We start from the raw sequence: 288,358 nt of genomic DNA, 5'->3' as shown, positions 1-288,358 counted from the left end.
CATCAAACTGTACAGTGCATTGTAAGATTTACTTTAATAAACTTATTGAGAAGGAATGTGCATTTATGTGGAAGCATTTTCATAGTATGTTCCTGAAGGTAAAACAGAGACAATAAAAAAAATAGATGCTTCATGATGCTGGAAGGAGAGAGGGAGGGAAGGAAGGAGGGAGGGAGGGAAGTAAGGGAGGGAGGAAGACTAAAGGACATAAAAGTGTGATAAGCATGGCAACTTTGGGGTGGAAGAAATTTGAGTCACTCTTTCCCTTTCTATTTTCTGTGTTTTTGAAGTTTTCCACATTACGCATTGATGATATTTTTGAAGAGAACAAAACAAATTTTTAAAAGTATGAAATGACCCCCCAAAAAGTGTGAGTTTAGGAAGATAGTCAGATTTTTCTTATAATTCAACTATGTATTCAATATATATTAAATACTGGCTTTTTTCAAGATTGTTTGTTGGAACAAAATTCAAAACATGAGTTAGCCTACATTTCTGCAAACTTTGGTGTCATAGGCAGAGGGTAAGGTTATTCAAGATATGTTAATAAGCTTTAAAAAAATTAACTGGGTGTCACCCTACTACAATTTTCCAACATGATGCATGATTTGGGAAGTGCAACTTTCTGTTAGAACAAAGAGGAGAGATGCAGATGATCTTTGAGAGAAGGGTTGGTTTTTGTGTTTTGAGGAGACTTGTTTTCAAGGCTAGATTTGGGTTCTGCTTTAGGAAAAAATCCAATGAAACAACAATAAATTTTTTAAAACTATCATGGTTATCTTCAAAATGGATTTACAATATGACATATATGGGAAAGGAAAAAAAGCTCATGAAATTGAATATTGGTTCCCTGAAATCTATATATCTGATAATGTGGTGGTTAGCCATGTCAGAAATCAATTTTCCCCTTCATCTTGAGAAAATTCAATTTAAATGTCTTTTTTGGTTTCCCATGTTTAGAATTTTGAAAAGTAGATTAAACAGAACAAATATCTCTATCGACTTTTTTTCTAGAACTTGAAGTAATTTGATGTGAGTGTCCAGGTTATATATAATATGCCACTGTTTGCGTCATCTCCTAAAGCAGAGATGGAAAGAAGCATTTAGATTTTTCCATATTAAGCATGATGAATTTTAATATTCCAAAGGTTGTTTGCGATAATTTAGTCTAGGGTAAAGGAAGAGGTTTTCATCTCAGATGTTACCTCTACTGTATTGATGGTGTTTCCTGGATTGCTAGACCAAAAGAGATTCAGAAGCTACATCCAAGCTGAACAGGACATAGCTGAATGGGCTATAACTGATTATCAAACTCTGACCTGGTCATGGAAAAGGAGAGTGGTAGTAAGCATGCCAAAAATGTGCTGTCCCAGCTTTAGTCTAACTCACTGATTTTACAAAGGAAGAAAACAAGGCCCAAAGAGTTGAATTTATTGATTCATAAAATGGATGAAATGCCCAATAGAGTCCATTCTTTTCAGCATCTTCCTCCACTGTTAATGCCTATTCTTCATTAGGTTTACGAGCTCGTAAAATTTATCTCCCTTTCCCATTATCCCCATATTATTTCCTTCTTTTTACCTCTACCACCACTTGAAGGTTATCACTCCTATCTCTTCTCTGGAAGGCACTGAAATATATCTATTGGCATCTCATCTCTTCAGAACTCAAGGTGTCAATTATTTAAAAATGAAAAAAATTCATCATTATCACACAATTGTTAGATTGAGTCCCCACAGTTATAGACATTCTTTAATTACAGCCTATTTGAACCAAACCTTGTTCATTTTTTTGGCTTGAGTATTTATCAATATTTGGGGGAGTATGGCCCATGGCAGATTGAGGGGAAGATATTTTTTAGACAGAGAAGTTTGATTAAATTGTCTAGACTTGACTATCCTTCATCATAAGGTTTCCAACTTGCCTTTCATCATTTCTGCTGTCCATCCAAAAAATATTTCAATCCTTTAGATTACAACTTTGAGACTTGGTCCCACTCCCCCTTATCCTCTTCTGCCTCTTTCTCCATATCCTAACCATTAATGTTAGCTGTATTTTTTTTTTTTAATGAAGGTAAAGTTCTTCAAAGATGAAGAAGCCAAATCATGTAAGGAAAGCATGTCTGTAAAATTTCTACATGGACTCTGAAATTCTCAAGGATAATGATAGAATTTATATATAAAAAGGAAAAGATGATCCAAGTACCCCACAACCTAGTAGCTAAAAACCACAATTATTTATTATCTAGCTCATGTTCTGTGAGTTGGCTGAGATGACAGGACAGCCAAAAAGGCTGGGGCAGCTCTTCTAGTCTAGGTGGAATCAGCTGACTTTTGTCATTGGTTGGCAGCTCTGCTGGGGCTGGATGGTCTAGAACGGCCTCACTCACTTGTCTTTGGGTGAGGCAGTTGACAGAGGCTTTATTACCTATGGAGAATGAACAGGAGATGAGAAGTTGCCAGCAGAGAAGGGAAGAGTGTGGTAAAGACAGGGAATGGGCTCTCATGGGATTTGGAAGTTACAGTGAGAATGTCCCCTCTGTGTCCTCGCTCCATAGTTCTTGGAGTAACTCACAGAGAGTGGTCTCCACTTAAGACAGCTACAAAGGAAGTAAGATCCTCAGGGAAGAACAGCGTTTCCATTAAGAGAGGAGGAAACTCAAACATGTAGATAAACAATAATGAACTGTGGACTCCTGGACACACTGTGGGAAGAGTTGAGAGAAGGAGAGGAAGAGAGTGGCTAATAGGAGGGCAGTAGAAGGACAGAGGCGTTTAGGTATTAAAACATGAAAGAGAAAATATTTGCGGTGGTATCTAAAGATGACAGGGGTAAGAGGCAAGAAATAAACAAACCTCAAGGCTCTTAGCAGAAATTTGACCACGGGGCAATTTTCAGACTGACACTGACCTTGGCCCCCATGTTTACAGAACCTCTGCATCTTCCTGCACGAAGCTCCAGATATCACTGTGGGACAGGGCGGTAGAGTTGCCAGACCCAGCAAAGAAAATACAAGATGTCCAATAAAATCAGAATCTCACATAAATATGGGATACATTTTTTAGTATAAGTATGTCTCATGCAACACTTGGGCCATATTTTTACTAAAACATTATTCTTATTTGTCTGACATTCAGAGTTAACTGTGCACCCTGTATTTTACTTGGCAACCCTGGGATGAGGGAAGGAAATGGAGCAGGTGCTGAGCAGGACTGATTACAGCTATCACCCCTGGCAGCTAATTAGGACAGAACCCGATCTAGAACCACCAAGTCCTGTGACTTCTAGTTGGGTGCCCTTCCCTGCTTCCATTTACCAGAGAGGTTTTCTTTTTCTTCTCTCCACCTCCACCCCGACCTCACCTCTCTCCCATTCGTCCCATCAACACTCCCACATTTTCTTCCTTCCCTTTTCTTAGCCTTCAGGTCTCCTGGTGCCAAACCGCGGCTCTCCCCTCCTCTCCACCATTCTCTGACCTTGCCAGTCAATTTCATGCTCCTTCTAAAATGAGCATTTCTACTCCACCATCCACATGTGCAGATTTTTGTCTCCAGAAGAAGGGGAGGGGTAAAACTGCCATCTACTATAAATAGGAAGAAGGGGTACTCCTTCAATCACACCCTCAATCCCCAACCCTGAAGCCAAGGCTGAAAGAAGATGTCCCTAATTTTGCAAATCAGGAATGAAGGTGACACCCACTAAGAAACATCAAATAAAACATTTAAATGTATTTAGATTTCATATCCTCAGGTTGAGGAAAGTTATAATATAACTGATTATGGAAACCCTCAGGGTTTGTAGGAAAGGCTGCTTCTTTTAGGAAGCAGTGAATAAATAGCAAAATGAAGTACTTAAAATTGGTTTACAATACACCTCAGCACAGAGCCAATAAATTAATAAAATCTGATAAGTTTCCAGATCCCTTGAGGGGTGAAATGCAGCTTGCAACACAGCGAATTTGCAGCAATATCACCGAACAGGGAAAGTTAATTTTTTCATTCCCTACGTGGCAAGGTCTAGCTAATTTTTCACTGCCAACCCCCCTTTTAAAAAATATATAGTTCTTAGTACACAATGCTTAATCGTGATTTTCACATCATTCCTTTTTTTTTCCAATTGTTTTCGAGGAATTCCAACTTACAAACGAGGTGAACAGCAGATGACTTTTATCTTTTTTACTCAAGTATTTTCAGTGCACTCAGTAATCAGTGGGGTACACTTATGCTGGTGTTAGGCAGGGAATTGCATACGCAGCTCCTATTACTGTTCATAAATTATTGTTCCCATATGCACCATCCTGAAAATGTACCTCAGTGGGCTTTGTTTGGGCTGTGTATACTCCTGTCATCAGTGGTGGTAGGAATCTCACCAGAAATCTGGAAAAGACCAATTAAAAGGCAAATCCACTCTTCCCAAGCCAATAACACTGACCAAAGCAACTGAACATAAGGAGATAAATGTGAATTATTTTCCATGTTTTGCATAATCGTTGTAAATTTTAAAATACATTTCAGCATTGAACACAACATAATGTCCCCTGGAGAGTTCTGCTTACAAACCTTTTTAAAGGTACAATGATCTCAGATATTTTGCATTAAGGCAGTTCTGATGGTTGGTGCTTCAATGGCCACAAAATTAAGTAATAACAAAGAACTCCTATCTTTATTTAGAGCACAAATCAAACACTTTGACACAGCTAAGAGCCATCACATAATGCCACAGTAGGACATTTTAGTTAACTCCCTTGGCTGATTAAATAATGTTACTATATGGTTATTGATGATTTCCAGGATCTCAACTTGGGAGTGGTCCCATCTCACAGAGGCCCATAGGGGCATCCTATAAAGGTCTGTAGAATAAGACAGTCTTCAATTTATTGGCTTTTGAGTACACCGGATGGAGTAGGACACCATCCCTATCCTTAAGCAGCTCCCAGTCAAGTGAGGGAGCTTGAAAGATGCATCTAGAGCAAAAAGGATAAAGATACCTGGAGTACAGAGGACTCCAGTAAAAGAGGCACATGTGACCCAGGTTTTCTTTTTTTCTTTTTTCCCCTCTTTTAGGAGCACTGATCTTAATTACTATTTATAATTTATTTATAATTTGAAAATATTTCAAATGTTTTTCCTTTCGTTTTATTTACAAAAATTTTCTTTTCTTCACAGATAAAGATTTCTTTCAGAAGGGGTGTCTTCAGTAAAATAGCTACCACTTTAGTACAAAACAAAACAAAATAATCTCATGACACAATAATATACAATGGTTGGTCAAATAAAAATAAACACCCTAGATGAAAAATGAAACAGAGTTGTCACTCACATGGAGGAAAAGTGAGATAGTTCTGTACTAGTAGCAAACCTGATGATCTAAAATATGCTGCCAGATTCTTGAGCAGTTTGCTTCTATCTCCGTATCTATTTTATCTCTATTAGGGAAGTTGATGAAGCCTTTGATGTTCCAAAAATGCAATATGGGATGAATTAAACATCATTTTCACAGTCATGTGTGCAGATTTGGACTTGAGATTTTTTTTTTTTAACTCAGCCGACCGGTGTCCAAAGCACTTCTCCTTATTATTAACATCTCCCACCAATTTCTTTCCCAGCCTGATACCTCATCCGGATTAAGGGACTCGTAGCAGGGACAACTTTTTTTAAATGATGTTTTGCTTAAAGCATCTGTTTATGTTTCACCAAAACAAATAAAGTCAGGAATATGGTGTTTTAGAAACAAAGAAAACAACCAAGATTAGAGGAAAGTTAACTGTTCCCTCGGGAGAAACCCTTGTGGTTAAACTGATTCATCAGCAACAATACAGAAATTGTTTTAATGGTGTTTTGAACATCTTCTTCTGGAAAAAGTAATACCCAGCCTCACAAACACAAAGGTTGAAATCAAGGCTATCCATTTGGAAGACTGACAATAATTGAGAGCGATATTTCATAAAGTCTGTTAAAGCCAGTAGGGTGAGCATATAGACACTTAATGAAGTACCTTCCTCCTATCAAATATTTTTCATGCTAAACTGGTTAATACCACTGAGAACAATTAATAATGATTCAGGAAGGGGAGAGAGGTTTACTTTTTAGGGCTGGGTTCTTTGGACAAAAACCATACTTCAAAGCTTATTTAATAACAATTGAAGAGAAATCACACAGGAAACAAAACCAAAGTCTTCTGTCTATAGATGAGCAGAAGGGCACCTATGGAGTTTATCTCAGCTTTCTCTTCCCAATTAAAAATACAACATTCCTGGGACTTCTCCGGCAGTCCGGTGGTTAAGACTCCGTGCTCCCAGTGCAGGGGACAAGGGTTTCATCCCGGGTCGGGGAACTAAGATCCCACATGCCGTGCGGAGCAGCCAAAATAAATAAATAAATAAAATAGAGTAAAATGTTTTTAAAAATACAACATTCCATTCTTTCTGTTTTTATTTCCCAGGCTCAATTTAAAATTTTAACTCTCCTAAATATTCTTTTGAAGGGTAGGGAGAAGTCCGTTCTTCACAGAGTGAAGTCTGTGGCAGCTTTTCTCTGTCCTTTAAAAACTGTAGTCATTAAATGCACACTGCCATCACTAGACGACGTCAGAGAAACTTCAAGATTTGTCACAGCAGCAAACTCCATCATGAGCACGGGAAGGTATAAACAGGGCAGGATCCACCTCAGGCAGAACATCCATATTAGAGGCTTTAAATTTTTTTTTCTCCCTTCGCCCAAACTACAGATTAGTGTCATTCTATTAAAGGCTTTGGTTTGCCTTGATAAAGGCTGTTTGTTACAGCCCGTGTTGGGGGCAGAAGTTCTTTAGTAAAACTTGTCATTATTTATGTACCAGAAAGGAAAACCTTGTCTATTAAATTAATTAGAATGTGACCTGAAAAGGAATATTTTTGATCAGTGAAAACAGAAGTCTTCGGGGAAAGGGGAAAAAAGGCAGAAAGGTTCATAACACAGAGCTGCATTGTTTGCAGAAAGCCTGCTGCTTCCTTTATGCCTAGCTGAACCATGCCAGGAGCCCTCTTGAATTTCTACGAGAATACAGTTTCAGATCATCTGCATTCAGGGCCAGAGTCATGGCCCTGGAACCGATAATTGCCTCTGACAGGATTTAATTACCTTCTCTAGGACCTTTTCTCTGTTTGATTGGAGACCACCCCCTGCCTCCGATCAAATCAGACAGTAATAACACGCTGAAGCGCAGCAGCCAATCACGAGTCAAGTCTGAACAGTGACCTTGCTGAGTCGAAGCTGATTGGTGGTGTCAGCCTTGTCAACGGTGTCAGGGAACCGTCAGACAAGAAAGAGCGAGGGGGGAGCTGAGGAGAGCGAGGGGAGATAAGAGAACAGCATTAATGCTAATGGAGGTTGTCAGCATTCAAGACTCCAGGCCGCCTTACAAGCGGCCTTGCACAAAAACAAAAATATGAGAGAACTCATACAAGTCTAAAATATTCAGAAGGGGAACATTTGCGCTTCTCCAATTTGGGGAATCTATTCAAGGTATAATTCACATGCAATTCAGATCCAGAGACATACACACGCTCTTGATGTGACAGAATAATTTTCATGAGAAGAAAAAGCCCCACAAAACTTAGCCAGATGAATTGGGGGCGGGTTGGGGGGAGGAATAAACTACTGCTCCGTGACTTTCTGTTGTCTTTATTTTTTTAACTAGACCCCTGAGAATGCTGGTATTTAAGATGCACCACAAAATTCTGGTTTTAATAGTAACCTGCTTTTAATATTAGCAGTTGCTGTATTATTTATGACCACTTTAGTGCGGGATATAAGTCCACCTATAATGTTAACAAAGAATAATACAGGGCTTCCCTGGTGGCGCAGTGGTTGAGAATCTGCCTGCCAATGCAGGCGACACGGGTTCAAGCCCTGGTCTGGGAAGATCCCACATGCCGCGGAGCAGCTGGGCCCGTGAGCCACAACTACTGAGCCTGCGCGTCTGGAGCCTGTGCTCCGCAACAAGAGAGGCCGCGATAGCGAGAGGCCCGCGCACCGTGATGAAGAGTGGCCCCCGCTTGCCACAACTAGAGAAAGCCCTCGCACAGAAACGAAGACCCAACACAGCCATAAATAAATAAATAAAAATTTAAAAAAAAAAAAAAAAAAAAAAAAAGAATAATACATTCATTAAATGGCCAATCTTTATGTACATACAGTTTTAAGATAATTTATAGCAATGGCATAATTCTGGTCATCTTCAAAAATTAGTTTAAGCTATAAAATTTGGTTAACCTTTATCCCATCAAAAAAGAAAAGAAAAAAAGAGTTCTTTGCTGCAGAAAACAACACCAAGGCATCAGTGAGTTAAAATATGCAGAAAGTCTGTTACAAAATAGTAATCAATCGAGATTTGGAAGAGAAGTAGAACGCGTTATTAGGGTTGTACTAATTTGGAGTTTAGCTTATTCATTACTTTTGTCTATAAATAACCTTCCCCATAGCATTTATTTTGTTTCTGACTCACTTACCTCTTTACAAATGTAGCAACTACTATGAAAAAATACATTTACAGAGGTGTATAGAAAGACAATGTTTATAGGAATTAACAGTATTTTTCATAAGTCTTTCAATCATTTAAGAAAACTGGTCTAATTTAACTTCTCTCACAATGAAAGGGACACTTTGTTACCTGATTCCTGGACTTTACCAAAAGGAATATTGTTTTTAAAAATAATACCAGATGATTCAAGTTTAATACAAACTCCTCCACATGTATACAAATACACATTTCTTCAAGTGGTTTCCAGCTTCACCAAGGAATTTTACCTGAACAGCCGTTGCACAAGTGGATTCAGTGTTTTTTGACTCCTATTCTATACTTTACATACCTCTCCCCAACAAAATATGTTTTAAAATTAAGAATGGAATCTTTTCCTATATATCTACAATTCTTTTCCTTTATAGCCATGGAATTTAAAACATAGTTAACATATAAATATAGCATATTTTTCTATACCAGATCAAAATTTATAATGGACTTGTTAAGATGATCATAGTTATTTCAATTTTTAAAAGAGCTATCTGCAACAACCTATAGGGATGCAGAGTTACTTTGAAAAGATTGAGTATTTTCAGAGACCCATGGTTAAAATAACTCATTTAGGGGGAAAATGTATCTTACACAGAAAATCAGAGGCTTAGAGTCCGGTTCCAGCTTTGCTATTGACAAGCTGTCCAGTTTGAGCCAACTCACTTTGTCTTCATGTGTTTTGGTTTTCTCAGCTATAAAAGGCAGTTAACAGGAAGTTACCTAAAGAATCAAAAGCATGTAGAGTACGCATGTAATTAGAACGTAGACAGGATAACAGAGTCTTTTCGCTTCTTGGAAACACTATTCAGGGTTGGTTTCTCTCTGCCTCTATTCCCTCCAGCTCCATCCTGTCACATGTGCTCACCACAACCCGACACACACACACTGATAAATATTTTGACAAATATTGAGAGGTATGTAACATGTAGTCACTAGCAGCGTCAGGAGTAGAACCCAAATTTGCTAAATCTTATCCCTAGGTTCTTTCTGACTCCACTTTTTGCCACTTGGAACTAACACATTTTTTGGTACTCAGATAAGTGCTGATCTTTTACTGCACTGGTTTTAAGTATAGTTCATTGGTAGACTCCATATGCATCATGCATCCTACTTGGGCAAGGGAGCAGATGCTTAACAAATGCTTTTAAAAGAGACTGTGCAGAAGTAAACAGGTCTAGTCATTGTGTGACTATCATCAACTTGAATTTTTGGCCACTTTGGCTATTATCTCTAATTCTAGCATATATGTAACTCTGAAAATTAGGACAAACTTTAGCTATTTTTCAAGTGTTAAAAAGAGTATAACAAATGAGCGTGTGTATATTCCAGACATAAGAAAGAAATATAAGAAGGTTTATTATGTCTCAAAGTGGATAGTCAATAACAATTTATTTCAATGGAAGATACTATGCTTTTCAAAGACAATCTACCCCCAGTTGTGAAGGGAAGGAGAAATTTTCATTCTGTCCCCCTGCTATCACATCTTCAGCCAGTTCAGATCAGAGCAGCAGCAACAGAAAGGAAAGGAAAGAAGCCAGTAGCATGCCTTATTCATTTCTTTAGCAACGCTATTCTCGCCCTGGAAAGGTGAATAATTAATACCCATCTGACTCCACCTAATTAAATCCACATTTGCTTGTTCTGTTCATTTGAAAATGCTTTCCTTTAGAGAAAATAGCCTTTGCTTATCTTCACAGTTTATATTTCTTAAATGGACACTTTTGGAATTAAAGAGATTCTATCTTGGGCTTCCCTGGTGGCGCAGTGGTTGAGAATCTGCCTGCCAATGCAGGGCACACGGGTTCGAGCCCTGGTCTGGGAAGATCCCACATGCCGCGGAGCAACTAGTCCCGTGAGCCACAATTACTGAGCCTGCGCGTCTGGAGCCCGTGCTCCGCAAAAAGAGAGGCCGCGATAATGAGAGGCCTGCGCACCGCGATGAAGAGTGGCCCCCACTTGCCGCAACTAGAGAAAGCCCTCGCACAGAAACGAAGACCCAACACAGCCATAAATAAAATAAATAAATAAACCCAAAGTTAAAAAAAAAAAAATAGATGTAACACTCAAGATTTAAAAAAAAAAAAAAAAAAAGAGATTCTATCTTGGTTTTGAAAAGCCTTTCCCTTTTTGTGCTAATCATTAGGAATAAATTACAAAGCTTACTATTTTTTGAAATGGGAGACAGGATATTAACCAATTGCTAGGTTTAGATTCTTATCAAACAGATAGTCAAGCCTAGATTACATCCTTTTTTTTTCTAGAGAGATGAAAAAAAGTCTTTTGCTCTTTTAAAAACTGAATACACAACAACAAATAAAGAGAAATTAAAGAGAAACCATGCACTACATCCTGTGTTAAATCTCAGGTGCTGTTTCAGAATGATCTTTGCATAATCTGAGTTACACAACAGAGTGACTCTAATTGCAAATTCAATCACTCCTTGACTGAGCCTCAGCAATCAATTCCCAGTAAAATATGACGCTCAGTCATTCAAAACAATAGAATAGTCAATATTTCACCATCAACAGTCTAGTTAGGACCTATTTCAATACAATACAAATTCAATTTTTTTCTGTGCCTAGCAAACCTCTTCTATTCCATGTAAACTTGCCTAACATTTTCAGTAATTCAAACGATGATGGAAAGTTAAATAGAATCATGGGATTTCCAAGACTTGTAGAGAGAATTTCACTCAAAGACTTCTGATCCAGACTTCTGATCTTTTCCTTAATTAGTACTGATTGTCAACTTTACTTCCGTCCTTGTGGCCAGTCAATTTAAACTTAGACAGGGATCATCCAAGTGAGGCAGAGAGTACTGCAGACTGGGGGCAAGGGACATGGAGGGTAGTGAAGATCCAGGTTCAAGTAGATGGTCCAGAATCAGATCTGAGACTGCAGAGTCCTGGAGTTTACTGCATTTACAGCAAACAAATGGAAATTGCGATACAATTTTCCAATAGACCTCACTTTGGAATCATTTTCTCTAGCTCTGAAAGACTAGGATAGAGGAAAGATAGAACTCAGATATAGAATTAGAAACCAAATCTAGATAGAAAACAGGTAAACAGACAGTTTTCAGCCAGTAAGTGTTTCCAAGACTAAAATTCCCCCGTTTTGACTTTTAGCACTGATTTTACTTCTCACTTGGTGATCTTATCAATTCATCTAACTGCCAAAAACTCTATTTCTCTTTTTCAACCCTGGACTCCCAGATATTAAGGCATGATTCTCATTTTTCAGCTTGAATTTTTACTATCCCTAAATAAAATACCCAAGGTTTAGATTGTTTTGTTTAATAGTTTGTGTGACAAACTATTAAAACAATATTGGGGTTTGTCTGTATTTGGGAAGGGGATGTTTCTAAAAAAGAATACCTCTGATTAAGTGCACTGTTTATTTACATTAGAATCCACATTTTAAATGACCAGCACACAAAAGGCTTGGAAATGCATCCAAAATGAGAAACTCCAGTCAACGGATTATTCAGCTGGCAAAATGGAAATTTCAAGTTGCATAGACAGCTAATTGTGGCCTGCCTCTGGAATGACAGGTCTATAATTTTTAGTTTTGTGTTCATTGAAAGCCAGTCACCTTGACACTCAGTGCTCCATTATCCACCGGCCACCAACCATATGATGATATTCAAGGAGTGACGGGCACTTTCCATTATGGGTGGTGAAACACACTGAGTTTTATTTGGATAAAGCTGTACTGAGAAAAAAAGAAATCCAGGTGTCTACTCCTCCTCATGAGCAACAATGACACTGAAACACCTTTAATTCCAGAGAATCAACTTCTTTGTTCTTGTATCATAACAACCATCAGTTATTCTTGGTATTCATTGCTAACCTCCTGAAAGTGCTTTAATGTGTCACCATCCTAGCCTTTTAAATACAAATTTTGCCTTTTAATGTCAAGAGCTCTCCCCATTAAATTATATTATCTTAGAAGAACTTGAAACCTAGTTAAAGCCTGCATCCCAGAGAAAGTGTAAGATGTTTGTTCTTTGCCTTTTTTTCCCCTCCAAGTTATCATTTCAATTGTTCCAAGGCTTCATGGGTAGGGGAAATATTGTTGAACCAGGAGCCAGGAGATGAAATTGTAATCCTAGTTATGAATGAATTTTGGCTGTTGACTTTGCAGAAATCTATCAACTCTCTGAGCTTCAAATTAGTAATCTTTAAAATAAAGAGGCTGAACCAGATGTTCTCTTCATTCTCTTCTGTCTGTGCAAATTTCTGGTTCTATATTAATATTAAGGTCTATATTATTAAAGTCTGATCCACATAATATTGAAATAATATAACGTTTTCCTGGCTACAAACAGCACTGAACTTCATTTGTCAAACGGAACCATGAGGATGTATTCAGCTGCAAGTAACAATACCTACTAACTGTGGCATCAATAGAAAAGTCAGTTAATTGTCTTCACTAAAGGAAATTTGGAGGCATATTGTTCAAGGTTCTGTGCAGTAGTTCAACATTGCTATCAAGAGCCCAGCCTCTCTCTGTTCTTAGTGTGGGGTTTTCATCCTTTGATGTCATTTACCAGTTATAAAATGGCTGCAGCAGCTCCAAGCATCCGAGCCTCCACAAAAATGAACCTGGGGAGGACATTATGCTAAGTGATTGAAGCCCGGAAGAGAAAGAAAAGTGCTGTATGATCTCACTTATGTGTGGAATCTAAAAAAGTCACACCCAAAGAACCAGAGAGTAGAACGATGGTTGCCAGTGGCTCAAGGGTAAGGGAAATGGAGAGCCTGTTGGTCAAAGGGTACAAATTTTCAGTTATATGCTGATTAAGTTGTGGTGATTACAGTGAATAATACTGTATTGCATACTTGAAATATGCTAAGAGAGTGGATCTTAAGTGTTCTCAACACACACACACACACACTCACCAAAAAAGTAACTGTGTGAGATGATAGATGTATTAACTTAATTGTGATAATCATTTCACAATGTATATGTATATTAAATCATCACATCTTACACCTTAAAAAAAAACATCACATTGTACAGTCTAAATACATACAATTTTTATTTGTTAGTCATACCTCAATAAGGCTGGAAAAAATTTATTTTAAAAAATTTTAATTAAAAACCATGGCTACAAAAAAAATCTCTCCCATGAATTCTTAGCAAGGAAGGGGGAGACTGAAAAGAGGGCTCTCCAATTATCAGAAAGCAAATACTTACCCAAAGACCTGGTAGGTGGAATAATAGCCACCATATCCTCATCTTAGCCCCAAGAACCAGTGAGTGTTACTTTATATGGCAAAAGGACTTTGCGGGTATGATTAAGGATCTTGAGATGGGAGATGATTCTGGATTAACTAGGTGAGCCCTATATGTAATCACAAGGGTCCTTATGAGAGGGAGGTGGAGAGAGTTTGACACAGAAGAAAAATAGGTCATATAATGACTGGCAGGAAGTTGGAGTGATGTGAGGAAAGAATCACAAGGCAAAGATGCAGTTGGCCTCTGGAAGCTAGAAAAGGCAAGGAAACTGATTCTCTCCTAGAGTTGCCTGAAGGAACAGCCCTGCTGACATCTCAAATTTAGCCCAATGAGATTGATTTTGGACTTCTGGCATCCAGAACTTTAAGAGGATACATCTGTGTGCTAAGGCACTGAGTTTGTGGTAGTTTGTAATAGCAGCAGCAGGAAACTAATGCAAGCCCTGAGCATACTTTCCTTTACAACTGATTGGCCAGATATAGGCCATTCCTTGACATGAGGGAGGCTAGGAGAATAAGTAGCTGGCAAACAGGAAGAAAACAGACATGATTGTATTAGACCTATTTTGATTCATGCCCTGGGGTTGGGTATATTGCTAACCTCAAACAAACTGGAGTTCTGTTAGCATGTAAGTAGGGTCTGCTATATCAAGGTTCAAGGAAATTTATGAACTTTGAGATTATTTCTCAACTTTGAGATTATTGTGATATTCAATCACAAAATTTATTTATGAACTTTGAGATTATTTCTCAACTTTGAGATTATTGTGATATTCAATCACAATATTTATTAAGTGCTTAGTCACTCAGTTTAAAACTTCAGTGACTTGTAAAGTTCTCCTTGGTCTAAACCCTGCTTATCTTCCCAGCCTATCTCCCATCATTCTCTAGGGATCCAGCCTTACTGGTTTTTCAGCTTTTGTTACAAATTAGGCTTTCTTCCTCAAAGTCACCCCAGTATGCATTCAGTTTGCTTTCCATGAAAATCTCCACCACTCAACCCAACTCCTGTATTCTTTACTTTGCTAAATTCCCCTGACTTTTCAATTCTCAACTTAAACAGCAATTCTTCAGTGTAGTTCCCCCAACCACCCCTAAGTTAGCAGCCCTTATTACCTGTTCACTTAGCATCTTTCATGTAATCATAAGACTGACAACTACTCCTTTGATGTTGTATTCTCCACTAGTCCAGGGTACTCCCCCAGTTCTAACAATAGGAGAACATCCTTGGGTCTAGGCCAAGAAATGAGGTCAGCCCTATTGGCTTGCAAGGGAGCAAAACAGAAAGAAAGCAACACAGTTCTTCCTATCTGTCTCACTGCTATGGTCTGAATGTTTGTATCCCCCCAGAATTCGTAAGTTGAAACCCTAATGTCTGATGTGATGGTATTAGGAGGTGGGGCTTAGAGAGGTGATTAGGTCATGAGGATGGGGCCCTCGTGAATGGGATCAGTGCTTTTGTAAAAGGCCCCAGAAAGCCAGCTAGCCCCTATGAAGTAATAGAAAATACATCAGTTGGTCTCTGCCCCTGGTTCAGGGCACAGAGCTCTTAAAACCCTCGTAATTTCCTAAGTGATAAGAGTACTAGGAGCATCTAGAATAGCATCTTCTGTTCTAATATTTGGTCTTTCCAAGGAGGGGGAGTCATGGGAACCTCTGATTTGTAGCCAAGTCAGACAGAAGTTGTGGGTGACCTGGGGACCTGCTACTTGCCATTGGCATCTGAAGGGAGGGGGTGGGCTGTCTCATGGGACTGAGCCCTTAACCTATGGAGTCTGTGCTGACTCCAGCTAGTGTCAGAGTTGAATTGAATTGCAGGACACTCAGCTGGTATCACAAAGAACTGCTTGGTGTAGGGAAAGAACCCATACATCTGGCATCAGAAGTGCTGTCAGTATGGCTGTAGCATGAGAGTTAAGGAGAAAGACAGGATAAGTCAGTTTTTCCTTTCTACCCCCCTTCCACCATGTGAGAACACATTGAAAAGTCACCCATTATGAACCAGGAAGAGGGCCCTGACCAGAACAAAACCATGCTGGTGCCTTGATCTTAGGCTTCCAGACTGCAGAACTGTGAGATATAAATTTCTGTTGTTTATAAGCCGCCTGGTCTATCGTATTCTGTTATAGCATCCCAAACAGACTGACACTTACCCTGAAAACACTGATGTTTCCATTGTGGATTGAACAGTCTAACTCTTGGTTTCAACTATTTTCTTTGACATATTTCTATCATAGTCCCCACCAGAATGTCAGCTGTCAAAAAAGAGCCACTTTGAGAGAATGTCCTAAGAGATGGGGTGTTGAAAAGGGCTCCTTCCACCCACACAGTCAAAGCTCTGTCTGCCTTGCTGTCCACTCTGTGCACAGACCTAGGCTCAAGTGCTCTTTGGAGAAACGATGTTTACTGAGTGAAGGCACCAAGCTAAGTTTAGAGCTATACACATGAACAAGACAGGGACCTGGCTCACGTGGTGGTCAAACACATCAAACTGCACAGGCCTGTGCTTCTTAAAATTTGGTCCACTAATCACTTGCATCAGAAACATCTGCAGTGCTTATTTTAAAAGAATATTGTTGGGCTTCACCCTAGACCTATTGAATCAGATTTTCTTTGGGGATAAATGATTTGAGACCAACCAAAATTCAAGAATCATTGCCATAAATTGAAAACCAAAATAAACAGTTCTATTTTTTTTAACCCAAGAATTTTTTTGTACTCATTTGGTTGCTTCACATAGACACTCATCCTTTCTTCCGTATATATTTAGCACAATGCTTTATACACACCTACTCCATTAGCTATCACATCAGCTGAGCAATTCCATAATCCTCATCTATACAACTATAGAACTAACACACCATTTTTGCCACAGAATAGCTTGCACTTGGGGAATTGTGTTTCATCTAATTTCTTAAAATTAATGAACAAGTCCTATCAGTTTTAATGGCTTTATCTCAGGCCTCTATTTTGACATAAGTTATTTATCCTACAAATTTAATGGCAAACAGTCACCAAGGTAAGCTTTAGTCAGTGATTTCACACGTATATTGGTTATAGTTTAATTATTTAGGTGCCACAACTAGCTTTGTGATAATGAACTGTCCTGGGCAGACCCCATAAAATACATTCCTCAGCTTTAAAAAAAAAAAAAAAAGAGGTTTAATGTTTTAAAGTTTTTCATGCTGAGGCTTATGTAACTTCTGAGTTATAATGAAATTTTAGGGAAGAGCCAGGAAATGTTTGTGCTAAGCAAAAGACAGAGAAGAGCCCAGGATCAAGGAAGAAAGAGCAGGCATATTTGCAAAATCTTTACATGAAAGTTCTGAAAATTAGTGGCTGCTTAGGTCAGAGTTATGGGACTTAAAAAATTAAATGCCCACATTTTAGAGCATGCCATATTTTTTTAAAGTCCTTTAAATTCTTCCATTTGTACTATATAGACTTAATATTTATAGTATCTTATGCTCAATTCAAATGATTCATTTATTTAACTGTAATAGTAAAAAAAAAAAAAAAAAAAAGCCCAACCATTTTGATAAATCAGTGGTTCTCAGCCACTATGAGGTGACATTGGTATACTCTGAATCTTCCAGAGGCATGATGTGCCAAAGTTTGAGCACTTAAATTTTTATTTATTACAAAGTAGGATATATACAATGAGATGAAAGAGGGGTTGAACAGTTTATGCACTGTGGCATATTGCAGGAAAAAAACCACGAGGAGTAAGAGATGCGATATTAAGCCATAGCTGTTGAGAAATTGTGCACTTTACTGAAAAGTTTGAGAAGTTTTCCTCCTGAGTGTATAAATCAGCAGGTTAAACGTCCCTCTCAAATAGCAACACAAGACTGAAGTGCTACCCAATGAACACAGTGACGTTGATAGATACGTGTTAATGTCTTTAAATATTCTGGCAAAATTCTATGCTCAAAAACCAAAAAGTTGAAACCTACTGCCATACACAGTGATAAGGGCTATGACACAGATATGCACAAGTATTTAGGGACACAGAAGAGAAATTCGTATTCTGTTTGAGTTTGCGGACAGAGGGTTTGCCTTGAGGAGTTGAAATTATGAAGAACATAATGCAATCTATGTGGGTAATTAACTTCTTTTCCAAATAACCAGGAAAATAGTGAGCAGAAAGTCAGGCAGTTCCCTGGAGAAGAGAACAGACACTCAATGTCCTGTGGAGGAAGATGAATGGCCAAAGATCCATCACCCCATCACTTGGATGTCCACATCATCTCCACCTGTTTTCCCTGCATAATAATTAGACATATATTCCCTTGTCTTCTGAAGTTAAGAGACATATTAGATTAGCAGGCTGACATTTCACCTCTGCAAATCTGGGTCCATTTAGACAATGTGTGATATGTAAACTTTTCAACAGCTGATGTCACTATAAATCCAAAAACACCCATATCTGTGTCATTCTCTTGACCCATAATCTTCAGGAAATCCTTTTAGTTCTTCTTCCCTGGTGAGATCATTGTTTTCTTCATTGTGCCTTTGCTCCACTCAACACTTAGAATGAATCTCAAACCTATGAACCCTCTCCTTTAAAAGTCCAGCTGCCTTTCATGCCTCTATACCACTCACTCATACTTACAGAAGTTTCTGTGAAGGTCTGATATAGTCTCAGTTTTCTGATGAGCAACAGATGAGCTCTGCAGTTTATATGGTATCTTTGGAGCATTCTATATTCATGCCTTGTTTTAGTTTTTTGTTTGTTTGCTTTGTTTTTTGCTCATGGGAAAATTCATGTTTTTCAGAAACTGTTTAAAGTGTTCTTAAAAAATGAACTATCATTTCAGTTCTCTGTGTTTTCTAAGACTCTCTCATTGTGACTTACTATTGAATTAACTATCTATGTAATTTTTTCATCCCATTAAATAACACCTGCTGTACGTTAAATATCTTATAATGGGTAGTAGGATCACATAAGATTTCAGCATTTATGTAACTTTAGACCTAAAATGAACATAGTTCTTTGATGAGCAGCTATTGGTCTCAGAGAATGAATCCTGCCCAGCTTCTCTGTAGGATTTAAGATCTAATTTCGGCATGAATAATTGAAAAATTGCCTCCATATTTGCTTCTCTTTGGTGTATTCAGTTTAAATTATAAATGTATACATTTTCCATGAGATGAGATAAAATAGTTTTCATTTTGAATGAAAAACAAATGTGTCTTTAACATAATTTTTTGAATGTCCTATTTACTTTAAAAAAGTTAATTACTATAGAGGGTGCAGATGCATTCATTACTGTACAATGAAACTGAGCCTCTGAAAACTAAATGTAAGGAGATTGAAAATCTTCATTCTAACAACAAGTAGAAAAACTGAACAAACTGAAAAATCAACAACTCTTCTTAGATCCGTCAGAGAAGTAGAGTGACAGGGCAAACTACTGCCCCAAAACTGGAGAGACAAACAGGCAGATACAGAGAGTCATAACTTACCAGAGCAGACACTTATAAGCAGGAACCAATATTAGGGTAGGAAAACCTGAAGTATAATTGACAAATTGCTGGACGCATTAGAAATTACCAAAACTGAAAAATAAAGGGAAAGAAGACTGAAAAAGAAAGAACACAATATCCAAGAACTGTGGGACAACTACAAAAGGTGTAACAATACATGTAACAGAAGGAGAAGAAAGATGGAAAGAAACAGAAGCAATATTTAAAGCAATAATGACTGAGAATGTCTCCAAATTAATGTCAGACACCAAGTTAAAAAAAAAACAAAAACAAACAAACAAAAGCAACTCCACCTAGGCATATTGCATTTGCATATTGCATATTGACTTCAGAAAATCAAAGATAAAGAAAGATTTTCGAAAAAAGCCAGAGGAAAAAAACACCTTGCCTAAAGAGAAGCAAACAAAACAGTTATGTCTGACTTCACCTCAGTAACCGTACAAGCAAGAAGAGAGGGAGTGGAATCTTTAAAGTGTTGAGAAAAAAACTAGCAACATAGAATTCCGTACCCTGGAAAATTATCCTTCAAAAGTGAAGGAAATATAAAGACTTTTTCAAAAAAACAAAAACTGAGAGAATGTGTTGCTAGTAGATCCACCTTGAAAGAAATGTTAAAAGAAGTTGTTTAGAGAAAATGAAAATTATATAGGTCAGAAACTCGGATTTACATAAAAGAAGAACACTGGAGAATGAATAAGGAAAAGTAAAATAAAACTTCTCTTTTTCTTATTCTTAATTGATTTATAGGATAACTGTATGTTCAAAATAATGATAGCAACAATGTATTTGATTATGTATGTTCATGTATGTATATATGCTTATATATAAGTGAAATGAATGACAGCAATTATATAAGGGGTAGGAAGGAGGAACTAGGAACATTTTGTTTTTATAAAGTACTTACACTATATGTGAAGCAATATAGTGTCATTTGAAAGTGCACTTGGATTAGTTGTAAATGTATATAGCAAACTCTAGTGCAACCACTAAAAAAAGTAAAAAAAGAACAACTGATATGCCAAGAAAGGAGAGAATATGGAATCATATAAAATGTTCAATTACCGTTTCTCTCTTTTCAGAGTATCTGATATTTCTTCTCAGGTGCACGCTGCCTTCAGAAGCTTCAAGTAGATCATTCCCATGCCAAGAGTTGTTCGATGCCATAAATTTTAATTTCTTGATTATCTGTTTAAGCATAATCTGTATTTCATTAGTATTACTTATTTCTCCCTAGAGAAAACTCCAGACATCTTACATCTGTTTCTCATAGTCTGATATAAATAATGATGATAAACTGTACATATGAAAAGACAGTATACTGTTTCACAATATTTTCTACTATAAGTCTTGTCAATTCAAGCTCTCTTTTATTGAAGTTAACGTTCTATCTTTTATAATCTTAGCTGCAGCAGGAATAGTAGACAAATATTGTGAATGGGCATTATTTCCTATCTTTCATATTCAGCATCTGCAGACTGTTTATCCTCCAACAGGAAGTTAGCTAATGTAAATGTCTGGTGATTTGGATAGAGTTCTCCAGAATTCTTTCAACTGAGATTTGAATAATTAAACTAACCTCTACCTTAAGGCAGGGACATTATTATGCTGAAACTTGAGATAATGGGCTAAATAGAAATAATGTTACTTAACATCCTCCTGAACCTAAACACGAAAGAAAGAAATGTGGAGTCCAAGTAATGTTTTTTTTAAAAATGAAGTAAACCACATTTGATATAATTCCCTTTGAGAAATACTATCTGTGTGATTTCACTGCATGCTTAAAATTGCAGTTTGTAGGAATATGGAGAAAAGGTAAAGGAAATACAAAAGAAAACAAAGAAGAACCTTGGTTTGTTTTTAATCCTCTCAGAAGTCATTAGTTTGGTCATAAAGCATAATAGGATCATGAAACAATCTGAGGGATAGTATTAGGGAAAAAAAAGATGAGCAGAAAAAATCCTGAGGACTGGACAGTGTTGTTTTCCAGAACTTTGTTTCCTGGGACTCAGCAAACCAGGAGAAAATCATAATTTGCCTTGGTAGAGAAGATAAGAGTAGTTGATAGGTTTAGGTTTTGTTTTGTTTTGACTTGTCTTGTTTTGTTAAGAGGGTATAGAATGAGGTGTTTCATCTGAGATGGTGTCCAACCTAGAATTAAAATAGCTTCATCCATTCATTCATTCATTCAGCAAAATGTCTATTTAGGAAATGGTAATTAAGCTGAGATCTACAGGATGAAAAGCAAGAATAAAATCATTCCAGGTAAAGGAAACATCACATGTAAAGGCCCTATAGGTATAAAGAGTTTTGAGAAGGAAAATGATCAATGTAGCTACAAAATAAAGTCTAAACAGAAAATTGGCATGAGATGCAGTTAGGAATGTAAGCAGTAACCCTTGCATATAAGGCCTTGAAAGGCTTTACAAGAAGTTTGAATAATTGCCTTAGAGCCACTAAAGGGCGTTCAATGATGAGGGGCTAATGACTTATATACTTTTTAGGTTGAACTTTGTATAATAAATAGATTAGAACAGTGGTTCTCGATGGAGGGTGATTTTTTCCCAGGTGACATTTGGCAATGTGTGCAGATATTTTTGATTGTCATAACTAGGGAGGAAAGGGGGAGAGTGCTACTAGCATCTAGTGGGTAGAGGCCAAGAATGCTGCCAAATATTCTATACTACACAGGACAGCTCCTCTGCACCCAGCTCCCACAGTCCACAACAAAAAAATTATCTGGCCTGAAGTGTCCATAGTGCTGAGGTTGAAAAACCTTAGATTCAAGGAGTCAACCTAGGATACAGGAAAATTAAGTTAAATGACTATTTCAGTGGTCTAGGTAAGAGACAATGGTATTTACTCAAGGATGTTGGTAGTGAAATGGAGAGAATTGGATGGATTCCAGATACAGTTTAGAGAAAACCTGATGGAAGTAGACTTCTGGTTTTGGTTATGGCAGACTTGATCATTCAAATCATTACTGAAGACTACTAATAAAGGTGGAATATAGGGTTTCTAAAAAAATCTTTTAAGGATAATCAAAGAGCTAACAAATAAGTGAGAAGTCAGTAGACTAAGACCAAAAGAGGATGGAAATCCAGAGAGGTAAGCCCAATATTTGAGGCTATTTTTGCCCTATATTTGTCCAGCCAGAAGAGGAGGTCTGGAGGTTGAGTTGTTCTTTTAACATCTTCAAGAGGATTAGAGAATAAAAGTCAGAGTCCAAAATTTGGCAAGACTTGGAACTCTGCTGAGCCATTTCTACCTTAGCCTGGAACCCCAAAGGGCTGTATTATAAGAGTTAGGTAAACTGGAAACAAACCAGCACTTGCACAGATGGAACCAGCTTCCAGTCATCTGGGAGACCCAGAAAAATTTCAGGCATGGAAATTGAATTAAAGATGATCTTCAATTGCTAATGCATAAGTGCCTGTGTTAGACAAATGACAATGCTCTCTAGAGAAAAATAGTGTCCTCCACAAATTTTTCTACAAATACTGCTTCAAGCCCAGTATTAAATGAGATCTGATTAGACACATGAGAATACAAGACCAGCAGATGTAAAGTGTCTAGAAATTGACCAACCGATACTCTAAATCCTGGAATTTTCAACCGCAGACTGTAAATCAACTATATTCAAGGGGATAAAACTTAGGCTTAATAATTTCAAGTAGGAAATCAGAAGCTCTTAAAATGTGACAAGACAAACTTGAGAAGAAACCAAATAGAAATTCAGCAACTGAAAATTCCATCAAAATTAAGAATTCAGTGGACAGTTGACATAGCTGAAGGGATAATTACTGAACTAGAAGAATATATCCATAATGAAGCAGGGAAAGACAAAACAATAGAAAATGCAGAAGACAGCATATGTGTCATAGAATAGAGTAGGAGAGGTTTCACATACATTTAACTGTCATCAGGAGAATAGGAAAGAGATAATAAACAAAAGCAATATTTGAAGAGAGAATGGCTAAGAAATTTTCAAATCTGATGAAAGATATCAATCTATAGGTTCAAAAAGCCCAACTAATCCCATGAAGATACATGAAAATGCTTCATAGCTAGACACATCACCAAAGACAAAATGAAAGCCTAAATGCCATTCACTGGGATGAAGAAAATTGGGGAAGGACTGATGAGAACTAAGAATCTATTCCTACCAGTATTATACAGCTGGAATATACTGAAATTCTTTAGCTAAGTCTGCATCATGACCAAACAACACAAGATTTTTCTCTAAAAGAATGCCCCACGTGAGTTTGAGTATCCCTCCACAGTGCTCTCCTAACACACTAAGCACTCATTACACATTATTGTAGTCATCTATTTGCTTGCAATAGACTAAGTACTTTGAAAGCAAGAGTGATGTCTTTCATTTATTATCTTCACAACAGTGCCTGGCAAAGAGAAGTTTCTCAATAAATTTTCATTATGTTCCTTGTATTACTTACAAATAGTATTTAGTTACTAGGAACAAAGACCCCAAATATGAACAACTTGAACAAGATTCGTGTTTACTTTACCTCATGGAAGTGAAGTTTAAAGGCAGGCAGATTCAGGCTGGTAAAACAGCTCCCATTTTCACAAATTTTCCAGGCTCACTCTTTCTTATTCTGCATCTTTAGTACATGGATTCTATGCTTAAAATCAGCTCATGACTATGAGATCATCACTGCAGCTCCAGCCATCATATCTGCACTTTGGGCAGGAAAAACAAAGAAAAAGAGCAAGTAGAATGTTCCTTTTCCCTTTTCTGGAATAGCTTTCCTGGAAACACTACTCAGTTAATTCTATTCACATCCATGGTTGCAACTTCTGCTGCCCCTACCAGAGTCCTACCCTTGCAATTTCCTCTGTCTCTACTTCCTTCTGCTCCTCTAGTTTGAGACCTGTTCGGCATTTCTAACCCTAGAAGACTACTAAAGCCACCTCCTGGATTAAGGAAAATGTATTTCTAGATTTCCAAGGAAGAGAATAGAATGCATTTTCTTGGAAACAATATTATCAATAGTGATTAAATTGTATAGTATGAGTATGTTATCAAGTTGTTAACTATTAAGTGGGTTTCTTTGGTGTAAACTTAGAACACAAACACCATTTATAACATGCTTAAATTAGCAAAGTTATTTCTGATTACACATATCTGCCCTAGAAATGAATTTATGAAACACAAACCTTTGTTAGGAAGTGTTGACATTGTTAGGTGTATTAGAACTCTGGTAGTGCACAGAGTGGGGGCCAATGCACTTTTGAATATTTGGTCATCTTTTCTTTTCCCCTTGTGCTTTATTATCTTTCTTGCTATACTCTTATTGCAATGTGTTTGTTTTGTTTTATTTTGTTTGCTTTTTTTTTTTTACCCAAGGACATAACTGGGTCCCTCTTATGATCTGAGCCATTATTATTTTTTTCTCTTGAGACACAACAAAAAATGATTTGCTGGTGTCTTGAGTGTGGCATACGATCCAAACTTTGGTTTCATGTCACAGAACTCAGCTAGTAGTCGAAATGACACCTGTAACATTTTGCATACCTTAGTAAATCCAGTAGTGAGAGTTTAGCCTTTCAAAGCAATCTGAATACTCTGCATAGTTCTATCTTGAAGTAGTGATGAATAAGTACTAGTTTGATTGCGATAATTTCCCAGAATCTGAGATGAGTACTCAGGAATTATTTGAAATAAAGCTAATCCTATATTTTATCAAGTCATCTGACATAGAACTTTATCTTCATCTTTTTATTTTTACCTCATCATTAAGGCACATTGTCAACTAGTAAAATCTCAGTATAAATGCTGAAAGCACAAAGTTAAAGGTGTAATAACAAGTGGATAAATTACTTGTTATTAAAATAACAAGTGGATTATACACTCAGTATATTTTATCATTTTACAAACATGATACTATGTGAATATTAGATAAATGCTTATACAAATTGCTGTGCTTTGGAATGTTAATTCTCCATTTCAGATGCTCTTCCATGGTTGGGAGCTTTGTTTTTTATCATAAGTTCATAGAATTTTTGACTTTTTAAATTATGTAGTGTGATATATTAATTTTTATTTTCTAAAAATGGTATAAAAATAAACTGTTAGAATTTTTCTTAATATCTTCTTACAAAATTAATGGAAATAGTATGGATTTTGGAGCAGGTGGATTGGGTTTGGTCTTGATTTTTCTTATCTATATGACTTTAAATGTGTTATTTATTTTTCTGACATTCAGGTTTTTTGCCTGCAAATTGGAAAAAATATTTCCAAGAGTCCTGGTGAGGATTAATGACATTATTATCATTAACGTCATTAAACAAAAAAGGTCTAGTAGAATGTAGACCCTCAGAGGATGTCCATTTTCTCTGCTTTTTCCTTGGGTATGTTGTGAGCTGCTTCATAAGAATTTATTTAATTCCTTAACGTTTGGAACAATGTGAGTTACACAGTAAGTGTTTACTAAATTCTCATTGAGATGGAATACCCTATAGAAATTTTGGAAGTGAATTGAGATTTTTTTTTCTTATTCATTCTCTGGTTTCTTAAATACCTCTGTGTTTTTGCTTAAAGGATACCTTTTATAATAAACTTCTCACTTTAATACTGCCAGGCTGGGTTCGATAGCTGTGCCATGCGCTCCCACAAAGCCTCTAATGCAGGGGTCCCCAACCCCCGGGCCGTGGGATGGTACCGGTCCATGGCCTGTTAGGAACCGGGCCACACAGCAGGTGGTGAGCGGCTGTCGAGCAAGGGAAGCTTCGTTGGCCGCTCGCCGTCGCTCCCCATCACTGGCATTACGGCCTGAACCATACCCCCTGCCCCCCCTTGTCCGTGGAAATACTGTCTTCCATGAAACCGGTCCTGGTGCCAAAAATGTTGGGGACCGCTGCTCTAATGTGTCTCTATTATACTGTTTATCATGTTACTTTATATTTATCTATGAATTGGTTGTCCTTTTTACTAGACTGTGGGGTCTTTGCAAATCTTACTCATTTTTCTTACATTCCTAGAACTTTGCAGAGTACCTGGCATATAGTAGGTTCAATAAACATTTACTAAGTAAAAATATGAATGAATTTATGCTTCAGCATTTGAATCCAGCATTGCATATGTCATGGTCTCGCAGTTCATCAAATGAAACATCAAAGGAGTGAAATTTAATACAGAGAGTTTTTAAGCACTTGTTCTTATCTTCCTCTATTTAAAAAAACATTGACAACAATGGGAGGGGGTACATAATAAATTTTATGATGTAAAGAATATAGTGGCAAACGTATAAAGATTTTATATTAAAAATCAGAGTTTATAATAAGAATAGTAAAATCATAGAATTAAGCATAAGTACAATGTATTAATAAAGCTAGACAGAAATGTCCCGACATCAATCAGATTCCAGTAGAAAAAGAGAATCCACTCTGAGTATTTCAAACAAGAGGATTTGAGGCAGGGAATTTTTTACACAGGTGACAGAGGAGCTGAGAAGCCAAAGGGGGAAAAATGAGGTAACCCAGAAATTGACAGCAACCAGGAACATCTACCACCTCTGCTAGAGAGACAAGTGAGGGTGCTCAGAAACTGAGCCCAGGAGCTGAAGTCTCCTTGGAAGTTGGATCCGTGAAGGGTTATCCTGTGGGAGCTGGAACCACCAGGGAGATGCAGCTGCTTCTGGAGGTGCCACCCGGACAGAGAGGGAGGGGGAGAAACTCCCAAGCTTTGCCCCTCCTCCCACCACCCATCTCCACCCAGTGGCTCCCATGAGCCAAAGCCAGCTGACAAGGGAACCTGGGAAACTCAGGCTGCAGGGGATCTAAGAATCCTAAGATCTAAGAATGGGATTACCCCCAGAATGAAGTAGAGATAATAAAGGGAAAAAAATAAAACTATGCTTTGGCGCAAAGCCCGTGCTTCAGCCTCTATCAACTTACTGAACTGGTCTTCAGTTTCATGCTTGATATTGTAGTAAGCACAGATGTTTAATGTCTAAATGATTGCTTATAGAGCTTCCCATCTTCCTCACTCCAATCAGAGGAGGATTTACAATGGAGCTAATGATTCTTAAACCTCAGGGCCCTACCCTTGCTCCAACCTCTTCTAGAGTTCTGAGAAAGATCTTAACTATTTTTTAAAATTTATGATTGTATATGCTTTCTGAAAACAGAGGATCCAAAAGGTTAAAGCATCTTGTCCCTTGTATAAAATCTGCCTCTTTCCTACCTCCTCTCTCCCCCTCCCCTTAATATCTAAGTTAGCTTCCTTTCTCAAATTTTCATCTTTAACTCTTAGTTCAACAAATGAAACCAGGACCTTGGATCAGGTGAGCTGGAGAAATTCTAATTCCACTCAACAAGGTAAAAAAAAATTATTCTGCTTATGGAAACTTTCTTTACAATACGAATCACAAACTCAAATTCTTCCAGGGATCCAAGCAAATGACAAATGAATGAAAAAGGATCAGTGAGGGCTAGAATGGCTCACGCCCAGGTTGAAATGAGCAACTGTTACCCAGCTCCATCCAACGGTTGCATGAAATTGAGCTCACTGGATCCAGACTGTCTTCTCTTTTCTTTTAAAGAGAAACCGAAAATATAATTTCTTTTTTCCAAGTCAAACTGTGAACTCTTTTGAGTTTTAAATGTACACTGAAAAAACTTTAATACAGTGCCGAGCAAAACAAATCACATTCAAGTGCTATATTGAACCCCTGGGCTGCCAGTTTACAACATTTGTTTTTTAGGAGATATGCATAACTTGAGAAACTTAGAACCAATCTTTGCAAGAAATCTGATTCTTTCTTTTCCCAAAGTCAAAATCAAGAGAAAGAAAAGGATAAAGCTACCCCAAGAAGTCTGTCTGAGCTCTAGAACAGGTTGATTATTATTTATTGTAGTAAAAAAATAGATTCAACAAAATCATTTTAGTGTCAAGCATATTGCTGATGCTGGTATATATAAGTGAGAGAGATGGGGCCAAAAAATCGGGAGGCCAACAGATGTACAACTAAATAGAATACTTATGATAAAATAGCTACAGATATTGAGGACTTACTATGTGCCAGCCACTGTGCTCAGTGTTTTGTCAATCAGACTGTCAGTCAACAAACATATGTTCAACCAGGCACTGTTCTATGTGCTGGGATAAAGCAATGACGAGACAGAGGAGCCTGCCTTCCAGAACCTTAGAGTCCAGAAGAGGAAGAGAGTAAATAAATGTGTAAACAAAGAGATATGTGCAAGATGATTGCAAGTGTTCTGTGATATAATAAAGAAAATGGGGTAATGGTATAGAGATTGACTGCAGTAGGGGAGATAAGAGATTTCAAAACTGGTCCAGGAAAGCCTTTCCGAGGGGCTGACTTTGGATAAAGACATGACTTAGGAGAAGAAGGCAGTCATAAAGCAAAATTTATGAAGTTTGTTCCAAGTAGAAAGAAGAGCAAATGCTAAAGATCCTGCAGTGGCTGCAAGTTTGACATAATTGAGGGATGGAAATCAAGCCAGTGTGAGTAGAGCAGATGAGCTCAGAGGGTGGGCAGGACCATGTCCCACTGTAGACCATGATCAGGAGGTTGGATATTCATCTATGATGTGCAAGGAAGCCACTGAGACTTTTCAGCAGTGCCCTAGTATGGTTTGTTTGTTTATTTATTTATTTATTGGCGGCGCGGCATGTGGCATCTTAGTTCCCAAACCAGGGACCACGCCCCCTGCATTGCTAGCGCGGAGTCTTAACCACTAGACTGCCAGGGAAGTCCGCCCTAGTACGTTTTCATTTAAGCATTAAGGTCACTCTGACTGGTCCATGGAGGTGATGTATTGATGTGAAAGCTGAGGTGATGGAGGGCTAGAATGGATTGTAGCAGCGCCGAGAGTGAAATAGTGGTAGATTTTAAAATCTATTTACTTATTTTTAATGGACTGGATGTGTGGTCTGAAGGCAAGACCTAAAACAAGAATGATGTCTTGGTTTGGAGCTGACAGGAGCTGCACAGGCCACCACCGCTGGCATCACCTCCACCACCTTCACCCCCTAGAAGTCACCATCGACCACCTACCTTCCTGCCAGCATTGCTCCTAAGCCCCATTACTCTCTGTCACAGCTGACCCTGAGCTAGATCGTTAGGCCTTTATAGAATCAGTAGATTATTCCTCTTTACAGGCGGTATGGAAGTATTTTAATATTCTAAAAACGGATACAGCCATGCCAGGTGATACCAGCTGAATATCAATCTGAGACTAAAAAGTCTGAAGTTTATCCTGTTGGATGTAGAACATCAGTGGCAGTTTTGGCCAGGGGAATGACATGATCAAAGTAGAGTTTCCAGAAGGTTGAACTGGCAGCTGTGTGCAGTGGAGGGGGAAGCCGGAGGCAAAGATCAGTTAGCAGGTTATTGCAGAAGACGCACAAGATCAGGAGAGGAGAATACATCAACTCCCCGAAGGATTGTGCTGTGAAAGTTAGACCTTGCCTTGATAGGAGGAAGGTAATATACTCCCTTCTCCCCTTTAAATTGATTTGTTGGAGCTTTGTTTTGTTGCTGAAGGTACCAAGTGAATATATCTTTGTCATCTACATGCCTTGTGGGTAAATGATAGAATTACCATCCCAGCTTCCTCTTTTCCTGAAGGAATGAACTTTAGAACTCTATGGTATGAAGTGGGCTGGATTAGGAGCGAATTCCTGAAGTAACTTGGTACTTTCCAGAGACAGAATCTCTCTATGAATCTTTAACACATTGGTTAAACTGGGGAAAGGGAGAGATTCACATCCCACATGAAGAACATTCAAAAATCCTTGAAAATAACCCTAAAATATATCTTTGCTTATTTATGACTGTCAGAATAGATAGAAAAATTGAGGGAGAGAGAAAAAAAGAGAGAGGGAGAGAGAACAAAATCATAACATTTGAGCAATTGGTGAACCTAGGTGAGTATATGGCGAATCACTGTATTGTTTTGCAAATTTTCTGTAGGTTTAACATATTTCAAAATAAACAATGGGGGAAAATATTTCACTAGTTTGCTACTTGTTCTTTCTGGGAATTAGCTGACCTTTGATTTTTAGTAATGATGATTTTAATGACTCACTTTATTTTCACTCTTGGAGAGGTGTCTCTATATGTCTAAGCCAAGGGATTAAGGTCTTAAGTATTTCCTAATGTACAGTGGTCTTTTTCTTCTTGTTTTAATTTCCCTAATCATTACTATGATATAAGCAAGGGACCCTTAACAGATTTTCCTAGGAGGAAAAGCTGTCTGTGTTTCTCTTTGCCATTTAATTGCTATTCAGGTTGACACAGAAAGCACTCAACCCAATAACTAGATGTTGTGCCTTATCTATTTATAATGTTTGTTTGAGTCTCTGATAATTTTGAAAGTGTCTGCTGTGTTGAACAAATCTGATATAGTATTTAAGAATGTGAGAGGACACTAAATTTTACAGTTAGACCTCTGTATCTGCAGGTTCCAAATCTGCAGATATGTAGAGCCAATTGTACTCTGCCATCTAATGTAAAGGACTTGAATATCCATGGATTTTGGTGTCCACAGGGGTCCTGGAACCAATCCACCATGGATACCAAGGGACGACTGTATTTATTTTTCAGTCCATCACATCAAAAATACAATCATGAAGTAAAAATGTTCAAATCTCCATAGCTTCTGTAAAGTGGAACAAATTCCAGTGTAACTCCAGCTATTGTTGGAATCCAAAAAATAATATCTTCGCCTGTGGTTTGTTCACATCTTAAAATATTAGGTTGTACCATATAAAATTGACATTTCATAGATCAAAAACAGTCAAATACTGGCAATTTCATATGGTTAATCCTATTAAAATCAACACATTTTCTGTAATGGTGACATCAGGTAAAAATATGATTCATATTGCCTATTATATATTATTTCCTCCCTGATGAAAGCTCACAGCTTGACAGAAACATGGAGACTTACAGTTCATAGAAGCTCAGAACATGTGCCCAAAGTAAGTGCTAGAATAAATATAAATTCACACATAAACTTACAAATGGTAGAGTTCCGTCTCATCCAACTTATTGTGTTCCAGCATCTCTAGGCTGGCAGCAATGGAAGAAAGAAATTTTTGATTAAGGTTAGCTGGGTTTTTTGCATATTTTGCACATATTCCGTACAAATTCTAAAAGTTATTTGAATGCCTTTGGATTCCCAAGATTGTCATCATCAAAATGTGTCACTTTTTTGGCTATCGAACCCCACTACGGAGGTTGAAATTTCACTAAGTAGTATTAATCTATTGCACAACCTACATCTTTTCCTTTCATTTTTTTCCCCCTGAATTGCAGCTTCCGGTAACCTCTGACAGGTGAAAAACCACTCATAAAATTCTCTTACTCTTTCTTTTTAACAAGTGGATATTTTCAATTAAGCATGTATCATACTTAAATACCAAATCCTGAACGTACCACAATGATGTAATAGAGCATAGATTATCCTAACTGCTCTGGTAAGTGCTATACAAAAATAGTCTGTGAATAATTCTCATAATTTGGCTCACAACACAGGAATATCTTTTCTTTGACATAGAAAATGTATTTTTCCCCTCAAATGATGAGGGTTTCCCTTGGATATTCCTCATTAATATCCTTTAATACTGTAGTCCTGAGAACTGCAGTTTTTCTACAAGCAGAGAGTTACATAGACTTTTTTAACCAAACTCTCTTAACAGAAAATTAAATATTAGAGCTTCTGTACAACATAGCTTCTCTTTCAATTACCACTTGAAAATTATACTAGCAAAATGAAGAAAGAACTGAGATTTGGGCTTCTTTACTTAATGAATTCACGTAACAGTTTTCTATTCCAGTTGCTTCGAAAGTTCACTATTCCAGTCAATAGAGGTTTTTTTTTTTTCTTTTTTGGCAGAAAACCCACATACTTCCTAATGCTACATAAAGTATCCCGATAATAAAAATAAGCAGAGGAAAAAAGGAATTGGAGTCTAGAAGGACAAAAAGTCAACTGGAGAAAGAGAGGCATGAAGAAGAAAAGTATTATGGAAGGAGGTAGCAAAAAGACTCATGTTATGATAAGAAAGCTGCTAGAGAAATCCTTGTGTCCAGAACTGACCGATGCTCAGGCCTCACAGCAGTACTACCAGCCTGAATGCAGGTGTCACATTATCTGGGTCTAACTCCTAGTTGAATTTGGGTGATCTTAGATAAATTGTTTGCCCTCTGTGCCCCAGTTTACTTGTCAACGAAATGGATGTAAGAATGGCTTATATAGGATTGGATTAAAAGGATTGAGTGTGATATTCCAAGTAAAGCACTTAGATCCTTAGATTTTGATTCTGATTAATTGCCAACAAACATTAAGTATGAAAGCTGTAGCTATATCTTAGTAATTTCTTTTCTAGCTTTCACAGCAGAACCCTTCAAAGCATAAAACAAAATCATAATCCTTGGCAACAGTTTTGGGAAAGGAGTCTGAATAATTATATAGATTCAGCTGAAACCAAACTGTAAGGTAATGGGATCATATAATGATTGGGCAGCTATTAAAACTTCATTAGATGTGCCTTCAGAAATGCATTGTGCTATAGTGGAAAGACAGCAAGCTTTAGAACCAGGTAGGGGTGGATTCTACTTTTAGGTGTGTGACCTTGGACAACTCATTTGACTTTCCCAAGGCTCAGTTTCCTGACCTTTACAACAGGAATAACAGCATCTCCGCTGTAAGGTTGTTGTGAAATAAGCAATAATAACTAGGCAGGTGCTAGGCATGCCATATGCTCTTCATAAATGGCAACTCTTGTTATTCTCAAGGGAGGGAGGCTATTTGATACAATCAGACCAGAATATCAGAAACTTAAACATATGACAGACTCCATTCAGCAAACCTTCACACTTGCTTTGAGATCCAACTTAGAATGCTTTTGTCATGAAGTAATATTTTTAATTTACTCACAGTTTCTTTTGGTCACCCTGCAATTTTTTATTGTCTTAAACATTTCAACTTTCACAGATCCAAGAAATTTGAAACTGAGGTCAAGAAAGATTAAAGAAATCCACCCCCAGCAACAAAAAAACTCTCCTGTTCTCCTAGTTATTGAGCCCTTACTATACATCCTATACTTGGGTCCGGTGGCAGACCAGAACTGGATACATTTGTACTCAGAGGAACTTAGACACCATTAAATTAAAATTCAAAAGCAACTACTGAGTTTCAGAGACTTGAAACAAATTACTAAAGCTAGTTAAATATATTTCTAATATTATTAAGCTCTTTTTCTGTACCAGTACTAAACTAAGTACTTTATGTGCGTTATCTCATTTAATTCTCAAACTACGCTCTGAGGCAAATAGTATCATGATCCTTAATTTACAGATGAGAAAACTGAGCCTTGGAGCTGCACAGCCTAAGTCACCACTAGCTACATGTTGCTATTCAAATTAAATGAATTTAAACAAAATTTAAAATTCTGTTCCCCAGATGTTCCTCGGGCCAAATTTCAAATGCTCAATAGTGGCTACTGTACTCTTCACCTCAGATTATACAGACATAGAAAATCATCACAGAAATTTCTATTAGACAGGGTTGCCTTAAAGTCTAAGTAATCATCTAAGTTAATACAGCTAACACATGGTAGAACCAGGACTCAAATCTAGGTGACCTGACTTCTGAACTTGTCCTTTTAAGCCCTTATTGCCAAAGTCAGAACCAAGATTTCCCAATATCCACATGAACTTTCTTCCTATTGTCCACTATTTCTTCTTAAGAATATCATTACCTCAGTGAATTATATGGTGACATAGCACTGATGATGACATAGCACTTCATGGTGACATAGCACTGATATTCATAAAACCAGAGTTTTCCAAACCTCAGGCATCCATGTATCACTTCATGATTTTTGGTACATGTACACACAGACTGTACTAGTATTACTTACTTTTTAAAATTTACTCACATTTTTATTTAAAGCTATTTATTTAAAAAATTTATATTACTATAGTAAATGATTTACTTCTATTACTTGCCTATATTTATGTTTATAAAAATAAATACAAAGAAAGCAAAATATTTTGTTATGTTCTATCCAGATACTAAGAGATTTTCATTTCTATGTAATAAGGTGTGTGTGTTATATAGGTATTAAATATAGACTAGTACAAAACAGATACTGTTACTTGTCCTAATCCCAATTATTGAAAAAGAGTCAAAGAAGGAATACATTTCTCACAATGTGATATGACGCTATTCATGGCTACATCTGTAAAACCACCTAAAACCTCCTGTATGCCCACCAGGAGTTTGTGTCGCACATTTTAGGAACTCTGCACCAAACATTTAGGGAAACAGCAAAGTGGCATATAATAAAGAACAACTACAACCATGTGCAAAAACTATCACACGGACAATGGGTAATTCAGAAAGGAAGTGACTTTCAAGGAATAGCTTCATGGAAGGATGTGGAAATGGGCTTTAAAAGTGGAATAAAATGAGTAAGACTATTTTGGCCAGATGTGCACTAAAGTGGGGAGGCAAGAGAAGTTTTGGGGACAGTAAGACTATCAGCATGACTAGCACTACAGGAACACTTTGAAGAACTTTAGGAAATAATAGTTAAGTAAGTTTGAAGAGGCTCAGTTTGGAGAGCTCTGATGCTAGATTAATACAAACTGAGAGGAAATCAGTTCAGAGTGGTGGCTTCAACTTGTGCACAGAAGGCTCAGGATGGGAGTGGCTGTGTTAATATCATCATGGAAATGAAGAGCAACGATGAGCTGGATAACTTCATAGAACCAGAATATTCTAGCCTTTATCAGCTGTGAGTCGAAATTCAGTCCCCTTTGCATGGATATCCCAGCATCCCTCCATAAGCCAAATCCCCTTCACTTGACTTAACAAAGTCCAGGCTTCTAAAGAAACTCATTCTCCCATATAGTTCTAATCCTCAGAGGTCTTATATGTCAACTTCTACCCCACTAGCCCCAAGTCTGGATGCCTGGCTCTGGGTTAGTTGTGAGAGCGATTCACAGCCACTGCTAACTGAGGGCTGGATGTGTGGATCCAGCCACAGCTTTTCCATTTTCATAATCGGTGCCCAGTGCAGTGGAGAAGAGAATGCGCCTCCCACTGTGGTACACCCTGCCACAGGCGTGGTTTTCAGAACCAAGTTAGCTGAGAGGGCTCTGGAGCCACGCTGCTTGAGTTCAAATCCCAGTGTAACCATTCAATTGTATTCCTTTCTCTTGTTTAAAATAGATGAATAATAATACATATCTCATAATTGCTGTTAATATTAACCAAAAGTATTCATAAAGCTCCTGATTGAATTCATACCAGATGTCTCCCTATTATTAACCCCAGATTATTATAGCTCTAAGTCACTCATACAGGCAAGTAAGCAAGCGCGTACACACACACACCCATAGACCTCAGAAGGCTCACATCCCAGAGGGGTGACTGTTTTGGCATGTTTCCCAGTATTAGCCATATTGGTTACCCAAATATATCTTCAACCATCACCACCCTCTGATACCTGAGCCTTGGTGCCATCTTGCTGAGGCAGGTTGCTTCACCTAATTGCCTTCTCACTCCCAGACACACACCCTACATAGACTATCCTTTGCCACCAGTGTGCCAAGCTCTTTCTTATCTCAGGATCTTTGTACCTGCGAAAACTTCTTTCTTCAGTGGTACTCTCCCTTCTCTGCCTAATTTTTACTCAACCTTCAGGTCGCTGAGAAGCCTTCCCCAAACTTCCATCTAAATGGGCCACTTATTTATCCATTTATATGTATGTATGTATATCCTTCCTTTGTGAAGTACAACTTAAGAAATTCATAGACATCTGTATACACAAAGTTTTGCCCTGGAACAAAGCCAAGTTAATTCTGTTTACCAACGACTTAAGACAGACGTGGTCATGTACAGTCATTTTAATCTTAGTCATCTTGTTTTCATTTTTTCTTGGTTCTCTAGAGCTTGCTATGTTTGTGTGTCATTTTGAGGTATTTTATGAGCATTATTAATCTCATTATGCCCAATGAATGTACAAGCAGTGAGAATGATGAAAACTACTAATTAGTGGCATAAGATTATGATGAAAAGAAAATGAAACCTAACATTAATTGATATGCATATTTTCATCACTTTTATGGCATCATTTTGGACTTAGGAACAAATAGACTTATGAATAGTCTTTGGAAATTTAACTCATTTGTACCCAGAGGAGGTTCTATGTTTGGTTTTCTGGTTATATTTTTATCTCTCTCTGCCTCTCTCTACTCTAAACTCCATGAGGCTAGGAATCAACGTTTTGCTCACCATGGTATTGCAGAGTGCCTCAGGGTGACTGTAATGACGCCAACTGCCTAGAGTTAAGCCAAACTTCACAGATTAAGGGCAGAGTCCTCCACAAGACTGCCCTCACTTCAGACACCAGTCACAAGTTCAGGAGTCCCCGGGCCATACTCACTTCTGACCAGCTGGCTGAAAATTCAAAATTTCCCACTACCCTCTCAGATTTGATAATTCATTAGAATAACTCCAGGAACTCAGGAAGGCACTATACTTAATCATTATAGTTTAATTATAGCAAAAGGATACAAATCAGAACCAGCCAAAAGGAGAGGCACATAAGATGATGTCTAAGAAGGTCCCAAATGTGAAGCTTCCTTGTCCTCAGGGTGCACGTTACCTCTGGGTACACCAATGTGTGCCAGTACACAGAGTGTTTGCCAACCAAGGAGGCTCACCTGAACTTCAGTTTCCAGAGTTTTTATCAGGGTTTCATTATACAGGCAGGGTTGTTTGAATCATTGCCCATGTGACTCAATCTCCAGCCCCATCCCTCTCCTCAGAAGTCAGGCTTACATTACTTTTGGAGCTCAAAGCCCCAAAGTCTAATTGTGTGGTTGGTCTTTCTAGCATGGCCAGCCCCTCTCCTGACTCATCTCATTAATATAAACTATCTAGGAGTCCACCATGAGTCTCCTCATTAGCATAAACTTTCAAATGTGGCCTGAGGGGTGCATAATGAATAACAAAGATACACCTGTCACTTGGGAAATTCCAACTGTTTAGAGGTTACTTCCAGGAACCCGAGAGAAAGGCCAGTAAAATTGTTTATTACACAGTAATACATAGTAGATGTAATAAATACTTGGTAAATAAATGACACACCTGAGAGTTAGGTCAGATGAAACTGGATAATGTGATGACTATATCAAGAAGAAAGATAAGAGAAAACTGATAGAATCTAGCAGTGAGGTGATTGTATTCAAAGCAGTTTCAGATGTTAATTGATTAAAGAATAAATGGAAGTTGAAGTTTTATAGATTACTCTATTAAGAGTGACTAGAAGGTGGAAGATATAGGATATACAGACATGAACATGTAGAAGATGATGTGAAGGAGCCAGTGGACTAAAAGAGATTAAGGAGAGAAGAACTGATAGGGCAAGTTTGAGGTGGCCTTATGGGTAACTGACTTACCAAACATTGCTGGTGGCCAAATACAGGTCTTAGGGATGAAGTAGAGATCATTTACTCAAGCAGATGGCTTCCAATGTCCCTTCTCAACCTAAAAGCCCATGATTCAGCTCTGTGGAAATACCATTGTTCAAAGATGTTTATTCCTTTAGACAAGTGGTTCTTAATCGGGGGTGATTTTGCCCCTCAGGGGACATTCAGCAATGTCTGGAGATATTTGATCCAGCAATTCTACTTCTGTCTATGTATTCAAAAGAACTGAAAGTAGAAACTAGAGCAAATATTTGTATACCCATGTTCACAGCAATATTATTCATAATAGCCAGAAGGTGAAACCAACCCAAGTTCCATTCAGAGCTGAACGAATAAACAAAATGTGGTATATCCATACAGTAGAATATTATTCAACCTGAAAAAGGAAGGAAATGCTGACATGCTACAACATGGATAAACCTTGAAGACATTACAATAGTGAAATAAGCTAGTCACAAAAGACAAATATTGTGTGACTCCACTTATATGAGGTACCTTGAGAAGTCAAATCCACAGAGAAAGAAAGTAGAATGGAGGTTAGCAGGGGTTGTGGGGAGGTGGGAAAGGCAAGCTGTTGTTCAATAGGTATGAAGTTTCAGTCTGGGAAGATGAAAAAGTTCTGGAGATGGATGCTGGCAATAGTTGCACAGCAAGGGGAATGTACGTAATGCCGCTGAACTGCACACTTAAAAATGATTGGTAAATTTTATGCACATATATTTTACCACAGCTTAAAAAAAGACTGAAGTGCTACTAGCATCAGGTGGGTAGAAGCCAGGCATGCTGCTAAACATCCTACAATGTACAGGTCAGCTACTTCAACAAAGAACTTTCCAACCTGAATGTTGATAGTGCTGAGGTTGAGATATCTCACTTCCACAAATAAGTGAAAGAACAGCAGTAAGAGACTGTACAGTGATACTGGTCTTTTCACTTTTACACTGCTTTTCCACACTCAAGCCACTTTCCTTATTTCGCTAGATTTCACTGCCCAAATCAAGCTAAAAAAAAAAAGCAGAAGTAGTTAAAAAAAAAAAAGGAGAAAAACAATCACTTAAACCTCAAAACAGAATTTTGGAATTCTCAATTTCTGAGATACATATTTCTCTCTCTCTCTCTCTCAAATAATTTCACCAATAAAGTTTGAAACTATGTAAAAGACTCCCAAGCTTGGCTTGAACTCTTCATATTTTGTTGTATTCCCAAGTCTATTCTATGCATGGTCAAGAAAAAGACAATAAACTATTTTAGCAATGATGTATACTTTCAGTATATATTGTGTGTAAATATATGTAATCTGATTTCAATTCTTATGAAAAATCATGAGTCTTCTACAGATGTCTTTTCTACAGCAAAGAAGGCATCCTGGTTTAAAGGATGTCTTTATTTCTCATGTTTAAAGGCTTAGAGAAATCTCAGTGACAAAGGATCATTTTTTCTCACTGCGTGTATTATCATTTAAAAGGGAACAATGTCTCCTGTTGAATAACTAGAACAAATTAAAACTTGAATGAACCATGACAGTAAGGGAAAATTATCCTTTACATTTTCTATCATGGGGCCACTGGATCAATGGCCTTTCAATTCAGTCAAATAAACCACTGATCCAGTCGAACAATCAGTGAGTCTTACTATTTTCAAGAAATTGAGCAGCTTATTTGATTGAAAATGATTGAGGCAATTGTGTGTGTGTGTGTGAGTGCATGTGTCATGCATGCATATGTTGAGCCCCACATTTGACACAGATGAAATACAAGTGGAAAAGGACCATAGTTTGAGAAACAATGGTGTTCAAAATTTTTTTAGTATTTTATTAATTTAGTATTTGTTTATTTCTCCATCTTGTTCCAAAAAAGGTTTAGGGTAGCTCTGAGTGTTTTTATACATAATCTGCAGGCTCTTGTCTTATGTTTGTGACTATTTTGTAGACTGAGTGCTAAATACTAAATTATTAAAGATTATGAAAGAAAGAAAGAGAGAGAGAAAGGGAGCAAGGGAGGGAGGGAGGGTGGGAGGAAGGAGGAAAGAAAGAAAGGAAGAATGGAAGGAGGGAGGGAAGGAAGGAAGCTAATATATAACACCCAATGAACTACTTTATCTTGAAGACTATTTCAATGACTTCAGTCAATAAAACCACTAGCAGACAAGACATCCTTGCTATTAATTTGTATTCAAGGATACTATAACTATAGAAAGTTGTTTATTTAAGTAGAATGAAATGTGACCTGAGTGTACTCGTTGTCTTTTTACTTTCTGTCTCCAATTACCCTTCTGAAAGACATCCAAATTCTTTTTGGAGAATTTCTTTCCCCTCGAGCCATAGTCTTGGTGGGGATGATGAATCCAGGTGCCTGCCTTCCTACTATGGAGTCACACCAGCTGCTGGGGACTCTTTGTGTCAAATCTTTCCTGAATCACTCAGATATAGGCAGGAGGTGGACTTAACAGTTTCAGCTTGGTCCATGGATGTACTCCCTAGGACTTTGACTCTTGAACAAGTGATGCAGGATTGAAGAGACATTTGGAGTTGAGTCATTCTGGTGGCAGTACCGCAACCACACTATTCATGCTACAGTATATTTCTCTAGTTCCTCATTCCCAGCCCTTTCCATATTCTCTTCTTGATTCCTGCTTCCTGATCAAGTGTTACAATCCATCCCTAATTTAGTGGTTTAAAACAACAAAAACAATAACGTCATTTTGCTCAAGACTCTGCATTCTGGGCAGGACTCAGCAGGGACAGCTTATTTCTCCTCTACTCATTTTTATCTGGTAGGATTTTAAAGGTAGGACTTGAAGGCATGCTCACATGTCCGGTACCTGCTCAGAGAAGGCTGAAACAGATGGGGACCAGAATAATTGGGTCTCCTTGGGCATGTTTTGAAACCTTTATATGGTCTTTCCATATATGATGACTTTAGGGTGGCCAGACTTCTTACGTAGCAGCTCAAGGAACAAAGATGCACGGAGAAGCCCTATCTCTTGTGCTGACCTAGCCTCCAAAGTCACGCCGTGGCACTTCTGCTGCACTCTTGATTGAAGCAATGCGAAAGTCCACCCGCATTCAAGGGGAAAGAACTTAAACCCTCTCACCTCTCAACAGAGTACCGTCAACATCACATTGGAAGAAGAACACGTGGGATAGAATATATACTAGTGAAATCATTTTCAGAAAATTTAATCCACCACCCTGAGCCTTCGGATTGATGTAATCCTGTTAACGTTTCAATAAACTCCCTGTTGCTGATCTTAGCCAGGGTCAGATTCTATTACTTATAACTAAAGAATCCCAATCTAATAGAGTAAGGATCTGTTTTATTAATCCCTTGGCAATTAAATGCCACCTTAAGGTTGGATATTTAATTAATATCACCATCCAAAGGTTGGTACTTATTCATTAATTAATTAATAGACACACCTGCGTGACTCAGAAGCCAGCTTTGCTTCACTGATGAACGATTCCAACTATTTTATCAAGCTTCACTCCATCGCTGCAAAACAGACAAGGTTATAAGAAAATAGCTGAGGCAGAGAAAGGTTATTTGGTTTATCACAGATGGCAATGGGGAGTGCAGTGCTTCCAGAAACAGACCCAGAAGTTTTCATTCCCTTGGCCAGGCTGGAACTATTAAATCACATAGAAATACCAGGAAAAGATAAGCTGCATGAACCAGTGATGATTGTTGGCACTAAACACTCCAGTGAGTTCAAAGAGCCCTTAGGGCCTGCTGTTTATTTGGAAAACCAGAAAAAAAAAAAAAAAGTGGCAAGAGAATGGCAGGATAGAAGCCTAGCTACATATTAGCTTATGATTTTATCTTAAACAGGCTTGTTTGAAGAATTTACATATTAGGGGTGCATGAGTTTATATATATATGGGTTTAGAGCACTTTAATCCTTTTTTTAAAAAAGCTTCGGGGCATGCATACACATATTAAATAAAAATGTATGTTCCATTAAATATTATCAGTCGGTCATCAAAATATCACCCTGAAAAGAATTTTAACATAAGAGCACATAAATGTCAAAAAACAAGTTAGAAAAATAGCTAGTGATATAATTAATATATAGACTATGGTGCTGCTTTACTAAAGGTGAAGATGCTAAAATAAAAAATGAAGTAAGAGAATAAGTATGTTGTTTCTAGGAATATTCCATCCCTCCTTCTGGAACTTATTAGTCAATTTCCCTAAGATGCCAGAAGGTTCTAGAAGATTTTTTAAATGTAATTGTGTAATTAACCACCTATACTTACTCTTTTATTAATGAAGTCCTTGGAGACAGAAGAGAAAAATATATGCCTGTGGTTTCAGCCACTGATGTTTTTCAGGGTTCAAATATTATATTTTAGTGTTCAAATATTATAGTGTTCAAATATTATATTTTCATCTTCTCTTTCTCTCTCTCTCTCTCTCTCACACACACACACACACACACACTCCATTTCCACCTCTTTTCCTCTTTGGTTCTCTTCCAGAGGCTGCTCTTTCAGTGACAGACATCTCCATGGGCTGTTCTTTGTGACCACCGGCTGCGCTGTGAGAACTGTTTTGGTCTGGCTTTTCTTCATGCCTGTCAAAGGCCACAGAGTGTTGGAGTCTGAAAACACAGCCCGAATCAGCATGGTCCCCAGAGACTCCCAATACATCTCAATAAAACTTTCAATGATCTCCATTTTACACATAGCATTTCTGTTGTGGATGACACACCTCATCTGAACAAATTATATTGAATAGTACCTTAAGTGAAAAGGTTCGTTCGAATAGGGATGATACAGAGAATTACCTCTAATACCTTGTTTTTTTAATTTCCCATTATGAATAAAACCACTACTAAAACCCAAGAAAAATCATATACATTCTTTTCAAAAGCACAAAGGTCCTAAAACCTTTGATTTGAAAACCCCTTGTGGCCCCAGCATTTTAAGCCATCTTGCAGAATGTTTTATGTGTAAATACACTTGTTAGGACTATTTTTCCAAAGAAATGATTATTAAGGTCCATTACTGAAACACCTTTCTATTGATGAATTTTGGAGGTATTGCTTTACTTTTTATTTGTTGTGTCTGTTTATCTAGTTTTATTAGCAACTTGTTGCTGGATTCTTATGTATTAATTCAGTGCAACAGTAAGGATTTTTTTGTGTTACGTTAGTATGAGGCTACTTTTAAAATTTTATATTTTTACCTCTGTGTAAGTACAGTACTGAGGAACTAAAGGACATACATAACTCTCAATCTATCATCTGCATTCCCTTTGCATTAAGTGTAGCACTGGCATGAAAATCAGAGCCCCAGCTGCAATTTTTCCAGCTGTCTCTGTCACCCTGTGATTTTTCGGTACAAATTTTCTAGCCTGTTTGAAAAGGCAGGCTTCTACCCCCTTCTTTGATTGTGCTTAGGCATTTGTCCAGCCTGAGACATGGATTAATATGAACAGAATCACAGACTCTTCTGAACATAAGTCATTTACGTGTGTTTAGTGGCAAATACCGAGCAAGAAAAAGGCAGACCGCAGTTGCCTTTGTACAGAGTCTGGGTAGGTTTTGATTTCACTCAGAGTCAAGAACAAAGCAACCTCTGACTTTTCCTCAAACTCAGCCCGTATGGAATGACTTCTAATGACTTCACGAACTGCTAGCCTTCAGATGACTGGAGCGTTTTCCGCTTTTTAAGTTTTCCTCCTTCTATGACGTTTTATGATTATACCTTATGGTGCAGCTCTATTTTTGTTCTTCGTGATTTTCTGAGTGCTTAAAGTTTAGAGGGAATTTTTAAAAATCATTTGGCCACCATCAAACGTGCTCTTCAGTTTGGGGATGACGTGGAGTGAGACTTTACGTACCGTGCCAACACCAAATATGGCATTCCCTATTGAATGAGCCAAATCCATCCCCTGAGTCTGAATAATTTAGAGGAGACGTGATGTCATTGTCTACTTAGAGATAAATGGAAAGGAGTCTGGGTGTAGACTTTTGGAGTGGCCTTTGTAATAACAGTAATTAAAAAGAGCATTACCTCATATATTTAAACTTTTTGTACATACCATGTGCTTTTCTCATTTTTACCCAATATTACTCAAAAAGGGCTAGTAGTCCTGTTTCATTATTTTTGAAGCACTGTTCAATGACACTGGTTTTAACAGTTTCTCACAGTTCACTGCTTCAGTTTTCATCAAATTATATTTCTAGTTACACTAGACACTTTCATCGTCAATTTCCACATGCCTCAAAGATATGCGAGGACCAGTTAGCTAACTGTGAATTCGGATACCAGATAATAGCTGCTGTAGAACATGTTTTTCTCTTAGTACAACCTTTTCTAAAATGAAAATCTTAGACTCCACTAGGCAAACTCCTTGACACCCAAGCACATCCATATTTCTTTAACTAAATTAGCTTGTGCGTATGGGGAAGGTTGAAGATCACCACAGACTATTTAATTTTGATGTGCAAATCTTGTAATAAGATAAACACTAGCCATATACACTTCCATATACTTCATATCCCAGCTGGTGGAAACGCAGCACTCATACAATTTGCCAAAGAACTGCCAAGTTCCAAAGAATTCTTAAATCCTCCCTCCCTTAAGTTCTACAACTTTCCCATGTTATTGCCATCACGTTTTGAACCTCCTGTTGTCATATGAACACTACAGATTAGGGCCCATTATATATTCCAGACAAGTCTGAAGTATGTAAATAAGTGTTATATCAACAATTGGTAGTAAAGTTTAAATATCAATGAGTCATCATTCTCAGCAAACTATCAGCTTATTTGTTTTGCTTATGAATTTAAACAACATAACCAAAAACTGACTGCAGCTAGCAAAACATAAAATCCCTAATTTGCTGTTTAGAATATTGCTTTTGCCTCAAAAGTTGTTTTTTATTAATAATATGACAATAAGACCATATCTCTCGGTCTTTCAAAGATCAATTCAATCATTCCCATAAAGGTGAATATCAGAGAGATCTTCTTAATATGTCTTAGGACTATCGAATCCTTAAGGGAGCATCTTTTAAAGTAATCTCTATGGTTATAATATGTGTGCAGTGTCCTGAAATGGAATATGGACTGTTGGGTATTCTAAACTTATAACATGCATAGCACTTCTTTTAATGAAAGTTCTATAGAGCCATAGAAGGATGTTTAATGACATGGAAAGATGTTCACAGTATCTATTCAGTTAAAAGAACAGGTTATATAGGTAATGGATATGAGGAAGAAAGAGGGAAACTTTTACTTCCTAATGTACTTCAGTATTTAATTTATTTACAATGGCAGTATATTAATTTTGTATTAAAAAGATTTAGAAATGGATTACAAAACTGTATAATAATTACTTGATATGTATCATGTATTATTCTAAGGTCTTAAAAAATACTAACTCATTTAATCCTTGTAACAACTCTACAAAGTAGGTACTTTTAATATCTCCTTTTTACAAACGAGGAAACCAAGGCACAGAGGGTTTAAGTAATTTACCCAAGGTCACGCAGGTAGTAAGAGGCAGAGGTGGGATTCCAATCCTGCTTTGCTCTCAACTACTACAATATACACTTAACTGTGTTCCTAATTTTCTTCCATTTTTGTAAAATACATTTGACTGAAAAACTATATAACCAAGTGTTAACAGTAGATATTTCTGAATGATGAAATTACAGCTATTTTAAATTTTTTTCTTTTTGCTTATTTGTATTTTCCAATTTACACAAAACAATGAATAGAAAAAGAAATAATATTGAAAAGGAAAAAAAAAAACTTTTTACAGTTCCTTCTGTGCTGAGCATGAAATAGGGATTTTGATATATCACTGTAATTTTTTTAAAACTACCCTCCTGTAAACCTTCCTTTTATTTTAGAATCTAGTAAAACCATGTCCCGTAGACCTTGGTTATTCATCTCTTTTCTTGTGTGCAGATTTTGCTTTGTTTATAGATGGTCACTATGGGGAATCATGAGGACAGAAGAAGAAACTGATGGAACTTTCAAAACATAGAAATTCCAAGAAAGGGGTGAATTTCGAAAACATGGTTGCCATTATAAATGTCCTTAAAAGTTTATATATATTTCCATTGCATCTTTTCTTGGCAGCCTGACTTGCTAAGAGGGGCCATAGTGACTTAGTTTCCACCAATCAGGAACCCAATAATCAGAACGCCTTCACAGTGGGTTTGTGGGTTTGTGATTGGGTCCACATGGAATAATCCTGCACCAAAAGAACAATATTCTTACTTGTAATCAGTGTCTATGTATTTCCTCTGAGAGCATATCTGTTTCTTTGAATGCTTCACTTAAAAAACAACCATTTTTTAAGAATCACTTAGAATATTGTTTGGAATATTAAATAGAAGTGAACTAGCTCCAATAAAGACAGAATGTGGAATTGACGTAGCATCTAAAAACTTTAAAGGAAAACAGAAATACACTTACTTCTTGCATTTATATTGCATACAAAATAAGACAAGTCCATATGTGGACCAAAAATAGGTGTGGGACATTGAACGAGGGATAACTTTCTAGAATCTGTATGTTTGAAAAAAGTTAATGACATTTTATGCCATTACTGTATTTCATACTGCAGTTCTTCATGACAAGATGGGATTCCAAAAGGTGTGTATAGAATAGAATGAAGTTGGCTTGGAGACATGGGAAGGGTGTCCTCTGAGTAGAATGAGGGGTTTATAAAAGGAAGTCGTTGGGTAAGTATAGCTCTCAGCCTCTCTGGCTGGGTACTACCACACCTTCAGACAGTATTTCAAGACTCTGGTAATCTTAGTTTTTATTATGTAAAATGTATTCAAATGTCTTAAATCCATTCACATCTCTCCATGTCTCATCTCCTCCAAACTGTTCTGATGGAGGCTACCATCACCTCCAACCCAAAGACTGCAATAGCTTCCGAATGGCCTCCCAAAGTTCACTCTAGCCCCCTAAAATCCATTCTCCACGCTGGGGCAAGAGTGACTTTTGCAAAACATAAATCTAATCATGTCAGCCTTTCTACTTAAGATCCTTAAACAGCTTCCGGTTGCCCTCAGAATAAAGTCAACATCTTCAACAAGACCTCAGTTGTGACCTTCAAATGTTTTTAACTTGGCCCTTCAGTTCTGGCCTCTGCCTACAGATCCGGATCCAGACCCCTTTGGTACTCAGCAACCCGCCACACTGCTTTTCTTTTTCCTATAATATCCTTGTTTCCCTTTCCTCCATCAGGGAGTCTTCACTCAGAGGAGGAAAAGTAACCCTGTTTTACCTTTTCTTTGTACCAGTTGCCTCTCCTTTTCTTAGATACAATTTTTATTTATTTATGTGATTATTTAAAGTCAGTCTCTCCCCAGGCTCATTAGATTGCCTACTTCATATGTGGGAGAAAACTCTTGCTTTTTGCTTCATTAGACCATCAGCATGGTTTGAGTACTCTGCCTGTCACAGAGCAGAGCTTAAAAAATATTTTTTGAATAACTGAACATTATTAATACTGAGAGAAATGGGGTTTAGATTCTGTTGGTCTCTCAAAGTCAATTTTTAAAAAAATGTATTCATTCATTTATTTATTTTTGCTGAGAGGGAAAATTACATTATACATTGCTTAATCAAAATATTGATATATCTTATACTAGCTTGTCAAACTGAATTATTAAACTTGAAAAACCCCACATATGTTTTCTTTAATCTGGTTATTATGGGTTTTCCACACTGCCCATCTTTCAAAAGAGATTACTTTGGCTTTTACTTCAATGGGATTGCTCATCTTCCACCACGACAAGCCTATCCCAAGTACCACTAAATTCTATCCCACTTTTCCAGAATTGGGACCATGATATGATATAGGGAAGGACTCAGCAAACACTAATTGATAACAGAGATCATGCAAGTCTGTTAGGCTAGAAAGCACACTAGCACATGCTCAGTATCTTGTTAAGATTTTTTTTTTGAAACTGATTATTAAAATTACTACATAAATAATACTCGTCTCTTTTGTTGATACATGCTAAACATTAGCTAGTAAGTATGGTAAGAATTAGTGAGTGTTTCGTAAAATTTTAAGATTTCCACTCTCTCCATGTTTATTATTTAAGCTGCTGGCAAAGCTGGATCAAATTTAGTCTTTCTAAGATAATGCCTATAAAATTTATTTTATGAAATAAAATTTCATGTGTTCTAGTGTTTCTTGAATCTTTCTTAGTCATACACATTTTTATTGGTTAACCAAAAGGAAATTTTAAATAAGAAGGACAAAAACCATAATTTATATATTTATTTTGAGCACTTCAAAAAGGATCTATCAAAGAATCACGTTAATCACATAATTTTCTTTTGAGACTATATTTTGATATATCTGTAAATTTTAAGATACAAATTCTTTTTTTTTCTTCTGCATCCTGCTGTGTTTAAAAAGAAGGCTGCCTTTAAATGGATGGGATACATAAAAATCTTCAGCTTCTCTATGAGAAAATCAACTTATGAAGCAGTCTTATGTACTATTTCATGCTTTTGAAGACAATAACAAACCCCTTTAATTGTACTATTTGAACTCCGTAGGAAATCCTTAGCTCTTATCCTCCACGCTGGTCTCATGATATCACTTCCGTTCCTGCATATCTGGTATGGATTTTCCTTCATTGTGTAGTAGCCTCAATCACTCATGCATTCTCTTACTCTTTTTCTCATTTATTGACTCATAAGATTGTTGAACAAGTATTTCCAAGTTTCTATCAAGTGCATACATAGCACATAAGAATGAAAACCACAAAGGAATAGAGGGCATAGTTCTTCAGCTTGAGGGGGTTACAATGAAAACATTTAAAACAAACTAAAAAAAAAAGTGAAAACTGTAGGAATTTAGAATAAAGTAAAGGTATTGGTTGGCTCAGATATTTTCCTAATTGTGTCATAATAGTTCTATTAACAGGCTCTGATTTCTGATAATATATATCTTAAGTTTTGCTGGAAGATGATTAAAATGCAACCAATTTAAAGAAAAAAAGAGGTAAAATAGTTGAATTTTTTTCTGAAGAAGAGCTGCAGGGTCGAACCAAGCTTTTAGTTATACACAAGTATCCCTGAAGTATTGGGAAACTATTCTCATAGGGAGAATGAAAGCCAACTCCAAATAAAGTACTGAGCTTTCAAGGGAAGTAGCATTCACTTCCCAAGCTTCCACCTAAGGTTCTCCCACGCTCCTATCTCTCATTTTCTTCCCTAAATGCATTCTGAAATGATATTTTAAAAGACATTGCAGCAGGATATCAGGAAGTATATTTGCCAGTTCCTTCGATGAAATCACTGGAGAAAGGGTCCAGGTTTACATTCCATTAAAGGAAAAAATTTGTAATATTTGCATAGAGGCAAGCATAAACTTGGCATTGGATTTTTATCCTTCTTTTGTTTTCCATTAGAAGCAATAAAAATTGAATTTAACAACAAGAAAAAAAATGGAGCTTACAGGCTCACTTATCTTAAAAAAAAAAAAAACCACCAAAACTCCCAGAATATAACATTTAAAATTTGGTATAATGAGGCTTGATGTTTCAAAGCTAATGTCAGGGGACAGACATGGCTCACATCCAATCATTTTAAAACAAGCTTTTAGTGTAGGTAGCTATGCTGGTAGAGAATATGATTTGACAAAATGCAATATGTTCAAAACCATGGGATGAGAATTATTTGAAAAGTGAGTTCCTTTTTTTCCTAATTTAATATTTAAATTCACTTATACTTCTCCAGCTTCTTTATTTTGGTAGTCAGATGGAAATAAAAATTCATAACCCTCATACAGGTTGGTCACTAACTCTCAGTGGATAACTGATTAGCAGGGACACAGTAGAGGCTGACTTCTTCCTACACTACAAGTTACGATTTTAACCTTTTTTTGCCTCAATTTTTCCCCACTCAATAAAATGATAAACAATTTTTCATCAACTTTGTAAAGGATCACTCACTTGATTTTTTTTATAGCATTAAGTATCCTATAAAATGTGCCACTAAACTAGAACAGGTTATTATTTGTTTTTTGTGTGCACATTATTTAGATCCAGGATCATGTACAAACTAGTTTTGCTTTTTTGATTGACTATCAGGTTGTTTTTTTTTCTAAAGGAAGAAAACCACAGAAATAATTTGGCTGGTGCAGATATATTTTTGACTGATTAAATCAGTCAAAATCAGTCGAAAATTTTTAACCATTTAGATAAGAGGTGTACTGCTAACTCATAGAAGAAAGAAAACAAAACCAAACATTTCTTCAAAAACATGATTCCAGTCAGTGTTTGCTGCTGGTCTGGAAATCAAAAACAAAATATAAAGGAGCCCCTCCCCATCTTTGGCATTCTTAAACACCAGTGCTACTTGCTGAGGTTTATGCTGGGCAAGGAAAGTGACTGTCCTCTTGCTCCCAGCACATTTGACAAGTACGGACACTCTGGACATACTGTACAACAAAATAAATACATTAGCAAGCCCTTCATTTCTACTCAGGCATAAGACATACCTTACTTCAAATTCAAGTGCCAGCAAAAATAAACTCAAAATGGATTAAAGACCTAAATGTAAGGCCAGACACTATAAAACTCTTAGAGGAAAACATAGGCAGAACACTCTGTGACATAAATCACAGCAAGATCCTTTTTGACCCACCTCCTAAAGGAATGGAAATAAAAACAAAAATAAACAAATGGGAGCTGATGAAATTTAAAAGCTTTTGCACAGCAAAGGAAACCCACGAAAAGACAACCCTGAGAATGGGAGAAAATGTTTGCAAACGAAGCAACTGACAAAGGATTAATCTGCAAAATTTACAATCAGCTCATGCAGCTCACTATCAAAAAAACAAACAACCCAATCCAAAACTGGGCAGAAGACCTAAATAGACATTTCTCCAAAGTAGATATACAGATTGCCAACAAACACATGAAAGGATGCTCAACATCACTAATCATTAGAGAAATGCAAATCAAAACTACAACGAGGTATCACCTCACACCGTTCAGAATGGCCATCATCAAAAAATCTACACACAATAAATGCTGGAGAGGGTGTGGAGAAAAGGGAACCCTCTGGCACTGTTGGTGGGAATGTAAATTGATACAGCCACTATGGAGAACAGTATGGAGGTTCCTTAAAAAACTAAAAATAGAACTACCATACGACCCAGCAATCCCACTACTGGGCATCTACCCTGAGAAAACTGTAATTCAAAAGGAGTCATGTACCACAATGTTCATTGCAGCTCTATTTTCAATAGCCAGGACATGGAAGCAACCTAAGTGTCCATCGACAGATAAATGGATAAAGAAGTTGTGGCACATATATACAATGGAATATTACTCAGCCATAAAAAGAAACGAAATTGAGTTATTTGTGATGAGGTGGATGGACCTAGGGTCTGTCACACAGAGTGAAGTAAGTCAGAAAGAGAAAAACAAATACTGTATGCTAACACATATATATATATAGAATCTTAAAAAAAATGGTTCTGAAGAACCTAGGGGCAGGACAGGAATAAAGACGCAGACATAGAGAATGGACTTGAGGACACGGGGAGAGGGAAGGGTAAGCTGGGACGAAGTGAGAGAGTGGCATGGACATATATACACTACCAAATGTAAAATAGGTAGCTAGTGGGAAGCAGCCGCATAGCACAGGGAGATCAGCTCGGTGCTTTGTGACCACCTAGAGGGATGGGATAGGGAGGGTGGGAGGGAGACGCAAGAGGGAGGAGATATGGGGTTATATGTATATGTATAGCTGAGGGTGGGAGGGATACGCAAGAGGGAGGGAATATGGGGATATATGTATATGTATAGCTGATTCACTTTGTTATACAGTAGAAACTAACACACCATTGTAAAGCAATTATACGCCAATAAAGATGTTAAAAAAAAAATTCAAGTGCCAGGAAAGCCCATTGTAAAAGGGACATATTTTCAAGTGAATTCTGTTTGATCTTTTTTTATAGGGGCTCCAACCAGCCTCTCTCCCTTCCTCCCCAGACCCTGGAAACCAATTAGTCTCAGCACAGAGGCCACAGACCAGGCTGAAACGGTTCCTTTTTATTTTTAGGGGATATAATTTCAGCTAGTATGTCTAGTCAGTTGTCACATAGTATACCTAGCACACTTCTCCCTCTCACACACATCCATTGGATTTCCCTTTGGAGAATGCCTAGATTTTTGAGTCTGCCTCCTGGAAAGGAATTAGAGCTGGTTGGCGTCCAAATCCTTCAGCTCTGACAATGGCATAACATCACAGGGCCACCTCATCTTTCACAGTCAACACCACCAACCAAGTTTTCTAAAAGCCTTCTCTTCCTTGTCCTCTGTCTTCTAGCATTTCAGCGGCTTTTCTTTTCCTTACGTGTTTGCCTACAATTCCGAAAACCTTTTCTTCCATAATCCAAAGTAGCAGAGAAAAAAGGACAAACTTTGATTTTTACGTTTTTGAATTGCTTATCCTTTGGGAGAAATGTGCCCCAAACACAAAAATGGAAACAATTAGTCTTTGCCTCTCCTTGCCTCCATATGTTGAACCTGCCTTAATTCATGGAGGTGAAAGAAATTATCAGCTGGAATGGCCTAGGAACAACATCGCAGAAAGAAAGGTGTGTGTGTATGTGTGTGTGTGTGTGTGTGTGTGTGTGTGCCTGGCGAGTTGAAAGGCTTGAGAAAAGGGAGCATAGCTCTCCCCCAGGAAAGTCTAAGCTCAGCAGACGGGGAGGGGGAGCCAGGGTCGCCTTCCCTGGTTTCAGCGCAGGGCCCGAGCCGCTCCTCTTGCCCCCGAGGCAAGCTCTGCGCCCTGGAGCTGTGCCAGGACTGCAGACAGCGCCCGGCAGGTCGGTGGGTGGGGGGCCTGGGGCCTGGGTGTTCCCTTTGCAGAAGACGCCCATTTGGAGGGAAAACTCCCTTTATTTTCCTGGGGCTCCGTAGCCCCCCTCTCCGGTCCCCCTATCATTTTTACGCTGATCGCACTCCTGACGATGAACTTGCAGCTCAGCTTCCTGCCGCCTGCTTGACCCGGGAGCACCAGCAGGCTGCCGGCCTCGCCCTCAGCTCCCTCCTCCTCTTGCAACCCCGGGGCCTCAGGGCGCCAGTGGGGGTTCAAGCGGGCCGGGGCTGCAGGAGGGGCGCGCGGGGGCGCGGGGTCCCGCCGGGGAGCGCGCACGGAGCGGCGCCTCGGCCGCCCTGCTTCCTGGAGCTGTGCTCCTTTGACCCCAGTGGCAGTCCCTGTCACTGCACCGCTCTCGCTCCCTCCGGCTCGCCGCGCCCTCGCTCCCTCTCCTCGCCCCCTCGCTCGCTCTCTCCCCAGATCGAGGCTGCTCCCGTCCTTTCTCCCCCGCGCCTCCCTCTCGCGCCGCGCCCCCCGGCCCCCAGCCCCAGCCCGCGGCGGGACCTCTGGGGTCGAAGGTTCTGGCCCGCCCGCACCCCTCGCCGCCCCCGCGCGCCTCCCGCCGGCTCCTGCTGCTCCGCGATGGATCGCCTGCTCGCCGGGCGCTGAAGGCATCCCCGGGACCCGGAGCGCAGCCCGGGAAAGGTAATCCGCCCCGGGAAGGGAGGCGGAGGGCGGGGGAGGGGGAGGAGGCGGCCGGGCGCCCGGTGCCGCGCGCGAGAGGAAGGGAAAAAAATGCACACACAAAGCGGAGCCCGGGTGCGAGGTGCCTTGTCAGAGGCGCGTGCGAGGGGCTCGGAGGCTGCGGACCGCGGCTGCCGCGGTGCCCCTGACATTCTCACAAGCCGGCGCTTCCCGGGCAATTCGGAACCCGAGGAGGGCTTATTTTCAACCCCCGAGCGAAAGCGAATTCTTTTTTAGGAGCTGTCTCCCTCCCACTCCCCATCTTGCCCCTCTGCCCTTCTCCCCTCCCCCCACCCCAGTCCTCGGCCCCCGACCTCCCGGGGTCCTCACCTCGCGGCTCCCTCCTCCGCCGGGATTTCTTAGGAGGGAAGGAGGGGGTGTCGGCGAGAGGCGGCGGCGAAAGCCCGGCAGCGGGGATGGGGGTGGGGACGAGGGCACGGCGAGCTGTTTACTAGAAAGTCCCGAGGTTATGTGTTCGAGCCGCCCCGGCCTAGGCCCGGGTGCATTGTGTTGGCCCGAGCCCCGGGCGCCCGCGGCGGCCCCAGCGAGGTGCGGTGGCCGGGAAGGCGCCGCGCAGCTTTGTGCTCGGGCTGCGCTCCGCGGCCGCCCCCGGGCCGCCCGCGTGCGCGCCGCTCTCGCGCGGGGCTGTTTCTCACTCTCTCCCGGCGCCCCAACCTCGCTCTCCCCCGCCGCCTCCGGTCTCCACGATTGCAGCCTGCCGAGCGAGCAGGCGACCCGGGCTGGGCGGCGGGGGACGAGCGGCGAGAAAAAGTAACCGTTGCCGCCCGATTTCTTCCCTCGAGAGGCAGGAGTTTCTTTGCTATTTACATGTAACAGGGTTATCTTTGTAAAGCCTTTGAATTCCGAGGTTTGCGGCCTAGGAGGTAGAGGGGGCATTTTCCTGGAGATTGGGGAGGGGATTAGAATCCACCAGCAAGGAAAGAAATTAAGGATGCGCCAGTGGGGTAGATTTATTACCACATTCCCCCCCAACACACCCCAAATTAAGTGCAAATGCGGGTCATGAAAAATGTGTAATTGATTTGAGATGCTGCAAACAAACACAAACAGGTCATGGTGGAAAAAACAAACAAAACTTTAAGTGCAAGAAAAGATTTCCAAAGAGGGGGGGAAATGTGGACCCCCTTCCAACGCTCGCTGGCTCCCTCCCTTTCTTTCTCCGCCGCTCCAGGGAAGCAGCCCGCAGCTCCGGGGCAGAGAGCAGGGAGGCGGTGGCGGCTCCGGGCGCGGGCTCCGCTCTGAGGGTTCGGGGATGCCAACGCGCCCTGGAGGCTGACGTCGGGGGCGTGGGGCTGTGATGCTCGAGCGAGGATGGCGCGGTGTCAGAGCCATTGGCCGCCGGTGGTCATCAATCAATTCGGGGCTGGGGGAAAGGTAGAGAAAGAAAGACAGGCGCCCAGCAGAGCCTGGGGCCGCGAGCGCCAGCGCCAACAGTGCCAGCAGCGGCGGCCTCAGCGGAGGCGACGGCGGTGGCAACGGGGGACTGAGCGGGTAAGGCGAGCTGGTGCTCCAGGAAGGAAGGGGGAGCTGTAGTCCGGACGAGCCGGCCGTGAGCCGGGAGGGCAGGGCGCGCGCGAGTGTGTGTGTGTGTGTGTGTGTGTAGTTGCTGACCACCCCCAACTGCCCACCCTAGATTTAAAACAAACACACCAATCCAAAGTAGAGAATTCCGCGCCCCCCGCCCCACCATATATAGACTCTACGCGTTGCCAGAGGCGCGGGAGAAAAGTCCTGCCCTTTCTTTCCGAAAGAATGTGCCAGCCGGGTGTCCGCAGTGCTGGAGACAAGTTCAGGTGTAAGTGCGTCGGGAGGGAGGGCGCTCTGTGGACAGAGGCACGTGGAACTTTGTGCATCCGTCTAAAAACCTTGCTGGAGAAGCCGCCCGGAAGGCTTCTGGGCATCGCTCCGGAATACAGGGATGAGTAACTGGAGATGGGCATGAAAGAGTAAGGGCGTGAGTTGAGAAAGCACTCGATCAGTGCTACAGAGGGAGGAGAAACCGAAATTTGGCGGAGTCGGAGCAGGCGAGTCCCAAAGTCCGGCCAGGCAGTCGGGCGGTCTTCTTAGGGCTAGTGAATAAAATGAGCATCCTTGTTTAAACGAGGAAATCACGGGCTCCTTTCTCATAGGCTGTGCCGTGCGGTGCTCGGGCAGAGAGGTCATGAGTTGTTGCTTTGAAAACTTTTGGTAAATTGGACTTCTGGTGTCTAGGAGGTGGAGACAGTTATTTAATTCCTCAGCTTTTAATCCTTTCATTGCCAGCAGACTTTAAAAGCGTTTCCCACTAGATTCCTGAAAAAGAACATTCCAAGTTGCACAGCTTAAGGCACAGGATAAGTGATTGCTGTCTAGGAAATGCAAAATGTGCTCACATGATTTTTTTTTTTTAAGAGAAAATCAAAGTAGCACCAGCATGAATGTTTGGCAGTGTCAATCCCTTTTACATTTTTCTTTAGGATTCCTGGCATTTAGTACTGGGTTCCTTTGTTTTGTAGAGCAAATGTATTGAAGTATAAAAATGGAAATTTTAAAAAAGAATACTGGTCTCTTTAAATATTATACATAAAGTAATGTAAATGTGATGAGGATGAGATGCTCCAAAATCTGATTATTTGGAAGGTTTTACTGACTAAATATGGGAAGTAAGGTGACTCAGGTTCTTGGTAGTTTTAGGTGGTGTATCATTCTGTCTTGTTTCAAGCTTTTTCTAGGTTTCTCAGGTTAGAGGAGGGAGTTTACCAAAAAAACAAAAAAAAAGCCTTTCCCATGTATTGGTGTTTCCTATTCGTGGGATATGATCATCTTGTGATGTGAGTGGGGGTGACCATAGCATTTTTAAAAAATAAGCTTTTTCTTGATTTGTCTGTAAAGGTTCCTGTGAAAGTTTTGAAGCTCTCTGCCTCAGTCTGACATTTTCTTCAAAGGACTCCAGATTAAAGAAGATAGACACTGCAGGTGCACTGTTTCGATAAAACATTTGAAAGAGAACATGGTAAAGATGAATTCAAATGAGGTGCCAGCCACCCATTTAGCCTTTCCGAGTTACAGGGGCCTGTGCTTGCTGAAGAGGCACAGATCTCACTTGATAGAAAAGGCAAAATCCCATGTTGACTTTAGGGTACAGTGGACCATATAGGAGTGCAAACTGATGACCTTCTAAGTTCCATCTTTTCTGGGCTTCAAACGGGAGGGTCTGATGCTAGCTACTGTAAGTCATTGCCTAGATATTTACATAATAGGAATGTATCTTTCATTTGTAGGCCATTTTGCTTGGTTTAATTAGCGAGTTTACTCCAGAAACATTTAAACTGTTTCTGGCACCGGGTGCAGAGATTGTTACTGAGAGGTCACAATGGTCTAGACATGAATTTTGCTTCCCTTGCTTCTTGATGTTCTGTATTTCACACAATAGACATTGATGGCAGGAACATAAGAATTGCCATGTAATTTTTACACCGCTCTCTAATTTATGCAAACACTAAGTTCTTGCAGTTGAAAATGTGTATTTTTTCCCCTCTGTGCTTTGATGGCTAACATTCTTTTTAATGACAGTCATTTCTATAACAGGAAGATGTTTTCATTTGTTTTTACTTTTCAGCGTGGTGCAATTATGCAGTTTTGCGCTTCGGTCGTGTCTCTCGGTACTTTGTGTCTCAAAAGAGAATTACAGTACTTAGAACAGGACTGCAATTTGAAGCAGGTGTTGTGTTTTACTGTTATGCAAAATAACAGTGAAATATAATTGTGGGGGAAATTAAGGAAACAGCTGCAAACTTGGTATGAGAACTGCTACATTATGATTTGTAAGCAGTTCTTATAGATATCTTACATCAGAGGAGTGGGGGAAGATTTTAATTTGTTAATCCTACTGGCCTAGTTGTCTGTCAACTGATGCTTAGAGGACTCATACCTCCCATGAAGTCAGGAAGAAGAAAGAGAACCCAAAGTGACACTTTGTTTAAAATGCCAGAGCACGAGGGATTCATTTCTTGGCGGTGCTGTTGTGCATTAGGAATGCAGGCAAGGTGGGTGTTATTTAGCTTGCTTTGCTAATATGAAGAAGACAATGATTTGAGTAGAACGCTGCGGAATTTCTTAGCCCAGCTAGCATATGGAGGACTACACAAGCCCTGGGTTGTAAAATAATAAAATAAATGGCCTATGGCAGGCCATCTGCCTTTTGCTTGGTATTTAAGGTGTTTCATGCCAAATTTAAATCTAATCCTATTATTCTAAATATTTTTATTTGGGATAGCAGCTAAGATTCCCAGAGCTTAATGGTGCACATGGTGAAAGTATTCTAATGGGGAGCACTTAAAGTAAGAATGTGGGTTACCTAAGGGTTATCCAGGGAGTGTGCTGCCCGCTTCTTGAAAACCTCACTGATCAATTGCAACAGCAGCGAAGCAGGGATGTGCTCTGCTCGGTCTTTGCCCACTTGGTATAAAAATAAGCATCCTCATTTCCGAACCCAGGGCAGCAACTAATATATTGACATTTATACAAAGAATCAAAAAGAACAGAAACATTTTTTAAAGTATGAAACCAGCTACTGAGAATTATGCAGCACCAAGCAGGAGTGAAGTGGTAGATCCAATGGCCACCCTCCTTTACCTCTTCTTCTGGGCTCCAAGAGGGGCGGTCATGAGTGCATCCAAAATGGTGGTCCAAGCCTGGATGTATTTGACTTTCCCCTGAGTAACTGGAGGGTTTAAAGAAATTATATTACATTTAGCAAGAAGGATTTGCCTTCCATAAAGTTCTTGGCCAGAGTGGAATCCATATACACACCAAGCTTTGAGTACCTATGTGTGCTGGGAGCCACTGTGAAAGAAAAAATTATATGTGATGTGTGCATATATTATGCGTGTATTATAGTTACACACAGGTATCTGTTATGAGCACAGCATTTAAAATTTACATTTGGCATTGTGTTTTATGGCTGTGCTAAGCACCGAGATTTCAAATTATTCTGTGATACCAACTTTGTACAGACCAGACATTCCAATTAGCAGGGAAGGTTTGGAAGATTCTCCACTTCGAGCACAAACCATATTTATAGTAGACACCATGGCAACTGTGGATGTGCCCCTTCCGTAATTCACGTTAAGTGCCATAATTATAATTAAAGAGGAAATCTTAGTTTGAACACCATTGAAATGATTTGCTAGCAGCCAGCCGTATCATTTGGAGTGTCATGTGCATTCTGAAGTACATGCTGGGTGGAGAGTTGGGAAAGGTTTTATCCATGAGGCAACCACACAGATTAAGATTTTTCCTGGACCAATTTCATGTCTAGGTGTCCCATCTGACATCGCTTAGAACATCCTCTTTTTCTTTGTTCTCATTTTTTTCATTTGTTTTTTTCAGAAACACACAGCAGTATTGATGAGTAGACCCTTGGGTTCAGAGATTGGGCTGAAACGCACCATGCCTGCTTCCATCCTTTGCTCCGGAAAGTTGTGAATTGCTCATGCCTATAGGGAGGAAGGATGGCACATGGGATTCCTTCTCAAGGCAAGGTTACCATAACGGTGGATGAGTACAGCTCCAACCCCACCCAGGCATTCACGCACTACAACATCAACCAGAGCAGATTCCAGCCGCCACATGTACATATGTAAGTATCACTCATGAACTTAAAAAAATTAGCCATCAGGAAACTAGAAATAAAATACGAAATTCACTAATGACTTCTGCCCAGGAGAATAAAAGGTGTATGATTCCCCAAACAGATGGGTATCTATGGTTCCAAGTACAACTCAGAGGAATCCTCCACGTCGGTGTAACGCTGAACAATTCCAGAGTATGTCCTTTCAACTACAATTTGGCATTAGATCTTCAGAGCCTCTGAGGGTTGCCCGCATTTTGTGTATAACAACAGAGAGGTTAAGGTATTTGCCTAATGTCGCACAGTGAGTTTTGGCAGAGTCGCCTGACCCCTATTTCAGTTTGCTTTATGTTATACTGCTTGCCTCCATAATGAAATATCTTTAAAATTTCTGTAGTTTCCCCCCCAAACACACCTCACCCTGCCACCCCTTTACATTCAGCTGGGAAACAGGCCTAATTGGGACTAATTGTCCAGCCACTGCTAAATCCATCGTCTTGCCTGTTGCTCGTAGAACGTGTGCTGCATGCTGCAGGACTCAAACAATATGGGGAACAAAGGATTAAGGGACAGTGGAACAGTTGGTTCCAGGAATTGTACTTTCCCCTCACTCCCTAATACTATTTAAGTCATGCCTCAGTTTAAACTGTTTCAGGAGCAAAGTGTGGGAGAAATCCAGAGGCAAAGATTTTGCAGCACCTGGATGCACACCAGCTTTTTTTCTGTTCCTTTGCTGCAGGATGTGCTGGGCTTTCAGCAGAAGGGGCAAAAGGTCACCATCTCCCTTGTTTATTCAAGGCCTGGTGCTCATTCTCTATTAGACTCTTCCAATGTCTAACATGAGTCTTTCATAGTAGGACTAAACCCCTTTGCAAACCATTATATAGTCAAGAGAGAAAAGAGGTTAGGGCTCTGTTGACTGTTTTTGCCATTGCTGGCAAAACTGAACTCGGGGCATGTCCAAGTCACAAGCTCTTTTTTAAGTAATTGTTTTATTTGGGCATTTTAAAAAAAACAGTAGGTCTCCCCCCCCACCCAACACGCACACACATACACACACACGCACACATACACACACACACACACACTCTCAACCTCCCCCACCAAATTTAGAAACACTAACCAAACAAAAAGATCCTTCTCTTGACTGCCTGGGTAGTATAGTAAATACTGGGATGTTACTTCGCAAGTATGCATATTCTGTAGAGCTACTCAATTATCTATGATGGGAATTCTGCAAAAAAAGAAGAAGAAAAAGAGAAAGAAATCCTTGCAAATGGTTAATGCTAAACTATTTCTAAGATTTTTCTACTTTCTTTAAATCACAATATATTCATGATAATGAAGGATTCCTAACATGGTTTTAAGGAGAGGTTTTTAAGGGGAATAAGATTTTTCTTTGTTAAAATGGCTTTTCTGAACAATAATTGTGTTCATTTCAAATATTCCTTTTATTCTACTGCTTCTGATAATTTCTTTTTCTTCAAATATGTTATAGAATGTGTGCAAGCTGGATTTAGGATTCCTTTAGCTCTGCTTTGCTGGCGTGACGTTTTGTATTAAGGAATCACAAAGCACTTTATGGATTCTGTTTCCTCCCAGGCAAAAGAAATATGTTTTGCCCCAGATTCCTTGGAAAATGACTGATAGGGAATCTCAGCTTATTCTTCGCTTGTTTGTAGCCCTAAGATTCCACTGGTGAACTGTGAATGCCCAGAGATATTTGAAAAATCATGTAACTTTAGGACTGATGTGCTTAAATCTAGCCATGAAAAATTCGAAGGATCAAATTATACCTTTTATGAAAACAAGGCTTGAAAAATGGAGTTTGCAGAGGCAGCCTAGACAGCTGTGTAGCCCTTTTACCAGACTTCCTTCCTAGAAGTAGAGGATTCTTCCACGGTCAACTCCAGCTGGCCTTTTCACCTTCATCACCCACTAAGGGCTTCCCACCTGAACGCTTTGTTCCAGCCACGCATGTTGGCTCTGCCACCTGAGCACCCCGTGAGCCTTTCCATCTCGATGCTTTTACTGTTTCTCACAGCTGAGACACTCACATTTACGCTCTGCTGAGAGCCAGTTCAGGCCCCTCTGTGTCTAGGAAACCTCTTCTATCTCACCCAATCCAAAATGACTGTGCCTATCTACCCCCCCTACCAACACGATGTCCCTCGTTATTTGGTGTTTACTTCAAACCAGACCACCTCCATTATAATTTCCCTCTCTATCTCTCCCCTCTCCCACCTGCCCTCTCTCTCAACGATATCATTCATTTCTTAAAGGCAGGGATTGAGCAGGTAACAGGTGCTTAGAAATACTAATTGATTGATTGCTTGATTGATCCATTGATTTGATTGTGCATTGAGATGAGAAATTGTGATTGAGATTTGGAAATTTTCATTGGGATCCTTCTGTCCTGTCTTAATATTTTGAGTGTTTGTATGAACATGTGTGCATATGGCCGACCTTTTCCTTGGCCTTTCTTTTCCGTGCTTGGTGCCCTGGCACAGTGACTGGCCCATGCTGGGCATTCAGCTATCTTGGTTAAATGGGATCATGTTATATTTTAAAAGATTGCCCTGAGTCTAAATAGGAACTTAAATTGGCTGGAAAATACCTATAAAATGTTTAGTCTAAAATGTCTTAAGTTTTTCTAAAATTTTTAACATGTTATGGTAGAGCTTTACTCCTCTCCACAAAGATATTGTCTTTTCCACTTAAATAGTTGCTCATTTATTTTGCATGGGTTTCTTAAAATATTTGCTTTCCTTTGGCACTTAACAACTGAGGTCTATGAAGACCCATGACAGATTGATCACCTGGATTGGAGTTACAATGCTGGGCCCTTAAATGATCTGTTATTTTCTTTCATGAAACCTAGTTGAGGTTTTCTTACCTTAGTTAAGGAATAGCTCACTTCCCATTTAATTTAGTTTGTCTCACCTCAGCTTTGTGACCCATCTTGGGCAATTTACTTCTTTTTCTCCCGGCCTCAGTAAATGTAAACATTTGTACCAAATGATAGTTATGGATCTTTTTAGCTCTGACATATTAAGATTAAGATTGCAATTAAGACATTTATTTGCAAGGTGTTGCTGTGGAGGGAACACAGATGCATAAGACCCGGTTCCCAACTTTAGAAGCTCATCCCTGATTTCAGAGTTGTTGTTTCCACCGGCTTTAAGGGTTTACTCCATGGTCTTGGTTTGGTTTCACCTGTGAGTTCTGACCAGGTTGCCACCAAGCTTTCTAAGAGTTACTAGCCTATATACATCTCTGCCTGTGACGTAGGGAGGATTTTTTTTTTAAAAGAAAGCAATCCGACATGACCTTGGAAAAGAAAATTAAAGCGCAGTTGGAGTTGACAGGGCAGACTTGAACCCAGAATTCATGAGCCCCTCTTATCCAAACTCTTGAACATACTGATAGATGTGATAGTTGAAAACCAACAATTAACAGGGCTTCATTTTTCTACAACCCTGTCATCTTCCCCAGCAGAATGTTATTTAGTATTTTTAATGATGAAAATTATTTAGTATTTTTAATGATAGTGGGAGGAGGTGCTCAAGGAGCCAGTGTAGGTCTGAAAACACCATCAAGATTTGGTATGTTTTAGATTATCTGAGGCCTAATAAAATGCTGTAAAACATCTTTAGTAGGGTACCCAACCATCTCCGTTTTTGCATGGAAAGTCCCACATTCCGGGAGACCCCTCAGTCCCCTGCAAACCAGGATGGTTGGCTACCCTACTGAGGTTAATTCCTCACCTTTTTCTTTAAGGTTTGGTTGCTAGGAAGCTCAAATCAAATTTTATTTTCAGTTTTAGCTACGTCCTTGTCTACGGCTTTAGTTGTCAACACCCCTGGAAACTTACTTAGCTCTTGTTCTTTTATACTTATTTTGAGGAGGCAGTGTACTGTCGTGGTCGGAGTCTCCAGTGGAATCAGATTGTTGGATTTAAAACCTGGTTGCACCACTTACTAGCTGTGTAACCAACTGTGGACAAAGGTATTAACTTCTCTGGGTTTTTTTTCCCCCGTCTCTAAAGTGTGGATGATAAAAGTAGTGCCTATCTCCAAAGGTTGCTGTGAAGGTTTAAAACATTATGACTTGTAAAGTTTTTAGAGGAGTGCTTAGTACATACTCTGTACTCAGTAAATGTTAGCTCTTCGCATTAATGATTGTTTTATTGATTCTGAACCTTTTTATTCTAAGCTGTCTCAGTCCATTTTGAAAATCACTGGAGTATAAATAAATGAATAAATAAGAAAATCACTAGTAAGTTTGTCCTGTCTTCCTCCAGGACTCATTACTAGCAAACTTGGCTGGGTGGGAGTTTTGGCTGTCAGGGTTGGAAGGTGCCCTGACTTCTTTTTTTAAAATTTTTTGTTTTTAAATTTTTTATTGAAGTATAGTTGACTTACAAAATGGTACTAGTTTCAGGTGTACAAAATAGTAATTCTGTATTTTTATAGGTTATACTCCATATAAAGTGATTATAAAATATTGGCTATATTCCCAGTGTTGTACATGACATTCTTGTAGCTTATCTATTTTATACCTAGTAGTTCGTACCTCTTAATCACCCTCACTTATTTTGCCCCCGCTCCACCTCTTACCAATCTAGCAACCACCGGTCTGTTCTCTGTGTCTGTGAGTCTGTTTCTGTTTTGTTATATTTGTTCGTTTGTTTTATTTTTTAGATGCCACATATAAGTGAAAACATACAGTATTTGTCTTTCTCTGTCTGTGCGTTGACTTCTAATTGCCTGTCAAGGAGTGTCTCACCTGCCTTCAGTTACTCCATGGGACTGACAGTCCCAAGGGGGCAAGGAATCCCCAGAGCTGAGTGTCACCTGCTTGTTCTCTGCAGAATCACAGTGGCCTTCATTCACTTGTGCTCGTCTCAGGCCCTTGTACCCCCATCAGTGTCTTAGGCTCTCTACCTATGGCTGTGGTTACAACAGAAGCATCAAGAGTTAACCATAATTAACTAGGACTGAGTACAAAGGGCACAGCTTGAGCTGGGGAATGAGGACGGTATTCACATGGCAGCTGAGAATGTGGTCTGAAATCAGAGATCTGTATACACATGCTGATCCCACCAGTTACTAGCTTGGCTAGGTGATGATGGACAGGATTACTGAACTTCAGTCTTCTCATCTGTAAAATGGGTTTGATGAGTCTCTAAGACGGTTGTAAACAATATATGAGATGATGTATATGACATAGTGCCCAGAAGATAGAACTTGATAAATAGATGCTGTGATAATATTTATGGTCTTGTGCATTAGCTGGTGAGCATGAAATAAGTGTTAACATCTTTTTGTTTGAACTGCTTGCATAAAACTTGACAGTCCAACTTGTTCTTGTTGCTTTGTTGTGTTTTACAGCATCTGTCAATGTTTGCTTGGACATTGCTAATCCGAAATGATCTGAAGCTTTTAGGGTATCTGGGTGATCATGCCATGCCAAATTCTTACAGGATTTTGTTTGTCTGATCTGAAGTTTCATTCTTACATGGTAGGAAGTAAATGTTTATTTCAGGTCTGAATTAGGTATCCTTAGATGCAGGAAGAAAGTTACAGAAGAGTGTTACAGAATGATGCCATTTGGTTATAAAAAAAAATCTCAAAATGTGTAGAAAGATAAATACCAACATTACTGGTGATCATGTAGGGAATAAATTTGCAAACAAATCTGGGGGAGGGAGTGATGGGTAAAGATCTTACACTTTTTATTTTATATACTTTTGTATAATTTAAATTATTTTTATAAGAACTATGTAATACTTTTATGATAATAAAAACATTTTTTTAAAGAATGATAAAAATGTGATTTGTCTACAATCCCTTCTGCTTTGTTAGCAAGATTTGCATTAAAGGCTCGCTCTAATGTGAATCTTCTACTTTCTTTGAGCACCGCTTCCTTGGGAGGTACCTTCTTCTGTTTTATGTTATAATCAAGGTATAGACCAAAGGCTGTTCATTGGTTCAGTATAATTCAGCTTGGTCATGTATGGGAAGATGTGAGGCCAACGATGCTGGCTACTTCTTAGTCCTGTAACTGGAGGGAAATTTCTTTAAGAAGTACCTTCCAATTCATTTTTGAAAGCCAGCAGAGTATATAGTATCAGTAAACAGCTTGCTATAGTGGATGACTTGACAGTGTTTCAGGGAACCTGGATTCTGGTCCTGTCTTGGTCACTAATTAGGTTTGTGATCCCGAGCAAGTTGAGCCTCTTTGAATTTCAAGTTCCTCACCAGCCACTGGACTCGATGCCCTTTAGCATCGTTCCTTCCTACTCTGGCAGTCTAGGGTTTCTCCTTTTCTTCTCTTTTCTTTAGTCTGTTTGAAATTAAGAACACAAATCCCTCATCATTAGTGATATTCTGTAGGGAAAGACTATAATAGTGAGATATCATGGGGACGCTTTGGAGGGGGGAAGACCAATGACCTCTTCCTCACACAGAGGAAGAGTATCAATGAATGAGCGAACGTCTGGGGCTCTGTAAAATTGCACATCACTAACAAGGTAGAAATTCATCCTTTGTTGCAGAGCTGGGCTGCATTCGCTGTGCAAAAAAAAAAAAAAAATTTCTAAACATTTTTCTCTTGGTAAGCTGCTTTCTCCTCATTACAAATTTATCACCGGCCTGAACATTAGCATGGCCATAATTTCTGTTAATGTTTTCAATCTGAAATTTGTCTTGGAGATGGCTGAATGGCCCTTTTGGTTTGTGCTCATATATAAACACGGGGTATTTTTCTTTTCCTCTCTCATTTCTTTTTAAAAATAAGTTCTTTTTCCTATATGCTCCCTGAGGGCACTGGTCTTGTGGTCCGTGGCAGTTAGACTTCATTTTAGAACTGACTTATTTCCTATTCCGTCGATTTCTTTGTTTGAATTCTGGCTTTAAAAAGGCAACCTAAAATTAAATAATTTTTTTTGTCCATATGGATTTGTTCTTAGAAACTTAGCTGTATGTTGCTTAACTGGGTAGTTTTGTTTGTTTGTTTGTTTTTGGTTACTTGACTCTCTGGGAGGGTAAAGAACTTTGACAAATAAAGTGGATTCTTTCTACTGTGGTATGCCTGGATTTCAAATCCTGAAGCAGTTATCTACATTTACAGAGAGAAAGATTCATACGGAAAGTGTGGCCAGTTCCTATCCTGAAACTAGGAACTCGCTGCTCACCTCTCCTTATGGATTAAATTTATCTCCTGCTCTAAGTACAGTTTTTTAAAAAATTTCTTTTAGGGAGACATTTTGATAAAAATAGACAAAATGACAAGACTAGCTAAACAGGAAGTATTATAATAGGGAGTCTGTATTTGAAACATGCTTAATTTTAATTCTGAGATTTAGAGCCAATGAAGATGTAGATTTTAAGACATAAAAACAAAGCTAATGCCACTAAATCTGCCACATTTTGTATAACAAACTCTAGGTAGTTCTGAACTATTTCCAAAAAGGAGAAAAAGCTCACCGAGTCTGGGAAGATCTATCCACCATCAGCTTGTTTTTCTTCTTTTTCAGTATTTCCTTAGCTCTCTCCTTCCCATGTCTCTTCCCCTTTTAGACTTTCCTAGCATCCTGGAAACAGGATGTTTCAGTAGCTATCCTGGCATGATTAGGCTATTATTTCAATATTAGTACAGACAAAACTACCACACTTTTCCAGACCGCTGTGTTAGTCTGCCTCTTTTTTTTAATGTAAAGAGTACACTTAGAGGCTTTGTCTATGTAGAAACACTAACTCTGCAAAGAGGAAACTCTGTTGAATTTATTGGCCTTTGCAGTATTTGGGTCTGCATATTTTTCTTCTATTTTGCTTTGAAGATTTTTTTTCTTCAGTTTCTGTCCCTTCAGAAGGATAAAATATATGCAAATAAGAAAATGCGTTGTTGCAGGCTTTTCATTTTTTTTCCTTTACCACAAATCAAGAATATAAGCCCCTCTAGTTGGTTTAAATTTTTGTATGGTTTTATATTAAATAGCAAAGCTCTTGACACTAGTTGAGGAAAAAAACAGGAAAAGAAACACTAGTACCATTTAATAAAGCAAACAAGTAAATTTTCAGTACTTGATACTATTGCGTCTTAAAATTCCAGATGAGAATTAAACCCTTCTTGAAGTTCATTTGTTGGTAGTGGCTTCGTTAAAAGCTTACAGGGCACTACACCATAACATGAACTCTACTCAAATCCATTTATTTCTTTGGATAGACAGTCTCTGAAACCTTCCAGCTCAAAGATTTGACAATGCTTGGATTGGAAAAATATCTTTTCCCATCTTTTGGTGGGCTATTTTGGCATTGCTGCTGATTGGCTAAGAAAAGTGGCTTACTTGTAGTATTTAGTTTTAGGTATTTGGGCCACAGACCAAGTTTCAAACCGTTTACGTATTGTACACTTAGTTTAAAATGTGTTTTGCACAAAGACTTAAAACTGAAATCAAGAAAAAAAAGTGAAATCTCCCATCAGCTAAGCAACCTCAGCATGTTTCTCTAATTTCCTGAGTTAGCCTTTTGCTATGACATAGACATTCTACCAGCTCTATTTTGGTCCTGAGTTTTGGAAAATTTTTCCCCCTTTTGTTTCATTTTGCTTTGCCTTAAGACTTCAGAGAGAACCACAGAAGCCTGTCAGACTGCATTAGGCATTTTTAAAAAAAATCACAAGTATCATACCCATTGCTCTTGGTTTTGCCTTATATTTAATATATTCCATTTTTCTTAAAAGTACCAACTTTTGCATGTTGGTCCTGCTTGGGTGGGCAGCAAATATAATGTGGAGATACATGTTTTATGGAGAAGAGGGAAGATAGTGGTATATGTGAAGGAGAGAGAAAAGAGGAGAGGGAGGGCCTAGCAGATATATCCTGTTAGTTCATAACTCTTTCTTGCAAATATGATGTCCCTGGCCTTGGGCTTGACTTTAACACCAGGAGTGTGTCAGCATCCCTAAACATCCGTCAGCAGGAAGATAAGACAGATTTCACCTTGGCTTTGTGGGGTATGCATGCCAACTCTACATACCAATGAATCCAGCATTTGAAAGGATCAGAATAACAATTTTTGATCCCTGAGAAGGAGCAATTTGGTAGGCCTTTTTAGGTAACTCAGAAGTTGAGGTTTGCATTTCAATATATAAAAAAAAAAAAATCCATTTGAGAAATAGTGAACTATGAACTGGCTTTTGAGAAGTGTAAAAGTATCTGAAACTTCAACTGCCCAAGGTCTGCCATCTGTTAGTATCTAGGAGACTTACCATGTGTTGTGCTCAAATTCTGACTTTTACAGGTTAACTTGTTTTCACTTTGTTCCTGACCTTCACATTTTGGGCACAGCTGGATGCACTGAAACCTATTTTGACTCCACCAACTTAGAGAAAAGAGGAATGAGGAGGGGGGAGTCTTTGGGAAGAATAGACAGACTAGGAAGGAGGTATTAACGCCTAAAGGATATTAATTCTGAATTCTGCCATAATGCAGTTCAAAGAAGGATCTGTTTTCCCCCATGTGAAATATAAAGGCATTGGTAGGTGTTCTTTTCCTTACAGAAGAGTGAGTCCACTACCACCCCCTTGCCCACTGACACTCTTGAGAATTCAGAAGGGAAATAATAACCCCGCGGGAGGTGGTTGGCCCCATGTCGTGCCCCTTGGTGGCGGATGGCTGGCCTGTTTTGCATCTCTCCATCTCGACCCCTCCACCACGTTAACGGCAGCCGGCACGCTCCACTGTTTATCTTGGAATTGGATACCATCATCTTGGCAACCAAACTGGGACCTTTCCTGCTCAGATTGTTTGTCATTTGTTGTTAATTATCTGTTACCATAAATTCTGCACTTTGAGAAAAAAGGGAATGTTTTGAAATATTTCCTCCAACATGTAAGTGGAGCTTCATTTTCTGTGGACAGAAGAGGGGAAAAAAAGATCAGCCCTTTTGGGAATGGGTTTCAGGGAAATCAAATGCTCTGGTTTTTCAGACCGGATGGGTTAGATCCTGCTAATGCAGCCAGGATTTGCAGCAGAAGAACCTTTGCAATTCAGGAATGGTCTATATTTGTGAGAGGTACCCCCTTTTGAGGGGAAAAAAAAAATTTACCTTTACATAAGGAGTTGTGCTTTTATCGCAGTCTCTTTGTGCCATAATTGTGTGTTGTGTGTGTATGCTCGAGAGCCTGTTCCCTGCAGTTTCTCACTTTCAAAGGTTATTAAGACAGAGCAGTCCAAAGTGAAAAGTAGCTTCTGCTTACCTGCCTTTATGAGGCGTTCATTTTGTCAAGTGTAGAATTAAAATGAGCTTTCTGGCCATTAGTGGATTTTAGTCATGCCCCCGCACTCTGCAGGGAAGGTTGCGTCACCTTATAAACAAACAGCACTGTTTTGTGAGGTGCTGTATCCTGAGCCGAGGGAGCCACCGCTGGACTTACTGTCTTAACAAAGCGGTCAACAGAAGAACAGGAGACAGGAAGAATGCATGCATGCATTTTGGAGGGGCGAGTTTGGGAGTGAAGTGGTTATTGCTAAGCAGAAATCTAGGCACATTTAAAGACATAAAAACCGAAATCGTTTGAAAAGTTCCAAAAGAAAGTATATCCAGAATCCAGGCTGTCTCTCCACCCCGGGACCCCTTACATGTGTTCGCTTATAGTCTCTGTGGCTAGTATCTCATCTTTACCATGGGGATCATAACAGTATATGCGTCCATAGGTAATGGTGAAGGTTATATTAGATGATGCTTAGCACTGAGTAAAGCACTTAGCACAGTATCCCAACGCTCAATGCATGGTGGCTACTGTTACTAATATTGTTTACCCACAACATCAGTGCTTGAACTTCAGCAGAGTTTTAATGGCGGCACACAGACCATCATCACCATAACTTCTTTTGGTTGCCATTCAGTTTGGTGTGTCTGTTTTCTTCTCGTTGAGGAGCTTTTGTTTTTGTTTTCCTCTCACTGTTAAAGTTTTTAGGGTTGTGCTGTCTCCCAAGGGATTCCCCACACTGGGACGGAGGGATTGAGTCTCTGTTAACCTGCTGATAGTCAGGGCACAGACTTAATAAACACCGATCGCAGCCCCTGCCTGCTGCTTGGGACAGTGTAGCTCTCAGAGATGTGCCTTTTCCTGGAGTTGAGGAATTTGCTTGGGTCTGCTGCCTTTGGTTTCTGCAGAGCCAGAAAATGTTCTTCCCAGGCTCAGAAGGAAGGAATCCTGACAATGGTGTTGCCCCTGAAATAAAACATCCTTTCTACGTATTCCACTTCCGTTATCCTTTTATTTCCTCTCTCAGTGTTTTTTAAAGGGAGTACGGTAGGTGTGTGTGCATTATTTTAGAGCACAGATGACAATCAGATTTTAGGATTAAGAAACGAGTATTAACCTAGCGTCTCAGATTTAGGAACAGTTTGCGTATGAGAACGAGAGACTGGATGGAGGAGAATGGAGGTTGAAAAACGCACCCTCAGACTGCTCTGGGGGAGGCTGGGAGAAGGATTTAACACTTTGGATTCTTTAGAGGCCATTAAAACTCTGATGGGATCGGATTACCTGACTGCACATCTGAAACATGAAACTCTTGCCCAAACCGTGCAATCGAGTTAAGCTCAAACTTCAAGGCCTTCCCCTAAGACTGGCCTCTGGGTAAGCCTCACTGCGGATGGCAAAATGATTTCCTTTGAGAGAAGCAAGACTGCAGTGCGGTTTTTATGGCCAATTGAGCCTGTATTTTGGTGCCAGCCAGACAGTTGGCAGCAACTTAGTGCCAAGTTCGGTGATCTGTCCACCAGTTTTTCCCAAGGTCTTCAATTCCGTCTGGATTCAGGGCTGACATTGAAGAGAAGTACATTGTAAATCCAACTTCCTAGGCATGCCTCCTGAATTTTTTATTTTTCCAAGTGGAGAGGTACTGAGAGGTGCCGGGAAAGCAAGAGGCTGCTCCCCTGCTGTCAACTTTGAGGCTTGGAATGATGTCCTCCTCCCTAAATACACTTCCTTTCCTCTCTCCACCTGCGTCACTGCTTCAGGGGAGCCCCTACCCCTTTCTCTGGATTACGTGAACCCTTTGTGTGTATGGACTCAGAGCACCTACAAGGAATGCTTTCCCTTGGTCGCACTTTTTATAAATGTGTTTTCTGAGTGTTTGTGAAATGTCTGTCTTCCACTAGGCTTTAAGCTCTCTGAAGGCAGCAACTCTTTTTATTTTGTGTTGCCCATCTGTATCCACAGCACGTATCACAGTGCTATCACATTCTAGATACTCTCCAAATACTTGTTGAATGAATGAATGACAGTTGAGTTTTCAGGGATTCCATGTTCTCTTACTACGTGCTTCCCCACGAAGTGTGTGCTCCCTTGGAATCATTCATTCAATTTGAGAGCATGTATTTAGACTTGATGGTATACTTGGCTTTAAAAAGGGTAACTTATGAGTCTCCCGTGTTTTTTTCAGGATGGAGCTGGACGAAGCTCAGAGTGAGTATTTCTGATACTCCTACACTAATGCTATAACCTATCCTGCCTTCTTCGGTTGACTCTTACTTTGACAGTAGTAGACTCTCATTTCTAACACAGGAAAAGTATCAAAGTTTCACTTTCACCTTGACCCTAAAGATTTGGGTTTCCTATCTTGTTCTCTACCTTAAAAACTGAGGTATTAGAAAGTATGTTGTCTTAACTCCTTGTTAAGTGCTTATTTATTTATCCTATTTGGCATCAACTATTATTGGCTAGAAGCTTGAAATTAATTAGGATATATTTCAGCCCGAGTACCAGGAGCCTGTCAGCTGTCCCTAATATGTGGACTTTACCTGAAATGAAGACCATGAAAACGGGTCATCTCTTATCATGGGAATCACACATTTTGCATAAAGTGAACCAATTTTATTCTGTATCCTTATGTTTTTAACAACTTTACTTTTTTTTTGTAGTAAACTCTTCTAGTTCTTATCATACGACTATTTTCACAGAAACCTGTGATTTGGGTTTATTACAGATAACACCATTTTAACAGCATTGGTGTTATATAGTGATTGAAAGCCTTCTGAAATTTTTGTTTTAAAGGTGAAACAAATGAAATTTAAAGGAAGTATGTAACGGATTTCTAATTACTAGTGACTAAGCTATAAACGTCTTGAAAAGTAAATGACAAAAAAGTGCTGCTGAAGAGTGCCAAGCTTAAGGAAGAATTTTACAAGGGGCAGAGCATAAAAGAGGGGAGAGAATAAGAGAGATTTGCATGGCAAGCACTTTGGGGCAGGAAGTTGTTAATTTAGGTGATGGGCTTTAGGTTTTCTCCCTGACTGTCCCCTTACTGTGTCTACTAAGAAAGGTGTTGTATAATTAGGCTTTCTGGAGATCCCCTTTGGCTGAGGACCTAATTGAGTTTCAGGACTAGAGAGCTGAGCTGGATGGAGTTGGGGGAGCTTTTGGCCCTGCTGGTCGAAACCCTTTGATGGACCTGCCTCTTTGATAAGTACCTGTAGTGACTGGCAGTGACATTGTTTGGGGAAAGTATGGTTTAGTAATTGAGTAGTCAGTGCTCCTTAGTATATGAAAATCTCTCTTTAACATAGGGAAGACACCAAAATCCACATGTGCAATTTAAATGAGCTTGTATTCTGCATTATAAATATGCACCGGATGCCAAGTAGAAAACCGGAACACTCTCTCAGGATGCTGTTAGGGCCAAGCGGAATCTCATTAGGGACGGCTTCAAAGATCAGTTCCTCGTGTCCATAAAAACAAGTGTAAATTATCTGGTGCGCGCCTGCTGTTAGCAGTTGCGGTGTTGCATTATGCATGATGCCAGACTGCACAGAGGAGCCGCAAACCGCTCGGAGCTCCGAAATAGATGTGGGGATTCCTCCACCCATACATAGATATTTTTTTGGTGCTGAGTCCTACATTTTGGAAATTTATTGGTGTGTTTCAGTTAATGGAGGGTGCCACATACAACCTGCTCGTACATTTTTGATGAATTGGAGTCAGTTCGGAGAGGCGTGATAAGGCTCTGAATTGTTTATGTGAACGACCAGTCTACTCAGATTTATGTATTTTGTCCACATCTGGAGTCAGATTAGGGGCATAGCACAGTGCCTGGTACAATAAATAGTTACTGATGAAGAAGTGAATAAATGGATGTCTTCTTGGGTCTAGCAGTCAGAATAATGTAGAAATGCAAACCACCCAGCCCTTGTCTAGTAGGGATGTTTTGCTTATTTAGGGAGACAATCAAATGTGTCTGAATTAAATAACACTTGATAAAATAACCGTGTGTGCATTGTTAGCAATAGAAGGATCAAGGTGTATTTTTGCATACCTGTGTGCTGTGCTCGCTGTGAGGGAAACATGTAAAGACTTTTACATATGGACAATTGGCAACCCAGAGAGTTTAAATGACCAGAGCAAGGTCACACAGGACGCCTGACTTACAGTACATTGTGTGTCTCTTTATGACCCTTAGTGGGCAGAAGGGGCTTAAGCAACTTACAGTTTGGGACAGACAATAAATCCTAACCGATGTCCGCTGAAAAAAAATGCATAACGTGAACGTTGTGAGTTAAGTTTTATTTGGGGCAAATGAGGACCATAGCCTGGCAGACAGCTTCTCAGATAGCTCTGAGGAAATGCTCCAAAGAGGTAGCGGGGAAGGTCAGTGTATTATATATATATGATTTTAGTGAAGCACCAGTTCTGGCAGAGGCTGGCTGCTAGTCACGAGGAGCAAATGTCTCCGTTAATGATTTTAGTACTTTTCTAGATATGAGGAGATGCAAGAATTTGCGCTCATAAAAAATCTTCTCCTGAAAATACCTTAACTATCTGAAGTCCCGTTCTGTCAGTTTTCCCCAGATCACAGAGGTGCCTCATTCCTGGTCTCCATCCTGAACTCCTTTCAGGGAGTGTTGAAGGTCAGTGGCTGTGGTGGATAGTGACTTAATCCTTGTAGAGGCAGATGGCAAGTGCCCGTTTTTAGTTGGCAGTGAGTAGGAGAAGCGGGGGAGAATTTCTTTAAGAACACATCTGAAATAAGCCTTTTACGAGTAATCTGACTTCATTCTATTAAATTGCTTTCCAATTTTATTTCCTAATTTTCCACTGTAGACATAACCCAGGTTAGTCAAAGGGTCTTCATGTCTAATTCTTTTCCCAAACATGAAAGAAGGAAAGCTCCCTGTAGGAGGCACCCCGTTATGGAAAACTGTTTAAATAAAACAGGAGCAGCTATTTTCTGCCATGGAGGATCACACTTTGCTTTCATTTCATAATATCTCCTCCTTTTCTTACCACCCATGTGTCCCTTGGTTCCTCTAAAATCTGGCAGCGTTTTTCTGTACCTCAGAGTCCAGAAACCACGGACATTTCCTACTCGGAGACGACGCATATAGGACGGCACTTGCATCTTTGCTGGGATGTGGGAACTGAGAAGTGTGGAGCCATATGCCGTGGACTTGGACGGTGGCTCACATTCCAGACAAGTGAAATGGTTTCTGGCCCACTGCTTGTGCTGTGTGGGAATGAGCAAACCTATACGCTTCTGGGTCTTTTGGAGACATGAAGATGGAAGGTTAGATGCTTCAACACAGTACCTTTTACGAAGTTCAATTTGAGTACAGTTTTGAGACCTGACCGTGGTTGTATATCGAGGGTTACTTCAAAGTCACCTGCATTTTTGAGAATTTCTCAAAGGTTGCTATTTGGAAATAATCTCTCTGACCAAAAAAAAAATGGTGTTACTGCATAGAAAATTGCTTCCGCGAGCCGTAATCGGTGTTGGCATCACTTGGGAGACCATCGAAGTGTGTCTTCTTCACTAAGACTGAGAAACCCCATAGCCACGAGTCACTCTGCAAGGAGCATTTCCAGCCACGTGCAGTTTTCCTCTTGGAAAAAAGCTCTGTGGTAGGCGTGAGGTATCCTATTAAACTTCTTTATGTTAAAACTGCAGCTGGGCCCAAGTTGGCTTTGGCGATGGTCCTCTCTGCCTAGGGTGCTGCAGATCTAGCTATCAGCCAGACTCTCACCAAATGCCTCGGATGCTGGTGCAGTGGCCTGCAGCTGGGCCTTGGCTCAGTTGCTGGTGGTGAGCCAGAAGTACCTGTTAGATCTTTAAAAACGGAGCAGCACAGACAAGTAGAAGAATTCTTCCAGCTCTGTTGCTTTTCTGGGAAGTTCAGAGAGGGCATTTGGCAGCAACTTTTGCATTCAGTTCTAACTATTGAACTTCGTAATAGGAAAATTATCTAATAAAAGCTCTAGTTTTGGGTGGTGATTAAAATGAGTAGTTCTGGAATGCTCAAGACCCCCACTTAACTGCACAGAGAAGCTCATAAAATATGCATGGTGAGGAGTGCAGCTAGTGAATATATTAGTTGTAGCAGTCTATACCTCCCTGTAGAAATTATACATCTCCATTGTTTATGTACAAATGTGTGTGTATGTATCTGCACACATACCCACAGATAAATGAAGGTTTAAAATTAAACATAGATGAAAGTGTTTTCTGAACACTGCTTATGGCTATCTAAAAAACAAATAAAACATTGGACATTGTTTGCATGTGGGCTGAACACCTCAGCTAACGATTACGAACACGGTTGACCTTGTTTTCTATTGAGGGCACCGAGAAGCTACATTATTAAGCATATTGGGTCAACCCGGAGTTCACAGTTAACATCATTTTTCTTTCTGTGGAGATGAAAAGGTCTTCAGCCAGATTGTTTTCTTTTGGTTCCACACCAGGTGGGGGGTAGCATGAGTTTTGCATGACTATGGCTCTGCTCTATAAATAAGCAGATTCAGTCTTTTGTTTTAAATGTAATCAGCAAGATTGCATTTGCATTGCTTGTAAGTGAATCGCATAAGTGAAATTACATTGCCTGCATCTCATTTGGTATCATAAAATGTTACGGGATGCAGGCTGTTTTTCTCCAACTAAAGTGTCTTCAGTTGGTATTAGGGTGCTTGCTTTCATTTTCCTTTGTGACCAAATTTGTTGCATTCTACAGAGCTAGGGCTCATATTTTCACTTAGGTTAGTTGCTGGAGAAATACTCACTCATGTTCCCTAGAATGAGCTAAGATAGTGGTTCAGTAGCGGGTAAATGGGAGTTTGAAGACTATCTCATGTCGTGTAGCAAGCGATTGGTAATCACTTTCTGTAGTTTGAGACAAACTTCTGCTTACTAAGAGTAAATAAACGCCAGTCACTGTTGGTTGGAAGTATAATGCAACCTAAAGCTTTTCAGGCAGTTATGTAAACCACAAAATGGTTTACATAAAACAAAACCCAAAAACTTCAGTTAGTCACTTTTTTTTAATGACCAGTATAAAACACATATCTTAATTGGCTCTTAGGATATTCTTAAGGCAGAAGACTTAAAAGTCATTTTGAGATTCCCCCGCTTATTTCCTTGAAAATAAATAATTTAACACAACAGTAATAATCACTGACTTCAAAAGTCAGTAATTTCAGTGACAAATGAGAATGCCCTATTTCATAGATCCCTCCCCCGTCCATTGAGGTTTTCTTAATTCATGAATTTTTCAGGTGGAAGTTGAGGGAAGGGTATGAGTTCTTAGATAACCTAGAACATGGTGTGGTTATCCACAGAACCGCTGTTTGTTAACTACATTACTGATAAAACCCCACATGGCAGCGGGCAGCTGTAGTGCTGATTAGGCCCTTTGGTAAATGTGAAAACTGCTTTCAAAAAGAAAAAGTATGCCAGTTATACTGATATACCAACAAAATCAAAGTGCTGAATAACGAATGGTGATCTTTAGTTATTTGGATAGTTATTAGTAGAAAAAAAATGGGAAGAATTAAATGTGATGAATAGGAAATGTAAATATCAGAGGGTGCGTTTTTTGCCTATCAAAAGAGAAGACTTGAGAATACTAAATCCAAAAGCAAAACTAACATTCTAAAATAGCTTACAGGGTTTTTTCAGTAAGACCTTGAAGGAGAAGTGCAGTTTTGTATTCTCATTATCTTAAAAAAAAAAATGTGTCTAGCAAAACGTTTCATATGGAAGGAGAGGATTGAGTATAACTTCTTTTTAATTAGTAAATTTTTAATTGAAGCATGAGACATAGAAGTGTGCAAATTAACTGTATTAGACTAAATGAATTCTCACAAAGGGAACATGCTTATGTGATCAGTATCGGATGTAGTTTTAAGGATCATTTGTTTTAGTCTGCAAAACAATATTCTAAAGTCATAAGATTGTAAATATCATAGTCTCTGATAAACTTGTATTAATAAAAATTGTAGAGACCTTTGTTACTAGCACTGTGTGATTTACAAAGGAGATAATTGTACATGTTGGGATCCCAGGGGTCTCCCTAGGATTCCTCTGTAGTTGGAAGTTGCAGGGCTGAGCATATATGTGACTACTGTGACTTTTATTTAAACTGGTCTCTAAGGCATACTTTCCATTTGTAGTCACTTAAGATTTCCTGAAGGCTCCTCTCTGTGATTTGATAATTCTCTGGATAATATTTCCAAACTGATGACCTTCTTGAGTTAAAATAATTTTTTTTTAGTCTAGCTTTAAAGACATCTTTATTTTCTATTCCATTCATCACCATTTTCTCATTGAAAAAATTAACCATGCCTATCCCACTTCAAATGAGCAGCTGCACTTTGAAACTAGATCCTTCTTTTGGCTGTAATTGTCCAAATGAGGAGGACTAGTTTGGCTAACTGTTTTGAAAGGAATTGGTTGTGACTGTAAAGCATTTTTATGCTTTCAGTTTTTTTCTGTTCAAATTTTGGTGTGTTCCCAGCTAGGAAAAAAAAAAAAAAAAAAAAGGAAGAAGAAAGTTAACAAGGATGGAGGGAGGGAAGAAAGAAGGACAGAAACAAAAGAAAGAGGAAAAAGAGGGGAAGCAGTTCACAAAATACTTATAAGCAAGACAGCTCTTACATGAGAATAGCTTAACTCCAGCTTTGGAAGAAAGGGAAAGAATGACTCCAAAATCTAGTCTGAGAAAGACTTCGGGGCTTGAAGTATGACTGTAAACTACTGACACAGAGTTTTCTTTTCTTTTTCATAAATTCCCCCGAATAAATAAAATAGTAATAAAATACATACATACATACATATGTGTGTGTGTGTGTGTGTGTGTGTGTGTGTGTGTTTATTCTGTTTGGTGTCATTTTCATCTATTCCTGCTATAACTACCTTGCTCAGTATGATTCTGAAGCTATTTCGTTAGCGGTTGTCTTTGGAGCCAATTCATGGATATATAAGGAAAGAGTTCTGTTTTCCAGTTACAGATATCATCTTCATACATATTCATTCATACCTTCCTGGTGAAGTCCTTAAGGTGCCCAAGGAATAAAATTCATCAGTGAGTTTTTAATTTTGACTTTCTCACTCTGGCCACAGGGCACTTTAGAGTTACCAGGCTAAATGTCTTCTTTGGTTGCCCCGAAGAGTTTTTATATAAATAGTACTACGGCAACCTTATACTTGTCTACAAAGGTACTAGACTGTCTACTGGAAAGCTGATCCAAATGATCCTATGTAAATGGGAAATATGGTCTATCAGTTTACAGACTGAAATAATTGCACATTCTGTTTAGGTGACCAAGATGGCTGATTAGAGATGTTTACTGATTGGTTACTTAACAAGTAGCCATTTTTTTCAAAGGAAACTAACAATCGTAATAGATTAGCTGGCTATATATGTATGTTAAATCTCATAATAACTAGGGAAGAACACTTCCAAATGAACATGAATTATAGCTCTGTTTATTATACAATTGTGAAAGCTAATAATTTGTCTTGACATAATAGCTGCCTTGAGCTATCAAGAGTCAGGAATAAGTGAAAATACATATAAATTTCCAAAAATATATTTGAATTCTTATATTTTGATTATACAAAATTATACATTGTCTCCAACAAAAAGTTCATACTGATACCTCTAGTTAAGACAGAAATATTCTAAAACTCACTTAACCTTATAAAGAGAATGGCGAATACAACGGTCTCAGAGTTTTAATATGTACTTGCTTATTTGGCATGGTCATTCTTTTATTCATTCACTAATTCAAGTATTTATTGAATTCATGCTATGTCCCAGGCAAGCAAACTGCTTGAGTCTGGGACTGTTTAACAAATTGAAATGATAATCTCATAAATTTATTATGGGGGAAAATAATTCAATGTAATGCACACTAATGATCTGTATTGGCCTTGAATCAAAATTTGTCATAGCCTAGAGTATAAAACTAACCCTCATTATTTTGATTATCTTCCATTTGATGGCTTTTTCTTCATTTTGTTGTCTTATTTTGCTTGGTTAAACACTCTTTTTAGGGAACCCTTTTCCCCTCTCCTTCAGGGCATCTTAGATCTTCTGGGCTTCAGGGCAGACAGTCTACGTTAGACCAAGGAAACCAGTTAAAATGAGCAAACCAGACAGAACAAGACAAAATCCACAGAGATTATAATAATAATAATAAAAAATAATGACTACCTTCTTTTGAGTGCGTATTGTCTACCCAGTAAGTGCTAACTGCCTTAATACATTATTTTATTTAATTCTTACCATAACCCTTGGAAGTAGGTGGTGTTATTCTCATTTTGCAGATAAGAAAACCAAGGCTAAAAGAAGCCGCCCAGAGTGACCAGGGTTTCACAGTTGGTCAGTGAAACATGTTTACCTGAGTCTATGCATCATGCTAGTCTGTCAAGGAGGCAGCGATAGACCCACAGATTAAAGACTTGGATTTTGACTGTTTTCTTCTTCATGAAGAAGCATGAAATAAATACAATCAGGATCCACAAACATATTTTTGGAATAGTTCCACTGATTGAGGCTCTGTAGAGAAGCATGACCTAGGATGACTTTTTCTCTCAGATAGAAACACAAGTATGGAGGAATTCATTATTAGGAGGCTGGGGGAATCCATGGAGAAAATCATATTGGATTGAGACTCAAGTGGTGTAGGCTTCAGTGCCCTTATCTGTAAAATGGAACTAATACTGGTTAGAGCAGATGGTCTTCAAGGATCCTTGCATCTCAAGCATTCTAAGATTTTAGTCTGAAGTTACTCAGAATTCCTTGTATTCCTGGACTTTCCACTCAAATGCTATGTGGACTGGAAGATAATGCAAAGAGAGGTACAAACGGAAACATTACACTCACAAGTCATGTAATTCCAGAAGGAATGCTCAAGACTATTAACCCATTCAGCTAAACACCCAAAACTGAGTATAAGCATTTAAGAAGAAAAAGATTTTCTCTACCTCTAAGTACATTTGGGGGCCTTTTGAAGACAGAGATTTCCTCAAAGAACACATTGATATGGAAGTATGAAATAAAGATGTGGAGACTGGGCCTTTTACTGACTGAAATGAAGAATTTGAGATTCCAGAGAAGTGTGTCAAGGATTTATTTCTTTCACTGGTTCTTAGACACACTCATCTAAGAATATATCAGTGGCCTGAGCAAGCCACTAGTTTCAGAATGGCTGCTGACTCACACTTTGATATTGGACAAGTCTCTCCAGCCTTGTTTTCTTATCTGTAAGATGTAGTATAGGTCCCCCAAACTGCCAAAACATCTGTAAATCAAGTATATCTTTAGATGTCACACAAGCCAGAGAGTGACAATATTGAGATGGTGTTTGGAGTGATGGGGCTCCCAAGTGACTTGAGTTATGGCCGAATGACCAAGTCAGAGGACCTGGACTCAATGTCATTCCTACGGAGAGGAATAAGAAAATTCCAAAGTGAAAAAAAGAAATATGCAGTTCAGTGAGAATGGTCTGTCCTCTGGAATGAGTTAAATAGGTGATGATAATTCTGCTGTCGTACACAATGGTATCAAGGAGGATGGTGGAGGAGGCCAGATCGTTCAGTCCAGCATTGCTGTGGAGTCCTGGAGACTCTGTGTTGGGGTTGGTGTGAGCTGCAGGTCTAGAAGGGACGAGAGGGCCTGTGGCTGTGAGGAGCGTATACTAGTGCACTAATGTAAGGGAGACCAGGCTTAAGGGAAGGCAGAAGTGGGGGATCTTCCCGCCCAAAGGTGTGGCAGCAGGTGGCAAATCTCTAGTGGATATTCTTGAGTTTGGGAGAAGAAATTTTAAAATAGGAACCCAGCCTTAAAGGACCAGAGTGAGGGCAAATGGATTGCATTCCCTGGAATTGTAGGTTATAAGGGCTTATGGCAGGAAGGAGGAGAAGCCCATTTCCGAGAACTGAAGTGGAAAGCAAAGCAGAGGGAGATGCCAAAGTGGCTTGTCCCTGAGTTGCTTGAGGAATGGATTAGGATTTTCTGGATGCCATCTATGGTCAGGGTTGGTCAGGGTCAGCCCAGAAGCCTGGACTGGGACTGAGCTGAGTGGTGGGCATGCAGCTGCCATAGCTCTGGGGAGAGAACTGGCCTGGGGACAGGGAACCTTGCTGTGCATTTGTTGGGAAATTCACAAAATGCCTGGAGGACCCTATGTTAGTTAAGGTGCCCCAAGACAAGCCAAGAAGTTTGAGAAGGGTGTGCTTTTTCTCTCTAGTTCTTAGTTTGCCTCATAAGGTTAAAAAAAAGGAGCAGTAGTCCTCAATTTCTTAATCTCTAGGTCTTTGACTTATGTTTCTGATTATTTATGGTCATAAAATGGTCAGTGTAATCTACCTGACAGCTTCCTCCTTGCTGTATAGGCTTTTCTTGTCAGTAATACTGAAATCCTTACAATGTAAGACAGACCTGTGCCAGAGATGGTCCTTGGAGTTGTAGATACCATATTTAACACTCAAAGAACCCTTTAAAGTGGCTACGGATCCTTCCTTCATGAGGCTTGAATCAGGATTGAAACCCAGCTCTTCTTATTACAAAGCCCATTCTTTTTCACGAGACCACCCTGACTCTCAACTTGAAGTACTTTCTTTCCTGTGTCTCGATCTTGTTTTTAACAGGAACAATGAAGATTTTCAAAATTCCAGCTGCCGTGCCTAGCAATCTACAGAAAGAAATGCTGTCTTCTCTTTGCTTAACCTTTAAATGCTTCAGACAAAAATATGTGTTGGTTTGTTTTTTAACTGTAGGAAATGCAAATGTAACTCACAAGTTGTTTCTTGAGACCACACCATCCTTCCCAAATTTGAAAGGCACGGCACTGAATTTTGGATCTTAAGATGATGGTCGTGGGCGAGCATGGAGGTAGTGAGTGAGCCCTGATGTTTGTGTTTTCTGACTTCAGTGTTACATTATGTGACTCTAAGCAAGATCTACATTGTTTTTTTACTACATAAGCCTTGGCTTTCTGCGTCTCTCTTTTTTTTTTTTTCTGAAAGACAATATAAGGAACGTGGTAGTTTACTTTAGAAAGTAGGTTTGATGGTGCAGTTGGCGGCAAATGGTGTTGAGTGGTGATGGAACAGTGATTTTTGGAAATAAACTGTGTAGGGGAAGAAGAGGAAAGGAGATACATATGTGCCCTGTGTTTGCATTGGAGCAGGCAACGCACAGGTGGGCGGTGTTTGTGCTCGTCCCTGGGCTCGCCGTGGGTGGCCAGGACTGTCCAGAACATGATTTTATGTATCTTAGAGGAGTTGCTGTCATTTTTTTCCCAGAACTATTGGCATTTGGGGTTCACACATCACTGAACTCCTGGTCCGTTGGCATTTGAAGAGTAAGACTCACGGTGTTTCTGACTTATGGCGAGAAGTTATATAGCTAGTGCCCCAAATGGCCCAGTTCATGAGCACAGGCAGCCCCAGTGTTAGGGCTGTGTGTCTAGAAATCTTGTCTGGGCTTGACAGCTTAAAAGCCTTTAGGGGGAGTTCAGCAACGGGAAACGGCTAAGAAAATTATGACAAAACTAACCCATGAAATATCCTGCAGCCAGTGAAAACGTTTATAAAGAGTCTGCAGTAACACTGAAAATGCTGATGTTATAATGATTTAAGTAGAGCCCAGAAATCCCCGAATATAACATTTTGAATGCAGAATGATCCCAATTATGTTTTAAAAATGCATAGTAAAAAGATGAAATGGAAAGAGGCCAAAATGTTACTAGTAGCAATTCTTAGGTAGATGAAGCTGGGTTCATCTTTCTTTGCTTTGTATACACATATTCTTAATTTTGTTGATGTTAGTTATTTGTGACTTTAGTAAGCATATATTTTCCAGTTAGGAGGATAAAGGCTTTTTTAACAGCAGAATAATAATTTCTCATATTTGGGGGAAACTTGCCTTTCTGGATCAGGGAAATTTGCTTGTCCTTTGTGATTCTGGTTTCTCAGGTGACTCTTATTTGACTGAATTAACACATCACTTTGTGTAAAATAACACCTATTTGACACAAGTATTGAGATGACCTAGAAGACTTGGCAATTTTAATAGTATTAGGTGAATAATAATTTTAAGAGATAGGGTTGAATTATGAGTCACAAAATGGTGTGTTCTTTCGCAGTTAGGGTGCAGGCTGCTTTATTATCCATATAGAAGAGAAAGTTGGAATAATTCATTAAGCAGACTATTGGGTTTTGTCATCCTAGTGAAATTAGGGCTATCCTGAGAAATTTCTGTAGAGACAGAAATAATGACAAAACAATACTAATTATGATCATTATTGGTCCTTCACACCGTACTCAGTGCGTTCTCATTATTTCCTCACAACAGCTCTATGAGGTATTTTTACCCCTAATGTAAACGTGGGAAAACTAAAGTATGAGAGTCAATAACTTGCCCACGTTCCAGAGATTGTCCGTTTGTATATTTGGGATTTGGATCCATGCTGTTTGTCTCGAGAACTTATTATACTCATAAAGTATTATGAGGGATTCTAGTAAATTTCATGCAGGAATTTATATTCAACTACCTGTTTTTCTTTTTAAATGAACTAAGAGATGGATGTGAATGATATTACAGAACAGAACACCTGATGACAGACAGCACTTTATGGTTTTCAGGGTATTTTCTGTTGGACAATACCAAGTGGACAAAACTCGAATTTCAGAAGCTTATTAGGTGTTTAAAAGTTATACCTAATATTTGAAATCTTCAGATCTAGAGAAAACTTGTATTTCTTCAATTTAACGTTGGATTTGTATAGAAAAAAAGTACTGGACTGGGAGGCAGTGTAATAGTGAATAAGCCAGGAGTTGGACAGACACCTCTTGTAATTGAGGCTTCACCATTTATGGCATCTCTGACCTTGGGGAGATCATTTAACCTCATTAACCCAGTATTTCTTATTTGTAAAATGGGATTAATAATACCCACCTTATAGGGTTCTTGCAAGGAATAGAGGAAGTAATATTCATAAAATTCAGGCACAGTGCCCAGTGCCTGGCACTCACTGATGGGAGCCATTTTTTTTGTTACTGGGAGTTGGGAAGCATGGAACCTGGAGCCAGTTCTGCTGCTAACGTTGGTCGTGAGCAAGTCACTCAACCCGTCTGGATCTTAGGCCCCAGTGGCAATAATAACACTGTTTTACCTACAAGGTGAGGATGAAATCAGATTATACATGAAGCAGCTTTTTGAAAAAGTGTGAAGGGTTGTACCAACATACAAGTTAAAGATGAAGGGAACAGTAAGCAGATCAGAAGGGGCAAAGTAGTTGACTTGAGTTTAGGTTGCAACTGGAACTTCCCACAGGAGTTCAGTTTGCAGAGAACAAGTTGAGTGAGTTATACTCAGTCTCCTGTGAAAAAAAGCTTTAATCCAGAAACCCAGCAGCGTTATTCACAGATTCGCCTGCCTTGTGACCTCTTATCAAGAAAAAGCCAGCCCCGAACTGGACATTGTGGGAAGCCTTATTGCATATTTTCCCCAGTGAGGGTTGTGCCTTTGGTTATTAGGGAACTCCCTGACAGACCTGGCCAAGGTTTACTCTTTCACTTGAGAGTGAGAAAAAGAACAAAACAGCCCATTTCTTCAGCCTGGCAAGCTGTGGAAGCATCCAGTGTAGATATGTGCAAGCTGGTCCATACCCCCTCAGACCAATTTATAAAAATTATCTGTGTGCTAAATTGCCAGCCACACTCAGAGAAGTTTTGCTTTGGCAAACTCACATCAAAATTCCTGGCTATTCTCAAATCTCTGCCCGGCCGCAGGTCCTGTAGCAAACATTTTAATTACTCTTTGTTTGTCCTGACTCTTAAATGTTGGCTACAGGACAGAGAAATTATATTTCCTGTCCCGCTGCCCTTATTGAGATGGGTTCATGATTCTTACCGTGTTTCCCAGTATGGTGACATGCTACAACATGGGTGGGAAAGACACAGTAATTTCTTTGGAATCAGAAACTGCTTTGTAGTTGGGGGTTATAAATGCTCTCAGTGACTTTCTCAGGCTACCACTCACCCTAGATTCCAACAGGAATCACGTCTGTACAGAACAGTGCCAGCTCCAACCTTAATCAAGTTTAATCTGTCAGCCAAGACTGCTTTCCTACAACGGGCATTTGGAGGCATTGCCTATTAAAATATCGAGTCTTTAGCACTGCCTGGAAAGCAAATCTGAAGGCTTGATTGCGACTACCATCTTTTAATTATTATTATTGTTATTGTTGTTATTTTCAAGAGCAATTGATATGGGAGTGAGAAGGGGACTGGTTGGAACTTAACATGCCCCCTTGGCCACCCCTCCCTAAAAGATGATTTAAAAACAGGCAGTGAGCCAGAGAATTTGCAAGGCTAACTTTCTCACGTGGAAGAGAAAAATTATTGCAATGCCCTTTAGCTAAGTACACTCACTTCAGCCTTTATGGATGGCAGTGATCACATGGTCACCTCTTCATGAGGAAGAGAGCTTGAAACAATCACACAGCAGAACCTCCAGAGATTGGGGGTGGGATGGTATCTCATAGGGCACAGGCAGTACCTGTAAGGTTTTTTGTTCCTTCTTTTTTTTAAAAGCCGAAGGCTTTTTGAGGAAGTTATCTTCTTTCCAGAAAACTAAAGTGGCCTAACTTCCTTTTCATCTTATCCATCATTGCTGTAGCAGAAAGAGATAGCTGACATGCCTGAGTCTTAGCAGACCGGTAGGGCACTACAATAGGCAGATTTGCGGAATGCACACCTCAGATAACCGCCCTCTACAGCTTAGCATTTGAATGGGTATATGCAGGCGTGAAAAGGAGCAGACAGTATTACACAAACAAGGTGAAGGAAGACTTTCTCGTAAACTTTTGCAAATGTTGACACAGACCTGAGAATTAGCTGAAGTTTATTCCCTATCCAAAGTATCCAGGAAAGTCAGTGATTTGAAATAGAACAGGGTAATTTTATATGTGAACTATCATGAGACCAATAAAAGAATGTAGAAATGACGTATAACCAGGCACTGGAAGAAATTGGATCTGGCCAGGATAAGGACTAGGGTGTAATTGGATTTGTGTGTTATCTCCTTGGGTGTTTAGGAAACTTTGTGTGTGTGTGTGTGTGTGTGTGTGTGTGTTTGCACTGAATGTAAGCTAACTGTTAAAAGTACATTGTATAAAGTTTGGCCTCTATAAAATGTGGCCTGTACTTTGGGCTCAGTCAGTCTTGGCTAGTACCTTTTGTTGTTTTTATAAAGTTTGGAATAAAATAACCACTTGTTCCTGATGGGTCCTGGACTGGGGGAGTAGTCATAACTGTAGTCATGATGATTCGTTGTCCAGATTTTGTGAAAATTGGAAACTGGATAATGCATTCCGACTTGACTTAGCAATCCTTACACCACTGTGAAGTAGAGAGGTACAAGCTTTAACAATTTTAGGAAAGTTTAGGTCACCTTAGAAATGCAGTGTCTACCAGGGAATTACCTTCCTGTAAATTCGGCCCTCTGACTCACTTCCTCCCCTTCTTACCTCTCTCTCTCTCTTTTTTAATATAGTGTTCCTTTTATGTTGAATGACATTACCGTAGCTCTCTGCTTGGTGAACTCCTACTGCCCCTTCAAGACGCAGATAAAATATACCCACTTCGTGAAGCCCTCCCCATCCCCAAATAGAACTAATTCCTTCCATCAATCCTTTTCTTGGAACACTCTCAATAATGATGGCTAACGCTTAATGAGCACTTAATATGCACCAGTCCCTTGATAAGCAACTCTCATTTAATCTTCGTGTCAGCTTTATGAGGCAACTACTGTTATTATCCCCAGTTTACAGATGAGACACCTGAGGCTTTGAGAAATTTAGTAACTTGTCCAGGGTCTCAAAGCTAGGCAGAGACAGAGCCATGGCCTAAACCCATGCCTTGTTGATTCTCTAAGTGACATAAATGACTCCCGGACCTACATAGATATATGTGATTTACGGTCACATCAATTACAGTTTGGTATGTATGCCGTCCCAAGCAAAAATGTGAGGTTCAAGATGGTAAAAATGACAACCCTTGTAAAAGAATAATTCTTAAAAATTCTGACTCTCACACAGATATAAAATGAATACTTGTTAAAAAATTTATATACCTCATTAATAAACAAGGGAACCAAGAAATTTGTTATAACAGATTTATAGGAGGACCACAAATTTATATGGAATAAAAGAATGTTGAAACGAATTCACAAATGGATGCAAAACTGGAGGGGGAGTCAATTGAACCTCCACTGGACAGAATTTATTTGCATCTGTAGATAAGAATTATTTGCATTGCCTTCACTTATCTACAAGTTACAAAGTTGTATAATAGCCCACAGACTAAGGCCTATATCCCTGTGGGATCATATAATGCCTAGAGGCTTTATCATTCCATGAAAAGGATGCTCACTCCAGTCTTAAATTTTTCCCTATACCTTTGAGAAACAGTATTACATAGCAAAGGGCAGAAGCTCGTGGTTTAGATAAGCTCTGAATCCAAAGTACCAAGCTTACTTGTGTGACCTTGAATAAAATTTGGAAGGAATACAAAAAAGTTCACATGCTTGGCAGGTGTGTGCATGCACACACACATGCATCCTGCAGAGAAAGATCTTGAGGGGATTAAATGTAATAATACAGGAAAAGCCCCTGGCACATAGTAGATACTACTAAATTTCAGGTATTATTATTAGTAATAAAGTGTCATGTAGTTGTTGCTTAATAAATGTTGAGTGACAAAATCAGGAGTGGACAGACTTTCCTGTTAAGTTCCAGATAGTAAATATTTTAGGCTTTGCAGGCCATATGGCATCTGTCACAACTGTGAAACTCTGCTGTTGTAGCTCAAAAGCAGCCATAATAATATTTAAACAAATAATATAATTGTGTTCCAGTAAAACTTTCTTTCTAAAAACATGCACTGGGCTGGATTTTGCCTTTGGGCTACAGCTTGCTGACCCTGGACTAAATGATTAAAATGGCTAATTCAGAAGCTTGGGGTGAAGGACTAATTGCTAGTCATACCTATTGGTAGACCTTGCCAATGTCACTCAACAGGGAAACCTGGGCAGAGGTTGGCCAGTGCTAATCTGAAGTTGTAACATGGGAGAGGGCATTTCCCTTTGTTATTATTCAAAGTAAATCGACTACTGGATATGCAGTCAGACCTAGACTTTAATGTTTTCTCTACCACGTACTAGCTGGGTGATCATGGGCAAGTTACCCACCGGGTCTGTACCTTGGATACACCAACCCTGAGATAACCATGGGGAAATGTTAACTGTGAAATACTCTACCAAGGTAGTAAGTACTCACTGCCAGAGAGGGAAGTAGTCCTCTATTGATTCTACCATTGTGTGGGAACTATGTAATTTCTATGGTTGAATAGTAGACTAGCTATTTCAGCAGAAGATAAAGATGTAAGGTAAAAACATTCTCTCATTGTCACGAATCAGTCTCCAGAGTAACATATATTGAGTCTGAAAATGATTGTATTGGATTAGTTTTGAAAGGTCTTTAGATGTTGGCATCATGTTAAGTTGCCTTACAAATAAGCAGTTGTCTTGAAATAGACTTACATGATGTCCCATATGTAGCTAAAAATGGTCTTTCTGCCTTAGGGACAACTGATATTTTGAAAGTAAGTCAATAAACTCAACCCAAAGTTGGAAAAAACATTAAGGACCATTAAAACCCAACATCTGGCTACACACTTTAAAGAAGGCCCATTAGCCATGCAAATATGAAGTTACCTGCACTTCTGATAAGTGCAATTAACTTCTTGTGAGACGTTAAGACTTGGAAAACTTGGCTTTGTTGAGGTGGAAAGTAGAAGAAGACAATAGAATTTGGTTTCCTTTGGCAGAGTTTTAATACAAGAGTTTAATACAAGAAAAACCCCCTTTTTATCAGTTAGATCCAACATCTTCTCATGAATATCCCCCCAACATTTAAAAAGTAAATGGTTGTGTTTTTTTTATGTCTCTTAACATTCTTTCTACTGGACTGAGCCAGTTGAAGACATGTTTTCAGGTGGATCCAGTGTTCAAAAATGACCCATATTTTGTTCTTGAGGTTGTAATTGTAATGATTAATTATTAATTTAAAAAACTGTGTGCCCCATTTTAGGACAGAACCTGCTCTTTTATCTCTGTGTGTTGTGTTGTGTCAGAGGAGGTTGTAAAGCTGGCGGATGACAGAGCAGAAACTGAGCCGTCAGCTTGGGGCAGAGTCACCTGCTGGCCTTGTGCCTTTGCTTAATCTGAGTCTCAGGTTCCTCGTTTGTAAAATGGGAGAAAGACAGGGCCTACCTGCTGTAGGGATTAAACGAACACTGTCCAGATGAAGGGCATCACATAGTACCTGGCTTCGAAGTGAAAGCTGTAGCTGTTGCTCCTCATCATTACCATCGTTATTTTCAGCCAAAAAATTCTGTGTCAGTATCCAGATGTCTTAGTCAGCTGGTATCACAAATACTATAGACTGGGTGGCTTAAACAACAAACATTTATTTCTTATGATTCCAGAGGCTGGGAAGCCCACGATCAAGGTGCCAGCCAATTTAGTTCCTGGTGAGAGCCCCCTTCCTGGCTTGTAGATGGCTGCCTTCTTGCTCTGTCAAGGTCATCTTTCTTGTGTCTCTTTTTATAAGGCCACTAATTCCATTCATGAGGGTTCCACCCTCTTGACCTAGTTACCTCCCAAAGGCTCCACCTCCAAATACTATCGTATTAGAGCTTCAACATATGAACTTTAGGGCAGGACACAGACACTCAGTCTTTAGCATCAGATTAGTGATAAAAAATGGAGACAGGATGAAGCTACAGGAGCTGTAATCATGTAGGATGTTGTAGTTCATTTTTGACTACTTCTCCAGTCCTCGTTTACAGTATACTCATGATAGTTTCTGTTTGTAATATCATCAGGTTTCTATTGCCTTTCCTTCATATCCTTTCCTTTCTGTTTTCACTGGGCTTGGCTTTATCATCATATGCCTAGATTTTTACAGTTAATTTCAATTCAGCCTCCTTTCCTTTAATGCCCCCCTCCACCCCCATCCCCATCACCCTCACATCCTGCAGGGGCCACATCAGTTTTCCTAAAGCCAGCTTTCTTTGTGGCCCCTTGCACCTTTCAATCAGTGAAGGAAGAGGAAGTTTTCCACAGCCTCCAGGACTGGTTCAGGTCCCACAGTCTGGCTCTCTGTGGTGTGATCCCCAATGCCACCAGCCTTTCAAACCTCCCACTGCTCATTGACACAGCGACTCTGCTCTGGCCATGCCTCTTTACTCACAGGTCCCTGAGTAAGCTCAGTGTTTCCACGCAGTGCCCACTGTTCCTTGGACAGGACAGCCCTTCTTTTCTGTCTGACTTTCCAAGTCCTGTGCTTGTTTAAATCCCAATTCAAATTCCAGTTTTAGGCCACTCTCATGCCTCTTCTTTCTGAGCCTAAGGTCCTTTGTCCCAGGCATTTGAAATTGACACTCTACCTTGTATTCCATGCCCACTGTAATGTCCCCTGTCCTTCCTAGCCCTCAAGCAATGCCAGGCATTTTCTCCTTTACCCCACAGTACCATGCACATCCTTGATTATAGTACTTTGCAAATTGTTTCATACATCACCTGTTTACATATCACAGAGACCATCTGGGACTTGGCTTTAGCTGTCTCCCCAGCACTTAGCACAATCTGTGGTTCAGAGAAGGCGCTTAACAAATGCCTGTGAAATAACTAAATGACTGAGCAGGAATCAGGCAGGCCAATAAACATTTGTTGAAGACAGGCATACCTACCTAGTTTTATTGTGCTTCACTTTATTGCGCTTCGCAGATACTGTGTTTTTTACAAATTGGTGGTTTGTGGCAACTCTGCGTTGAGCAAGTCTATCGGCACCAATTTTCCAGCAGCATTTGGTGACTTTGTGTCTCTGTGTCAGATTTTGGTAATTCTTACAATGTTTCAAACTTTTTCATTATTATTATACTTGTCATGGTGATCTGTGATCAGTGATCTTTGATGTAACTATTGTAATTGTTATGGCGCGCCACAAACCATGCCCCGTATAAGACGAGGAACTTAATCGATAAATGTTTTGTGTATTCTGACTGCTCCACCAACCAGCCATTACCCTTTTCTCTCCTCCTCTGGTCTGCCTATTTCCTGAGACACAACAGTATTGAAATTACAACAGTTAGTAACCCTGCAATGGCCTCTGAGTGTTCAAGTGAAAGGAAGAGTCGCACGTCTCTCACTTCAAATAAAAAGCTAGGAGTGATTAAGCTTATTGAGGAAGGCATGTCGAAAATCAAGACAGGCTGAAAGCTAGGCCTCTTGCACCAAACACTTAGCCAAGTTGTGAATGCAAAGGAAAAGTTCTTGAAAGAATTTAAAAGTGCTATTCCACTAAATACATGAATGATAAGAAAGTGTAACAGCCTTATTGCTGAGTGGTCTGGATAGAAGATCCAACCAGCCACAACATTCCTTTAAGCGAAAGCCTAATCCAGAACAAGGCCCTAACCCTCTTTAATTCTGTGATGGCTGAGAGAGGTAAGGAAGTCACAGAAGAAAAGTTTGGAGCTAGCAGAGGTTGGTTCGTGAAGCTTAAGGAAAGATGTCTCTATAACACAAAGGTGCAAGGTGAAGCAGCAAGTGCTGATGCGAAACTGCCACAAGTTATCCAGAAGATCTAGCTGAGATAATTAATGAAGGTGGCTGCATTAAACAACAGAGTTTCAATGTAGGTGAAACAGCCTTATATTGGAAGAAACGCCATCTAGGGTTTCCATAGCTAGAGAGGAGAAGTCAATGCCTGACTTCAACCTTCAGAGGACAGGCTGACTCTCTTGGTGGGGGCTAATGCAAGTGGTGACTTTGAGTTGAAGCCAGTGCTCCTTTAGCATTCCAAAAATCCTAGGGCCCTTAAGAATTATACTAAATCTACTCTCCCTGTGCTCTATAAATAGAACAACAAAGCTTGGATGACAGCACCTATGTTTATAACATGGTTTACTGAATATTTTAAGACCAGTGTTGAGACCTACTGCTCAGAAACAAAACAAAACAAAACATTCTTTTCAGAATATGACTGCTCATTGACAATGCACCTGGTCAGCCAAGAGCTCTGATGGAAATGCCCAATGAGATTCATGTTGTTTTCATGCCTGCTAACACAGCATCCATTCAAGTTTGTGGATCAAGGAGTCATTGTAAGAAATACATTTTGTATGGCTGTAGCTGCCACAGATAGTGATTCCTGTCATGGATTTGGGGAAAGTAAATTGAAAACCTTCTGGAAAGGATTCACTGTTCTAGATGCCATTAAGAACACGTGTTTCACGAGAAGAGGTAAAAATATTAACAGTAACAAGAGTTTAGAAGAGGTTGATTCCAGCCTTCATGGATGACTTTGAGAGGTTCAAGACTTCAGTGGAGGAAGTAACTGCATATGAGGAAATACCAAGAGAACTAGAATTAGAAGTGGAGCCTGAAGATGTGACTGAATTGCTGCAATTTCATGATAAAACTTTAATGGATGAAGAGTTGCTTCTTATGGATGAGCAAAGAAAATGGTTTATTGAGATGAAATTTACTCGTGGTGAACATGCTGTAAAGACGGTTGAAATGACAACAGAGGATTTAGAATATTATATAAACTTAGCTAATTAAAACAGTGGCAGGGTTTGAGAGGACTGACTCCAGTTTTGAAAGAAGTTTTACTGTGGATAAAATGCTATCAAACAGCATTGCATACTACAGAGAAATTATTTGTGAAAGGAAGAATCAATCGATGCGACAGACTTCATTGTTGTCTTATTTTAAGAAATTGCCACAGCCACCCCAGCCTTCAGCAACCACTCTCCTGATCAGTCAACAGCCATCAGCATCAAGGCAAGACCCTCCACCAAGCAAAAAGATTACAACTCATTGAAGCTCAGATGATAGCATTTTTTAGCAATACAAATTTTTTTAAATTAAAGCATGTACATTGTTTTTTTTTTTAATATAGATATAATGCTATTGCACACTTTATAGACTAAAGTATAGTGTAAACATAACTTGTATATGCATGGGGAAACCAAAAAAATTCTTGTGATATTCGCTTTATTGTGGTGGTCTGGAATCGAACCCACAATCTCTCTGAGGTGTGCCTGTCATGAACTGACAGATCAACTGCAGAATCCTTAAAGGAAACACCCTTGTTGCTTCTTTGTCTTCCTAGAACTTGCCATGGCACCTGGCATGTAGGTAGATGCTTAAGAAATCGTTCCTGACTGACTACCTTACTGACTGACTGTGTAGAGTGACAGACCTTCAGTACAGTGTCACGTGCCTTTTTTTTTTCAAATGCAAAGCCAGTATCCAGAAGTGTAAGCTGATTAACCTGGTTGTTAGATTAAAAGAATAGGAAACATTTAACCCCAGACAACACATTTCCAGTGGGATACTTATGACCCAACCATATGCCATCTGAGAGACTTCAGTGGCTCCTACAGTAGCTGGCCTGACGGGCACCAAAAGCCCTCCAGTGGGACCAACAGAAGGACCAGGAATTCCTATCGCGTGCAGTGCGCGAAGAATTAAATTGTTACCACTTAATATTCATTGAATGTCAGCGCTGTACTTTTGTACTAGGAAAAAATAGATGAGACACGAGACACACTCCGTGCAGTGGGCTTTGTTAGCTCTAATTAGTTGGTAGTAGAACAGTGCTGATACAGCAGTTCAGCAGTTAAAGGAAAGCAGTGCCCTCGGTACAAATGTGAGTATATTTATGCATCTGGTTCTGTTATGCTTCCTTACTGTGTTTCAGCACCGTTACTGTTCTGGGGCATGATGGCTAAACTGGGAGAGTTTTACCAGCTCAGAGTTGTAGAAAAACAAGAACAGCCCCATTTCTGAAGGAACTATTTAAATCCCACATCCTTTAATTTTTGTTTTATTGTGGTAACTTGGATTCTGGCTTCTTTGTTCTCTTTTACACTGGAAATACCTGGGAGCTCCATCTATGGTCCTAAATTGCAGTTTCACTTCTCTTTATATGTAAAGTCTGGCTAATACTGATTATATTTGGATGGGTCCGGACTGTGTTCACCTTTGCATTGTCTGGAGACCAGAAAGTAAAATTGCAAAGAGAAAGAACATGTTTTAAGCTGCTTGCAAGACTGACTTGTTTCTGAGGTCTTGCACAGATTCCTAGTGGTGTAGGAACGAAGCAGCTAGTCATCTGGGCATCATTTGATCCTGCCCCTCTTTTCATACTTGAAGAACAGAGGCTATAGGAGGGAAAGTGACTTGCCCAGGGTCACATAGCTAATTGATGACCAATGTAGTTGGGGTGCAGGAAGGCCCTGGACACCACAACCAGAGCTCTTTTTAATGAGGCTTGTCTCTCGACTAAAGTAGCCCCTCTAACGACACCTGTATTTGGAAACATTCACAGTCAGTCTGACTTGACATCTCTGAGCATGAGGGACACTCTTTATCTTTACCAATATTCTAAAAATCAAATTTTATATTGCTTATTTTCCCTATGAACCATAACGTGCAGTTTTTGAAGTTTTAAGAGACTCCATTCAACTGGATAATGTACATAAGAATTGAGGGTGTCAGTGTACGGAGCCCTAAAACTTGGATAGTTTTGACAATGAATTCAAATAATTTTGAGCAGTCTCTCTAGATATTAATGGCTACAAGAGTTTAGGTGGTTGATTTGCTCTCATTTTATAATTTTTATCATCTTTTTCTCCAAGTGCAGATACATTTTTCGGTTCCAAAATTAAGTTGGTAGAAAGAGAAGTGAATTGGAAGTTAGAAAACTTGAGTTCTAGTTCTTTAGAGTGGACAAACCTGAAAAAATGTTAATACTTACGTATTTCTTTTAATGTGTCATTGAAAAATACAGCGTGTATCCACGTCATGACTTCATAGATGATACTGTTTAGGGCAAAACTAAAAAAAAATTGTGTAAAAGCTGTAAGACGCTTAACAAAAATTAAGTAATAGTGTACACAGAAAGGCAAAAACTGTGAAGAGGATATTCAAAGAAGAGAAACACAGGATTAGATCATCTCTGAAGCCCTTCCAACCTAAAAATTCTGTCACTGTACTAACTTAAGCCTGGTATTTATTTATTCATTGTTTTGCTGGCAGGTTTTGCATATCTTTATCAAACATTCAAGTGGAGAAGGAACTGAATTCTTATGTCTAGGGCGGATGGTGTAACATCACAAACCTAATTTTAACTCTCACACCATCTGAACTTTCAGGGTAAAAATGAAAGCTTTAATGTCACATTCGAAAACTTTTTAAAGTCAGTGGAATGCATAAGCACAACATTGGGGTTTTCAAGTGGAATGGGGGATGATAAATGCATAGAAATCCTGTTAAAATGTTTTGTAAGGGTTATAGTCTATCCTGACGCTGAAATTATAAGCTAATTGTGTACATAAGGCTTTTACTGCACTCTCGGCCTAAAGAAGAAATCCATGTCATAACCAACCACATGATTACAGCTTTTCTGAAGATCTGTCAATAGGACTTGCAACACTGTGTACATTTGTTATTGGAAAAAATATCAAATATGGCCAGAAGAGGATTCCATAGTGGAAGCAATAATATTATCATATTAGTTTTTTGTGGGTAAAAAACTCTAAGGGGTCAAGATGGAATAAATGAGAATGTTTTATTTGTTTGAATAGGCCATGGGATATATAAACATTTGACAATCAAGCTTTAAGAACAAGATTTGAGGCTTGGCACAAAACCTGGAGACTTAATTGGAAAACCATTTAAGATGTTAACTCAGGCCTCCCCTAGGAAAGTCCTCCAGGGCGTCCAGCTCTGTTGGTTCTCCATCGCCTGTACTAGCATTTGTCTCGGATAAACAGCTCACTGGCCCAGGAATCCACGTGGCCCATGAATTCTGACACTATAGATGGAGGGGTTCTGACCAATCGGCTTGTATTCAGGAGATCACTAGGATTCTGGGGGCGCTTGACGTCCTATCACGCAAGGAAAACTTGAAGGAAATGTGGCCGCTCAACTAGGTTAGGGAAGATTTCAGGGGATTGTAAAACATGTCCTCAAATATTTGAAGAACTATCAAACGGAAAAGAGACTGAATTCTTCTTTGCTATTTCAGAGTGCAGAACTAGGATTCAGAAGGAAGTGACAGGAAGGAAATGAATGTTTTTATTGACTGTGGATTATGTGCCCAGTGCTGTGCTGGCTGTTGTTTGTGTGGTCTCCTTTAATTTCACCAAGTTGTGTGGTAGCTGTTATTATCTCCTTATAACAGAAGGAGAGATGGAGGTCAGAGAAACTAACTACTACTACTAATAGTAGTAAAAATATTACCACTGAATTAAAAAAAACAAAACAAAAACCCTAGCATTTATTGTCTGCTGTGTGTCAGGCACTGTTCTAAGTACATTATTCTTGAGTACACTATTTGCACATTATTCTTTTTCATCCTCATGGCAGTCCTATGAGTACCTCATGGCAGGTACTATTTGTATACTCATTTTATTGGTAAGGAAACCAAGGCTCAGGAATTAAGCACATTGCTTGGTGTCACACTGTTAATGAATGTGGAGTGGGATTCTGAGCCAGATTGTCTGGCTTTATAGCCAAACATGCCCCACCCTTACGTCATTCTGCATCTTTACTTTCAGAGCATGTGCTGTGTGCCAATCTAGTGCCTGACAATTTATATCCTTATAGTAATATAATAGACTAGGCGTTATTATTCCCATTTTACAGATGAGGAGAAAATTGAGGCTAAAAGAATGAAATAACTTGCCTGAAACAAATAACTCGGCCAAATTGTTACTCAGTCTTCAGGCTCCAGGCCAAGTCACTTTGGACCATGCTCAGCTTTCTCAGAGTCTCTGGATCGGAAACTTTCTAGCAAGTAGAGCTATCAGTAACCAGAATGGGCTGCCCTGGGGGAGGAGAGGGGACTCAGGAGCTCCCCTTCTCTGGAAACGCTGGAGAGAAAATTTATGTCAGCTAGGCAGGGAAGGGATAGAGGAGATTCAAGCTTCATATGAAGAATTGAACCCGATGCTCCCTAAGGTTTTGTCCAGCTCTGGGATTTTATGATGCTGTGTTTTCTTCTCATCTTCCCATGTCATCTTGTTTTCCCCTGGGTGTACTCAGATGTACGTGCAAATCTCAGTCTGCTATTTGAATCTAGCTCTGGGGGTTAGATTGCCTTGGTAAGAGACTCACTTGCTAGGATATTTGACATGATTCCCTAGGGGAAATGTTAGGTCATGTGAGAAGTCAGCAGCATAAGCAGTACGCGGTGAGGTTGTTAACTAAGAAGGAAAATGCAGCGGAGGGTCTTACCACAATGTGAACAGGTAGATCTTCCCATAGCAGTCAGGGTCTCCCTTAAACTTGCTTTCACAGGAAAATGTTAGGCTGTCTTGCCTTTTTCAAGGCGTTTACCTAATGCCCAATTTGGAAATAGTCGTTTCCCTAGGGTTGTCTCAACTTTCATTATATCCATGGCAACTTGCCTACTCTACTAGATATCTTATTTTCAGCTCCGAATGTCTTTGGGTGGAAATGCCTTCCTTCCTATGACCCCCCAGGTGATATTTGTCATGTTATTCAGTGTGGTCTGACAGGCTGCACCATCTTGTCTTCCTGTACTTAGTCCTGTGCGTAACAAAGAACATCAGTGTCTCTGGGTCAGGGGATGTCTGTAAATTCTGCATCTGCATCTTTATATCCCCCAGTTCCCCAATCTTCTACCTTGAGTCAACCGTCCATATCTCTCCCCGACATCTACTAATTGTTTCCCTTTGATGACATCAGGTTGGTGGTGTTGATGCGTGGGCCCTCTCAGCCCTCCTGTGTCCCTCTGGCTCATTGTTTTATTTCAGCTGAAAGCTGACAAGACACATTTTTCTTCCTTCTTCCTCTCCCCTCTTTTTTTTTTTTTTTTTATCCCTTGGCCTTTATTTCACTGTTAATGATGTTGGACATTTGAGTGTTTCTCTGGAGGAGGCAGGAAGGTGGGGAAGGATGTTGAAGCCACTCAAAAATTGACTGGTGTTTCAATAGTCATAGAAAGTGATCGCCCAGCAGAGGGCTAAAAAACATATCATGTACCACATGATGATTCACTTCTCTAAACTGAAGAGGTTCATAGCATATATCTGTGCTCCTTTCTGCTTTATAAATTCAAAATGATGACCCTGATGTCCCTCTGATAAATTCAGATGGACTCCTAAAGGATTTTTATGCAGTCGTTGTGCACATAGCTTAGCTGAGTTGTGGAAAGAAAGAAACGGGGTTGTCTATACTTTACCATCAGGATGAGAACTGAACTGGAAAATAAAGATATATAAATATTGAATTTATTCATATAAAGTCCAGTGGTTGATGAATTTTCATTCAGATGTTGGTAGTTTCAGTATAAATGTGCACAGTCCCATTCTAGTGAGTATCTTAACTTTAGGTATAAGAATAGAATATTACGTATCACTTTCAGAGGGTGACACAGTCTGCTGCGGCAGGGAACAGTCCTTCATTCTCTGGGAAAACTACTTTTAGAAGATAGGCAATATCAATTGATACAATTAGAATCACTGAGACCGAGTATAATAGAGTCTCAGTAATGGAAAGGCAGACAAACATTTTTATATATATTTTATTTTTAATATTTATTTAGTTTTATTTATTTATTTGGCTGTGCCAGGTCTTAGTTGCGGTACGCGGGATCTTCATTGCCACATGTGGGATCTTTAGTTGCGGCATGCGGGTCTTTTAGTTGTGGCATGTGAACTCTTAGTTGCAGCATGTGGGATCTAGTTCCCTGACCAGGGATCGAACCTGGGCCCCCTGCATTGGGAGTGCGGACTCTTAGCCACTGGACCACCAGGGAAGTCCTTATATATATTTTAAAAAATCAACATTGGATATAATCAGGAGGGTTTCCAGGTTACTCATGAGATCTCAGTGGATTAGTGAATTTTCTCCATGATAACAGCATTGTTAATTTCTAACCTTTACAGGAAAAATCCTTTTTTTTTTTTTTTTTTTGCAGAAGTTAAACTTTCTTTTTGGGTTCCCAGTGAGACTCACTGCATTCACCAGTTCACAGTCCCTCCGTCCTTTCTGTCTTCTTCCAGCTCTCCTTTCTTCTTCCTTACTTTCCTTCTTCTCTGACAAAGATAAAATAAAATTAAAAGGTTAACCATTAAAGAAATGCAGGACTATCCAGGTTGCATACTGATGTCTTTATTTCCTTCACAAAAATTGCCATTGTTAAAACAGATTGTTTCTTTTTTAAAAAGTGGAAAAAGGAACAAAAAATTAAACAAAGCCTTTAGAGGCAACATGTACAGGGAGTCTTGTGTTGAGCTTTCCCTGTGTTCTCTGCTGCATTTTAATGACCCAGGGTGGGGCGGTGATATGAAATATTGTTCCTTATTTAACGTTTTACACTCTCATCTCCACATTGTGTATTTGCTTCTCTTGTGACCTTTTCGTTGCATTGGTAACTACTTCTTTTCACCCATAATCCAAAGTAAGTGTACCTTCCTGCAGAGAAATTACAGGAAGCTGTCAGTGTAGAGTTAATATAGTTAAAGCACCCTTAACTCTGCTATAAACCCCTTAAATAATTAAAACTGTATGCTTGAAGAGTCAGATTTGCATTTCTTTACCAAGTTTATTTAGCACACTTTGTTACACTCAATTAAATGAGAATGTTCTGTTTCACTTTCTTTGCTTCGGGTGGATCATTTTGCCTTTTGATTCTTGTGCCCTAGTGGTAATTTCACAGTGCTTAGGTCTCTAAAACTGTACATGTATTAATGCATATGTAGATCTATACACACCCATTAAAAGGTTTGCTATTTGTACTGAATAGAATCTTTGCCCAAGGCATTTGAGCATTCCAAGTAACCTAAGGTGTAACTGGGACCGCAGATAATTCATGGTGGTAAAGAAGGAGCTGGACAGAGTTGTTGGAACATCCAGTGTTTTATTTAAAAAGCCCTGTTACTTCGGCATCACCTTCCGACCCCACAATTTGATTTGTGAATCTCCCTGCGAAAAAAAGAAGATAAAAGGGGTTGAATGGTTCTAGAAAGGAAATTAAATATAAGTACTATGTCTCTTCACATCTCAGTTGGCAAAGCATGTGCAGAATGTTCTTCATAAATTAGTTCATTGCTTAAGTTATGCATGTTTAAGGAAGAATAAATTAGTTATCCATTTCCTAATGAGTAGTGGGATCAATTGGAGCATGATGAGAGAGAAAGGAGCGTCATTTTACTTCCCCAGTTGGGTTCAATATCCCTAAACTTCACCATTAATCACTCTCTCAGTTTCCTGAGTTATTTCTGACTCTACGTGTAAGATAGTCTGGCCTTTTAATTTTCCTGCCAGGTAAGTAAGACTTTTTGAATTTGCCCAGTGGGTTTGTAGACGGGAGATGCTGTCTCCTTTGCACCCAGAAGTGTTCCTTGTTACAATGGGCCCTTCTGTCTTTGCATCGGTTTGTCTGGGTGTGTTCACGGATAACAGTCAATATGTATGTGCGATGACAATTACGAGGGTTCTAATATGTTTAACTGTTATGGGATCTGTTATGTCTACTTTAGGGTCGACCCCATCCCATATGACACTCCAAAACCAGCGGGCCACACGCGGTTTGTCTGCATCTCAGACACACACTCCAGAACAGATGGTATCCAGATGCCTTATGGGGACATCCTTCTCCACACAGGCGATTTCACCGAGCTGGGACTGCCCTCAGAGGTTAAGAAGTTTAATGACTGGTTAGGTAAGGAATGATTGCGTTCTGGCGCCCCCAATTAACCTTTCCCGTCCGAGTGTCACTCACTGCGTCCTAATTGAATTAGAGCACTTGGAAGCCAGCTCAGCCATTTCTCGTATGAAATGCGGTGGTGTCTAGCTTTAATCCAATTCTGTTAATTAAAGATGAATTTTTAGATATTTAATTTTACTGTGCATCCTTTCAGTGCCTGGCCTCGGTGGCTCTGGGGCAAAAGGATGGAAAGCTTTGAAACCAATCTCATCTCACTCATTCTGCTTTAATGAGGGCGTTCATTGGCACACATGAGACGTAGAATCATATTTTTAACTCATTGGCTCTGCAATCTTTCCCAGATATTATGAGTGAAGACCTACTAGTAAGAGACCATTTCTAAGGAATGAAGGAGGATGTAAAAGCCCTTATATAAAGGGAGGGTCCTAGCACAGGGCTGCTTGGGGGCAGCTTTCCCAAGTGAACCAGAAGGGTGTCCTAAGACCCCTGAAAAGATAAGATGTCCTGCTGTAAAGCTCCAAAAATTTGGAATACGAAACCACCCTCCACTCTGTGGAAAGGGTAATAGCAACTTTGTGGTTTCTGTAGAGGCACCCACGGGTCGGGGTTATGGGAAAAATGTTGACTCCTGGGTCAGGCAGTTGCCAAATATTAGCATTACAAGGCAGTCATGGGGTTATTCATAGCGAGATTAGATGACAGATCTTTTTAGGAATCCTCTTAGACGAGGGAAAGGAGTGTAAGGGTTCTGAGATTTTAGAATCTCCAAAGACACTGAAGAATTACAGAGTAAAGAGTAAAAATCACTCCTCAAGAATAATGTCATGAATAATGTGTCAGCCAACAAAAATTACTCGGGAGATTTAAGCAGAAACTTGAAAATTCATTTTTCCATAAAACTAAAGCAGGGTTTGAGACATTTTTAAATAATTAAGTGATAAAATATGTGTGTTAATGGAAAACAATATTCATTAAAAACAGTTAAAATATTTTAAAAACAGTGAGCCTAACTATAACATAACTATTTTGAGTTTTCCTGTGACCTTGCACATCTGTCCACCTTTTATAAAGTTGACATCAGAGTACATATCTGCTCTTTTACTTTTGTCTGTTTTCATTTGATAGTATTGGTAAGATTTTAATTGATTTTGCATAACTTCCGTATTTATCCTTTTTGATAGCAGTATGACATTTGTATTGTTCTGTATTTTTATTTAATAAGACACCCCTCTAAAAAGTGAACATTTAACTTGATAACAATTTTTCCTCTGAAGCTAGCACTGAAATGTGCGTTTTCATTTGTATACGTCTTTTTTGCTTCTATTGACTTATTTCTTAGGGTAAAATACTGTATGAGTTAAATTACTAAGTCAAAGGATATGAAATTGTTTATGATTCTTGCTGTACATTGGCATCTTGCTTTCCAAGGGGATTGTAGCTGTGTACTGAATATACCAATTTTACCACGATCTTGGCAACATTGGATATTGGAGATTTATATTTTGTGCTGTTTCAGTAGGTATTCAGTCATCTCACTTAAAACAGCAAGATATCTTAAATATCATTCGGCATAATCTCATTTTTACAAATGACTCAGATACAGAGAAATTAAGTGACTTTCTCAGAGTCTCCTTGTGGTAGAGCTGGGCCTATAATCCAGATCTTCTCACTCCTCTTTTGCATCTGTCAAATTTGCTTTCAAGTACTATTATCTCTTCATTTTAGCAACTTGTATTTATGAACTATTAGCAGACAAAATTATTTGGGGTTGAATTTTGACAGTTTTAAACTGTTCTGTGACAACTGAGTCTCAACACAGAAATGATCTCGCTGCATTGACAATGTTGATTTGTAAAGGAGTAACCCTGTGGGAAGCGTTTACAGAAATAAAAGACAGGATAGATCCTGGTTATAATCTTGTTTAGCCACTGACCTTGGGCAACTGAGTTAACCTCGCTTTTCCCCTTGGTTTCCCTCTGTAGAACGAAGGATTAATACCACCTGTCTTTCTGGTTTGTTGTGCAGATTAATCAGTAAATGATTGCAGCTAGGAAGTTTTTGTGGGCCATTAATAACTGAATGGGGAATGTGGAGAACGAACCATCAACAGATATTTAAAGGGTAAAAACAAGAGGAGGTCAGAGGAACTATGTAGTAGAATGGAAGTAAACACAGGGAGATTTTATAAGGGAATGTACTCCACAGATGGAAAAGTGCCATAACTAAGGAAATAAAAAGGTAAAGAAATAAAATGCTGAGGTCCAATTGCAAGGTCAGTTCCTTCTCGTCCCATTTCCCCTCTGATCTCCTGAGGCAGGAGGAAGAGCTCTCTGCAAGGGACGCAGAATGTGAGGCTGAAGGGAGCCCACAGCGGGGTAAGGATAGAGAAGTTTGGAATCCCATAGGGAAAGCCCAGAGTAGCTCAGTTACCCCAGCAACCTCAGCGTGCTCCAAGGGTGAGAGATGGTGTGTGATGACACTCTACCACTTGGCTCAGTTGGGAACCTCTCACCTGAAAAGAGTGCTTCCAGCAACAGCTGCCAGGTGGCCTAGGAGAGTGGAGTCAGGGGTCAGATCAGTCTCGGGCTTTTGCCATAACAGGGCATTCAACTCTCACCAGAATGGTTCCTCACAGATTTGGCAGGCACTGAGATCCAGTGAACCTCTAACTGATTTCCATCTCTCCCGTCTAGGCCACCCTGATTCTTGGTAACAGCTTGACCATCCCCCAGGCTCCCTTACTTTCCCAAAAGGCTAATCTATTTCGGCTATAGGCTAGGCACTCCTTCTATCCCTAGAATATCCTTTGAAGATTGCTAATGTTATCCGCATTTTACAGATGAGGAACCTGGAGCTCAGCTGGGCTATCTTACCCGAGATCATTTAGCAGAAAAGAAACTCAGAGAGGCTAAGAAATCCATCCAGATTCACTCAGTGAGTAAACTTGGGGTTGTCTGACCCCCAAGTTACTAGCCCTTTCCCATTCCGTGGTGTTATGAGTGGGTTTATGGCAGCTGGGAAGCTTGCAGACTTTAGGCTTGAATTAAATTTGGTAGCTTCCAGCAGCTTCATGTGGAAGTTGAGTAGCTATTTGACCACGTGCTGTTATTTTAAAGATGTAGTTAAGCTCTGCCCATCTTGAATCTCACGCTGACCTACCAGCTGCAGGGGCTGAGAATCCCATCACGAGTTCTGTGTTGGTTCAGACATGATGGGTCCCTGGTTAATTTGTACATACACCACCTGGCAGGAGGAACACACGAAGTTATTAATACAAAGTAGTTTATGAGATAAGCAGGCGGCACAGGGTCATAAGATGATAGGACCCAAACTAGGTACAGCCAAAGGTTGGAAAGGTAATGCAGCCTGTAATGATTACGAGCATCTGGGAAGAGCCTGTGTTGAATTCCCTGCCTTTGATAAGTTGCTTAAACTCCTGAGCCTTGATTTTCTCATTTGTAAAATGGGCGTAATAATAATAATATACCCCATGGTTGCTGTGGGAATATACTCTGTGATAAAGCTTGTACCATTCTTAACACACCCCTTGGCCTCTGGACTTTCAATAGATAGTGTAGAAGGAGACAACAGAGCCAGCGGCATAGAATGCAAAAGGCAGAGACTAGAAAGGACTGGCGCCATAGATTTAAGAGGAATTTAGAGTGTAAGAGGGAGCCCAAAGAGGCATAAGAGTAGAGGCTGAAGACAGGTCTCCCTCTTAACAATTAACACTAGTGGGACAGAACATTGGGACTGTAAGAAGACTTGGAGGTCCCACCTCCTCATTTGATGGAAGGGGAAACTGAGGCCAGAGAGATTATATGAATTACTCAAGGTCACTCAGGTAATTAATGGTCTTGTTGGGACTGAGACTTGTATTATCTGTGGGTGGCAGGGGCTAGACGCTGTACCTCTTCCCCCACCCCTCCGTTACATGTATCATTTAATGCAGTCCTCAAAATAACTTGTGAAGTAGCTTCTATGACTTATGAGTAAGCTATTAGCTTCTTTATTACTTAGGAGGAAAACTGAGCCTTGGTGAAGTGAACTTACCTAAGATCACATGACTAGGAGGTGACCTGAGGATTTGATCTTAGGTCTATCAGACTCTACTTCCCACGTGTGTTCTCCTATCTTTCTCTATTCCCAGTCTGGGGCTTGGGATCCCTGCTGGAGGGACTATATCCTGAGTAAAATGGTGGTTTTTTAATAACTACCTTTCTAAACATGCACACTAACACATATATAGGCTCAGAGCCTAAGGTGGGTCTATGTCATTTCTCATATGTCAGAGTTGTGGGAAAGAGATACAGATAGGTCTTTGCTAAAGAAATACTTTTTTTAAAATAATTAATTTATTTATTTATTTATTTTTCACTGTGTTAGGTCTTCGTTTCTGTGTGAGGGCTTTCTCTAGTTGTGGCAAGCGGGGGCCACTCTTCATCACGGTGCGCGGGCCTCTCACTATCGCGGCCTCTCTTGTTGGGAGCACAGGCTCCAGACGCGCAGGCTCAGTAGTTGTGGCTCACGGGCCTAGTTGCTCCGCAGCATGTGGGATCTTCCCAGACCAGGGCTCGAACCTGTGTCCCCTGCATTGGCAGGCGGATTCTCAACCACTGCGCCACCAGGGAAGCCCAAGAAATACTTTTTAAGGTGATAGCGAAATCCTATAGTCCCATTCATGTGTTAGTTCAGATATGCTCCAGGGGTGTCATGAATAAATAGGCTTTGGTGAGATGAACTGGGATCCTAGCCACTCAACCATTATGGCATTTTCTTTTTTATCTTGGCAAAAAAGTATCTCAGTCACAGACTAGGCTTAAAAATAAACTTGCCAACTATAGATTAATTGCCAGTTAAAATGTAATTGTTTTTATTGCTAGTAAATTCTAAACCACTGAAATGCCTGAAGGCACCTTTTGTGAGGCAGTGGGTCGTGTGTGGTCTTCCTTCACTTTGCCCCTATGGTCTTCCTGTGTCTCTTTGATGTTCTTTACTGATCACTTGATTTCATGGCTCCTGTCCTCTCATCTTTAGAATATTTGTGGTAACCTTCTTCTTGAATATGCATATATGCCCATGGATGCTGCACAAATGGAGATTTTATCATCTGATTGCACACCCACCTTCATATTTCCAACTTTCAGTTACACTCACACCAACTTTCTTCCCATCCCCCGAATGCACATGCCCTTCCACACCGCTTTCCTGTTGCAAACCCTGTTCCCACTTCCTGGAATGACCTTCTCCTCCAGGAGAACTCCTTCATCCTTTATGACTGGTTCTTTTTCCCTTAACACATTGGTCAGGCATCTGTGCAGCCCTTCCCGTGGTTGTTATGCCATTGTTTCCTTGTCTGTCCCCTGCCTAACGAGTGCTCCTCGTACACCCAAGTTCTGAGTAGGGCCTGGAACATAGTCAGTGCACACAAAGGATTGTTCAGTCACTGAGTGAATGAATGAACATAAAAGATAGGACTTTTCTTCTGCCTGCACTTTTGGCCATAACTTTAAAATTATGTTGTACTGCATATAAAATGTCTTGCCCTGCCCTTCCTTTTCCTTTTGGTCCTCAAAGTATGTATCCAGTTGGCTATTGTTAGTGATTCCTATATACTGTGCAGAAATGCTTGAAAAGGGTTTGTGGTGGTTGTTTTGTTTCCTGTATTATAATTAGAAAGACAGCTTTCTTGGGTGGCCTGTTCTTTTAGCCGAAAGTTGATGTTCAACAATCTCGTCACTCAAAATCCCTTTTAACACAGCACCAATGCCATGAAATTAAAATTATGGCTTTTCTCGGGTCTCAGTTGTCATTTAATAGCTCTGAGTTTCAGTTTCTCCAGGCCTAAAAGAAAGAATGAAAACGCTTCCTTGGAAAATCTCAAGAAAAGGGTTCTTTGTATTTGTAGGAGCACTGTATTAGGCACAGTTATAACAGAGTGTGACTGTAGCAAACATCCCAGATCATAGACACACCAACTGATTTTGCCCCTTTCAGAATAATCATACCGGGAGAATGTGTTCCTCTTCCTTGCTATTGGCCCAAAGCTTTGGAGCTGGTCTTTGGGAAAAGCTTTCACAGCCTGGGCTATTTATTTTATTCTTATAATACAGGTAATGTTCATTCCTGATAACTTAGAAAATAGAGATAAGTGAAAGAAGATAACAAAAGTACCCATGGTCAGAGATACCACTGTTAACATTTTTAAAGAATGCTTTCTGTTGAATAGAATAGGGTGATTCTATACAGAATGTTTTCTATTGATACACACGTACACATGCATATACGTGAGTGCTTTTTACCAAAATAGAGATCTTACAGTGATACTGTTTTGTAGTCTGTTTTTCATCTTAACAATATATCAAGAACAACTTTCCACATCAATAAATATGGCTAAAATACTTTTTCCCAAAAAAGCACACTTTCGATATAAATAGGATACACATGTTATAGAAATTCAAGTTTTTGACATGTGCAAAGTAGAAAATATACACTCCTCTGTATAATCCTGTCTCCAGAGTAATTACTATTCGATGTGTAGCATTTGAGAAATAGTTCTACTTTCTATTTTGAATATCCTCAATAACAGCAAGTCTTTACCCTTTAAGTGTCTTTGTTTAAGGAATTTTTTTTTTTCCTTTTCACAATTTGTTGATTTTATTTTAACCATCCTCATCCATGTTCTCTGCTGCTATAATTGTCAGTCTCTACACAGATGACCATTTCTCAGCAGCCCATTTCTCAAGGTACACAGCAGATGGTTCTGAGGACTCTGGCCCTTGCTCTGTAGTTACTGGCTACACTGGTAATTACTTGAAGTGGTGAAGTTTTCTAGGGTTCTTGGTCCTGGGAGGACTGTTTTCACTCAGTTTCTTATTCATCCTGTGAGAATGGCTGAGCACTATTGTCCTTCTTGTTCCTTTAGGGTTTCATGAAAGGATGGTAGTTATTGGAGAGGCTTTTTTTCCCCCTGAACTCCCTTGAAGGGCCCTGTTTCATTTCATGTTGTCTTAGCCTAGAAGGGCAACAGAGTGAAACCAGAAGGACATTGTTTTAGGGGAAGAGGTTAGGGACAGGACGGAAACGCAGGCTTCGCAAGAAGGAGTACAAGATGAGAATGGTGTTTGTACCACCAAGGGCAAGCAGGAACCTTGGAGGGAAGGGAACCCACGGGGAAGAAGAAGAGAAGCATGGGTAGGGTCATTTGGCCTTGCCACCATCTCTGTTTAAGGAGTATTTTTAAAAGTTAATAGAGCTATGCATATTGTCCTGTAACTTTAAAAAAAAAAAAATTACAGCACAGCATTCAGCTGAATGGGTGCACTCTGGCTTATTTAGCCAGATCTTTACTACTGGACGCCTATGGTGTTTTCATTTTTCTTTATTATTATCTGCACTGGTGTGATGAGCATCCTTCTTGCTCTCTCTCTGCAAACATCCTTAATTTATAGGATATCTTCCTATAGGTAGAATTGTTGCTTCAAATGATATGTACTTTTAAAAAAGGGTTTAATACGTATTGTCAAATTTCCCTATATAAAGATTGTAATTTCTTTCTAATACTCTCAGTAGTATTTGGGAGTTGGTGTCACATATTTTTGAATATCCTCAGTGGCAGAAAAATCTTCACCCTTTAAGGGCTTTTTATTTTTTATTTATTTATTTTTTTACCCCCATAGAGAAGGTTACCTTCCTCCATTAAGGGCTTTTTAAAAATGACTACAGACTCTTTTTTTAATTGTGAAAGCTTACGTACTCATTGTGAAAAAATGCAAATAACTGTACAGAAAAAAACCAAGATAACTACTCTTCACAGCGGGAGTGTATCCTGTCGTGTTGTGTATGAATGCATGTGTGTGTGTATTGATGTATGAAAAGACAGTATGGTGTCAGGTTAAGAGCGTGAGTACCAGATTTAATCTGCCTGTGTTTAAATCCTGGCTTCAACATTGTTAATTTTGTGATCTTCAATTTATTCATCTGTAAAAGGAGAGTTATTAATGCTTAGTGTATCTAACCTACAAGGATTGTGGGGAGGTTAAATATGATAATGGGTACCCAATGTGTACAAGTAGTGAATGGTCATTAAATGTTACCTACTACCCAAGCTGCCATGACTCCCCCTTTCTGTCCTTCTGGTGAAGTTCTCTTATTCCCTGGGATGCCAGAACTTCAGGGAAGGTAGCCCTACATTCTCTTGTGCCACAGTGACCTCTGGCTGGTGGCCCACTCTGACTGTGGAGCATAGAAAAGGATGAGCACCGTGGCCTGCCTGGCCCCCAGAAACCTGGCCCTGTCTCCTTTCCCACACACAACACACAAAGACGTCTCCTTGGATTCTAATTAACCTGTGAACCACACCCCTGAGGAGGCCAGGCTTCAGTCTCCCGTCCGTCATCTCCCTTGTCTCCCTCCTTGAATCTGGCCCACTGACTCGCCACCCCTACACGTGCACTCAGTGTCACCGTCTCTCCTGAAAACCATTCCTGCCCAGTAGTTCCTGTCTTACAAACTCCAGCACACCAGGCTTTAGCCAGGTTATCGATGGCAGATTTCAATTTATTTTTTAAACTCTTACGCATAATGCTTTCTAGGTGTGGTTTGCACATTTAAGGTTGGAGCTTGCGAAGTGGGCAAGTTGAGATACACCATTTTGAATAAAAAACAATGATGTGACATAATGGCAACAAAATAAATAAGTCATGGGTCTGTAAAGTACAGCACGGTGACTAGAGTTAATAATACTATATGCTATAATATAGTATAGTAGTATATACTATAGTATAGTTATACACATAAGTATTGCATATTTGAAAGTTGCTAAAAGAGCAGATCTTAAAAGTTCTCATCACCTGAAAAAAATTTGTTAACTATGTGTAGTTACAGATATTAACAAGATTTACTGAGGTGGTCATTTTGCAATATATGCAAATATTGAATCATTATGTTGTACACCTGAAACTGATATATTATGTCAATTATGCCTCGATAAAAATAAGTAAAAACAGAACAAAACAATAATGTGACATAATGACAGCTGCTTTCTAGTAAAGTGCCTAGCAGTTCCCAAAGAAAAGTTTCAGAAATGATTTGAGGAGGGGAGCCTCATTGGAATGTTTACAGTGATATAACTTTATGACCACTTAATAGTCATATCTAATAACGAGGTAAAGGTAAGAGGCTTTAAGAAGGGCAAACAAGATGGTTTCTCCCATGATTTATAGAGGAGAATGTGCGAGACAGTTTCTTAGAGCCTAGAATTCCCTGGTTCTTATTGTTTACAGTTTTAATATCGAAGAAGTTTCTTAATCTTCAGTTTGCTCACAAAAACAGTATCTGACATGCTGTACTCTTCAGCTTTTGACTCATAATGTGTTTTTCTCAGTTATCACCCTAGAGTTATAGTTTATTTAATGGCTTCTCTTTCTGTTTAAACTTATTTATAGCTTCTCTTTCTAAGCAATTTCCCTAGGTTTATTTTTTCCTTAGTATGACATTCTAGAATAAAATTGTCTATGAGCTGCCTATATGTTCTATCCGGTGGATGCAGAGATCCTGTTTTCCTGTCTGTAACAGTATAGGATGAGTATCTGTGTAACCCAAATAACAGTTGATTCATGCTTACTATTTACTTGTCCTTCTTTATTTTGAAGAATCTTTTATCCTAAAGTGAATTACTTCATGAGTCAGTTCATATATAAATACATTTTCCCAATAAGGATAATATTAACTTTAAAGTATAGGTCATTTTATTAAGTACAGTACTTTAAAAAAAAAAAAACCCAAACACAGAATAGTTGAATATGCTCAAATAGGTAAGATTGGGTTTTGTTCCAATGGAAAGGATCATCAGTGACCTGAGGACACAAAGGCTAGGTTGTTTCGTGACCCATGTGAACCTAATCCTCTCTGTTATGGCCAGCCATTTTCTTAAATTACATTAATTATACTGTTTCTAATTTATATGACATCTTTCCTCCAAAGGACTCAAAGTACCTTTGAGTATATTAGATCATTAATGCTTATAATGGTCCAGGGAAGTTGATATGGGCAGACAGTATTACACCTGTCTTGCTGATCAATGGATGGAGATCCAGAAAGGTAGAAGGACAGACTGGGGTCATACCGTGAGCCAATCCAGGAGCTGAGATGAGAGCTTTGAACCACTCTTTGAACCTTCACTTCTAAAGCTTCCTGCTTCCTCCTTTGCTGAAATATCCCCATCTCCTAAAGAGAAATAGACATGGCCAAGACACATATAACCATTACTTCATCAGCTTCACAGAAAAAAACCACATAAACACTGTCCTGAAATGGGTGAATCTTTCCTCACTTTACTGTTTGAAAATTGTATCACTATTAAAAATAAATAAATAAAATTTAAAGAGGAGCTCTTTGGAAATTAAAAAAGTCCCCAACTTTTCCAAACCGTCTGGCTAAGAGGCAATATTGAAGCCCCAAACTGTATAATCCTAAATCTGGACCAGGATCCTTGTATCCCAGAAAGTGAAGGGACTTCATCCTCAAAGGATTATTTGCATGTGACCTCCTCTAGACCAGGTCCTGCTTTGTGGGAGGCGCTGAGAATGGAGAAGGCAACAAGAAAGCAGTGTCACTGCCTTTAGCGTCCAGCCCCTGATGGTCAGTATTATTTCCCTGATTTTATAAATTAGGCAGCTAGAACTCAGGGAGTTTAAACATCTTTTACCCAATTTTGCACAGGACTAGGGGCTTTATCTTCTGCCTGGGTGTGATGCCATCCTGCACTATTTCTACATATCAAAACCTGGGAGATTATTCTCATTCTTTGAGGTTGTATTTGTGGCATGGAGTCCTGATTTTATCTTAATCTGTTTCTCTCTCCAGATACTTGCATTTAACTGGAGACTAGGTATTTTGCCACAGATGGTAGAAGGTACACAGATACCTCAAAGATGATGTATCTCAAACCGAATTAGTATCTCCTCCAAATACTGCTCATTCTCCTGAATTCCCATTTCTGATTCACATGACCATTAACCCAGGCTCCTAAACCTCCTGTATCTAAATATGACTATGTTTTGTCAATTTTCCTTCTTGAGTGTCTGTTGTACCTAAAGAAACTGCCAAGGCTCAGCCTACCATTCATTTTCCTGGAACTGTTTGATAACTAATGCTTACTGAGTACTCACCATTGCCTGACCCTTTACAAGAATTAACTCATTTAATCTTCGCAACATTCAGGTGGGTTGATACTGTTATCACCATTTTTACAGATGCAGTAGAGGCACAGGACCCTTTTCCCATAGATTATGCCGTCAGACTCATGTTTTCTGGAATGCATTTTAGGAACCATTTACTGATGGAATAAAGTCTGTTATGCCATTCAAGGCTCTTCATGAGCTGGTCCAATCTATCTGCCCAGCTTCCCTCCCCAACATACTTCTCTCCACCCTCTCTTTAGCTCTTTGGGCTTATGTCATATCTTTTCTCTCTTGCTAGTCCTCCGGCCACAGACACATGCTGGTCCAAAGTCGTTCCCACCTTATCCATTTCCTGGGTCTGTTGGTCTCTGCTCAAACCTCCTTGGTGAGATCTTATTTTTCCTACTTCTGTGTCTTCTTATTTATTATCAGTCTTCCTCCACTGGATGCAAGCTCCGTGAGGGTCTGGACTTGTCCCATTTACCACTGCCATATCCTCTATACCTACAAGAGTATACCTCTGTGCAGGAGCTGCTCAACACATGTGCGCTGATTGGTTGGGTAGAGGAAGGAAAGCAAGCTCCGTGAGAGCAGGGGTGTGTCTCTCTGCTCCTTGTCATTGATGAGGTCGCCAGCATGGTGCCATGTGCATGGTAAGCGCTCAACAGATTTTTGCTGAATAACTGAATATTTACTCCTGTGGGTCCCACTGCCTGCCCGCCAACCTTGTTCCCTTTCTTCTGTGAATTTTGTTCATTCTTTAAGACCCAATTCAAAGCTTACCTCTGTTACGAAACTGGCCCTGCCTTCCCAATTGGTCGTCATCTTTTCCTCCCCTCCGTATGGTGTTTAGACCGTTAGCACACATTACTCAAGGGCTTCTCATCTCCTCTTTTGATTATGAGTCTCCTAAGAGCGTATTTCCAGCGGAGTCTTTAGCAGATAAAGACTCTTTGATAAATGTTTGGTTTCTTCGCTTCCTAGTTGTATTTCCATGAACAAAATGCATTGCTTCCCTGATAGTCAGCCACCTCTTTTCTCCAACAAGGAGAAATAGAGTTGTGAGGGTAACATTTGAGGGACATCCTCAGAAGATGTCAAGTGCCATGTAAATGTTAGAGATGATCATTTTATTTTAACATCACATCACGTTCTTACATCAGAAACCTTCGAATGGATTTCCAGACCCCACCACAGGTTTCTGGATAAAGACAGTCATCCTTGTACCCAGGTGACCCCGGGTTTGGCTTTGAACTTGCTGATACTGCGTAGGTCATTTCCATTTCAGCTCTCCCACCTCCTCCCAGCCCGCCTGCATATTGTCTCCTGTAATCTTTTTTTTCCAGCTGTCCCCTGGGTTTTTAACCGTCATTTTCCTGGCCCTGAAGCTGCATGGAGAGTCAGTTCTGCTTTTAGTCTATCACTCGACTCGCTAATTCTTGACGTCCTCCCTCTCCCCCTTTGACTGATAAATTTTTATTATTGGTTTTGCGTGCGAGTCTTCAGGGTTTCACTCTGCCTGACCCCTGTGGTCACTTAGTGATTACATGCACCAGCTGAGGTAATTTATTCACTTTGTTTTGGTGTGAACACGTCCCATGGGTCCTGTAACTGCTGTAATCACTTGACCCTACTGACTGTTAAATGCCTTAAACACAGTTATTTTAAATTTATAATTGTTTTCATTAAAAATCCCTTATAGTAACTTAGCTGACCTTGCTGTCAACTTGGCATAAAGTGCAAGGGGGGGGAGAAATGAAAATATTATGATGCAAATAATATAGTACTCATCAGAGATAACACGGCAAATCATTAGCTCACCCCACGCATGCTCACTTGGAGCCATGCAAGGAAGATGAATGAGAAGAGGACATAACTGTAGCACGGTCCACGTAATTCAGTTCAGCCATTCCTGCACACGGGGCAGGCCACTGGCCTAGGGAGTGGAAAGTGGAGTGGAGTCCAAGGTAAAGTACCAGAAGGGCCATTAAGGTGTAGACAGCACTTCTCACACCAGTGGGTGGCCCCAGTTGATTAATCAATTTTCAATGAACATTTTTATACTTCTTATTTTGAATCTAATTTCAACTTTCAGAACAGTTGCAAGAATAATACAATGAATTCCAATATACCCTACACCCAGATTCCCCAACTGTTAGTTTTGCCTCATTTGCTTTATCATTCTTTCTTTCTCCATCTCTCTTCCTCCCTCCCTCCCTCCCTTCCTCCCTTCGTTCCTTCCTTCCTTCCTTTCTTTCTTTTCTTCTGAAGCATTTGAGTGTGTGCTACAGATATCGGGCCCTTTACTCTAAATTTTTCAATGACTCTTTCTTGAGAACGTGGCTATTCATTTACATTAACCCACTACAGTTTTCAAAATCAAACATAAATTGATACAATTCTATTATTTAATCTCAGACTTTTTTTTTTTTCAGATTTTGCCAATTGTCCTAGTAATGTCCTTTATAGCATTTTTTTTTTCTATTCTAGGATCCAATCCAGAATCATGCCTTGCAATTAGTTTTAAAAACCAAACCAGATCAGACTAAATCAAAATACTGTTCCTCACTTTCTTACCCTTAAAGAGTGAGGAGGTTATAAAGGAAACTTGACCCTATAAAATTAGCCTATCTATACCTACATTTCTAAGTAATATTATAAGAAGAGTTGTATATTAACTGACAAGATGCCACGCTATGTGGGTGTTTTGTAAACACGTTTGTTATCTCATTCAGTCCTCCGAGCAAACATACAAAGAAGTTATTCTTGATCTGAAGCTACAGATGCTACATCTACCGTAACATAGATCCCCAAATTCTAAAAGGCAGCGTCTGTGTTGAGTCCTGCCTTCTTCCACGCATTCGGGGAGGGTGGGCCTCCAGGATCCTAGAAATTCATGGCAGTGGGGACTCTAGTGATGTTATCTTTCTTTCATTTCTAGTTTTTACACTATACTGTCAAAGACCAGAAAATATGTTTACCGTAGAGAGTTATCTAACATGTTTTTTTGCTCCGAGATATACTGCCTGGTATCTCAATTAATTTTAAAAATTGGTGAAATTCTTAATGAATGTCAAATAAATTAGGTTTGTTTGATGGAAGGCTCTTAGACTGCTGGCCAGAATGTGCCAGAGTGAGATCATAAGAGCTTGGATAGCCTGGCTGATGGTACTGGAAACTTGCATACTCAGATTTTCTGTGTGTTTCTGACGTGACTCAGTTAGTCCTGGTGGAAACTTGAAGGCACAATCCAGAGCTATCGATGGAAGGGTTCCTACAAAGACAGCTGGTTAGTAGCATTCATAATTTAGCCTAAAAGGGGGGGAATTCATTTTGAAACTCAGATCCTTACACTTGGTTTTGTTTTTGTTTATTCTTGTTGTTTTTCTATTTTATTACTTGGGGAAGGAAATGGGAGTAGTTTTGCATTTTCACTTAAATTTTTTTCCGGTCTTTCCTATATGTTGTTCCTGATCAGGACTGCTGCTTGTCCATAAAGTGCTTTCGTACGAAGTGTGAAGTGGTATCTTCTGAACCTGGTGGGTACATGCTTGTTGAAAAGCACACAGCTCCCACTCACCCTCTTGGCTGTTGCTCTTTTGCAGTCAACAGCCTTTGCAACCGTATACAGCAACCTTCAATTAGTCTTCTATTTTGATTTGCCCCCCCCCCCCAAATGAACGTTCTCTTTGTTTGCTTTTTTTCACTTTTTATTACCTATCTTTGGATAATGTTTTTAGACTCACATTTACTTGTTTGTCACCTTGTAACCTTTTGATAATGTAATATATGCCATTTTTATGTACTGTATTTTGAAATGGAGGATTTAAGGCATTTGATTTTAGCATTTGTAATAGTCCATAAAACATACATAATTGTAAAAAATATATATAAACTTCTTAATCAAAATATCTCTTTCTAATTTTGAAAACTAGAGGAGACTTTTATGATTTTCCAGATAAGAATTACACTGGGGAAAAACTTTTCTTTTTGATTACACTACCTGTACTTCCTAGTTCTTTTCACATTTGGAGTTTGTTTTAAAACCTATTTGGTTACATCCAAAATGAATAATTAAGCAGCTAACTATAGCATGCATTATTGATCTATCAGATTTAGATGTTATCACAGAAGGTTTTGTGTGCATTATGAAACTGAAATAAACCTTTTTCCTGGTATTTCTTAAATTCTCCTGGTGCTTTCTGAAATTTCAGGAGCAGGAAAGAAAGAGCACATTTTTTTCTTCTAATTTCAGGGTAAAGTTGTACATTAAACTGTGTTGTCTCCCTTCTTTCTGCCAGTGATATGAATCTCACTTATTCTCTACTTTGTATTTTTCTCCTTTGTGTGAAAATAAGGTTGGGAGGTAAACTTTCCTATTTTGAGGAGACTAGACATGCCTGTGAGGACAGACATCTGATATAAAACATACAACTTCCAAGCTTTGATTTCTCTGTAAAATACTGAGAATGAGATTGTTCATTCTTTACCTATAGACTCTGAATTATCTCACATTACACAGTCTTTTGTGATTCAGTGCCTGCCGTATATCAAACACCTATGCATTTATTTCCCTTTATCACCTGCATTTGGAATTGATAGTCAAACAAAAGCCTGTAGTAGTAGTCTTAGTGGTGGCAGTCCTAGTGATCGGACTAGTGTTACTAGTAGGAACGCTGGGTGGGTTAGCTGTACTTTGTGAGGTCCTTGTGGGTTTAAGAAACAAAACTGATAGTTGCATAGTTTCATATTCTTCATTTTATGAATCCTTCCTTCACAGAAAGCCTGGATTTAGAAAGCAATGTAACACAAAGCCTAAAAATGACTTATATCGAGTTGACAAATGAATCTCTAAACTTGAATATGTAGCATTGTGGAAGTGAGGAAACTTACCATTCTTCTATAAAAATAGGTAGAAACCAAAAATACACGTATGTCTTTTGTAGTGCAGATATAGGTTTTGAGTCTGGATGTTTTGTTCTTTGAAAAGGCTGCGTGAGGGTTAGGGGTGGGGAAGGGTGTGATTTCCACCTTCACAGCTGTTTGCGTGTGCAATTCCTACTCCAGCTAAAGCCCTCTTGTCCAGCGTGACGGGGACTGGAAAGTGTGCAATTAATCAAAAAGTCAGCTAAAGCGGGAAACTATAACTGTGATAAGCATGTAGCTAAATATTTTTATTTTAACTTGAAACATACAGATGTTCATGTTTTGGCCAGTCTTCTGATCTATAGCTGCCGTGTCTGAAGGCTTTTCTTTGAATATAGGCATTGTGATTCAGAATCTGCACTATCATTCTTAGGTAAATCACACATATAGTTTATCACCTTTATCTAAAATGTATCATATTTATCACATTTCCACTTTATTTATTGGCGAGTAAGAACGAAAACTTGCTTGCAAAACAATCTGAGTGCAGAATAGTTCTAGATTATTATGATTCTTTTCCCCTCACTTTTTAAAGTGGTGTCATAGACCCTCATGCAACAGTGAATTTATACAGTCTTTTAATGTTCATATCTAGTCATTTTAAGTCTCCTGGAAGTATTTTATACATGGTTTTAATAAGGTCAGTTTGGAAACTCATTTCTCATGACAGGAAGAAGAAGGAAAGAAACTTGCTAAGGTGGTTCCTGCCATCCTCTCTTAGATGATTAGATGATTATGGTAAAAAAGTACAGCCGGCATAAACTAGTTTGGGGATAAAGGCACGTAACTCTGGGATGCCGTATGTTGGAGCAGAAGTGCACAGGGGTCACCAGGGATAATTGTGACTGTTCTTAGTGCACTGTGGGCAGCAGCCAGTGTGTGTCTCGGAGGCACTAGAGAGTGTCAGTTAAAAGAGTCTAGGATTTCTGGAAAGATCTAAAACAGAAACTATGTGCGGTTTCTGTTAGTTGTTTTGTAGCTCATGACTTGCCATATGCTCTTTCAGTAGTCCTCAGATGTAAGTTTTTATTCTTATGGATGGTCTCTTTGCCTGCCTTGCAAATGTTAAAAAAAAAAAAAAAAAAAAGGTCGTTGGGAATTCCCTGGTTGTCCAGTGGTTAGGACTCCACGCTCTCACTGCCGAGGGCTTGGGTTCAATCCCTGGTCGGGGAACTAAGATCCCGCAAGGCACGCGGCACGGCCAAACAAAAAAGGTCATAGATACAGCTTAGTGATACGGAGCATGCATGTGTTCACAAGTCAGTGTATCTGCGTGTGTCTTTCATTTTTATTTTACATAAGGCAAAATGCATTACAGAGTAAGATTCCATAGTCTGAGGTGTCTGGAAAGAACTCGAGTTTTAAGAAGGGTCCAGTCTCCTGGAAGTATTTTATACATGGTTTTTATTTTTATTTATTTATTTATTTTTATTAATTTATTTCTGGCTGCGTTGGGTCTTCGTTGCTGTGCGTGGGCTTTCTTTTTAGTTGCGGTGAGCAGGGGCTACTCTTTGTTGCCGCGCGCGGGCCTCTCATTGTGGTGGCCTCTCTCGTCTTGGAGCACTGGCTCTCGGCGCGCGGGCTCTAGAGCGCAGGCTCAGTAGTTGTGGCGCACGGGCCTAGCTGCTCTGCAGCATGTGGGATCTTCCCGAACCAGGGCTCGAACCCGTGCCCCCTGTATTAGCAGGCGGATTCCTAACCACTGCGCCACCAGGCAAGCCCCTATACATGGTTTTAATAAAGTCAGTTTGGAAACTCGTCTCTCATGACAGGAAGAAGAAAGATCAAGAAACTTGTTAAAGTGATTCCTGCCATCCTCTCTTAGTTTTCTCGGTCGGGATTAGAGCAGGTGAAGTCTGAAGTTGGCCATGCTTATAGAACACGCACTGTCCCCTTGCATTGGCACCCTGCTCAGTCACCTCAAGAGTGAGAGAAACACAGCGAATGAGCAAGAACGCAGCCCACACAGGCGGGCTCATCCTTCAGAAGAGTTTGTACTACTTCTGGGCTTGGACAGTTCAGAGTTTTTGAAGTGTGCTTGCTTCATCAGATATGCAGTATGCAGGATTCTGCACATCCTTTTTAAAAAGTTAACAAAGCTCCAATAGTGTCGGTTTTAAAAATCTCTCCTACCGTATGTGTATGTTTGAATCCATCCTTTTTAAAAATGTGTGCTTGTGGTATTAAGAAAATAGGCCCAGTGTTCATCATACTGTGTGTGTATATTCTGGTGTCAAATATAGATGCCCACCAACTAGCGATAGCTGTAAAAATGAAATCTTGCACAAGCTGTGCCCTGCCTTCGCAGTCAGCAGGAGCAATGCTTTTGGGGTTGAAGAGAGGCTTTATCACCCAGGAGGTGTGTGTAGGAGTCTGTTAGCTCAAGAAGTGGGGAGGGGGAGGTGCTACAAATTTTAGTATAATGCATAACGGAGAAAGAAATTTTATCCCATCATAAAGATTAGCAGGCTGTGTAATTCAATTTAAAATTGGTCGGCGTGTCCTGACCATTATAATAGCCTTTCTTTTTTTTTGTTTTATCGCCATTCCATTATTTTAGGTCGTACACCAATGTAGAATGGAGCATACAGCTGAACCATAGAAAGTCTCCTTCTGTGGTTCCACCCATTGGACAAATTGTTGGTGAATGCAAGAGATTATCTTAAAATGAGTTAAGAAAATGCTTGCTCAATTGAATGCCTCCTTGTTTTCTTTCTTACTTTTTTTTTTTTTAACATAAAATGAATTTCTTCTGGGCAAGCAACCATTGAGAGTGAAATTCTTTTAAAAGCATTTGCTGGACACAGGGCTTGGTTCTCAAAACTCCAGCGTTAGCACTTATCTGCAGTATCATAGGCATTACTGTGCCATTGAAAACCAAGATGCAGTAGCTTATGTTAATGCAAGGCTGACAGACCCACATCTGATGGCAATTACCCATACTGGGGGGTTAATAAATGTTCTTAGAACTACTGTCTTTATTTTCTTTATTACAAGAAAAATGGGCAGCTTCCTAAGCCGTACCTCCTGCTTCTTGCTCCAGTCTTGGTGACTTGCTAATTAACTGTTTTGGTTCTAGTGCTTCATGGGCTCTGCTGAGTTTAATATTCATGTTAGGGAAATGCTAAATCCTTTGGCCAAAGTAGTAGGAAAAAACTAAACTACATTCAGCAAACATTTATCCGAGTGCTCTTTATGAACAAGAAACGAGGAGCCATAATAATAATGAGACTTGGATGCACCAGAAGAGTGTAAGGGAGATGAATGCATAATATTTTCACATCTTTTTTTTCTTCTAGTTGTAAAAGATCTTAATTTTTATCCATGTTCTTAGGGAATTTCAGCCCTGAAGCACTTTGTTAAGAAGGATCTTCATGCCACATCCAGACTCAATGGGAAAGACATTGGGATTAGTTAGCAATGCTTGCCATGTTGTAGGATGGGGAGATGGTTACACACATACCATGTGTTTACAGGTCCTGGTTTAGTGTCATTCATCTCTTATCAAACTCATGCTCTCTGACCGTGATAGACAGAAAATTGCCATAGTGAAAATGTATACCTGCTTTATTTTAACTCTCTGGCCAATCCAGACTTTCAAGTATCTCTACTAGAAAGTTCCTGAAATGACTGTGACCTTGGCTTGGTGGGATTTTTAACTTTCTTTCACATTGTAGGCAGTTTCATGTCTGTTGCTAGAGGTTCTTGGTGTATCGTGGGGCAAGTTGGGGCCATTATGTGAATCAGGCAGTCAAGAAGACAAGAAAACACAAAACTGTTTGTGTTCTATGGGATTTAGGAAGCAGATTAATTTTGGTTTATGATCCTAATCTATAAAGAATCAAGGTTATCTAATCACTCTGATAGGAGTTAACTTTTGAGCTTTTTGCATACTTACTTAAAAGGGAGTTAATAGACCAACTCAGTTTATTATGTCCCCCAAATCTTGGGCAGCTCACTTTTCTCCAGTTCCCTATCTCCTAAAACTGACTGCTTATCCCAGGTAGGTGGTTAAAAATTCAGATTCTTGGAATCTAGCTCAGACATACTGAATCAGATTCTCTACTGGTGAGTCTAAATAATTGGAGTTTTAATGAACTCCTCTGTGGCTTTCCTGCCAGTCCAGTGCCACCATTCTCACTTATGACAGTGTCCCTTGGTCAAGTTCAGGGATATGTTCTGCAAACTCTCATCACCCTTAACAATAGGCCATTCTTTTCCATTGTGATCTCTGTTTAATTCAGTTACCTCATCTGTAAAAGGGGATAATAGTTCTCACTCCATAAGGTTGTTCTAAGGATTAAGTAGGTTAATGTATAAAGTTTTTTAGGGCAGAGCCCAACAGAGGGTAAGTGTTTTGTGTGTTAGTTCTAAGCCTCATAATGGTCATCATCATTTGATTTTGTTTACAGCTATCAGGATCCCTTACTAGGCTGTTGTAAGGAGGAATAGAAGGTATACAAACAGTATTGTTTGGGAGGAAGATTATTAATTAAACATGTGGACATACAAACATAGTTGCATCGGGTAGGAGGCTTTTGGCTGCAAGAAACAAAATAGCTTAAACAACAAGGGGCTTGTTATCTCATACAACAAGAAGGTTGGGAGTAAAGCATTTTTCGAGATCTGGTAGTTCAGGGATTCTTTCAGTCTTCCTTTCTCCGCTTCTCATATGCTATTAGTCTTGCTACTAAGGTTGGAAAGTAACTGTTGAAGTTCCAGGCATAGAATGAAGGCATGACAATGTTCAGAGGAAGAAGAGGGCCATTTCCTCTTTGTATTGTCTCTTTGTACAGGTGGTGACCCTTTCTCAGAAGCCCGTCAGCCGATTGGCCTTCATGTCTCATTGGCTAGGACTGGGTGACATGCACCTTTTTAAACCAATCACTGGCAAGGGAAATAGAACTGCTGATTAATCAAGATCCACTTGCCTGGGTCTTCTAAGAATAGGCCCTTCTTTCTTGAGCACATGGCTTTGGGGGGTGGGGGGGGGGAGGCAAGAGGGATGAAATATGAACAAAATTGGAGGCTCTGCTATCTTGGAAAGCTGGGGTGAGAATTTGAATAGACCATCAACATTGTCTGCTTCATGAGTCAAATAATGAAGGATCTTTGGATGGCACCTTGGAGAGAGTCACCTACTATTTTCCTAGAATAGAGTTCATTTAGTATGACTTACTGTAATTCAGGAGACAGCTGTTGTGGCATGGCAAGCTGGTGACTGAGACAGCCTTGTGTAACACTTAAAATGTCATGCTTATCACCAGTTTCCTATTTTCATCTTGAAATTTTTTACTTTTCTCTTTTCCTTTTCCTTTGATTATTTTTCTCTTTTCTTTCTTCTGTTTCATCTCTTGCCCTTCGCATGGAACAACTACCAGGCCCCATATATTAAACAGGATGATTGGCTTCTAGTCACCTATGTCTCTTTCCAGTAGAAATGATGTCCAGAGAGAAAATTCCTGTTATGCAGTCAGATTCCAAAACTTTGAGAGGCTCAACCCATAATCGTGTATTATGTTTGATGGCTGGCTGTTCAGAGTAGTTTAATCTTCTAGTTTAATCTTTAATCTCTCTTACCCATCTAAACTTGACATGTCAAGATTCTTAACGATAGCACAGGGAGTATCCTTTTAATAATCCAGATGAATTAGTTGTCACCATCAGTTGGTCATCAAGAGATGGAAAGTCCCTTGGTTGGAATCTGAACCCATTGATATAGGGTAGCAAGGATGCCTGTTAAACCCTCAGTAGAAGAGACATGCACAGCAGTTGAAGCCTGGCAAAAGCAAAAGTAAAAGCAAGAACAAACAGAAATGAATGATATCATTGTTCAGTTCTAGTGGTTTTGAGCTCATTTTCCTTTATAGGTGAATTAGCCTGAACCATGGATAGACTGAGGACTCCCTCTGCCTCTGGACAAGAACGAAAGTAGGACAAGAGACCTCCAATACCCCTCTTGCTAGGGTCATGTTGGCCACTGAGATCTTACCTAATTGCTAGAAGATGCAAAGAAAAAGTGGAAGTGAGAAAAGAGAATATTTTTCCTTAAGATTATGACCCACTCAGACCTAGAGAATCAGAGTCTCCCAGGAGGGAGCCTGGAATCTGATTTTTTTTTTTTTTTAACTCCCTCCCTCATTCAGGACATCAGACAGGTTTGGAAGCCACTGGCCTAGAGTAACTATCTCAGACCTTATACTGATTAAAGGGTTTGCACAATCTGACTTCTAGGGCAGTGATTTTTCAGCCGTGCTGCAAGGGGCTAGCAATGGGGGCCAAGGGGACAGAACTCTACCTCTCGCCCCTCACCTTCAGGCTCTCTTCAACCACAGCAGATGCATTTTGAGTCTTGTTCTTTAATTCAAGCTTCTTTATAAACTTTCCTTTGAACAAAGTTTTCCCTTCACTCCACTTGCTCCACCACACAACAAACAAAAACGATCTGCTTCTGGACCAAGACACAGGCTGGTACGACTTCCTGTAAAGCCTTGTCCACGGCATATTTGGAGAGCTGAGAGAAATCCTATTAAGGCCTTGAAGGTCTGAGGTTGCATGAATAGAACATGGAAAGTCAGTGGTGGCCAAGTAGCATGACCATGGCAGGGGGCGGAGCAGAGCCCCTGTCAGGAGTCAGCCCTAGTCATCCCCTCCCCCAGGTCTCCTGCGGCTCAACGCCACTCAGCACAGTCTTCGCGAGACAGTCTTACCTCCTGTTTGACATCCCTTCAGTTAAGCCATCATGCTATAGTAAACCTCAACTACCCAGAGCCCAGTTCCCTATAATAATGAGGATTTTTAAGATGACAAAGGTAAAGCCTAAGAAAATAAGCAAATACATCAGCTTTGTTGAACTGCTCCCAACCACCCCCAGACCGCAGCAATAACTAACTTGCAGGACATGTGCACATCTAGCCCAATCTTGTACCTTTTTACCTCCTGCATGGCTGCTTCACCATCAGGCCCTGAGTATGCTTGTCTTCCTGGGGCAGGAAGTTGAATAAACACGTTTTAGAAATATTTTCGATCACAAGAGTAAGTTTAAAAAAATATTCTCAAGTTAATTTTCCGCTAATTGACAATAGAAGATGGGTGTTCTCATGAAAATTGAGATCTTAAAGGAACCATGTGGTTGATATACTCTTCTAAACATCGCGTGCACGTGCGCGCGTGCGTGTGTGCGTGTAAGCATGCATGAATGTGCTTCCTGCCTCCTTACATTATGTTACACATGACCAGGGAAGTCTATTTCTTATGTATCTTAACTTATTATTGATAAAGGGCTGGGCAGACTGAAAATGTCCACTGATCTCCCTCAAAGACACCATCCTTGATTGCCATATCTCAGTAGATTTCCTTGTTTTTCTCTGTCATAGCACCTGCTAATTCCCTTCCTAGCACTTACCATAATCTGAGTTACGTTAGTGGATATTTACTGCTTTATTGTCTCTTACTCCCAGCTGAGTTTAAGCTCCATAACAGCGGAGACCTTTTCTGTTTTGTGCATCATTACGTCAAGCACACTGCCTGTCATACACTAGGACCCCAGGGAATAGTTGTTGAATGTTGTAGGGAGACTGATCATTCCATGGGCATTCGGGACCCTATTTCATTATCAGATCTCATCCTAACTTTGAGAGGGTCAGGGATCTAATGAGATTTAATGGGATCTAATAGGATTTCTTTCCCCCAGGGCTGCTGGATTAGGAAATCAGGTTGTGACCCGACTTTGCAAGAGCTTTGAAATGAGCCCAAAGGGAAAGGAAACCACAAAGTGGGTGAATCCAAGAATGTGGCATTTAAAGTGAAATGCCACACTACAGAGTTAAAAAGTGAGAAGAGATGAACCCGAAGAATTGAAATCTGGCCAGACCTTCCTAGTAAGGAATCAACTTTACAGTCTTTGGATGGGTTTGAATAGCAATAGTTGTAGTTCTCTGTTGTGGGGAATTGTTAGACCCTGCAAAAATATCTTCTTTTCCTACTAGTGTATCTAATCTCCAGTTTCTGGCCAAAATACTCCAAAAGAATTCATTTTAAGAAAGTAGTCTTTTTCAAAAAATTTTGACTGCCATTTTCAGCATTTAAGAATCAATGATACTGCTTTTACCTCCCACTCTGAAGAGAATAATCCTAGTGAAAAATGCTAGTATTTCAGAGACAGGCAGACATGAAATACCATGGTTGAGATGAGCCTATGTGTTATAAAAATATCAATCTAGAAAATCTTTTGCTCAGAGCCTTGAGAAATCATCTTGGTATTTTATATGAAAAAGGGGTGCTGAATTGGCTGAGAGTCAACAAATATAGCTCCTTAGCTACTGAAGGAAAAAAATAAGTAAAAATGGCGATGTTGCTCTCATGGAAGATCTTTACTGTTGGGTTTCATTAAAGATGCTTCAGCAATAGTGTCAGAAACAGAAGAAAAGTTTAGAAGGATAGTGGCTGGATTCAGAGCAGTCATTTCTTTTCTTTTTCTTTTTTTGTTTAAGATTTTTTGATGTGGACCATCTTTAAAGTCTTTATTGAATTTGTTACAATGTTGCTTCTGTTTTATGTTTTGGTTTTTTGACCCTGAAGCATGTAGGATCTTAGCTCCCCAACCAGGGATCGAACCCGCACCCCCTGCACTGGAAGGCGAAGTCTTAACCACTGTACAGCCAGGGAAGTCCCAGAGCAGTCATTTCTATTAAGTTACTCTCTGATTTAAGCTCACAGTTGAGGTGGCCAAACAGATGCCCTTATGGATCAAATGAAAGAAAATAATCTTAAACTATAAGAGTAGAAGTTTAAAAAAGAACAGGAAAGAGTATCCCAACAGTAAACTCTGTGCAGTCCTGAGTGTCCATGAGATATGAAGAAATTAGTGGCCATATGCCTGGGGGTTATTGGTTGGTCCTTGCTGGTAGTGGCAGATTGATTTTAGTCAGGATTCATGATTGTAGGCACCGTCTTCAGAAAACTCTCTTGGTTTTTCAGAACCTGAGTTCCCTAATCTTTAAAGCAGATCATTTAAATGATCTCCAACTCAAAAACTCTGACCCTGCCATTGTATGATGTGGTAGAAGAGGAGAGGATTGGTCTGCGAAATAAGGAGTTTCACCTTGCACAAACTCACTGGGTGACCTGAGTCATTTAACCTTGCTGGGTCTTAGTTTCTTGTTCCATGGAAGGAATGATTCTGATCTCAGAGGACTCGCCTAGGTTGGAATCTCAGCGAGCCTGGAATTAGAGGATAAGAGGTCAGGAGCACCCTGCTGCCTCTTGATTTTCTGTTGGAAGCAAAAGGAAAAAGCTGGCCCTACAAGTATGTTAGCCTGGATTCTTTCATCTGACCCAGTGACTTGGGGGCCTGAGAAGATGCACACACATGTCCTGTTTGGCTTGGTCAGTAGACTCATTCGTGAAGAGTGGCCTCTGCAAAGCCAGCTGTCAAAACATCAGTGATTTGCCTGAGAGGCCTAGGAGTGAAAACGTTCAGATGAAGGGATACAATGAAGAAGAAATACAGGCACCTTCCTCAAATAATGAATGGCTGTTGCATTAACTCCACTATTGATTATCTCCTCTGAGCTCCCGATACAATGAAGAAGAAATACAGGCACCTTCCTCAAATAATGAATGGCTGTTGCATTAACTCCACTATTGATTATCTCCTCTGAGCTCCCTAATCCTGGGAACAAAGGCTGGAAAAATCTTTAAACGAATAGTATTAATCACGCAACAATAGTAATTCCCTTCTCTTTTGAAATTGAAGCATTATTTGCGTGATGTGTATAGCTTATTCATTCATTTATTTGTCCATTTATTTGTTCACCCATTCAACAAATTTGACTCCTTACTATGTGCAGACCAGTCTCTTTGCTTCCATCTGCCTTCCCCAACAAAAAGTCCCCTTATAACTGATTTTTAAAATCAGATTTGGTTTCTCAATGACAAATGAATAGAATATCTTGTGATGGATATAACTGGTGCCATCTTAGGATAAAATAAAAATAGGATTTGTCACACTTTAAGGCCATCTGGAGTCCAAAACTGAGATACTAGCTACTCATATTCACATTATCCTTAACCAGGATAAAATTATTTCTTCATTCATTCATTTGATAAATAATTATTGAAGCCTGCTGGGAATGCAAAGAGGAATAGAATGGAGTCTGACCCTCCTGAGTCTCTTTCCCTCCAAGTGGGAAAGAGAGCCCTGTAGACAGATTCTTCGTTCTATGAACTGCAAGCACTTGGCAAGCTCAGAGCCCAAAATACGAGTGGAGGGGTGACTAATGGGGGCCAGGTCACAAAGAGTTGTACACATCACACAAGGAGTTTGGCTTTTTGTCTATAGGCAATAATAGGGAAGTCTAAGAGGATTTTAACGTGCGTGATTGTGTAAGTGAACAGAGGAACATATGCGATCAGTTTTCTATTCTGATAAGATCACCTTAGCATTAGTGAGTAGGATGGATTAAGCCTTATAAGAAGGTATATTAGTTTGCTAGAGCTGTCAACAAGGTACCACCGACTGGGTGGCTAAACAACAGAAATTTATTTTCTCACAGTCTGGAGGCTAGAAGTTTGAGATCAAGGTGTCTGTAGGTTTACATTCCCCTGAAACCTCTCTCCTTGGCTTTCAGATGGCTGCCTTCTTGCTGTATCCTGACATGGTTCTCCTCTGTGCGTAGACATTCCTGGTGTCTCTCTGTGTGCCCGTATTTTTTTTTTTTTTTTCTTATAAGGACATCAGTCAGATTGGATTAGGGCCCATCCTATGGCCTCGTTTTAACTTAATTACCTCTTTAAAGACCCTATCTTCAAATACAGTCACATACTTGAAGTACTGGGGGAGAGGGCTTCAACATAAGAATTTTAGGGGGACGCAATTCAGCCCATAAAAGGAGCAAACCAAAAGGTAGGGAAATCCACACCTTGTCAGAAGGCGATGTGCGATAAGGGACAGAAATGGACATGTATTTTAATGAACACTTTAAGGCTAAAGCAGTATGTATTCACTTGACTTCAAATGTTCAAGAATATGGACCTTCATAGAACAAGACCACCTGTGCTCTTTTTTTTTTTTTTTTTTTTTTCATTTTACTGTCTTGTTGCGAACGGTGTTCCACAGACAGGGTATGTTCTCCAACTGTGGCCTGATTATCTGGATTCCTTAAAATATTTAATTGAATCATTTAAATGAGAGCTTTAAAAAACACCTTATGCTTTAAGCATACTACTTATGAGAAAACAGATTTAAGAAGACACAATGCAAATTTGTCTCTTGAACTGTAGCTTTAAGATGCTGGGGGCTAGATCTCAAGAAACTAGTAAACTATAATGTCTCAGTCCATTCAGGCTGCTGTAACAAAATACCACAGACTGGGTGGCTTATACGTAACAGAAATTTATTTCTCACAGTTCAGGAGGCTGGGAAGTACAGAATCATGGTTGAGTTCTGGTGAGGGCCCTCTTTGTGGTTCATGTATGGTGTCCTCTTTCTGTGTCTTCACATAGTGGAAGGAGCAAGGGAGTTCTGTGGCTTCTCTTTTATGAGGGCGCTAATCCCATTCATGGGGCGTCCACCCCCACCCACATGACCTAATCACTTCCCAAAGGCTGCACCTCCAAATACCATCACAATGGGAATTTCAATATATGAATTTTGGGGGGACACAAATCTTCAGACCATAACATGTGGGTAAAGAAGAAAAATATAGAAAGTGAAATAGACCTCCAACTCTACTTCCTGGAACCTTGGTCCCCAAGGGCCATGATGGACTTTCCAGAAATCCTTTCTTCCTGAGAAATTATACTACGTATTTTGTACTGCTTCATCCCAAAGGGGAGGCTTGGGGCATTAGGCCACAAAGCTCTTCCCAAGAGAAGAGGTCAGAGACTGTTGGAACTAGTGTTTCAATGAAACCAAAACCTTATCAGCAGGAGACTTCATGATTTCATACTACCCAGCAAGTCTTCTTTGTAGCTTCCAATTATCTGGAGTTCTTAGTAGAAAATTTTGCCAGCTGAGGGGTGGGGGAGAAGCAAAAATGGAAGAGGAAATGAATGCGATCTCCATTCTCTCCATCTCATCACTGTCACTATTGATCAAAATAACCTTCCCTGAGAGATTTCTTTTAAATTTTTACCCTTGGAAGGCTTCATTAAAATTTTGAAATATAAAATGGGAAAAGTCGATTTTATTGGATCCTAAATTTTGCTCTATGTGGCTTCCTGTCCAGAGTGCAAATTATTAAAATTGACATAGGATGTGTGTGCAAGGTAATATCATTTTTTGTAGACTCTTTTCTAAATTTCAAGATATCCATAGAGTGGATTAGATTATGTAGCGAGTGGGTACTCTGAAAAGAAAATAGAATTGTGTATTGATGCCTTCAGAAATATTATTTGATGGCAATAAAATATTCTCTGAGATTCCCTTCAGAGGGGAGAAAATGGAGTTTGTTTGCAGTAATTGCATTTTCTAGCATTTGCTCTCACACTTTCCAATATAAGCCGATTGGAGCCTGTGATTTGGTTTTGCTTATTGGCAAAAGTACCATGTAAATTCATCTGTGATGCATTTAAAGAAGATGCTTTTGAAAGTTTGGAAATTGAGATGGCTTTTTCTTATTAGATTTCAAGAGTATTAGGGTTCATTTCTATATTTTAGTCTAATGTAATATCAGCCAAATATGTTCTTTTTCAATTTAGTTTTAATCAAGTTCTAGAAGACCATTTTCATCTAGCCCCAGTGGCGCTGTTAAGGCAGAGACTTTATTTCCACTGTCAACCCTCTGTTCTGGCTTCTGTGGACCAGCCCCTTGGAATCACTGCACACTGAAATCCTGCATTCATCTGCCCAAACATTGTTTCAGCATGCAAAAATCATAGTAGTTATTACAAAAAGATTTTTTTTATTATTACTTGTGGGGTTAAAGTGGGAAGGGAATCTAAAAAGCCTCTAAAATTGTTATTATTTTTTAAAGCAGATGGCCTTTATGCCAGAGTTATTTTTATTTGATTTTTTTACCATACTTAATGGTTTAAAATGCACACACATAGGATTTGTATTTGTTCCTCTAATTATTCAGTAGAGTAATTGCCACTTGTTTTGTAATTATTGCTGGAAGGAACACCTTTTTCTTAGTTGCTTTTTTAAAGGCTTTGTGGGGGAAAAAATCCCAACATATTGTTTTTCAGCTCACCACAGACTTTGTCAGTCAACACTACTAGTTTGTTAAAGATACTCATTGAACACTCTTTTAAGATGGTAAGAAGTAGGAGATGAACCCCTTATCTCGAATGAAGTTACAATGCAGAACAAAGACAGGATAAAAATAATGATAATAATAATCGTCCTTTATGTGTCAGTTTTATATTAAGTTCTTTAGCAATCTCACTCAGTCTGCATGTCCACTCTGTAATATAGGTTGTGCAATTATCCTTATTTTTTCTGATGAGTAATATGAAGGTTAAATAGCATGTTTTGAGTTTCAGTTTCTCAGGTAGTAAGTGACAGAATCAGAAACTTGGTCCCGAATCTGTCTGACTCCAAAGCCCATGATCTCTCCATCATGCTATTATTTCTACATTCTGTTATGCTCCAGTGATATAAACATGTACATGGCTGGTTGAGATGAGACTTGACAATGTTGTTACCAATTCTTCCTGTGACCATCCAGTGAAATCCTGATTTGGATCCAGTTTTCTGAAACTTGAGGAAGTCGACTGAAGGGTCTTTAGGAGATAGTCTGATTGTTTCAGATCAGATTTGTTGTATGGCGTATCAATCTTTCTCAACAAGCCAAGGCTCTTATTTGTAAGGAAGAGGTTGGACAAAATAAACAGTGAAGAGACTACCCATGGTTCCAGTTACATAGGCAGATGGTAATACTCAAGTATAATTGGAGCCATGCTTCCTTGGACAGTTACCATCATGGCTTTACATATAGAACATGCCATGTTGGTCTGGGTAGCAACTTAGAGGTACTCAGTTGGGAAACAAGGAGGAGACTGTCATTCATTTTTAATACCTTGTGGTAGTAAAGTGTATGAATGTGTGTGTGTGTTTGTGTGCATGTGTGTGTTTAAGTCACAGAAAGCTGTGTTGGAATAAGGTTATGGTTGAGACGAGAATGCATGCAAACAAGTTGCTGCTGAGCAGCAATCAAATCTCTGAGATGTTTTCAGGTCCATAATAATTATGGGTACTAATGGCCTTGTGGTTTACACTTCTTAGTCACGTTACCTGTCATCATCAGTGCCATATACTGGTGACTACTCGGGTCCAGAGGGAGGTCTGCTTTCCTGGGTGAGGGATGGACTTTTGTCTCCTTTGTGGATTAAGGCTTATAACATCTCCTGATGCCTTGTGATTCTTTTTATGGAGGAGGCTGAAGAGGAGGAGGGAGCATTTCAGCTGTGGCTTCTTAACACTAGCCCTAATTCCTGCAGCAGACCACTGGGCGTTCACTCAGCATTCCTTACTTGCTCCTGGGTTTCCGGCTCAGCCTTGACATTATTGTAATATAGTTTTCTGTGTTTAATATTTCTTAGACTTGGTTTCCCATTGCAAGCATGGAAGAAACCCTAATGCATGAGTTTCAGAGGAGAAGGTAGCAGTCTGAACCTGCTGTGTGGCTCCATCAGCAAGTGTGAGTATTAACGTTAGAGCTGTCAGGACTTGTGAAAATTAATGGAGCCTGACGGGGGACAGACTGAGGTCAGAGACAGAGCTTGCCCTGATTGAATGTTTCTGGTGGCTTTGCAGCTGAGGCAAGTGAGTGCAAACCGTGGAGCCGAGAGGGAGTGCTGGAGGTCCATTCATTCATTTAACATGTAGGCAGTGGGCACCAAATATGTGTCAAGCACTTTTCTAGGTGCTGGGAGCACAGCAGGGAAAGGTGGGCTCTACCTGCTTCTAGCTTCAGAGCCCTCTCCCTGCCTCCAGGCTGGACTCAGCCTTTCTCTGCTATTGGCCCCAGCAGTCATCAAGGAAGGAATTTATTAATTTATTTTAATTTTTATTGAAGTATAGTTGATTTACAGTGTTGTGTTAATTTCTGCTGTACAGAAAAGTGATTCAGTTATACGTATATATATTCTTTTTCATATTCTTTTCCATTATGGTTCATCACAGGATATTGAATGTAATTCCCTGTGCTATAGAGTAGGACGACCTTGTTGTTTAATCCATCCTGTATATAATAGTTTGTATCTGCTAATCCCAAATCCCAATCAAGGACGGAATTTAACTGACACGTCTCCTTAGTCCATCCCAGAGCCTCATAGTTCTTCCATCCTCATAGCCATTGGTATTATTTTTTTTCCTTCCATCCTCCTGCAAAATTTTCTGCTTGGCCAATTTTCAAGCCCAAGTTATTCTTATTTAGTCCTCAGTGGAATAGAGAGCCTTCAAGAGTTTAAACATTTCCCTCTCTGCTGGAGTCATGATATTAAAATATAATAATAATTTTAAACAGAAAAAAATGCCTTCTATTATCCACCTTGGGGCTATAACAAGGTCCCTTTATAACATTGGCATTAGGGAACATCTACAGTGCCCCACACAGACCAAAGATTTCAGAAATGTGATTGAATTGCAATATATCTCTTTTGTGTATAACAGTCCATGATAATAGGTCTGAGTATATATCTGTTTTATTCTTTTTAATCTCAGAAAGTTCATTTTTTCTAGCACATTGGCAAGGGAAGGTGAGCCTGAAGGTTGTGCCCTGTGAGTTGTATTTTCCTGGGCATCTGGGAGCCATTGCAGGTTCTTCTGACTTGTTATCTCTGTGTTGTTTTCTTCTTGCTACATAGTGAGGTTTATTTTATGTGAGTGATATGCCAGAAAAATTTTTGGTTTCCTCATATATTTTCAAAGTCTGGAATTTAGGAGTATGGAGGGGAGTGTGCATAGAGATTGGAGATATTTAAATCAATTTGTCACCTTCGTATAAGTAGGTTTTCCTTTACCCAGGAAACCCAGCAAGCCATGTTAGCTTTGGGATGATCTCCTTCACAAAGAACTACTATTGTACTCTGGGTTTTTTCCCCCTGGGTTTATAGCAGAAATAAATAGGAGATAGCAGTCAGTTAACCTTGCCTGTCAGATCCCTGATAAAAATTGGGCATGGTGAAGGTGGTATTTGTCATAAGTCACAACCTGATGGCCATTTTGGTTGCCCCTATTTCCCATACTCCCCGTTCATGGCGAATGAAGAGTATGGGGCAGGAGCCAACTCCTAGTAGGTGGCAGGCAGATTCCCAGGAAAAGAAAGTATTCTGGAATGACCTTGGATTCTGATCTGACATGAACTTGAGTTTTCGAGAGGAATACATTCTATAATGATTTTTAAAAAAAGGTTGCAGTTGTGTGATAATTTTGAGGAACATTAACTTTTATTGGTGGGTGTGGGGCAAGCTAGCAAGGAATCGTGTTTGGCCAGAGGAGTGCTTATATATGTTTATTGTAAAATGCTGATACACACATGCCCTAGTCCTCACCACTCTCTCTTACTTCTACCTAGCTCAGTTCACATTTTTGTCTTATTTCTCTGGTCCCTGTAGACATTTTAGTTTATTACCTTGGACTTCTATTCTACTGTCAAAGCCTCATCTTATTTCTCATAATACAGTCAACAAGTTTTTAAATTCTGGGACTCTGCATGACAATGGACAAAGGAGCTTTTTTTCCTTCTTCTCAAGTCTATGACCTTCCCTTCCTTGGGTAGGCTCCCAAATTCTTCTGGGAGCTAGTGGGTAAGAAATTACACCCACAGCTGCAGTAACATTTGGGGAATGCCTAAATTGAGCCAGCATGTGTGGTATGAGGAGGACTCATGTAAGAGATAGGTCTTAAGCCAAAGTCTATGAGGCTGTTACAAATTTGGGCTCACCTCCACTTAGAGGGGTGGGATAGGGAGGGTGGGAGGGAGACGCAAGTGGGAGGAGATATGGGGATATATGTATATGTATAGCTGATTCACTTTGTTATACAGCAGAAATTAACACACCATTATAAAGCAGTTATACTCCAATAAAGATGTTAAAAATAAATAAATAAATAAATCATGTGTCAAAAAAAAAGATTTGGGCTCACCTGACAGAATACTAGCAGGGGAGGCAAAGAGCTTTTCTTGTCCCACTTTTGCCATCAGCTTGACTTGTGACTTTGCTTAGCAAGTGACAGCACCTCTCTGGCACTCACTCTCTTCATTAGTAAAATTGAATTGGATACATCACTGATTTTTCTTTTTAATATTTTTAAGCCAGGGCTAACTTTCTTCGAATCAAATCTTTCCCCAAATCGTAAAATAAAGGAAAGCAGTGCTGCCATGGTGAACATGGGAGCAGGCCCCTCCCCTCCCCCCTTGTCTCTTTCCTCACATTGCCCTGCTCCAGCCCCGGGGAGGGTTACAGAGCACAGCTTTCAAATCACTCAGGGTGTGAAACATGGGGGCCGCTTTAAGTGACACATTAAATGTCCGGAGTTTGGGAAGGAAGGGAGGCTGACCTTGACACAATCTGCTGTGTGTCTGCTTTAAAGTTGTCACGGCTTTATCAGACATGTGCATAGCCGAAGATCTTAGTTTTTCTTTTTCTGTTCCTCTCTATATACTCATCGAAGAGTACCTTCATCTGATTCTATGAAGATATTAGGGGTATTCCAAATGAGTAGTCACTCTTGAGAGAAATAGAATCTGGGTGTTACTTATCACAGGTTATACTATTCGTTTGTGAATGAGGGACTGATCCTGGCCCATTTTTTGGCAATCAGTAAATGTTAGAAGAGATGGGTAACTGGATGTTAGAAGGAGGAAAGAAGTGATGTGTTGAGGGCACACATTTTCAAGGTTAGAAGCATCTCGACAGAGGCAGCTAGGTTTGCACTGTGTATAGGTTGAAGGCCTCATAGGTCCACTCACCATCACCTCAGATCCAGATATCTTAATGACCCTAGTAACGTTTTTGTTAATTTGAAGGATACATTGGACCATGCCAGTTTCTGCCTTTGGAAAATCGAAGTTTTCTTTTTCATCTCCAGATGCTTTTCTTTGAAGGCAATGACATTGTGCAATGTGACCAGGGAGTGATCCAATTTGTGGATAAACTAATATTTTCTTGGTTGGCAACTGGGAAGGGCAATCATTATAATAATTATTATAACACAGCTAATATATACTGAGTGATGATAAAGTGTGAGAAACTGTGCAAATCTTTACATGCAGTATATTGTTTAATGTGCATCAAACCTCAGGGGTAGTATTATTATTTCCCCCCCATTTATATTTGAAGAAACTGCAGTTTAAAAACAGTGTATTGGAGAATATTTGGCTAGACTGGATTGGAGATGCTTCCTCATTTCACTACTAAAGTTCTGGAAAGAGAATTCCAGAAGCTTGCAGCTGGTAGGCCAAATTAGATGTATTAGAATTGGCCCCCAACTGTGTTTGTTTGTTTTTAATTGAACTAGCAATTCAGGAGGGCTTAAACTTGGAGGACAACCCAGTACTGGTTTAAACCTTGTCATATAGCTCAAGATGACAAGCCCATTCCTGGAATTCTTTTTAGGAAGTTCCTGATAAGTCTTGCAGAGGTTCATTCATTCCTTCAACAGATACTTATTGTGTGCCTGCCATTTGGGAAGGTATTGAACTGGGTACTTTGGGTCAAACAAGGAAGCACAAGCCACAATCCGTGCCTTCAAGGACCTCACAGTCTAGGAGGAGACAAGTCACATGCAAAGGGTAAAACTAAAAAAATGGAGTAAAATAATAAAGTGCACTGATTATTTACTCCATACCACACATGTGCTTTAGAAGCTTTATGTCATTTTATCTTGAACACAACCTATGAGGTGGATGCAGTTATTATCGCTGTGTTGCTAACGCACCATAGAGAACATAAGGGCTCTGTCCAAGGTCATACAGCTAACATGTCGTGAAGCCTGCAGAGGCCCCACTCATACCCTCTTGCTGCCTCCACAGTTTAATTTGTAATAAAATTTAAAAATTTGAAAATTAAATCGCAGAGAATAGAAGTGTGACACATGCAGTAAGAAAATATTAAATAATATTCATAGAAGTAAAGAAGAAGAGGGAGAGTGTCATGGGTCAGCTGAGAATGAGGTGGGACGCAAAGGGAGTTGAGGAAGAAGAGAGGAAAGGAAATACCGGAGAGGGAGGGGGAGAAGGCAGAGTCCAGCATCACTAATCCAGGAAGAGATACTTCGTCAGACAGGGATGTCACTGCGGAGACATCCATGGAGATGAGGATGGAGAAAAAGCCTTGGCTTTGGTTTTTAGGAGGTTTTTATTGACATTCAGGGAAGCTTTTGGAAGAGCACAGAAACAGAGGCAGATTGCATTGGGTAAATTCTGAGTAGCCATTTATGTCTAAATTGCTGATTCTAATAGTAGGGTGGCCCATCAGGCAACACAATCGTGATAAGTGGGCCAAGGTGTGAGAAGGAACAGGGAATGAGGAGGTCTGCAGCAGACTGAGGTCAGTATTGCCTGATTTTTTAGCATCCAAAAGAAGCCAGAAACCCTGAATTTTTGGTGTGATATTTCCTGATTTCTAAATGTTAGTTCAACTAAGAAAATAAAATAAAACACAGTTGAGGGCCCACTGTAATACATCTGTGGGCTGAATTTGGCATACCAGCCGCAAGCTTCTAGAATCCTCCTTCCAGATGTTTAGAAGTAAAATGAGGAAGCATCTCAAAGAAGAAGTAAGGTTAGGGATGGTTTAGGATTGCATTTGAGGAGTGTGTGTGTGTGTGTGTGTGTGTGTGTGTGTGTGTGTGTATGTGAGTGAGTGAATAGCTGCTTGTTTTTATTTTCTTGGGGTGGGTAAACATAAACTCACTAAGGAGGAGAAATAAAGAGACCCAGAATATCATAGAGAGATGTCTGAAAAATTAAAGTGCCAGTGGCAGGAAATGGATTAAAAGGCCAATTATTAGAAAGATGAGAAGATGTAAACAGTGATCGGAATGTGAAGAGAAGGAAATGAAGAGAGTCTATCTTGAGGTGAGGACGTATTGTATGCTAAGTGCAGAGTCAAAAGGAGCCTGGAACCTAGAGAGGAACTTGGAAAAGTTTTGTGATAGCGGCTTAAGGAATAGGCAGTGGCAAGAGTATAGGATGATTAGAACTGTAGAATAACAGTGAGGACCCAGCTGACTTCCATTATCCATTAGTTTTAAGTGAGCATCTATTTATGTGATACAGTGAGGTGATACAGATACAGTAGGAGATACAGATTTGAATAAGACTTAATTGCTGCCTCCAAGAGCTTATTGTCTTACTTATGATCAGTAGCTCTAAACTGAACTGATTGATGGGCTAGTTTCCCAAATTTCATTCATTCACTTGCTAGCCATCACTTTGCCATATCTGTGAATTATCTGTGTTATTATTTGCGCAATAGTTTTCTTTGAATCATCTCTTAATTTATATACAAAAATAGAAAAATGAAAATAGAAATGAAAAATGAAGCCAGATATCATTACTTGCATTGTTGTGTTTTTCCAAATATGCATTTTTAGAACATACAAAACTACTTGCCATTTTGTCAGAAGTTCATCTCTGTTCCACCTAAAATAATCTTGTATCTTACCAATAGAACATATACCGTGTCTTAGGAAAGATAGAACTGGTTAGTTGGTAGAATTCTTTAGGTCATTCAAAGCAAGAATTTTTCCACATTAGAATAACTGCACTATGGCCTTGGTTTTTTATTCAGGCAGGTCAGCTTCGATGGCCTGATCTGAATAAAATGGATAAAGGCAGGCACCTCTTTGTCTGACAATTTTAAAATAATGCTATTTGAATAACAAGAAGTTAGAGCTTGACTGCAGAGCCTTCCAAAGTAATCTAGTCTGGAAAAAAACAAAAATGCCATCAAGTAACAGGAGATTTGTCAGCTGGCCTGCTTACAATTTTCATATAAAACACAAAGGTTGGCAGATTATAGATGAAAGGTCATTTCAGCAAAAAAAATATGTCAGACAATCTCATAACATAGGTAACAGAGGATGGAAGTTGGAAACTACTATTGGATTCTCAGAAAGAGATGAGTTTGTTGGCAAAGCGTAAATATCATCACGATTTTCTGTGGCTGTTCATTTTGGTGGCTACTTCTTTATGCTGAGTCTCCAAAATTTGATTTAAAAGACACTGAAGAGGCTGTCTTCCTGAGAAAGATTTACTTTGCAGCAGTTTTTTTTTTTTCTTAACTGATCTGAAGGGGAGAAATGTACTTCCTTCACCTTGTTTCCCAGTCTCACCCATTCCATCCCTGAACCAAAGCTCTGAAATGGAAAAAACAACAAGCCAAGGCCTCTTGCAAGAGCAGTGGTACATAAAGACAGGGTTGACAGCGAGTCCATCATCATGAATGATTAAAGGAGGACCAGCAGCTAAAGCATGACTTGTACAAATAGAGTTGCTCAAAGGTTCACGCAGGTAGGACCTGCCTTGGAGCAGATTACTGTCCAGGAAAGCATTTCAGCCCGTTCCAGCCTTGGGAGCACAGGTGAGTCTGGGGATGCAGTATCAGGCCAGTGTGTTCACAGAGCCATGATGTTGAAATTTTGAGGCATCTCAAAAATTTCCAGCGTGTGCTGTGCTGGGAATTTGCAGGCTCCTTAATACATCTTTCATCCGTATTTTAAGTGCAGGGAATTGTGCAAAATATCATCATTCTATCCAAGTAGCTTGCAACATACATCACAGTCTTATTGCCTTATGCTAGTGCAGATTATAAGCTCTGCATGCATTTAAGAGAGGCTTCCTATTTTCTATGAGCTCTTCACTGTAGCCTTGCAAATAACTGAGGCCAAAGGCATTTCACACAGCATTGTGGGCTAATAATCAAGGATATCTATTGATGCTTGGTCACAGTGTTTTCCGTTTCGTCTTTCTGCAGTGTTATTTTCTGACTGCTTTCACCTCTCTCCTAAGTCTCGCCCTTAACCCACATGCTATATATACAGTTTTAATACTATTTACAATTTGCATTGCTGAAATCCAAGTGGGCCAATGACAAAACTTGCCTTCCCCACCGTGATGAAAAGTGGCCCCCACTTGCCGCAACTAGAGAAAGCTCTCGCACAGAAACGAAGACCCAACACAGCCATAAATAAATAAATAAACAAGTAAAATTAAAAAAAAAAAAAAAATTTGCCTTCCCTTCCAAACAATATAATTCTCTCCCCTACTATAAGCTTCATTAATTGAATCATTGATTCTGGCTTGCTGGTAAGGACCAATTCTTACAACAAATGTATCCAATTTCCTGCTAGTGGTAACTTTCATTCTTCCTGGAATAGCAGGAAACATTAATTTTGCATTGGACCTAGGAGTCTCAGGAAGCTGGAATTATAGGCACCGTCGTCCCGCCCTTTTCCTCCTCAAAATAAAATGAAATAAAATAAAACGAGCAGCTTCCCAGTGGTGAGGCTTGAGGGATGGATAATGACAAAGAAGAGAAAAAGGCATTAATTTCAGGATGGGGGCAGCTGCCCGGCGCCATCTCCCTTTGGATTTTGGTTCTTATAGCATCACGGTGAGTTATTAATATGTATGGTCCGTACTTTATTCAAACATTATAAATCTATGCAGAAGTCTGGTGTTTGGGTTTTCCTTTATAGCTTTCATTCTTCTTCCCAGAATTATCTCATTTTGATCGGGAAACTTCTGCATAAAAAACACACATGGAGAACTCACATTTCCATACCATAAATATTAAAAGGGGGTTAAGCTTTACAGTTTCTTCTCCCATCCCAACGGGAGGAAATTTAGCCTTCTAATCAGGGGGCCATTCTTAATGTTCTTTTTATTCGCAAGCCAAAAGGTAAACTTTAACTTGCCATATGAAATTGTACTGTGTAGTTCCTTTCATTTATGTAAATTGTGAAATGCTTGGCTATGCCATGTCTTTTGTATGAAGCTTATACTAAAACATCTAGCAGTTATCTGAGTTGTTAAGAATAGTTGGTCGGCTTATTTTTTAAGGGTCAAAACCAAGTCCAGACCTTTTTAAGGCTCGTGATTAAAGTACTTTTTGCTGGATAATTATAAAGTATGGATTCATCACAGTGTGGATTCATCACAGTGAATCTGTAGCAGACAGAAAAGGGAAATGGAACTAGCAAACTTAATGTTTCCTTAGTAGCTTTTTAGCCTCTGAGCAGCTTCCTATCTCCCGTTTATTGTCATTTTTGTTAGCATAAAAAAGTAGTCATAAATTTTGGTTCCCATGGAAATATAAAGGAATGCGTGAGCTATTTCATTTGGGGATACTGTCTGCTAATCACGCAGTCTCTGCTGTTGTACTTCATGATGGGAAATGAACGTGCTAATTGGTGCTTTTTTTTTTTCTTATTTCAGGAAACCTGCCATATGAATATAAAATAGTGATTGCTGGGAATCATGAACTGACATTTGATAAGGAATTCATGGCAGACCTTGTTAAGCAGGACTACTACCGTTTCCCCTCTGTATCCAAATTGAAACCAGAGGACTTTGACAACGTTCAGTCCCTCCTGACAAACAGTATTTACTTACAAGACTCGGAGGTAACAGTGAAGGGATTCAGGATATACGGTGCACCTTGGTAAGTGTTCATTCCAACAGTCTTCCCCTCTGTTTTTTTAGCTCACCACTCAGAAAGCATGGTTCCGGCTTAGGTGCCTTAAACCAAAAGGATAAAGATGAAGAGAAACCTTTTGGCTGTATTTAGAACATAACACATATTTTGGCACTGCTGCAAAACACGATGCTTGTTGTTTTCATTGTGATGCAGATATTTTTAGGCAAGATCAATGGGAGCATGGCTTTGGTAGATACGTATCTGTTTGTGTGACCGGGGCTGCATGTGTGTCTGTGGGACACAGAAGGATTTGGTGGAAGGTCACCGTGTTACCCTTCACGCAGATTCAGCCACTCTGAACATCCCATCAGCCTACGTGACTCGTTTCCTTCTCGTTTTACATTGGAAGCACTCATAAAATATCTTGCTTAGATTAGAGTTTCTCAAATCTTGCTACACATCAGAATCACCTGACCAACTCTGAAGAAATACAGATTTTGAAGCCATATCCCCCTGAGACTCTGATTCTCCTTCCTGAGGTGGAGCCCAGTGACCTGTATTTTTAAAGCTCCCCAGACAAGACTGAAGCACAGACAGTTTGGAAGTTACCGGTTGAGAGCTCAGTTCTAGAATTCTCAGTACTGAAATTCTCAGCTCTAGAAAACTTGAAGCAGGCGCGTATTCCTTGGGACCAGACAAGAAAGCATTTTGACCTTGGTTCTATCAGTTGCCAGTTGTCTGGTTTTGAAGAAGTTAATTCATGGAGAAGGAACCTCAGTTTCTCTACGACAGTGAAAATAATACCTACTTTTAGAGGGTTATTATGCGGATTAAATTAGGTGATGTTTGCAATGGATTGAGAAGAGCGCCTGGTGATTTGCTTAGAATAACAATTACCATTTTTCAGGCCTTAGCTCTGCCACGAGATATTTATGTGAACTTGAGCAAGTCACTTAGCCTCTAGAGCCAGTTTTTTCATCTCTAAAATGGGAGTGTTTGTTAGATCAGAAGATCAGTAGCAGAGGAGTCTTGGATTTTTATTTATTTGCTTTCTTACTTTTGAGAGCTCTATGTGTATACAGAGCAGAAAAACTAACCTTTACTCACTTAACCTGGTAAAGTATCCCAGTCCTGCCTTAGAAGTTGCGGATAAGGCTGGAAAAGGACAGAGTGAATTCAGATTGGCCACCCCACTCAACAGTTTGGATTGTCTTCTGTAAAATAGAAAGTTGAGGTATTTCCTGTAATTTGGTTTTCTAGCTTTACTAGTTGGTATCCAGAAGGACTGATGAGTGGATACAGGAAGTATATTTCCGTTTAAAATCAACCTGACCGTGATTCTGAACTCTTAATTGAGTACTTACCAAATGTCAGGCACTAAAAGTCCTTTATACCTATTATCTCATTTTCTTCAAACTACCTTTAAGAGACAGGCACTATTGTGATTCTCATTTGGCAGATGAGAAAACTCGGGCACAGAAAGGTTAAGTAACTGCTCAAGAATCACACGGATTCTAAGTGATAGCATCCTAATTTGAGTCTGGCTGCAGGGTACATGGTATGCCTGAGGTGGTGGTGGTAGTGCTGTGGTAATTGGTGGTTATAATCTGCAGTGTTTATATCCAGCTTTATGAATGCACGTCAATTAGTTCTTTTTATATGTGACAAGGTGGTAAAGGGCAAGAGAACAAACAGCAGAAATTAGTCCTATCAAACAATAATCTGAAAGCTGATCTTGGGGTAATGTAGGATGCCGATATCAGCATTTCTGGGTAAAGGACAGGAGAGAGAGAGCTTTTTCAGCTTCACAGCTCACTTCTTTTTTTTCTTTTTTTTTTTTTAAAGTATTTGTTTATTTATTTTTTTTAATTTTTGGCTGTGTTGGGTCTTCGTTTCTGTGCGAGGGCTTTCTCTAGTTGCGGCAAGCGGGGGCCACTCTTCATCGCGGTGCGCGGGCCTCTCACTATCGCGGCCTCTCTTGTTGCGGAGCGCAGGCTCAGTAATTGTGGCTCATGGGTCCAGGTGCTCCGCAGCATGTGGGATCTTCCCAGACCAGGGTTCGAACCCGTGTCCCCTGCATTGGCAGGCAGATTCTCAACCACTGTGCCACCAGGGAAGCCCCACAGCTCACTTCTTAATGATTATGCAGTAGTTGAGGAATGACCTCTAATTGGCAGAGAAGCTCTACATGGAGTTGAGATGATTTTTTCAATAATTTAAGATGATTTTTGAAAAATCTTCAGAGCCCAGAACATTTAAGCCCATTCCTGAACAAACAGGATTTTCAGAGATTCCCTGGATTGATGGTTGTTGGTGTGATGACAGCAAGCTTCCTCCATTATCTGAGCAGGTCCAGATCTGTTTAGGATAGGGTTTAGCTCAACCAGATTATGGCCGTGATGCATGAGGGAGTGATTTTGGATTCTGAGGCAGATCGTGTAGCATCTCAAGAAATAACAAAACATAGTAGTTCAAATATGTGAAGTGATGGGGCATAATTTGGTTTTGGTGGTGGTACAAACTTTGGACAAAGTTTATGTCTGAACTGGATTGATCTCATTCAAAATTGTTTATCTTAATATTGGAGACACTGGTTAAGTCAAGAAAACACGGAGCATTAGTCTTCTAAAATGCTACCCTGAAGTTGTTTTTACACACAGTTTATTGGGATTTCTAGAAAGTTTGAACTATTTCCTTTCTTTTTACAATGAGGGAGATCTTTAAATGGACTTTGTCTCACCCATAGGAATTGTTGATACTTTGTCTTTTGACCAAGAATACAGGGGTTGATGAAAAGGAAATTGCAATTTCATCCTATTTTTATGATGAAAATTAGTATTGATATTAAAAAAATAATAATTAAAATAGTTAAAAAATTAATATTCCCAGAACTGCTGTAATCTGAACATTGATTTAGGAATGCCTATGTTAGCATTTCTATGCAAGGAGAACAGATTTTCCCATTTCTACTACTTATTTATTCAGCCTTGGGACCTTGGGCATTTTTCTGAATGTTGCCATGCCTCCGTTTTCTCATCTCTAAAGTGAGAAATAGCAATATTACTTCTCTCTCATGGTTGTTACAAGTGAGTTAATGCATCCACAGCATGCAGAAGACTTCCTGGCATGGAGTAAGTACTGGATAAGTGTTAGCTATTACTGATGTAGTAGGGTTGGTGTTTCCAATGTACTTTATACCTTTGTCTACCTTCACATGGAGACAATTGCACTAGGAGTCAGATGGGCTGGCTTCTAGCCTTAGTTCAGTCTCTGCTGACTGTACAACAAATCCCTTCTCTATTTTGTAAAACAGGGGTAGTGAGGTCTGCCCCACTTTCTCTCTGATGCCACTCACTTCAATAGTCACCAAAATTAGAATCTTTAAAGAGCATACATATTTGCAGGCATGCTTGATTATTTTTAATATCTTGTACAATTTTTAGCTTCTTTCACTATTAAGAATTTGACTGGAAGCAAATCTGAGGGTGGTGGGTGATTTATACTAGAGCTGCTACTCTTCTCCTATGAGAAATAAGGATTTTCCATCCTAAGATTCACACATAGGTGGACATCTGCTTAGTAACCCATTAGATCCTCCAACTCCAATATAATGTGAACGGTTTTAACTTTGATTTCCATGCTTTTCCTATAACTTTTCTGGAGGGAATATTTAGTTCTGATTTACTGATATTGCTAGTGGTTTTCATTTAAAAACAGAAATCAAAATAAGAACCTTGATACTAAGGATTTCCATCCTGTCACAGGTTTCTCAAAAGTAATTGCCATCTCTGTGATAAACCATAGTGGAAAAGAATATAAAAGAATAACGTCTATATGTGTATCACTGAGTCATCTTGCTGTACAGCAGAGATTGCCACAACTTTGTAAATCAACTAGACTTCAATCAAAAAAAAATGTTTTTTTAAGTAATTGCCGTCTGACCAGGGAGAGAGCTTATTAACTCATGTATTTACAAAATGTGGATTGTGACTCAGTTTCACTCTAAACAAGGTATATTAGCTCATATTCATTACATGTTTGTAACTTGTAGCACCGCTGAAAGCTTCCTAAAGACCAGAGAGAATTAACGCAGTGTCTCCTAACTTACAATTTAGGAGGAACTTGTATGTGGAAAATAACTTACAACAATCCTGAGCACTCATGTGTGTTTGCAGTTGGAGCACACTGTCGTGCTTACTAGATCTGCAAAGAAGAGGGTTTGGATGTGGTTCGATGGGTCTGGGAAAATCCAACGGCCTACACTGAAGAAGTTGTGCATGGGGTGCCTTGTCCTGGAAGAAAGGTGCTCCCTTGGAAGGAAGGCAAGAGTTGACCAGTTCTCAAGGGGCAGCCCGGCCTCAGGAGGCCTTCCGCCAGGTTCTGTGGCTTCTGTATGTATTCCTTCGCCACCTCATTCTTCCAAGAATCGTGAAGAAAGGAGTCAGGCGTGATGTATTGTCATGGGACTAACAGTTCAGTCACAGCTTTTCTTAACTTCTCCTATTACATTTTTCTCTCCCACTCTGGGGGACAGAAGAGGGTCTTGTGTGGCCTAGCAGTTAGATCTGCCCAGGACTTTGCTCTCGTAACAGCACAGCTCGTGGATTTCTTGTATCCCTTGTGTTGATTTTTTGCCACCGAGGTGGTTCCTGATCTCCTTTTGTGATCACTTTCAGCTTTTGATCCCAAAAATGTCTTTTCCAAAAGTTGACTGTGGTCAGAAAGAGGAGACAAAATTATAATCTGTCAAATATCAGCCACTGATATTTGTGCTAATTCACTGCTTGTCTGGTCAGGGTGGAGGGGAGGTGGCATTTTGAAATCATCTTTGTATTTTTGGTTACTGGATCTGTAGCCAGCGTTTTCGTGCAAGTAGATTTCCATAAACTCACTCGTGGGACTGGGCATTTAAAAATCGACTAGCCCCTTCTTTTTTCTGATTTCAGTTGCTCTTTGGCTACTAAGATGCTTATGTAGAAAAAACAATCCAGGTGCAAACGGATCAGTAGCCAAGCCACAAAAAGTAAAAAGTCCGTCTTGCTCCGACCTGAGTGTGGCAGTTGTATTGTTCAGCAATGCACCTTGTTCCCCTCCTGAACAGAAACGCAGAGCTAGTCTCCTGTGGCTTTTAATGAATATGAGCAGGGCTTTCCAATGTCCAGGAATTTGATCTCTACTCTGACCAAGGGGTCAGGAACAAAGAGCACACTTTCTCATGTTAGAGTAGACCCAGGTGTAATTTGTCAGATTTAGTAATTGTAGAGGAAGTGCCTTAACTTCTGCAGCAGGAAAATTAGATCGAGCCTAGGCAGCGTAATTCTAAAATGGCTGAAATAGCAAGAGAAAGTCCATTGAGCTGCATTTTCAAAGGAAGTGTGTGCAGGATAATTTTTTTTTTCCTTCCTCTCTCCCCCTCATTTTGGATCATCAACATGTTGAGTTTGTCTATTCGTTCAGATGTAATTTTCTCAGCGTTTTTCAAAGTGGGAGTTAAGCGTTGTTTCCACTCTCTGCAGCCTTTATAATTGTGTTTGCATCCAAACAGCTACAAGGTTGCTCACGTTTTCTTGTTCTGATCAGCACAATGGTACTGTAAGTTTACCCTGTCAGAAAGCTTCAGATGTTTTTATTTCCAATTATAAGGTTTGTAATGCATCATGTATTTCGCTGACAGTCTTCAAGTTCTTGCAGCAGCGAAAAAATTAACAGCAGATATTGAGTGAGAGGATGAGAAAACCAATTGACCACTCATGATAGAATTCAGATCTGGGGATGGGTGGAATGGGCTCATTTATTTTATTTTCAAGTCATACTTTGTAATTAACTTGGGCCAAAAAAAAAAAAAAAAAGGGAAGAAGAAGAAGAAAAGAAAGAAACATCTCCACGTTCAGCAGGAAAGTCCTTTCACACTAAAGAACAGGACTGTACGAACAAGACTGATATTGTGCCACGACTTCAGGGATTCCAGCTTTTATTCAGGAGGGCTCAGGAAGGTATTGGCACAGAAACAGGTCTGTGTGTGTGTGTGTTAAACAAATACGCACTCTCCTTCTACATGATTCTGTTCCAGGGCCCAGGCTAACGTTTCATTTTTCTTGGCGTGAGGCCCACGGACTCTCCCTTTCTGAAACCTGTGGCGGGTCTGTCCTGCTCTAGAATTACAGTCTCTGTTTACATTTTCGCCTGCTTCAGAATGCAGCTGACTGCTCTGAAAGCTGCACGGGATCAGCTTCATTTCTGGTTTAACAACCGCGCTGTTTATTTGGAAAAGGAGAAAGCAAACCCTGTCCGCTTGCTTCCTACCTCCCATTGCTAGCCATACCAGTACATACCTTGGCAAAAGCTGGTTTATGTGGAGTTTAGGACGTCGGATGCAACTCATACCTTTCCGCCTGCTTGTCGTGTGCCTTTAGCTGATGTGTTGGTGGTGGTCGTATAGACGAATGTGGAGGGGAATAGAAGTGTTCCTGGGCATTCAGTTATGCTTAATATCAGCCATTGGCTTAATTTAAATTTTTGGGGGCACATTCTGAGAGGCCAACTCAATTAGCAAACGACGATAATAAACTTCTATTTGGATGATATATTTCACTTAGAGAACTTTCACATGTGTTATCTCCTTTGGGCTTCACAACAGTTCTAAATAGTTAAAATTTAAAACCAATTCTAAACAATTAAAAGGCAAAGGGCATGTATTCATAATAATTATTAATAATAGCCAGCATTTACAAGTGCTGTTATGTCGTGACAGTGCCGCCCGGTGATGCCTCCTATTGACAGAGGAAACCAAGATCGAGCTTTTGGCAGAAAAGGCGACTTGCCCAAAATTAGTTTGGGGAGAAATAGGACTAGAATCCAGCCTTCCTTTGCTGAGCTCTTGAGGCTGAGCCGGGATATCCTAGTAACCGCACATGTCACTCTACTCCTTGACCTGAGGCAACTCAGGAAGTGGCCACTTAGAAGCCTTGGCTGTTCCCATCTAGTTGCAAAAAGGACACACAGAAATCCAGGCCAGTCCTCTCAGGAGCTCTCAGGCTTCAGTGATGGGGTGCTTGAAGGGGGGGGGACAATGGGAATGTTGGGGGGACAGAACAAAAGAATCATCCTGATCTTCTGCATGGTGTGCCCCAGAGCCTAGGGTTCAAAAAATGAGGATCTATACCTGTGCGTCATAACGCACGGATCAGCTGCTCTGGTGTTTCTGCTCCATGGCGACAACTTCCGTTTCCTTTGCACACACGTCAGAGGGGCAAGTATCGGGTGCACGTGGCTATTTCCCTCTGAAGCACCAAGGAGCAGCTGAGAGAGACGGCAGCTCCGGGCACACGCACCGAGAAGGAAGTGCTGACCGTGTTTCCGCACGGAAGTCGGGCTGGTGTGGACCCACACACCGTGCTCCAGGCACACCTGGACTTCACGATGAGACCCTGCCGGCTCGCTGCTGGGGGTTCTTTCATTTTCTCATGTTACACTGACAGGTTCCTTTTTTTTTTTTTTTTTTTTAATTATTTATTTATTTATGGCTGTGTTGGGTCTTCGTTTCTGTGCGAGGGCTTTCTCTAGTTGCGGCAAGCGGGGACCACTCTTCATCGCGGTGCGCGGGCCTCTCTCTATCTCGGCCTCTCTTGCTGCGGAGCACAGGCTCCAGACGCGCAGGCTCAGTAATTGTGGCTCACGGGCCTAGTTGCTCCGCGGCATGTGGGATCTTCCCAGACCAGGGCTCGAACCGGTGTCCCCTGCATTGGCAGGCAGATTCTCAACCACTGCGCCACCAGGGAAGCCCCAGGTTCCTTTTTAACCCAGAGTTGCTGCTGGTGGAGGGAAGGAGATGATACAGTGGCTCTAAGCTCCACAAGGGCGGGGACCCTGTCAGCTTTGTTCTCCACGCATACCCTAGGCCAGCCCAGGGCCTGGCACACAGGGGGTGCTCAGTCCGTTTCTGCTGAATGAATGAATGCATGAATGAGGGTGGTAGTGGTAAAGATGTGTCTGTGGCTGCCTGACTGAAGGTCCACACCTGTGAGACACCCAGTTGCAAAAGAAAAAATATTTCCAAGACAAGATCAAGCATAGCCATGAATCTGCAAGGACAGCTAGAGATGGTAGAACAAAGTGGAACCAAACAAAGCACTAACCTATGTCCATGAGCTCTTCATGAACATGTCTAGATCCTTCCCGAACATTCGGAAAGATAGAGTGCACGGCATCTCTCCAGGTGAGCATGGTCTAGTAAAGGTGAGGAGAGGGGGCAGTGGGACAGACCTACCTAGAAGGCAGTGAGGATTTTCAAAGAAAGGCTCCAACAGTATTTTTAGACTCTTCATTGTCATTTCTGTACCTCATTTGCCTTATCCCCATGCTCTGAGTAGCTACAGAAATTTCTATTAGATTTGGAGACTACGTCTTCCAGCGACAGTAAAAGCAGCCAGTGTAAAGTGTGAGTTTGGTTGGAAGCTAAACCGAGTGGGCCCTCAGAATGTCCTTTGGACGTTAGAAACCAGTTATTAAACATGTAGTATTCTCTTTTCTCAATGGTTGAGTTCTCAATGGTTGAATTCTTTGAGTTGAATTACAGCCATACAGATTCTGTACCATTTATTTTCAAGCTATTTGGCAAACACGTATTTCTTATTTAATCCTTTGAATTGTAAGTGTAATGTGAATTTCTGCGGATATTACCAGGTGGTGAGCCCACTGGCGTCCCTTTGACAATTGTGACCCATATTGGCCGGGTTCCAGGCACTGCTGCTGCTCTGCCTTCCTGCATACATTTACCCTATAGCTCAGGTGTGCTCACGAGGAAGCCCAGGTAACTACACAGGTAGCTTCCTTCAGTCCTCCTGATGATCCGTAGTGAGGGTGAATGGGCTTCGGAGCCCACAGCTTGGAGGCTGCCACTTCTACCTAGTGCTCCGTTTTTGCCGGGCACCTCACCTGCATGGCCTCGGGTCACCCCTTTACCCCTTTGGGTGAGTCTGCCTGCTGCCAGAGTTGTTTCACAACAGAGTCACGGTGATCAAAGCCATGCTGTGTTCTGCGCTCGACAGGGGAGAGGCCCGGTGCCCTTCTAGGCTGCTCTGTAAGAGGGCCATCAGAGGATGTCACTCAGCCTCCCAGAGAGTCACCTGTATGCCCGTGGGAGGCTTGTTGGGAGACAGGACAAAACATGCTGTGCTCAGGGACATCCCTCTGACAGTGAAGGGTTTGTTGAAACTGGCTGAGCTCTTCTTGCTGATTCCCTCTTTCCTTAAAACATCAGTTCCTCAGGTGTTAACAAACTTCTGGCTGGTCCTCCCCAGCAGGGAGACACCCCGTGAAAGGTCTTATCCCCAGGCTGGACGTAGCTTAAACAGCTGCAGCCCTGTTCTACCCACTGTCGGGGGAAGCAGTGTGTGTATAGAGGCCGCAGGCTTTAGCCTTTAGAAGCAGCTGTCCCCAGCGAGCTTGTGTCTCAGTTTTATCATTTAGAACTCACTTACCTTCTTAAGCAAGTTGTTTCATCTCTAAGCCACAGTTTCATCTGTGAAATGGGTATGCAAAGAACAACAACTACTATTCCTTGAGCATCACCCACATACAGGTATTTTATGTAAAATAGTTTTTAAGCCTCACAGCCACCCTGTAAAGAAAGTAATATTTCCCCCACTTGGGAGGTGATAAAATTGAAGTTTTATGATGAAAATAGAGAAGTTAAGTAACTACACAAGGACACTCATTTCCTAAGTAGCAGAACTGGAAGTCTAACCTCAAAGCCTTAATTTTTTCACTGCTCTGTGTATTTTTCATGGGATTAAAATGCGATCGTGTATGTTAAGTTCCTGGCACTCAGTAAATGCTCAACAAATATTATTTTCTTCCCTGGAAAGTAATAGTTGTGTAGTTTTGTGATGGCTATTTTTGTTTGTTTGTCTGTCTGTGTTCTTGTCTTTTTTTATGATGGTATATCAGGGTGGAAGGGGAGAAGCAAAAAGGGACAGAAAGGAGGTGAATAAAAAACTTAGTCTAGGAAAATAGCTACCCCTATGTGTGTGTGTATGTGAGGGAGGTGGGGAGAGAAAAGAATTTTTAAAAGCAAACATTGTATGGTTTCGTTGCACGGCAAGTTGCTAATGATCTGGATAAGTGGAAACCATTTAGGAAAGGAACCCCATATATCGGCAGCATGTGGTCAGAGGACGTGGAAGAGTGAATAGATGTCTGTTAAATGAAGACATATGGGGCATTTTAAGGTCACTTACATGGAGTGTCATTTTAAATGTATGAGTAATGCTCGGTACTGCGTTTTCACCCAGGAAAAAAATAAAGGTAATCTTGGATGGGAACTATAAATTGAAAGTGGAATGTTCCGTGAGGGCTGCTCAAACAGGAAGCTAGTGGCAAATCGGAAAGCTTTTGGATTAGCAGAATGTGTCTGCATTCTGTAAAGAGCGGAAAAAACGAGTTTGAAAATCTGCTTTAATTCAGGAGAGGATATAGGAAGATTGTTTTGCACAAATATTAGAAAAGATCAGCTAGGTTAAAGTGTAACTACAATTACTGTGACTAATAATGTCCAAGTACGAAATTTGCAGCAAAAAATGAAAAATAAATGAAGAGAAGCACCTGGTATATAAAACCTAATGTCTGGCATGGTGGGTTTAGGATGGATCACATTTTTTTTTAAAAAGCAGTGCTAACAGTAAGATCAGCTCGGTGCTTTGTGACCACCTAGAGAGGTGGGATAGGGAGGGTGGGAGGGAGACCCAAGAGGGAGGAGATACGGGGATATATGTATATGTATAGCTGATTCACTTTGTTGTACAGCAGAAACTAACACACCATTATAAAGCAATTATACTCCAATAAAGATGTTTAAAAAAAATAAAAATTAAATTAAATTTATTTAATTTAAAAAAAAACAGTGCTAAAATTTCATAGAACCTACAGTAAATCAACATTGAAGACTAAGTAAAACCAATGCTATGTGTGTAAAGGAAAAAAAAGAGGTCAGAGCTGACACACTGATTTTCCATCTTCTCCTAAAATTTGTTACGAACTTCTTTTACATACGATGTACAAAATGACGGCACATAAAACTAAGTGCCTCTGATGCCTGCCTGGCTTTTTAACTGGAGATGACTGTTTCTCTCACTACATTTCAAGCTACTTTATGCATTGAAATGATGGGACATATCAATTTTAATTCTAAATCCAGTAAGGTATGCTGACTTTCCGTGCCACACAAGGCTCCATAAACAATGGGAAGTAGCTTAAAGCATCATAATTCCAGAAATAGGATTATCAAAAACAGAAACTAGGGGAAAAAAACGTTTTTATTGTCTTATTGATTTAAAAGTCCAACCCCTCAAATCACTAGGCCATAATTGGGGCCTCTATTTTCATTTTGAATCAAGAATTAATAGAAAAAACCTTCTTGCTTTGATCTTTTCAGAACGAAATAAAAGCTGCTAGACTAAAACCTAATCAGAAATGGTTCATGGAAAAACTAGTTGGAAATAGGCTGTTGGGCTATTATTAGCCACCTCCCCACTTTTTTTTTTTTTCTTTCCTTGGGTGTTATGACTTAAGGGGAGAAATTGTGGAAAGGACATTTGTTTAAGAAATTCAACTCAAATTCGTGAGTTTTGCTTTTATATTTAAATGTATTAATACATAGGAGGCACTTGAGAATGAGGGTTTTAGGCTGTGTTTATGATGCCTTTGTTACTAAACATTTTTTAATGCTTCCCGATTTTTCAGATGAAGCAGCAAAGACTAGTTATTTTTCTTACCCAAATTCAGCTTCTCCCTTAAAAACATGTAGTAATTCTGTACAGGGAAGTACTTACCTGTAGGTCCCGCAGAATGAATATGAAAAACGGGAGACCAAAGTGTGTGCATATAATGCTGGCCCTGACCTTTGTGCTTTTAAATAGCTCTTACCAGAGGCGAATTCTGTGTGGTTTGCTGGCTTACAGCGCAGCTTCAGAGGCAGGCCCAGGAGAGGTGAGGGAATTTTCAGGGTATTGAAGTGCCTGCCTACATTCAAACACACCATATATGCCATTCAGTACTACTCTTAAAGGGAAAATCTGATATTAAGGACGGTATTGGTTTTTAAGGTTATTTGTTATAGAAATTGCCTCTGTAGAGTTTGAACTCTGTTCTGAAAAGCCTGAGAGAAACAGGATCACTTCTCTGGAAATTTTGAAGTTTGGCTGGCCTGTAAACCACAGGCTTAACCATACGCTAAAGTCAGTTCTGAGGTTTCGTAACTGTTGATACTTATGATTTTCATTATAAATGTGTTTTTACTTTGTTGATTGTTGCAATAAACAGAATCATTGGATTACTGATAGAGCAGAATACAAATATGCCAGAGAAAATCCATTTTCTTTGTCCATTGACTCAAATAACTCTTCTTGTGAACGAGACCAAAAAAACTTGTCTTTCTGGGTTTTCTACAAGTAAGAACAGAACAAAAAAAAAAAGGTGAAAGGAAAATAGCCATTACAGAATATCAAGGGTAGAAATCATGCAAAAAGTAGACATCTCAATTCCTAAAGATTATGTTTTCCAAGCTGTGTAAATTCTCTTCAGTTAATCGGACACTCACATGAATAAAAGCTTTACAATTCCAGTGAAAATTCATCCATTCACCTGGTTTTGGTCATTCAAGAATTAGCATCAGACATCAGAGAGCAATGGTATGTTTTTCTTCTTACATTTAGCAGTAAGCTTTTCACAAGCTATATTCCCACCAAAAATATACAGAGGTATCAATAGCATCACAAAAAAATGTATATACATATACAGAGAAAATGAAAACCGAAAGGTAATACACCACAAGTATAACAACAGTTTTCTCTTATGAATTGTTCTTTCTTTCTTTCGTTCTACTTGTCTGGGACTTTTATGTGTTCTTGCAGTGGGTAAGTTTTATTTTTACAGTCAGAAGAAAAGGCCACATTCTCTAGCTGTAAGATGTATGCTAGGGGTAATTTGGACGTAGACTCTCTCATTTTTTCTAACTTTGTGCCGTCGTTGTGTATCTAGTTCTTGCAGAGTTGTGGGCCTGCACATATGCACACACTTCAGGGATTACCTGTGTCACAGGCCATTGCCAAAGATGGGGGTGGGGGTGGATGTCTGTCCTCATCAACAAGTTCTGTGTGTGCCCTGATGAAATGGAAAGATTCCCGGAAAGCACCAGAGCTGTGCTTCATTCTGCTGAAAATTTTTGTTTCCTCTTTTAAATCAGTCTCTCCCAAAAAAGGTGGAACCCAGATGGCTCATTTGGTGATGGGGTGACTGATGGAACCCAGCCCTCTTTGGTGCTGCCTTTTTGATTCACCCCCCTGTGTGACTTGGGTCTGTAGGTCTGGCTTTACAGGATGCGACTTCAGTCAAGGAAAGCCTGGTGCCTACCTTTGCTTATTTGTATTCCAGTGCTGTACCCTCCCCTCCTCTCCTGCGTCTTTGTTCTATTAATCTGCAAAACAGGGCTCGACTTGTGATTAGTCCTTGGAGCTTGTTTCTATTAATCAGCCTGCAAAACAGGTCGACTTGGACGCTTTTGTTCCAGAGCTTAATGTGTTCTCCCTGTCAGGCTGTGGTTCAGGCTGCTCAGTTTGCCTTAAATGGGACCAGAGAGTGAAATTTGGTTTTTATATGCTGATTGCATTGTAAAGAGAGAAAATACCATTTGAAAAGACAACAGGAAAATGCTAATGTAGGGTTGTAGAGATGTGTTTTAAGAAGAGGAAAAGTTTACAGAAAATATAACTTGTGTAGCCTTGTTGTGTTGTAGGATACACCGCACAGTGCAGTTGACTGGAACAGAAAATAAAGCATCATTTATATTCTATAGTCGAGAAGTATGGTGTGCAGCAAAGGCTGCCTATTAATCATAATTTTATGTATGTTTATATGTAATTTTCTTCTGATAACTTAAAGTGGGAACAGCATCCTTTTAGCCCCAATATTGAGGAATTATAAGAAGACCCAATACGATTTTGTGAGTTTCCTTGCTCTTTTCTTCCCACCCTCCCTTGTGCTGAAGGACCTTGGCACAGTTTAAAATTATTCTACCTGTTAGGTAGGGGGAAACTCTGTATCTCAATTTTGTTATCTTCATTATCAAGGGACAAGCATTGACCTAACTGTGTGAGATAGAGTGTGGGTGAGCTGAGTGATGATTATAAATTGCTTTGTAAAATGCTCATTATCACCATTTTAAAAATTCTGCGAACTCTAATGTGCAAAGGATAAGATTGCTGGAAAAGAATTTTAATGTGTAACTTTTCCCAGTGACAGCGATGCTATCGGAGAAAAACAGTTTTCTATTGGAAGTCATCTTTTACATCTCTAAAAATTTCTAGTGGATTTCAGCCTTCATTACTTGTGAAATAATGCCCCCTCTAAAAAAAACAATAATAAAAAAATCTGTTGACGTATATGCAAGGAGCAAACTGTCAGAGTCCCAAATTAAATTTGTCATCAGTGATAAATTTAGTGCTGTAAGATACTTTAATAAGTGCTTCAGCTTGGTTTATTGGTTTTGTGAGTTACCAAGAGTATATTATGTCTTGTACAGAACTTAGCAGAAGCAATTTCTGACTAGACCTTCCTTGATTAGAAAAAATGAAGTCTCATTTTAGTCGCAGTGGTAATTATTTTAGTGCCAAATTGGAAGGTAAGCACACTGCAGTTCTGTCATTAATATAAAAAAAGAAAGAAAAGAAAAAGAAAAAAATGTCAAAATGCAAAAGGGAAAACATTTGAAAGGTTCTGGTTCTTTATTTTTGCACATACTTTATTTCCTTCGTGTATACTGGGTGTCTAGGCTGTTTTCCTGATTGGGACTTAAGTTGCAGCCATCACACATATAATCACTAATGAGTGTCAGGATTCAGCTGCTAATTTGAAAGGCTTTGTGGCTCTTTCACCCCAGACACTAGCAGCTTCATTAGGCTCTGCTTTGTCCAGCCTGACCTTTGCTGGCCTCTAGATCACAGCTAAATACCAACATTACACCAACACTCTCCCATTGAAACAGTCCAGACCTGATTCCTTTGGTGCATATCTTATCAGAATCTGCTCCTGACAGAAACTTGGGTGCCTCATGCCGCATAATTAGGATTACATTCCCCCAAAGAGGCCCTATTTCCTCACACCCATGGGAGTGTTCAGTTTGATTGGAGATTTGAATTTTAGAGCAATTAGCAAATTTCTGTCTTTTTTTTTTTTAATGTTCTTTTAAAACGCATAACTTTTTGAATGTGTTTTTATGTGAAAAGCAACAAAAAAAATTTTTTTCCCTTGGGGAAGGAAAACCCATACGATTTAGTATTAATGGCATCAAATAAGAAAAAAGAAAAGGAAATCTAACGGTGTTTTATTTTTTCTTTAGAGGTTTGTCTTTGGGAGTGCACTCTCCTTAAAAATCAAACCAGTTAGCAAGCAGGTGGAGGAGAGCTTTCTATCTGTTGTGCTCTTTTAAATAAAACGTGGGCATGATTTGTCAAGCTTTAGGTTGTCGGGAAGGAAAGCCTTTATTTCTCAGTGACGTAGTTTGTAGATTCTCCGCCTGCTGTTCCCAATTCCCAGAGAAATTATTCTGCATTAGTTTAAAATTTTACCCTATATTTGCTATAAAGCAGTAGTCAGGTGGTGGTGTCTTTTGGCATGGTCTGTGACTATCAACTAGGAAAATAAATCCTTATAAACTTCTTTCTCATCAGATCCAGTCTTCCAAGCCAGGTCTCCAGTGATCTTATTTTGAAGTGGTTTGAATTCTCCTTCCTTTTTACGGAGAGTCATAAAATTAGAGATGGGCAGGAGCTCTCTGATTGCATCACTTTTTCCACCCCTTTGGCCAGTGGCTCCCCTCCCTCCAGCATATTTCCTGGTGTTCCATTCAGCCTCGGTTAGGATACTAAGACCAGAGAGGCTTCTTGTTCAGTCCCCTCTGGGAAAATGTCCCACGGTCCTTGACACGTGGGTATGCTTTCAGGCATGCAAGCTGAAGTTTTCTCCGCTTTAAGAATCCTCTGCATTCTTACCTTCAGTCTCTCTTCTTATTCCTTGACCCTCAGGAAATTTTCCCGTCTCGGTCAAACAGCCTGTATGTATTGTGAACAAAGAAACAATCCACACATGCATGGTTTTGTCTTTTTATCCTCCTCATTCAAAATGACAGCATTATTTAGGGGATTTTCTCATTATTAACCATGTGTCTAAGATGTGCCTAAATTTGAATAGTCCATAAATTTTACCTATAAATGAATCTCATAAATCCTAAGCCATTTCATAGACCCTGTGACCAGAGCTTCTCAGAATCTTGTTGGTACTGAGACTTTTCAGGAATCTAAGATCAAGATGAGGACTCTGTAAAGTTTGTTTTTAGATGGACAAAATTAAATTTATCCAAGTCCTTGGTTCATGACACACTGTTATCATGGGCCTGTGCACATCCCTTATTATTATCGTGTTATTTATCCATTTATGAATAATGTAGTGAACATCCATTGACCCACACTACACAGCCAGAGAACTAGACTACTGACAATAATTTGTGTTTGTCTTTGTGCTTTCCCCTCTCTTACTGTTACGCCTTCCTTCTCCAGGTATACATTAATTTGAATTTTGTCTTTTCAAATAGATACAGGAAAAGCGTTTGACTAATTTCAACATTCATTCATAAAAACTCTCAGCAACTAGGAGTAGAAAGGAACTTCATCATCTGATACAGGGTCACAACCTACTGTTAGCATCAGAGTTCATGGTAAACATTGAATGCTTTCAAACTAAGATCAGGAAAATGTAAGGGTCCTTGGACTCACACTTCTAGTCACCAATTTTTGGAGGCCCTAAACAGTATAATAAAGCACAAAAAAGAAATAAAAGGAATGAAGATTGTAAAGGAAAAAGTAAAATTGTCTCTTTTTTGCATGTGACACGGTTGTTAATTTAGAAAATTCTAAGGAATCTCCAAAACAACAGAATTCTAAGGAATTTCTAAGAATCAAGAAGTAATAAGTAAATTTAGCAAGGTTACAGGATAAAGGGCTAGTATATAAAAAGCAACTGCTTATTTATATACTAGCAACATAAAATTGAAAATGAATTTTTTTTCAATGTTAATTACAATAGTACCAAAACCATAAAATGGCAAGGGTAAATATAACAGAAGATCTGGAGTATCTTTTCACTGAAAATTAAACAACATTGCTGAAAGGATTAAAGAAGACTTAAACAAGTGAAGATACACTGTGTTTGTAGACTGTTCAGTCCTCCCCCAATTAATCTATAGGTGCAACTTAGTCTACCGGCTGAGTCAAAATCTCAGCAGACTTTTGATTTTTGGAAATAAACAAGTTGATTCTAATATTTTTTTGAAAATGAAAAAAGAAGATCTAGAATAGCCAAAAGTAATTAAAAAATAGAAGTTGGTGGACTTATATTATCTTATATCCAGACTTACTATAAATCTTTTAATAATCAAAACACTGTGATAATGGTGAAAGATAGACATATAGATCAATGGAAGAGAAAAAGGAGTCCGGAAACAGACTCACACATATATGGGCAAACGAATTTTGACACAGCGCCAAGGCAATTTAAAGGGGAAACAGTAGTCTTCAATCAACTTGGACAAATAAATGTCATATGGAAAACCTGGACTCATACCTCACACCATATACAAAAATAAATACAAAATAGATATTATACTGAAATAGAAAAAGTAATTCTATAAAACTTCTAGAAGAAAACTTAAAACAAAATATTGGGATAGGCAAAGATTTCTTGGGCACATAAAAAGCATGAATCTAAGAGAAAAAAATGACAAATTGAACTTTATCAAAATTAAAAACTTTTCCTGTTCAGAAAACACCATTACAAAAATAAAAAGGCAGTCCACAATCTGGGAGAAATTATTCTCAATATATAAAGCTCACAATTATGTAAATCTCTATCCAGGATATCTGGAGCACTCCTACAACTCAATAATAAGAAGACAAATAACCCAATAAATGGTCAAAAGTTTTAATAGTCTCTTCATAAAGAGATATATACAAATGGCCATTAAGCATACAGGAAGATATTCACCATGATTAATCATGGTGCACATGCAAACTAAAACCACAGTGAGATACCACAATGCACTGTGTAGAGTGACTAAAATTTCTAACAATACCAAGAGTTACAAGTATGGAGCAACAAATAGAACTCTTACACACAGCAGGTGTGAATATAAAATGGTACAACATCTTTGGAAAACTTTTAGCCATTACTTAAAAAGTTAACCCACACCTACCATACAACCTGGCCATTCTGTTCCTAGATATTTACCAAAACAAATGAAAATATATGTCCAAGTAAAGATTTGTACACAAGCATTCAGAGAAACTTTATCCACAATAACAAAACCCAGGAAATAGCCCATATGTCCATCAACAGGTGAATGGATAAACAAGTATGATATAGCCATACACTGGAATACTACTCAGCAGTGAAAAAGGAGTGAACTACTGAATCATGCAATAATATGGATGAAGCTCAAAATGTTATACTGAATGAAAGAAGCCAGACACAAAACAGTATGTGTGAAGTTCTAGAAAACACAAACTAATCTAATTTGACAGAAAGATCATCAGTGGTTGCTTACAACCACTGTTGGGTGTAGAGGGAAGGGCATACTGCAAAGGGTACAAGGAATATTGGGGGCGGGTGATGGAGATGTTTGGTGTCTTGATTGTGGTCATGTTTCATCATCACAGATGTGTATACGTATCAAAAATTCCATCAAATTGTATACTTTAAATGGATACAGCTCATTGTATGTAAATTTTATCCAAATAAAGTTGATTTTAAAAAGGATATTAGGCTGCATGTAGTCTTCTGGGGCTTTCTTATTTCATTCAACACTTATTGGTATGTTTAATCAAATATTTGAGGAAAGGAGAGAGGAAGGAAGGAAGGAGCTAATGAGATATATTTATGCCAGTTATTTCTTTCGTAAGAGAAAACATAGGAGAAAGATGGGAAGAAGTTCATCTTCTTAAACAAAACAACCCAAATTCTAGATTCCACTATCTGTCCATCTTAGATATAAGAGAATGGCCTTTCTAGAACCAAGTTTACCATAACTTATAGCCCAAGGCTATTGCTGCTTTTAATAATCAGGAAAAGTTCAATTTGTATCAGCAACATTCTTTGTCAAGTTACATAGCTTTGTGTGTGTGTGTGTGTGTGTGTGTGTTGGAGCAGCAAAGCAGGATGAGGGTATTCGTTAAAACTCTTGGTTACAAGTAACGAACCTAGTCAAAATAACTCAAGCAAAAATGGGAAATTATTGACTCATGTAACTTACAAGTCTATGGAGATAATGGCATCAGGCATGGCTTGACCCAGATACCCAGGCATTATTATAGGAATCCAGCTCTATTTCTTGGCTAGGTCTTTAGGTGTTGACTTTATCTGTAGACAGACTCTCCCTTGTGATGGCTGCTGACACGTTCAGCTTTATATTCAATCAGGAGAGTCTAACCATTTCAGCTTGATTTACATGTCCTTCCTAAAACCAGTCAGTGTAGGAAGAAAGATGGAACGCTCTGATTGGCTAGACCTAGTCATGCGCTCCTTCCTCAGGCAGGCAGGGGGTGAGGTGGGCCCCACCTGTACCACTTGAATTAACAATGGAATAGAGGTGAGTTTTCCAAGGAAAATTGATGTACTGTTACCAGAAGAAGGCAGACTGAATGTTCCACAGACAAAAATAATAGCCTGATCATCCAAACGCACACACAAAAGATACCTGATGTGGGTAAGAAGAGGAATATCTTGCCAGTGGTAAAGTTTTTAAAGTTTCTGGTCCCACTTTTCTTGCAGCCTATTTTTTCATGAACCATGGTCATTTTTTCATCCCAGTATCTTTGCTTCTGGCACTGGAAGCTAGAAACACTCTCAACAGTGGGTGGTGGCGATGATGAATTGAAAATTCTGGAGCACATGCCTTTATTTATAATGGGCCCAGCAATCTGAGATTCTGACGTAGCTGTACTGGTTACCTATAGCTATGTAAAAAAAAAAAAAAAAAAAAATCACAACATTTAGTTGCTTAAATAACAGACATTTTTTATCTTACAGTTTCTATAGGTGAGGATCAAGGCACAGCTTAGCTGGGTCCTCTGGCTAAGGGTTTATAGACCATATAGTCAAGGTGTTGTCCAGAGCTATAGTCTCATTTCAAGGCTAGACTTGGGTAGAATTCACTTCGAAGATCACTTCAGTGGTTGTTGATAAGATTCAGTTCCTTTCAAGTTGTTGGACTGAGAGCCTCAGTTTCTTGCAGTTTCTTGTTGACTCTTGGCCAGCGACCTTCCTCAGTTCTTTGCCATGTGGGCCTCGCCATAGGGTAGCACACAACTTGGCAATTGGTTTGAATGAGAGAGAGAGCAAAAGAGGACCAGCAAGATGGAAGCCAGGGTCTTTTGGTAATCTAATCTCAGAAGTAACATCCTATCATCCTACCATATTATTTTCATTAGAAGTACGTCACTAGGCCCAGCCCGTACCCTTAGCCGAGGTGGAAAGGATTACACATGGGCATGAATAGCAAGAAGTAGGATCATTGGGAGCATCTTAGAAGCTGCACATGACAGTGACAGTGGCAATGGCGGTAGAGGAATGAATTTGCCCATCTCCCTTGCCGTTGAAAAGTTTTCTTTTGGGAACTTCGAATGGTGGCCTGGGTGCATGAAGTGGACTAAGGAAATTCCCTCAGTAGGATGAGGGCTTTGGCAGGAGGGGGTTTTATGTTTATGGTTAGAAGTTGGATTGTGGGGTACAGAAAATTATTACAGAAACAAACTGAAAAAATAATTGCATAACAGGAGGTGAAGTAGAGATGCATACAAAGAGTTATGTTTAAAAATGTAAACTTTTTTTTTTTGACATTTGATTTTTTAATTTCCATATGCAATGTAATGTTTAGGCATGCTGCTTGGGATGCTATTTCTAAAAAAATCGTTGACCATTTTTCAGAATATCCTTTTGGTTTTAAATACTGGTCAGGAAAAACAAATGATGTAAAAATATGTGAATAATTTTCTATTACAGAAATGAAAAACTGATTTGCATCTAAAAGTGCAGGAGGTGAAGTAGTTTAACCCTTTCATCAGACAGTTTGGCAATATACAATATATTGCTTCAGCCGTTTGAGAAGGCTGTGATGTATTTTTATACTGACATAGAAAATTATAAATTACATTGAATTAGTATCCATAATCACTGTATATGTACACAAACCAGTTCTAAAAAAAAATACACTGGTTTAGAATTTACAAGTGAAAACCTCACAAGGTACAGTAAAACAATTAACATGCTTAGGTGCCAGATTTTGATTTCTAGTTTAAAAATACTAGCCTGTAAAATGAACGCACTCTAATTCCATTAGCAGCACGAGCATTTTTCCACTGACTTGCCTAATGTGATTTAGGTATGTTAAATATGCAGATTTCTCTGAAACTTTCATTGGTGTTGCTTGTCAAGAAGGTAAATTTTGGTGAATGGGTTAAAAGGCAGATGCACAACCAAAACAAAACAAAAAACAAAAACAAAAAAACCCAAACAACAAGCCACGTACACTCCAAATATTCTAGTGTTTCACCTGTAGGGATAATCAGTTCTAGCAAACAAGACTTTAACAGAACATATGGCTTTACAATAACATCAATTTATCAACTAAGTTGTAGCAATAAATACTTAATCTCTACCAATAGACTTCCATTTTTTGATCCCCTTTGAACAGTACAGAAAACAGTAACCAATCAAAAACTGGTTATAAAAAGAACACCGAGTATTTCTTATTCAAAATCACTTTTGTAAGTTAGAACAACCAAAATAACACTTAGAATTAGCAAAAAAAAAAAAAAAGAAAGAAAAAGAAGAAGGGAGTGAGGGAAGGAGGGAGGGAGGGAGGAAGGAAGGAAATAAATGAATTGAATGTCTAAAAGCAAGAGACTGATTTAAAAATTGCAGTATATTTATATGATAGAATGTCATGTAGTGATTAAAAATAATTTTTGGAACAGTGGTTTTAAACTTTTTTGACCACAACTCACAATAAAAAATCTGTTTTACATCAAAAATAAATATACACAAACTTTTACTTGAAATTAAAATTTCATCTTATCCTTTGTATATAAGATGTACTTTTATATTCTTTATTCTATTTCATATTTTAAATTGTGGTAAAATATACATAACATACAATTTACCATTTTAACCATTTTTAATTGTACAGTTCAGCGGCATTCAGTACATTCCTATTGTTGTACAGTCATCACTACTATTCATCTTTGGAACATTTTCATCTTCCCCAAATGAAACTCTGTACCTATGAAACATTAACTCCCATTTCCCCTTCTCCCAGCTCTGGCAACCACCATTCTACATTCTGTCTCTATGAATTTGACCGTTCTAGGTACCTTGTACAAGTGGGATAATAAATATAAGTGAAATATACCTAGATATTTACATGCAATACTTATCCTTTTGTGACTGGCTTCTTTCTATTTATGTATTTATTTATTTATTTTGGCTGCGTCGGGTCTTCGTTGCTGCACATGGGCTTTCTGTAGTTGCAGCGAGTGGGGCTACTCTTTGTTGCAGTGTGCGGGCTTCTCATCGCAGTGGCTTCTCTTGTTGTAGAGCACGGGCTCTAGGCGCGCAGGCTTCAGTAGTTGTGGCTCGTGGGCTCAGAGCTGTGGCCTGCGCACTCTGGAGCGCAGGCTCAGTAACTGTGGCGCACGGGCCTAGTTGCTCTGCGGCATGTGGGATCTTCCCGGACCAGGGCTCGAACCTGTGTCCCCTGCATTGGCAGGCGGATTCTTAACCATTGCGCCACCAGGGAAGCCCTGGCTTATTTCAGTTAGCATAGTGCCTTCAAAGTTTATCTATGTTGTAGCATGTATCAAAATTTTCTTTCTTTTTAAGGCTGAATAATATTCCATTGTACGTATATTCATCCGTCAAAGGACATTTGGGTTGATTTCACCTTTTGGTTATTCTGAATAATGCTGTTATGAACGTGGGTGTATAAATACCTCTTCAAGTCCCTGCTATCATTTCTTTGGGGGTATATAGCCAGAAATGGAATTGCTGGATTATGCTATATTTAATTTTTTGAGGAATTGCCTTACCACTTCCACGGTGGCTACACCATTTTACATTCCCATCAGCCATGCACAAGGATTCCAGTTTCTCCATATTCTTGCCAACACTTGTTTTTTTTGATGATAGCCATCCAAATGGGTGTGAAGTAGTATCTCATTATGTATTTTTTAAATGCGGGTCCCTAAAATCTTTTCATGACCTGCTAATGGGACATAATCCTCAGTTGGAAAAAAAATTCTTCTTTGAGATTGTTGGATGAAAAAAGTCAAATTATGGTCCCAACTTAGTGGCGGGGCCAAAAGCTTCGTGCAGAATATGAAGACTGCCTCCAACTAGTGGTGGTGTCAGTGATTTTTAAATTTTCTTTGTGCTCTTCCAAAATCTTTGGAAGTGAAAATGTGTTTATTTTCTTAAAAAAAAAAAAAAAAAAGAGGTTGTTTGTGCCTATGTGTGATGGGTTTTGGTAAAGGGACTGTAAGAATTAGAAAACTTAGAAGAATGTACAGGAACATGTATATTCCCAAAGAAATGAGCCCCAGTGGGTCAGTGAACAAGTATTTAGTGCGTCAAACTCTGAGACTGTAGTAATGAGTAAGAGTGTGTGGTCCTTCCTCTCTGGAGCTTACATTCTAAGGCACAAAAAAAGATGCATTCAAAGCAGATTGAATATGATTTGCATAGGCTGTTAGATACTGGGAAGGGTGTCCTTGGTGTGCTGAGAAGGAGATTCGGAGGCTCTCTGTGAATGTACTTGGAGCAAATGTCTGAAGCCTCCCCATGAGTATCAGGTTGAAAATCGCTGTTGTCTCACAGTATCCTGAACCGCACCCAGGGTTCTTTCCTCCCTTGGCTTTCATGCTTCACCTGAGGAGCGTAAACATAGTCTGTATAAGTACCCAGATACAGTCCACAAATGGTGGGCATTGTATATAGGATTAACAAGAATCACACCTGACCTTACCAACCCTGAAAAGAAAAATGCTTTTTGTCAATTGATTGCATGAGGTTTATAGAGATTATTCTGAATCTGTGTTTTAAACTGATTCATTGTCCTTCAGAGATCCTTGGATTCTGGGTCCATGAGAAAAATAAAGCAAATTAGGGAAGATGGACATTCTCAGGGGATCCTTCTAGAGCCCCTTCTCAGTGGTAAACCTTATTTTTATCCTGTCTTGGATTTCGTTTGTTCATTAGTTTAATGAACATTTGTTGAGTTGCCTGCTCAGTGCACAGTGCTAGATGCTGGCAATATGAGAATGAACAAAACAAAATACTGACCCTAGAAGACCTCATAGGTCTCTTACTAAAGAGAGGACAAGTCGCTCATTTAACAGATTGTCACAAATGCTACAGCTAATTTTGTAAGATTCCTTTGGAGACAGACATGATGAGTACACGATTCAGCTTTGGGTGGGTAAGGAAATCCTTCAGGAAGACTGAGAAGAATCTGTAAGAGGATATTTCAGGCGGAAAGAGCCACACATACAATGAAAAGAAGCAATTCAGAATTTAGGATCTGCAAGTAATTCCATTTTCCTAAAATGCTGGGTATGGTAGGGTATGAAGGCCATAAAGGGCCTGATGAGCCAGGTGAAAGAATTTGGACTTTATCTTCTGGTTCTGGTGAGGCCATGGAAAGGTCTGAAGTGGGAGAATTATTTGGCTCTATTTATCTTCTGGAAAGAACTCTAGCAGACGAAAATGAAGGGAGTGAGGAAGGAATTGAGACTGGGAACAATAATCAGAAATGTTGTAATTGTTCAGGAACAAGTTGTTGAGAATCCTCCTTAAAACATTCTCAGGAGGGATGAAAAGGACAGCAAGACTCCGGGAATGTTGAGAAGATAGAATTGAAAGATTTAGGACCAATGGGCTGAGGGTAAGAGAAAAATTTAGATTTCCGGCTTGCCAACTAATTAAATAATTCCAGTAACCTGATAATGGACATTAACATTAACGGAGTCTTTTTCCAAGGAGTCCTATTTTGAGAGATGTTTGATTATTTGTCTTGGATATAGCTGGGCACCTTCCTATGTGGCACATCCTACAAACTTCCTTCTTTCATTGTCCTGGGAGGCATATTCATGTAGAATCTTAGAGGTTGGAAGCCTACTTGATGACTGCAGGATGACTTGAGGTGGATGAGGTGGGGGAAGAAGCAAAGAGAGAAGCATCCATTGAAACCAGACACTGGGTGCCAAGTGTTGGGCTAAAGTAGTAGCAGGGTGAGTGTGCAAGGAATAAGCTCCCAGGTCCTCAGCTGGGAGGGGTGGGAGATTTTTGGAACTTAGATACAAGTAGCTCAGAGCATGGATGATTTAAATAAGGCTGTGAATGATATGAAGATGTTGGCACTCTACTTTTAATTGGTGCCTGCTGCCGATCATGTGGAGTTGTTGGCTTGAATGTCTATGCTGGATGGATAGGGTAGGAGATAAATGAAGGGAGAATGTTTTCTAAAACTTCTTGTGTTTGAATCAGGAACTCTTGTGTTTAAATCACTAACTGTCTATCCACTGACCACTCCATGATGGACCATCCTGCTTACATCCAAAAAGGAAAACGTTAAATGAAATTAAATAATAAAGTTACATAAAGAAACATGCTAAAATAAAAGTGAATAGAGTGATTCAAATGGATAGCTGAAAGAATTCAATCACCAAGCACAAGTATAACCACTCATAGGCAAGAGAGGCTCTTTGAGTTGAAATGACTGCCAACCATACTTTGAATGCTGCTGGTTAAGGGACGTGGTTCTGGTTGGGCTCAAGGCACTCCCCGTGGAGTTCTCTGGGTCCCTTCCGGGACATCATGACAACGAGCCCGAGCTCATTTCCTTGGAGAGATCCTAGGGGTTAGGCCATGTTCCTTGCGTTGAAATTTACTTGTTTAATATCATTAGATCCAGAGAGAGAGAGAGAGAGAGAAAGCATTATCTTCCTGATCAGTGGAGGATATGGAAGAAGGAATGATGGTGATGAGGACAAGGATACATTGCTTTTGAGGCTTACTCTGTGGCCAGCACTCTCTGAAGGACTTTACACACCTCTCCTTCAGTCCTCATAGCAACCTACATCTTAGATAGCTCTCACTACAGAGGAGGCTGGGAAGAAGCGATGTTAGGGAACTCTCATGCTAATGTACTTATTTGGAGAAGCAGGGCTAGACTTGGATCTCTCTGCTATGCTATTGCTACATCTCTCATTCAGAGTTTCCTCATCTATAAAAAGGGAATAAGAGTAACCATGCATCCCTATTAGGTTATTTGTTGTGCACATTGGATGAGTTGGTACATGTAAACTTCCTAGAACCATGCCTGTCATCTAGTAAGTGCTCAATAAATATTAGCCATTATTTTGTATTATTATCATTATTATTCTACATGACTTTTTAATATTTAAAAAAAGAGAGGCCATATTTTAAGGAAAAAGTACATGGTAAGGGAACAGAAATGTACACACATACAGCGAGTGAAAACTGCACTCCTTTTCTGCTTCCATCAAAAGCTATTAAAATTGTAGGGCCTGCTATTGTATATTTATTCAGACATCAATCTTAATCAGCCCCTTTGCTACTTTGGCAGTAAGGGCATTGTAATTCTATTTTTATCGGTTCCTTCCTGTGCACCAGACATTCAAAATAGCATGAGTAAGGATCAAAAATATCTTAATGGATTTGGTTCCCAGAGATATCAGTGACCAGAGGAAGAGTTTTGCAGAAATTTCTTCCTGAGCTGATAAGGAAGGTAAGCAGGGAAGGGTGGAGGGAGGGCTGGCCGAGCAGCTAGCTGTGAGTCTCTGTGGACGGAAGAGGCCAAGATCAAGTGGCAGCGGGAGCGAGAAGGGAAGAATCTGGAGGATTAGAGTATAAATGCATCCTATTTCCAGGTTTGTGCTTGGGACCAGCATTGTATAATTGTTCAGGATAACACTGCCCCTTCATGAGGTAACGTGTTTTTGATAAACAGACTTCCTGGAGTTATCGCATTGTTTACGCACACATACACAAATATAGAGGTTCCTAGGCTATTCATATTTTTGTTTGGATCTCTTGCCTAGGCATCTTTTCTTTCTCTTTCTTCTCCTTTTTTCTTTCTGCTTCTCTCATCTTCCTCCTCCTTCTTTCTGTTCCCCTCTCCTCCTCCTCCTTCTTTCTTTTTCTCTCTCTCTGTACCATTTTATAGTCAGACCATTCATCATCAGAAAGTTGTCAAAGTCTGGAAACTGAGATCGAAGGGTAGAGAAAATGCGATCAGAATATCCAGAACAACTGTATTTCTTACAGAAATGCGTGTGATGCAGTTTCCCAAACAGTGCTAAATTATGCCACTTAATGAATGAAGCATGACATAATCTCAGGCAGTGCACAGATGAACATTTGTCCTTTAGTAATTTTGTATTTATGGCATGCGTATTGAAAAGTGAGAGTGTATGTGTGTGTACATGTAGCACACCAAACGTGATTTCATGGATATTATTGTTTAGGGTGAGGATAAATTTATTTAAGTAAGTACTAAAAATGAGGCCATATGTAGAGAAATATTTAGTAAATATTAATACAGGTGGTACACAGATGTGGCAAATGAATCATGACTCTGGTACACGAGGACTGAAGCTTGGAAAACACTGTTGTAAGATACGTCATCTTTTGCTTGTACCCGGGGCCTTTGGGGAGCTCTGGTGCCTTCTCTGTAGAGATTGTGGGATTGGCCATCCCTAAGTTACTCTAAGAGACACCCCTGCCATCTTACCGTGGTTCTGTCATACCATCAGCAAGTCTATCTCTGAGGTCAGGATTCTGAATATAACCAACCCATTCCCACTCCCAGCAATTCCACAGCTGCATCTACTGACGAAAGCCCAAGACATGAGCAGTAACTCTGTGCCAGCAACTTCAGTTTTTAAGGTGTGAATGTTATTCCACTAGGATACACAGATGCAAGAAATTTCACATCGACTTATTTGTTTGTTTGCTTTTAGAGTTGAAATAAATTTAAATCTGAGTCCTTACCCCGTAGCGCAGGAAGAAATTAGATCTCGCTCATGACTGAGGCTCCCAACCCTTGGCCTTGGAGAGAAGAACCTGGACATTTGGAGGGGGCCCTCTGGACTTGGGTCCACTGCCAAAGGGCCCTTTGGTGGCGTTTCAAGGCCCTTTAGTCCCTTGAAAGCAGGTGATGGCTCTGTTTTCCCTGGGTCAGGCTGGGGAATCTCTGCCCAAGCTGGGGGTGAGGGCATGATTTGGCCTCCTGAGGGATGTCACACAGCTGTTCCTGCTGAGGACTTGTCACTCCCCCGCCCCCCCTGCCCCCTTGCCAGGAATTCCAGCTGAGTCCTCATGACTCCAGACAGACCTCCCATCTCACTGTAGAGGAGCTTCCACTCCTGCTTATCCTGACTCTGTTGGTCATCCTTCACCCCGACCCCTGTCCCCAAGGGCACTCACCTGGCTCACCTCCCAGGGTGCTGACCTAGCTTCAAGCCCTCAGTGAGAACAAAAGCCAGGAAGGGTGGGGGTAGGGAGTGTCTCTGGCAACTTCCACTTAAACCATGATCTACAAACATCCCTGAGGCAAAGGGACACAAAGGCCTTCATGGAATAAGGGAGAGAAAAACAGAGGAAAACCAAACAGAGATTAATATTTCTGTTAACTATTCTGTCATGTGTGAAGGTAAAAATTTGAAATATGCGTATATGCTGAAAGTATTTGTTATAATATTACACACACAAACTCTCTCTCTCTCTCTCTCTCTGTCTTTCATCTCAGAGACTCAGAAGTGTGTTCAAATATGTACAGTACTGAACATGGTTTCCCATTCTTACTAAATAGAGTTGGCTCAAGTGTAGAGTCAGAAAGACATGGTCACATAGGCCTTAACAGTTCAATAATAGGCCTCTTTCAAATGCATTTTATCCAAAAATTCAGTAGGTTTTGGGGGCCAATAAGTACTATTTCAGTTGAATTTGCAAAAGCCTTTAAAGTGGGGGAAGATAACAGAGAACCAGCTCAGTCCCTGGCATATGATTAGATCCAAGCACGTCATTGCCCCTTTGGTATTAATGTTTTAAAACTCACAGGCCACGCTGATCCTTTGTTCTTTGCATTCAGATCCATTCTCTGCCCTTGCCCTGCTCCTGTCTACATCACAGGGCAGACTGACTGCTGCCAGCTAGGATTCCAGGCTCCTTTGCCAGCTGGCCTCCAGTGGGGCTCTGGAGTCCAGCTTCCCCCGGAGAGCCCTGTCCTCAGGGGTCACAGCTTCTGCTGGGTGGGCCGTTGTGGCCCCGGTTGTCGGGTGGTCCAGGCCGCCAGCAACAGCATCTTCTCTGTGTCATTCCAGCCCCATGGGAGGGCAGTGGCATCCTACAGTTGCTAAATCCAAGTTCCTCTTCAACACCTTTGAAACTAACTCTTCATATTAACATGAATCCTTTTATTAAATTACCTGTTTACCATACATGGATGTCCTAGCTGGGTCCTCATTCAAAGCAGAAGATAAATCTGTTAAATTTCAGAAACAACTGAAATTCCTAATCTGAAAGTAATGATACGGTGTAGAAACCCACAAGACCAAATCATAATAACTTTCCTTTAGTCATTCAACAAATACTTGTGGAACACCTTCTTTTGCCGGGCTTAGGAGCAAGGTCTGTGCTCTCGTGGAATTTTCACTCTAGCCAGAGATCAGCAGACCCAAAATAAAATAATGTAAAAGAAGAATGTCAGAGAGCGATAGGTGTGGTGCACAGGAATAAAATAGACTGATGTGTTAGCAAGTGGCTACTTTAGGGAAGGCATTATAATTACTACAAATTTGGGTGTAGCTTTCTAAGATATTCCATTCACTGAAACATTCTCCTTTCCACTATCTTTTCAGAGTCTACCTGCCAAAGACCCTAAACTAGGAATTAGGGCTACATTTGGACCCCAAATGTGTTGTTTTCCATGTATGGTATTTTGTTTAAGCGAATAAATAAATAAGTTTAAGGTCTTCTGAGGTCCATGGACCCCATCACTTTTTCCAACTGCTTTCATATTCTAGCTTCACCTACTTACCATACCTACATGAACTCTAAACGCAATCCCAGCCCGAAACACTTGAGATCCTTTTAATTTGCTTAGTATCGCTCTTTCTGTTTGATTGAGAACTTACCATGTGCCAGAGACGGTGCTGAACATTTTATTTCATCTTCACAACCTAGTGGGAAAGACATATTACTCGTCCCTGTGCCGACCCCAGAGCCAAGACTCGCAGGTGACTTGCCTAAAATCATAGAGTTACTGAGTAGCAGAAATAGTACTCAGTCTGCTTAATAGCAAAGCTGAGTGCTTAGCTGAGTGGGATGGTCCCAGAGAGCTTGCGAGGTACCCAGATGCCTCAGGGGTGTTCCTGCTGGCTTCCTAACCAGATAACTTCCTTGAGCACTTACCTAAATCCTTGCACCCTCACGATAGAAACTCAAACATAAAATAAATTATAAGATTGTAATTTTATAAAATTATAAATCATAAGAGTAAACTGATTGAAGATGAGCAATAGGAAACAACTTTGAATATTCATGCGTTTTTCTCTGAACTTGATCAGAGACTCTCCTGATAGGCAAAATCGTCTCAAATTAACAGGTTTCTGCCCAGTGGCACAGAAGAGACTCATGAAATGCTGTGTATTTCATTATCTGCTGGATACAGACAGTTGAGAAAGAGCCAGTCTGAATTAGTGAAAAGGCTAAGTTTCAAAATGGTTTATTATAGTTATGTATATCGAGGAACTGAAGTAAACTTTCATGGTGTTATTATGACAGTGAGAAAGACAAACAGTGTGTGTGTGTGTCATGTTTCATTGTATGGAATCAACTTTTCTTGTGAACGGGTATTCTTTATTCTGAAATTATGTTCATCCTACATTTGGGGCTTTAATTTTATTTTTTAATGAAACGTAGAAGATGATAGTCAAGTGTGGTGTGTTTGTGAGTGCATGTGTGCATGTTTGTGTTTTAGTATCCTTTCATGCTAGAATAAAAATTAACAACTTATTATTATTACCTTAAACATTCCTTGAAATTTTACAAGTCCGTGAGATCCAAAAGTTTGGTTACCTCTGGCTTTTTATGATAAAGATCAAATCAAAGAGGCTGATATGTGTTTATTTCCTTTCACTTACTTGTAATGAGTATTTGCATAGTTGTTAAGATAGCCTAAAAATGATCACTATAACTAATCAAATTTTTATTGAATGCTTACTATATACCAGCTTATAGTCTACTAGTTTAAATATTCTCTTTTAATCTTGTATCTTTAGACACTGCATGGGTAAATTTCAACTTAGCCTTTCCCTGACTTACATTTTTTAAAAGTTCACCAATATGGGTTCCATATGATTGATGTTTTAATATATTAAAATATGTATTGTAACAGTTTAGGCATAGCTCTATATCAGTGAGGATTTTTATGCTGCAAGTGACAGAAAACCCAAACTGGCTTGAACAAATGTACTGGCACACGTATTTTGAAAGGTAAATATGGCTTTAGAGGAGGTTTTAACGTGGCCTTAGCCACGTGACTGTGGCACTGTCTCTCTTTCCATTTCTTAGGTTGGCTCTATTCTCAGGCATACCGTCTCCTCATGCTTTCAAAACAGCTGCCTGTGGCTTTGGGGGACTGAGGGGAAAAGAGACAGCATATAGGGGGAAGACAGACTCAGTAAAATCCTGAAGCTAATCCTGCTGGCTGACTTGGGTCATAAGCCCAATCGCCAGGGCCAGAGTGATGGAAACTGACAGCCTTAGCCTAAGCTGCAAGCTCTGTCTTGCTGGGCCTGAAGTGCAGTCAGCTTACCATGGATGCTCAGTGGATTCTGGGGCAGTGGGGAAGAGAAATGGAGGAATGAACATGGGAAAGCAGCCAACAAATGTCCACTCTGAGCTGTTTACTGGGGGCGGGAAGTGGACCGCTCCCCCTTTGAAGCTCCTTTCCTTTACATAATTACAATTATTTGGTGTTTATTTCTTTCAGTAGTTCTCAGTGGTTATTGGAACTGATATTTCAAAATCGGCCTGAATAGATAGCAAAAAAACCTTTCTTAGTGACATAAATCTGTACAAAGAAAAGATGTTCGGGATTTTTTTTTTACCTCTTCTCTCTCTTTTAAAAGTGTACCATTTGAATAAAAATGGACAAATTAAATTCCAAAGTCACTCAACTATTCTTAACTACTGTATTTCCTTTTTTTTCTAAACCACAGATTCTTGAGGAAATTCCTTCTTTCTTTCCTCCAACAGTTAAAACTCTTTTCTCCAACCAGTTCCCTTCTGTAGGATTCTTTTCTTTCCAGATTTAAAATCTCTTCATATATGCCTTTTTAGATTTCTTATTAAACTTCCCATCCATCAAAGAAATACCAGATGATAGGAACTGTGCCCTTTTCCATACTTTTTGCCATGTGGGTAATAAATACATCTATTTATTTCAGTTTCCATCAATTAAACACACGACAGTGGCTTTTTATTTAATCAGTTATATGGACGTTAGAGTGGATGGGAATGGGATATTACTGGATTCCCTGTTTGCAAGTACTTGGACGTTAGTAAACTTCTCTTGGAGATCCAGTCCAAGAAAATAGATTGAGAGCCAGAAATAGAAATAGGATTTTTTTTTTTCCTTAAATGAAGGAAGTCATTGTTTAAAATAATACTTAAAAGAGACTAACTTCTCCCCCACTTCCTTTTTAAAAAAGTTTCTGAACATACTTTTAAAAGATTCTTGGTATCTTTACATTATTTTAAATAATTGGGATTATTTATGCAGCGATTTTTATGCAGAGCATACACTGAAGTCTTGTTATTCCTTTATGCCCAAGTTGAATCTGTAGGCTGAGTGATTTTTTCTCTCTTTCCAGATGAGTCAAAGAATAATATAAGCGAGTTCATGCTGGTGGTTGATACTTGTAGTTGGTTTTGTTTGCATTCTGCTTTTTGCTGTCTTTGGTTTCTTGTTAAGTTAACGGAATGTTTATATCTTTGATTATTCCCTGCTACAGGGGTATCTTTACCCTGGAAAGGGGGGTAATGAAGAACAGGTGTTGCCTGTGAACTTTGAGTTTTATGTCCTCAAAATGTGCCCAGAACCAGGGCGGAGCTTTCCAAGTTCTTTAGTGTGGATCACTGTGTTGGTACCTGCAGTATTTCCCGCAGCATCCCCCAACGCCCCACTTCCCAGCCCTCTGGGTCTGGCAACACCTGAAGGGGGCATACACACTTGTTGAATTACAGTTGATAAGTTCACCAGATGAGCTTATGCATGACAGTGAGTGCCCGGCAACTCTGCCCGAATGTTTACACAGGACCATCTCCTGAAACATAGCGGAGTTTCCATTTGTTATAGGAAATGTCTGATGCTTACCTTCAGAATCTGAAATAAGAGTGGGAAAAAAATTCTAGAGATTAAGGTGTCAGGGTGATTTTTCACTTATATATGCGAGGGCCAGAAGAACGTTTGCTCCTCATAAAGATGTAGCCATTGTAGTCAGCTTTCAAGGAATATTCTCTCGCTTTTAAGGTCTTTTTTATCATATGCCTGCCTCATGGTGCCAGACTTTGTGCTGTCGGGTCATGTGTAGCCATTTCTTTATCCTGTAGCAGCCCTGACAGCCTTTGGGGTTTCTTCACGTGATACCGATGTTGGAGTGTGACTTACAGACGGTAGAGCATCCTGTCCCCTCCAGCAGGGGTAGACAGGTTGGCGCTGGACTTCGCTGTGGCTCAAATGAAGCGCTAACCGAGTCCCATTCAGTGGTATCTCTGGTGCAACATGTCCTTTTTCCTATCAGAGTGTTTTACGTTTTTTTATTATGTTAACATACATAACATAAAATTTACCATTTTAACCATTTTTAATGTACAGTTCAGTGGCATTAAGTACATTCATACTGTTGTGTAACTATCACCACCACCATCTCCAGAACATTTTTATTGTTCCAAACGGAAACTGTATACCCATTAAATAATAACTCCCATTTCTTCCTCGCCCCCAACCCCTGGCAACCATTCTACTTTCTGTCTCCATCAACTTGACTACTATAGGTACCACATGTAAGTGGAATCATACAGTATGTGCCCTTTGGTGTCTGCCTTATTTCACTTAGCATACTGTGGTCAGGGTTCATCCATGTTGTAGCATGTGTCAGAATTTCCTTCCTTGTTAAGGATGAATAATATTTCATTGTATGTATATACTTCATTTTGTTTATTCATCCACTGATGGACGCTTGGGTTGCTTCTACCTATTGACTATTGTGAATAATGCTGCTATGAGCATGGGTGTACAGATTTCTGTTTGAGTCCCTGCTTTCACTCCTTTGGGGTGGGTATACAGCCAGAAGTGGAATTTCTGGACTCTGTGGTAATTTTATGTTTAATTTTTTGAGGGGAAAAAAAAATCATTTCCATGGTGGCTGCACTATTTTACATTCCTACCAGCAATTTATCAGGTTCTTTTTGGCACACCCAATTCCCAACCACCCTACACCCCAAAATATGGTACTTGGAGATGACTAATTCTCATCAGTAAAGGTTTTCTCCACTTGGGGGGAAGGTGGGTGAGAGTGAGAATTGGACTCCACATTTATATTATGACCAAGGGAAGCAGAAATGTATAAAAAAAAGAGGCAAATAATAAAATGTTAAAACTATGGCGTAATAAATGCAGAGAAGCAAAGCGAGCTTTCACAAAGAATACAGGATCCTCTAGACTTAGACAGAAAATGCTGTAAACAGGGTGTGAAACTCTCAGCTGTCCAGCACGCTTTCATTTCAGGGCGCACCTGGTCTTTTGTGTGCCAAGTACAGGACGCCCTACGTGCCTCCGTGTGACCGAGCCCGCGGCGTTTTCTCTTCTACACCAGTGTCCGTGTGGACCGCAAAGTGGAACAGATGCCGGTCTGACTCCCTTGCTGCCATTTGCCTCCAGATAGTTCAAACCGTGTCCTCTCCTTTCTGGAAGAAGACAATGTCTGTTTGGCTTTCTGAAAACAGTTGCCACCCTTGGGCAAAACTAATTGTCACAATACACATGTTCTGCTCAGGATTTCCAGAAAGAAAGACATGTTTGATGCCGGTATAGACAACCCAACCTAAGCAACCACACGTCTGGCAGGTTTTGGGTTGGGGACGGGGGCTGAGGCAACGGGCAGGAGAACATTGCTTCCAGTTTCATGTAACTCTGTTAGCTTGAAATACCTCTTGGAATAATATGACCCAGAGAAAGAGCTTCTATGTGAAACTTTGTGGATTTGAAAACTGCTCTACTGAATATTTTATGATCTTCTTGTCAAGGCCTCGCCTTATAACAGTGACCTACAGGCGCTACAATGGCTTCTTTCTTATGAAGACTTGAACATTTCCAATTGCAGAAAAGCCTCAAGAGACGCAGCATTTCAAAAGCCATAGTTGAGGTTCTGTTTTCTCTGCTGGGATGTTTGTGGATTTTCTTATTATAAAATTAGAGTTGTCATAGTGACTTTGTCTGTTTCAAACCAGATATTCCATGGTCCCATAAAAGCCCCACTTTAGGAAATTGAGTTTATTTATGAATGCGCTGACATTGGGCACAGAAAGTAACACTTCCCTGATAAACAGGCATCTTTGATAGATGGAGTGGTTGGATAAATTTAAATTTCTGAGGATTAAACAAACAACTCTTTTATTTCAATACCTTTTGGAAATTGCCCTAGGGATTTTAAGTCAGGGTCGTCTAGGGTCTCCAGGTGACCATAATTAACAAAATTTTATTGGTCCCACTCATTTAGGTTCAGAACGCGTGGTTCGTGAATACAGGTCTCAGCCTTGACCTCGGTTCTTGTTAATCCAGTGGCTGGGCCTTGCCTAGACTTGAATCAGAACCTTTGACGGTGGGACGGAAATCTGCACTTTAGCACCCAGGGTGATTTTTATGCCCCCTAAAATGTGAGAACAACTGGCTTTGAAGTTACAGTTGTTTGAGTTGGCAGTGTATTTATTCCTCGAATTTCTCCTTGTAAACTGACTCCTGATTGGGATATATTTTTGCCTCTTTCCTGTAAAGTGGAGGGCAAAATAATTTAAAATCCAGTTAATTCAGGACTCTGGGTTTATTGAGGTATGGATAATTGTGACTTTTATTGATTTTTAAAATATTTTCCCCTTAGTTATATGTTTCATTTCAAGCTCGTTCTGCTCTGTGTTACAGCAGAAGGGTTGCTGCTACAACTCAGGGAACCCAGTTATACACATGGTTCACTTTGTAGTCGTGTAATTTTGGGTGTCACCTTGTCCCTTTAGCCCTCACTCTCTTCATGTATAAAATGAAAATATTGATTGATTTCTAACTGACCTCCGAGTTTCTTTCCCTCACTAACATTTCATGGTTCCTTATTTTATTTTTTCACTTTTTGTCTCCCAACCGCATAACATTTTCTCATGCATGGAACAGGAAAGGACCTTTGAGATCATCTAATCTTAATCGCTCATTTAGCACAAGAGAAAACAGACTGAGAAGCAGATGGGACGTGCTGCTTTGGAGGAGCCAGAACGAGAGCCCAGGGCTCCTTCCACTGTGACATGAATTGTGTGTTACAGGAAGGGCTCCATTTCTTACGTTCCAGGAACACCCCATGTGCATTAGGTGCTGTAGCATCAGAGGTTGCCCTGGACATTTGGATATTAGGAATTGAATGCAGATTGGTTCATTAGTGTCATTTTTTAAATTGAGGTATAGTTGATGTATAATATTATATAAATTACAGGTGTGCAACATAGTGATTCACAATTTTTAAAGGTTATACTCTATCTAGAGTTATTATAAAATATTGGCTGTGTTCCCTGTGTTGTACAATATATCCTTGTAGCTTATTTATTCTATACATAATAGTTTGTATCTCTTAATCCCCTACCCCTATCGTGCCCTTCACTCCACCTCTCTCCCCACTGGTAAGCACTTGTTTGTCCTCTATATCTGTGAGTCTGTTTCTTATTTATGTTTACTAGTTTGTTTTATTTTTTAGATTCCACATGTAAGTGATATCATACAGTATTTGTCTTTCTCTGGCTTATCTCATTTAGCATAATACCATCCATGGTGTTGCAAATGGCAAAATTTCATTCTTCTTATGGCTAGGTAGTATTACCATGTGTGTGTGTATGTGTGTGTGTACATCACATCTCCTTTATTCATTCATCTATTGATGGACACTTAGGTTGCTTCCATATCTTAGCAATTATAAACAATGCTGCTATGAACTATGAACATTGGGGTGCATGTATCATAAAACCATATCTTCACTCTGAGAACCTAGATTCTGGGGAGACCCAAATGTGAATGAAGACCCAAATTAGGAATATGGCAGTCCACAAGTAAACCCCGGATGACGCTTGTTACTAGGTCTAGAATGCCAAAACAGCGTAGACTGCAAACTTTATTGGAGCCTCTGGTGCATTGGAAAGAACATGGCTTTTGGACTGAGAACTGTGTCTGAACCCTGGTTCAGTTACTTACTAACTCTGAGATCCTGAGCAAGTTACTTTACCTCTCTGAGCCTCACCAGCATAAAGGTTGTGAAATAGCTGGTTTGCAGATTAAATGCAACCACCTATGTACAGATTCCTGGAATTTAATGGGCACTGAGTAAATGCTGGCTTTCTTCCATGGACTTCTATTTACTTTTTGGTATCATTAGGGTCTGAAACTTTACAAATTTGGGGCACACATCAGCAATTTGAAAATGACAAGGGGTCATTTTAAGCTTCTCAGGTGACTTAAGGAAGCTATCAGTTTCCAGCCTTTGGAAAAGAAAGGACCATTTTGAAAACTTAGAAGGTTGAAATGCCAAATCAGTATATGAGTGAGAAACTTCTTTTGAGCTGTCTTATTATGGGTTTATGTCATCATTAAGCATCCAGCCCCTGAAAGAACCCTGTCCCAGACCAGGGCAGAAAACCTTGCTCTCCTTCCGTCCCCACCTTTTCTGGTTCTCAGCATCCCTTTAGAACGTGTTCAGGGAGCAGAGCTGGGTGAGCCTTCTCAGAGCGTGGTGGTTTACTCCATAGATGCTGATGAGCCTTTTTCACAGCCTTTAGTCTTTTTAGAAAGACTAAAACCTTCTGAGCGAACTCCCTCGTCTCAAAGGATGGAGAGTAAAATGTATCAAAGACTTAGAAGACTGATCCCCACCAGGAATTTTTTTCTACAACTGATTCCTCTTGCAGAGGTATTAATTTTTAACAGGGGTATGGATCACTAGTTTTCCAGGTGTGAATTAATTCCTACTGCCATGTATTTATCGGTCTAAACGGTTTTTGTTCATACTGCTAGCTGTGTGGTTGAATGAATAATTAGTGCTCACATAGCGTTTTAAGAGCCTAACCTTCCTGGAAAGACAGTGCTGGTGTAAAAGGTCTTAAATATGAGGCTGTTACGGCACTGTTTAAGAAATTGGAAAGTCCCCAAATAAATACACTTGGTCCTATGAAAAAAATGTGAGTTGAAGAAATAGGAGGCTAGGCCATTTCTTTTCATTCCTGTTTTCATTTGATTTTTAGGATGACAGAATCTCTGGATTGCAACATTCCTTAAAGCTTAGGTAGCCATCCATTGCCTCTACAACAGTCCTTAACACAGGAGAGAAAGAGAGAGAGAGAGAGAGAGAGAGAGAGGTATTAAGAATGAGAGAGAATGAGAATGAATGAATTCATCCACTCTCAGCTTAATCACCTGAGTAGTATAAAGGATGTGGCCAGGCCACCTGTTACCACGTGTATGGTCAGGATTGAGTTTGCTGGTTGGGTGCTGGTTCTCCTTCCACTTGCACTGCAATGCTTCTGTTTCTCTCAGCTAAGGGCCATTCATCAGGCAAGGCTGTATGTTCTCCTTTGATTGAACCTATATCCAGCTATGCCTCAGTCCACATGTCAGACAGCTTCTCAGATATTCAAAGAGAATTGGGTGTTTTCCTTAGCTGTTGTCTCATTTCCAGGTGAATTTTCCCCCAGATTCTTTATTTGCACCTCATTATTGGGGATGACAAGCAAAACTAAAGGAACTGCCACAAGGTTTCCTCTGTTACTCATCCTAGTGCAGGTTTTCTATAGAGAAACAATATTTATTAAGAACAACTCAAGTCATGCCTGGAGAGAATTTTCAATTTTTTAGAAATTATGCTCTACTTCAAATTAAGAGGCTTTGAAAAAGTAGAGGCTTTGAATTCAGGATGAAACATTATCCAGGCCAGTGTCCTGTCTATGTTAGATTGGGGAAACTGAGGCACGGAACCTCGTGGTTAGAGCATCAGCGTGTCAGTCTCGAAGCGCAGAATGGATGGCAGATTAATGAATTCTGGATATGCCCAAAGGCTGTTCCTATCTGGGCAGGACTGTCCAGGTGAGGGATCTTTACCTTTGTGAGTGGGAAGCTCCCATATCTCATCATGTTAAGCCAGGCTGATCTGCACGGGGATGGCTTCCTGGGGGGAGTAGCGATGCTTAATTGCTTTACACTGTTGATGAAGCACACAGCCATGCCTTCTGATCACCTCCCATCCCATATGGAGAGGAAGGCGTAGGTTGTAGAAGCTGCCTTTTGGTATTAAAAAGAAGAAAAAGACCAGACACTGGAGTAACCTAAGGATATACACTTAGCTTTTTAATTTTTTTAACACTATGAAAACTAGTTTTATGGAAAACTGGTTTTCTGTTTTAAATGTATATTCTAATAATAAAATTAGAGCTATTGCCAAAACTCACTCCAAAGGGCAGCCTTTTATTTTTAAAGCATGAAGAGGGAAAGAGAGAGAGATCATGTCCTTTATTTTCAGTAATAATTGTCCACAGTCTCTCCTAATTAGCCTTTTGAGAGGGTCACTGGCAAAGCTGTGGAGCCCCTTTGGCAGAGCTGCTTGGTGGGACAGAACATTCCCAGCGCCTCCGAGGGGAGTGGGGCGGAGGATCTTAGGCTGGTTCCCAGGTCTGTTTGCTCTGAGCACCAGCCAAGCCAGGTTTGGCTTTTGCTCACCTGTCATTCCAGCAATACGTAGTGACATTTCAAACTGCTAGAGTGGAAACGAGGTAAAAACTTCTTGGGGCATCTGGGAAATTTCATTTAGACAGAATGTCAGACCTTAGTCTCCAGTGTAAATACTAGAGGCTTTGCTCTGTCCAGTTATGCAATAGCATTTGGTGTGAAAAATAATCAGAGGCCAGTGAAAATCCGGGTAGGATCTAAATGTGATGAGTGCATTTGAGTTTCTCCCCTAAGTTAGGAAACCTTACGCTTCTTCACCCTTTGGCCCCCGCAAGTACCTGGAAGAGGCCTCCACAGTCTTGAATATGAATCCAGTGGTTAAATGCTCTATCACAGAGTAAAAATAACAGAGTTTATAGACCTTCTGATTTTTAAAAAAATAGTGCTTTAGAATCTGGCCTGCTACTGGTTGTTTTAACTTGCCCAGCAACCTAACCCATATTCTCAGGTAAGCAAGCGAGACTTCAGCTTCTAGAAGGGTGAGCTATGTATATGCACAAGCCATTCTGTTCATTTTTCAGATATAGGATTTTTGAAAAAGAAGAACAGGGTCATTTTCAGTCTATTGCCAACCCTTTTTATCTTTCAGAGATCAAATTTCAGGAAAACTTTTTTTAAACTATCATGAATTTCAAAGGTCATCTTTACTCTCCTCAGCAGAAACATTAAACTTGTAAAAAAAAAAAATTATAAATTTCCCTCTAGTAAATTTTTCTTCTCTTTTTTACCCCCCTACACATACCAAAAAACGCTTGGGGAAAATGTTTGCCTTCACTTCCTGCTATTCAGCACTGTGCATTGTTAAACTGGCTGTGTTTATACACATCATGGTTATGGCTGGAGCCCGGCTATTGTTGAAGGATGTTAGACAGCCATTTATCACAGTGCGCCAGTTAACCCATTGTAAAAAATGTCCTACTAGTTAAATGAGGCTTAGATTTAATGAGGCTGTAAGAATGGACCAGGTTTTTGTCATACTGTAAATAAGGTTCCTATAGCAATGTCATCAGGATGAAGGTGCAGATTCCTTTTGTTTTCAGGCGACAATAGTCTCCTTGCCAAGGTAAAAAGAAGCCCCTTCCTTTTTAGAGGAATCTTTTGAAGAAATTGTTGCTTGCTCAAAGGAATTCATGAAACAAAGGTGTGTGGCACGGAGACAAGATCTGGGATGACCTCTTTGGGAAAGGAATGACTCTTCCCTGACCTCTTTTGTGTCCTGCAGCAGCCGGGAGAGCACCAGAAGTTGCCTTGTTGACGCCAGTTCCATGCAAATGCCATTCAGATGCTGTCCTGGTCCCTCCTCAAGGAGGGCAAAGCCAGCCCCACAGAGAGCAAGTCTGAGACTCCTGCCAACCTTTTAAGGGAGTAATCAAGTTAGACATAGCGGGAGGGCATGTGCCCTTTTTTGAGCCAAGTTGGGGAAGCGCAGGAGAGAAGAAGCAGTCTCCTTTGCTTGGTTTTATCAGTGCACAATGAAATCTGCCATTTCAAAATCACAGTGCACACTGTAGAAAATGACCACAAATTTTGGTGCACTCAGCTTTCCCCATGGGAAGGGAAAATCAGTTATTTTCCTAATATCGGAGGAAACAAATTCAGTGAGAATGTCACCACGCAGCCAGAAGCAGGTGTGCAGGGTGTGGTATTACTGGTGGGCTGCAGTACGCTATTTACAAAAATAGCCAGCCTTGAAATTGCCCTATTGAAGAGAAATTTGATTGTCTCAGAAATATAATAAAGCGGTCTCCATCTTCATTTTGTCATGGCCCCTGCAAAGCCTCAGTTCAAAGAGATGGGTTTTCAAGACAGCTAAATGAAAGGATGCCGGAGGGCCAATGGATAATAGAGGCAGCTCTTCCACCTCTGCAGGTCCCCACGTCTTTCTGGACCTGCGATGCCTTCGAGGTGTGGAGCTTCTTAGACTGAGCCTGCAGCTCGGCGGGACAGTGTACCCCTTTAGTCTTGGACCCTAAATTCTCTTTTCAGTGAAGAGGTCATCCTAGGGAATCCATTGCTTCTACTTTGGTGGTCACGAGAGGCTGCATTTTAGCTGCTCATAGTTTAGCTTTTTATATTTATTTTGCCTTTATTTTATATTTATATGAAATATAAATATATACCAACATAAATATATATTTAAATTAATTTTGTATTTTTTTATATTTATTTGTTCCTGGGTAGAAGAAAAAAGTTCAGAGGGGTGTGTTTCCTCTCAGTGCCCACAGCAGAGAACTGGATTGATCGTGCAACCTTGCAGGGAACGCCTGCTGACTCTACCACGGAGTCACTTGTGGACGAGGGGGGCAGTCCGTTCCGGGCATTCTCAGCCAGCAGGGTCTCTTCTGCAAGGTTTCCATCTGCAGCAGCCTTTCCCTGCCCAAAGCCCTTCTTTCCCAGATTCCACTTTTGTTGTAAGTTCCCACCATCCTTTTTGCAGAGCAACGTATAACAGTGTTGGCAAAGAAACATGGCAATTCTCTCTGAGCTCTTTCGTCCCAACAGTGGTTTTTATAGCCCCACTGCTAGACAAAATGTGTTTCTAGAGGCATCTTAAGGCAAAACATCTTCATGCCAAACCCTCAGGACAAAAACTCCACTTGCCTATGTCCTAAGGGCATAAGTGATTTATTTACTCACAAATGTTTATTGAGTGCCTGCTAGGTGCCACGTATACTGTGCTAAGCCCTGGAGATACACAGGGGATCAGGCATAATGCCCACCTCCCAAGAGCTCATGCACAAGCCCGGTGATTCTTAAACTTCAGCGTGCCTAAGACATACCTGCCTCCAGAGGTGTGAATTCATTGAGTTTGAGTGGGACCCAGGAGTCTTCATTTCTAAGGAGCATCACAGGTAATCCTGATGCAAGGATCACAAAAGAAACACTGATATAGTGAGGGGTGAGAACATTGAAACATCATTAATTACAATACTGCAGAAACTGCCTAAATGAAGGTCCTCACAGAGGGCTGTAGGAACAGAGGAGAAAGAAGGTGGTCGCCCTAAAGATGGGCCGGCACACGTTTATGGACCCAAAGACCGGGTTGTGTTCAAGCCAGATCTTGAAAGATGACCCAGCCACGGCCACTTGGCAGTGCTAGAGAGGGAAGGCCTTCGGAACAGGAAATAGCAGAATCAAGGAGACTGAGGCGAAAGAGTAAAGGGCACAGAGAGGCCAAAGGAGTGGATGTAGGTGAGGATTCTGTGTGGGGAGCTCACAGATTTGGGGTTTATTCTTAGATAATGAAAAGCCTGTAAAGAATTTTAAGCAGAGAACTGAAACAACCTGATTTCTGCTTTCATTCTGTAGTGACCAAGTGCGGAGGTTTTAGGCAGCATTAAATGAACAGAAAGGGCAAAACGAGAAGAGGCAGGAAATGGGAACTGTCTCATGGCTCCATTCTACTTTCCCGTTCCTTTGAGGCAGGCTTAATTGGTGTGATTCCATTCTCAATTTAAGAAATCAAGGTTAAATGACTCGCCCATGATTGCACTGAGTTACAGGGAGAGCGGGAACTAGGGCACAGGCCTCCTCCAAATCTCCAACTGGCTCTCTCCCTGCGGGCTGTCAGTCAGGGAGATGATAGAAAAAAATCCCTCCCCCACCCCTTTAAATTCTGTGATAATGAGGCCCACTGCACAAAGCAATTGTATTCTTTTGAAAGTTCCTCTAACATTATAGGAACACACATGAAAATGGTAAAAGTTAAATGGACATTTGTGGTAATAGGCTTCTTTTAACATTAAAATAACATCTCCCATGGAGTATTAGGGAGGTTCCTGATAAGATTCTAAATAGACTAAATTTCTGGCCCTAAAGTAAAGATTCCTCAGTAGCAAAGTCCCTGAATCAGTCTGGTTTAAATATGAGACATGGGGTGTTAGGAATCCCCATTATCCATCCTAACAAATGCTGCCTGATGACGAAGACCACCGCCTCCCTCTGAACTGCTACTTCACCCTGCACGAGGGGCAGTTGTGTTTCGGAGACCTGACAGCCAAGGTCCTTAGTCCTGAGGAGCCAACCTTTGTCACATCCAATTCCCAAATGTTATAAAAGTATCTAAAGGATGAAGAAAGGAAGCCAAAAAGGAGAAAGAAACAAGGGGTGAGATATAGCTTCCCATTGTGTCAGTGCTGGAAAGTAACTTATAGATTCATTTTCGTCGGGATCCCCATCCCCATCTTTGCCGGGAAGAAGCAGAGCCCAGAGAGAGTAAGTGACTCACTCAGACCCCGCAGCTAGTCAGTGGTGAGGCTGGGACAAAGAAGCCAGGTGGCTCTTGCACCACAGCAAGCTGCTGCTCTCCTGTCTCCTGATCCTGTGCCGCCCACAGATTGTCTTCCAAAGATCCACTAGGATAGTTTCTGAATCCTTGAAATGCAAAAACTAAAATGATACTGGGAACCAGAGAACCTCTTCACTACTGCTTACCAGCTGTGTGACCCCAAAGCAGGCCTTCCCTGAGACTGTTACCTCTTCTGAAAAAAGAGGCTAATATTCTCTTTTCTCTCCCTACAGAGTTTCTCTGAGGGTGAAATGTGTCGTTTTATGTGGACATTCTTTGCAAACTGAAAAACTCCATTAAGACATATGACATTAAACTCTTGGCTGTAAAACCTGGGTGCAGAACAGGACGCAAGGAAGTTTACATATGTAGCTAATGTTTTTCTGGGTCTGTTTCCTGGATGTTTTAGAAGCACCTGGGTGTGACCCTATTGCTCATCCTAGGAATCCAGGCTTCAGAGTCAGACCCAGCTGATGTCAAACCCCAGCTCCTCCATTTGCCCCCTGCTGGCCATTGCCAGCTTACTTCACCCCTTCAGAGCTCAGATCTTCATCTGTAAAACGGGACCAATAACAGCATTTCATTTATAAGATAGTTACGAGCATCCATGAGATATGTGCAAATTACTTTGCGTAACCTGAATTATAAGAACAATTTAACACCTATGATTACTAATATAGTTTCAGTCGTTATATTTATTATTTATTCTGATCTAGACAAGGAGTGAGACTGTAGAGCTTCTTAAAGGCAGTGTCAAGGCTCTTTTGGTAACTGAATCCCTAGGTTCTAACAAGGGCTGGCAATATTATTAGATGCCCAATGCATATTTTGAAGTGAAGCAATGAATTCATATTCAAACACAGATTCATGGTATTCTGATGAATTGTATTTTCAGCTGAACTTAGGGACGTACACTCATTCATTCATTCTGCGTTTATTGAGCACCTACTACGTGCCAGGCTCTGTGCTTGGCAATGGATATATATTAGGCATAAAATAGACCACAGATCCTGCTGTGGTGACCTTAAACTCTAGTAGGGGAGACTAAAGAACAAGCAAGTAAACAGGTGAGTAAAACAAATACATCCAGTTTTGAATTAGAATAAGTGATAAGAAAGAAACATAGAAAGGGGGGGGGGTTAAAAAATCAGGGGAATACATTCAAAAAACAAAAGACTTAACCCTTTGTATTTCTCCCTTGTTGATGAAAGTTGTCTAAAATGGTTTGGTCCATGTCCTAGTCACAGATCAGCTTGGACATATAGCAGTAGCCTCCGTAAAGGCTGTTATAAGAATCAATGTGATAAAGCTGTAAACCTTTTGGGCACATCGTGATCCTCTATGGAGCCCAGGAAACCATCAGAAGCCTGGTCCCCTTCCCAGAGGTCGAGAATGGGGCTGCCCTGTGGGGGCCTGGCATCTGTGCCAGGTTTATGGAACTCCTCAGGGGCAACTGCTGTGCCCTCAAGTCTCAGAGCCCTGCTCGTTCCCGGAGCTGTTGATTGCTTTGCTGACTGACGCCTCTGGACACTGTGGCTGCTTCCTCAGCAACAGAGATGTTGCTGCAGAAAGAATAAGATGGGGTTCAATGTGAGTGACGTGAAGACATTGTCTAGTTTTCTGATGGAAATCCTGTTATGAAAATGATGCCCTTGTGGTGTGTCTCCTTCTCCCCACCAAATGATGCTCATTCACCTCTGAAAATATACCCCCTCTGTAGTAGGTGGTGACAGCAGACAGGGAACTCTTAAGCCAGAACTCCCCTCTGAAAATGCCCCTGAATGGGCTTCAAGTCTGTAAAAGCCCTGAAATTGTATGTTAATTCGGTGTCTTTGGTGTAAATGTGAATCTTCTCTTTTGAAGGTCTGTAGCTTTCATCACATTCTTAAGGGAGGCTGCTCTCCAAAATAAGTCCAGCAAGTAGGGGTGACCTCTCATGCACCTTGGCATCACAGCACCCAGCCCAGGACTAGTGCAGACCAGCCTGTGGAGAAACACTGGCTGAATGAAGTAAAGTTTCATTTCAAGTATATGTACAATGGAAGATAACTCAGCCCTAAAAAAGAATGAAATTCTGCCATTTGCAGCAATGTGGATGGACCTAGAGAATATCATGCTTAGTGAAATTCGTCAAAGACAAATACTATATGATATCACTTATATGTGGAATCTAAAAATACAAATGAATACGTATGCAAAACAGAAACAGACTCACAGGTATAGAAACAAACTTGTGGTTACCGAAGGTGAGAGGGAAGGGGGGAGGGACAAATTGGGGGTATGGGATTAAGAGATGCAAGCTACCGTGTATAAAATAGATAAGCAACAAGAATACATTGTATAGCACAGGGAATTGTAGGCATTATCTTGCAGTAATTTATAGTAAAGTATAATCTGCAAAAATACTGAATCACTATGCTGTACACCTGAAACTAATATAATATTGTCAATCAACTATAATTCAATTAAAAAAAAAAAAAGACTCATTTTCAAGCAGACCCTTTCAGCTATCAGCAAAGGACAGAATCTGCACTCTGCCTTTTCTCCCTGGCCCCTGCCTCACTGCACACCCCTCTTGGCTGTGCCACTGTCTTTGATATGCCCCTCTGAGCCAGGCTTCCTATTTATCAGCTATCAATATCCGCCAAGTGCTGGCTCTTGTCAGTCTAATTTCGAGTTGCTTCTGCCGCTTGACACCCCGCACTTTATCAACCACACACTGCTTGGCTCCTGTAACCACTGATCTCAGCATTGCGAATAAACAGCAACACCAAGGCCATATTTTCTGGTCCCTGTCAGGCCTCCGCTTTCCTGGGTGAAATACAAGTCCTATTAGCTCCTCCTCATTGCCTCTGACAGTTTGATTAATTAGGCCTCCTCTTTGGATGACCTCTGTACTAACACGACAAGGAGGTGAATATAAAATGAATAGTTTGCCCACGTAATGGGCTACTGTGGGTTTGGGATTTTTATCAGATCAGTCAGAGGTTCCGAACTTGTTTGAGATTCCATGGCGAGCAGCAGCTCAGGAGGATGGCTTCTGGTCCACTGGGCTCTGTCACTTAGAGATGGGACTTGATGCCAGTTGCTCCAGGGCAGGGAGAACCCTACCTGACAAACAGCACCCTGTCTGCCGAGAATGACCCTTTGTTTACACAGCCCGGGTCACAGAGTACAAATCTAATGTTCTTTAAATGCTATCAAATAAAATGACCTTTTGTTTTCAACAGCTTTTCTCTACCTCGGTCTCTCCCTCCCTGCTGGAAAACACAATATGTTAAGTTTGTTGCTGCTTTGCCTCACAGAATGCTAATGCAGGACCATTATGAAAGAGCACTTGAGTTAAATGTCCACCATTTCATCATCACTCGCTGTTTTCAGGGAAATCAGTAACTTGGACAGGAAAAGTCGTTTTAGACTGAAACTTAGCATGGGGTGGGGGGGCTCCAGCAGTCTTGGCAAATAAGTTGGCCTGCTTGTTTTCCATTACGGGAGGGCGGAGGGGTGCGGAGGTGAGGGATGCTTCTCGCTGCCTGTGCTGGGAAGCACTTCCTGAGCCAGGGAATGGCTTGCGAAGCCACTGACCAGATTGAAATGTAAGCGGGGCTCTCTGACTGCTTCGCTGAGCAGCCTCTGTAGATGTTTTAAATCCTGCCTGCAAGGAAGAGTGGAACAGCCAGGGAAGAGTATGGAGGCTGCAGGAGGGAAGCAAACAGGGACAAAGGTGCCAGGAGATGGAAAGGTGTCTGTTTCTTCTGCATACTTACACGGTTTTTTTCTTTCCTTTGCAGTGAGTTAATTTATTCTTTTCAAAGTCACCACTTGTAACAGCTAGCACTTTTAAAAATATGCTGTTCCATTACGATGTCTTCCAAAGAAAAATAGTTTAGTGATGCTGAGATCCAGCCGGTGAATACCTAGCACAGAGCTCAGTGCTTGCTAGGTGCTCAATAAATGGTTGTCGGGTTGAACTGAATTGAATCTTTGCACAGGATGAATTTCTAGAGGGTGAGTTGCTAGGAGCAGGGAGTAGGAGAGGGAACTTGCCAGTATTCTCTAGCATATTCCCTTTTCTGTACACAGTTGGCATTCCCAGGGCCAGGGAGGAACTTGCCACCTTTAACCTTGACCTCAAAAGCTATTCATTTTGTGGCAAGCCAAATTTGGGCTGGGTTAACAACAGCTCTTTGCAACCAGCTTAGTGAAATACTGGGTGGTCCCTGGAGAAGTGATTGTACTAGTAGCAAATGGGGTACTCAAGAAGGTGCATATCCTTCTACCATCATTTTAGAGATGATAACATTGACACTAGGGAAGGGAGAAATTGCTGGATTAAAGGTTACATTAATTCAAGCAGGTATTTGTACATCCATGTTCAGAGCAGCATTATTCACAATAACCAAAGGGGGAGGCACCCCAAGTGTCCATCAACAGATGAATGGGTAAACAAAATGTATGTACCTAAATGGAATATTATTCAGCCTTAAAAAGGAAGGACATTCTGACACCTGCTACAACATAGATAAAACTTGAAAATATTATGCTAAGTGAAATAAGCCAGACACAAAAGGATAAAGATTCTATGATTCTGTTTAGATGAAGTACTTAGAGTAATCAAATTCATAGAAACAGAAAGTAGAATGGTGGTTGCCAGGGGTGGGGGCAGGGGGGAGGGGGAGTTACTATTTGATGGGTACAGACTTCCAGTTGGGGAAGATAAAAATGTTCGTAAGATGGAAGGTGGTGAAGGTTGTACAACAATATGAATGTACTTAATGCCACCAAACTCTACTCTGACGACTGGTCAAAATGGTACATTTTATGTTAGGTATATTTTACCATAATAAAAAAAAGGTTACATTAACTAGTGACAGATTGACTGGAACTCAGGTCCCAGGTCCCCTGATTCCTAGTCCGGTAGTGGAAAGGAAAGATCTTTGCCCAGGAGTCAGAAAGTGTGGATGCTAGGTCCATGTATTAGTCAGAGGTCTTCTGACAAATCACGTCAGCCCTTTGAGACTTATTTCCTATCCATGATGTGCAAGGGTTGGACAGTATTCCCATTATGCCAGCCTTACACATCCAGGGTACTTCCTCATCTGCTGGTTCTCCTGTGGATATTTTAATGAGGCCAGCCTGGTTTTTGCTCTCTGTATTTTCTCTTTGTCACAGGTCATTCAGGCAATGACTGAACACCTAGAGTAGGTGTTGTCAAGGGAAAAGAGTGGAAGAAAAAACAAAAGCTTTAAAGGGATTGTTCATCTCCCCCAAACTTAATTTCACAGTTCCCAAAGAGAAAAAAAAAATTAATGCAGTTGCTGTCAAGAAATTGCTGTGTGTCCTGTTCTTTCATCCCAATGTGGGTGATCACTGACTCCCAGAAATCGTGGAATTTATTTAATTAAGGTGGTACAGGGGCTGGTTCCATGTCATAGACAGTTATAGGGATTTAAGAACTTAATGTTGTCATGAGTGCATCTGAGATTGTTTAATGTTTTGGTGCATTACTGAATAATTTAAGCATTTTTAAACTAGAATCAATTAAACAAGTGGGAAAAATCAAAATAAAACCAAAAGGAAAAGTGGAATGGAGCAAGATTACAATAAATGTCTTTTTTAAACTGAGTTAATTTGTTTATTCTTGTTAAATCTTAACGTGTAACATTACTTGGCATCACAGTAAATGTGCATTTTATTTCTTATGTCAGCCCTGAGGTGAGTTTATTTGGAATGCTTATTTTAAACAGATTTAGCCATCATGGAAGTTAGGTCATCTTGGAAAAATGTGTTCCGTCTTAAAAAAAAAAAAAGGATGACATTTTGTCTGTTTGAGAGTAATTCAGAAACCACTATTAATTTCCAGTCTTGTTATGGACTACTTCTTCAAAACAGCAAGTGCATTTGATATGTTTGAAGCACTTTGTGAGACAAGCAAAACAATTTGGAGCAATTGAAAGTGACAGCCCTGCCCCAGCACATGGCTTTATTTTCATTAGGTTAGAATGCAGGTGGAATGCAAATCATGCCTCTCATCAGTTGCCTCTCTCAATTTCATATGTTCTACCTTCCTGTGCTTTAAGGGCAAAGTTTTCACCTAACATTAGGATTCCATCCTGTTTGGTTTCTTTTTGACTTTCCCAGCCATTTGGTTTTGTTACTTGCTTTTGAACTCATTACCAAAAGCTTTAATCAATTTCCATTCCAAGTAATTGCTTTTGCTTTAACTCTCACAAGATGGCAAGAAGACAAACACGTTTATTTGGCTTTGAAAGGAGTGCTTCTTCCAGAAAATTTTGTGTCCCTTAGCAACTTGCATTCATCCATATATCAAATGTGGACTGAGAGCTGTACACGGTTCCGAGCACCTGGGCGGAAGAGAGAAACATAAGGTGGGCTCATCCCTGCTTAAGACGAGTTTTTTATTTAGTTAGGCAGTCTGCCTTCTGGTGAGAAATGTCACTGATTCGTAGTGTTTTCAAGCAGACAGAATTCCATCCAACTAGTTACTGGTCATTCTCTTGAGACAAAAGATCCCTGAGGAGGGGTCTACTATTGATTAACCCCAACTGCAAGCAAAGCGTGCCGTTCCACTCTCCCTTGCCACCTCTGGGAAACACTTGGCCTCTCTCTCGCCTGTCTCCTTTCACTCTGTCTCTCCTCCACCTTCTCTCTTTCCCTCCCACCTCCTGCTTCTTCTCCCTCCAAGCACTCCCCTCCCACAACGTGAAAGGAGCTCACTGAGACAAGACACCGACCCTGAAGTCAAGCAGACCAGAGCTTGACTACCACCCATGCTGCATGACCTTGGACAGGTTATTTAACTTTGCTCAACCTCAGATGCCTCAGGTGAAGGCAGAGACGGTACAGATACTGAGAAGTCGTTATCATAAGCTCCAGCATGTAAAGCACTCTGCCTAGTGCCGGACACAGAGGAAGCTCTCGCTAGTGTTAACTATTTTTACTGTCTTCTCATCGTAAATGCCGTTTCTGTTTTATGACTTTTTAAAATATATTATTTCCTGCTAGATCCCCAGCAGAGTGGATGGGGAAGCAGGTGTGGAGGACTGGCTTCAGGAGTCTGTGTGTCTGTGAGCAAAGGGATGTATTAATACTGCATCTGAGGAATTTCTCATGTGATGGATCCAAAGCAGATTAGAATCAAAGATTAATAATAATAACTATTTTTTTAAAAAAAGAGCCCCATTGGATAGTCTGCTGAATTATCACCTTGCATGTGATGTTCTGGGACTCTCCCAGTGGAGGTGGTCATTTCAGTCTCTACACAGAGTGTAGAGTAACTTTTGCTGTGTGACTGAATGAGTGAAGTAATGAATGAATGCCAACACTTTTCACATTGTTTTTCAATATTTTCATATCTGTTTCCCTTATCAGACCATGAAATTGGTCATATTCAGAGCAGTGTCTGTCTCTTCCCCCTTCCCTGCTGCCCCGACATAGTATGCAATCAGCCAGTGTTTCTTTGTTGCTTTTGGGGACTCTTCCTATCAGAGACAATTCTCCAAACACTCACAACTTCATTCGACTAAGTTCGCACATCATACGTCTTAATTAGTTGGGCTCTGTTTCTTTTTTCTCTAAAACACCCCTGAAGTATTTCTGTCTCAAGGCTACTCTTTCTAGTTTTCTCCCCTTCCAGAGTCTCAGAATTTTCTTCTTAAGCTGCCGTGCTTGAGGGGTCTTCTCTGTGCTTCTTCAGATTCTTCCTACTTCCTTCCACAGCTTCCCAACAATTCTTATATTTCTACTGAAACCAGGTTACCTTGACCATGTATGAACTGCTCCCTTCTCGCCATCTTGAAACAACTTATTCCACAGAGCCAGAGATCAACAAACGGAAATACTTGTTTAACGTCTACTAGGTGCCAGGCACTGGACTAGGCTGTGAAGACACAGTAGTAAACAGGATCTGCCTCGTGGGACTTAGTCTCTAGTAACGGAGCAATTCAAGAGTGATTGAATTGCACTCTGAATGTTGCAGAGTGCTAAGTTGGCGATAGGAGGGCAGCCTAGCCTAGCCCGAGGGAGGATCTCTGAAGACTGCCATGTTCCCATTGGGTCTCAGGAATGGAGAAACATGCAAAAAAAGAAAGGGAACAAAGAAAATACAGGCCATGGTGCTGGAAAAGCACGTGGGGACCAAAGCTTTAGAAATGTTTCCCACTTTCATAGTTGGGATTGAATTAAAAGACAAAGTGGGAGAGCAACGTGAGACTGAACCACAGAATCACAGATGTGTTGCCAGGCTCCTGGAAGGAGGGGGCCTTTTTTTTGGAGGCCTAATTAAGCTATTACCGCAAGATTAGAGTCGACTGTAAGTACTTCATACATTACAGATGTTTCTAAAAGTGATTGGTTTCATAGAGAGGGTGGTGGCAGATGTTTTACAAAACTATGATCTCTCACTTGTTCCACTTCTGATTCCCACATGGAACAGATGGTCTTGATTGTCTCATGGTGAACCCAGAAGTATGAAAGTCTAGGAAGATTAGAAGGAGCATAAACTGCTACTTAAATCTTTTCTCAGCAGCGTTGGAAAGCATGTGTCTCTAGTAATAACTCCTGGGAACTATTTGGTCAGTGAGTGCTTCAGCTGTCATTAAAAGGGCATTTCCTTGGTTTTCATTTCTTTTAATTAATTAAAAAATATGTCATCTTGTTATGGGGAGGTGGAGTCCCTTCCTAGAAACAGGGAAACAGTATCTCTGAGGCCAAAAAAAGCAGTATTTCCCAAAGAGTGTTCCGAAAAGCAGCAGTCCTGCTGGGTAACTCACAGGATGAGGAGGGAGAGGAGGGATTGATTTGGGAAGTGCTTCTCACTGTGTCCTCCTGGAGTGTATCAGTGCCAGTGTGTGCTGATACACTGAAGGCTCTTAAGTCCTGCAGCAAAGAAACTTCTTTAGTTTCACTCAACTTTTCACAGATAGGCTTGACTACAGCACGCTGTTTTTAACCCAAGACCTATTATCATTCCACAGAACACACTTTGGAAAACGGGGCTGTAGTGGGGTCTCTTAACATCCTCTGGATGCATCCTTGTGATGAGCCCCAGCTGGCAGGACTCACAAGCGTGTGTCCTTCATACAGAAGTCAACGGCGAGGCTCAGCCCTGATGTGCTGGCAGCACCGACTCAGCCCTGCTTGTTTAGCGAGTGAAATGAACGTGTCAGTAGAATGTAGTAGGAAAGCATTCGGGCTTGGAGGCAGACAGTCAGGGCCTCGTCTTGGCCTGGCACTTACTAGCTTTGCTACCCTAAGTCAGGAACGTAACCCTATTGAGTTTTTCTTCTTTTTTCTGTAAAATGCTGTAACAGTACCTGGTCTTCTGCCCTCTTAACCATCATTCACTCAGTGCTCTAGAGTCTAGAACAGGGGTAGGGAAACTTTTTCTGTTAAGGGCCATATAGTAAAATATCTTCGACTTTGTGGACCATATGGGCTCTGCCGTGACTCCTCAACTCGGTCACTGCAGCGTGGAAGCCACCACAGACAATATGCAGAGGAATATGTATAGCTGTGTCCCAGCGAAACTCTATTTACAAAAACAGTCACCACGTGAGATTTAGCAATAGACCATAGTTTGCTGACCCCTAGTCTAGGGTCTGTTGAGGGCTTTACATATATTGCCTGTAATTAACCCTGTGGGGTAATACAATTAATACCTTGATTTATACCTGAGAACAGGGAGGCATAGAGATGCTAAGTAACTTGCTTAAGGCAGTTAAGTAGTTGCTAAATAGGATTAAGAGTTATGCTCTTACCTTCCATACTAAACTCCCCTCCTTATGACATCACAAAAACAGGTTCTAAATTACAAAGGTATATCCAAATAGGATGTAGTACTATCTGAGGAAATTCCCTTTTACTTGGCTGTAGGAAGCAGTTCAGGGGGGAAAGCGTGTATTATATAACAAGCTTACCATTTCCTCTTATCCTCTCTACTCCTACTTCTTTTTTTTTTTGTTTTGTTTTGTTTTGTTTGTTTTTTTATATTGCAGGTTCTTATTAGGCATCAATTTTATACACATCGCTGTATACATGTCAATCCCAATCTCCTACTTCTATACTATGTCCTAGGGCCCCACCTATTCACTTCTCCTTTGGCAGTGACTGGGATTTCTAGGGCACCACGGTTGAAAGAGATCGCCTTTTTCTGGAAATTACCAAAATCCACCAGCAGTCTATTGAATGTAACAGTGACACTGCAAATGTGCCCGAAACGTCAAACATCAAAGTATTGGGATGCTGTAGACTTGGATTTACAATAGAAGCCTAGAGTTCCAGCAAATGCAGACTATTTCTTAATAAAAAATAACCCCGTGTACGTTCATTTATATTTTTCTTCCTAAGTGGAGTAAAACTAGCCCTAGGGTCAAGTTTGAAATTATTTTCATAATTTTGGGTAATTAAGACACTTCCCAGATCTCATTAGCAAAAGCCCAAAATAGAATAATTGCCATATAATTAGTGATTGGCAAACCTTTAGAGGTTTAGAGAGTTTGTTCTTCTCTGAATCTGGAAGTACAAGGACCTAACCTGAGTTTATCTGTGCCTGGGACATCTCAGAACCAGACAATATTCCTTTCTGAATTTATTTGTTTTAGTCCCCTTGTTCTACCAAACCCCTTATCCTTCTGTGATTCCTTGGACACATTTTGTCATTTTTTACTGAAATCTTTCTCTCTTGCTGGAGTTCTGCTCCTTAACAACTGGTTAGTGTGTTCCTTCTTTGTGTCTAACAGGGGTCAGAATGCTACAGGATTACAAGAAGGGGGAGATGTTGTCCCTGCCCTCAGGGAGCTTCCAGTCTGGGTAAGGAGACAGGATTGCATGGTAACAGCTCGAGAAAGGCAGGATGACAGATCATCCCACCAAGGCTGCTGTGCTCTGAGGTTTAGAGTTGGAGCATCCTACTTTTCCTCTAGCGTTCTAGATGCTTCTCAGGGCTGCCCTCGTTATTGCTGTTGATCTCACACTAACTCTTAACTGGCAGTGCAGGTAGGACACAGATGAGCACTGTTTTACACCTGGAGAAGCTGAAGCACAAGGGAAAACGGTAATTGCTCCAAAGTCACACAGTCATCTATGGGTTGAGAAAAAAACTAAACAAAACTAGTCTCCTGCCCTCTGGCCACACCTGTTTCTTCTGGGATGCAGGGCACATGGCACATGGTTTCCTAGCGTCTCACCCCTTTATCCTGTCAGGAGGAAGAGCGTGACCTTTGAAGTCGGGCGGGTCTGCATCCAGATCCCAGCTCAGCCACTTGGTTGTGACTAGTCGGTCAGTGACTTAAACTTTCTTTGTAGATATCTTGAGACTATAATTCCTACCTTGCAGAACTCTTAGGATTAAAGAGAGGACAAATGTAGAAAGCACCTAATAGATGCTTAATAAAAGTAAGCTGCTATATTTATCCTCCAACTAGAGTTCATCACTCCACACGTACTTGCACCACTTACTTCTTCCCAAGCCTGTCTCCTTTACCAGACCATGAATTCCTTAAGAATAAGAGCCATTTCTTGGCCATTTGTGACACATAGCAGGGCTCAATACATCTTATTCATTTAACAAACACCTAACACAATGTGTGTTGGGCACCATTCTGTTTTACGTATTTGAACTAAGCTTCTTAATAATCCCTAATAATAGGTAGAAAAACTATTATTTCGATTTTACAGATGAAGAAACTGAGGCACGAGGAGGTGTGCCAGAGTTCACCCAGCTAACAAGTGGTGGAACAAAGATTCACACCCGGTTGTGTGGCTCCAGAGTCCATGCTGTCCCCCGTCGTGTGCTGCTGTCAGAGGGACCGTGTGGCCAGGCCTGTCAGCTCTGCCACATTCCTGCTCCTTGACCCCAGAGGCCCATTTTGTTAACAAGTCAGAGATTCTCCCATGAGGTCAGATTCCCTCAAACTGCCTCCTTCTTCCTGCCCTTGATCACTTGATTTTGATCTCTTGATCCTGAAGTCGCAAGTAAAGATGACAGCTGAACCGCAGGCCCGAATTTCAGTGCAACATCTGGAGGTGTTTTGAGTAGAGGGAGGTTCTCATAGGCCAGCTGGGTCGAGGAAGGCTGGAGACTGGACTGGGTCTAGAATTCAAGTGAGTGGTGATCGGGAAGAGCCCCAGATCACGTAGCCCAGATAACAAGGCAGGTTCTCCTTCTTCTGCAAGGAAAGGACTTACTTAGAAACAGAGAGCAGTCCCCTCCAAGCACCCTCGGAAGGGACTGCTCCATTCTAGGGTTGGAATGTGATGGAGAAGAGAGAATTTTTCAGATCTCACTTAAGAGAAAGTGGCAAAAAACGATTCCATCTCTTGGTTCCCAATGGAGCTTCCGTCTCAGGTAAGGTGTGCAATCATTTGCAAAGCTTTGTGATCAGTTTAACAGAATCACAGAAAAGCTTGAATGAACAGGGAGAGGAACATATTAAAGCAAACATAAAGTAGTAAAGACAAGATTCATCATGAGTTGCGGATAGGTAACTCAGTGTTTAGGCCTGGTTTTTTATTGCATCCCAACGTTGTGAGCCCAGCAACTCTGAAGTAGGCCTGGTGATGACAGTATCCATTAAAGTTAATTTCCTGATAGAGGCCACTTAAATCTGATTGTTGTTTTAATGTCCTCCAGCTTAAATAGAGGAAGTTCTCTGCACCTCCCACAGCCAGCCCAGGCGGTCTCAGAAAGGTGATATCCATCATGGCCTTGACCATCCAGAGATGACCGTCATGGCCACTCTCTGTAGGCAGAAGTTGACCTCTTTATTTATCGCTGGAACCTAGATGTTGCCTGGCTTGGGAAATATAGGTACTCAGCTTAAAAGGCTAAAGGTACATTGACTTCTTAAGTGAGAAATCTCTTTCTGTTACTCAGCATAGGTCCAAATCCATATAGATCTTAACGGTGAAAAGCTGGTCCCTAGTAGCGTGCAGAATAACTCTTGAGGTAAGAACCAGGATTTCCGAATTATATATCCTCGTTTTGTTGTTGGCAGAACGAATATAAATACGGACTAAAACATCAAAGCAGGAGAGAAAAATCTCCCGATAATACTAGCAAACACAAGGTTTTTGAAATACCAGGCCCTGTTGGAAGTATTTTACCTACAAGAGTCTTGTGAGGTCGGTTCTTGTTGGTATCTGCATTTTTACAAGTGAGGAAGCTGAAGTTCAGAGCGGTGAAAGAAGCTGACAGCCAGGATTGGGATGAAGGAGGCCTGCCGCAGGAGCCAGCGCTTTCCCACAACACCAGGAGGTCTCAGGACCCACAGAACAAGCAGCAGCCCCTGGGACCTTGTTGGAAAATGCATGTTCTCAGGCCCCACCCTAGACCCCTGTTAAACAATGAAACGGGCCTTTAAGGCAGTTCTGCTGCACCCTAAAGTTTGAAAACCACTGCACTACACCATGCTCCCTCTCCAGACTTTTTTCTTGCTTTCCGTAAATAATTCTCAAGCATCTAATAAGGGGCAGGCGCTGTTGGAAATACAGCAAAGACAGAAATGCCTCCCCTCATAGAGCTGACAGCTTAAGAGAGTGAGACAGACACGAAAGAAAATTAAGTAATTGATATACCAAGCTCTGTGCTCTCAGGTTGGCAGATTACATTGTCAGACGGTGAAAGAAATGATATGCCGAACCTCAGCCCTCTACCCACTGATGGGCGGATGAAGGGACGGCTGCATACCAGGGTTTAGCAGCTGACCTCAGGGGACACAACTGTTTGTCATTCAGAGGCAGGTTTAAAACCCAGGTCTCTTGGTCCCTGCCTGGAGTGTTTTGCTACAGTGCTATGCTGGACATGCTTTCCTGAGCTCCCCTGTCCTGTTATCTTGTCAGGAGAAAAACATGAAGTTTATAGACAGGCTGACTTGAGACCAGATCCCTTCTCTGCCATCTACAGATTGATCTCACGTGGATTAACATGGGGACTTTGACAGTTGTTGGTAAAGACAAAGCTGGAAATTCAAACCCCCAGTTACTTCTAGCTCACAAAGCCCAGAGAAACTCCAGTCTAGGGAAGAGAAAGGAATGATGTGCAGGCAGGCTGTGCTGGCCAGCTGGGCGTCACTGCTCCTGGGGTTGCAAACCTCCTGTCCTTCACCGTTGTGGTGGTTTTGGGGGAAATACGTTTTCCCCTCTTTCTCCCTGTGGTGTGCTTAGCCAGCATCCTCAAAAGCAGCCCAAATGTATGTATACTAGGTATTCTTCCGAATGTAGAGCCACTGTGATTGACTGTCGCTGCCACGACTGGCTCAGAGCTTTTTGTTTTAGGGAAAGCGAGCAAAACTCTAATGCTTGGAAATTTCCACTTGTTGAAAAAGTCAGACAATGCCACCTTTGACACTGTTCATTAAAAGGCTTTGAGAAGAAGGGATTTGACTAGCTAGAGGCTGGGGCCATTTCTCACAGGAGATGGTGTGTCACTGGAGAGGAAAGGTGACCTGGGAAGAGTGGGGGGATACCAGTTCTGGTTCCCTCATCCTCTTAAGACACTGGCACCAACAGGGAAGTACACAGAAGTGTGTTCTCTGCAGAATTACTAACTCAGAAAGCCTACAAACAAGAGCCCCTTAGGAACTCACATGGAGGCTCTGCTAATTCTGATTTAACTCGTGGTTGTGACATGCTCTGCTGGCCTCAGAGGAACCGGAGCAGCAGATTTGAAGGAGAGATGGAAATGCTGAAACTGTGGGCTCTGGAGGGAGAGTCGGGATCCTGACTTTACCAGTCAGATGTGCGACCCTATGGAGTGATTTAAATACTGTAGACCTCGCCTCATCTGATCCTCTGTAAAACAGAAAAAAGTATCAGTTGTATCTCATAGGGTTGCTGTGAGGCTACAAAGAGTCAGTGTATTGAAAGCACCTGGCAGGTGACTGTGTTATTGTTTTGGTACTGGAGTAACAACAACCAAATCGAATTGTAACACTTTTTTTAAAAAATAAATTTATTTATTTATTTATTTATTATTATTATTTTTGGCTGCGTTGGGTCTTTGTTGCTGCGCGCGGGCTTCTCTAGTTGCGGCGAGTGCGGGCTACTCTTCGTTGCGGTGTGTGGGCTTCTCACTGCGGTGGCTTCTCTTGTTGCAGAGCACAGGCTCTAGGTGCTCGGGCTTCAGTAGTTGTGGCATGCAGGCTCAGTAGTTGTGGCTCGTGGGCTCTAGAGCGCAGGCTCAGTAGTTGTGGCGCATGGGCTTAGTTGCTCCGCGGCACGTGGGATCTTCCTGGACCAGGGCTCGAACCCGTGTCTCCTGCATTGGCAGGCGGATCCTTAACCACTGCTCCACCAGAGCTTCCTGTGTGCCAGGCACTGATCCAAGCACTGAATCGGTATTTATTTAAACATCCCTAGTACCACTGAGGTAGATGGTATTATCTCATACACTCTGACAACCAGCAAGATTTTTAAAGTGTTGTATTTAAGCAGAACCAAAAATATGCCTGTGCTTGTCATATTCTGAAAAAAAGTGATTTCAATTTTGAAAATCGCAACATCTTTAAGGAAAATTATTGCTCCAGAATGATAAATCAGGATGATCTATGGATTCAGGTGTTCCCAGCATAGAACCCCGCCCCCTGGGGATAAACCCGCACCTGTTTGGGAAGTGCAGCACTGCCTTCCTTTTTCATCTCTTCTCTGCTATTCAGGGGCCATCATAGCTGAGCTGGTGATGGTGAAGGGGGCGGGTGAGGAAGGGAGAAGCCCCATGACCTTGTCTCTTCCCCCTTCCCCTGTAGCAGGAGCTCGGGGCCCCAAAGGAATCTCCATCTCCTCCCTCCCACTGCCTGCCAATTCCAGGTCCCCATTTTCCTCTTCAGCTCCCCAGCAGTGCAGTGCCAGTATGGTAGGCAGACGTACGGTAGGCAGACTAAGGGCCCCCCAAAGATGTCCACATCCTAATCCCCAAAACTTGTGAATGTCACCATACAATAGCAAAATTGATTTTGTCAATGTGATTATATCAAGGCCAGTGAGCTGGGGAGATTATCCTGGATTATCTTGGTGGGCTCAGTATCATCACAAGGGTCTTTACCAGAGAGAAGCAGGAAGGTCAGACTGGGAGACGACGTGACTGCAAAAGCAGAGGTCGGAGTGATACAGGGCCAGGAACCAAAGAATGCAGGTGGCCTCTAGAACCGAGAAAACGCCAAGAAATGGATTTTCCCCTAGAGCGTCCAGAAGAAGCCAGCCATGCCAATACCTTGGTTTTAGTCAGATGAGAATGATTTTGGACTTCTGACTTCCAGAACTGTGAGATAATAAATGTGTGTTGTTATAAGTTTGCAGTAATCTGTCATAGCAGCAGTAGGAAGCTAATACACCAGGATAGAGTAAACCTGATTTTCTCTGAAGCATGGATCTCTTTTGTGAATAAAAACCCATTGTTAGACTTTGTCTCTGTTGCAAAAGAGGGAAACTTGCAACCCTTAGAAAATTTCCAAATCCAGCTTTTTAAAGACTCATGGGCTGGGACTAATGTGAGTGAGGGACTAATATAAGAAAGGAAAGGGGTGACGGGCCACCTGAGGCAGCCTGGACCTGTCCCTTGGACAGTGTTTCGAAAAAGGACTTTCAAGGAGATTAGTTTCCAGGGTTGATTTGGCGTGGTCATTAAGCATGGGTCTCTGTGTGACTTTGGGAATCTGTCACCTCTCTTTGCCTCAGTTTCCACATCCATAAAATAAGGTTAATCTTAGCCTCCACCTCAAAGGGTTGGATGTGTGGACATTAAGTGAGTTCATGCATGTGAAGTGCTTAGAACAGTACCTTCTTCCCACATCGTAAGCTTTAAATAAATGTTAGCTATTATTAATAGGCATCGTAGAAAAAAGTGGGACAGGATTCATAGGGGCCTGATATGTTTGGAACATGTTCGGTTATATAAAGTTAAACATTTCTCTCCTGCGTGGTTTCTCGGAGCTACTATGGCAGCGTTCACGTTACAGCCCCAAAGTGGAGGGGGAAAGCAGTAGCATTTCTCACACTTACTTAACCCTGAACCCTTTGTGATCCAGAACACTCTCAGCAAATCAGCTCTATTGGACATAGTATGGGAAATACTGCCCTGGAAAGTTACACCAGGAAACCTCAGTTCACTTCTGTCTAACTCATAGTCTCTGCCCCTGGCCCCAGAGCCACTACTGAACTGGGGACTGGGGAGCCCCCAGCCCACCAGGGCAAGGACAAATGAATCCCTAGAATCCAGAGCTGAAAAGTGAGCTTTTTTCCAAGTTCACGTTGTTCTAAGCGGTGATGGAGCTCTTTGCATTGTCTGTGTCATTGTCTGTTAGTCATGAATTAGCTTGGCTCCCGGGGTCTTGCCTGGGAACGTGGCGTTGTTTCCACAGCACGACACTTAAGTTCCAACCAGGCTACCTAGAAACAGTTCAGAACACAGTCCGTTCACAATTTGGGGACCAATGGGTTCAGCTTCAAAGTAATGCTGTCAAGATGTGAGCAGATAACCTAGAATTTATATATCGAAATCGTTATTGTACTCTTCAAAGTGAGCAATTTTCAAAGAGGACTTGTGTGAGTACTGTATAGGATGGAAGTATAACATTCAGTTGTATTCATTTCGGGGCAGGTGTTTAAAACAAAACACTATTGTGTCTGAAAATAAAAACCACTTTGGTGTCATTACTTTACATAGGCACACCTTGTATAAACATAGGAAATCTAATTTCTGAGGAATTTCATTTCAAGAAATCAGGCCTGGCTCACATAAAGATGCCTTTCAAAATAGAAATATGACACATTTAGTTAAGCTCAGGCTTTTGTGTTTTGTTTTATTTTGTTTTGAAAGCTATAAAGAAGTAAACTGTAACCCTCTTTATTTTTAGCAGACACCTCTAGAAAACCTGGAACAATGTTCTATTTATAAAACAAAGTCTGTTTTTAGGCAAACTTGCTTCGTCCCTTATTAGAGAAAGAGCAGGACGGAGTATCAGAAAAATGAAATGCTTCTTTTTCTAGATTTCTTGACTTCATCAGCAACTCTTTAAGAAACAACAAAACAATTGACCTAGTTTTGTTTTTGACTAATAGAAGGTCACCTGGAGATTGATAAATTGTGTTTAATATTCTAAGTAGATTGGAACTGAATGAATAACATGCTGGAGGGAAAAAAGTGCAATTTGAGTGAGAGTACAGCCTGGCTTTTGATAAGAGTTATGCTGCTGAGTGAGAGAGAGCAGATCTAAATGATTCTCTGGTTAAATTATTTCACATTATATAGAACATTTATAATCTCATCATCCTTCAAGGCATGAAAAACGAAGAAGAAACCTTGGCTGAGTAAATTCAATGGCTGTAAAAGATTCTAGAAACTGAAAAGAAGTGACCCAGTACAACCAGAATGCAGTGTTAGGAGCACGCAGGTTCCACCCTTCTGCTTTGCCATCCTCCTCAACTATGTCGTGTTCTTCCTCTAATCTTTACAATAATAATAATAGAGTCAGCATTTATTTAGTGCTTATTGTGTACAAGACACCCTGTGAAGAACTTTACATGGATTATTTTATTTATTTCTGAGCCACGTATCGATGAGGTGGATACTATAATTATTTCCATTCTACAGATGGGCAAACTAAGACTCAGAGAGGTGCGGCGGGAGGTGTTAGCACCGCTTCAGACACAGATCTGACTCCAGAGCAAAGCTGTTGAGTACTACCAGGTTCCTCTTTGAGCCAAGAGTATAGACATGTTCAGGACCAGAGGCTCACCAGAGATGCTGGTCTCCATTCTGCTTTTTTATAGTAAAAATCCAAGAAAGCTTGGGAACCCGAGGAAAAATCCATACCATTCTGACCAAAAGAGTAGCTTTCTTGTTTTTCTTCACATTTTTCCCAGTCACTGCTCAACCCAGGAAAGCTTAGGTATGACCTGCTTCAGACGGCCACCTCACCTGTTATACATTTCCATATACGATTGTTTTTCTTAACCATTCTTATTTTTATACAGAGTTTTGGATATACTTGCTTCCAATATTTTGCTCTTATAAGTAACAGTGAGGTGAACAACTTTGTATGTAGCATTTATACTTACTTTTAGATTATTTCATTAGGATATAATCCCTAAATAGGGATTACCGAATCATAGTACAAACATTTGTATGGCCTGTGCTAGCATTGTCCAATACAAATATAGCATGAACCATATATGTAATTTTAAATTTTCTGGTAGCTTCATTAGATAGCGAAAAAAAATTCATTTTAATAATATATTTTCTTTAGCCCAGTATATCCAAATGTTATCATTTAAACATGTAACCAATATAAAAATTATGATAATTCTCCATTCTTTTTTGTGTGAAGTATCCAAAATACAGTGAAGTATCACACTGATGGTACATGTTGATTCACACTAGCCACATTTCCAGTGTCCAGTAGCCACATGGTAGCTGGCGTATTTGGCAACACAGGTCTGTGAGACTTATAACCCAGTATTTTTTTTTTTAATATTTATTTATTTAGGCTGCTCCAGGTCTTAGTTGTGGCACGAGAGATCTTCGTTGCGGCATGCGGGATCTTTAGTTATGACTTGCAGCCTCTTAGTTGCGGGATACACGCAGGATCTAATTCCCAGACCAGGGATAGAACCTGGGCCCCCGGCATTTGGGAGTGTGGAGTCCTACCCACTAGACCACCAGGAAAGTCCCAATCCAGTATTTTTAAATGGCCTTTGTTTTTTAAAAACCCAAACCTTAATCTATCTTGCCCTACTCTAACCTCCAGACACACTTATTATCTGGATCACTCCCTTGGGCACTTATTCTAAACTCTTCTTGCTTTTTTCATTATTATGAATATTTTCTTGACATCTGTCATGTACCAGGCACGGTGCTAGATCTCAGGGTCCCCAATATAAATAGGACATGGCTTACAATCCATTGGGGAACGTAGGCATATTCATAGCACAACTTTGACTCACAGGCTTGTTGGAATGAGGTAGGAAATAAGTTCAACACACACACGTACACACACAAGCCAGGAATAACGCATAGTATGAGAAATTCCACAAATGATGATCAAAGAAAGTGCTGAGGGGATCAGGGAAAGCTTCTTAGGGAAAATAACGAGCCTTAAGGGCTCAGTAGAATTTTAATGGGCCGAGATGGGGAGAACAGTTTTGCCGGTGACTATCTCGTTATCCCTACCAGATGGCAGGTGGGGATGGTCTTGCATTGTATTTAGATCCCTGGAGGCCTTGCCAGAGCCTTGCAGTGGAAGGTGCTCGATAACGTTTGCTGAGCCCAATTAATAATACATGGTTGGCTGGCACACAGTGACAGAGACACCGGGGTCTGTCTGCTCGCTTTAACCTCTGAATTGAAGGGACAGCTTAAACTTCTCACTCATTCCTCTGATTGTGTGTCCTGCCAGGTTGCACCCACAGTTTCCTCACTTTACTAAATCGGTCTGGACTGAAACTAGTCGTTTAGAGCCAAAATGGTAGATAAATGGAGGCCAGCACTTTAACGTACATCTGACCTACTTGTCACTTATTCTGGCTCCTCTGAGATTTTCAAACAGCACAAGCAGGCAACACAGACAGCCAGTGATATGGGAATTCGAAGGCACTTCATCAGAAGGCACTTTTTGTATAGTTGCAAACTTGTTTATGTAGGCATTTGTGTGACAAGATTGCAAGTTTCATCGAAATCGTTATCCCCCTTGCACAGTTAAAGAAACAGGAGATCGGAGACGTTACTTGCTCAAGGTTTTGTAGCAAGTAAGTTGGAAGAGCCTAGACTAGCACCCAGGTCTTCTAAACGCCAAGTCAGTGCCTTCCCGTTCCTTATCCAAGGCTGGTCCACCTGTATCCAGATGCCGTCACTCATTGCTTTGCGATAGATCCGCTCAGTTCTTTGGTATCTACATTCTAAATCTGAGAAATGGAGAGAGAAGGTACACTTTGTGAGGGTACGAAGAAGATAAATTAGGGGACAAACACCTAAGGGTTGGTGATATTAATATTTATAATGATATTAACATTCATAATGATGAAACAAGAGCTAACATTGAATTCTTTTTTTTTTAAATAAATTTATTTATTTATTTTTGGCTGCGTTGGGTCTTTGTTGCTGCGCGCGGGCTTTCTCTAGTTGCGGCGAGCGGGGGCTACTCTTCGTTGCGGTGCGCGGGCTTCTCATTGCAGTGGCTTGTCTTGTTGTGGAGCACGGGCTCTAGGTGCACGGGCTTCAGTAGTTGTGGCTCGCAGGCTCTAGAGCACAGGCTCAGTAGTCACGGGCTTAGTTGCTCCATGGCATGTGGGATCTTCCCGGACCAGGGATCAAACCCGTGTCCCCTGCATTGGCAGGTGGATTCTTAACCACTGTGCAACCAGGGAAGTCCCACATTGAATTCTTAATGTAGGGCAAACACTCTGGGAAATGCATTACATACATGATCACAGTCAGTCCTCACAACAAACCTGTGTGGGTGGTCCTATTATCTCCACTGTATAGATGAGAAAACTGAGATCAGACGGATGAACTTGCCCAAGGTCACGTTGCTGAGTGGAAAACAGTCAGAATTTGAACCTAGACCTGTCTAACTTTTAACCGTTCATTTGAAATCATTGGACTACAGAATTATGTCCATGCCACCTCAGCAGTAGGTGACCTTGTGCAAGTTACTAAAATTCCTATTTCTGTATACTGTTTTCTCTATAATTAATACCTTGCCCACCACTTGGGGGTAATTGTGAACTAATAAATGTGAAAATGATTTGTAATGAGTAAAGTACTATGCAGTTATATAATGTTATCTACAGTGAAACTGAAATCCCTCAGTAAGATGAACCACCCCCAGCAGACTGGTGCCTGGCATGTAGCAGATGCTCAGTAAATGTGTATTGAATTACTTGAATGAATAAAAGACTCTGCTGCTCAGGATGCCTTTCTGTCCCCACAAATGGTAATGGGGAGGGGAGAGAAAGAAGGCAAGCCATACGTCAGCTTCCTGAGCTCAAGTCCCCCAAATCCACCAGTTTCTTCACCCGCTGGAAGAAACTGCTTTGCAGTCTAAGTAGATAACGAATCCTCCAGATTTCTCCATCCATGCTCCAGCTGCACTTGACTGCATGGAGATTTTTACACTGGATAAATTCTTTCCAAATTATAGGTGGTCAGTATAGAAAAAGTAGAGAATAATAGACAAATAGAAAGAAGGGAGAAAAATCACTCCTGGTTCTCCTCCCACCCCTGAGATAACCATTCAGCATCTTGATCGCTTTCTTTTTTCTAAGCATTTTTTACATCCTTGCGTTCATACTGGTCTGCAAATTGGCTTTGCCACTAACCATCACGGAATGCACACTTTCTCATGAAGTTACAAACTCTTCATGAACACTCACTCTTAGTCAGTTCAACTGACAAATACTTAAGCATCTGCTCTGTGCCAAGTGCTAGGGACACGGTGGTGAACCAGGCCAGAGTCATTGAACTTCCAGTCTTCCTTGTTACGTTTAATGACTGGCTGCCTAGTATTTTATGGTCCACTTAGCACTTATTCTCTTTGGGTCTATCTTTTCAGGAGCAGGCTTTCTTACCATTGCAGTCCTCCCCCTGGTCCCCCCAAATATGAAATTGTATAGAAAGAAACCAGCATTAGCAAAATAAATGTGTGACAACACACGCTCAACACAGGCACATTCTAAACTAAACAAAACATAATAAAATATTGTATTATCCCCTATTTCAGGGCAGAGATTTTATCAGTCCATCCCCGCTGTTAACATCAATTCTTAAGAGTTCACTGTGTAACAAGATCAAATCCAGCTAACCCTGAACCCACCTTTCCTCTTTTCCTTACTCTTTTGGGAAATCTAAGTTAGAAAAATACTGTCTTCTGGCTAGGTTTCTGTGACATGTCTACAGGGTAGGGGTGGGGGGCAGGTGCTCTCTGCTGAGTTTGCTGAGTACCTGGCAATCTTCCTGCCTCCTGCCCTGTCCTGTTTGTCCCACACTTTAGAGCCAGCCAGGCATGTGACGCACGCTGCCCTCGCAGGCTTATTCTCTAGTAGGATGTGGTTCTGTGTTTCATGGTCCTGGTGTTGGCTGAAGAGCTTTCTCAAGGAGTGTGCAGGAGGACGTGGAAGGAGACCTCCCCCCGCAGAGTCCTGCCGGCTGTGCCCCAGGTCACCTCCTATCCAGTCTGCACTTGGAATTGCTGGATTCATTCTCAGATCATTTTGATGTTCCCCAAGCTCTTTGGAAATTAGGTTATTTTGGAATGAAGGCCAGCATTTAAAGACTTCTGTCCAGGGCAACTTTACCTATGAAATGGTGAGCTGTGGGTTTATCCTGGAAACTGTATTCAATTTTGTATTCCTAGCAACGACCTTGCTAGAACCCGGCTCATAACAGGCATCCAGGTCATGTCTGTGGAATGATTAAATGCCCCAGAAGGACCATACTGATCCCATCCTCTGAGCTTTCAACCCAGTACCTGTGTACCTCCTGAAGGAAGGGACTCAGACTCATCTTCCATGACGCCTTATGACATCCTAGACTTACAGAAACCTTAGATGAAAAAAAAAGTGAATGTTGTATACCCGTACAGTGGAATACAGTGGCATATTTTTCAGCCACAAAAAGGAATGAATTTCTGATACATGTTACAGCATAGATGAATCTTGAGCATATTATGCTAAGCAAAATAAGCCAGACCCAAAAGAACAAATCTGGTAAGATTCCACTTACATGGGGTACCTGTAGTGGTCATATTTATGGAGACAGAAAATAGAGGGCTTCCCTGGTGGCGCAGTGGTTGAGAATCTGCCTGCTAATGCAAGGGACACGGGTTCAAGCCCTGGTCTGGGAAGATCCCACATGCCGCGGAGCAACTAGGCCCGTGAGCCACAACTACTGAGCCTGCGCGTCTGGAGCCTGTGCTCCGCAACAAGAGAGGCCACGATAGTGAAAGACCCACGCACCGCGATGAAGAGTGGCCCCCGCTTGCCGCAACTAGAGAAAGCCCTCGCACAGAAACACAGCCAAAAATAAATTAATTAATGAATTAATTAATTAAAAAAAAAAAAAGAATGGTGGTTGCCAGGGGCTGAGGGGAGGGAGAGATGGGGAGCTATTGTCAATGGATACAGAGTTTCTATCAGGGATGTGAAAAAGTTCAGGAGATGGATAGTGGTGATGGTTGTACAACATTGTGAAAGTACTTAATGCCACTGAGTTATACACTTAAAATGGTTAGAATATTAAATTTTGTTATATATATTTTACCACAATAAATGTTAGTGGAAAAAAAGATGAATACTGCTTTTCTTTTTTCTACTCCTCTCCACCCATTGAGCCTTCTTTTCCTTTCAAACTTGGCCGTGATGTCCCTCTTTGAGGAATTCTCCCTGCTGGGGATTAGATATCAATCAATGCAGGTCCCATTGAGGGCTGCTCAGATCAAGGCCCATCCTGGTCAGGGTACCCTGGTACCTGGTCCTCTGATTTCCTCGGCCACAAAACAAAGAGCCATTTCTGGAAGCACCAGGGCATAACCCCAAGTCCACTTCACCTGCCCACCAAGACGGAAGTCCTGCCATGGTCCTTCCTCTCCCCTGTCAGGCTCTTTGCATGATGGATGGGAATAGTCTCCCTCACAACCCTATGGGAAGGAAACCTATTGGAAATCTTTCTCTTCGTGCTGTGAACTTGTTTATAAGATTAAAGGCAGGTATGCTTGGGAGGACCAGGCAAATGCTGTAACATTATTTTTAATAATTCAGGGCACACCAAGTTCAAAAACAGGTCAGGGTGGTTTTTTTTTTTTTTGTTCTTGGCTCCTAAAGCAAACTCTGCCTACACCATCTCCTTTCCAGCAAGAGAGGAAAATGGGTAACAGAGGCTTAATTCTGACACTTGCATGGGGACACTGTCGGCATGTTTGTCAAGACAGCGGTGTGTGCTGCCTTGGTTTATGAAACCCCTATTTGTAGCTCATGGGCCTCAGGTGACTACCTTGGGTATGATTTGTTCCTATCCTGTCTATGGCAGCAGACCACATTATTCGACCAGGCCTTCCCTTTATCAAAACAGGATCTCTTTTCATCCCAAGGACCTTATAACGAAAGACCAAGCTACAAAGCCATAGTGAAGTGATGGGACTAGACAGCTGGTGTGAGAGAAGCCGGCACTGCCCTTTGGAGGCAGCTGAGTCCTGGTTTGGGTGAGGCAGGCTTCCCAGGCAGCTGCCCAGAGGTGTCAATCTTGCCCTGAAGTTAAGCTTTGCATCTCTCTCCTAGTGATGTCAATTACCATGTGCGTCTCTTTGCTGCACAAGATGTGACGTTCTTCCGTGGGCTAATGCAAGACAGCCTTTTAATTGCATGGAAGAGTAACTTCCAGGCTTCCAAGTGGAGGGACTTGGGGAGGGAGAAGGCTGGCTTCTTAAACAATCTCCAGAGCTGTGGAGAGAAAGGGAAGCAAGGAGGGGAGCAGGGCAGGTGTCTGCCTTTCATCTGGATATTCAGGATGACACATCTGGTGCCAGGGAAACTGCTATTTCTAACTGACGGGAAGCTTTGCAGTCAAGGGAGGGCTGAGCTGTCAGGTGAGCCAGAGATCAAGAATTATCATGACAGCTTCATGGCATGTGAAAGGCACTGTGAAGTGCGGTGTGATTTTAACCAGCGGTGGTTAAATTAGCTTCCCTTGGACCTGGTGTGATGTGTAGTCGGAGAGGGGCCGATGGCGGCTGGGAGTGCCGGGTGTGGAAGAGGTTGCAATTCTGAAGCACCACCATTTAGAAAAGAAAGGGATTGTGGAAACCGGCTCCTGGTTTCTGAATTTTGCTTCACAGAGGTGCCAGGCGGTGGTGATGGCTTTAATTAGTAGTGTGTCGATTCCTCCAGTGAACTTCTCTGAGCCCCCTATTATAAATATTCCAAGGGCCCAAAGCAAACCCCTTCCTTGAACTTCCCCAATTTAAAATCCTGGCAAAATCTAGCCACCTGTTCTTGCCGGCTAAGCAGCCTTGACTAACCGTTTTACCCTGTGCTCTCACGTTCCACAGGATTGTCTATGTAAGACTGAGCCGGCCGGCAGGCGAGGCAGTGAGTGCCTTTCTGAAAAACTTCCACTCAAAAGTGAGCTGAGGAAGTGCCTTTTAATAAGTAATCAGCCGGAGGAAATCAGGCTCTATCTAGCCATCTAGTAATGCTTGCCTATGCACTGGGGACTTTTCCAGAGTCTGGAGCAGCAGGGTCTATGATTTGATGAGCCATAGCTTGAGAAATTCTAGAGAGAAAAAAATATAACATGAGCAATTTTGTGTGTGTGTGTGTGTGTGTGTATACCCACACACACACACACACACACACTACCAATGTACATCATATATAAATTAGAAGCTGCACATTAATACTCTATGGCAGTTCTCTGCCAAAAGTTTTACATAAATTATCTCATTATCTCACTTTATCCACGTGGGTGGATATTCTGCTTCTTTTTGAAAGATGACGAGACTGAGGGTCAGAGAAGCCAGTAAGTAGCAGACCTACTGAACATGGGTCTGTTTGACTCCATGATACATACTCGTACCCACTGCCTCCAAAACAAGAATGGCTAACTTTTACAAAACCCCCAGGCTCTCGTAGTTTGAAGTGGCGCAGCCAACGCGCCAGCCCTTTAATTAAGTCTGGGGGTTCGTGAGCTTGCACTTTGCCCCTTCACAGCTTTCATGCAGAATCCCAAGCCCTAATCCCTGCAGCGGGCACCCAGGAGACTGTATTCAGAGGAATCCCAAGTCTTTGTGATGCAGTCCGCCCAGGACCCAGGGTCCATGGGGAACTTGTCGGCACTGACCAACACCAGGGCAGTGAACCTGGGTAGCCCATCTGAGCTGAGCAAGTACCAATTGCTCATTTCCAAATCCTGCTTTCCTGGGGTGCGCCCAGCCCCCACCGAAGTTGGTCGGGGAGTGAATGGCCATTCACCTGTCCAAACCTGGGATTTATGCTCCGGCAGCTCCCTTCCGCCCACACCACAGCATTGTGTACAGCAAACACAGATGACCTTTGCAGTGATTTAATCTCAACGTGCTTCCAGAGAGCAAACGTGTTTTGTATTGACATTGTTTGGAACAAGTTCTGCCTATGTGAACTCCCGCAGCACCTGCCCCTGGACTCTCAGCCCCGAGAGGCCAAGTGCCTCTAATTCTGAGAATAAGGGGGAGGGCGCCTTGAAAGCATCCCCAGCTTCCATCCATCTGAGTCTTCGGTCCACTGGCTTCAGGCAGCTGAAGTACTCCCCTTCCTTCCAGGATTTTCTAATCCCTATCTAGGAGGGGAGGTCGTGGGCTCGGATTGGCCCACTGGCAATAGGGTGCTTTGTGGGACATTTTCTTACAAGTCGGTTCCCATGTGGCATTTGTTAGTCACAGCTAATTATGAAGTCCTTGGCCAAGGCAGTAGACATTGTTCCCTTGGATTCCTCCCTCCTCCTCCTTTCCCCCCTCGCCTCCCCACTGCTACAGAACAAAACTCATTGTGGGGCTCGGGAGGTTGGCTGTGCACACGTTTTCCAGTGAACTCCTGGGGGGCTCACTGCTGGGGTTTCGTGTTTCAGGTTGAAACTCAACTGGATAAAGCATTATTCATTGATGCTGACACAGTCGGTCTCTGCTCTGTGCAGCTATTTCTCCCACAGTGGACTTGGTCCTTTACAGGCAATTTAGGTAATTCATTGAGAGCAATTCGCAGCATTTACTCAGAACATTGATAGCCTGCACAGAATGACAGAATTTGGGGATTTCTAGATCACAGAAAGATTATCAAGTGTTAGGTGTTGCCAGCTGTGCTCAGAGGCGTAGGTCAGAAAGGAGGAGGGGGCTGAGTGAGTGAACAGGTTCCGAGCCCCTTCCTCCCCATCCCCTGGCAAGAAACACCCCTGCACGTACCTGCTTTGTGTCTGGGGCTTCTGCATAAGATTTCTGCAGCCTAAAAGCAATCCTGAACTCCCGTAATCGCATCCGCCCATTCATTCTTTGCTCAGATGAGGAAACTGGCCCACTGAGGACCTTCTCTTATCCAAGGGTCTTGTGCATTAGCGAACTGATGCCAGAATGCAAATTAGCACATGGGTCTCCCATTTCTGTATGCCTCATTTATTACACCATGCTGGGATAATTCTGGAGCCCCTCACTGGGCTGCTTTTCCCATTTCCTGGTCACTGTGTTATGGAAAAGGCCTGATCTAGGGGATCTAGAGGAACAGAAAGCATCCCAGAGAAGCCGTACCAGCATTGTTGAATTCACACTGCATTTTCACTAAGAAAATGCCATCACACAATGCCATGGAGCCCTCTGGAGTTGCACAGTGCACAGCCTCAGAGACCGTATGGATCAGCCCTGTTACTTTATGTATGTGAGAGCCAAAACCAAAACTGGGCTGGAAGGTTTTAGTTCAGCATTGTGCAAAGAAAGAACACCGGCTTTGCAGCCAGCAGATCTGGGTTCAGATCTCGGTTCCGCCACTTACTAATCCTAGGAAAGTGAACAAATTACTTGATATCACTGATCTTCAGGCTTTTTATCTAAAAACAGAGCTGATAATACCTAGCCCAAGTATTGTTATGAGGAGTTAAATGTAATAGCCTATGTAAAACCAAACCCCTACGTAAAAACGTATCAGGGATTTCATAAATGTTCGTTTTCGTATAACTTAACCTCTCTCTCATGCACATACAGGTTTGAGTCAAAAGAAAAGCCTAACATTTTCAAAGTTTACCCTTAACTTGGAAATGTCTGGGCTTTGTCACAGGCTTAACATTAACCAAAGAAAATTTAAGGGACCTCTAGACCATGGACCTGCCTTAATCTTTTACAGACCACTTGTAAAACTGAGCATTTCCTGGGGGAATAGGGCTGTGGGTTTCCAAGAGAAAATTCTATGAGGGAAAACTGGAAAGAGTGAAAAAAATAAGTCCCGTTCTTTGACTCTGGAAGCCCCTGGGATATGCTCGGGGTTCAGGGGCTGACCGCCCTCAGACAGACGCTGGCAGTGAAATCAGAGCCCCTCATTGTACCAACTACTTGGGTGTGCTTGGGACTCTTTCAAACCCTTCTTTATTCGCCATTCAGACAGGAACCATAGGCCCAGAAGCTTGTTTGCAAAATCTAGGAAAACAGATGTTTTTGCTTATTTTTCTCTCTCTCGTGCCAGAATGCTCACTGAGTCTTCATTGGGTTCTGAACTTGCCTTTTTTTTTTTTTTCTTTTTACTTTTAAAACAAATCTTGGAAGAGGGTTATTATTGTAAAGTAAAGGGGAAAGATGGGTATCCCAAACTGGGAAAACTCTATTTTAGAGTCTAATGAAAATGTTTAAGATCCTGCAGGCAGGGAGTCCTAGAAGGCAAGAGAGAGCAGGGTTGACTCATTAAGCTCTGAAAGGGTCTACAAGGCATCACCCCCATACCCACAATGCCTGGTGCATCCCTGACAGACTGGGATAAGAAAGTGAGCACTGCCTTTTCCTCAGAGGAAACCAAAAGCATTGCACCTAGCTGAGCAAGACAGTGTGGCTGTGGAAGGGCTGTGTTGATTGAACACATGCTGTGTACCAGGTGAGACTCAGGCCACTCACAATCCCTGGATTTTATAACCAGTTCAGACAGTTTAGATACCGAATTAGTTTTCTATTGCTGCTGTAACAAATCACCACAAACTTAGTGGCATAAAACAACATATATTTATTTTTTAATGTATTTTTTAATTGAAGTTTAGTTGCTGTACAATATTATATATACAGGCATACAATATAGTGGTTCACAATTTTGGAAGGTTATATTCCATTTATAGTTATTATAAAGTATTGGCTATATTCCCCATGTTGTACAATATATCCTTGTAGCTTATTTTAGACCTAATAGTTTGTACCTCTTACTCCCCTACCCCTATATTGCCCTTCCTTCCTTCCCTCTCTCCACTGGTAACCACTAGCTTGTTCTCTATATCTGGTGAGTCTGCTTATTTTTTGTTATATTCACTAGTTTGTTGTATTTTTTAGATTCCACATATAAGTGATATCACACAGTATTTGCCTTTCTCTGTCTGACTTATTTCACTTAGCATTAGACCCTCCGAGTCCATCCATGTTGCTGCAAATGGCAAAATTTTATTCTTTTTTATGGCTGAGTAGTATTCCATTGTGTATATATACCACATCTTCTTTATCCATTCATCTAAAACAACACATTTATTACTTCACAATCTGTTGGTCAGAAACCTGACATGGGTCTCACTGGGCTGAAATCCGGGTGTCGACAGGGCTGTGTTCCTTTCTGGAGGCTCTGTGGGAGCATTTGTTTTCTCTCCTTACCTTTTCCAGCTTCTTGACACTGCCCACATTCCTTGGCTTTATGCTCCTCTTCCTTCCTCTTCAAAGCCATCAACAGCAGGTTGAGTCCTTCTTACATTGCACCTCTTTAATTTCCTCTTCTACCTCCCTTCTCCACTTTTAGGGACCTTGTGGTTTCACTGGGTCCTCCTAGGTAATCCAGGATAATCTCCCTAGTTTAAGGTCAGCTGATTAGCTCCCAAACAAACTTTTAATCCGCCTTTGCCATGTAAGGTAATATATTTATAGGTTCCGGGAATTAGGACGTGGACATCCTGGGGGGGTGGGTAATCATTGCCAATAGGTACATAGGTCATTTCTACACTAAATACAGTAACTGTATATATTAGGACTCTTTCAGTTGCAAGAAACAGGATCTAACTCAAGCTAATAAGAAGAAAAGGATTTTGCTGGCTTATACACTTGGAAGAAAAATGTGATTGGCTTCAGGCACAGCTGGTTCCCCATGTCCAACAAGGTCATCAAGGCACTCTGCTTCTTGGCTTGGCATTCTTTGTGGTGATTTGCTTCTCAAGCACAAGCTATCCGCATGGTGGCTGAGATAGCTCCCAGGCAGTAGCAGGCTTACGTAGTTCGCAAGATAGGAAAGAGAGGAAACTATGACTTCTCTTTAGGTAGCACCGACAAAATCCTGAGGATGACGCTCATTGGCCCAACTTGGGTCATATGCACACCCCTAGACCAATCGCTGCTCACGGAGAGGCCATACGTGCTTCATTCTGAGCAGGGATGAGTCAGCCTTACCAGAGCACATGTACTGAGTCGGGGAGGGAAAGGTACTCCATAAGAAATTCAAATGTTGTTACCAAAAGAAGGCGGAAAGAGCTGGCTAGGCAAAAACCATTGGTGTGCACTTCAGCACCTTATGGCTGTATTATTCTAGTTCAGTGCTCATTCGGCTTCAAGCAATAAGACACTCAAACTTGAAAGAGTACAGAGGGGGCTCACTCAGGGCAAGTAGTGAGTTAATTCAGGTAGTATATAAGAAGGGGAATTGCATGGAGGTTAAGAGTCTGGGTTTTGGAACCAAACTGCTTGGGTTTATGTCCAATTTATTGGCTGTATTTACTTGACCTCTCTGTACTTCATTTTCCTCATCTGTAATATGTGGTCAATAATAGCACCCACCTCATGAGCTGGTTGTGAGGTTTCAGTGTGTCAATACAAATAAAGTACTTAGAATAGTACCTTGACATAGAGCAAACACTCGATAAATAATAACTTTAATAACGATTATTGTTGTTATATAGCTATTGTTATTACAAGTAAGCTTCCTGAGGATGGCTTAGGGACTTGGAAAGTGGTTAGGGGCCAAGTCAGATACTTCCTTGGTTTCTCTTTTTCTAGCTGAGGCCACACAGTCTCTTATCTCTGGCACTTACTCTCTCAGGCACCTCAGTGGGAACCGCGGTTCTTACCTGTAAGGTGGATTTTCACATGGCTTTCAGGGGCCATCCTTTCACCTCTGACCTTGACTATGCATGCCCACCACCAAATGAATGATGGTTAGTGTTTCTGAGTGCAGAGTCTTGAAAGACACTGGTTAGTCTGGGCCATGATTGGCTTTAAATAATAATGCCCCCTGTTTGATTAGCTGTGACAGACCAGGTGCCCTTGTACACAGGGTTACCTCTCTCAGTAGGCGTGGAAGGGGCAGCTTAAGCTGAAGGGAAAAGTTGGGCTTAGCCAGAATATTGACCAACTTGTCTTTGACGTGTACGCCCTAGCAAATTGGAATTTTCCTCCAGGACAAAGAGAGTCGGTTTCAAAAAATAATGGTTACATCTAGATGTTTGGGAATAGGACAGCACTGGGCACTGTTTTGTTCTGATGTGATGTAGCCTGTAGTATCTGTAGAGAAAAATGGATCATTCTCCCGTTATTATAAATGGTAGAGACGTTTTCAGCTCCAGTTAGAAACACTCACTGGATGGACAAAGACGCCATTCGTTTCTACGTAGAGCATCGATCTCAGAAACTTATTCCTGGAGCAGAAATTCCCGAGAGGGTGGAATGCTCACATTCACTGTCAGGAGATTGGATTCCAGAGTGAACAGGGGTGTCCCCAGAAATCTTCCCTTTGGTGACCGGAGGAAAGTTCCACTTTGGCTTTTTGTTCAGTGTCCCTTCTCACCTTTCTAACCAACCCCCCCACCGCGCCCAATATTTTTTCAGCATTCTCAGTCCGGGATGTTCAGAACATCCCTATGTGTGGAGGTTTCTGCCTTCAGAGCACTTGTCCTTTTCCCCAAGGATTTCAGTAAGAATCTTTCTAGTGAAGCCGTTCCACAGTGATGGGGAGGAAGAAGGAGGGCTGGTGAAATTTCTTAGCCCTGAGGCACTACAGGAAGGATGGACATGCTTCGGATCTGGGCTGGGCATCTTTAGGAAGCACTGAGATTTGGGGGAAGACAAAGCATTGTTAAGATTTTGATAGAGGTCTGCTGGGAAAGTCTCCACTGTAAAGGCTCTTGTGCCTCTTTCTAGTTGAACAATTTGTAGGCTCCACACTTGCTTTCAAATGAATTGGTTTTGAAGCAGTCAACAAAAAAGCATCCTGCTGCCAGGGCCAACCGTCAAAAAGAGAAAAGAGAGCAATGCAAACCGTGGGGGAATGTGCGAGAGAGAAACAGTGTAGAGCGGAAACGTGGCTCTGCTGGCCTGATACCATGTGCATTATCTCCCCCAAAGGACCCCGTGGTTTAATGGTTGGGGCTTTAACCTGCCCAGAGGTCAGTCTCTGCTGGACAAGTGGAACCTTATCCCCGAGGGCATCGACATACTCATGACACACGGACCTCCTCTCGGTAAGTTGAAGCAAAGGTGTGCTTTTGTCATACGTGATGCCTTTTTTTCCCCCAAGCATAATGAATAATGCTTCAGGGTCATAATCATTTTTCTCCAAAAAAAAAAAAAAAAGTGAATACAAAAAGAAAAGTCAGTGTCTTTAAAGAAACCCAGTATGATCATTGAACTCAGCAGTTCTTCTGGGCTTACAGGTGTTCTTGAAATTAAATTTTTTGATTTAGTCAGGTCAGGGGAAATCAAATGAGTATAGAGCACCACAGTCTTTTGAGCTTGATAATTTATTTTAAGAACTATATTCACTTTGGAGTGAGGGAGGGGGATGGGGAATGGAAGGAAGACACAGACCTCCCAATCACAGGGCTTTTGAATGGTAATGAAATGATGGAAACTTTCATTCAAAGTAGTTCATTTTCCTTTTCCATATAATAGTGGAACCTAGGAGATCTTTAAGTATAACATCGAGCTAATTATACAAGAAAAGAATCCTTTTTTTTTCTTTTTTTAGCTAAGGTGTTAAGTAAGGACTTACGTTGAATATTACTTAAAGATACTCATCTTATAGATACAGTGAACCTGCATCCAGGTTTAGATTGCCAATATGTTTCAAAGCTACCTTCAGTCACCCAGATTATAGGTCAGAAGATGATTGTTTGATTTATATAATAATCTTCTAATTATTCATGAGCTTGTTAGTGGTTTGGTTTAGCCACAGAACATTTTTCAAACAGGACTACCACCTTGATCTTCCCATCTACTGGGTGTCTATTACACCAGCAGGCTTCCTTGTCAAACTAAGGTATGCTCAGGCAATCCAGATGTTTCCCTTTTAGTAGGAGAGTTTTCTCTTTTAAAAAATTATATTAAAAACCACATAACATGAAATCTATCCTCTTAACAAACTGTTAAATGTACAGGGCTAGAAAAGTTTTCGTGATCATCTTGCTTTGGAGAGAGGAGGAAAACAATACAAAAATAAATGATGTTCATCATTTTTTTCCTGTGGTTTGGGGTTACTATCCATGTCACTTCCCTCCTCTGTCGGCCTGAAAAATAAAAAATCTAACACGCATCCCCTAATGTGAATTTAATCTTTGTAGATATTTTCCCCTTCACGCCGCTTAGTGCTGCCTTCCTGCCCTTACAAGGGAAGTGCTCTGTGTTTCACAAAGAAACAACGGAAGGGAGGACCAGGGCATGAGCCACAGTGGCACATTTTCATGATGGGGGGTGGGAGGGAAGCAAGAGAAGGGAAGGCAGTTCTGTTACAGACAGGGAAATTGTACAGATTTGCACAAGATCAGCACTTCCTGACTTTTTTCAAAGCTTCAGAATCACCATCCCCATGCTCTTTCCCTACCCCATCCTACCCCCCTCCATACTTTACAAGATTGTACTTATCAATAACCTGTATCAAGTCATGATTAATTAATTTCCCTATTTTGCAATCATTAGAGACTAACCAAATCATTAAATTGCTGGCTAAATATTCTGCTCAGCATGAGTTACACAGTGAGACCCTACAGAGACCACATCCCAGCCAACTTGGTCCTTTCCCTGAGCAGCCTAGTTGGGTGCAGGCTTAATCCCCCTTCGGCTGTTTACTGTGAGGGACTTGGGCATCCTCAGCATAGAAACATTTACATACCTGAAGTATTATTTGGAATATAACTTTGAACAGAACAGTTCATTCACAGACTTCATCAAGTCATTAATTTTGGTACAAAAGCAAGTGGCAGTAACAGTAAGTCTGAATTCTGGCCCCCAAAGAATTCAGACATTCCAGGAACTCTTAATAGAGAGGCTATCATCCCTCTCTTTGTAGTAAAGATGGAGTAATCCAGAGAGTGGCTGTGCATATAGCAGAGTAAGATCTACATCACGGAGTTCCAAAATAAAATGTCAGGCAAAGTTTTCATAAGGCAATGTTGAACCTTAATCAGTGTAGTTATTGGGATTCTTGTGAACATTCTGGACTAGGAGGTAGGGGGTGGGTGTGGGGATTGGCCTTGAATTCTCTCCTGCTAAGGGAGCCATGGCACATGGGACTTCACTACTGTGGTACGAGCAAGACACTTTCTTAGGTGATTGCACGTGAAATGAGATGTTTTCCCTCTTCAAGAAAAACACATCCATGAGGGAATATGCCAATCACTGTGGATTAGAGATTTTTCCCTCTAATTAAAGTTTTGAAATCCCTGGTTGGATTTTTATAGGGCCCCTACTTGTATCTGATGTATTTCCCATATTTTCTGGCTACTCACCAGCCAACATGTCTTTACAGAGATGCTAAACCTTCATTTCTACCGTTTGCCAAACAAAGTGGAATAAGCTGGCCTGTCCCTTTCTGCCTGATCATTTCTGAATAGTAGAAATCAACTACTGGAGCTATGGAATGGGTTCCCACTGATTGTGATTTAGCCTTTTGTCCTATCTGCTTTCTTTATACCCCATCCCAATGAGGTGATTGGATTCCATTCCGGGCCATAATCATTCAGATAGCTGACTTTTGCTATAACTGATGTCAGTTTCTATGGACTTTTTCCATTAGACTTAGAACTAAGTGGCTTTTGCATAAAGGTAGTCAATCAGCCCCAGCTTACTGCATGCCACTACGGGGTCACCGTGGTTGCACTATTGTTAAAGAGGAGACTGGAGGAGGAACTTGGCACTCCCAAGCTTGGGTCATCAGGAACCAAGGGTTAAGAGTTGATGTGTCTAAAGAGAATAAGGTGGGACTTCCCTGGCGGTACAGTGGTTAAGACTCCACGCTTCCACTGCAGGGGGTGCGGGTTCGAGTCCTGGTCGGGGAACTAAGATCCCACATGCCGCATGGCTCAGCCAAAAATTTTAAAAAGAAAAAGAAAATAAAGAGAGCAAGGTATCTTGTGGCCAGTTTACAGGAAGCCCTTCCTAGCCCTTCTTCTTTGAACCATCTTGAAGTAGACTGCTATAAGAGAGATACAATAAAATAAAAAAAAAAGAGAAAGTAACTGAATTGAGAGGAAAAGAGAGCTTATGGGACTGTAGGGAATAAATGTCACTGGGCCCATGAAGAGTTGAAACCCAGGGCTGAATAAATCAAATCCCTTACAGAAAAAAAATGTTAATTAACAGGAAGAAAAAAAAAAAATGGGAAACCAAAAAAAAATTCAAGAACCTAAAGAAGACAAAGTGACGAGTGAAAAGTTCCTTAAAAGCCATTGTGAGCATTAATGGAGAGGCTAGGATTACAGATCATGTAATAAACCTTCTGTGAGTTATGGCTTCCTGAAAGTCTAAATGAAACCTTACCTGGAGACAGAAAATTAAGAGCATTGATTGCAATTTACTCTTAGGTTTTCGAGACTGGGTTCCAAAGGAGCTTCAGAGAGTGGGCTGCGTGGAGCTTTTAAACACAGTCCAGAGGCGAGTCCGGCCCAAACTCCACGTGTTTGGTGGAATCCATGAAGGTAAGACCGGGAGAAAGGAGTTCACAACATGTTGGGTCATTATCCGTGATCTCATTCACAACGGGGACCTTAGTTACACCAGGAGTAATTGGCGTGGTGGTTTCCAAACTCTTTTTCCCAGTGGAACCCTTTCATGAGATGAAATCTTAGGAGAAACACATATATAAAGCTGAGAAGTGTTTTGTGTGGAGCTGCTCTCTTTTAAGCAGAGTGGAGAGTAAGAAACCACCTTTTGGAAAACCCAGCACTAACCCCAGACAATTTCTGGAATCTCAGGGCTCCAGTGAAGAATGTTTGATAACCACTGCTTGCAGAGAAGCCCTGAGGGAATAAAGGACAGATTTTCTCTTTAAGAGCATCAGAAGAAATGGCCTGGATTTTAGACTAAATAACTTCCATGTCCTCTTCTACCTAAATATTGTGTTTCATATGGAATGCAGACAAAGACCCAGGAAGACAAGACTTTGTCTAAAAAATAACTTCAGATGTGCAATGAAAGATACAGAACCGAAGTGACAGAACCCACACATTTGCAGGCAGACATTTCCTTACTAATCTCAGAAAACCATTTCAGACTTCTCAGAAATCATCAGTGCTATAAGCTCGGGCTGAGATTAAACAGCATAATTAAATCTCCCCTAGGTGGGAACTGGTCCAGTTGCTGTTTTCTGCTTTCCCAGGTAATCTAGAATCAAGGTCACAGAACCGGAAAGCCTCACGGGAACCTTCAGGGCTCTAGTTTTGTCTCTCCGGACTTTTTCAAGCCAGGGGTAACTGGGCCTTGGGACAGACCCGAGGCTTCTTTCAGCGGGCCTTAGGTTTTCTGGCCGCACCGGCCTCTCCTGGTTACAGACATTTGTGTGCAGTGGGTGCGTGTATGTAGGCAGCCTCCGTATTCACTCGAGCCCCTGCTTACCGGCTGTTCTCTGGAGTTATTTATGAACCTGCAACAGGTGAGGAGTTTAGGCCTGACACAGCAAAAAGTGAAGTTTGCTTTTCAAAGCCCTCAATCCAGTGGCTCCCTGGCTAGGCAGGTAATAAGCAGCATATTGAAAATAATCCTACAGAAGCCAGAGAAAGTCCATCTTGCTCCAAGTCAGGCATGAGCTGAGTGGATGGAAAGCAGTGGTAGCGGGGGGGCGGCTCCCCAAGAGTGGATGTCATCCTGCCCTGACTTTAAGCCATACTCCCTGAAAAGGAGGGCACTTCTCTAAGGCATGATATGGGCTGGAGGGAGGGAATAGGATGGGAGATGGTGTCTAAACAGCATTTCTGGGGAGCAGTTATCAGGTTTGAATTCCTGCATCGTGCCTATAAGTTTGCATTTCATCTTTTTTTTTTTTTAATCATTAATTAGCTTTAAACTAGCCAGACAATTGGGGAATTCCACTGAAGCCCCAAAATAATAAACTTGCTTAAAAGAGAGGAGATCATATTCAAATAAACTTTGTCTTGCTTTTATTCGCTTAAGACAGCTGAAGAGGGCAGAGAGAGGGCAAATACCAACCTCTTGATGGAGAGAGATAACAAGACTTTATGACCCCAGAACTAAACAGTGCACATTTGAAATGCTTCTTTTCCTTTCTTAAGAAATTTTTCCGTTGACCTTCATTAAGCTCTCCACAGGCTTACTTGGAGAAATTTTAGCAAATGGAAGAAAAAAATCTTACCAGTTATTTCTATAAGTCCTGATAATTTTCTTTTTTCACAGACATATTTTTCTGTGCCATAAAAGCCCGATACCAACATAGAATTACAAACTTAATTGCAGAGGCTGTAAGACAAAATAAGGTATCCAGGGAAATGTGCAAATTTGCAAACCTGCTAGAAACTTCAACATGTTAAAACTTATAAAAGGAATATACGTACCACAGACCCAGAGAAACTTTCTTAGTTTTCTTCCAATAGGTCACAAGAGGTTTATACTGCTTATGGGAAGTGTTTTTGCTTGATCCAGTGTCCAGGTAAGCGTAGGAAGCAGTGTCCTATGGTGTCCAGATCACTTGGACATTTGATTACCTGATTCTTTTGAATGAAATGGAACTCAGCATTAAAGCCACACAATTCAAGTAAGATAAGGTCACTTATTGTTAACTTTCATTGAGGCAGTTTAGAGCTTATTTTATAGGTAAGGAAGCTAAGCATTCACCTCTCCCAACTCCAATGCAATACTCTTTCCCTTCTCACCTGTCCTGAAGCCCATTTGAGGTTTGGATGATGGATGTGTTTGCCCCTGAGGGGTTTTGTATGTTACTCATTCTCTTCCCTGGAACTCAATAGTTAATACAAGGGCTGTGAAATGAAAATCATATTTTAAAAAGAGGAAAAAATGTTTTTTCTTTATTTTCACTAGTAAAGAAATCACAGCCTCTCCCCCAACAAATCTAGTGTTGAAATAAAGAAAAAAGAATCACTTTTCTTTGAAGTAGAGGATTCTCCCTTAAAAGAAAATAAAATCGGGAGGCAGCTTCTGAAAGCTGTAATACCTGGGGGATGCTCTACTGAATTTCATCTCACTGCCCACTGGCAAAGACTTTTTGTTTCCCTTGTCTGATGGCCCTGCACTGAGTCACTATCATTTGTATATTTTACAGTAAGTGTGACACTCTATCTCCACAGGTTACGGCATTATGACCGACGGTTACACAACGTACATCAATGCCTCAACGTGTACAGTCAGCTTTCAACCGACCAACCCTCCAATTATATTTGACCTTCCAAACCCACAGGGTTCCTGAACCTCCAAACACCCAATTGGAATGTGAGGGAAGGTCTAAAAACTGCCATTTTTCTAATTATAAACTTAGTTCTCTTCCTTGTTTATTTCCAGATCATGTGAGTTCTTTTTGTAAATTGCTGGAACACAAATGATGCTAGAGGTTGTGCTTCTTCTTTATTTTTATTTTTTTTAAATGGGTCATCCATTTGGAATCAAAGGACCGTTGTGAATTTGTAAAATGACTTCTGTTTTCTCAAAGGCCACGCCATTGTAAATTGTTAGTGTTCGCCAAAGGACAGCCAAGCTTTCTTTTGAAAAGGTGACAAAAGTCTTATTTTAATATGCTTTAAGCTGGAAAAAGAAAAAAGAAAAAAAAAAAAGAAAAAACAGGTAGGCAGTGTTTTAAAAACCACCCAGATTTGCACAACCGTTTAAGAGTATTGTCTGAAGTATTTTATTTTTTGATGTTTTGTTGTTGTTGTTGTTTTTCTTGGGAATGCTTCTTTTTTGCAGACGTGGCCCGGATTTAGAACAATCTTTTCAACAAAAGTAGGCGTGGAAAAGACTTCTCTTCAACACTGTCACTATAAAGAAAGCTGTGTCGAGGGAAGAAAACGGCCCTCTTTTAGAGGATGGCTTAGCTAGTGAGATCCATATTGTGGTTATACAAGGATTCATTGTATGTTTGTTTCTTTTAAATTATTTTAGCTTTAAAAATATGGAAATGGAATCTGTCAAGAGCCGGTATTTCATGCAGTAAAAAAAAAGAAAAAAGAGCGTGCAGACTCCTTTTCAATATGGGTTTATATATATAAATATTTTTTGTGTATTATGACTAAGTTAGGAGTTTAATATTGCCAAGGACAGTACAACTGTAAAGGGGTGCTTGAAGCAGGGCATCAGAAGTCCGAAGGAGCTGACACATTTTCTCAGAACTCAAGGTCTTAAAGAGCTTGAGTTACTTCTAGGTACAGTCGCAGGCGTGTATAGATTTAAATGGATGCAATGGAAGCTGACTAAAATAAGGCTTAGTTGTCCTTTATATTTAAATACCCTGAATCGTCTCCTTACTTCCTTCTCCCTACCCGACCCCCCATTTTGCACTGTGTGTCGATGCAATCTGCGCTAGCACAAAATATTGTCGCTAATAGTCATTTCTGTTTTCCCATTGTAAATGCTGTTGAGCTTTATTCTATTTTATGTTCTCTTGTTAATGAAATTTAGGAAAGCAGTTGTTTCTTTAAATTGATTGTGATATTCTATATCTAGCGGCCTTTATATGCAAATAAAATTGCAAGATTTTTAAATCCGTGCTGTTTGGAGGGTTGGCTGGCTGGGAGGATGACGGTTTAGTGCTGGGGAAGGAGGGATTTCTTCATATGCAACATCAATACTCCCTTTCAGTGGAATCAGAATAAGTGACATTTTTTTTTCTAATTTTCAATAAATTTTTATTACCCACCATTCACGGGCTGGCAGGTAGATCGATAAGACACTCAGTGTACTCTTTCCTTCCATCACGCTGTCATCTATCTGGCTGTAGATTTCAGAGAGTGAAGATTTCATCTTTGGCCATAGTAATTTCTACAGGAACAGAGGGACCGTGCAGTGGAGGCTGAAGATGCTATTGTGGACGTGTGTGTGGTAGTGAGAGGGTAAACCAGTGGGTCACGGAGTAACCCCTGCACGTGCCCTTTTGTCCCTAGGAGCAGTCACCATCTCCCCGTCGCTGTTCTTTTAATGATGTCCCCAGCTAGAATGCTGTGGCAGCCAGGAGGCGGCAGAGGGCGGGGTGGAAAAAACCCTGTTATGTCTTTTTTATTTTCTCTGGAAGAGCCATTGAAGAAAAGCAGCATGATCTTGAATCTGCAGTCTATCCCCCCGGAAGTCTGCATTCCAGTGTCTGTTCGATTGCATTCTGACACATCTTCCTTCCTTCCTACCCATGGTGCGTCCTTTGGTGTAATTCCTGCAAAGAATTCTTGATTTCAGTACCAGTAGAGTACAGAGAATGTTCTAGGACAGAATTCCAGCTCAGACTCATACTTTTAATACTCATTAAGTGTCTTGGGTGGCCACCCAGAGCTGGAGGTGGTCCATGACCGTAGTAGCTGAGATGTGCCGTGGGAGATGAACCGTGCTCCCTTGACCTGACACATCAGCAGAAGAGGGTCGTGACTTCAGGCTCATTTGCAGGGAGCTGGACTGAGAGTTGACTGAATGGAAATTTCATCTGGTTACTGTACAGGCAGTTAGGCTCAGACTTCTGGAAAAACAGGCTTTCCAGAGACAGGTGGGTGATCATGATGACATGTGTGCGTGCACAGCCCTTGAGAGCACGTCTGGACACAAACTAATTAAGCTAAGCACTTACTAAGATTGCTTTCCATTGTGTGGGAGCAGGAAGCAACCCAGTCTGCTAAATCTACGGGGTGGACTGGCTCAGACAGAGCTTCCTTTGGCCGGTCCAGGCTCACCAATCCATATGTGTGAACTGCCTCCATGGGGGCCGGGATGACTGTCCCAAGGAAATATCGGAAATAGCTCTTAGACACCAGGCACTCTCTATCCTTCTGTCACCAGTGACTCTAATGAGTGGGTCTCATACTTTGTTTCTAATCCTCACAAAATCCTGGGAAAGGTCACATAAGCCCCACTTTTTAGATCGGAAACCGAGGCTCCAAAAGTTAAATAACTTTCCCTAGGAAAATGGAAGGTTCAAAATCATTCCCTAGGAAAATGGAAGGTCTGTCTGACTCCATAGCCCATGTTCTTTTCATCACCCTGCCTCTGGGGCAGAAAAGTTGACGCCCTCCAAGAGCTGATAGAAGACTGATGCAGGCCTGGGGTTACTTCTTATCCCTCACCTAGGGGCCTGCTGGAGCGCACTGCCTGGGGCTTTATGACTGCATCAAGTTGAAGCCCATTCTCTCTGCTTGAAGCACAGCACAGCGTGGTGCAGAAGAGCACAGAGCCTAGAGCCAGCGTGCCTGTCCAGGTCCTGGCTCCATCTCGAACTGGCAATGATGCCTTTGGCTGGGTACTTACCCTTCCTGTAAAATGGGGGTGATGATGATGATGAAGTTGTTGTAAGTTGAAGTTGTAAGTCAGTTGTTGAAGTTGTTGTACCTCTCACTCTCAAGAGCATTATTTCCGAGAAAGTGTGTTTGTTTGCATTCCTTGGAGACTCACAAATCTCTCTTTATAAGAATATGAAGGACGCCAAGGGCATTTGCAAGAGGCAGATAAGGGAGACTGACTTTTCAGTTTGGGTATCATAGTTTGCAAAATCCCATCTAATCTCAGAAGAGGAAGGGGTCTGTACTCTTTCAAGTCTCATTAAACGGTAACCATGGATCTCAGCCTCGCTTGCCCTTTGGGTCTTTCCATTTCATCTCACCATCTTTTTCAAGCTCAATTAGTGAATTTTTTTCCTCTACATTTTCTCCCCAGGCCCTTTTGTCTTATAAAGATGTTGAGGGGTTGCCGAAATCCCCTTAAGAGGCAGGTCACTGTTATTCTGACAGGTGGCCAGCATTAAGCCTGCCTTCATCTCCATCACTTAAGTAAATAAATACTGTGACCCAGGTCTTAAGTAGGGAGAAACAGAAGCTGGGAGGATGGAGGATTTGTCAATTGCAGATGAAACACTTGCTGGGCCCTGAATAATGTCCCCCTCCCCCAACCCTCATCCAGCAAGGATGTGCTGCTTCCACAGAGCTAACATCCACATATTATTTTGGTTTTCCAGTGTCTTCTCATGCCCTAGTCCCACTTTCCTAAAAGTTTTAAGGTACTTTTTGTTTAATTATTAAACCAACACAACTTAAGAGATAAAGTGAATTTTGAGAATTCGGCTACGAGCTGAGGCATTTGGAAACATTGCTGGGCATGAGGCAGGAGGTCATGGGATGTGGGGACGGTTCCTGGACTGGACAGTCTTAGTGGGTGGTTTCACAGAAAGCTCTAGGTCCACTTCTGGATGTCAGCTCCTTAATACAAAAAAAAATTTTTTTTTTAAAGAGGTAATTCTTTTTTGTTTTTGTTTTTTTTTAACTTTGGGTTTATTTATTTATTTATGGCTGCGTTGGGTCTTCTTTTCTGCGCGAGGGCCTTCTCCAGTTGCGGCAAGTGGGGGCCACTCTTCATCGCAGCCTCTCCCGTTGCGGAGCACAGGCTCCAGACGCGCAGGCTCAGTAATTGTGGCTCATGGGCCCAGTTGCTCCGTGGCACGCGGGATCCTCCCAGACCAGGGCTCGAACCCATGTCCCCTGCATTGGCAGGCAGACTCTCAACCACTGCGCCACCAGGGAAGCCCTACAAAATGTTTTTTCTCCTACTTTGTAGTGAAGTAGCAGGATTGCTGCATGTCTGTCCACTCTCTAGTATGACTCTTCCAGAAGTTTAAAGCTACTTTTCCTTCCTTTTCAAAATGTCACCTCTACCTTTCTGCTCCTATCCTGCCTTTCCATGGAAGAGAAAACCACACTGATTCAAAAGCCTCTCTGAGAAGCCTCCCTCCTCCCTGGTGCCCATGGTGTCAGTCTCTGCAGCTTATGAGAAGTTCAGAGGGTCAGTGGCACCACCATGGTCACACAGCAATTCAAAGAGATAGCCCCACGTTGGCATTTGGACTCTCAATTTTGAACATGAACTGCTTTTTCAGCTTGACATTCAGGAATAATAGAAGATGGGGCGATCAGTTTGCCAGACATGATATGATTTTGTAGCAGAGAACAAGCTGCCTATATGAGGCTTATTAAACCAGATTAGTTGGAAAAAAACTCAGACTCTGACCTCCAAGGGTTCCCATGAGGGTTCACTTTCTTTCACTTCAAGCAGTCCACCTCCTCTGATGGGCAGCTAGTTCCTCCTCCTGCAAAAGAGAGGGGTACATGCTTGCTGCCTTTGCTACCTCTGAACTTTGACAGCTCTTTGTCATGCATTTTGACATGCATGTCTAGTCTGGAAGACATTGGGTGCTGGTAAGAGCCCCCAACTTTGGCATCAGTCATGCTTGTTTTCAAATCCCAGCTATGCCATTTAGCATCTGGGTAGCCGTGGATGTGCTACTTTACTTCTCTCAGCCTCATGCTTCACGCCTGTGGAATGGGGATACTTCCTACCTGACAATGGATTTGTCAGAGTTGATATAACATCAGTAGGGTCCTGGGCCCGGTGAGCTATTATAAAAAAAATGGAAGATTTTATTATGCTGCCCATCATACTTTCGTAAAAAGAAAGGCAGAAAGAAACATTTAGCTTATTTTTCTCTGTTAGTCAGAGCCCTTCCCAAGAGAAAGTGAATTCCTTGAACTGAACTGAGTCAGGGTAAAGGAGCTGCAGCCCCAAGCCGTCCATAGATCAAGCTCTTTAAATTCCTGTCTCTCTCTGTCTCTGAGCTACCCGACAAAACATTTGTGGTAGGTTCTTCTCGACTCCTTCTCGTTTCCTTCCTGAGTTAGGGATGCCTTACAAGACAAAAATCTTGAGGTAAAAGGCCTTTTATATCTGAGAGCATCTATATCTGGGTAATGGTGAGAGAGAAAAATGCATTTCCATTAGGAAGCATGGCCACAGTGGTACTAAAAGCACGGGTAGACTAAACACACGAAGCGGAGAGCCTGCGCCCATCAATCAGCTTTGATTTTTATGAAGCCACAGTTACCATGAGGTGCATCCGAATGCTCTCAGAGCCCGCTTACCAAGAAAAAAGGGCCTGTGGTTTCATAGCCCGTTTCTGCCCCGACCTTAGCGGCTGACCTTGGGCATAGGCTGAGCTTTTCGGTAGGAGCTCCTGAAATAGCAAATGACTCGGAACCCAAATGCGCCATGCTTGGGTTCACCAACATGCCCTCGCACGTATCGGCAATGATGCTTCGGTAACAACTTAATTCTTAAAGGGACTCATATTTCCTAGAAGCCTTCTCTGAGCTCCCTTATCCTTACCCAGAACACCCCCCACCCTTGATGCCGTCATAGCTCCTCACCCGCCCCCCCACCCACCCGCCATGCACACACATACTTCTACCTGCACCACGTTCTGATTGCTGCTTGTCTGCCTGTGAGCTTCCTGAGGTCAGTGACCAGGTCTTCTGTCTCTGCATTCCCAGCATTTAGGTCCAGAGAAATGCTTTCTTAATAAATTAATCAGCGTTTGGCAGAAAATAGCCAGGTCTATGAGAAAGATAGGAGAAATTAATCACAGATGAAATCAACAAATATTTACTGAACACTGTAAGCCCAGTGATGTACTAGAAAGCTTCATTTGTAAGACCCAGTTCTTGCCATGAAAAGTCCTTATAATTTGCTCCAAAAAGCAAGATATTGACACATGAAGTTAAATAGCAATAAGAGATTTAATTAATAATTCAAGACAGCAATACAAGAAAATCAGGGTCTGTGATACACAGGTTTCTCCAGTTATGTAAGTGACCATCGTTATGGGGAAGTGCTCAGTGGGGGTATAAGTCTCAGACAAGCACGGGCAGCTACCCTAGGAAAGGGAGCCTGAGTGATAATGATAATGTCAATCCCACGCAGCTTCATTCCTGGAGGAGAAAAAAAGGTCTGGCCAGTGGCAATTCCGAGTGGGTCGCGTAGCTGGTTTGTTTTCTTAATTTACTCTGAAATGGTTTTCTCTAATGGCATGCCATTGACAAAATGCACCCTAATGTCTTCATCCATCACCTCCAAATGCTTTTGCATGCATCAGTTGTTGACTTGTTTTCTCCTGTTCAGCACATAAATGAAAGGAATGATTTATCCAAGGCCACCAGTTACTCTTATGTGGAATCTGAAATAGCTCCCTGGAGAAATACTGCCCTAGCAGGTGTTTCTTTATGCTGCTCTGAACTTGTATGGAAGGGTGACTTTGGCCTGGGCTGCACTGATATCTCCTGACCAGTGTTTCCTGGAGAGCTGGTCCAGGGGTCCATTGCGATTTGTAACTCTCGGATATAAGAGCTTGTATTCCTGTGGGTGTGACCATTAGGGTTGGGTTATGGGGGGTGGAAACTAGGGCTTGGCAATTGATGCTATGTGTAGGCATTTGAACAAGTAATGAGATTCCCCTATGAGCTCTCTTGAACTCATATTCACCAGGAAGAGAAAGGGTATTACATGCATGAATGCACTTCCCTTCCTTCTTTTAATTTGTCCTACTTCCTTGAACTTTGCTCCCCAGGCTGGAGACATCTGGCCCTTAAACCTTCAGAATTTTGCACATCATTGGAGCAGAAATGGAAGATAAACAGGAACATCAAGATAATTCTTATCAGACCTGAACAGACATTTCTCCAAAGAAGACATACAAATTACCAACAGACACGTGAAAAGATGTTCAACATCACTAATCATCAGGGAAATGCAAATCAAAACCGCAATGAGATATCACCTCACCCCTGTCAGAATGGCCATCATCAAAAACACAACAAAAAATAAGTGGAGAAAAGGGAACCCTTGTACACTGTTGGTGGGAATGTAAATGAATTTGGCCACTACATAAAACAGTAGGGAGGTTCCTCAAAAAATTAAAAATCGAAGTACCATACAAGCTAGCAATTCTACCTCTGGGTATTTACCAGAAAAAAAAATTACTAATCTGAAAATATATCTGCACCTCCATGTTCATAGCAGCATTATTTACAATAGCCAAGATATGGAAGTAACCTAAATGTCCACTGATAGATGATGAATGGATAAAAAAGATGTCTCATATATATATATATGTATATTCCATTATATATATAATAAAATATTACTCAACCATAAAAAAGAATAAACTATTGCCATTTGTGACAATATGGATGGGCCTAGAGGGTATTAGATTAAGTGAAATAAGTCAGAGAGAGTCAAATGCTATGAGATTTCACTTACATGGGGAATCAAAAAACAAAGCAAATGAACAAATGTAACAGAAACAGACTTACAGAGAGCAAACTGGCAGTTGCCGGAAGGGATGCGGAGTGGAGGGTTAGGTGAAATAAGTGAAGGGGATTAAGGATGGCAAACTTTTAGTTATAAGTCACGGGGATATAATACGCAGGGTAAGGAATATAGTTAATAATACTATGATAATTTTGTATGGTGACAGATGGTTACTAAACTTATCACAGTGATCATTTCATAATGTATTTAAATGTGGAATCACTATGTTGTACACCTGAAACTAACCTAATAATGTATGTCAACTATACTTCAATTAATTAATGAATGAATTTTTTACAAAAGATCATTTTTATCTGCCGAAGTTTCCTTGAGAGAAGGCAGAGAATGGCATTCTCTAAACAAGATCTGGTACTGACCCAAATACCACAAAGTTTCCGTCTCGTTGAATGATGGTGAGTGTAAAGATTAAAAGTTTGAAGCATCAAATAGTACAGAGATCCTGGAACGTTAAACACAGCACTCCTATCTGCAGCATTAACAAATTGGGGCAAGATTTGAAATAGCAGGTTTACCTTCTTAGTTCTTATCTCAAAATGTTGAGAAATGTAACTTGGAGGGTTTCTTTCACCTGAGAAAATTCTTATTTCCAATTTTATGGAAATAAGAAAAATAGTGATACTCATCACAATTTGTTTCTGCCTTACAGGAGAAAGAGAAAGAGACTATAATACCTCAACAATACTATGTCCTGTATATAACAAATTAACCCTTTTCCTTGACTGGCTATATTTCTGGGTAAAAATGGAATTGAAATAAGGTGTACAGGAGGATAAGAATTTTCCTTACATTGTTTTCTAAAGGTCTGAAAAACCAAAATAAAAAATCTGGGGCTAATCATAAGACCATTGGGAGTAGTGGGAAAAATCTGTTGCTTTCACATCTTATAAACAGAAGCTGTGTGTTCTGGGAAAAGTCAGAAACTGTGGTAGATTGGCATTGTATTTCTCTTGCATTTGTATTGAATAGATCATCTTCCCAGCGAAAGATGAGGTCTATGGGTACAGCATCCAGGGATAGCAATAAAATATACTTGAGTTCAGAGATTATACAGAGAAATGTACTCAATAAAGATAAAGTGGGGGTGAGGGAATGAGAAGAAGAAGGAGAGAAAGCAAGAGGTCTAAGTCCAAAACTAAATGAACTTTTGGATTTCCCAGGCCAATAGGTGTGACTTGTATATGTCTTTTGATCACTTTCTTTCTCTAAACTATGAATTGATGGATTTATCTTCTCTAATGTTAGGACACCTGGTTGTTTCATTCATTTGAGGTCTGCTGGTTTTATAGGGGACCAGGAGAGCTGGACCCCTCATCACAGCCTATATGTGATGGGTTTTTCTAACAGTCAACACAATGGCGCATGGGAGACTGTTTTGTGCGGATATTACTTTTAAAGAGACTTTTCCCAAGAAATAAATTATATACCTCCAGTGAAGTGACAAGATGCAGGCTCTTCCAGCTCTACTTGTGGATTCAGCAGTCTCCCACTTATTGATATGAATATTTATATCCATGCCAGTCGTGCTGTGGTTGTTTAGTAGTATTTGCAGTGAATAGCTTGGCTGGGATGCTGAGGACATCACCTACTGTTTTTAAAGCTCAGCATTCTTAAAGCTATTTAAAGAAGCCCTTCATCACCACCACTTTCGACCAATGTTAAAAGCAATTCAATAGAAGCATTCTCCTTTCATAGCCCACCAAGTAATTGTTGCTGACCTAGAGGCATTCTGGATAGAGATGTATGTTGGCCATTTTTTTCTCTTATGTAGTTCCCTTTCATCTGAAAGTTTTGTAAAATTATAACTGTCATTATTTAGTTGAATGTATGCACAGTTCTTTTAGTTTGTTAGAAAACGTCTCTACTATTCACCTAACGTCAAAGAGATTTTGTTTTAGTCCTCATTCTAGGAATGAGGTTTGGAAGTGGCACACCCAGTACATAACTTTTTGGGTGTTAGTGGCCAGTAACATGGACCTGGGAGATGTTAGATGGAGGGCAGAAATGCATATCTGTACCTCTCTAGCCATGTACCAGGTAACTAATATTTCTCATGTGACCACTCTGCACGAGGCACTCTGCTTAGCATAATATTCAGTCCAGAGTCAGGCCAAAGAGAGGCTCCAACTGAAGCCTTAACCACAGTGGTCTAACCTGCATCAGAGCAAATCAGCCTGTTTTCCTCCAAGTGACCTGCATTGAAATCATTGGTGCTACTCCCTTTTCTCTACCTGCTATCCTGTAACACAGAGTCTCCATTTTCTGTAGTGATTTTTGCAGACCACGACTTGTATTTCATAACTTTTATTTTGTAGCCATGATGTGTATAAAGAGCAAAAGGTGCCAGTAAATTCATTTATTAATGTTTGATGACAAACATATTTTATTGGAAAAAAAGAAATGAATACGAAGTAATTGACCTTCGGACCATGTGGTTAGGAGTGCGTGTGTATAAGCTGGAGAGGTCTGGCTAAAGTTAAATCTCGGAAATTAAAGTTTTAGGCCTTTTAAACTTTCATTGTTTGGATGATACAGCTTAAAACAGGCTAATGAGTACACTCTCTATTCTTCAAGGATTTAGAACTTCTCTGGCTAATATTAACATTGACATCTGCAAAGTCATGTTGAAATGGACACCCAAATAATAAGGAATGGAATATCTCTACCTTGGGCCAGGGCCTTGACTGCTTGAAAGTTTTGCGGGATTCCTGAATGTTCCTGTAGTTTTAGGGTGTCTCCCTTTTATTCCAAGTAAGTCAGCCAAAAGACTTCTCTCCACAACCATGTTTCTCTAATTACAGTTAAATAATTAACTACAAACTCAAGACTTTAAATAGTTCTCCAGTACAGTGCTGAGTTCCATGACTCTATTTGTCAGGCTGATATATCATAGATAGAAAGATATAGATATATACCATATATATATATATCAACTGATATATATATGGTATGTATATAAAGTATTTATATATATAACCACATAGCTGTATCTCTGTTTAAAAATATATACCTTTTAATATATATTCATTTTTTTCAGAAATGTTGTCTTTTCTGTTTAAAAGCAGTATCTAAAGGTTAGAGATTATGGCCATAATTTGATATCCACAATTTATAATCTTTAGCTGGTAGTTCAACCATTTTTTGTTTGAGATTCCATTGAGGTCTTCACTGAAAATGAAGCCTCTAATCTTCACCCATTGTCCTTTACACATGAGTAAATATGTTAAACTGCTCATAAAATGATAAAATAATTCTGAAGATAAATGTAAAATGACTTTTACAAAGACACGAAACAGTACATTACATTCTACTCTGGGTAGTGCTTGCAACATTCCAGAGGTCAGAGATTTGATAGAATACCAATTTAAAGGATCGGAAGAAATGATTCCTTGAGTGAAGAATTTTAGTTCCCCAGGATGGGAGTCTCAGTCTGGAGGAAAGGCGAAACATATAATTTTTTCTTACCTTTGAAATTCTTAAGCTAATAAATTAGAGCAAGTGGTTAGTCTAAGACATGGAGAAAATTGGATACAGCATGAAAAATTAACAATAGTGTTATTGAGAAAATGGTCGACTTATAAGTTCTGTGCTTGAATTTAGTATGCTGGGGGATTAGGTCTTCATAAGGTTGTTTATTAAAAAAAAGAGTATTTGATCTTCTTTTAATGTTTCCAGATCCTGCCAAGGTCAAAGAAGACAATCTTTGCTTTGTCACATTATGTTCTGGTGTAAGGGTTGATGGTTTAATGAAACTGTTATGGAAGAGCCAGCAGCCAGTGTACATCAGACTTGTGAGTGTCACTGGGAGAGCATCTTTCACAAACAATTAGCTCTTTATAAGACATATGATAGTCCTCACATTTATCACATATGTTCCATGCCTCCTGAATAAAAACACCATTTACAACCCACCAAAATTAATCTGGGCCCCACTGAAGAGAAGGAAGTCAACCCTTTAGTTCCTCGTGGGCAAGTTAACTCTTTAAGTCTGATACATACCATTTTATTCTCTTTAGCTGATGGACTTTTACCCATTTATACTTCCAAAGAGTTCTTTCTGATATTAAAGAAAGTTTAAAAATCTCTCTTGTCTGGGTGATGTTTGATTGCAAGGAACCAAAACTCACTCAAATTCACTCAAAAAAAAGGGTTTATTATAGGATACAGACATAATAAATAGCAAGAAACAAGTAAGCCTAAGGAGGGAATGAACCAAGAATCTCCAGGCACCTCAGTAGCAGTTGTTCATGGATCTTCTATCTGATGCTTAGTAAAAAATCATCTGATCAGCTTCTTCCTGGCCAGTGTGTCTACTCCAGGTCATGTGTCTGTCCTGATCAGTAGCCAAGGTTATGCAGGACCTAGAGCTACCAGCTTTGAAGAATGAGTGGAATAGGTTGAGTTTAGGTCAGAGCAGTGTGTTCATGAAGACAAGTATTTATTATTCTTGTTCAAGGCCCCAAACAATTTCACCCCTACCACCTTTACTAGCAACTCATCAGCCTGACCATGGAGATGGCTTGAAAGTACGTAAGTGAACTGAGGCAAATCTATCTCTGCTACTGAAGGGGGGAAAAAGCTGCAATAATTCATAGCCCTTGATGTACTGATAGGAATCAGTAGTACCATGTTTACCTACAAATTGGAGAAATGAACTGGCCAACCAAGATAAGCTATGAAGCATCTCTTGCAAGATGTTAGGCCCTGTCCACATTAAAGACTCATAATAGACTGATTTAGTTACACGGTTAAGCAACCTCACAAGTGTATGGTTGAAGAGATGAATCTGAGATGGTAATGGTGGTGAGTAGCTCACATTTTTGGTATCATGTTTGGAACATGGGATTTGGAGTCAGGTCTGGTTCAGGACAGGATTCCACCACTCACTTCCTGTGAGATTTTGATCAAATGACTTAATCTCTTTGAGCCTCAGTTCCTTCATCATTAAAATGAGAGTGATAACAGTACTGATCTCACAGGATTGTTGAGAGCAGTGAAAAGAAGGATGCAGAGACCTTAGCATGGTACCTGGTACGTGTGCGCTACCATTATCAGATCGTTTAAGTAGACCTTTCATACATGTTAATTCCTGTTTTATGACTTATCTCCCTTGTACTTTTTTATACTCTCTAAATATAATTTTAAAAGTAAACAAAGAACCTTCAACTAATGATCGAGATGGAGATAATTCTATTCTGGACCCTCAAATCAAAATGTTAACAAAGAGAGGGTGGAAGCAGATCAGATGTTAAGAAGGTATGACTCTGAGCTTGCGAGTAAACCTGGGATTTCCTTCAATAAAGGTGGTTTCCACCTCGGTCTCCTTGTCTTGTTGAGATGAAATATGGAATTAGAAGACACATATTGCAGGCCAGCTCTGGGAAGCAAACCACCAGCTGCTTGCAAGACTTAAATTTATAGCACCTATAAAATGTATCCTTATGTACCTGCATAAGGAATAAGCAGTCTAGAAGATAAGGAATTTAATAAAAATTGCAGATACACACAGCCAGCCGCTAAAGGTTGGAATGGGAGTATTTTCAGCAGTGGATGTGCACTGTCATTGAATGCTTAAATCAGTGCAGGTGGGGCATTCAAAAAGCTTCTGTGGGGTCAGGTTGCTCCAGGTACTTTGCAAGATTATGTTGTCCATGAGTGAATGATTTTGTACAGGGGAGTCAGAGGACAGAGTACTCTCTTAGTCCCCAAGGATTCTCATCTGTTGTGACTAGCAAAAACCCAGAGTAGGAAGGATGGGTCACAGATCTGAAATCCAGAGCCTTGCTGGAATGTCTTGATTCTTAGAAGTAAGTGACTCAGTATGATAAATACGAACTCCTCAAGCCCGTTAGGGAATGGAAATTTAAGAACCAGTTAGGTCAAAGATCAGGAAATTTATGACGATTATCTGCGGTTACAGTGTAGAGTGTTTGAGAATGGTTTAAGCCAAAGAATCCAGTGCCTGTAAATCTTGAGAGTGATATTAATACCCCTGTGAGCATGTGTGTACAACATTTCTGAAAAGATTAATTGCAAAGGCCAGTTCCCAGGAAAGACAAGCAGGTAATTGGCATTTAATTAATATGAATAAGTTATATTAAATTAAAGACTTATAATCCTTGATTATTTATCTTCCTGTAGCCAGTGTGACAATCTACTCTTAGATTATTAACTGGGCACTGTTTTACAAGAGGCCAAACTAAACCTTCTGTTCAGACTGTATAAATAAGAATATGTTTGCATCTCAACCATGAGAACAAAATTACTCTTAGGAAACCATGGAGGGTTTTTTTTTAACATAAATGATATCTTAAAAATTAAATCCAGCAGAGCATCCAAGGTAGTCTCAGGCATATTCCATACCTACAGAATCGAGAAGAGTTGAACTATTATGTAGTAGAAGGGGCATGAGCTTGAGGGTCGGTCTGACCTGGGTTAAGCCCTAGCTCAAGTCCTAGCTCTGCCTCATATTAACTCTGTAGCCTTGGGCATGTTATTAAAATTCTCTGAGGTTCAGTTCTCTTATCTTCATAAATGGGAAAAACATACCTACCTGGAATACATTGTTTTAAAAATTAAATACTTTAAATTTCCATGGTCCACTGCCTATGACATGGGCAGTGCTCAGTAAAAGTTTTTTTTCTTTATTTTCTCCTTCTTTTGTAGCACAGGATGACAGAGGTTTGAAAATTATTCCAAAACAAAGTTGAAAGAGTCATTCTATTTGATTTTGACAATTACTATAAAGATACGTTTATCAAGACAGGGTGGTTTGGGGAAGGGATAGATATATACTTCAAAGGAATAGAATAGAAAGTCCAAAATAAACCCATATGAGTACGACCAGTTCATTTTTTCTAACTTTTTATTTAATATTGGAGTATAGTTGATTAACAATGTTGTGTTAGTTTCAGGTGTACAGCAAAGTGGTTCAGTTATACATATACTTGCATCTATTCTTTTTCAAATTCTTTTCCCATTTACGTTGTTAAATAATATTGAGCAGAGTTCCCTGTACTATACAGTAGATCCCTGTTAGTTATTCATTTTAAATATAGCAGTGTGTACATGTCAATCCCAAATTCCCTAAGTATCCTTCCTCCCCACCCCTCCCGGCTGGTAACCATAAGTTAAAACAAACAAAACAGACAAAAAAAAGTGAAAAATGAAAACCTGATAACACCAGTGTTAATGAGGATGCAGAGCAACTAGAACTCTTATGCGTTACTGATAGGATTACAAAATAGTACAGCTATCTGGAAAACAGTTTGGTTAAGTTTCTTATGAAATTAAACGTACATTTACCTCATGACCTAACAATCCCACTGCTGGGTATTTACCTTAGCGCAATGACAACTCAGGTTCACACAAAAACCTGTACACAAATGTTGATTGCAAGTCTTTTCATAAGCACCAGAACTTGGAAACAACTCAAGTGTCCTTCAGTGGGTGAATGGATAAACAAACTGTGGTACATTCATACCGCTTAGCAATACTCTTCGGAATACTACTTGGCAATAAATCAGGCAATAGAAAGGAACAAACCGTTAAAACACATGACAACATGGATGAATCTCAAGGGCATTATGCTGAGTGAAAGAAGACAGTCTCAAAAGGTTACAGTCTATGATTCCATTTATGTGATATTCTCAGAAAGACAAAACTATAGTAATCAATGGTTGCCAGGGGTTATTAGGGCAAGAGGACTATGTGACTCCAAAGGGGCAGTATGGGGGAGTTTTTTGGGAATGGTGTAATTGTTTTGTTCCCTGACTATGGTGGTGGTGGTTACACAAATGGATACATGTGTTAAAACTCAGAACTACATGCCGAAGATGTCAAATTGACTGTATTTTTAAATGCAATAAAATAAAAAGAAAAAATGATTCCATCAAGAAGTCAATCTGGGGACTTCCATGGTGGCGCAGTGGTTAAGAATCCGCCTGCCAATGCAGGGGACACGGGTTCGAGCCCTGGTCCGGGAAGATCCCACATGCCGCGGAGCAACTGAGCCCGTGCGCCACAACGACCGAGCCTGCGCTCTAGAGCCCACGAGCCACAACTACTGCAGCCCGCGTGCCTAGAGCCTGTGCTCCGCAACAAAGAGAAGCCACCTCAGTGAGAAGCCCGCACACAGCAACGAAGACCCAACGCAGCCAAAAATTAAATTAAAAAAAAAAATAAATTAATTAAAAAAAAAAAAAAGAAGTCAATCTGACTTATGATAAATAAGACATAATATTAAGGAACTCTAAGACTCTTTTTGTGAGTATAGTTCATTCATTTATTGGAAAAGTGTTTTTCGAGCACTTCTTATGTGTCCACAGTGTTCTAGGTGCAGGAGATGAAGTACTAAACATAACGAACACTCACGGGAGCTTGAATCACCATAAGTAATAACTATATGGTATGTCAGATGGTATAAATACTATGATAAGTGAAATAGGAAACTGGGGGAGGTAGTGTTGCCATTTTATATGGGGTGGTTGTGGAGAACAATTCAATCACAGACACAAAGGAAGAGAAGGCGCAAGCTATGCAAATATCTTGGGATGAGTGTTGCAGACAGAAAGAGCAATCTTAGATGGAGCTCCAGTCCAGTACACAAGACTGGTCAGGGGAGAACCACTCTCCTTAAAACCAGGTGGGAGGTTCCCAGAGAATCCTTTGCAGAACCCTAGGGTTTGGATGAGGAACACAATGTGACAACCACCAAGCCAACCCATCCCTGTACAGAGCTTATTTGGTTTGAGGTCAAGAAGAAATCTATCTTGGGTAAAAAAAAAATCTCTTACCCAAGGCCAAAGATGGAACTCCTGTCAGTTGGAGGTATGCTTTAGGCCTAGCTGATAAAGCCAAAGTCACCTAAAGACCACAGAGACTATGTCCAGCGTGTGGTGAGAGCAGAAATCCATTTGTCCATTAGCAAAGACACAGAGGAGAGGAGACTGACCACTAGTATCTTTCAGTGATGCTGTGGGTACTCAACAGGTGTGGTGGAGTGTCAAGACTGCAGCCCAGATGGTTCATAATTAACCTGAGAAAGAGAAACGACTGTAGATGGGAGGTGATCCCCAGATTGACTGCAGGTTGAAGGTTCCCAAACTCAAGGCGTGGATGTTCAGAGAAGGGGAGCCTGGGAAGAACCCTAGGGTTGACAGAGGTCAGCAGGAGGGACAGAGGGCAGACTATGGCTAAGTCAATAAAGCCAGAAACCCAGTATAGATAGCAAGATAGTGGATAATGTGACTGGAAAGAAGCTAGTGGACATATTGAAGCCTGTTTGCCTTAAGCCCAGAGCAAAGCTGAAAATATCCCTTAGTATTGCTTCTTCTCTTTTCCAAGGCTCAGTGGCTGCTTTGAAGATGAGCAAACCTTAAGTGGGGAGCATGAAAATTCCCTCCCATCAGCCATTACTATCCCACACTCTTGCTGGGCTGCAGCTCAGGAAAACCCAAGGGAACCCGTCCCCTTTAAGAACCAATGGCTTACAGGGACTGGCTTCCTGCCAGCGTGGAAAAGTAGAGCGGGAGACATTTAAAGCCCTGTTTGAAAACTGTCATTTTTCCATCGGCCTCAGATGGGGTGATTAATCAAGAAGCAATTCCGGAGAGAAGCCATCTTCTTTACCTACTTAAATCTCCCAGGTTAAGTTGTATTTTAAGCCCTGGTTTATTTTTAGACAAGTTTGTTGCTGTTGCCTAACCCTATGTTAAAGCAATTATTGTCTGCGAGGGTCATGCAGAGTTCAGTAGAACTGCAAAACTCACAGCCTTTAGTATTAACTCAAGCCTTTAGCTGCTTGTTCAGGGTCTTTTCCTTAAAGGGACAGAACAGTGAGAACAGTGAGCAAGGACAGAAACACACTTGACATTTGAAGAGACGGGAGGCTTCTTCTTTTTGTGGCTTCTGGCAAAGGCCCCAAAGTCAAATAAACAAAAAAATGGTTAGAGTCAAGTCCCATCCTCTACAGACCAGTGCCCCCAAAATATTGTTGAATTTGTTGTTTGAACTCAAGTGAGAAATTAGAAATTCAAAAAGTGGAAGGAAGAGAACTAATATATTTCGAATGCCTACTATATTGCCAGTTGCTTCACATAAGTTTACCTTAATTCTCACATCTACTCCTTTGATGTAATTGTGTATGATGTAATTGTATATGCTATTATTACATGTACTTTGCAGATGAGGAAACAGAGAGTTAGGTATTTTGCTCAAGATTACACAGTAAGTGGCAGAGCCAAGATGACAACCCAGATTGGTTTGACTAAGTACCTGGACACTTTCTCACTACCTGCTGGCCCACATTAAAGCACAGCAACAGGGCTTTAAATGTCAGGGTAACTGGGCAGGTCGAATTTTTCTTTGTTATTTTAGATTCTACAAATATATATTAAGATACTCATTTCAGACAACTCTTTTTCCTTTGAATTCTGTGTCTTTGGAAAATAATGAGAACTAATATTTAGGACAACATATGCCAGATATTGAAGCCAAATGCCACGATCTCATTAAATCTACACACAACACACATACATACATAATTAAAAATAAAAGAAGATTTAATAATCATCCCACTTTACAGAGAAGGAAGCTGAGGCTTAGGGAGTTTAGGTCTCTTGTTCATGTAGCACAGCCAGTATGTGGTAGAGCCAGGTTTCGAAAAACCCAGGCATTTTGATTTGAAAATCTACTCCTACCTGCTGTTTCATTCAGGCAATATGTTTTCCTTTTGCCCTACCCTGACTGATAGAGCTAAGCACCCATCCCAGATTTCTCGTGAGGAATCTAGGGGCTGATTGGCAACCTCACTGCAGAGTGTATGAGCCCTGCGAGAGAAAGGGCAAAATGACCACATGTGAAACCGGTGCCTCTTTAGCCTTTGTGTCTCAAGCTGCTTGGCCAAAATGCTACTAAGCTACCCTCCACAGGGAAGCCGCGCTATAAAGGGAGTGGGGTCCAAAAGCCACAAGGCCTGTGGGTCAGACCCAATGCCCCAACTTCTTTGAAGGCTCTAGACATTCCCTTCTCCCTTGCTTCTGGGACCTGCAATCCTTCTGTGGCATCACTGTGGTATGCTGTTTAATGACTGCGAATTCCTTCCATTCCAGTGTCCAGGCCCCTTTGCACTATAATTCCACACCCTTCCCCATCCTGGAGGAGAGTCTATTTCTCCACCCCCTTCAACCTGGCCAGTGTTATGACTTGCTCTAACCCATCTGCTTCCACCCTCTTTGAGTGCTGTCCTGAGGCCACCACACAACGAAGCTGATCTAGCCGACTGGATAATGAGAGGCCAAGTGGGAGAGAAGTGAGGCACCCCAGCCAACAGCCAGCACCCACGACCACACAGCCCAGGGGTGCCCGCCATCCTGACCTTGAGCCTCGCTGACCCTCCAGCTGAAGGCAGCTGCTTGAGTGAACCCCGGCAAAACGGGCAGGGCAACCTTGGAGCCAATTCAAAGAATCATGAAAAAATTATCATTGTTTTAAGCCACTTTTGGGGGTGGTTTGTCACACAGCAAAGACTGACTGAAACAGTGCTCCTTTGAAGTTCAGAGCACTGGAAGGGTGTATCCTTGGTTAACACTCTTCTCTGGAACACTTCAGAGGCTGCCACTGTGTAATCAATGAAAACGATGCTCTCCAGCAGCCTGCCTCCACTACCATAAATTCCTCCAGAGAACACGGGATGGTTTCAGGCCTCTTTTATCCTTTGAGCAGCACAGGCAGGGCACCCGGAATACTAGACTGATGATATTTGAGATCTGGAGAAAATATTGTACCAATATTTTAAAAGAAAGCTAAAAATCAAAATTAATATTTCATTGAATGAAAATGTAATAATCTGCCAAGTTAGTTGCCTACATTTCAACACTTACATACAAAATACACTTAATGTGGACCATTATGCTTGAATCAATGATACAGGATGTTTCTTCCAAAAGGTATATGATCTGGGGTCCCTGACGATCTTGAGTATCTTGGGCATTTTGCGTGCTGATGGACCTGAGAACTCTGTATTTGGTCTTTAAGTTCCACCCTGATGCCCCAAACTCTGGCTGAGTTATACTATCTTGCCCTTGGGGAGAAGATTTTTTTTTTTTTTTTTTTTTTTAGCTGCGTTGGGTCTTCCTTGCTGCACGCGGGCTTTCTCTAGTTGCGGCGAGCGGGGGCTACTCTTCCTTGCGGTGCACTGACTTCTCATTGTGGTGGCTTCTCTTGTTGCGGAGCACGGGCTCTAGGCGTGTGGGCTTCAGTAGTTGTGGCGCACGGGCTTAATTGCTCCATGGCCTGTGGGATCTTCCCAGACCAGGGCTCGAACCCGTGTCCCTTGCATTGGCAGACGGATTTTTAACCACTGCGCCACCAGGGAAGCCCCGGGAGAAGATTAATTGAGGAGTTCCTAAAACTAAGGGCGCCTTATCTACCCAAGTTAGTTACCAAACAGGCAATCACCTGGCTCAGCCAATCAGAGGCTTCTTGAGGCAGGTCAAGGCAACCAAATTCAGCAGAAAGGCCATAGAAAAGCAGCAGAGTGTTTTCTAGAGAAGCAGGATTGTGGGGACACAGTGCATGATGGGGTACAAAGATGAAGCCAGTAAGGACAATTTAATTCTTCATTAGCTAATTGAGAATTATTTTAAGCCTAAATCCCTCCTGAGGAAAGGAAGCAGCGAGCTCCTGAATTTCTGTCAGAATCATAACCACAGCCACACATTTTATGAAAACATAGAAGCAAAACAAGCATAGCAGCTTAGCAGGGGGACCACAAAGAGCTCTTTCTGCCACATTAACCCACAGAGACACGGCGATGACCCAGATGCCATTTTCAAAAATGAGGATTAGCCACTTCTGCCTGAGTGGAGCTCAGCTCTCAGTTTGGTTCTGCAAGTGACCACACACCATGTTTTTTCTCACACTCTCTCTCGTATTTGGGAATATACCCAACCTTAATCAAGGGTCTCCAAATCCAGTCCATGTAGCCTAAAGGCTATGTTGGAGGAAGGGGTCAGCCTTACTGGAGGCCATTAGGATCATAAACTAAACTCATGAATCACTCCCGCAAGGCAACTGCTTGGTGGAAAGGCCCTGCTAAAAGCCAAGATTGCTCTTAATTTAATCTAGCGCAGCCAGTCCCCTGGAGAAGTGCCAAGGGGTTGTTTATGGGAATGGGGAAGTAATCAATACACCATCAGAGAGGGAGCCAAATAATTTAGGTCATGTTCATCTGAGGGAGGGCAGACCTTGTAGAAAGGGCATCTATAACTGTGGTTGAGGGAGGGAGAGGAAGAGAGGAGGGGAGGAAGGAAGAAACAAAAAAGAATATGTTACTAAGGAGAATTTGAACACTTTTGTCCTAATCAGGACAATGAGGAAAAACTGACAGTTTTCTTTAAAGATGTTCCCTGCCAGATTTATTATTCGTCAGACAGAGGTTCATTTAATGCCCCCTTGATTTCTTCTCACCCACAGTTGTACATTCTGGAGGAGGCATTGAATTCCTGTATTGCATCCTCTAAACTTCTCATCCATAGCTTCTCAGCTCATTGATGGCAGCTGACAAATCCCTGTTCCAGCCCACAAGTGTGGAGGGAACTCACATGGTACGTTTCCTTTATCTGTTGCAAACACCTTTGGGCAGACACATCCCATGGTTCTAGACCATGTTTGGGCAATGAATAAGAGAAGTAAGACCGACCTGAGCATGAACTTCTTGCTTATTCCTGCATTCAACAAATACCTTTCTACATGTGCAAGTGTATTTGTCTCTACCTTTTTAAAAGGTAATATTCATGCATGCTAAAAATTTCAGTTTTACAAAGGAGTTTAAAGTGTGAAATCAGTCTCCTTTCCACCCATCATAACCCTTTTCCAAGTACTCTGCCCAGAGGCAGCTCTTATACCACCATTATTATTTTTAACATAAGATAACATTCTTGGCACTGGTACCTTGCATTCTTTTCTCTTAACAATACGCTTTGGACTTCATTCTTCATTCTTTGTATGTGTAGATCTGCCTCAGTATTTTCAGTGGCCACATAAGATTCCATTTTATGTGCATTTAGGTTGCTTCTAGTCTTCTTTTTTCTTTTTTGTTAAATCTTTTGAGCTTCTTCAAGATCCGAGCATCTTCAGGGGATCTTGTCCCTGCCCTTGAAGACTCCCAATCTAGTGGAGGAGACAGGCACAGAAGTAACTAATTGATGATTTGATTAATTAATGTTTGGGCTACACTCCTGACATGAATCCAGGACTCCAGAGGCACACAGAAGACACATAAATCTCCTTGATGGGGGCACAGGAGGCATCACAGAGGAGGGCTCAGGGATGCTCACCAGGTGGGCATGCAGGTAAGGGGGCAGGAGGAAACAGCCTGTGCCAAGGAGGGCTTAGGCAGCTGCAGGAACGAGCGGCAGGAGGAAGGGAGCGACTGCCCAGCCGCTGAGCACCGAGGTCTGCAGATGGAGCTGGTCTCTCCTCTAAGCCCCAGCATCCCCAGCAGACAAATGCCCCCTCCTGCTCCTTCTCTCCCAAGTCCCCCAAACAGCTTAACGCACAAGCCTCAGAGAGAAATTCTCAGGCCTAAGCCGGGCCTCCTGGGCACGGCATTTGGAGTCCTCCATGGGAGCAGCGCCGGCCCCCTTGGCTGTCCCCCTTCCCTGCGGGAGCCGAGGCGACGCTGTGCACCTGCCTCTGAATTGTGCTCGCCAGTTGCCTGCCGGGAGCTGAGTGACACAGCAGGTGCCTCCAGCCTGCAGACAATTCCATATTTCAATGGAGTGTCGCCACCAAAGCTTATTATCTAGGGCAATAAAGTTTGGGATTAGGGGGATTCGGAATGATTGTGTGATTCTCCACAAAGCTTATCTTCTAATAGACCAGCTGCTTTATTAGGCCGCCCCCAGCCGCGCGGGGCCCTTCCCAAAGCATCCCGAGTCCCAGGCAGCCGAGGGGGGCCCTTGAAGGCGGCAGTGGCAGACAGCTGGGGGTATCATATCACCCTCAGTCTCCATCTGCGAGTGTTAAATTACGGGCGGCTTCCAGCTGGGCACACCCAGGCTCCCACCTTCCTCCCACAAATCCCTCCCCCCACGTCCATGTCTGGCATCTGCCAAGGACACGACATGACCGCCCCTCCCCCGCTGGTCCCCACTTCTGAACTCTGAAAGGGCCAAGCTTGGGCATTTGCCTGCTATTAGGGCATCACTGTCACGGGGTGACCGTGGAGTGCAATGGCGTGGAGGGCTGTGGAGAAGGGGGTTACCGTGAAAATTTCTGTTGCACGCGGGGCTCTGCTGGAAAGCGGATGGGATTGTGCACCTCGGAATCCCAAAGAAGCTGGCATGCTTAGCAAGCTTCTGAGTATTTCCCTCTAAACAGGAAATTAATTCACCCTTTGTTGTGACGTGGGTCATTCCCACACCCTCCTCCATCCCACAGCTCAGTTCCTTTTCTGGCTGGAGCCGAGCATGGGGACAGTGTCTCTTCAGCCCCTTGTGGTCAGCAGCCCTGGGACTACTCTCATTCCCTATCCCTCCCCGAGAGCCTCTTTTGTCCTGGGTCCCTGGCAGAATATCTGCTTAGAGGAGGAGTTTATTAATAAGCATTGATAAGCATGCTGCGAGGAATAAGGGAGTCTGCAAATAAGTTTGAGACATAAGGAATGTGTGCCCTGGTTTTCCTATTCTGCAAAACACGAATTCTATCACTTTCTTTGCAGAACTGTTGTGAGGGTCAGAAATAAATGTGAGACAAGTGTAGCGTCCAACATTTGGCATGTGCTCAGTAAGTGTCACTGTGATGATGATGATGATGATGTGGTATTATTATTGCATTTGTTGTCATTATGTATGACCTGTAAACACATTTATTACCATGGCTTCTCTAATGATCCTACTGGTATGAATGTGGGCAAGAAATATTGACTGTGCATCTAGCACACTCAGTCAGAAGGGCCTGACTGCTGTGAATGAGCTTGAGAGCAGGACTAAGTACTTAAGCAGTGATGAGAGTTACTAAAGTTTATCTAATCTGTGCTCTGTTCATTCACTTATTCATTCATTTGACAACCAAATTCTAAGCCCCTACTATGTGTTAGGCACTGTTCTAAGCTTTGGGAAAACAGCAGTAAATGAGAATTTAAAAGTCCTTGCCTCTAGGGAACTCATATTTCTTTGGGGAAGAAAGAAAATAAAATGTACATTTGAAAAAGAATTTCAAATTGTGATAAGCCCTATGAAGAAAATAACCAAGTCATGGACTACAAGTGGATTGGCAGGGTGTGGTGAGGTGGGTGAGTGACCTGGAGGAGGGTAGCCATAGACAAGTCTCTGATGAGAAGACAGTTGAGTGAAGACCTAAGTGATGAGAATGAAGCAGCCTCATGAAGATCTGGGAGAAAAGTGCTCAGGCAGAGGGAACAGCAAGTGCAGAGCTTCTAGTAAGAGAGATGCAAAGAAAAAGGCCAGTGTGGCCAGAGCAGGTGGGTGGGGAGCAAGGGAGGGGAAGTGACAAGTGCCGAATGATCAAAGTCCCTTGGAGGCCCCGCAGGGGTTAGGATTTCATTCTTTTTTTTTTTTTTCAGCTTTATTGAAGTATAATTGACAAATTAAATTGTAAGACATTTAAAGTGTCTATATTGTGATTTGAGATATTTACATTATGAAAAGATTCCTCCCAATTTAAGTTCTACTCTCTTACTAAATTTCAATGTAGGATTTCATTCTAATTGCCATAGGAAGACAGTGGAAGGTTTTCAGTAGTCGAATTACATGATTTAATTTGTATGTTGTAGACGGCCTTCTGGCTACTGTGTTCAGTGTCAGTACACTTGCATGAAGAGCCCTCACAGCACCAGTCAACACAGATGCCACAGCCTATCACAAAAATTCAGAAAGCCAGGACAAGAGGAGGCCTGAGCCGCCAGAGACCCGGATCTAGAAACTCACATCAACAAGAAGCCCGAGAAAAGCTTGTACTGAGGACAAGTTCATATGAAGTTAAACTATATTGACATCGCATTTCCTACAGGTCTGCGACTTTTGCTCCACTTAAATTAATACCCAGGGCAAATGTAAAAGCTTAAGATTTCGAGAACAGCAAACGATAACATCTGATTATCTTTTGAATTGACTACCATGTCTGTGGCTGTTTTTCCTAAGTCCCTGTCCCTTACACACATATTGCAGAACTTTCCTCAACTCTTTGTTCTTCTATGATTTGATACAAGGAGACTCACATAGGACAGCTGCTTCATAGGGAAGAAGGTAAGTGGCTCTTTTCCCTCATTTTGGAAAGCTCTGGGAATATTACACAGAGATGCATACAAGGTTTACTCGTATGCTTTGTTATTCTGTTACAATTTCTTTTCAGTCTGTGGTCTGGTGGGAAATATATAGAATTAGCAGTCAAGAAAGGTAAAGTTTGGTTCTGACTCTGCTTCTAACTAGTAACGCAAACTTAGACAAGATATTTGTTCTTTCGGGCCTCGGTTTCATTTCTATTGTATGGGTCTAGATTAATACTTCCTCTACAAAACAAACAAACAAACAAACAAACAAAACTTGGGTCTCCTAAACATAATTGAGAATCAGATGTAATTAAAAAAATCCTCCATAAACATCGGACTAGATATCACTTAACCTACATACAAAATCTCCTGACAGTCCAAATAGGAGACTCCTTTCTATACCTGCTTTCTCATACTTCACATACATTGCTAACACACTTGGTTACTGATTCCTAAACTCACTACATAGCATTACAGAGCAGAAGTGGATTCAAAATGAGAAGGATTCCTGTGTACTGTCATCAAGGACATATGATGCCATGATCACTGTGTACTGGGACTGTGTCACTGTATTTTGTAATCATTATTACATCTTGCATATACCAGGCACTCAATACAGATGTTTGCTGAAATAAAATGGATGCTATCAATTGTAGCTATTTTTTTTTGGTCAGAAAACTCAAGAATTCAAACAGAATTAAATAAATGCCTAGGTGAGTTAGGGTAGAGGCAGAGAGCCTGATACATCTTGAGCCTTAAAATCAGAGTGGTAAAATATACAACAAAGTAATAGTCAACCATACAATGATGATCTTGTACTCCCAAGAAATAGCTAGATTATGGACAATACGCACTCTTTATAAAGGCAAGAAAGCCTTTTATACATTTCAGCAAAAAACTCATTTAGATTTTTAAAAATCCAAACTGTCAGTTATCCAGAAGATAGAGATATTTAGAATAAATTATTTATTTATTTTTACACATACATTTATTGACAACTTAAAATATACCAGAGAGAATCAGGCATGACATAGACAGACAGGGTCTTTTGCCCTCATGAAATCTGCATTCAACTGAGAGAGCCAGAAAATAAGCAAGTAAACACAGAGAAATACATAAGGAATTTACCTTAGGAATCTTAGTGACTCAGGGTCTCCTCTAATAAAACCTCGTAGGTCCATCTAAGGAGCAATTAAGAAATTATATGTGAATGTGCTGTAAAAGTTAAACGCACTCTCAAAATGTAAGTTTTATTAGTAATAAGTGGTATAAAGAAAACTATCAGTTATTAATGACCATCTTATTACTATGTATTCAGATTTGAAAAAAGGAAATAAAAAAAATCAAATCGCAGTAGTATATGAATAGTGTGATTTGACTTATGATTGTGCATTGGAAAGAAATTCTCTTCGAGGGCTTTCACTTTTTAAAAACACTTCTATAATGTTTGATCTTATTTTACAAGGGACTTTTACAGCTGTTGTAATTTAAGTGTTTTTAATGCAAAAATAGTCAATGGGATGTTCACGGGCCCCTATAAATAAGCACGTGTGCATTCAAAAGAATCAGAATGTGTGTAAGATGGTCGCCATTAAACATGAAAAGTCTCTGCTGTATCTAGCTTGGGTAATGAGGTAGAGAGAAAAATTCACCAAGATGAACTTGGAGATACTTCCTTTAGCACAGAAGGCAGAAACATTAATTGATGGATGTGATGCCCACGGAGGATAACACATTTAGCTCCCGAACATGACAGCTTTAGTTGGTCAACGTAAAAATAAAATGAAATGAAATGAAAGCCTCTTGAATTGGGGTGATGGGGGAGAAGAGGAGAGATAATTCTACTGGGCACCAAATATTTATTTTCCATTGATACAAGGACTTTGGTCTCAGGGCAAAAATCAGGATAGGACCTTTCTTCCTTTCTTTCCTTTTCTTTTCTTACTTCGTATCTTTTTTTTTTTTTTCTTCATTAAATAACTTTACTCAAGATGAAGTATAGAAAGGAGGAAAAATGTTTTACATTTCAAGAGAAACGATTTCCACTGGAAGACACAACACAAATCTATCTCTGGGTTTTCTTAGGTGGGTGGCTGGAGAAACATGGTCGTGATTTTAAAGATCATAGTCAAGGTGAACAAACATTACACTGAACTCATCCCGAGGCTCACATTACTACAGAAGAAAACAAAGCTTCCTGATCCTGACAAATCCAAACTGAAGACTGCCTGCCTAGACAAATCCCAGTTTATCAATCAGGCTGCTCCAAGGAAGCTAATCCCTAGCGCCCCAGCCTGCCTGGGATTCACTGCTCACTCTTTTGCTTGATTTTCTCTCCTCTGAGTACACAGATTATTCAAATGGTGTGGCCACCCAAACAATTGGAAAGCAAACAGGCCAAGGTGAGAAAGATGCCAAGAGTGTTTCTGAGCAAGATTTAAGATTCTCCTGCTCCCAGGAGCAACAATTTGCATTTACCTGGAGCATCAAAAACAACCCTAAAATAAAGGAGGGAGGCAGAGGCTTGCTGTTCAGCAGAACTGGGTTCAACTTCAGGTTCGGGTGTACACTAGCTTTGCAACCTTGGGCAAGTGCCTTAAATTCCCGAAGCCTCAGTTTTCTCTCCTATATCCTGGAGATAATGATACCTACACCTCAGGGGCTTAGGTGAGGATTAGGTGAGAGCATGCAAGTCAAGTGTTTGGCATATAGCCTGTCACACTGGAAGTACTCAATGTTCGAAAGCAGTATTATTACCGAGAGAGAAGCAGTTAAGTTCTGAATTGAGGCTTTGAAGGAAATTGGTGTAATTGGCCAAGCAAAATCCTTGAACATGGAACAGTACCAGGATGGCACACGTAGGAAAGCAAAAATGGGTAGTTTCATCTGGGATGCTAAATCACTCAGTTCCACAAAATGTTCTGAAAGCTTTGGGTCAATTATGTAATTTCTTTGAGGTCCAATATCCTTATCTATCCATGAGTAATATTTATACCCTAATCCTTAATGAACTCAGAGATCATGTAGTTCTAGCTCAGAGTAATGTCACATATACTAAGCACTGATTTCAACAGCCCAAAAGTAGTTGAAAAGATATTCTGGTTTTTGCTGGGCTCTTTCAAAGGACATGATAGAGGATTTAAATACTTGGTTTACAACAATGTTTATTCAATCTTTATACTCTCCCACCCACTTAATTTACTCTCTGCAGCTGTTCCAAGCCTCTCTCCTCAAATACTCCTGAAAAACTAAACCTCACTGCCCCCCATCACCATCAACAGGCATTTTCCCACCCTTCTCTCTTCTCTCTATCAGCATCTTATTAACTAGATCCGTTTTTAGCCCCTCTACCAGCAAGAAAGACTCCTACCACTGTGAGAGGGAGGAATGGGGGGAAATTGAGATGAAGATCACAGGTGTCTTTCTGTTTAGGCTAGAAGTCTATGAACATTAAAAATGTTTTTTAATTTAATTTGCCTCATAAGGCTGTTGTGAGAATTAAATGAGATAATGTATTTAAAATCTAAGCAGAGAGAGACCTTCAAGATGGTGGAGGAGTAAGACATGGAGATCACCTTCCTCCCCACAAATACATCAAAAATACATCTACATGTGGAACAACCCCTACAGAACACCCACTGAACGCTGGCAGAAGACCTCAGACTTCCCAAAAGGCAAGAAAATCCCCACATACCTGGGTAGGGCAAAAGAAAAAAGAAAAAACAGAGACAAAAGAATAGGGACGGGACCTGCACCAGTGGGAGGGAGCTGTGAAGGAGGAAAGGTTTCCACACACTAGGAAGCCCCTTCGCGGGCAGAGACTGTGGGTGGCAGAGGGGGGAAGCTTCAGAGCCACGGAGGAGAGCGCAGCCACAGGGGCGCGGAGGGCAAAGCGGAGAGATTCCCGCACGGAGGCTCGGTGCCGACCAGCACTCACCAGCCCGAGAGGCTTGTCTGCTCACCCGCCAGGGCGGGGGTTGGCGGCGTGAACACAGCCTGAAGGGGCTAGTGCGCCACAGCTAGCCGGGAGGGAGCCCGGGAAAAAGTCTGGAGCTGCTGAAGAGGCAAGAGACTTTTTCTTCCCTCTTTCTTTTGGGGTGCACGAGGAGAGGAGATTCAGAGCACCCCCTAAACAAGCTCCAGAGACGGGCATGAGCCGCGGCGACCAGCACGGGCCCCAGAGACGGGCATGAGACGCTAAGGCTGCTGCTGCTGCCACCAAGAAGCCTGTGTGCAAGCACAGGTCACTATCCACACCGCCCCTCCCGGAAGCCTGTGCAGCCCGCCACTACCAGGGTCCCGTGATCCAGGGACAACTTCCCCGGGAGAACGCACGGCGCGCCTCAGGCTGTGGCAACGTTACGCCGGCCTCTGCCGCCGCAGGCTCGCCCCGCATCCGTACCCCTCCCTCCCCCCGGCCTGAGTGAGCCAGAGCCCCCGAATCAACCGCGGCTTTAACCCCGTCCTGTCTGGGTGGAAACAGACGCCCTCAGGTGACCAACCTGCACAGGCAGGTCCAAATCCAAAGCTGAACCCCGGGAGCTGTGCGAACAAAGAAGAGAAAGGGAAATCTCTCCCAGCAGCCTCAGGAGCAGTGGATTAAATGTCTACAATCAACTTGATGAGCCCTGTATCTCTGGAATACCTGAATGGACAATGAATCATCCCAAAATTGAGGTGGTGGACTTTGGGAGCAACTGTAGACTTGGGGTTTGCTTTCTGCATCTAATTTGTTTCTGGTTTTATGTTTATCTTAGTTTAGTAATTAGAGTTTATTGGATAATGATTTGGTTGCTCTCTTCCTTTTTTAAAAATATATATAAATATATATATTTTTTCCTTTTTCTCTTTTTGTGAGTGTTTGCTTCTTTGTGTGATTTTGTCTGTATAGCTTTGCTTTTACCATTTGTCCTAAGGTTCTGTCTCTCCTTTTTTTTTTTTTTTTTAGTATAGTTTCTAGTGCCTGTTATCATTGGTGGATTTGCTTTTTGGTTTGGTTGCTCTTTTCTTTTTTTTTTTTTTTTCTTTTTTAACTACTTTTTAAATTTTTTATTCTTAAGAATTTTTTAATTTTTTATTTTAATAACTTTATTTTATTATTTTTTTCTTTCTTTTTTTCTCCCTTTTCTTCAGAGCCGTGTGGCCGACAGGGTCTTCGTGCTCCGAGGCATGTGTCTCTGAGGTGGGAGAGCTGAGTTCAGGACATTGGTCCACCAGAGACCTCCTGGCTCCACGTAACACCAAACAGCGAAGATCTCCATCTCAACACTAAGACCCAGCTCCACCCAACAGCCAGCAAGCTACAGTGCTGGACACCCTATGCCAAACAACTAGCAAGACAGGAACACAACACCACCCATTAGCACAGAGGCTGCCTAAAATCATAATAAGTTCACAGACACCCAAAAAAACACCACCAGATGAGATCCTGCCCACCAGAAAGACAAGATCCAGCCTCATGCCCCAGAACACAGACACCAGTCCCTGCCTCCGGGAAGCCTACACAACCCACTGAACCAACGTTAGCCACTGGGGGAAGACACCAAAAACAATGGGAACTACGAACCCACAGCCTGTGAAAAGGAGACCCCAAACACACTAAGTTAAGCAAAATGAGAAGACAGAGAAACACACAGCAGATGAAGGAGCAAGGTAAAAAACATACCAGACCAAACAAATGAAGAGGAAATAGGCAGTCTACCTGAAAAAGAATTCAGAGTAATGATAGTATAGATGATCCAAAATCTTAGAAATAGAATGGAGAAAATACAAGAAATGTTTAACAAGGACCTAGAAGAACTAAAGAGCAAACAAAAAATGATGAACAACACAATAAATGAAATTAAAAATTCTCTAGAAGGAATCAATAGCAGAATAACTGAGGCAGAAGAACGGATAAGTGACCTGGAAGATAAAATAGTGGAAATAACTACCACAGAGCAGAATTAAAAAAAAAAAAAAACAATGAAAAGAATTGAGCACAGTCTCAGAGACCTCTGGGACAACATTAAATACACCAAAATTCAAATTATAGGGGTCCCAGAAGAAGAAGAGAAAAAGAAAGGGACGGAAAAAATATTTGAAGAGATTATATTTGAAAACTTCCCTAACATGGGAAAGGAAATAGTCAATCAAGTCCAGGAAGTGCAGAGAGTCCCATACAGGATAAATCCAAGGAGAAATGCGCCAAGACACATATTAATCAAACTATCAAAAATTAAATACCAAGAAAAAATATTAAAAGCAGCAAGGGAAAAACAACAAATAACATACAAGAGAATCTCCATAAGGTTAACAGCTGAGCTTTTAGCAGAAACTCTGCAAGCCAGAAGGGAGTGGCAGGACATACTTAAAGTGATGAAGGGGAAAAACCTACAACCAAGATTACTCTAACCAGCAAGGAACTTATTCAGATTCGATGGAGAAATTAAAACCATTACAGACAAGCAAAAGCTAAGAGAATTCAGCAGTACCAAACCAGCTTTACAACAAATGCTAAAGGAACTTCTTTAGGCAGGAAACACAAGAGAAGGAAAAGACCTACAATAACAAATGCAAAACAATTAAGAAAATGGTTATAGGAACATACATATTGATAACTACCTTAAATGTAAATGGATTAAATGTTCCAACCAAAAGACATAGACTGGCTGAATGGATACAAAAACAAGACCAGTATATATGCTGTCTACAAGAGACCCACTTCAGACCTAGGGACACGTACAGACTGAAAGTGAGGGGATGGAAAAAGATATTCCATGTAAATGGAAATCAAAAGAAAGCTGGAGTACCAATTCTCATATCAGACAAAATAGACTTTAAAACAAAGACTATTACAAGAGACAAAGAAGGACACTACATAATGATCAAGGGATCAATCCAAAAAGAAGATATAACAATTGTAAACATTTATGCACCCAACATAGGAGCACCTCAATACATAAGGCAAATGCTAGCAGCCAGAAAAGGGGAACTTGACAGTAACACAATCATAGTAGGGGACGTTAACACCCCACTTTCACCAAGGGACAGATCATCCAAAATGAAAATAAATAAGGAAACACAAGCTTTAAACGATACATTAAACAAGATGGACTTAATTGATATTTATAGGCCATTCCATCCAAAAACAACAGAATACACTTTCTTCTCAAGTGCTCAAGGAACACTTTCCAGGATAGATCATATCTTGGGTCACAAAAGAAGCCTTGGTCAATTTAAGAAAATTGAAATCGCATCAAGTATCTTTTCCGAACACAACGCTATGAGACTAGATATTAATTACAATAAATAATCTGTAAAAAATACAAACACATGGAGGCTAAACAATACACTACTAAATAACCAAGAGATCACTGAAGAAATCAAAGAGGAAATCAAAAAATACCTAGAAACAAATAACAATGAAAACTCGATGACCCAAAACCTATGGGATGCAGCAAAAGCAGTTCTAAGAGGGAAGTTTATAGCAATACAATCCTACCTCAAGAAAGAAGAAACATCTCAAATAAACAACTTAACCTTACACCTAAAGCAATTAGAGAAAGAAGAACAAAAAACCCCTCAAAGTTAGCAGAAGAAAAGAAATCATAAAGATCAGATCAGAAATAAATGAAAAAGAAAGGAAGGAAACGATAGCAAAGATCAATAAAACCAAAAGCTGGTTCTTTGAGAAGATAAACAAAATTGATAAACCATTAACCAGACTCATCAAGAAAAAAAGGGGGAAGACTCAAATCAACAGAATTAGAAATGAAAAAGGAGAAGTAACAACTGACACTGCAGAAATACAAAAGATCATGAGAGATTACTACAAGCAACTATATGCCAATAAAATGGACAACCTGGAAGAAATGGAGAAAATCTCAGAAAAGTACAACTTTCCGAGACTGAACCATGAAGAAATAGAAAATATAAACAGACCAATCACAAACATTGAAATTGAAACTGTGATGAAAAATCTCCCAACAAACAAAAGCCCAGGACTAGATGGCTTCACAGGCGAATTCTAGCAAACATTTAGAGAAGAGCTAACACCTGTCCTTCTCAAACCCTTCCAAAATATAGCAAAGGGAGGAACACTCCCAAGCTCATTCTATGAGGTCACCACCACCCTGATACCAAAACCAGACAAAGATGTCACAAAAAAAGAAAACTACAGGCCAATATCACTGATGAACACAGATGCAAAAATCCTCAACAAAATACTAGCAAACAGAATCCAACAGCACATTAAAAGGATTATACACCATGATCAAGTGGGGTTTATCTCAGGGAAGCAAGGGTTCTTCAGTATATACAAATCAATCAATGTGATACACCATATTAACAAACTGAAGGAGAAAATCCATATGATCATCTCAATAGATGCAGGAAAACTTTTGACAAAATTCAACACCCACTTATGATAAAAACCCGCCAGAAAGTAGGCATAGAGGGAACTTACCTCAACATAATAAAGGCCATATACCACATACCCACAGCCAACATCAACCTCAATGGTGAAAAACTGAAACCATTTCGATTAAGATCAGGAACAAGACAAGGTTGCCCACTCTCACCACTGTTATTCAACATCGTTTTGGAAGCTTTAGCCACAGCCATCTGAGAAGAAAAAGAACTAAAAGGATTCCAAATGGAAAATAAGAAGTAAAGCTGTCACTGTTTGCAGATGACATGATTCTATATATGGAGAATCCTAAAGATGCTACCAGAAAACTACTAGAGCTAATCAATGAATTTGGTAAAGTTTCAGGATACAAAATTAATGCACAGAAATCTCTTGCATTCCTATACACTAATGATGAAAAATCTGAAAGAGAAATTAAGGAAACACTCCCAGTTACATTGCAACAAAAAGAATAAAATACCTAGGAATAAACCTACCTAAGGAGACAGAAGATCTCTATGCAGAAAACTATAAGACACCGATGAAAGAAATTAAAGATGATACAAACAGATGGAGAGATGTACCATGTTCTTGGATTGGAAGAATCAACATTGTGAAAATGGTTACACTACCCAAAGCAATCTACAGATTCAATGCAATCCCTATCAAACTACCAATAGCAGTTTTCACAGAACTAGAACAAAAAATTTCACAATTTGTATGGAAACACAAAAGACCCCGAATAACAAAAGCAATCTTGAGAAAGAAAAACGGAGCTGCAGGAATCAGGCTCCTGGACTTCAGACTATACTACAAAGCTACAGCAATCAGGACAGTATGGTACTGGCAGAAAAACAGAAATATAGATCAATGGAACAGGATAGAAAGCCCAGAGATAAACCCACGCACATATCAAACCCTCCTTTGATAAAGGAGGCAAGAATATACAATGGAGAAAAAGCAGCCTCTTCAGTTAGTGGTGCTGGGAAAACTGGACAGCTACATGTAAAAGAATGAAATTAGAACACTCCCTAACACCATGCACAAAAATAAACTCAAAATGTATTAAAGACCTAAATGTGAGGCCAAACACTATAAAACTCTTAGAGGAAAACATAGGCAGAACACACTATGACATAAATGATAGCAAGATCCTTTTTGCCCCATGTCCTCGAGAAATGGAAATAAAAACAAAAATAAACAAATGGGACCTAATGAAACTTAAAAGCTTTTGCACAGCAAAGGAAACCATAAATAAGACGAAAAGACAACCTTCAGAATGGGAGAAAATATTTGCAAATGAAGCACCTGACAAAGGATTAATCTCCAAAATATACAAGCAGCTCATGCAGCTCAATATCAAAAAATCAAACAACCCAATCCAAAAATGGGCAGAAGACCTAAATAGACATTTCTCCAAAGAAGATATACAGATTGCCAACAAACACATGCAAGAATGCTCAACATCACTAATCATTAGAGAAATGCAAATCAAAACCACAATGAGGTATCACCTCACACCAGTCAGAATGGCCATCATCAAAAAATCTACAAACAATAAATGCTGGAGAGGGTGTGGAGAAAGGGAACCCTCTTGCACTGTTGGTGGGACTGTAAATTGATACAGCCACTATGGAGAACAGTATGGAGGTTCCTTAAAAAACTAAAAATAGAACTATCATACGACCCAGCAATGCCGCTACTGGGCATATACCCTGAGAAAACCATAATTCAAAAAGAGTCATGTACCAAAATGTTCATTGCAGCTCTGTTTACAATAGTCAGGACATGGAAGCAACCTAAGTGTCCATCGACAGATGAATGGATAAAGAAGATGTGGCACATATACACAATGGAATATTACTCAGCCATAAAAAGAAACCCAACTGAGTTATTTGTAGTGAGGTGGGTGTACCTAGAGTCTGTCATACAGAGTGAAGTAAGTCAGAAAGAGAAAAACAAATACCGTATACTAACACATATATATGGAATCTAAAAAAAAAAAAAATTGTTCTGAAGTACCTAAGGGCAGGACAGGAATAAAGATGCAGACATAGAGAATGGACTTGAGGACACAGGGAGGGGGAAGGGTAAGCTGGGACAAAGTGAGAGAGTGGCATGGACATATATATACACTACCAAATGTAAAATAGATAGCTAGTGGGAAGCAGCCATGTAGCACAGGGAGATCAGCTCGGTGCTTTGTGACCACCTAGAGGGGTGGTATAGGGAGGATGGGAGGGAGACGCAAGAGAGAGGAGATATGGGGATATATGTATATGTACAGCTGATTCACTTTGTTATAAAGCAGAAACTAACACACCATTGTAAAGCAATTATACTCCAATAAAGATGTTAAAAAAATAAATAAAATAAAATCTAAGCAAAGTATTTGAACATAATAAGTGCACAGTAAATTGTATTATTGTTATTACTATTACCTTTGGGCTAAGTATGGTCCATGTTCACCAAAGAGTATAAATTAGAAAAGAAACATACAGCAATGTTAGAATGAGCAGATCAGAGGTCAACCTTGCTCACAGGTATAGATCTTATGACCCTTATAGTTGACATCTTGCCTATTTAGACCTATTGTACCTACTTGCCCCTTCTTAGCTGACCTCCTTGGAAATGACCCTTTGCTTTCCTAGGGGGTCTCTCAGATGTTTAATTTCCCTGGTACCCCCTGCCAGAACTATCTAATTGTGACTGTCACCTGGAATTCCACAGTGTTCTATATTACATCATCATAGGTTCAGCAAAGATCTCTAGTCATGAGAATATTCACATTACATGATAGTCACTGGATTATCTCATCTTAAGACTAAAGAATATTTCCTACCACATCTCTTGGCTAGACTTCTGTTGATCCAGACTTCTATTTTCTACTTTTAACAAAGTGAGTAAGTAATGCAGAAAGATCCAGGCTACTGCAGTCTGCAATGGCATCCCCAAGCAGGGAGCTGCCTACATGCAAACAAACCTCAGAACAAACCAGTAGAATGTTTACCTATCTGCCGTGTTAGCATTTTCTGATAATAGTCTTGGGAACTTCTTGTTCCACAGTAAAAGATCGAGTTGATTAGGAAGCCTCCTTCCCCCTGCCTACACACAGACTTTTAAAAATGAAGCTTTAATTTTTGCAGAGGCTTATTGATATCGTCCAGCTCTGACAACCCTAGTTCCACTCCCAGACCTGTTAGGAGGTGACATGGACTTAGCAATGCCTTCGACTTTCATTACTCAGCCAGATTGTGGAGTCTATCAATTATCCTAGCATTGACAGTCAGTGAATTAATTGGTGCCTTTGACGAGGACAGTTTTACCCTATGTTGTTCTGACAGCTGGTTTTGATATCGGGAATTTGTCAACCTCCCCTTCAAGGGAGCGGTGGGAGGGACGGCTGAGTGAATCAGGAGAGGACATTTTGGAATTTTCTCCCTACTCTCAGCAGCTGCAGGCTGTCCTCCTCCTAGATAGAACTGCTGACATTCTGAACCTGAGCGTCCCAACACATGTCAGACTTGCACAGAGCAATCTACACTGAATAGGGCTGACAAAATGAGAAAAAGACCCAGAAAAGTTCACGAAGTTATTAACACTGACCTGCGAACCCTTTAGCAGTGATTTCAAGTGCCCTTCAGAGGCCAGTTGTACCCACTGTGCTCCCCTCTCCTGGGTTCATCTATCTGACAGGAGTGGAGTTCTCATCCTGATCAGGAGATAAAGTAGCTTCAGGGGGATGTCATACATGCAGAAGGTTCTAGTCATCTTTATTTGAGAAGATGTTCAAGGTGTAGAGATGCAAATACTAAATAACTTTTAAGGTCCCTTTCAACTTTAAGAGTCTATGATTCTAAAGCTTTTTGTAGCTTCCACAACAACTTTTTGGAAATCTCTTAACCAAGTGACTTGTGCTAGTACGAAAAAAAAAAAAAACAAAAAAACGGAGCAACCTCCTGACTTTCTGTGTGACTGGGAAGAACTCACATCTTTCTCTGGAATTCTATAATCTGCCTGTAAGATGGGAGAAGTGGCCATCCTGCAGCTTTCAAATATAATTTTCCAAGATAAGGCAGCTAGGAAGGCTGGAGTAGTAATCTGAACTCTCTGGAAGATAAGGACAGTTAACCCAAGTCATTATGCATACATTCCCCCCGGGTTTTTGCTGGGTGGAAAAGAAGAACCAAAGTGCTGATTTCACTGGGCCTCGCTAAGGCCAGGTGTTAATTGTTCTCTGCTACAGTCATTTGGTATAACGACTCTCAGACAGTAATGCTGACCATGTGAGTTAACAACTCAGTAGGTCTGCGATTGTCCAGGATTGAGTAAGAAGTGCTGAGCAGTAAATGTAATCCACAATCCATAACATTAAGCCTGGTGGAGAAATGCAGTTCAAGGACATTTAAAACAGTTAAGCAAGACGAAAAGCAAAACTGATGTTCAGTTACATTTTCTGGGTGGCGTGTCGGGTGCATGGTGTGGAAGTGACCCCTTGAAAAGGTTAATGGCAAAGCAACTGCCTCCACCTTTAGTGAGAAGCTGGGCCTTTCCTTTAGGACGTGATTAGGTCTTTGGGAAGCTTGTAGAAGGTGTTTCTAGAAACTGTCTGCAGTGGATTCCCTCTTGACGGCTGAACATGCCAGGCCATTAACCTCACTTCTGAGCCCTCAGTTCCTCTTCATAAAAAGATTTTCATGTTCCTTGTTTTCTGTCCTCATTACTTGGACAGAAAGTAAGAGTCTACTGTGAAAGCAGTGTGAGGGCATAAGAAGGGGGCCATGGGTACAACAGAAAGGAAGAAGCAGAAACTCTAAGCATCAAAGTATATCTGAAAATTCATTATGCCCAAACGGCCTTCCAAGCTTGGGCCCACACGACAATAGCCATGTCAAGTGATAGTGAAGCTTTTACTTAAATATCTCCACTCTCATGGAACTCACTACTCCCCATGATTTCCCTCTTCATCTTTGGAAGGCTCTGAATATTAAAATATTCTTCTTAAATTGACCTGAAATCTGTTCTCCTGCTACTCCCACTATCAATTAAATTTCTGGCCCTCTGGTATCCTATGAAACAAATCATCTTTGCATAACAACACTTTGAAAATAACTAAGCCAGCCCGGATAAATCCAGGTCTTGTAAGACCTGAAGCTTATACAATTTCAGAGGCCCTCTTTCATAAAAGTGATACAAAATTATTAATACAAAGTTAGGTACAAAAGTAAATATTTATTTTGAATAAGAAAATAAATCTCAAGAAATTACACATTTTAAAAAGCTGATAATAATCCAAACATCACAAAGCCAGAAAAAGAGCATAATAATTGTATTAATTAATTGCCCAACACACTTCTGTGATATTGTGATTTATAGTAAGAAATATATATTGTGATTTATAGTAAGAAATAAATATAGTAAGAAATATATAGTAAGAAATATATATTTGGTCTACATCCCCATTCCTGGCACAGAGCTCCTAAAAGCCTCAGAATCTCCTAAGTGATGAGAAAGATAAAGGTGTGTTTTATTATATTATGAGATGACTTTTGGAATGCACCTAAGGATGGGGGCTGGTTGGCAGGAGAACCAACCACATGATTAGAGGGTTGGAACTTTCAGTCCCACCCCCCTGCCTCTGGGGAGGGGAGAGGGGAGGGAGTGGAAGTTGAATCAATTGCCAATTGCCCATGATTTAATCAATAATGCCTATGTAATGAAGCCTACATAAAAACTCAAAAAGACAGGGTTCAAAGAGCTTCCAGGTTGGTGAATGTGTAGAGATCTGGGGAGAATGGTGCACTCTTGAGAGGGCATGGAAGCTCTGTGCCCCTTCTCCATGCCTTGCCTGTGTATCTCTTCCATCTGGCTGTTTTGGAGTTCCATCTTTTCATGACAAACCAGTAATCTAGAAAGTAAAATCTTTCTCTGAGTTCTGTGAGCTGCTCTAGCAGATTAATCAAACCCAAGAATGAGGTTGTGGGAATCTCCAATCTACAGCCAGTGGGTCAGAAGCCCAGGTGACCACTTGGGCTTGTGACTGGCATCTGAAGTGGGAGGCAGTCTTGTGCTGCTGAGCCCTTAACCTGTGGGATCTGATGCTATCTCCAGGTAGATAGTGTCAGAATTGAGTTGACTTGTAGGACACCCTGGTGGTATCTGAGAATTACTTGGAAAAACCCTGCGACACACTGGAATTGGGGTGCTCAGAACCTTTACCTCTCTAATACTTCTTTGTTCCTTGCATTTTGGGGGATCAATATTCTGAATAACTCTTTATTTGACAACAATTTTGTAATATCACTTTCTAAGGGAAAGAAGAGAAAGATAATTCAATCTTTCCTCACATCAAAATTTGTCTTTCATTTTTGATAGACTAGGAAAGGTTTCTTTCAGCTACACCAGTTGTGATGGGTAACATCAGTACATTTTTAGGATTGTTGTCAAATTTGGGAAAGCCTCTACAAGTTTCTTTTGTATATGAGCTCTAAGATTTGGAAGAATTTTTCATGGACCAACTCCTGGCTCTTTCACACCTTGTTTCTCTACTTTACCTATAAACGTCTGATGCCGGGCACCGTATGTATGACATTTTGAGAGTGCCATACAGCCGCCGGCCTGTATCTTCATGACACACTTGATGATAGGTGAGCAGTATAATCAGTGAAAGGCAGATTCCGAGAAGCCATTGTTATCCCAGTACAACTAGCCATACTTAACTGTATATAGAAGTGAGTGATCATTTTACAACATACACATATGTAGAATCATTATGTTATACACCTGAAACTAATGTAATGTTATATATCTATTACATCCCAATTTTAAAATTTTATATAAATAAATATGTAAATAATAAATAAATAAAGGAAAAGAAACACACAAAAAGAAATGAGTGCGAACCGCAAAGGTATATCCCACTACACCCAAACTAAATGTATCCCTATCTCAAACTCTCCTTAGCTGGAGCTAAAACTACAGTCACTACTCCAACACCCTCCTGACAAAGGGGCCTGGGAGGGAGGGGAAGCCCACATGAAGACAGTGGCCTTAACCAATTATAATTACAATATCTTACTTTTGGGGATGTTATTAAAACTTGTGACCATGGGAACATATGACTGGCCCCCTCCCTGGATCTTAGGAGGAACCTGTGCAAATGAGGGGCTCTGAATCTTAAGCTTCTTTAGCAAACACAGAAACCTGCCTCTGCCTGTGAGTCCTGAAAAAGAAATAACTTCCCTGGGATAAAAAGACAGCAGTTCCCCTTAAGACTGGTCCTAGGGCCAGTGAGGAGTGAGAATGGCAGAAAGACAGTGGCATCAGACAGGATCAGAAAGTGGGCCACGCATCCACGCTGTGGTGGCTGTGGCTTTGGGACATGGCACAAAGCGTGATGCATTTACTGACAACTCGATTGATCCTTGCTTTGGGGGCTGTGGTATTTTCTTCCAGTAAAAATCCAGGTGACCCCAAGGCATCAGCTCTGGAAAGAGAAAACTGGCAGTAAGTTGTGTCTCATAAAGCCAGGATAAACCTCAGAATCAGCTTTACTTAGGAGGGAAAAGTGTGTGTGCCTGTGATATGAAGTTTTCATTGAGCATATAACCAATTAGTTTCCCATCCCTTGACTGCAGCGTGAGAAGAGAAAGGCTATCTAGAAACTCGGCCCTGCATTTCGATGAAGAGATGACACTGCCCCCTCCTTTTGTACTTAATGTATGTATACTGGACTGTGTTGCTTGTTCTTTTGATCATTTGTTTTAAACAAATGTATGTTATCTTCCCATCTATGAGTTTCTCAAGGATAGGGTTGTGTCTTATACTTAAAAAACTACTTTTGTATCCTCAGCATTTTTTAACATATGTTATATATAGAAGACATCAAATAATATTTCTCACTGAGAAACTTTTACATGTATTTAGATTACTCAGCAGAGTTTAACAATTGAAATGAAAATTACTTTGCATCTTTTTTATTCGCTATCCTTTTTCTTCTCTTTTTTTTTGCCTTTTCTATCCTTTTTCCTTAATCTATCCTTCTGTCCTTTGTCCTCTTATTTCCATTAAATTTGGGGCTTCAGGATCAGACAGAAACCGTTTGAATCCTGGCTTTGCCACTTACTGGCTGTGTGAGTCTGGGCAAAAGACTTAACCACTCTGATCTCCAATGCCTCCATCTACAAAATGGGGTTAACAGGATATCCTCTCAAAATCATTGTGAGGAGCTGATGAAATGATACAGTGAGTCTCAACCCTCTTAGAACAGATGCTGCAATTTTATTGCAAATATTTTGTAATGCCTCCTTTACTATCCTGAAATAAAATTCATAAATAACGTAACCTATATACATACATAAAAAATCAATAAATTCCCATATGTGATATAAAGAAGATACAAAAGGAAAGTAATTTATAATAAAATAATTTGTAAACGCTCAGGTACAACTATACTAGATAATACAACAAAATGGTCCAATGTTTGCACCTACATTTTTCACCATAATATGTGACAGTCAAATGCAGACCAATACAGGTGTGTTGTACTAGCAACTCAAGTACCACATAGCACAAAATAAAGTGCAGTCTTCCCTCAGTTTACTTAACTTTACAGTTGCATTTCTGAAAAGTTATAGATATATTTTAAAAACCTAGGCAAAACGTACTTTTTAAATAAGATAAAGCCAGGTTCTAGACTCAGATAATTATAAGCAGGTTTTCACCAGTGAGCCCTTTGAATGTCATGTGAGATGCACGACAATTCTTCCTTCTGCAGAACTATTCCAGGCATTGCAGGATGCCTAACATGATGCATGTTTGTGCCCCATCTGAGTTGTTTTTTTCCATCTCCAACAACAAATTCTCCAACACCAACTGGGTATCCAAAATTTCAGTTCAATTCTGATGCTATCCAGAGTTAGTGCAGATCCCACAGGTTAAGGGCTCAGACCCACAAGACTGTCCCCACTTCAGACGGTAGCCACAAATGGAGTGTCCAAGCTACCCACCCTTCTGCCCCACTGACTACAGACTTGGAAGTCACCACTAGCTCCCTACTCCAGGTTCAATAACTGACTCACGGAACTCAGGAAAGTGCTATACTTACTATTACAGATTTATTATAAAGGATGCAACTTAGGAACAGCCAAATGGAAGAGATATGGCCAGGTATGGAGTTGCAGGAGCTGCCAAGCTTCCATGCCCTTCCTGCGCATGCCCCCCTTCTAGCATGGATATGTGATCACCAACTCAGAAGCTCTCCAAACCCCATTATTTAGGGAGTTTTGTGGAGGTTTTATTACATAGACATCAATTAATTTAATCATTAGCCATTGGTGATTGACCTCAATCTCCAGCCCCCTCTTCCCTGCACAGAAGTGGGAGTGGGGCTGAAAGTTCCAACCCTCTAATCATGGCTGGTCTTTCTGGCAACCACACCCTATCCTGAAGCTATCTAAGTCCCCCATACCTTTCCCCAAACTCCCTGACTAAGAATCATCTCACTAGAATACAAAGGACACTCATCACTTAGGAGATTCCAAGGGCTTTAGTGGCTCTGTGCCAGGAAACATGAACAAAGAACAAATATTTATTTTTTATGATACCACACCACCCCATAAATATCAGTAGTACTCTTCAATTATTATGACAACAAAAAGTGGCTCCACAAATTTTCAAATGCCACTTGGGAGTGGTACCCTCTTGACTAAGAACCAATGAAGTAATATATCTCTAAGTAGCTAGGATACTGCCCAGATTATAGAAGAGGTGCAATCAAAGTTATTTGCCTTTCACTTGTCACTTCCACTCTTTTTTTCCCTCCATCAGTTGCATGGACCCTGAGTCACTGAGGAATTGTAAAAGGGTGGAAGGACAACTATGTCCAAATCACCCTCTTGGGAATAAAGTCATGAGAAAAACAAACATCAGTTAACTAGATAAAAATCCATTCCCATCCATGGAGCCCTTAGACTTTTTTTTTTTTTCTTTTGTCCTGCTAGACATCTGTACTCTATAAAGACACACATCCACCTAATTAACTTATTCGTAGATGGGAACTTCATCATGTTCAAATAATTTGGGTGCAGCTGCCAAAGGATTAGGGGACTCATCTTGGTTGTGTTTGCTTTGAATGGTATTGAAAACAAGAGTGACATCAGACTTCCTTATGGGCATCTGTTTCATTTCATAGGGACACTGAAAAGGAATTGCTTGTTGAGGGAAAATCACATTTGGCAAGGGGAATTCCAATGAGTACCTTCATGGTACTGACAAGAACCAGTGTCAGCTGAAGGTTCCTGGTTCTACAGAATACGTGTCCTTCGGGAATGACCACAAAACTTTGAACTTGGGGCTGGGGGCAGGAAAGGGCTTTGGAGAGATAAGGTGATAATAAATTGGGTTCATTAGAATCCTTTCTGGAACTCATTTTGATGCTCTTATCTGCCAGCTCAGTGCGCCTTATGGATGTTAACTCCTTCATTCTCATAACGTTTCTCTGAATTCATTTAGAATGGAGACATGATAGTATTTCAGAAGATAAAGTACTTCAGAAAGCCAAGAGAAGAACAATTTTGATGAATGTACAGGTGAATCGCTTAAAATCTCTCAGGTTCTTTGCTCTTATAGAAGTGGTGGAGTCTTGATGAGATAACATGGAGAATAAAATGTCAGGTACATCTCTTGAGATTTTATTATCATTTAGAATTAGATGTATTATGTATATAATAATAAAAAATGTCTCCAAGCATTGAAACAAGCATTCAAATCCTCACAACAGCACACAGTAGGTTTTACCATCCCATTTTACAGATGAGAAAAACTAAGCTCCAAGAGGTTTTATACTTTGCCAAAAGTCTCACAGCTAAAAGGATGAAAGTGAACTAGGTAGGAACAGAATCTCCCTGACTACAGGATCCTTGAGGTTTCTACTTTCTTACTCTTGGGTTTAAAATATCCTAGAGTAAGTTCTTACTTTTCTTTGCACTGAGGTAGTATCTCAGTCTTTCAGGTATAGCACAGGCAACACATTTAAAAATATATAATAAAATTAAAAAAAAAATATATATATAAAATAAAATTTAGAGGTTAAATGAAAGGTTTGATAAGTTTTATCAAATTAAATAAAAATTTTGCAGGGCAAGAAACACCTATTAAAAACTCAAAGAAAAAAACCAAAACAAAACAAAAACTAACAAACTGGGAGGAAATATTTGCAACATATACCACAAAGGGCAAATAGACTTACTACATAAAGAACTCTTAAAAATTAAGTGATAAAGGACCAAAAGCATGATAGAAAAATGAAAAAAAGACATAAACAGACAATTCACAAAAAAGCTATAAAATGGCCCTTAAACTTACAAAAAATATGTTCAAACCCACCAACCTTTATTAGAGAAATGAAAATTAAACCAACACTCAACTTACATACTTTTTCCTATCTATTAGATTGGGGAAAATTAAACAGCAGACAACACATTCTGTTGGCAAGACTATGGAGTAATAAGCATTCTCATACACTTGCAGATGGAAATGCAAACTGGTACGACCATTCTTGAGGGTAATTTGGCAATGCCTAACAAAACTACATATGCACTTATTTTTGACCCAGCAATTTTACTTGGAATCTATCCTGAAGATATATGCCCAACAATATATAAAGACACATGCACAAGGTTATTCATTTCAGCATTGGTTGTAACTGCAAAATATTAGTGAGAACTTAGATACTGATACATAGGGGAGTGGTTGAATAAACAATGCAGAGTACTCTGTACTCTGTACCATACAGTACACAACAGAGTACTATGTAACTGGTTTTTAAAAAGCTGGAGTGATTTCTAAGATATGCTGTTAAATAAAAAAAGCTAAGTATATAGTGTATTTATAGCATGTTACCCTTCATGTAAGAAAGGAGACAGAGGAAAATATATAGGTATCTGCTCATTTGTGCAAAAGAAATACAGAAAAGGTAAACTAGAAACTAACAGAATTTGTTACTGAGAGGTGGTGGTTGGGAGCAGGATGGAAAGAATGAGGAATGGAAGCGGGGGGCGGGTACCAGGGATGAGGGAGAGTGACACTTCCCTGAATATATCTTTTTAAATATGTAGCTCCGACTCAGGTATATTTAGCGAATCACTAAAATAAATTTAAAAGGGTAAAATCAACCAGGATGTCAGGAGATACCCAATGGAATACAAATAATAAAAATGAACCTAACTGTATGACAAATTAACAATACATATACAGTCGGCCCTCTGTATCCAAGGGTTCTGCATCCGTGGTACAACCAACCATAGATCACATACTACCTTTACTATCCGTGGTTGGTCGAATGCGGGGCTCTGAGCCCATGGATACAGAGGGCCAACTATGGAACTCGAGCCTTGGCTGGATTGTGGTATCCACAGCAGGTCCTGTAACCAATCTTCCTCAGATACCGAGGGATGGCAGCTGTAACTACACCGAAAGGGGAGAAGAGGACAAGAACTAACCTAAGATTAAATACAACACTACTGTATCATTATCATATACTTCAAAGCTGCTAAGAGACTAAATCTTAATTCCCGCCACAAAGAAGAAGGGATAATTATGTGACACGTTAGCTAATGCTACCGTGATCATCATATCACAATATGTAAATATATCAAATCAACACGTTGTACACCTTAAACTTACAAAATGTTATATGTCAATTATATCCAAATAAAATTAAAGTTAGTGTCAGCTTTTCGCTTTAAAAAAAAAAACTAACCTAAGTAGCTTTGGAAAGCAGTACTTAGTAAGCAGTACTTAGTTATTATTCACCTAAAGACGAAAAGAATTCCATACAAATATTCTACTACAGTTGGTAAATTTAAATTTTTTCACAGGGGTATGGGCTAGCAATTCTGAAACTGTTTATATATATTCCAGGATTGAACAAACAAAAATAAATGTATTGTGGATCATGAGAGCTGGGTTTCCCACTGTTGCAGAAAGGGGTAACAAACGAGAAAAGGAGGAAGGCTAGAAGGAACTTGCAGAGCTTGCCTGGGATCAGAGGTATCAGCGTGAAATCATGGTGGTAGGTAAAGAGATGTCTATATAATGAGTATGTATGAAAAAAAAGATGTCTCTATATGCATGCGTGAGCACACTTTGTAGATTCCCAAGCTCTGTCCACTAAAAGGGCCTAGAAGCAATAATACCCTGGTAGAAGTGAGCTCGTCATGTGACAGATCTTGGTGTCTCCAATAAAAAGAACCTTGGAGAAATATTTGATTCCAGGCCTGGGGAAAGGAAAACACGAGTTGATTCTGGAATATCTCTGTGTTCCAGAAAGTAATGAAGTGCTCAAAAAAGGATGGAAACATGTTAAAAGGACACAGGAATGAACTTAAAGAGGCTCTGAATGGCCGATTCTGGGATGGTTTGAGGATAAAAATTATAGTAATGATAATCCATGAATAAAATAATCATTAGTCCAAATTTATATAAAAATAATTGATATATAAATAAATGGAAGCAAAGGGACAAATCTTTCTTATAGTAGATTTCCAAGTAATAAATGTGGAATGATGGAAATAGAAAATCATTAGGAAAAACACAACAGTGATAACTTTTATAGACAATAATCACCAATGGATACTAAAATCAGTAGGTAAAAGTGTAATGAGAAACAGGATTTGCATAGTCTCAAAATATCTTCCCTCAAGGTACTTATTAAGTGATCAAAGTTAACAAGACCAGTAATAAAATATACTGACATCATGTAATTCCTGATATGATGCACTGAGAAGGGCATGACACAACTTCTGGAACATTTTTGCCAAAATATCAAAAGTGCATGACTCTAACCGGAGAACACATCAGACAAACTCAAGTGGGAGAACACTCTACAAATAACTAGCCAGGACTCTTTGAAAGTGTCAAGGTCATTAAAGACAAGGGAAGCCTGAGAAACTGTCACAGAACATAGAAGACTAAGGAGACAGGATGACTAAGCTCAGTGTGGGATTCTGGGATGGATCCTGAACCAGAAAGAGGATATTAGCGGGGAAACTGGTGAAATCCAAATGAATATTCCATCAGTGTTAGTTTCCTGGTTTCCATCATTGCACTGTGGTTTTTTTTTTACAAGATGTCAATACAAGGGGAACCTGAGTAAAGGGTGTATGACAATTCTCTGTACTATTTTTGCAACTTTTCTGTAATTGTCTTAGTCTGTTCAGGCTGCTATAACAAAACACCATAAACTGTATGGCTTATATAAACAACAGACATTTATTTCTCACAGTTCTGGAGGATGGCAAGTCCAAGATCAAGGCACTAGCAAATTCAATGTCTGGCAAGGGCCTGGTTCAGAGATGGCTGCGTTTTTGCTGTGTCCTTACATGGCAGAAAGGGTGAGGAAGCTCTGTGGGGTCTCTTTTATAAGGCACTAACCCGATTCATGAAGGTTCCACTCTCATGACGCAATCATCTCCCAAAGGCCCCACCTCCTAGTGCCATCACCATGAAGATTAGATTTCAACATATGCATTTGGGGAAGACACAAATCAGTCTATAGCAGTAACTCTACAATTATTTAAAAATAAAAAGTTTAAAATATTTTTTCCTCATAAAAAAAATCAATGTCTGCTATCAATAAAAAGTGGGAAAAATTTTAAAAGTACAAAGAAATAAGGAAAACCATCAGTAATTCTATCACCAAAAGATTAAATCTGTCATTATTTTGGTATAATTGTACACACAGTTGTCCAAAATTAAGATATCAAAATATTCTTTTTTATGTAACCTGCTTCTTTTTTCACTCAGCAACGTATCATCAGCACTTATGCCAAAGGATCAATCTTCTTTATCATTGTTTTAAATAGCAGCAAAGCATTCGGTAATACGGTTACGTAAATTTATTTAACCTAGTATTTCCTGAAGTATATTTTGGAGTGCCCTAGTTCTGGAGTATGTTAAGATTATGCAATAAAGGGCTTCCATGGCCAAAAGATTTTGAGAAACATTGAGTTAAACATTGTTAAATAGATTTCTTTATTGCAGGAATTTTTCAGAGAAGATTCTTGCTAATATGCTTTGTGACTCCTTAGAAGAGGGATATAGTGTGTGTGTCTCAAACTTATTTAATCACAGAATCCTGTGTATGTGTGTATGTGTATGTGTGGATTTGTGGAGAATATTATGAGACCAGTTTCTACAAAAAGCATTTTGAGAGATTCCAATCTCCTTTAGATTATTTTCAGTATTTCACTATCATAAATAACGTTGCTGTGACTATCTTGTGATATAAATCTTGCCATATAATCTTGCAGGTATTTCTGATTTCCCTATGATCAAATCTTAGAATTACAATTGTTGGGTCAAAGTCTACATAGTCTTTTGAGTTTCTTGATACCTAATAGCCAAATTGTGCTCATGAAAAAATGACTTGTTTACATTCCCCCCAGCAGTATGAGAAAGGAGAGAGAGACTTGCTGGAGAGAAGACAGATTTTAGATATTGAAGGAGAGTATCGTGAACCTGAGTTTCACCAGAGGTACTGGAGAAGGGGCTAGGTTCACTTTTCTAAACTTTCTTACTAAAAGGGCATTTCAATATTGGACTGGGCTAGACTCGGAATTTTTTCAGTACTAGTACAGTGATGATTAGTTATGTAGTAGTGGCTGGAATTAGCTTAGTCTTTGCCAGTTTAATCACCGAAAATATTTCACTTGTCCACCTCCATTTTTTTTTCTACTGTTTTAAAATCATTTGATTCTATTATATCAGAGAATTCCCACACTTATTTAGAATCAAGACTGTTGTCAAGGGAATTTCCTGGCGGTCCAGTGGGTAGGACTCCACGCTCTCAGTGCCAAGGGCCCAGGTTCAATCCCTGGTCAGGGAACTAAGAGCCCACAAGCCGTGCAGCAAGGCCAAAACAGAAAAAAAGAAAAAGACCGCTGTCAATTCATTTGCTGTTGGGGACCCAAAGGGACAAGGTGAGGGAGCGGGGGCATATGGTCATCCTTCTTGACATGAATATCCAGTAATGGGAAGCAGGCCATCCTGTCCCATCTGCAGCCCAGCCAGAACTTATAATAATCTCATTGATCTCAATGCCTGGCCCAGAGGAGATAGTGGTGTTTGGTTCCTGTTAGGGGTGAGAGATTTTTAGCTCACCTTTGGCTGCTGACAAGCCCAAGAAATCAGGAACCCTGAGCTAGATTTTTAACAAAAGTCAAAAAGGCTAAAAAGACATATAGTGATGGTGTGTCTTTGGATCATAATTGCATATAGAACCAGACACCAGAATAATTTTCAAGAAAAAGTAACCTTTGGTAAATTCTAAGAAGACCCCTGGGAGGCAGAGTGGTGTGGGTCAAGAACACCACCCTGCAAATGCAGAAGCCAGGGCTTTCCTTTGGTTTCTTCCACTAAGTTAACTTATTAACCAGCAGTGTGACCTTGGGCAAATTACTTAACCTCTCTGGGCCTCATATTACTCCATCTCAAATTAGATCTTGAATTGCCTCAACTTTCATACCTAGATTTTTACAAAAACTCAAAATGATTCCAGGAAATAAAGCACTTATTTTGTAATTACTGCTTATGGCCTATCAATGAGTTGGGCAGCAGCAGAGATCATTTACATTTCTCCTTGAGATAGCATATCAGATGCCCCACAGGCTCCTTTCTGACCTTCCAAACCAGCAAGTTCTTTTCAGCCTCAGGGCATTTGCACTTGCTACTACAAAATGTTTCCTTTGACCTGCAGCTGTTTCTCATTTCTCCCATCTCAGATAAAATCTCCCCAAAGAGGCCTTACCTGGCCACCCATCAGTCAGTCTCTATCCCATCATCATCCTATTTTAATTGCTTCATAACACTTGAAACCATTAAACTTATAAATGTATTCATGTGCCTATTGTCTGTTTCCCTCCACAGAATTTAAGATCCAGAAAAGACAGATGCAGTGGCCTCATTCAAACTATACCTAGAACATGGAAGTGACCCAAGGCTGGAAATTAGAAAGGAGGCCCTGTGGTTGGAGCTTTTGGGGTGAGGAGAAAAGTGGTAAGAGTCGATGTCAGGGAGGTAGACAGGGGCTAGTTCACATAGGTCTTATTGGCTATGGTGATAAATAAGAGCAAAGCTATTTATAGGAAAACCATTGAATCTTCTCAACTACATATACTTCTAAAAAGTAAATCATTTGCAAACATCTACACTTTACCTATTAATAACCATTGACTTGAGACACACTTCACAATTGATCACTGCATCCTAGTATGTCACAACTTTATAGCTTTATATGATAACCTCAAAGGCAGGAGATCTCAACCTGGGCTCCAGGGAGGGGCTTCAGAGAGTTTGTGAGTCCTTGAACCAAAATGAAAATTTTTGCTTGTAAGGGCAAGCATGCATGCGTGCCCCTTCTCTTCATGCATGTGTGAAGAGAAGGTCCATTGGCTTCAGCATATTCTCAATGGGGCCTTTATAACCCCAAATTTAAGAATCATTGATACCCGCTCTTAGTTTTCTCTGAACACCTTGACTCTTACAGAACCTTGTTCTACCCTGGTGAATATGCTTGTTGTCTATTTAAATCACAACTTAAATTTGTGAAATATACTTTCTTCAATATGTGGAACCTAGAAAAATGGTACAGATGAACCAGTTTGCAGGGCAGAAATTGAGACACAGATGTAGAGAACAAATGTATGGACACCAAGGGGGGAAATTGGTGGGGGGGGGGCTGGTGGTGGTGGGATGAATTGGGAGATTGGGATTGACATATATACACTAATATGGATAACTAATAAGAACCTGCTGTTTAAAAAAAATAAATAAAATAAAATTCAAAAAAAAAAAAGCAGGTAGGGAAGTAAATATGGGAAACATTTACTTTTTAAAAAGATCGATTAGTAAATGACAACACATGATAAATTAGTGCCCATGTGTTAAGTAACCTGAGTTACTTAGCAAGGGCTGATTTTCCTCCCAGTGACAGTGGCTGAAATATCCATATAAGATGATCCTTAAATATTTGACTGTTGCCTTAAAATAGCTACCCTCATTTTTAAAAAAGAACATAATTTAAAAACGCTTAGCTTATTTTTAATTTATAGCCCTTGGAAAAAAAAAATAAGTGGCTGGCCCAATCATTTCTATGCCTGGGCAAAAGCAATACATCTATATAAAAGTACAGTGATATATTTCTGTTGCTGGTTTAATATGCTGCTCCTCGCCCTGTATGTTCTGATTCATTGGAGAGTAGCAATCATGTCGACAGGCGCTGTTCTTCAGTTCCCATCAGCGACAACTAAAGGCCAATTCAAGGTTGTGCTGGGGTCACGAATCTAACACAGTCACTGATAGAACAATTTCCCTTCTACACAGCATTGTCAGTGGGACACACAGGGAATAGCCAGGGAGCCTGTCTGTGTGTATCTCTATCTTCTTGCTTTTCCTTTTGTTTCTGAGCCAGTGTTTGCAGTGTGTACCAATCCAGTGTCATTGGGGAATAGAGGGCCAGTCCGTGGAAAATTGATAAGGGAGAAAACTTCTAACGCCTCAAGAATTTGGAAAAAAAATTCCGTCCCTCTGTGCAAACAAGTCATCTAACATCTAACAGGGGGGTCGAGAGCAGAGAGAACAGAAGGAGAGGCAGAAATAAAGGTCTTCTGGTTGGAAACAAGAGAGGTCTCGGGGCTTTACAAAGAAAATGTTTACATTTCAGAGACTCTGAGGGTTCATTAAATAACCAAGTTCTCTGTTCTTTCATTTCCCAAATACCATCTGAGTGAGGATGCTGTCTCTGCATCTGCTTTATCTGTGCTCCTTACTCATTCTAGGCTGCAGCCCAAGGTTGACCAGAAAGCCAAGCCTTACCCCTATCAGTCCATAGAATGAAGGCAGGTTTAATTTAAGACAAAGTCTAAAGATACAGCATCTTGGATGAGGCTTTCAGAGGTTGTGTCATAACTTTTACAGGCTTTAAGTTTTCTTGAGATTAAAGACATCTGGAAAGTGGTATGAAGGATGAGGATGAGGAACTAGGCTGGTTGTGGGACAAATTTTCTCAAGTGCATGGTCCCACGTCATAGCATTCAAAGAGCATGGAGTCTGCCAGGCACTAACAGAATTCTTGTAGTGGTTTTAAATACAGGCTTGGGATACAGAGAGGGCACAGAGGGGTTAAGATCTCACTCAAGAACACCCTGGTGAGTGTGGAGCTGGGATTTGAATCAAGACCTGTTGAAGTTCAGAGCTTACCCTCTTAGTTTCTGACCCCAACTGTGCACATCCCCACTATGTGTCCCCAGACAGCAACTCCCCTGACAGCAGTTCTGGTTCTAAGAGTAGGAATTCTTTGATCTAATGGAACTAAATGTTTTTAAAACATCAGAAAACAAATTTAAAGATGAGTGAGTAAAATGTGTTTGGTAGATATAAACTGGCAAAAATGGAGCTAGTTCCAGCTACCACAACATAACTAACCAAGCCTTTCTTCCTACAACGAAGACAGTTACCTAAAAGGAATAATTATAAACACTAATTAAACACAGTTAATAAATCCATGTAAGAGACAAAACCACCACAACAGGTCTGAAGTTCACTTTAGGGACAGTTGCTTTATTTACCCTTCTTTTTTTTCAGAAGAGGAAAAAAAGCCTTATTTTTTAAATGATATTTTTTCCTAATTATAATAAAATGAATACATTGTTATTATAGCACATTCTGGAAGTACTGAAAGATAAAATTAACCAGCCATGGTCCTACAACACTATTAATATTTTAGTGTATTTCTGCTTCACCTCTTTTGTATGTGTAATTTTGGTCAGTTTTTAAAGAGTCATACACATAATTTTGAAACCTAATTTTAAAAATTTATCATTTCTATGTAAGCATTTTCCCATCCCTTTATAAATATTTAATAAATATCATTTTTTTAAAGGATGGATGGTGAGCATGTCCCATATTTTTTTTAATTTTAGCCATTTCATGTATCTTTATTTATTTATTTAATTTATTTATGGCTGTGTTGGGTCTTCGTTTCTGTGCGAGGGCTTTCTCTAGTTGCAGCAAGCGGGGGCCACTCTTCATCGCGGTGCGCGGGCCTCTCATTATCGCGGCCTCTCTTGTTGCGGAGCACAGGCTCCAGACGCGCAGGCTCAGTAGTTGTGGCTCACGGGCCTAGTTGCTCCACGGCATGTGGGATCTTCCCAGACCAGGGCTCGAACCCGTGTCCCCTGCATTGGCAGGCAGATTCTCAACCACTGCGCCACCAGGGAAGCCCTAATGAATATCATTTTAATGGCCACTTAATGTCCCAACAAGTGGCTGTTCCAGAGTTTACTTAATGATTCCTTTATTACCAGACATTAGATGGTTTCCAATTTTTTGCTACTACAAATAATGTCATGATAAATATTTGAGGACATTTTCCACATTTCAGATTATTTCCTGAGGCCAGATTTATGGAAGTAGGTTTGCAGGGTCAAAAGGTATGAAAACATTCAGCACTCTTGAGAAATATCATCATATATGTTTTATAAAAGTGTTGATGCTGTTTTTATACCGCTGCTAGCAACTAATCCAGAAAAACTGCAAAGTGACTTAAAAACTGTTTACGGAGTTAGATCAGAGTTTCTCAACCTCTGCCCAATTGCCCTTTTGGGCTGGATAATTCTTTATGGGGGAGGCTTGCTATCCTGTGCACCGTGGGCTGTTTAGCAGCATCTCTGATATCTACCCACTAGATGCCAGTAGCAACCCCCAGGTGTGAGAGTGAGAAGTGTTTGCAGACATTGTAAAATATCCCCTGGGACAGAGGGGCAAAATCACCCTCTGGCTGAGACCTACTGTGTTAGACAAACCTCAGCTTGTATTTGAGCTCCACCTCACACTAATATGCCAACATGGGCAGATCTCCTTGGCTCATCGTCTCTTATTCATTGTAAACCTGGGATGATCACACTCAGCACAAGGGTTGGTTGGTGCATGTATGGCATTTCACGTAATGCTTTGTACATGGCAAGAGCTAGTAGCCATTTACAATGAAGATCATGGTGTTAATGCTTCTAGTGCCCAATGAAAGGACCTGGCCTTTATATGTGAATGTAGAAGAGGTGGCTATCTCTTTTGATAAATCGTTGACATTCATTCATGCATTCATTCATCATTTATTCATTCAGCAGGTATTTATTGAGCCCTTACGACCTACCAGGCATTGTTCTAGGCACTGAGGACACAACAGTGAATAGAAAACTGTGCTCGTGGAGCTTACATTCAAGTGGGGAGACATATTAAATAAGAATGAACAAGTGATTTATATGATATGTTAGGAAGGGGATAAGAATTGTTTGGGAGGTGGGGGAAGTTAAAATTTTAGGTAAGGTTTCTCAGGAATTCTCTACTGAGAAAGCAACATTTGAGTTAAGACTAGATTTCACCATGTGTACACTGCAGTTAGCACGATCCAGACAGAGTGAACAGCAAGTGTGAAGGCACTGAAGCGGGAACATGCCTGGCGTGTTCAAGGATGAACACGTAGGCTAGTGTGCCTGGAGGAGGTTGGAGAAGGAATGAAGATGGTGGGTGAGTGGTTGGGTGGTGGCTTGATGATGAGAGCCTTGTAGAGATTTTGCTTTTACTCTTAGTGAGATCGGAAGCCATCAGATATAGTTGCTTTGTACTCTTTAAAATAATTTCTGCCAAGAAACCATGGAAGAAAAAAAAAAAAGAAACCATGGAAGAAGGAATAGGTAATGTAAGCATGTCTATCCAGGGGATGGAGAAAGGGAAAAACTGGCTTCTTCTTGTTGACAGGGCTTATACAGCCAAGCTCCAAATCTTGCCAATTTGGGAATTCCATCTTATTTCCACTGAAAGACCTAACTTGGCTGAAGGCAGAGGTTCAGGCTTAATAAAGAGAGCTGATTGCAGGAATTTGGCCTCATCCTCCAAGGAGATGGGCTCATTTTATCCTCTTGTTTGTGTGTGTGACATCCACTGTCATGGATGCAATGCTCTCCTTAGAACGTGGAACTCAACTCTCTCTGCTCTCTCCGTACCAGCAACGAGGATTTTAAAGCATTCATGGAAGGTATGTCCATTCCTCGTTCTCCTTAAAATGGTTGGAAAATGAAGTATTAGAGTGAGAAAATGAGACAATAAGTAAAAGAACAAAGTGGTGTGAGGGGGGTTGAAGGCACTCAACCATAGCTTGTTCTTATGGCTGCAGAGTGACGGGACAAATCATTGAAACAAATTTCCCTGTCTCGTGGGGGATTTGGAATTCTTGTCTCTTGGATTCTTGGTAAGACTGTACCAGTGGCATGCATTTTTCAATAGTCTTCTCTTCCAGTACCATGACTCAGATTTAAGGTGTTCCTTTTAAGCATGTCAACAAGTATAAACACATGCTTGAATGGTTTTTTTTTCCTCCCTTAGTCCAAGTTGATGTTAATAAGAATTCATTTCAGATAAAAATCTCAACATGCACTTGAACTCAAAGGTGAGAGTGCATTATTCCATTCTGTTCTCATTTCATGGAGCAACTGTCCAGCCAGCTCTGCCTTGGCAACTTGACTCGCCTGGAAAAGCCGGTTGTTAGGAGTACCTACAGAGTGGGGAGTATCTCTGACCACCCCCCTGCCCCCGAAGGCCAGAAGTGTTGGCTGCTTGGTGTTTCGTAAAGTTTGCAGCATTTGAGGCAATTCTGTGGATTTCAAACTTTTAAAACATCTCTTTATGTTTTGTAAAAATAAAACTGTTTAATGCAGTTCTGCCTCCTGCTATTCATTTCAGACTTAGCAGGATTTCCTAAAGGACCCAAGACAACTGCCAACTCCTTAAAAGGCAGTTTTCCTGTATAAACGTCACACAGGCAGATTGCTTAGGACTGCATTTATTCATTTCCCAACATTCATTATCCTACTTCATCTTAGATTAATTTCTTGACAATGCCAGCTCATTACTTTGTGATCTCCATCCCAAAATGGGAAATCAGTCAATGTCTCTGGCCTAGTGGGCATCCTTCATCCACTTGGGGTGATGAAGATGTGTGGTCCCTTGATTCAGTCTTCAGTCTCTTATTCCTTACTGTCCCTTCAGCAGAGGCATCTGAGCTATTTGGAGCACTCGGCCAGCCTGTCTGATAGCTTTTAAGTCTTCCCTTGTCACCTAATGAACCTGCCTTTTCAAAATCTATAACCTTGAACGTGAAGAAAAACTGGCTGTTTGTGTAGCCATAAATGCCTCCTCACCATTGAACACTTCCCACCCTTGTGTTAGGATGGTATAAATTCCCACTGTTTGCTTCAGCTGTTATCACTTCACAAGCTGCTCTGTGAAGTGACACAGCAAATCTCCCTGAGTTCTCCGACCACCGTGGATGATTTCAGTGGCTTCAGGAAGCATCCACAAGAGTAGTGGGATCATTCTTGGGTTTCATGGTGTAGGGCCTGGTTTGCAATCATCTGCAATGACAGACCAGACCTTAGCACCAGGAATAGGGTCATAGCAAGTGGCATGAAAGCACCCCTCCAACAGGAATAAACATATATGCCTTTGGCCAGCTCCCGCTTCATTAGATATGTCTACCTTCTTGGGTGGAGAATATTAGACTCGAACTAATTGAAAACCCCAGAACAATCTATACTAATTTGCTGAATCCTGAAAAGAGTGGAAGTCAAATATCTTCTCCCACTGACACCATGACCCAAACCAATATCACCACCAAACCTACCCGTCTGCCAAACGTACACTCTTGGGAAGGGAGAGACGGTACAGAAATACTGAACCAGTGAATAAGGACCAATGGATAAAAATAAGGGCCAAAGGATAAAAAAGAACATCAAATAATTCTGCACAGTGAACGTGAACTAAAGCAAAATGATATCAATCCTCCTTTTTCAATCAAAGACTAAGCATTCTCGTGAATAAAATGAAATATGGGGAACATAATTCACTTTACTAGAAGTACAGTATTTCAACTTAAGAGTAACTTACATATAATCAGCAAGTACCTGAGAGACAGAGGGTTTCAAAGCATTCTTTTCATCTGTAATAAGCCAAGCATTATAATGAGAGTAGTGTCTAAACAGCTTTCTCCTTCTTGTGGTCCACATAAGATGAATAGCCCAGCTCAGCTACAGAGAGGCAGGGAGGTGAAAGTGTCCTTCCTCTGGGAAGGTGCTAGGGACCAAGAGGGCTTGTAAACTTTGACAGATGTATCCTTTTTTGCTCCTCACAATTGAGAATCTGAAACATTCCAGCTGCCTCCAAAATTGGCAGCAAAAAGATTAACCAGCTGTAAAATAACGGAAAGGGGGTATCTGAAGGGGCAAACTCTTTCATGCCCTAGGGATTCTGTGGCCCCTTGTAAGAGGTTGTGTCCATCCCACACTCGCCTAGCCAGAGGGCGGGCTGATGCTATAGACAATGCTGGTGTTTAGAGGTATGTCCATGGCTGCTTCACGGCTTGTTTTCTGAACAGGTCCAATTTAGAGACAGATCAAGATCAAGCTCAAATAGAGGATTTTTAGGCACGGGGTAAAATTCAAATTTTCTGATTAGAGAAATGAGAGTTAAGGCGAGAGAGTGCTAATGAAAGATTCCAGGCAAAGACATTGGGGCCAGCTGCCAGCTCACAGGCTGAGCTTGGCAGACAGACAGTGGAGCTCTGACAGGGAGTTTCTCTGTGCATTTTAGACGAAGGCAGAATAGATCTAAATGCAGCCAACCTATTGATTTATTCTCTTTGTACTGGACATGGCTTTTTATTAAAGAAAGCAGATATTCAATACTGTTAACTAGTAATGGGAATTGACTTTTCACTAATTGCACAGACCTTGGCATTAATACACTTTAATGGAACCTGGTCCCTCAGATCAATCCTGAAGTTTTTCTCTAACTCTTTCTGGTCAAAGGACATGAACAGCATTGTTACTGAGGGAGACCTTTTTTAATCTTTTTTTTTTTTTTTAAATTCATGGAATGAATAGGCTGAAGAACTTTCTTTGATTCCAGAGGACGAGAGAGAGGAATAGTTTTGTGACCTGTAAAATACATAGAAACTCTGTGTTCTGAACTGACTGCAGAGTTTGGTGTTGGCTGTTTAGAATTCAGTTATGAATGCTGGGAAACAGTTTGGCTTCCTCATGCACCTGGCTGGGTCCTGCCCTCTCTGGATTCTCTGAGGCAGAAGACTCATCACTTATTTATTGTTCATTTGTTAGATTTATTAAAAGTAAATAAGATCCCTGACAGCTGCTGGGCTCACATAACCTGGAACTAGGGCTTTGAGAATACATGCTGCTCTCATGAACATCTAGTAGAATCTGACCTCACCCAAAGGCAAAACAGCATGGAATACCAGATCCTGCCAGGAGGGAGGACATTCCTGAAGTTCCCAGGATGGCAAATGTCCCATCTCCAATTCTCTAGGACTCATTACTAGATTCTTCCTCTGGCCATGCAAGGCAATGATGACCTTTGAAGACAAAGGGTCATCAATGAAATCCAGTCATGAGACGGTGAGATTCTCAGAGAGGATGTTTGTATCTTATTCATCTTTGAATTTGACAATGCCTGGAGTCAGAGTGGCAAACCCCATTTAATTCATGACTTTACCTCTTTCTACATGTGTGGCATTAAGTAGGCCAAGCTCTTTGAGCTGTCTATTCCTGTCTGGAAAAAAAAAAAAAAAAAAAAAGGATAATAGAAACGCATACTTTGCACGGTTGTTGTGAGATTAAATGAGATATTGTATGTAAAGTCTTTAGCTCATTGAGGGCGTATACTAAATGTCAATGAATGGTCGTTTTTATTATCATCATCTTTGAATCCTTTGCACTTAGACATTGGGTATTTGGTAAATGTAAGTTCAGTGAATGGGTTCATTCTCTGATTCAACTATTTCTGTGTCTACTACGTGCTGTGTGTACAGACAGACACACCCCCTGACCTCATAGAGTTTACAATTTGCTAGGGATATGGGCAATAAACAAGTAAATCAATGAATGAATAAGTTATCTGAAAGGTAATTTAGGATAGTGCTATGAAAGAAATTAAGCAAGATAAGGGAATAGAAAATGACTGTGCATGTATGGGAGTGAGGGTGTGTGTGAAAGAGAGAGACAGAGCAGTGAAGGGATGTTGGGGGAGACAAATGACTAAATAAATGGACAGAGATTTCTTCAGGTGCCTCTAATGCACCCTGCCCAGATTGTTTTAATTCCTCTGACCCTGTGTTAACTCAGTAACTTCTCTCTTGACCTGGTAAATTTTTGTGCTAGAGTTTTTTGTTTTTTGTTTTTTTTGCATGCATTGTGTATTAACATAATTTATTAGAACACATCCTTGTTGTCTTCTTTTTTTTCATTTTTTAAACTTTATTTTTTATTTTTTTAACATCTTTATTCGGGTATAATTGCTTTACAATGGTGTGTTAGCTTCTGCTTTATAACAAAGTGAATCAGCTATACATACACACACATCCCCATATCTCCTCCCTCTTGCGTCTCTCTCCCACCCTCCCCATCCCACCCCTCTAGGTGGACACAAAGCACCGAGCTGATCTCCCTGTGCTATGCAGCTTGTGCTAGAGTTTCTTACTATATAGTGAGGGAACTCCCAATATGTAAGTAAATAAACTGAATAATAAATAATAACTCCCTTACCTCCTTATGCTTTGCATCCTTTTACCTCAAGTGTCCTCCACCCAAAACCAGGACTTCACCTCAAAAATGAACACTTTTGAATTTCATTTTCAGAAATGAAAATTTGAATATTTTCCTACAACCTTTTCACTTGAGGGAGTCAGGAGAATGCCTCTCTTTTCGTATCTGACTTCTGTACCTCCAGCTTGCCTTCTGGAAGTGGACAGCTATGGATTCAAGATGTCTAGAAGTTGAAGGGAGTCTTTGCTTTCTATTTGGCTCTGCAAGGTGTTACACAACTAGGCTGCCATATTGAATTATTTTCAGCAGTAGAAATTCTTCAGTGCCCCATCTCAGGCCAGGCTTTAATTTGAAAGTAATAACATTTGGGCAAAGCTCAGATGCACTAAGTTGCTGCCGAGGGCTTGGTGGGTTTTGAGGTAATTGGTTTTACTCGGTTGCTGATGCTTCACTTGGACAAATGAGAAATCAAGCTACAGCTCAGTTTGCAGAAAAGCCCATGTCAGCAGTTTAGTCTGACTACTATTTCAGAGCTTGTTATGTTATTGGCAATAAAAGGCAACTAATATACTGTTAATTAATATTGCATCCTACAGCTAATTTGTCACATTATTAATCAGAGTGATAAAGCCAAGGAAAATGTGGCTCACCTTTAGTGTCTTTTCATCTCTTTTAAACACTTGTATTTATGCACAAATACATGTTTTGGTCAACACTGCCAAGTGTTTGGTTGCTCCTGGATGCGTGTATTCTATTTTCAAACAGTAACTTGCCCCTCAGGAATATTTTATTTAGCAAGACAGGACTTAAAGTGAAAGGGTAACCATTTCTGATCGTAACCTTGGCTTTGTGCTTCTAGTAATTATCCTTTAATTGCATTACCCTATTTGAAATAGAGTTGTAATTGGGAAAAAACAATTTGACATTCCCTGATGCTTACTCTGACATGCACTATTTGCTTTTTATTCAAATGTAAATTTTCTCCATAATACTATCAAAGAAAGAAAAAAAATTAAGCAAAATTGAAATGTCAGTAGCAATTTCTGACAGGCAGGCAGTGTCATTCACTTGTGTGTCTGGAAGGCAAGACTTTTGGTTCAGATGCAAAAAAAAAAAAAAAAAAAAAAATCAAACTGTGAAATTAGCATGCTCTGAGGAGAGGGAGAGACGGATGGCAGCAGCACAGAGCTATTCCTCTGGGATATGTGTCCACTTTGCACAATGGCTTCAAAATACCAAACAAGCTGCCAGCTGTAATTTTTGGATGAATAATCCTTTTTGCTTTACAATGAAAAAATGTTTTTTCTTAAAAACAGAAGGATAATAAACTTAACTCTAGAGTTCTTTTGCCTTGGGTGTCTTGAAGGTGTAATTTTAATTTGGGGCATGTGATATTTGTTAGGCAGCCTCTACAATGGCTCCAATGATTTCAGTCTCCTGATAGTCACACCCTTTTGTAATCTCTCCCCTTCAAGTGTGGGCTGGACCTCTTGACTTTTTTCTAATGAATAAAACATGGCAAAAGTCATGGGATGTCAATTCCAAGGTTAGGTTATACAAAGTAGTGTGGCTTACGCCTTGAGCTTCTCTGTCTTGCTCGCTCCTGGGCTCACTCTGAGGGAAGCCAGCTGCCATGTTGTGGCCTGCCCTATGGAGAGGCCATGTGGTAACTGAAGGTGGTCTCTGGCCAACAGCCAGCAAGGAACTGAGGCCTTCACCCACAGCCCATGAAGAACCAGATCCTGTCGACCGTTTGGAAGTGAATCATCCCTCACTTGAACTTTCAGATGAGCCTGCAGCCCCAGCTGGCACTTGACCGCAACCTCAGGGGAGACCTTAAGTCAGAGGCACCCAGTTGGGTGGGTGGCAACTGGATTCCCGACCCACAGAAGCTGTGAGGTAATAAATGTTTGCTATTTTAAGCTGCTAAGTTTCAGGGTGATTTGTTATGTAGCAATAGATAACTAATACAGGGCAGGAGAGAATGGTTATTAAACAAATAATTTTAGATACGTATGGCTTCCCACATAGTTTGGTAAATGCAATTTTTAAATCTTTATCATAGGTATAAATTATTCAAAAAATATGTGTGAGTTGGAAATGAAATAATGGATACAGGAGTACTCAGAAAAGTTCTAAGTGTACATATATGAAATGACTAGATACTACCAAATGTAAAATAGAGAGCTAGTGGGAAGCAGCCGCAGAGCACAGGGAGACCAGCTCAGTGTTTTGTGACCACCTAGAGGGGTGGGATAGGGAGGGTGGGAGGGAGACACAAGAGGAAGGAGATATGGGGCTTATGTATATGTATAGCTGATTCACTTTGTTATACAGCAGAAACTAACACGCCATTGTAAAGCAATTATACTCCAAAAAAGGTGTTAAAAAAAAAAAAAGTTTCCTGTAGCTTGGACAATAACTGTCGGTCCAGGGTCTCAGGGTGGGATTCATGGTGCAGTGGATTGAACACTGTGTGTCAGTAGACCTGGATTCCAAACCAGGCTTTTTCACTAACTGGCTATAGACTTTGAGAAAGCCACTTCAGCTCCATAGGATAAGTAAGTTTTGATCAATGAGAGCAGACTAAGACTATGGACATAGTATTGAGACTCTTTGGTCAAAAGTGACAGAAATCCAACTTGAAATGGATGATCTCTAAGATCTAATTTAGGCTTAAAAAGATTGATTTTTAGTATTTGTTTGGCTTTTACTAGTTTTCCAACAGAATGTGATTGTAATTTTTCCTTCACCTAAGAGTCTACTTTTAAGGGCATTTGTACATCAGGGTGAGTGGGAAAAAAAAAAAAAATCTTTCTTGAGAGCATTTAGCCAAGTGAATCAAGTATACATACAAGCACTGAGAAAAAGTATGAGGGCAATGACGTCTAGATGCCAGGCACGATAGAATCAACTACTAGTGCCTGTTCCTGGTCATCTGATTCTTTTTTTTTTTTTTTTTTAATATTTATTTAATGTATTTGGCTGCACCGGGTCTTAGTTGCACATTGCGGCCTGTGGGGTCTTTCGTTGTGGCGTGCGAACTCTTAGTTCTGGCACGTGGGATCTAATTCCCTGACTAGGGATTGAACCCAGGCCCTCTGCACTGGGAGCACGGAGTCTTAGCCAATGGACCACCGGGGAAGTCCCTGGTCATCTGATTCTTCCACCCAACCTACCTCCTATCACTTAGCCTAAAAGAGGTGTTTTTATTTCAGGAGGTGTCTCACATACCCCTGCAGTCTGAATTTTGCAGCTATGACCTTAATGATGTTACAGGAGGGCAAGCCCTGGCATGACCCTGAAGAGTAGGTATCTCCTTAAATTGTTCCTCCTTGGCACCTGACTTGCCTCACCCTAGTCCTGGCCCTGTG

At 40.5% G+C, this 288,358-nt stretch overlaps 1 protein-coding gene across 1 annotated transcript; it reads left to right on the top strand.

Moving 5' to 3' along the window:
• The first annotated feature begins 58,783 nt into the window (after positions 1-58,783).
• On the top strand, positions 58,784-224,840 carry MPPED2 (metallophosphoesterase domain containing 2). Its single transcript, XM_068555443.1, has 6 exons — positions 58,784-58,990; positions 100,926-101,107; positions 140,616-140,841; positions 218,402-218,517; positions 221,854-221,967; positions 224,587-224,840. Exons 1-6 carry the CDS (start codon positions 58,863-58,865, stop codon positions 224,703-224,705), a joined length of 885 nt encoding a protein of 294 aa, XP_068411544.1. The 5' UTR covers positions 58,784-58,862; the 3' UTR covers positions 224,706-224,840.
• Positions 224,841-288,358: the final 63,518 nt, after the last annotated feature.

Source organism: Eschrichtius robustus, chromosome 11, assembly GCF_028021215.1.
Source record: "Eschrichtius robustus isolate mEscRob2 chromosome 11, mEscRob2.pri, whole genome shotgun sequence".
Taxonomy (NCBI): Eukaryota; Metazoa; Chordata; class Mammalia; order Artiodactyla; family Eschrichtiidae; genus Eschrichtius; species Eschrichtius robustus.
Note: the sequence above shows the minus strand (reverse complement) of the source record. Positions and strands in the feature narration are given on the sequence as shown.

Bases quoted from the DNA above. Each gene is read 5' to 3' on its own strand.
- MPPED2 (XM_068555443.1), top strand. From the start codon at position 58,863: ATGGCACATGGGATTCCTTCTCAAGGCAAGGTTACCATAACGGTGGAT. The intron at 101,108-140,615 runs GTAAGGAATGAT...TTCTTATTTCAG, and splicing joins GAAGTTTAATGACTGGTTAG to GAAACCTGCCATATGAATAT. The intron at 221,968-224,586 runs GTAAGACCGGGA...CTATCTCCACAG, and splicing joins GTTTGGTGGAATCCATGAAG to GTTACGGCATTATGACCGAC.